The sequence below is a fragment of the Eucyclogobius newberryi genome, unplaced genomic scaffold (genome assembly GCF_026437365.1).
Source record: "Eucyclogobius newberryi isolate DKJ021-1_F unplaced genomic scaffold, fEucNew1.0.hap1 SCAF_7, whole genome shotgun sequence".
Taxonomy (NCBI): Eukaryota; Metazoa; Chordata; class Actinopteri; order Gobiiformes; family Gobiidae; genus Eucyclogobius; species Eucyclogobius newberryi.
The window spans coordinates 24,097,529-24,332,528 of record NW_027316389.1 but is presented as its reverse complement, the minus strand read 5'-3'; the positions used below and the strand labels follow the sequence as shown (position 1 = coordinate 24,332,528).

Sequence of the window (235,000 nt, the reverse complement as noted above, 5' to 3'; positions counted from 1 at the left end):
TCCTTCTTGCTTGGCTTTCTTTGTCAGAAATGTCACAAAAATATCAAATTAGGAATAAACCGAAATCGAACTAAACGAGGCGTGCATTTAGCATGTCTGAATGAAGAACGTACGAGTTGTATAAATTAAAATTGAGGCAGTCCCAGACCACCCCGCTACTGCTACACAACCTGTTAAATAGTGATGGGGTTACACTATGTACACACAAAACAAGAAAAACAAACTGTGTCGCCATCTTTTCCAGCTCCCCAAATGCCTCCCAAAGTCTTCAGTCGATCCACGTGGATTTTTAACAATTGAAGCTCAGAAAGTCTAGAAAAATATGAAGTTCATTCAAATTGATATCTTTATGGATTGTGTGTGTAGTTAGGCACAGTCTTGTTAAAGTTTTCCCAAATGAAAAACAGAAGAAAAAAAACATCAGTATTTGAATTGGAAAACTGAGGAGGAGTTATGGTTTTGAAGAGCTACTGAAGAACTGGAATGTGCTGTATCCAGACTTCACAGTAAAAAGGCAAAAGAGTTGATGTATTGTCTTTCAGGGGGGACTTGGGACAAAAGTGTGGCAGGTCCAGTTGAGAGGGGACATCCATAGAACAGATAGACGATAAAAATGAAGCAGATTGATCTGTGGCGACTCCAGCTGTTTCCAGGACACTTTGGAGGGCCGGTCCACGCTGATATAATTAAATGGGGAAATGTATGTGTGTGTCTGTGGATTTGATAAGGTGAGTCGGTGAGAACAAAGGACATCACCAGGCTTCTGTGTACCGGACATCAACATCTTTCAGGTTGGGCAGTTTGGCCTGCAACACACATGAGCAGTGATTTTAGCAGCAAATCTACACCTCATCTCACCAAAAAACCTAATGTTTTCTTTTCCTCTATATTTATCACCGTAACTCATGTAATGTCAACAGATAGGACTGTGGAATTAATCCCATTTAAATTTACGGCCGCTTGTTCTGCCCCACAAAACATGGAGCAAAGCCTCTTTAACGCAAACGTTAATAATAACAACGTGGCGGTTTCACAGTCAGAATCACTCACCTTGAGGTCTTCATATGTGTCAGCTGTAAGCTTGGTGCTGTTCATGTTCAAACTGCACAGACTTTTCATTGCTGAAACACAAAACCACAGTATTTATATCGACTGAGCGGCCATACGGGATGATAATAATAAGTTGTTTATTTCCTTACAGCTGAGTGACAGTAGGCCAGCATCAGTGACTGGAGTCTCACACAGGTTTAACACTTGGAGACAGGCCAAGTGCTCCGACAACAACCGCAGCCCCGCATCACCAAACTGCAATGGAAGAAACAGAAATGGCTTAAAATAGCATAAAAGAGAATGTAGTTTATAATACATGAGACAAGGGTGGTCCAGCTGAGGGGACATCCACATGTGAACAAAAATGTGTCCATTTCTGCCTAGTTAAAAAAAAAACTACGAGTATAATATCCACATGATATAACACACTGTAATAATCAGTGGTGGAAAGAGAACTGAAAGTGTTCACACTAGTAAACGTGCAGTGGCTAAAATGGCTAAAAGTTTTAGTACAAAGAACTGCTGCCAAAATTAACGTGAGTATTTATAATTAGTTACTTTCCACCTCAGATTAGTAATAACCAATTTAACATCAAATAAAAATAATAGACAAAACTATAATTTCTATAATTATTTCAACTTGTATGACATCAAACATCTTAAGAATCTTCCTTATTGGTAAAGCCTATGTTTAGATGTCTTTATTGATGGGTTTGTAAGAGTGTTGTACCTGAGTGGACCACAGGTTGAGCTGTTTGAGTGAGGGCAGCTTAATGAGCTGCTCGGCACAGGCACTGGTGACATTGGTGAAAGCCAGACTCAAGTTCTCCAAGTTCCCAAAAGACCCTGAGCTCAAAAGACGAGCCAGGTCGGCGTCCTGAAAACAAAACACAAGACCATATAATTGTAGTCTTAATAGTACATCATTACAAATGTGTCTAATATGTGTTTGTACCGTGGACTTGGAGGGCAGAGTCAGGCGAGTGGGGCCTCCTTTTCTTTGCTGACAAAAAGAAGGAAATACACAAGTGAGTGCAGGGTCCTGCTGTAGCTTTTGCAGACAGTAGGTGGTGTAAGTGAGCAACAAACCACATGTTGCTTTTATTATGGCCTGAGAAGGGACTTGAAAGTTTTTCTTGTCCTTTGTAATGTGATGCAACTCCTTTTGTGATTTAGAAGAGCTGTTTTAGTTTAAATATTCTTAGTGAATTTAGGCCAGGCCAGAAAAAGTATGCCCTTCATATATTTTTGGAATAATAGTTGCAAATCTTAAGTAATAGTTCAGCTCATGTCAGCAAAGATTCATCTTATCTGAACCCTGTTTGGTGATTTCTGTTCTTCCAGCTCAGTACATTGGCTACAAGAAAAGTCTGCTGATTTCTTATTCATTGTTGATCTTATATAATCTTCAAGAAACTATGTTCTCTAGATAATCTGATAGAACAGCCCTGATATCAATGCCACAGCTCTTTGTCATTTGTTATCTCGTCTGGACACAAAGTGAACATAATGACCAAACGCTGACAAAAGGACACATCAGTGAACCTCAAAAACCACAAGGCACTAAAACATACAGTTATACGAGTCCATGAGACAAGCCTCTTACAACAAAGACATGTGATACTGTATACTCCAGTGCAAGTAGAAATACATACAGTAATATACTACAAGTTAGAGTAATAAAATGTAATATACTTGTGAAACTATATAAAGTCCCAAAATATGAGTGTTTTTGATGTGGACAATATTGTATTTCGCATTGTATTGTATTAGAATTTTCAATTTACATATTATTTTGCTGTCATCATGGAACTGGTTACCTACGGTGTGTTATAAAACTGTTTAAAGCTGAGAATTTAACTGTTCTCACCCAACTTTCACCTGTACTTAAGACATAATTTAAAAAAAAAAATTGCCAATACACTCATTATTAACAAAAACAACGCAATAGGCTGATGACCTTCATATTCTTTTTCAGTACTGTTTGATAATAGTTTGGTGTTTGCTCTTCTCATCAGGACACAGAATGCAGGAGGATTGGGCTGACAGAACGAGTGAAAGGCGTGGAGGTGCACAGACTACAGATCTGTCCTGTAATCTGTGCTGGGTTTGTGCTGGAATGTGGGGAGTTGGGTTGAGCCTGATCTGAAGTTCGGTGCTTCGAATCCTGCTCTTAACATAAAACATCCTTGGTTGAGCGGTCAGATCCACTGACCGACGGTGGTGCGATTCCTGCTCCCTCAGGTGAGTACTGTGGTTAGTGGTTCCTTGATGTAAAGCACTTGAGTGCTGTATAAATTGCGACGTTGGTAAAGCTGTGTATATTGAAAGTGGCAGTAACTTACCAGTTCTTTGAGCTCCCTCTGCCTGTCACAGAGCTGCTCGTACATGCGCAGGCCGACCTGAGTGCTCTCCAGAGTGGAGATGATCTGCAGTTGTGTATCCTTGTTCTCTATGATGTTGTACTCCAGCATCAGGCACAGAATCTACACACCACAATGTGTTCAAGAATTAACAACTATGGTATATTCAAGTCAAATTACACACAGCACACAACATTTGCAATACATTTTGTTAGAGCAGAGTATTTGCTTGCTAACAGGATAAAGCGTTAAATTATTTGTGCATAAGTACATTTACAAACATGTTATTTAGTCTATATGTTGAATGGTCTTTTTGCTTTACTTGTTGAATATCCCCTGGCACAGTGGTTCCCCCCAGTTTAAAACTGCTCCCCCTGGCAGCCTCATGATTTTGAATCCTGACTTTGACAATTTGCTGCATGTTGTCCCTTCTCTCATCCCCATTTCACACTAAAACTGTCCAGTCTAATAAAGCCTTCGGGCAAAAAAAAATCCTTTTTGAGTTTTTTGCTATTGGAGTTAGTTTTTACTATTTAAGTTTGTTATTCAAGCACTAATAATTACTTTGATGACCTGAGCTTTTGACCAGACAAAGCTCTGGGAAACCCCTTGCAATCTCTTCACCCCATGTTGGGAACAATGGCTGATGCAAAATAAATATATTTTTTGTGAAAAATCCCAGAACTACCTCCACCATAGTCTGGTTCCCTCTGAGGGCCAGCAGCATACAGGGCCCCAGTTTGTTCTCTGCCAGAGACAAAAGAAACTTCTTGGTCTTGTAGCAGGAGCCCATGAGGATATGGACCTAAGTGAGGAGACAAACTTTATGTACATGCACAGTACAAACATAATGTGTCCACATGAAGTGTACGCACCATACTGGCAAAAAGCTCTCCATCGTCATCACAGGCCACGCCCCCAGGACTGTAAAGCTGGAACCAACCGTCTTTACCTGAACGTACGCTCAGCAGGCACGAGTGAACCTGCAAATACAGTCCGGTAAAATGATCTATATACTTAAGATAGTGTTTTGTAAAGTTTTTTAAGGTATAAACTATAACGACAATACAAGATTACAGTGTAGTGTAATATTACACTGTATTATTGTATGTGAAAGGGTATTTTATGTTTTGTTAATTGTATTAGGTATTATTGTATTATGCTTTATTGAATGTTTTATTGGAATTTTATCTAGAATATCCTGTGTTTGTTTGTTTAATCTGTATGTTGTATTTGTATTTTGTGTAAATACATTAGAGACAGTCACCTCTTGTCGAGGGTCTTCCGCAAACCTCTGGATCACATACTTCAGCTCCCTGTTCAGGCACACATTTAGTTTGGGTACAATAGAAGTAAAGACTGAAACGTTTTTAGCATTGATGTGAAAAGGGGAACTTACTTTGTGAACTTGGCATGTGCAAGGGCCCTGGTGAGAGGAAACAAACCACATCAGTACATTTGAGTCTATTGAAAATGTACTATTTATTTCAGTGGCTCAACTTTTTATATATATAGCACATTACACAGACAAGCTCAAAATTGACGTAGTGGAATCATATACTATCTCTTGTGTGCCAAGTTGTTTTTGAATTTGTATATGTTTAATGAAGCATGTCAGGGAGTTCTCTTTGGTGCACAGCTGACTGACGACACATAACAACAGAAGTAAAACAACAGAAGTGGATTCACAGTTTCAGAGGAACAGCTCAGCTCATTATGACAAATGAAAAATACAGCTGCACTATAATATAGCACTTTAAGTTGTGTTATTTGTTACTGGAGAAATGATCCCTGAGCGGATGCTGTCAAGCGGTGTGGTTAAAAACAACACTTGACTCGTGTTCAAAAATCCAAGAAATGTAAAGACGGGTTTATTCTGACAACATGTAATCATTAGATTAGGGATTGGTACCACAAACTTGACATATTTATCGTCCTTTCAACTGTACAATGACATTTTTAAGGTTGCATAATGGCACCACTGACATTACGGATGACTTCGTTTATTTATGGTTACAGTTAAAGCGTTAAACTTTGTACCATTTTAGATTCCAGCCCAGCATTTACAGCATAATAACCATAAACCAGGTTGAAACATCTTCAATCTGACAATTAAACAGAAAATTACACAATTGAATTCTTTAACAGTATTGGCTCTAATTTATACATAGCAGTGTAATGTGAAGATGAAACATAATCTGCTCTCCAGCCCTGAATGTGTGTGTGTGTGTTTGCTCTTGTGTGAAATGACTCATTGAGCTACTGGGGAGTATTGTTGCCGTTCATAATGACGCCCAAAGGCAGCGACCCGGCAACAGTGGCGCAGGTGAGCAGCAGGTGAGCGCAGGGACTGGAGAGGACAACAAGTCAGTCACCAGTCACCGCTAACGAACTCTAGCCCGCACCAGACAGACAATTAGAAGCAGGGCTATGGGCTCCGTGTAGCCAATTACAGTGCTTCCTCTGAGGAGACCGAGCGGCCCCTGGAGCAAATGACCCCCCCTACTGTGGGACATGGTACAGTTCCTCAGTCACGTCAGCATGGGACCACACCAGAACCCCGAGCAATACCCCAGACTCACAAACTGGAATGAGCTAAGGTAGTTTATAATGTTGATTAGGGTTATTTTTAAATGTTGGTGCCTGATATCACAATGATCTCAATAGCTTCAATACATTATTAGGTGTAAACCAGAAAATGCTTTTTATATATTTATTGAGCATAGATTCAGATTAAAAAAGGTCAAAACAAAAATAGGATTTAATACAAGAACAGCACAATAATTTAATGTACACGCACATTTAAATCAGCTTTAAATCACTTTTAACCTCATTATCGTAATGTTGTCAATAACTTGCTTGCATTTCAATTGATTTGTGCAAGTCTGTGAAACCCATTGTCCTGCATTTTATGTTCGAGTGCTCAGAAAAATCCTGCTTTCACCGACCCCCTGTACCCGCCCACCCCTGTATTTAGATGCAATTATTTAAAAAAACAATCACACTGAGGTTCAGTTCTGTAGTAGATTAGTTTCTGCTTCTCCTTAGATGTTTTCTCTGGTTGATGCCAATGCTTTGACCCTTCTCAAACCGACTGACATCAGGATTTGTCTTTCCACATGGCAGTAGGAGGCTCGTACCTACTGTATTTGCTTGGTGGAGTTCAATACTAAGTACATGAAAAGTATAATATTTCCTCTGTAATGTATTTCTAAACTACACCAGGGAAAAATAATGCAAGAATCCTATGTGCATTACTGTTTGAGAAGCACTAAGAGTTGCAGACAGTTTACTCTATCCATCTGTACACATGGCTCTACTAACAAAAGCCTTAAAAGGGTACTGTTACAATGTTTGCAGACAAGTCTTACTCTTTAGGAAAGGGGATGGGCTGCAGCAGGCTTGCCAGAGCTGGTCTCCAGTCATCATAATCGGATCTGAAAGACACATATATCCAGAGTCAAGCACACCGTGTAAAAAAAGGGAGATTCCTTCACAAAAGAAGACAATTGCAGGTGAAACTAGGTATACTGTGACATTAGGCATAGAAGTATCACATTACTGTGAGTTAAATAACAATGGCTTTTACTAACTCCACACATGTCTTGGGGCTTTATAGGCCAAACTGACACCACCACACGACTGATGATCCACTTTCACATTCATTCATTCATGTCTCTTTAACTTATCAGAATCAGAATCAGAAAGGGGTTTATTGCCATTGTCAATGAACAGGATTCAAAAACTAGGTACAACGTACAACAATGAATAATAATGGTAGCAAAATATTTAAGAAAAGGACATGCATAAAATTTTGCATTTACAAGGAAAATAAAATAGACTTGGTCTGAATATACACACAATTTACAGTTGGTCAGAATAGTGCAAAACAATGAGCAGTGCAATGAATGGTTATTGGTTTGAATAACTGTTAAAGTGGCTGGTGTTAAGTGTTCATGAGTCCAACAGCAGAGGGAAAGAAACTGTTCTTGTGGCGGGAGGTTCTGGTCCAGATGGACTGTCGCCTCCTGCCTGAGGGGAGTGGCCTCCTGCCTGAGGGGAGTGGCCTCCTGCCTGAGGGGAGTGGCCTCCTGCCTGAGGGGAGTGGCTCAAATAGTCCGTGTTCAGGGTGATCAGACCTGGTCGTCCCAGAGTCCTGGAGACGTACAGGTCCTGCAGAGATGGAAGTCTGCAGCCGATCACCTTCTCAGCAGAGCACACAATGCGCTGTAGTCTATGTTTGACCCTGGCTGTGGCTCCAGCGTACCACATGGATTATTTACACTTAACCACACACTTAGCTTGATCCGATGATGTCTAACATCAGGGCAAGATCAAACACTAGAACGCTACAAATGCTTATGACAAATAAGGCAGACATAGATTAATTTAAAAAATATCCATTAATTCATTAATTTAACACAAATTAAAGCTGGCTAAGAATGAATAAATTGTTTAATTGATTGCCATTTTCAGTTAATATATTTAGAGTACTGTGCAATATAGTTTCAAACCATTCTGTTGATTATACATTTGCAATAGCATACATGTTTCTGTTAAAGTGGTCGTGAGTAGTTTTGTGGTTGTGTGCTTACAGCATTTTGAGGATGAGGGCGAAGCATCCAAGCACGCGGTCGGCCTGAGCAGGAAGCTGAATGGACAAGGTGTTGACAGCGGGGCTGACCAAGAGACAGTCAATCAGGTTGGGCTCACTGTCACCCCCCGATGGACCCACCTTCCTATTGGCATTGGTGGTGTTGTTGCGCTCCAGCTCCACCAGGATCTCACTGGAGTTGACAACAGAGGGAGGAGGGGAGAGTGGCTGCGAGGTCGGGGGAGGTGTAGGGGAGATGGGGATAGATGGGACAGGGCTGGATGTGCCATTCTGTCCTATCTGTGGAGGGCTGCCCGACAGAGGGGGCGGTGTGGGGGGCTCGGCTCTGAGCAGGCGCAGGGGCATCGGGGGCTTCCTCTCATTCTGCTGCTGACACCCATTACGAATCTCCTTCAGGCTGGGTGAGTTATCTCGACTACAGAGGGAGCACAAAGGTGGACAGAGCAGTTAAACACCATATTACTACTATATGGTTACTTCAAACATGTAAGATTTTCCATAAATGTGATCATACAAAAATATATGTCACACAGAACTCAGTGAAAAAAATGTTTGTATAGAGAAAATCTAAATTATCACTACTTCAACAGAAAATATTTACTTATTTATTTATTTAGTACTATAGTTAATATAGCACAACTGGAACAGTGTGATGCGTTCAGGAGCAGAAGGTGAGGCCACCGCAGCAACCACTGTCAGTGCAAGGAGGTTTTGGAAAATTCACAGTACACATGTTTCTCTAGAGTACAGTACCAGGAAATTAGTCTAATGAGTTTTCAACATAATGCCACATATGTTAAGTCAGATTCTGTGACCTCAAATAAACAAAGCGAATGGCATTACAATCATGTTACATATAGAAAGCCTCATTAACGGGGAAATATGTCAAATAATCTGTTGCATTTTTAACCATGTTACAATGGTTGAGTATGTTATTTGAGTTGTTTGAGTAATCCTAAATTGTGCTGCATTGGAGGCTTGAGTGCTTCGAAATGATCTTTCATTGCGAGCTATAAACATACATTTCTAAACAATAAAACCATGTTGCCTGCTGTATTGTGAGGAGGAAGTACTGTGAAGAGGAAGGGCCTGCAGCAGCAAATCAGTTGTGCCATTTTGAACAGGAAGTGTTCTATTACCAAGCCATTTGAGACGAATATTGCCGTTCATGATAAACAAAATGTACAGTACCAGAAAAAAACATAATGTCTTCTTTAAAGTTACCCTTTTTAAAATTCAATCGAATGTTAATGTATGATTTAAAGCAGTTCAATTATTTGCTGAATTTAGCGTCAATTTACCAGTAGTCTACATGTTTGTCCTGCTCCTGGTCCTTGGGCAGAACTAGTATAGCACCTGATTTAGACCTAGTTAAGATCTAGCGGTAGTTGTACTTAAAAGGCCAAATACTTTCTTCTGTGATACTTGGTGTAAAAAGTTGATAAGTAATTCTGTATTTTCCGGACTCTAAGTCGCACCAAAGTATAAGTCGCACCAGCCAAAGAATGCATAATAGAGAAGAAAAAAAACACATATAAGTTGCACTGGAGTATGAAATGCAGTTGCAAGTGTGAAAATAACAAATAATATCACATATAAGTCGCTCCGGAGTATAAGTATAAGCATATAAGTATAAATATATGTATAAGTCGCACCCCGGCCAAAACTATGACTTATAGTCCGGAAAATACGGTAACTACATTTACTACATAGATAACAGTTGTAGATCACACATGACGCCCATTAAATGAGATCAAGCCTTAACATTAAAGGCTACATGCTATTATTAGACTGACCTGTTGATGAATTCCTCATAACAAGAGTAAATCGCAGCGAGACACACAGCCACCAGGTTTGGCAGGACGCGAGGGTGAGGGCATTGTCCCGTTGGCCCATGCATACTGAAAAAGAAGTGAGATATTGTTGAGCGATCCGGGCTGAATCCCACCACACGTCACCTACATCAGAGCACTGCGGTGTTACCTGCGGACAAACTTTTTGACCACCTCCATCCCGGCATTGAGCTCGTTCAAAGCCAGAATATACTCCTGAGTGAAGAGGCGTAGGCGAGGACACTTCCCAAAATCCTGTTTAAATAAAATTATGAATCAAACATTGGGTAGATTCGATCCAGCTTGCAGAAAGACATATTACAACAATTAGATTCCAATTCTGTCATAATCATTTTCTCAAAAAGGATTAACTCTTTGTTCTCTATCAGTGTACATCATCTTACCATGTTATGCTTAAGAATTCTCTGGACCACAGGAGTGAACACTTCGATCACCACCATAGATCGCGGCCGCTCTCGACAGTGCTGTCAAACAACAAATAACCGACAGTGAGATTTAACCGCGTGCGTTATTACTGAAAGTGAACTCTGCAGTATGGACTCACCTTACAGAAGAACTCGCAGAGGTCGGGAGGCGGGTGGTTGTTCTCCAGCAGAGGAGCAATGGCCTGAGAAAACCAAAAGACTGTATAGTATCTTGAACAATTCATCTTTCCCAATTTGATGACTGTGAAATTTAATTTGCTCTCCTTTTTTGCCTATACTCTGATTCTTTGATTACTTGTTCCTTTTTAATCACTTTGAGATACTAGAATATCAATGAAGATTATACACAGCTTATTATCAAAGTGTTATGTAATATTGTTAATGCTGAACAGATTGAATATTTTACTTACAACAATGATGTTTTCATGATCCTGAGAGCTGAGATTAGAGTTCTGTGGGGAAAAGGAACAAAATAAGATACTTAGTGTTGGCCACCTTTTTCAAATCCACATGAAGAGACAAAGTAGGGTAAACCCAAAAAGCACTCTTTTTTAGTAACTAGGAGGAGTAGCTTCTCTACCTCCCACGGTGAACCAGTATTCATTTCATTGACTAGAATATTTTATCCCATTTTTTGTCCATGTCATACTTTTGCTGACTAAAACAACATTTGAATTAATCACAATGACCAAAACTGCGACTAAAATTACACACATTTTAATGGTCTAAAAGAATAAAGTTTTGTTCACTAACTGATATTTTAGTTGAATAATAATCTTCTTCATGAGAAGAATGAGTAGAGAGAAACTTTTAAATCCCAGAGCCCCAAATCAGAGCATAAACAAACTCAATGACAAACGTTTGATCACAGTGAAAATTGAAATCTATTTTCTGGTTGACAAAACATATTAGTGATTTAGTTGACTAAAACTAGGTTGTATTAAAGAGAATGATTTGCCTAAATCTTGACTCAAGTCAAAAGACTAAGATGAAAACTTTTTTTTTTCATTGACAAAAAATGAGCACTCAAATGTGAACCTCTTAGTGATATTCCTTCATGCTATAATTTTAGGCCATGGCTAAAGAGCGCGGTCAAATAGCCCAGCATTTTCAGGAGCCGCGGCACGAAATAGCCTCGCAGTTTGGGCCGCGCCGCGGCTCTGTAGACACTCCCATAATTTTAAGCTTCCTTGTGTAAATACGAGCTGCAGTGTCATACCTCAGCCAACAGAGTGGAGATGATGTGCAAAGGGGCCTGATGTATGGACTCGTCCTGGAGCGGAGAGGTCAGAGCCATGTCTACCAGCGCCCGGATCTCTTTCAGAACCACGTCCCAGCGGCTCGGGTTGGTCAAAACTTTCCGATATTTGTAAATCTTTTTCTACATGAACACAAGAAGAAAAACTCACTAAAACACAAAAGGTGTGGAAATGGCTGATCTTCAAATAACCAAGATATAAATGAGTACATTTTATTTCCAAACATTAGCCAAGTAAAAAATTAAGAAACTGGTCTACTTCCTTTCAGAGAAAACTAAATAGTTAGGAATTCATGCATTTAATGCAAAATACAAATAATAATCATTTTAAAAAATACCTTCCACTGCAACGAGTGAAACCACTGGTCTCTTAGATAACTGTTAGCAGCCTGTTGAAACAAACACCAGTTAGTGTAAAGCAAGAGCTATAACAGTGATCTGGAGACATCTTTGTCCGTCTGTGAGAGTCAGATCTCTCCTTCACTCTGGAACTCCTCCAGGTTTCTACTTTTTCCCAAGGAGGTTTTTTGTAGTTTTTCCTGGCTGAGAAGGAGAGTGTAAGGACAGAGGACCCTGGGACATCGTCCCTCGCCACCACAGACATTGTCTGACTCCATCGCTACCACAGACATTGTTGATTCATTTCTCACTGTGGCCCTCAGAGGCAACTGTTGTTGTGATTTTGGGCCTTACAAAAATAAATTGAATTGAATTGAATCTTTTAATCATGTTTCTGTGCTAATATGTTGCAGCCATAGTCCAGATCACTGTTAAATAATTACAGTTGAACTCTCACAAGAGCAAAGAGCTTTACCTAAAAAGGTATTAGGCTTGGACTTATGTCAGACTTGAGTCACTATTTTGACGACTTGAGACTAGACAAAATGGACTAAGAATGGACTTGACTTGGACTTGACTTAAGTTACTTGATGATTCTCCTCAAAAAATAAATGTGTTTAGCACTCTATACAGTTGATATTATAAGTACTTTCAGTGCTTGATTTTACTGTAACAAACTGGAACATGTCCCTCCTCACTTCTTTATTTGTGACCTGGACTTGTTTTAAGAAGCACCATTTCCCAAAAAATGATCTGGTAAAAAAAAAAGACTTGAAAGGACTTGAATCATCAGAAAATATAAATTGTGACTAATAAAATATTCTGTATCAAAAATGTTTAAGCCATATTGATACAGCACACTGGGGACAACGGCCTGTATCTATGGAGGATAGATTCACTGTTACCATGGTGACACAATGCGTACATTAGCAAACACAGCCTGACAGGTTTTAGATGATCTGACAAGTCATGAAATACACACAATGTATTTAAACATCACATTTTCAGGAGCCTGTGACCAGCATGTGCGTTCTTGGTCCTGTTTAGGCGTTTCAATGACAAATGTGAGTGTCTTTATTGAAAGCCATCAATACATTTACAAAAGGGCCGTATGTCAGATGGAGCTCACTTTGGCTCTGCTTGAGACTCCTCTGCTGTTGCTTTTGTGACTATTACGCAACATGTTACAGAAAAGTGGCTCATTACAATATATCATAATCGGTCTAGTTATATTTTGTGTTACTAAATCTACTATATTGTGATCAAAAATACTTGTAATTGTAACAAACAGTGTACGTCTCTTTAAAACATGCACACCATATAAAGCAGTAGAAAACGCTGACAGGAAGTGGTCAGGACTAAACCTCAGCTGCGTCTGTAGGCAGATGATCTCACAATGTTACGGTAAAAAGTTCTTTACTTTTTAACTTTAGTCCAGCCATTTATATTTGTCAGGACAATAACCCTGTTTCGATATCAAGAATGGAAGTAATATAGAAGAGAGAGAGAGAGAAAGAGAGCATGATATACAACAACAACAACAACAACAACAACAACAACAACAACAACTATCAACTGTACTGAATAGTATTAATGTTCTTAATTTGTGTGTATAACTGCTTAGTAGAGATTTATTCAATGCATGTCGTTTCTCAGTTAGTTTGCATGTCTGAATTGTCAGTTTTATGTTCAATGGATGCATAACACATCTGATCTTGCTTCATAGATGCATTGCACCTGTAGGTTGAAGTGTGCCAACTGTGTATCCCATGTGGTGTCGGCCCATGTGTAAAGAGAAACAGAGAAAGCAGAGCACAGAGGAACACAGTGTTCTGCTCCTGCTCTCCCCGTCCTGATCAAGTGGACACGCTTTACTAACGCATTATCCTCTGTCAGAGTTTAACTTCTACGTTGTCTGTAGCTGTCTCTTGAGGAAAATTATAATTTGTTCATAGTTTGGGCTGTTTATTATTGAAATGTCTAGTGCAAACTGTGCTCACCTGAAGAAGGACAGTGCCTCCGGGGAAGCTGAGCTGGACACAGTATTTGGGAGCATTGTCCCAGGCCAGTAGCTGCAGATCCTCTATGGAGCTGTACGACAGAGACGTTTCCATGTAACCAGTGGGCTGTGGACACAAGACATAGTACATTACAGCAGGGTTTCACAAATATTTCAAAAATCACTTCTGTTTATTTATGGGTTTAATGTTGTTTAATACATTTTAGGAGCAGCATTTAGTTTTGCATTTTGGGTCAGAGAACATAATTTTGGGTCTTGGTGTGTCAACTATTAAAGACATACAATCAAGATACTATACATGATTAGTGAAATAAGGACGCAAAACAATTTTTTTTAAAAATTTAAAAAAAAAACATTGAGCCATTTTTGCAATAGGTTTAACACAAGTCACAGTCTGCATCTGGATGTCGAGTCACTGTCATGAGCTTAGTACAAGGCAAGTTTGTGCTTTAAATTCTTATAAAGCTCTAAATAGATAAATAAATAATAAAACACGATAGGAATGAAGCAATGCATACAAATCAGCTCAATGTAGTATTTTGTGATACAACATGCATGTATTGCTTACAGTGCAAACTATCCTTATTTCTATGTACATACATACATACATACATACATACATACATACATACATACATACATACATACATACAACACCATTGTGAGGATGCTCATGTAGTCTCCACCACAAGAGACCATGAGACTTCTGACTCAAATGTGACTCAAATGTGACTCAGTAAACACATGTGTCTGAACAACAACAGTCATATTATGATTGTTCTTTTCACAGAACAATCATAATATGTGAAAAGCAAACTGCTCTAATTGCAGGTGGAGGTCCAGGCCATCACATCCTGGGTTCACGAGGTTATCAAAGACAAATATAGAGACACTCTCTCTCACACTATTGTTAGCTAAATGCAACAGTGGTAGTATTAAGACAACAGCTGGGACACTGAGACATTGACATAACACTGTAGCCTCATTTCTGGTTCAAGCAAAATGTAAACAAGTAAGATGATGACAAAGAAATGAAAAGTTGGCTGCCATATTGCACAGGAGGGATATTCAGATACAATGAGTCACACTGAGAGAAGAGGAAGCATTGCAAACTGAGCTTCCTAAGTTAAAACCACATCCACATATATACTAAAATATGTATTCTCTTGTCATTCGAGCTATAGTCCAACATTTTGCATATAAAAAAAGTAAATGGCTTAATGCTCAGTATACATTTTTATATATAAATAAAATAAAATTACAATAACAATTATAACAAAATGTTTTATAAAAATATAAAGAAAAATGGTCTTTTATATATACTTGACTGAATGTTATATACTAAAGCTTAGGGGCCATATATTAAGCAAACTAAGTGGTCATTAGTATGGCAGTTGTTGGCGGTCATTTCCTGCACACAGTTAAAACACTTATTATGATTATGGTAAACAAAAGTATATGTTGCTAATAATCAAATTAACACTATTTAAGATGATTACCGGAAATGGGAATTGGGAAGAAAAGGGGGGAAAAAAAGATTAAGGGCTGTATATGTACATGTAAAATATGGCGGTAGACGAAAAACCTACAAGTACCTACGTTCTAATAAACACTAACCAAGATGTAACCAAGCACTTGTAATTATGCCTTTTACTATAAGTTATTACCGGTAGTTACTATTGATATGTGGTTCCTAAATACGTATTACCAAAACAATGTTAGTGTTTATTTTAACATGTGGCTTTATAGTTCTGTTGTAAAACACTTTAAAACTTCGGGGGAAGGTTGAATTTTTTATCTTCTTATTATTTCAGTATTTATACTGTCTTTAATTTTAATTGCGTAATACCAATTATGTCATACTATATCAATCAACATACTCTGGCAACATGCGTAGTGATATAAGGATGAGGTTCATGACACAAAATAGTTTCAGTACTATATTTGGGACAACTCTAGTACTACGACAAAAAATAATACTGCCAAGAGGAGAAAGCTTTAATGCAACAGTTTAGAAAGCCAACCTAACACTCCCATCTGATCACAACACAGTATGGCACAATAGATTAACAGTTTAATAACAGAAAAGAAGTGTTTTTCTTACAAACCTTCACATTTAGGGGACACTGACTACATACCCTAAATGAGCCCCATTTGTAGTCTGTAACGTTGGAGGAGGAGATCTGCCTGATGTACTGCGCTTGTGTTTGGACTGGAGCGAGGCCGAGCATGATGGAGACAAACATACGGCTCGGGCTTGTGTGATGAGCAGCGCCGTTACCATGGAAACCCCTCCTCCTGCCTCCAGCTCGGTGTGTCTATGTGCTCCTGTGTGTTTGCTGCTGCAGGAGGCTGAAGGAGCTCGTCTCGTCTCCTCATCGCTCTGTCGCCATGGAAACAGGGCAGCCAAGATGTATATTATGTTTTGTTGTGAGCTGCTTTTTTGTTTCCATGGAGCGAACAAAAAACAAAGGGCAAAAAGAAAACGATGAAACTCAAGGGCTGCACAATGTGGCTAATAGTGCCATGACTGCCATGATTGCCAATCTACGCCAAAGTTGGCCATTTCAACCCCCACTAATCAGACACTCACGCACCACATCCATACATGAGCAAGGTGGGTGAGGTGTCTTGCCTACAGATACAACAGTTGCACTAGAACCAGGGCCGTCCCACTGTGGCACCTGATTTTACAAGCAATCTCCCATCCCAGTATTAACCAGGCCCAACACTGCTTAGCTTCTGCGTCCTGACGAGATTGGGGTTTGACAGTGTGGTATGGCCAGTCTGATTCAATTATTGGGTGTGAATGTAAGCACATAATAGAAAATTTGTCCATAAAATATACTGAGTCATTATGATTGTTAAGGCTTATTGTTTGGACTACACAGGCCTTGTACAACAAAAGGAAAAGCTCTGTTGACAGTATAACATCTTACTAAACTCTTGTGATGCCAAATGTCATACTTTACAAACATATAATTAAATATGTCCACAGCATGGCGAAACACAAAAGGACTAGGACTTCTTAATCCTGAGATTCATTTTCAAGATTTTGTGGGTCAGCTACACAACATCTTTAAACTGATCTGCAAATGCTGATTATACATGTATTTCAATCTGCTTTGGAAAAGTAACAATTGGATTCATTTTGGCAACATTCATAAGTGCGTACAAGTTTGTCATGCATTGGTATTTGGTGATGTCAGCCTAGTATTTAATCCACTAATAAATAATGGACCTAAAACATCACTTTCCAAAAAACATGGTACAATGTTTCAGAAACTGAAAGTGTAAGAAGACCATATATAATCGAGCGTATATTTCTCTGGAGTCTCGACCAGTTAAAAGCACAATGCCAAAGAAGCATACAAGTTATTGCATGCTATGGTTTACTGGCTTTTGTCCTTTCTCCTCTGTAGAGAAAGGCCAAGAGCCTCTTGTTGAACATTGTACATCATTAAATTGTGTTTATTACAATAAAAATGCAATGCTAGATCACAAAACATGATCATTTTGGTCTTATTTGGTACTCAGCAAAGTATTATGCAGACATACCAAGGCACTATAGGGAAGTAGGGGATGTCACAATCAGAGTGGGGTAGAGGGTAACGCGTTAGAGTACGGTACTCAAATTACTTTTTTAGAGTAACGACGGACGTAACTTGTTAGTTTTGTGCATCCATGTAATCTAGTACTCCCCAAGTTACTTTTTCAAAAACGTAACACATTAGTTTGGGTTAGGTCTCATCTCCTCACCGCAATCCTAGACCTCGACGTGTTGTGAGTATGCGCACTGCGCAACTAGCGACAGTGAGTCTTGTCCTCAGGCCAAAGAGAAATAAACTTCTGCACTTCTCTCTTTGTTATAACCACTATTTTGCAGCTGAGGAGTAAATATGGGTAACAGCGATAAGGTGAGTTTGATTTAAATAAACTACAGTGCTAAAACAAGCTCTTGCTCATCAACTAATTTTGTTTTAGCAGTGATTTTCATTGCTATTTCTATGGCATTTTATTGTGGTAATCTGTCAAAATAAAAGGTAAATGAAGCTCAGTCAGATGCATTTAATTTGCTTGTTTATTTGATATTTTCATGATTATGTTGGCCCCTTGTGTTGCTTTTGCATCAGTAGTGTTATAAAACAGTAATGGCAGCCTCGTGTTCGGAGAAAGTTCCAAACTAATTTAGGACTCACATCACGTTTCACTTGTTTTGCTGTATGTGAATGAACAACGTGAAGGGAAAGGTTATACAATAATGTTAATTACTGGTATGCAAGAGTACTCTAAAGCGTCACTTTTATAACACAGTAGCACAGTAACGTAACACATTAGTTTTCCAAAGTAACGCTACCCAACACTGGTCACAATATCTTTTGTATTGCAGTTATTGTGAGAAGAAACGTGATCACAATGTGAAAATGATTAATAATTATTGACATAGTGACCAAACACAGTAAAAACCTTAATTTTTTTCACATTCATTGTCTACTACTCAAATAGATTAGCACTCCTTCAGTATGTACAACCATATCTATATCTCTCTGAAAGGAGATATCTATGGCAGTGACTCAGTTCTCTGTCAGAGGAACTGAAGAAGCTACTTGGATGAGTGGCAAAACATCTTTATTCTAAAAACGTTTCTCCAGTGGCTATTTTGATATTTGGTTTGTATAATATACTATACAGACTTTAAAACACATACATTTTCATTTCCATCTGTAACTGGGTATTTGATGAATGGGACAAAACAATCTCAACATTTGTATGGCAAAGCAAAATACCATGTACCCCATTCAAAACCCTACAATCAAAAGAAAAAGGAGATTGGGGTTTACCTTGTCTTAAACATTTTTTTTAAATCTCAGCTCAAATCAGAGCATTGCTGTACTGATGTGACCCAAAGTATAAGGGAATATTTAATGCAATGTGGTACCAGAGGTTCCTGTACAGGCCTTATTGGAAGAGGACAAATGGTTGGGTCAAATGGAGGAAGTTGAAAATTACTATAATCTGTTTATGGCCTGGAAAGATCTAATCTAAACAAACAAACTAAACAAAGATGTTAAAATCTTAACAACAAATTAAGGTTTTTACCAAATCGCCAAGAAAATCAAATGAAAAGCTTTGAAATGTTAATGGAATCCTTTGACTTAGAAAAACAGGACTTTACAAATAAAGATTTATTATAACCAAGAAATTAAACAAGGCAAAACTTAAAACTATTACCCTCTGACTGAATTTGTTTATTAAAGCTCATAGAGCAGTTTATTAAGGAATAATATAAAAACGATATAATTGCATTAATAATTTGAACAGCCATTCTACTAAATATATATTTTTAAAATAAGTGGGCAAGAGAGGGTTCTTTTTGGAGCATACTTTTGGCTGCAAGGTATGATTTTAATCAATAACACACTTAATTAGTAGTACCGTATTTTCCGCACTATAGGGCGCACTGGATTATAAGGGGCACTGTCAATGAATTGTCTATTTTCGATCATTTTTCATGAATAAGGCGCACTGGACTATAAGGCGCATTAAGCAAAACAAAACGTGTATCACACAAAATCGCTTTGAGGTCAGTAAGCACAACCAGAATTAATCCGCACTATAATTTTTGGAGAAAATGAAAGGCTTTTAAGTGTGCCTATAGTGCAAATATGGTCTAGAAGTCACCATATTTCAACCTTGGTAACAAATATATTGAAAAGGTATATTTATTTATTTTCCTTTAAGAAAAACAAAACAAAACAGAAGAGTCCCATTAAGACTTATTTTCTAAGGAAATTCTGGCCAAGAGGCATCAACGATAACATAGTTACAAAATACCAATTAACATTATAAAAAAAGCTCTCTTCCCCAAGAGAGCAATGAGAAAACAGCTCTCATTGTACAATGGCAAATAAATTCCTGAGTAGTCAACTACCAAATTGATCTTCAGTGGGAGCCCTAAAGATCACGATAATCAATTTCACCAAACAATTTTGGACATCCCTGCAATTGGAATGTGTTCCAATACTCAAAGTCACCTAAGAACAGCCCTACAGCCCCGTAGCCTTGAACTCACACTCGAACTGATGGTAACGAACAGAGCAGAGTCCTTTATGTGCCTCTTTTGTGAGAGTGCAGCTTAGGAAGTTCTGTTTGTCCTCTGAGTTTTAGCTTACGTAAACATGATGTAGGTTTGAGCACGTCTGACATGACGGGAACCTGAGGGGAACTTGAGCCACAACACTCAAACAGACGACTATACTGTACATTGCATTGGAGAAAGGTTTCCAAAACACGGGCTTGTTCCAGGGTGTTTTCATGCATACATGTTGACAAAGTAGATTTGATTGTTATGTACAGGATATGAATGAAGTTGAAGTTGCCGTTTTTAAAGCATTGATAATGTTAGTAATGTAATGTCAGAAGTGTTTATTTGGTTTACTCAAGTAAATTACTCAAGAAATATTAGTATAATTTCTTGTTGTCACAATACTCAAATTCCAAATTTGATTGTGATATTAAGGAATAGGCTCCAAATTCAATATCACATTTATAATTAAAGAATAACTAAATAATCATGTGGAGTAAATGTGACTATGATTCATTTAGAAGTTTGGTCTCGCCTCAAGCACCAAAAGTAGACGCCTCCTCACTCCCATCATCAGGACAAGGCACCAGACCTTGCAGGACGGAGCTCACTCCCACAACCCCTCAGGAACTCTGACTCACTACAAAACTTCAAATCACGACTAAAACTCCTCCTGTTTAAACTTGCATTTCTTTGCCTTTTAGTTTTCTTGTCCTTCTATTTTGTTTCTTTTACCACAAACTTCACTCCCCTTAGCGTTGCCGGAGCTGTAACTTAGCATTTGAGGCATGTTCAATAATCCTTTTTTGCGAATTGAGTCATATTTTGATGCCATTAACAACCCTACTTTGAACTCTACATACTCATAATAATGACGCTGGATTCTCAGAAGATCAGCATGTTCCAGTTATACATGCCTCAGTTTAGATAAGCAATTCTTCAACAAATGAAGAACTAAATGATGACAACTCAGAACAGCTTACATTCATAATTCTTCAAAATGAGTCAGTGTGATCCCTCATTCGTTCATGAGTAGTCCAGGCGACTCAAGGTATTCCCAAACAAATCTTACTATAACACAATTATTTTCTAGGCAGTGGAAATATAAATCAATTAACTTTCTGATGACATACGAGCTGTATCTCTACTGTTCATTAGATTGTCATTCATGGTCCGTGCCTTTTTCATAGATGCCTATAGGACACACAATGTACATTCCAGCTGTTAAATCCTATACTGCAGTTTTGACTACATTATAAATATTGCATATGTCAGTGTAGGTAATTCCACATATTCCGCAAGCAATTTGGTTTGTATATAATGTCTGTGTCGTTGAGAGCAGAACAGGTGAAAGGACATCAGCAGTGGTAGTATGTCTAGTATGTCAGTGTGTCTGTGTGTTTTTTCTGTTGACTGACCAAAGTTCATCTGTTCGCCACAAACATGATCGATACAGAGCGCTCACACCTCTGACCACCAGGAAACAGCAAGGGCTCAACTTGAAACCAAGACATAACACCTCGTAGTGGTAATGTGTATTATTCATGTCTTACAATCATAAGGGCAGCATTGAATTCTGTCCATGGGCTTTTTGACACTTCATCCACTTTGTCTACCAATGTGTTTCTCTGACTGTATGATTGGAGGAGGTCTGAGGAGAAGATTATGAGCCATGCTTTCATCAGTCTGCCTCAGGGCAGCTGTGGCTATTGGCTACATTGATATCATAAGTGTGACTGAATGAATTATGCAAGACTTTAACAATAATGCAATACTATCATAATTATGATAATGATAATTTGTACTAAATGTAATAGCAATACATTGAGTGGTAGTTGATGGGTAAAATGTCAATTGTTACTTCAGTCACATACTGTGGTGTAAAATGTACTGCATGTTTTTGTTCAAAACGTCACTCCTGATGTGTGCCAACAAACAGGAACTTCAGGCTCATATTCAGCCATCAGGTATTTTTATGATCATTGTGCTCACAACACACTCCTAACACATGACGTACAGTAAGCAAGCACTAGTAATAGCACCAACAATAGTGGTTTGTGTTAGTGCTATTATACTGATGAAGTGTTTTACAATACATTTGCAACATTTCTGCTGAATTAAATACACACTTTCTAGTTCAGTACATAGTAATATGACAGCCCTGTAGCAGCCTGACAAAGTATGCACACTAACAAGTGTATAACAGATAAAACATACTCCATAGTTGAAGTTGTGGTGGTAAATCTCAATACCTGTCACACAAAGCCTGTCCTGGGACAGGTGCTCTAGTGTTTGGAACAGTGCAGTGTTCTTTTACTCCATCCAGTGTGTAACTGGCCTCTGTCACAGAGTTACCCCCCAATTTATTGTTAAGTGCTGTATTGAGGCTCCTGTCACTTTATGTATAGAGTTTGAAAACATGAGTTAAATCGGCAACACAGTCTTCTTATCACACACAAGTCATCACACACGATTACACAAAAGTCAAAACGTAGTATACTTTCTACATTAATATATGAGAGCTGTTGTAACATTGCTTTAAAAGATGAATTCAATATTGAAAAACTGTTTTGATTTACTGACTTTGTCAGGTGACTTTGATGCTGTTGATAAAACAATAGATCTTATTTAGTGTCAAATGTCATGTTTGTGTTGATCCAAAGGTATTAAGGTATGTCAAATATTGAAGATTTACATCACAGGGTATGTAAAAGCAGTGTTCATGCTATTACATTTAATTACTACTGTACAATCTAATTATTATATTTATCTATTTATTAACAAATACAAAAGTGACCTGGGGCAATGGGAGAGTCTTGACAGCATATAAATCATAAAATCATCTAGACTAATAATAATAATAATGATGGTAATAATCTAAATGATAATAATAATAATTGAACTTGACCCTCTTGTTCCAAAAAAGACCTAAGAGAAGGGAACTCTACAATGGTGTTGTTATCAATCTAATACAATTACTAGAGTGCAATAACCAGAAATCTTTTATGTCTTACAGAAAACGATTTACTAATCTTAAGATGAAGATAAATAATGTAGTCCAAAGTTGGTTCCACTGACTGATGGAATACATTATGGAGGTGATGTTGGCTAAATGTCTCCTTTAACAGCCGAAATAAAATGTAGGTGATCGGCGATAGCAAAAAACATTCACCACCATGTTGGCCAAAAACCTTTAGATGCAGGGTCATCAGGTCAGGTCACTTGAATACACACTGAGGCTAATAGATCACATTTCACGTTTTTCCTATACTAACAATAGATTTAAATACATTGTGATGGATCTAGTCCATGCAAGTCAAACCCTGAACCTACTGCTTGATACAGTGAAGTACTAGGCCTACACACTTGATGCATACAGTGTGAACAGGTCTAATGTAACAACATAATAGAGCAGTATGTTCTTAGGCTTATGACTTATTGCCTTTTTGCCCAGTGCTTTGTCCTTCAAACTTGTTTCACGCCTGATGACATTGCATATTGTGTTATAATAATATTGATATTACACACACGGTGCTGAGTGGAGTCAGAAGAGAGCATCGAGGCCTGAACTCACCGTGGCCGAGCTGAGGCTGCTGTCCGTCAGCGTGAGGTGGTGCGGCTCCCAGCGGCGCAGGAACTTGGAGGAGAGGATCTTGCTGAGGAAGGTGCGCGGGTGTTTGAGCACGCACACCTGGATGTCGCCCTCGTGGAGCAGCTTGTAGCGCATCCCGCCTCCTCCGCAGTGGTGCAGGCTCCTCTTGCACGGCCCCGCGGCCACTTTACTGTTGTTGTTACCCTCGGTCGTGTCCCCCAACAGCGGCTTGTTCTCCTCGCATTGGTAAAACTGGTTATTGTGCAGCTCGCCGCCTCCAACGCCGCCGCTTCCGTTGCTCAGATCCATAGCAAATGTACGACCCAACCGTGTATTATTTCCAAATGTCTTCGAGCCGAGGCGGGCCTAGGCTACATGTATGTGACACACACTGGGGAGGGGGGACCTACCGTCGGCCCAGCCCGCTGTCTGTCCTGTGTCGAGCGCACGTTATCCCCCAAAAACGCGTCAATAATCCACCATTTTCCTCCACGACTGTGTCCCCCGCCTCCTCAGAGCAGCTATTCAATATGTTAGGGCCATGGCCTTATCCCGCCCCTCCGCCGAAGAGGCTCCCGTAATCCGCGACAAAAGGACGGGAGACACGACAGGACGTGAAATGTCTCACAGTGTAATGTCCCGGGCCACTTCGTTCGTGTTCAATCCGACCCTCTCGACGGCATTTCCTTTTTCTTGCCCTGATCTTGCGCCGTGTCTCTAAAGCAGCCAAAGCTCTGTGCGGCTGCGGCGCGCCGGTTGGTCCCCGCTCGTTCATGTGATACCGGACTGACGTCAATGGGGAGGCGAGCGGATGAGCCGTGTGTGCGCTCCGCTGTCTGTGCGCCCGCCTCCGGCCCGCCTCCGGCCCGCCTCCGGCCCGCCTCCGGCCCGCCTCCAGACCTCCTCCAGACCTCCTCCTTACCCTCCCTTACCCCAACACAAGCCCCAACCTCACCGGATTAACCCCGGCGCAGGAAAGGTGGAGGAGCCGTGGATGTATTAGGGGGGAGCGCCTTCAGTGGAAGTGCTGCAGCTGTGCACGTGCCTGTGTGCGCTCACTGCTGCTTAAAGGGGAACTATAAGTGATGGAAAAGCCAAACGCCATGGTAACGCCTTCTGTGGGGTATGTCTGCTCTTTGTGCCAGTCCCAAGCCCATAAAGATTTATGTCAAGAATTATATAGGCGAACAATAAAAACAAACAAACAAACAAACAGGCACATGAAGTACTTAATTTGAAGGCTACAGGCCGGTTATAAGACTGCACCAGTAAAGAACAGACAGAGAAGACACTGACAAACATAATATCTCAGGTGTTTCTTTTAGCCAGGCTCGTCAGCATGTTTTCTGCCTTAGTTTCTGTAGGGGATGTTTAGACAAGACAGTCTCTTGTTTTTTGCCTGGGCCTGTTACAAACTAACATTAGGCCTTCAAACACGTTTTTAAAACAAAGATTTTGCTGGAACATTGCAATGCAATTATATAAAACTGTATGCTGAGCTTTTATGTATTCTAAATCGTTCATTTTGAGAACAATTGTTTTGACTGTATATATCCCAATGCAATGACTAATGTGGAATGTTTATCCAAATAATATTTAATGAAATCATATTTTATCCATCCATTTTCTACCGCTTGTTCCCTTTCGGGGTCACAGGTGACAGGAGCCTATCCCAGTAACCTCGGGCCTTAGGCGGGGTTCACCCTGGACAGTGGCCAACTCAGACATAGAGACATAGACATTACAGACGACCATTCACTCTCACTTCACTCTCACATTCATTCACTTGGACCAATTTAGAGTTACCAATTTTTACCTAACACATACATGTCTTTGGACGGTGGGAGGAGCCGGAGAACCCGGAGAGAACCCACGGTAACACGGGGAGAACATGCAGACTCCACCCAGAGAGATCATGTGATGTTGGTCTAGTCCGGGAATCGAACCCATGATCTCCTTCTTGGGAGGCAAGAGCGCTAACTGCCACTGTGCACTCATATTTTAACATGAGTCAATATTAGCAAAATGGCAAACTTCTTGAAGTATAGACAGCTCTGAAGAGACTGCCAGGCTCAGTATTACATAGGACATACAGTATCCTATATACCGGTACGTAGCTGAATCTCAGGAGCGCTCTGCCGCAACAACACCATTTTTTCCATGACATCCCCAGCAGCCATGTGATTCAGAATTCCCTTGTGAGACAAGATTCAGCATGTATATTCACATAGCTAAGACCACAGTCAACACTCACATTATCAATGGGAAATGAACAATGGTTGTAATGCATCATTCACACTGATGAAGTGTTGGAAATGAACATTTCAAAAGTTCCAAATAGTTCAACTATAAAATCTAATCAATCAATCAATCAATCAATTCTATCAATCAATTCAGCATACAATGGGTTAAACTGACAGCTCAGGCGCATTTACTAAGAATAGGAAATACCAGTAAAGTGCACTTTGCGCTGTAATTTCTCTTTCTTAAAAGATGTAACTATTCTGGATGTGAGTCTGTCTCGCTTGTCTCCAGGAAGACCTTATTCCTTTTCCTGGAATGTTCCGCATGGCATTGAACTTATCTCACGCGCATTTTTGTTGCTAAAATTTAATCAATAAATGCATTCCATCAACAAGTGACAAGCACTTTTCAGTTATGGCACATGTTTTTGGCCAGACTAAAAGCCCTCTGCTGAGATGGGCACAGCTGGAGCCTCCATAAACATGCAGGACACAGTGAGTAGGTGCACTCATCTAAACGTGCTCTAACATAGCGTGATGTGTGTTCCTCTAAAGGTCTGCTCACATGTCCAGTCTCCAGACCACAGCTGACCATTTTCACATGACTTCATTGTCGGGAAAGCAATGTTTTGGTTAAAAAGCTACAAACATGCACACTAAAACATACATTTAATACATTTTGAGACAATAGTCCAATTATCAAATACTAAGGACAAGTTAATGACAATGGAGTATGCTTCATCTGTTAAAAATCCTTCCCATCAGGTTCACATGTTTCCTGTCCAGACCCTTATTACCAATCTCAGATCAGAATGGACTTTTTAGATGATAGAGTTTAGAATTTGTTGATTTTTGCCACGTTCACTAATCATCAACAGGGTTTTCAGAGATGATAACATTCATTCAACACACTGCAAGCATGTCCAAATTGTGTTGGGTCTGCGCTCCCTGTGGTCACAGGACACAGATTAGCTCCAGCAATTGTCACGAGAGCAGGTCACTGTGACTGTATCACCGCAGTCTGGGCCCATTTTACTGGCCTGTAGGCGACTGTATGTTTTGATAAGAAGTATGGAAAACATCAGGCGTCATCCTCACTGTGTCACACATACCTGGAAATGATGCACAATACAATGGAAAATGAAAATATGTTATGGGAATTGATTTGTTCATCAATGGTGTATTATGATGTAGTTGTCTTGTTTATTTCAGGTTTATATATATATATTAACTAGAAAGAAACCATAGCTGAAGCCACTAGACTGCGGAAAAGTGAGAAAATAATTTACTGCTACTACTAATACTACTACTAGAAAGAAAAACTATAAAAAAGAGAACAAAAAATACAAACTTACTAAAAACTCTTAGAGAAAATAAAAATGCCTGCAAGATTAAAACTATGTTGAGTTGGATTAAAATGTACACAAAAAGTAAAATCACCATCTTTGTAAAATTATAACACGATTTATTGCCCTAGATTAAAACAGGTGCTGAAAAATAATGTTGCGCTAATGTCACTTTAGAAATAAATGGGACAGTGATAAGAAAATACATCTTTTGGGTTTCTTCTATACCAGACAACAGGTGAGAGATGATCAGGTTAGAGATGATGCAGAGAAGATATTTTAATAGTTCTATGTTAATTACCTTGAAACGTTTCGACAAACTCCCGTCTATGTCCAAAGCATCCTAATACATCCATGGAGGCATCACACCATAGTTGGTTTGACCACAGAGGGGACGTGGTCAGAAAACATGAAATATCTCAAAGGTAGATTCAAAAATCTATCAGTCACTGATGTAACAACATTTCTTCTGTTTAAAATAAACATAATAATGACATCAATCAAATTAAATTTAAATAAACCATATGTTTTTCATCTTTTTATAATTATAGCTCCTGTTTGTTTTTGTATCTTATTTAACTTAATAAGTTAATTTGAGATGGAAATATTCCATTGTTTCAGCTTCCTTTTTTGAGGGACATTTTGAGGATTTTGACCCATTAAGTCATGATATAGGCTAGAGAGATCATGGGTTCTGTTGCTGTGGCAATTGTGATGGCCATCTTGCAAGTGGAGAAAGAGCAACGTTCTAATAGGAAATATTGTAAAAACAGGGCATTGAAATTCATAGGGTAAAGTGTTTAATTTAACATATAATGGTATATTTGTGGTCCAAATGAAGCAAAGAACGTATGTGTTTGTCAGGACATTTTTTCTCCGACTTATGAAAATAGATATTTTTCATAACACTGCACTGGTCTATATTTCATGCAGACCCTGACTATGTTTGTGTCACAAACATAGTTTTAATGGACACAACCATTCATTATCTTTCTGTTTATTTAATTACCATTTCTACAAATTTTAAATTTTAAAAGTATTAAAAGTATGTTTTTATAAGATTCTTTCAAATTAGTTTGGTAAAACATTAGATAAAGTGAAAAGAAAAAAATAGTACAATTACAAAAACATTTATTACAAAATTATTTGGTGGGAATCTCCATCACAAATGGCTGCCAGAACTGTTTCACTATCGGCAGGTGACTATGGACCAGTAGATTCACTCTGTCACTGCATCCAACAGATCAGTGTGTGGATGCAAAACAACTTTCTCCAGCTGAACTCAGACAAGACTGAAATAATCGTTTTTGGCCCACAGAAACAAAGAGAAAGTGTTAGCGGTCACCTCCAGAGTCTCGCTCTAAAACCTACAAACCAAATTAGAAATCTGGGGGTAATAATGGACTCAGACTTGAACTTTAATAGCCACGTCAAATCAATAACATCAGCAGCTTTTTACCATCTAAAAAACATTGCCAAAATCAAAAATATACTGTCAAAACCAGATTTAGAGAGACTTATCCACGCGTTTGTCTCCAGTAGATTAGACTACTGTAACGGCCTGCTCACTGGTCTCTCCAAACGAGCTGTAAAACAGCTGCAGTACATCCAGAACGCTGCTGCTCGGGTCCTGACCAGAACCAGGAAGTATGAGCACATTAGTCCTGTTCTCAGGTCTCTGCACTGGCTCCCTGTGGCTCAGAGAATAGACTTTAAAGCAGCTCTGCTTGTGTACAAGTCTCTCCATGGCCTAGCACCAAAGTACATCTTGGATATGTTAGTGCCATATGAACCATCTCGGACTCTGAGGACCTCAGGGACCGGCCTCCTGCTGGTGCCCAGAGTCAGGACAAAACATGGGGAATCTGCGTTTCAGTTTTATGCAGCTAAAATCTGGAACAGTCTTCCTGAAGATGTGAGACAGGCTTCTACTCTAACAATGTTCAAATCTAAGCTAAAAACAGTTTTGTTTAGCTGCGCATATGACTGAAAGGATTTTTTCTTTGCACTCTTCTCTTTTGTTTGTGATTTTATTAGTTTAGAAAATCAGTTGGATTGATAATTTTTAATTTAGTTAATTTTATTGTATTTCTGTAATTTCTTTGTGATTTGAATGCATTTTTCCTGCTGTGTGAAGCACTTTGAATTGCCTTGTGTATGAAATGTGCTCTACAAATAAACTTGCCTTGCCTTAATGCCTCTGTTGTCATGGCAACAGCATGTTGACTGCGGCACCAGTTGGAGCAGTCGGACTTAATTTTGGTCTGGATTGGGTTCTTTGTCTGGACCTGGTTTGGACTTGGTCAGGAATTAGTGTCTGATCTAGATTTAGTTTCAACATGATTGAAACTTGGTCCATGTCCAAGTCTTAGTTTTAAAAAATTACTTAAAAAAAATAAAATCTAGACAACCAAAAACCTATAAAGAAAAACATGAAAGACTGTAAAAGGTATAATAACCTAAAAAGTCATATTAAAATGAACAAATGAACAAATATTGCCGCAAGCGGCAATGATCGGCCCTCGCCACGCCGCCGCCACACCGCCGCCACGCCGCAAGAGGAGGGGGCGCTAACGCGCCCCAATTGTCCTTTTATCACGCCTACTGCTGAATCTGTGACGCTGTCACATCTTCTCCCCTTTGTTTTACCATCAAAAAGCTATTTTATTTTGAATTCTTGGCAAAATGTGCTGCTTTGCCACACAGACACCATGACTCTTTGAATAAAATGTGAATAACTTTTGACGGTTCACCCCTGAAGATGAGTCTCACCAAATTTCAGGTTAATAGGGCTAACGCCCTGGGAGGGGTTTGTGAAAGTCTAAAGTGTAAACATGTTCTGGCGATTTCCCCATTGGACTAACATGGGAGGTTTTGGTCATCGCTACAGCAAAACCATAACAATTATGACATGGGTCTCATTGACTTTTTTGATGGGGGTGCCAAAATTAAGTTGTGTGTCAAATTTCATAAAATTTTGCAAAACTAAACATTTAACCTCCATATAAAATCTGTAGGGGGCGCTGTGGTGCCAAATTAATTTATTTCACTTCAAGTACGTTTAGCGCAAAGAGTTTAACAACTGATTCTAATTTGACGCAATTCGGACTTTATCTGCGCAAACGGCAGAAATGTTAAATTTGGGAGATTTCTGAAATTCTAGCTAAAGTTTGCGGCTTCGCCGCACAGAGACCGTGACAGGTATCAATGTAATTTGGATAACTTTTGATGTCCCACTCCTCAGTAGCATTTTCACCAAATTTCAGCTTTTTAGGGCCAACGCCCTGGGAGGAGTTCGTAAAAGTACGACGATTGGAAAAACTCCCGAGTCCTGCTTAGCCATTTTTGAACCAATATGGCCGACATTTGGTTGGGTGGACGGCGTTGCCGTAATAATATTTTTTACTTCTCTTGTCACCATCTACCTCTGCGCCAAATTTCATGATTCTACGATCAGATTTTTTTTGGGTCATTTCCTATCTCTCAATGCATTTTTGGTACATTTGGGGGCGCTGACGCGCCAATTTTTTTATTTTAGAAAAGGGAAATAGCCAGAATGTAGAGAGGCACGATTTTTAGAGGTGTGCAAATTTTTGTGACTTTTCATCAATGTTCACTGGGTGAAAAATAGGGGGGTTGGTCCCGAGAAGAAAGAAGAAAGAAAGAATATTAAAGCCGCAAGCCGCAAGGGCCGCCGGCCCTTGCCTTGAATTAGAAAAGAACTTGACAGACGGGGACACATTGGATATGGCCAATCCAGTGCAAATGAACACAAGTGTCAGTCAAATTTGCTGCGCCGCCGCACAGAGACCGTAGCACTCTGAATATAAATATGGATAACTTTTGATGCCGCGCTTGTGTAGATGATATTTCCCAAAGTAAAGCTTGATCGGGCTATTGCCCACGGAGGAGTTTGTTAAAGTGTGAAGCGTAAATGTGAACATTTCAAAGATTTGGCGTTTTTCCCATTTGTGACAGTATATTTGCAGCTCCACGGCACAGAGACCGTACCACTTAAAATCAAAATATGACTAATTTTTGATGCCCCGCTTGTGTAGATGATATTCCCCAAATATGAGTTTATCGGACAATCGCCCTAGGAGGAGTTTGTTAAAGTGTGAAGCGTAAAAATGTGGTGATTTGAGCGATTTAGCGATTTTCCCATAAGGATAACATGGGATGTTTCTGTCATCGCTACGGTTACACCGTACAAAATATGACTTTGGCTCTCATACTTGTATGATCAGGATGGCAAATTAGAATTTTGTTCAAAATATCATGTCATTTGGAAAAACTCTATTGTTTATAGGCCACTCTGAAGGCCAAATAGTCAGAATTCTGGGAAACGTTTGCGGCTCCGTCGCACAGAGACCGTAAAAGTTATCCTTAAAATTTGGATAACTTTAGATGCACCACTTGTTTAGAGGACGTACACCGATTTTGAGGTTGATGGGCAAAACGCACTAGGAGGAGTTTGTTAAAGTGTAAAACATAAAAATGTGGTAATTTGAGAGATTTAGCGGTTTTCCCATAGGGATAAGATGGGAGGTTTCTGTCATCGCTACGACTACGCCGTAAAAATTTAGGCATTTTTGTGATTGGCTTTTGTGATCGGGACGGCAAAATATAATTTTGGGTAAAGTTTAGACAATTTTGGTAAAACTAATTTTTGACCTTCAATGTTAATTTAAAGGTCACTCTGTAGGGGGCGCTATCGCGCCCATTTCAATTTTGTCAGCCTAAACTGGTCCAAACAAGAAAGTTTAACAACTGATTCAAATTTGGTCCTAATCGGACTCGTTTTGATCAAATGGGAGCAATTTTTAGATCTGCAATATTCCAAAATAAGTTGTCCAACTTTGTGGCTGCGCCGCACACAGACCGTAAAAGGTATCTCAAAAAATTGAATAACTTTAGATGCCCCACTTGTCCAGAGGACGTACGCCGATTTTGAAGTTGGTGGGCAAAACGCCCTAGGAGGAGTTCGTCAAAGTTTGACGTGAACAAAATGGCTAACTCAGCGTGTTCATTTTCGAAGGAAGATGGCGGGCATAGGGTAAGTCTGGGGGCGTGGCCACAATAATATTTTTTTTTTGTCCTCACGAGAGGAATGCGTGTTCCGAATTTCGTAGCTCCACGACAAAGTTGACCTCGGGGCGTCTCCCATAGGCACAATGTATTTTGACTTTTGTCGGTGGCGCTGTCGCGCCATTTTTTAATGAAAAAAAAATGGCCCAGAAAAAAACAAATTTTTCGCCGATTCTGAATTTTGGGCAAAGTTTGGTGAGTTTTTGAGCATGTTCAGGGGGTCAAATTAGAATTTTGTGCAAAATATCATGTAATTTGGAAAAACTCTATTGTTTATAGGCCACTCTGATGGCCAAATAGTCAGAATTCAGGGAAACGTTTGCGGCTCCGTCGCACAGAGACCGTAAAAGTTATCCTTAAAATTTGGATAACTTTAGATGCCCCACTTGTCTAGGGGACGTACACCGATTTTGAGGTCGGTGGGCAAAACGCCCTAGGAGGAGTTCGTTAAAGTGTGAAACAGAAAAATGTGGATATTCGAGAGATTTAGCGATTTTCCCATAGGGATAACATGGGAGGTTTCCGTCATGGCTACGGCTACGCCGTAAAAATTAAGGCATAAGTTTGATTGGCCTTTTGCTCGGGACCCCAAAATAGAATTTTGGGCAACGTTTGGAACATTTGTGTAAAACCAGTTTTTGTCCATCAATGTTCACTCAAAGGCAACTCTGTAGGGGGCGCTATCGCGCCCATTTCAATTTTGTCATCCTAAACTGGTCCAATGCGTGGAATGCGTGTTCCAAATTTCGTAGCTCTACGACAAAGTTGACCTCGGGGCGTCTCCCATAGGGGCAATGTATTTTGACTTTTGTCGGTGGCGCTGTCGCGCCATTTTTTGACGAAAAAAAAAATGGTCCAGAAAAAACAAAATTTTTCGCCGATTCTGAATTTTGGGCAAAGTTTGGTGAGTTTTTGAGCATGTTCAGGGGGTCAAATTAGAGATCAAAGTGCAGATGAAGAACAAAAAAAAAAAAAAAAAATATTTTTAGCAAAAACAATATAGCCGTTTCCACTATAACAACAAATTATACATCGTTTGAAAGCTCTAAGCCTTCCCGATGCCGCCATGGGGTGGAATCATCATTACGAGCGCTTACGCGCTCGTCACTCCCTATTCCGTCGGGATGCCCCGCCCACTCCCCATAGACTTCCATTGATTTGAGCAGATACAAGCATGGCCCATGCCTGCGGCATGGATTCTCGCGTACGGGACGATGCCAGGAGGGTTTCTGGAGGAATGCAGCGCTTCGCGCTGCTGTTGTCAACAATTAGTGAATGAGCTACGCCCATTCACTAATTGTTGACTATTTCTGTCATAGCAGGAGTAAGTATGCATGATCCATGCCTTCGGCATGGGCTAGTTCACTGTACTTGCCAGGGGCGACGGCATGTTTGGTCAGACAGTTGCAACTGTCTGCAGGAGCAATAGGTCCTCCGCCCTGCTGGGGCTCGGGCCTAAATATTCCGATGCGAAAACAATGTTTCCCATTTTTCAAATATCATAAACTATACATTTTCGGAAACCGCGAGCGCTTTCCTACCTCATGGTGTGGGTCCCTGGTCACTGACGGGTACTTTCGTTAATTTTGAGTGGGCTCCGCCCACTTTGTGTTTTTGGCCCTCTATACAGTAATAATGTTAAATTTTTGCATTACATGTTTATATGCACGGAACATGCAAGAGATGGGGAACGTATTCGTGAGCTATTTAGGGCAAATGAGTGCTTTATATGGGGATGACGACATCTCAATGTAAAGTGCTCGTTTAGTGCGCACTTTTGCACGGGCTTCGCCCGTTTACAAAGGTAATGTTCCATTTTCCTACTACTAATTAGTATGCACGGGGCGTGCATGAGTGAAGGAGTGCGTTAGTGAGTGTTTGGAAGTGGGCGAGCGCTTTGCGCTAGGCCTCTCGCCAGCTTGTGGTGCTCGGGCCTAATAATAATACAAAAAATACGACAAGACGTAGGCCGAGGTGCAAAAAAATCTGAAACCTGAAAAAACCTAAAAAGTAAAGTAGTCACACAACTAATGTAATCTCTCAATCTATCAAAGACACATCTTTAGCAGCAAATGAATCGCATTCTCTGGTGTGAAAGGTCACTGCTAAAAAGAAGAGCTGAGCTGTTACCCAGGCATTCAGTGTAGTCTACGGTATAGTCTGAATAAATAACCACTTTCATAAAACAAAAACAAACAAAAAACGTGGAATTGCAGTAAAAAAAGAACGGTCTGCTTATCCCTATAGTTGCTTTATTGTCTCTGACGTGAATGGATGACACATGGTTGACGTTTACAAAAAGTTGCTCAAGCACGAGTTACAAAAATGAGTCTTTCACAACTCTGCAGTGCTCAAAACATTTACAACTAAAAACAGAAGACAATTCCTTTCGGTTTTGGTCTGAACAACACTCACTGGGAGACAATCGAATGAAGACTGTACATGTAAGTAAGGCAGTGTGCTAATAAGAAGCTCCATCTCCGAATATTCATTCACATGTTTCTTTGGTAGGACAAAGTTGTGATCAAACGGTGCCAAAATAATCACTTTTTAAAGAAATTACAGCAGAATAACATTGTACTCAAACATTGATACATTAACTCCCCGTCAAGGTAATAAATCATCTCTTATCCCAAATATGGCAGATATAAATGAAGCAACTCCAAGCTTTACATAATTACATTCATTTATGAGCTACATGATGCTGTAGGTTAAACTTTTGCAAACATATCAAATAATAGACATAACCCTTATGAGTCCTCAGAAAAAACATGGTTTACATTTATATTAACATTCTGAACACGTAACCATTGTTACAACTCTCTTAACCTAAACCTTAATCTTAACCTGCTGTATTTTAACACACATCTTAACTTGTTGATCTAATATTGAAGATTTACATCACAGGGACCTGATTTTAGTCCCCATAATGTGATGAATACTCGCCCACAATTTGGGGTTTACACTTTCTCACTCAGTTTTTATATCAACATTCCAGTGTAATTTGAGCCTCAAACTGAGCTTGCAATGTGGAATGTCCTCCGCAGATAATAAAGACATTCTTACATGGAAAATGAAACAGTGCTAGTGTGCCATTATTGGGGACCGATGGGGTGTGCACCTGACGACAGACAGCAGCAGCTGCATGGTGGAGGGACAAAGGGGGGTCAATGACTGCCAAAAGTGTCTGGACTGGAAAGCAGGGTCAGAGGTCACAGGCAGCCAAACACATACAGCCACTCAGAAGTGACAGACATGGAGGTCTATTTCTGCACTCCAGACAGCTCAGTCCATGATAAAAGTGATTATCAGGTAAAGTGCTTGTGCTCTAGCGTCCACCAGTTCCACAGCGCATGGGAAAGGGCAGACCAAAGACAGTAAATGATGCCATCTACAGCGTGTGACATTAGGAAATTGAGTCAAGTAAATGTATAGTTTTAGTGATTCCAGTTGAGTTAAAGATCTCGAAAGGTTTCATTGTTAGATAAATTTGCAAGAGGCATATTGATGGGACTGTTTACATTTTGCATGGCTGTGATGTTTGCATATCTCACACCGGTTGTTTTCAAGAGAATGCATTTTAAAGCACAGACTTTGAGGGATAACCGATATAGTAGTGTTATTACTTAGATATATGAAGCTATACAGAAGCTGTAATAACTTTATTCTCGTAAATGAGCAAAAATTTAGTCTTACCCTAAGAGTGTAGTGTAAAAGCATCACTTTGTCTGCATCTACGCTAATAATAATCTCACATAAACCTGGACGTAAGACCCGAAAGCAGCGCCATGATTGACTGAGCGTTGGTGGTTCGCCCAGTGTCACTGAAAAAAACGGTTCCTTAGTCATGTATGTGAATTTTAACAATGTGCCAAAGTTTTTGTGGGAACTAGTTGAATTTGTATACATACCGATACTTCCTTTTGCAGTTTGAAAATCAGGCCCTTCAGCTTAAATCTGTCCTGCCCTTTTGGTTGTGTCCCTCATAAAATGGTTATGGAAGAAATTATATTAAACATTTAAAAACATGCTAGGTTACTGTGATGCAACTCGAGCAGGTCTTAAAAGTCCCTTAAATAGAACTAAAACAGTGCCTGCACTGCGCGCAACACCCTGTGATCTTAAAAGGCATTGCTGTGAAAATAAACTAAACTTTTTAAAACTGATCTACATGTCAGTAGTGTAGTGAGATACAATGGAGATTACAGTGAAGTACTACATCAGTAGCTCATTCTGGTCTAAAGAAAAAAGTACCTTAAAACCAAACAATCAGCAGTCACATAATGGAGAAGAAACAGTTACATTCTCAAAGTAAAAACCCTCCACAGCACAATTACCCCCTGTACTTTGCCGTTTATGATTCTTCCCACCACCGATCAAACAACAATACTGTAATCCTCATGATTCTTGCACATATTAAAATAAACTGTAAAAAAAAACAGATGCATCAGTGTGGCCTCAGAGCCCCATTCTGATGCGGAACATGCCCTGGATCAGCTGTAACCTGAACAGTTTACAGTTGGCAAAGCGCAGAGGGGTGCAGGTGGTTTTGGACAAGTCAGTGGGCAACATGGTCTTGGTCTGGTGCCAGGTCCCGGTGCTGCGCCGAAACTCGCGGATGTAGTCAAAACTAGTACCTGTAAAAAGATACACACTTTTAGCATTGTCAATAATATACAATGGTTCCACTGGTATAAAATGTCTGGAACTCACCCGTGTCCAGATCGCCAACCACATAGATGTTTGGACCGATAGGCACAGCCCCATACACAAATGAAGAGCTGGTCATAATACACAAGCTCTGGTCATCCAGCAGCATCCATCTGAAAACACAAGGTTACACTCCTCAGAAGAAAATGGCTTTACACTATAGGCCAGATTAAAAGGATTGTAATTGTTGATGATGCTTATGATTGCGCTACACACAATGGAATTTAGCCGTCTTTTTAGCTGAACTGTAAAATAGTGGTTCCCATCCTTTTCCCCGAAATGTGTACGACCTCGGGTGCTGCCATATTTGTTTTGGTTTGCTGCCCTATGATTGGTTCAACTGCTTCAATCCACCGTTGGATGTGAGCTCAGTGAGATTAGCACAAGATGACTGTGACTTGATTATTCTAGCTATACAAAGTAAAGGTTTGGGCACCACTGTTTTAAATAGAGATGATACTTTGCAAAGTGAAGAAGTATGTAGCACCTCCTAAACTCGTCATGATAAAACTCAGATTTGCAGGTCATCATCTGTCTCTGCTCTGGGTTGTCGTTCTCTTGGCTCCGGACTCCTCCAAATACATACAGCTCCTGTCCAATGCCGCACGCCACAGACCCAAATCTGAAAACACACAAAAGGCCTAAATCAATTAAAAAAAAACAGCCCATGTCTAGTGGAAATGGCAGAATTCTGGGGAATAAGTTCCAGTAAACTGCCATTTCCACTTAAAACCATTTTAAGTATGTAGTGCAAAACATAAAGTAAATGTTGTAACTCCTACGTTTCAAGTGTCAAAAGATCTGATTTATGGGAATATGGCAGTCCTGGGAAATCCTCCTGATATAATGACAACAAGGCATTGTTTTCTACTGTTTTTACACTTTGTCACATGCTCAGATAATCCTTGAATAAAACATATACATATAATATTTTATTGTCAACATATCATCTTACAAACCAATAACTTTATAAAGAACATAGAATTTAAAATATCGAAGTACAATTTGACTATAGTAAATGTCTGTAGCTGTAATGAGGCATTTCGAAACACTGGTATTGTTCCCTTGTGTAAAACACTTGTACTGACTAAAGTGTGACTAACATGCTGTGTGTGAAGAGAAAGAAACTAAACTAGTTCCTATGGAGAAATAAATCCCAGCAGCTTGAAGCAACAGTGTAAAGCCCAGGGCAAACTGAAAGTACCTTCTCTCCTTCAGAGGACACAGGCCAGTCCACTGCTGAGTCTTGGGGTCAAAGCACTCCACAGAGTCGAAGAGTTTCCCAAAGGAGCCCCCTCCCATGGCATAGATCTTCTTGTTCATCGCTGCGTAACAGCCGATCTGACAGTCCACACACAAGCGTTCATGTCACAACATGCACATACAGTTTCAATTTGTAAATGGCTCGCGTCAGTACGTAAGAAATGCAGACAAGGGCTGACAAAGGCCAAAACCAATCGAATGTGTTAAAAACGCACCTTCTTGTCTCCATGGGGAGGTTAGTGCTTTGCCTGGAATACTCCATAGTATCTAAATAAACCACCAAGCCAAGTAATAGATCAGATCTGTGAAGAGGCGACAGTAATGATGCATGTTTTTCCAATTTGTTTAACAGTAAAACTTAATCTGTAATACAACAAATACAAAATAGATTAGATACCATGGAGCCTTCCAGGCAAAGCAATAACATGGACACAAGCACTTTAAGTTAGGTAGTGCACCTTTAAAGTAACCCCAACTCTTAAAGAGTAGCAGTCTTTTTCTAGTTTTGTTTATTTACATTAATCATTACGAGCCTTCAAAAAGCTGCAGCTTTTAACTATTAGCCAACTATTAAAACACAGCTGTAAAACATTGTACAAAAGGGAGGACAGTACCTTGCGGACCATGGTCAAATTTGTCTGTGTTTTCCATGTGTTGAAGTGCGGGTCAAACGCTTCCACAGAAACTAGCTCCATCACCTCATTCTCTCCTCCCAGGACGTAGATCAGCCCGTCCAATTCCACAATACCAAAGTTCTGCCGGGTCTGAAACACATGCAAAAGTGACCATTTACTTTTTTATTAAATGTGTTGGGGTATTTTTACTTTTATTTTGAATGTTTTTGAATTCCAAATCCATTAGCATAAGGAAGCGTTTCGTTGTTTCAGGTGCTTTAAACAAAACTTGCTGCTTGCCACATTGAATTAAGTAAGAGTATTTCTATTTAGTTATTTATGCGGCATATGGCCGGCCTAACTAACAAATGAATAAGGCAATGTGGCACTGGTGCGTCAGTGATTTGGTTACTGACATACTCAAATGTTATCTATAAAAGCATTCAACTAAAATCAGACTAGTTGATGTATGTGTCCTGATAAAACAAAGATTATCTTCTTGTTATGTGGTCATTTGCTTGTTTTGTTTAGACCTTATCAGTTTTTAGATAATGCAAAAGACAACACTGGAGCACATTCACTCATTGCAGCTGCTCAGTGTGAGTATCATGGCATTTCAGCAGCTTTAGTGACACCCAGTGTTCAGACCAAACAATGGCAAGAACTGGGTCAGCCTAATATCACAAAAATCTGTGTTCAAAAGAACTGAAAGGCTTCATCTACGTCTCACAGCACCAGTCATTCATTTGTGATTAAAACATGTCGGTGTAATCCCTCATCCGTCCAGGAGTGTTCCATTGTAGAAAGAGAGTCCAAAAAGAGTCCAAATGACTACAACTGAATCTTTTTCTACAATTGTGATTAAAAGCAAAAAAGAGATTCCTTTTTTGAGTTTTGGTGGCATTGGTGGTTCATGTACTGACCACTGCCCTGAGGAGGAGTGAAACGCATTCCTCCATCAACCTTAACCGTACATTTGGAAAAGAGGGTGAAGACACACTGTGTGGGATCATCTAAAGAACCCCAGTTTTAAGTCTCATTTTAAGCACTGGTGGGAAGTGCTGAGAAGTAGTAAATTTACTCAAGTACTTTCCTTAGGTAGATTTTTAAAAATACTTTTTGTTGAATAAATATGACTTTGATTGTAAAGAATGTAAAGAAGTTGATCATCAAGAAACAGAAATAAGGAGCTTTACCAACTACAGGATGGTCAAGTCTATCGACAGTGATGCCGAGCACCCTCCGTGTGTGTGTGTGTGTGTCAATAACAAAACTTGTAGCACACAATTATAGAGAAGTTACCGGTGCACATTTAAACAAAAGCACAGACCATTTTCTCACACTGATGTTCAAAGTAACACAAAAAACCCTCAATTAAACAAGCTCAGACAACCTGTTCAGACTGGACAGAGCATGAAAGAAAAAGGCTAGCTTACCCCAATCAGTCCGTACTCAAGGGACAGACCAGTTCTGAGATGGCTTATTCTGTTTTTTTTTGTTTTTGGAGGCATTTAATAGATAAAATATAGCCTAATTAAATTTCTGTTTCCAATTTACTCATTCTAACTTCCTTGTCTAATTTAATATTTTAAATAATTCAAAAGGGTTTTACAGGATGGACTGGATTATTGCCTCAGGGGGAATTTGTTTTGCACATGAGAGCAACTACAATCAAGAAAGACATATAGCGGCCATTGAAGCTTCAAAGTTATCATTCACAACACTTACCTAAAATGATTTGGAGAGAAAAAAAGAAAATCTAAAGAATTGAAGTAATATTTGGCCATATTTGGTTCATTTGTACACTTCAAGCTCCCCTGTGTAAAATTTCAGCCAAAAAATAGACTGAAATGAAGGCATTTATTTATAATAGTTTTATTATTAGAGTTTTTTTTTTAGCAAAAATCCTTTACCTCCCCAGACCCGACACTAACTTGGCCTGATGATGGGCACAAGAGGAAATATGTACCAAAGTTTGATCTTAAAGTTTATACCTCCATTAAGTCATGACGGTCGTCAGGGGTGCTGCTTTAACCTAAAGACAAGTAAACCATATAAAGTATTACCTGCAGCATTGGTGGTACAGGGCTCCAGCTGTTGGTATCAGGATCATATTTCTCTGCAGTGTCCAGTATCTTGCAGTGTTCATCTGTCCCACCCATCACAAACAGAAAACCCTCTGAAAACAAACATCAGATGTTATTCCACATTTGAGAATTATGCAATCTCATCAATGCCATAACCATGGGTTAGTGACCTGCAGACACCATCCCATGTCCCAGTCGGGGAGAGCTCATGGGCTGCAGCTCGATCCAGCCCTGTCGGTTCGAGTCGTAGAGAGGGCACATGCAGCGGGTCTCAGCAGTCGGCTTTCGTGTCCTGAGCAAACGAAATACAGCAATTACTTGACTGCAAGTTGTAAAGTGCTCTTGGGTGGAATTTGTAATCAAATTATAAAAACAAAAGCATTACAAAAATATCTGATATAACATGAATTAATACTGCATCTTCTGCGATGTATGTACAGATAATCATTACTTACTTACGATCTTCTCCTCCAGCAATAACAATGCACTCAGAATAGCCCCGAGGTTTAAATGATGCCAGCAATGCCTCTCCCTGAAGCTGCCCTGCCCCCAATACAGACTGACAGTGGTCTCGGACCACCTCTCTCATCAGGGGCTCACCCATTGCCTGGAGAGAGCACCAATAAAACATGTGGGTATTTTATACAATACTGTATTGTACAGTGACATAATAATACCTGCTCTCTGAGGTAACATATGTCTAGGCCCTGCATCCACACAGTGGACATCACCTCCCTCATGTGCACCTGCATTTAACATGGAAACATATGAAACTTTAAATAGTCTTCATCAAACATAGAAAATACATGTAGAGTATTAGATGACTGACCCTGCGATCCTCCGGGTCATGAGCAAACCACCGCACAGCTGCCTCTAGCACATACTTCTCATTCCCTACGTTCAGTTTTTCCATAGAGAAGATCTCACAGAGCCGGTCATGAGGAAGCTCCCTGAACTCCTCTGTGAGAGCCACATCCCTGAAGTGCGTCTGCAGGAACTCGGTAGCAGCGTAATGGACATGGTACAGACAGTAATGAAGGGAGAAGAGGCGAATACCAATGCAGTTCTCAGCAGTGATGCAGCTCTCCAAAAACTGGCAACACAATAACTTCAGGTCAGTCATGAGCAGAAGGTCTGAGGCCTGCACCATGTCTTGGACCATGTCTTCACTCAGAGTGATCTGGCGAACAAGGAAATATAAAATATACTGTAAGCTGTGTTTTTACAACTCGTTGTACCACATGTAACGCTAAACTATATAATAATTTGCTTCTTGTCAGAAAAAATAAAATGTCTGGTCTAATCGGCTCTTTGGCCATAGAGCTAATTACAGCTTTCAGAACTATTGTTGTGGAAATTTTCCCAATCACAGCAGAGAAAAAAAAGACATATTTAGGAGCAAAAGGCATGCTTGTTCTTACTTCACCACTGAAAATGTAGTCCAGGATATGTTTCATGGTTTCCATAGAGACGCCCTGGAGTTCAATTCTGTACATAGAGCCATCTTCCTTTGGAGGATTGTAGTTTAACTTGGTCCTAGATAGTCGAGCAAAAGACAAGCGTGACAACCAATGACAGCAGGAGACACACCCATGTTGCACCCACACGATAAATATCGTTCAGACATGCAGAGATTCTGTAGGTTTTGGAAGCACAATGGATGGTCCTACCTGACGTAAGGGCTCGCAGCAGCCAGGATATTCTTCTGGACGGGAAGTTCCTCTCCGTCCACCACCAGCAGTGCATCATGGAAGCTCTGCTCTTGCCAGAAGGACCGCAGCACCTGGAGGAGTTTCAGGGAGTGCTGTGGATCTGACACTGTTGAACCCGAGTCGGGCATGTCTGGGACTGTGCCTGGGTTTAATGATCTGCGCATGTAATAAGTCAAATCATTACAACAAATATAAATGCATGTTTTATTCTATTATAGGCATATAGAGTTAAATAATATATATGATGCACCTATAATAAAGCCTCACTTAACTCAACAGTGCGCACAATGAGTAGTGTAAAACCATACGAATTTTGTACAATTCAAAGTCTATGTTGACCTTTCAAAGAGTGATCAACCGCACAGAAGACTCGGGACAAGAACACATTTGCACCCCAGCCATTTTTGTTGTTTCCAACTTTAGCCAGCATAATGTGTGTGAGCTAACAAGTAAATAGAGCAGGCTACAAGTCACACTTCAGTCGGTCAAAATCACAGCTGAACAATGCCTGTAACGTAACACAGTCCCATTTCTTTGACAATGTTAAATAGAGCCTTACCCTGTCAAATGTCTGTTCTGGTGCAATACGGAGCTAGCGAGACCTGAATCACTCCAGGCGAGAATGCTGCTGCTGAACAGGGCGTGAGGAGGGAAGAAGGCTGGCAACGCAATGGAATGTTTTCACTGTTTACGGATTGTAAAATATATCATATAGAATAACGCCATGATAGAAAACGGAAACAAAAATCCTATGAATTTATGCTTGGTGTGGTGGACTTATCGAGACAAACAGGGGAAATAAACAAAAACAGAACATTTTGTGAAATATTCGTAAATATTGTTCTTAATTTTCTTCCTCGTTTTCTTCTTCTTTTTGTGTTTTTATCTGTAATTTTCCAATATTTGAGAAACATACAGAACAGGAACGTATCTTTTTACAGTAGAACCAAAATAGTGATTTTCAAAATAAAATACTTGGTGTGTGGAAACGATTGCATTCCGATTCCAAATTGGAATCGGAATGCAATCAAAAATCAATTAAAAATCTACAAACTTTTTCTGCATGTCTAAGTGTTTTGTTTATTTATTTGTTTATTTATTTTTCAATATGAAAACGACACTACGACTAATGCAGCCACTCGCTTTTGTCACTGCATGTCTTTAGTGGAACGACGGGGAAGCGGAACTTTTTCTGGCGGAACAAAACAAGAACGGACCATTTGAGAACCAAAACAAAAATCAGAAATGCTTGCGCGGGGCAGACTAAACCCGTGGATAGAGAAGTTAATCGGTAGCTTTGGTGGGAATGAAGGCGCAAGTTTTGGACCACTCAAGGCACATGTCATTGGGGTCGGTCACATGTCGCAGTCACAGACACTGGGTTCCGAGGGTCCCACCGGGCTCCTCTTTCTGTCCGATGAGCAGGTGCAGATCCCAGCTGTGCTCACTGCCTCAGCCTGGGAAAACCTCCAGGACCACGAGGATCGGGAGTGCTTCAGCAGTTTGCTCAACACCACTGTGGGCATCCAAGATTATAAACTCCAATTTCAAATGTCCTCAGAGCAGACCAGGAGCCGTTTTTATCTGTTAGTGGGGAAGCTGGTTACAACGGCAGTGGGGGTCCGGGACAACACCCCCTGCTGCACCAGTCTGCCTTCCGTCCGGACTAAAATTTGCCACACATGGCGTGCTATGTTGGGACAGGAGGAGGATTCCCAAAAGAGCGAGAGCGCGTTCAACCTTTCAGAGCTGCTCGGGGAATGGCAACAAGACTGTCTGCAGACTGAGCTGGAGCACGTCAGGGAAAAACTCAGCTCTGTGAAGCCACAAAGATCTACTGCATCAATAAACTCCACTGTCCTGCCTGATACATGCACTGCCACAAGCTGGGACATTGACAGTGTCCGCTACAAGGGGATTAAGAACTTTTCTGTCCCAGTACAGCTGCTCTTTATCCCAGACACTAGGGGGCAGCAAAATCTACAATTGAAAACTGTCTCAGGGAATGTGAGAAACTCACAATCAAAGGCATCTCCAGGGTCCACAAATCTGCAAGCAGCTTTACCTGAAACTGGACAGCAGATTAGCAGCGACGATTGGCATAATCCCATTGAGTTTGCAACTGTTGTGCTGAGTGCTGCTGACATGAGTCCTATGTCCAACCCTTGGGACATGTGTCCTCCTCCCAGCAACACATCTTCGACCAAGTCCAGCCCTGAAACCTCACCAGTTCCACATTGCCCCATCTTCCCGGAGTCCACCACTAACCTACGTCCTTTGGACACAAGCACACAGACTTCTGCCCTCTCAAAAGAGTCCCCGAGAGAAGTGAGTAAATCAGTCCAACTTGTCACTTCTCACAGAAATATGATAAATACACAACATGTAGTTGGATTGTTGTTACTGTAGAAGTTAACACAAAAACAGTGTCAAATCGCTGCCTTTTTATTCAAGAGTCTAGCAGAATAATTGTGACTATTCAAGTTATTATTTGAATAGTCAATATCTTGACTCATTTATTTAATTTATTGGTTTATTTTAATAGGGACAGATACAAACACATTGACTAACTGTAGCCCAGTAGTCTAATGCATGTATCATAGTGCTTATAGTCGGCGCTAACTCACAGCACTTGTCCCTTGTCCCACAATTTATGTTTGAGCTGATGGTTTTACAAACCATTTTAACTTATTACTACTATTTATTTGAACATGAAATAACAAGGACTCCTTTAGCCACATAGAAATCTACGAAAAGATTAGTCGCAATAAATTAATGACAAGTGACAACACATTGTTCTTGGTTCTGCTAAAAAAATTATGATTGAAACCAGGTCACTCTTTATTATTATTCGTATTATTATTATTATTATTATTATTATTATTATTATATTTGTATTTACATTGGTCAGTTTGTTTCTGTATGTTAAAAAAAAGAAAGAAACCACAACACTGATCTAATGACTAATGACTACTGACTTTAAAACACATGCCAAAAGATGTTGTATAGAAGAGTTAGTGGCATTACTGAATCAAAATGGCAATTTTCATCGACAATAAACTTTATCTGTCACTATTTTCTACCTATAGGCCTGACTAGTAATCTAATCAAACTAAATTAATAATAAAATAATAATAACTTTTATTTATATAGCGCTTTTCAGGGACCCAAAGACGCTGAACATATATAAAAAGGGGTGGTATTTACAGACAGGGGGGGACAACACGTACAATACACATTAATATACAGATAAAATGAACAAGACAGAAAAAGTAGAGAGAAAAAGATGGGGATGTAACAGGTTAGTTGTTGTTGACTAGCCGGCTAATAAAATAACTTAACATCTCAAAGACTTTATCTCTACTGTCCAACACATTACCCCAGGAAAAATATATATAACTGCAAGCTTGTTTTGTAAAGTTACTCATTGAAACTGCATCGCACAGTCAATGTATGTTTATTCTTTCACTGCCCAATGACAGGACATTGTGTTTCATTGTTTAAAGGTATAGTTTTGCCAATCAACTTTTCCTCTATACTTTGATTCTAGCTTACAGCAGAGCCCAGTTTGTTTCCACCTTACCAAAGACCCCTGGGCTCAACAACCCCCCCCTCCACCGCCTCCTCAAGACAACCTGCAGATGCACTGTCCAACATGGCTCAAGCTGCTCACCCCGTATGCTCCACAACACAGGAAACATTTGATGGACAGCCTATCAGAAAATGTAAAAAGTATTTGGGAAAGAGACATGTAGATGTAGATGTGAGTCTTATTTTGGAGGAGGAGGAGCAGATCGACAGTAGTCCTCCATCATGGCTGTTTGACTCTCAGATGGGGGCCACATCTGAGCTGAACACTTCTCAGACCCAGGGTCCCACCGTTAGCCAGTTCACTAAAGTGTACCCTAGTGTCCACGCAGATGGCAAACCATTCTCCTACACCTACCAGGTCAAAGGTCAGGAACTGCAGCGCTTTAGCTGTTTCACGGTGGAGCAGGACCTCCAGCAGTGGGCAGTAAGGTATCTGCTGAGGCCCACACACACAGAGCACAACAGCACAGAGTGACTGCACCAGGGACATTATCCTAGAACAAGGTTGTCTAAAGTTGTATATGTAATGTAATTGTTTTTTTTTTACAAGAGTACAAGATGATTTGTCTTATGTTTATTGTCACTGTAACTCGAAACATTCACAATATCAGAAGTGTGTTATTGATATGGACATTAACACCAATTATATACATGTATGTAAAACATATTTCCTTTTCACCTGGAGTAACTAAGATATTGTAAAATGGTAAAGATGAAAGACATAGTTTTAAATTGTATTTTATTTACAATAAACACCTTTCCATGGACCCAAAACAAAATAATGTCCTGTTGATGTTATAAATCAGATCTGATGTGCTATAGTTTACTTTACATTCAAAAACCATTGCTGACATTATGCTGAGTTTTAAGGTCTGAGTGGAGTTTGCATTGTTCAAATGTACAGTGAAGCTTAATAAAAGTTTCTTGTTGTCGATGGTTTAGGCATTTGATGTAAATCACTACAGTTATTGGTAGCAAAATGCATGGTAACTTTATCATTTGACAAGAAGGGGTCTGTAAAGGCTTTCACACATATCTTTACTAAGTGGAAGTTAGCTCTGAATTATCCTCTGTTCATTTTTCCAGACTTGCAATCATAAACAACTGTATTTTATATCAAACAAAGCTTTATTTATCTTTAAAGAATATATTTGAGTTATTTACTTTCTTTCTCTTTTGCCTCTAGCCAGTCATTTGTACATAAACGTGTGCATTTATCCACTTGACAAACTGGCCTGAATCTATTTACAGACTGAACAAAGTCCATTGATTTATTTTAAACAATATCTTTCTGCACCAACGAGCACAATCGTTAATCAATGATTACCCTGTTTCCCATCGTGCCACGCGCATCCAGAGTCAGTGTCGCGGTGCGGATGCCTGAAAGGTCAGCGGCAGGTAAGAGCAGAGAGGGAACCCCACCTGGCACAGGGACTGTCTGGACCCTTGGCACAGGGACTGTCTGGACCCCAGGACGGGCCCCAGGAACAGCGCCGAGCGGAGTGCGCACGCGTCTGCTTCCCTCAAGTCGCGGTTTTGCACAGGCGCGTCTTTCTTCAGGATGCTTTCAATGCTGAAGCACTTGGACTTATCCGTACTTGGGACGTCCCGCGGCGTTGTCTGTGTCCTGTCTGTGCGCGACTCCTCCTGGGCCCTTGGCCCCTGAGCCGTGGGACATTTGAGTCTCTGCGCGGGTTTGTGCGCACCGCTCCTGGTTTTCCTTTTGCGACGTCGGTAGTTGCCATGTTCAAACATGTCTGTGCAGGACGCGTCCAGGGTCCAGTAGCTGCCCTTACCAGGCCGACCCTTCTCCCGCGGGACTTTGATGAAACAGTCGTTGAGGCTGAGGTTGTGGCGGATGGAGTTCTGCCAGCCCTGCTTGTTGTCGTGGTAGAAGGGGAAGCGCTCCATGATGAACTGGTAGATGGTGCTGAGCGTGGCGCGCTGCTGCGGCGCGTTCTTGATGGCCATGGCGATCAGAGCGATGTAGCTGTACGGGGGTTTCTGAGGGGGCTCCCGGTGCGTGGCCACGAGGCTCAGAGTGTCTCCTGTGCCATACAAGCACAGCAGAGGGGACCCTGGAATTGCCAGCGCTGAGGGCCCGCGGAACAGCGCCATGGATCTCCTCGCTCTGAGTGCGCGAACGATCTTAATAATTGTTGTAAGCTTGTGTTGTTGACTTAACGCAGGGAAATAAATGGTCCATCATAAACATGTGTGTTCTCAGCCCACCCACATCCATTACACTTTCATTCCCCTCCGTGGCCAATGAGCGCTGCTGTTTACAGAATTAGCTCTTGATAAGTCGCCCACCCAGCGAGAATCAAGCTGTGTTTATTTGGAAACATTTCCGGGCACCCAATACATAAACGCACTGATGTGCTGTTTGAAATCTCACGTCCAGCGCTGACGCTCTCACAGCGCACACACCCAGGCCCGTTCAAAACAAGCAAACACGCCGTGGTCCTCTCCCCTCTCCCGTGGTCCTCTCCCCTCTCCCGTGGTCCTCTCCCCTCTCCCGTGGTCCTCTCCCCTCTCCCGTGGTCCTGGTCCTCTCCCGTGGTCCTCTCCCGTGGTCCTGGTCCTCTCCCGTGGTCCTCTCCCGTGGTCCTGGTCCTCTCCCATGGTCCTCTCCCGTGGTCCTGGTCCTCTCCCGTGGTCCTGGTCCTCTCCCATGGTCCTCTCCCGTGGTCCTGGTCCTCTCCCGTGGTCCTGGTCCTCTCCCGTGGTCCTCTCCCGTGGTCCTGGTCCTCTCCCGTGGTCCTCTCCCGTGGTCCTGGTCCTCTCCCGTGGTCCTTTGGGCTGGCGGGGCCTCCCTCAAATGAAAACAAAGTGTAGAAAAGGCCAGGGAAATGAAGGGCTGCTAACGGGTTCTTTTGACTGGCAGAATAGCCCCAGTAAGTAGAGAAAAGCACACGAGTCTTTCCATTACCTGGAACATTAGGCTGCAACATTTTGATCAATTAGGCAGTTTATTTTGAATATACAGCAAGCCTATAATTCTTTGCAGATTCCGCAGCCACACTGATGCCTGTGTGGCAAGACAATGTCCTGATAATCTAATCAGGATCTGCTTGAATCGGCGAGAAATACACTTTTTTCTTACTTTTTGGAGTTATTGCTATGTTTAATGCCTCAATTCATATCCTAAATGCTGGATTGTGCAAACTTTGACCACTTCAGTGCAGTCTCTGTGCTGCTCAGACAGTATTGCCTTACAAGGACAACAGAGACAGTATTATTTGTAGATGTGGGTTTGATGCTTTATGTTATGTATTTTCCTGTTTATAGGTCAGCGGAGGATTATAACAACTTTAAAAGTGCACACAGCTGGACCATGCTTACATCAGGACTTGGACCTTTCTGTGGATAAACTGTCCTCTGTTTCTCTTTCTCAGACAGTGATTCAGAGACGATCCCTAATATGCGCTTGTTGAGCAAAGCAGAATCTTGTGGATGAAGATTCCTGAATGATCAAAGTTGTGAGAAGCTCTCGGCTGAAGTTTTCTGAAAGGACTGCATCTGTAATCACGCTTCTCATCCTCAGTAAAGAGAATGAGAAGAGAAGAATGACAGAGACATCAGAGAGGCACTTGCTTGCTTTGATTTTTCCACACTGTTCATTTTGATTTAAAAAAAAAAAAAAAAAAAAAAAAAGGAGAGCAATCAAATGGCCAATAATGTGACCTTGAGCGAGGATTTCACAAGCTTTTCTTTCAGAACCATTTCTGTTTGGTTTTGTTTCTTATAAATTACAACAAAATGTAATGTTATGCTCTGGAGCAGCCCCACCTCTGATTGGCTGAATGGTGTTTGACAGACACCATTTTATTTGGTAGTTTTATTATAATACTTGAGAATAATAATTTAGCCAGATATATTTGTTTTATTATTTAAAGATCTATTGGGTTTTCTCTTATGTTTATTTAAACAAAACCAAATAAATCAATACAATAAATAATACAAACAGTAAGGGTAACACAATAACTACAAACACAGCCTTTTCAGCCATCATATTCTCTGTGTGTTTCAGTGTAGAAGCATTGGATCCTTCAACAGTTTTAAAATAAGTCTGATGCATGTCACCAGTCTACTGTTGTCCCTCTGAACGCTTGACAAGGCACTTCAATTCAATTCAATTTATTTTTGTGATGCCCAAAATCACAACAACAGTTTCCTCGGTGTGAGTTCGATTATTGTTGATTTAACTAACAGAAGGTTAGAGAATCAAACAATCAGCAAAGTGATAACTGTCCCAGAGCATTCCCTGTCCTTAGACCCTCCTTCTCGACAAGGAAAAACTTCAGAAAAGTAGAAAGTAGAAACCTTGGGGAGAACCACAGTGAAGGAGAGAGCACACAGACACTGATGTACTTCTATTTACAGAAGGACTGTGGAGCCAGAGCCACTGAGGAGGAGAGAAGATGGCTCATCTTGTACAGGGAGAGTTCATCCAGGCAGATGAGAGGCCGTTCGTCTAGAATAGAGAGCATTCCTCCAGGCAGTTGAGGAACATCTGCATCTTCAGGTCAGGGTCGTGAGATGGAGCATCAAAGGTGCAGTCGTCACTGGAGCCGCATCAGCAGTGTCTAAAACAGTATCACTCCCCATGAGGAGAGGAAAAGAAGAAAACCATGTGAACAGCAATGAACAGACTACAGGTGAACTCAAGGATCAAGCTACTTTCCCCAGCATAGTTGCTCCCAGTGTAGCTAAGAAACATTTTAAGCCTGGACTTAAATGAAGACACTGTGTCGGCCTCTTTAACATAGACAGGAGCTGATTCCATAACACAGGAGCTTGGTTCCTGCTGTGCTTTTAGAGACTCTTGGGACCACCAGAAGGCCAGCATTTAGAGAAGAGCTCTGTTTGGATGAAATGGTACTATAGCATCTTTGAGGTTGGAACCATGTAATTTATGGCTTTGTAGTTCAGGAGGAGAAGTTTAAATTTGATTCTAAACTCAACAGGAGCCAGTGAAGAGACTCCAGCACTGGCGTAATGTGCTCTCTTCTTTTTGTTCCTGTTAGTAATCTTACTACTGCGTTTTGAACCAGCTGAAAGCTTTTTATGGAGCTTTTAGGACACGCTGCAAGCAGGAGTTACAGTAGTCTAATCTAGTTGTTACAAATGCATGGATACATTTTTCAGCATCGCTTTTAAGCAAGATTTGACAGATTTGAGCTATATTATGCAGATGAAAATAAGTGCTTTGAATGAGAGCTCCTGGTCAAATAAGACTCCAAGGTTTCTTACAGGAGGCAACACTGACATTGTCCAGTGTCAATCTGCTCAGATAAAGCATCTCATAGATGTTTTGGGCCTAGTACTACCTAGGGTAGTTTTGTTCACGGTTAAGAAGCAGATAGATAATCAATGCTTCTTTATCTTCAAATGTAAAATGAATATCTCTTTCCCAGAGTTTTGAAACAATATTTAAACATTGTTTTCATGAATCTTATATGTCGAGTGACTCTGGTGTTAAATCAATAGTGACAGCTGTGTTACATTCAGAGCTAAATCTGGTCGTCCACAGCAGAAACGCTCCGGCTCTGAGCTGGCACTCTGCAAATGAGGAATGTTTGTTGAAATAAATAAACTGACCAGATTCACGTTGAGAAGCGTTTCCTGTGTTTAAGTCTCTGTAAACAAGATGAAAAAGACATGTTTATGAATTTTGTATGAAATTAGAGTTAAATAGTTCATTTTAATAAAAATTCAGATGTATTATTATTATTAAAATTAATCCTTATTTACATGTATATTGTATTTCAGACGTATATTCAAGCCTGAGTCGGAAGTGCCTCCCTCTGCTCTGTTACACACAAATGGACCAGGATTTACTCCAAGATGCTCTTTCAACTGCAGTTAGGGCCCAGACTTATTTGGAAACTAAATATTATACACAACGGCACATTCCTAGAGGAACAGTCATAGTTTTATAATAACACACAATTTGGAAGTTTGTTGTTTTATGTGTTGCCATTACATCGTATCCTTGTATGTGTAAGCCCTCCACAGCACAAAAGGATGAATACTGTCAATTGGACAAAACAAACTTCCTGAGGCTGTATCACTCCAAGTATAAATGACTCATGTAAAGTTCACATTTGTTTCATAATATTAATATCAAATGCTGTAGTTTTAAATGATGTTTTTGAAGAATATGTAAAGCATGAAGCATAAAGGCTAAGGTTGAGGAAAATAAAGTACAAATTGTATGTTAAATTGTGGTTTGAAAGTTGTTGCGCTGCAGTAATCCCTTTTACTATTGCAAGTACCGTAGTGCATCTATTTTGATAATAGAGAGAAAATAAAAAATCCAAAATGTTGAGTAATGTTTGAAGCTACAATGCTTTACATTCTGGTTACTACCCGCATTATTTGAAGATTTTTCTAATCATCAGAACATGTCCAAAAGGCATAATCCCAATCATCTGCAGAGGATTTCGCAGGAGTGTGAAGTCAAAGCCTGACTAAGCACATTTGAACCCGGCCTAGTCTCCTCCTCATGATTTGGCTCAGAGTTGCTTGGTTGGTCCTGCAGAGTCTCTCGCTGCCAGTGCTGTGCTGCCTGCCTGCTTCAAACACACTCCTAATCCAAGTGTTTGTTATATTTTTTCACTCCCTACATAAACGGGCTGCACTTGTCAAAATACACACTCAGCACTGGGCCAGGCCAGAGCAGTGATGAAGACGGATGGGCCGCTCTCGGGACACACGAGCTACTAATCAGCCCAACATCACTGGTACTAACACACACTGCACACATGAGCTGCACCCTCACAGCAGGCTCCAGAGGTCACACACGCAAGAGGCAAAGAGCGAGTGCTTTGAGTGTTTGCTGCGACGTTTGTCATTACAGAGAGGGCAGAGGAAGATGGCTGCCTGATTGATTTGTTAAGCTCTTGCTGATGTTAATGAGTATTGAGGTAGAGGTTGGTGTAAGGAGACGTTGAATAACTAGAGACTGTCACTCTTTTAGTCGCTTGAAGAGCACTTTATAGCAGTCGCACAGTGAAACACACAAATAGGTACGATTGAGGAAAAAAACATACAGCTTTCTGATCGTTGTTGTGTGGACCTGGGACTAATTGTTGCTGTTTTCCACTTTAGAGCTGAACACAAAAAAGCTTCAGTAGAGTCGTGCTGATCAGAAACATAAAGCCATGAGCAACATCAGCGTGGACTTGGGTTAAGCATCAGCATAATCCTAACAAACTGTAACTCTTTCATTGGAAGTAGGTACTGTGGAAAAACCCTTTTACTTCACAAAAAATTCCATGTGATACTTGACTAAACGTCTACAAATAAAGCGATGTCGTAAACGTCTTACTGCACAGCTATTTAAAATGTTTATGAAGTAAAAGTAATGTATTTTAAGTAAAACTCTCAATATACATTACTTTAAAGGCTTTAAATGGTTGTATAACAGTTTTAAGGAAATATCAATGCGTTTTACCACTTGATTTGAGAGGTTACAGCTGTTTCGGTTACATTTTTAGCATTTACAACATCAGTAAAATCCATTTTTAAACATCGCTGTGCTTAAGAAGACAAAACATGGCTCAGAGATGTAGCATCATATGAGACAAATAGAGACTTTAAATATTTGAACAGAGATTTACATTGTATATATCAAACACACATAAAATACACAAAAACCATCCTCACAAAATTCCATGTGAAATAGCGGTGTGAGTTTGCTAACACTGTGATGTATATTGTTAGATGTTATACCCAAACATTGAGATCTTTTCTTTATTGTCAATACACAAGCTGGTGATTGCTGTATAAAAGAGGGAAACAAATATTTATTTAACCCATGGTGACTTGTGTTTCCCTGCATGCAGACAGATCTCCCTAAAAGTCCGGTCTGGGGATGGTGTCACGGCGGGCTCAGACCTCAGCCCCTCTCGGCGCGTCCGCAGCTTTGCTTTGTCCAAGTCTAAATAAACAGCTCCATCTCACAGCACAGGACCACCCAGCCTTCAACACCATTCACAGAGAAAGAGTCAAGTGACGGCCCTCAGTACTAAAGACGTGCGCTGCGTTTACGACAGAATGATCTCAAGTCAAGTACAGGGAGACTGGGTCATAGGGGCACTTTTTCATTGTCTCTGGAAGCGAACACAGAGAAGCATCCCAGCTATTTTTGGGCTTTCCGTTCTTTCTATTTTGTGCACACAGAGGGAAAAAAAGAGTTCAAATGGCTGATTATTCATGATGATGCTTCAGGACGTGCAATAGTAGTTTTTGTCATAAACATAATAGCTGCACAATGTGGTTGATTGTGGACTTTTCCATTTCTGGCTCTCTTTGGGTCAAAGCCAACAAGATCCATTCTGACCAAATCTGTTCACATAGTTGTTAAATTCACTCATTGCCACTAAGACCATTCTCAATTTTGTAATTAATCAAATTGTTGTCACACAGACAAGTTATCACATAATACTTTGTAAAACAGAGTAATATTATTACTCTGTTTTACAAAGTATTATGTGATAACTTGTCTGAACCTCCTTACACGACAAGAAATGTACAATATTTTATAAAATGTTTAAAATATATAGGCCATTCACTGCATGATTTCAATTTATTGGAGAATTATAACAAATTTTTGCATGTTAAAAAAAAGAAAAATGGCCAGTCTCATATTTTATATCCTGCCTAGTCTTTCACGCTTCTAAAAAGATGAATAAAACACATTTCTGATTAGATTATTATTTCAATCCATTGTATTTGCTTTGAGTCACACAAGAAAAACAGCCAAAGATCACGAACGTTAAATATCAAACTTCAAAAATCATGTCCAAATAATAATAAAAAATAAATAAACTATTGGTGGCGAAAAAGGCCGTGTTCTTTCAATTGCACGATTCAAAAGATGATAACATTTCGGAGGTATGTGGGATTGGATTGAATTTCTGTTATGTTTACAGTCCTTCGGTGTCTACGTGAATATCAATACTTTATGAGAAGAAAACATTACAATGGTGTGTTTACGCATGTGAAAAGTATACATCAAACATGGTCATCCATCAGTGTCTGATTGCATGACATCCGCATTTTCTAATTGCTCAAACACTCAAAACAGTACAGTTTGTGCATTTTAAGGCACATACAATGATGTTGCAGACTTTGCCAAAGAGCTCGGGGACATCTGGACACACTTGAGGCCGACAGTGTGAGCCCTGTTTGGTTCTGGTCCTCATTAGGGCCGGTGCGGTGGTGATGGTGGTGCGACGCTGCTGACGGGCCTTTCACAGCTCATTAGGCGCCGTCCAATCAGGGACCAGCAGCGCGCGCATGTTTATTTACATTCAGAAGTGGAAATAGCAAAAGCCCAAACACTGGAACACTTTACCACATGGTACAGTCTGCAACGGGGCCAGCACATAGGCCGGGCCAGCACATGGGGGCCAGCACCAGCACATGGGGGCCAGCACATGGGGGGCCAGCACCAGCACCAGCACATGGGGGCCAGCACATGGGGGCCAGCACATGGGGGCCAGCACATGGGGGCCAGCACATGGGGGCCAGCACATGGGGGGCCAGCACCAGCACATGGGGGCCAGCACATGGGGGCCAGCACCAGCACCAGCACATGGGGGCCAGCACATGGGGGCCAGCACATGGGGGGCCAGCACATGGGCCAGCACATGGGCCGGGCCAGCACATGGGGGCCAGATTATGGGGCACATGGGGGGCCAGCACATGGGCCATGGGGCAAGCACAGGGGGCCAGCACATGGGCCGGGCCAGCACATGGGGGCCAGCACCAGCACATGGGGGCCAGCACATGGGGGCCAGCACATGGGCCAGCAGCACATGGGGGGCCGGTACATGGGCCAGCATATGGGGGGGGCAGCACATGGGCCAGCACCGCCATGATGTGTATGTTGTCTCGATTTGTTTTCAAGTTAAAAGTATAAAAAGCTAATGTGGTGTAAAAGCCAGGGTTGTAGCATAAACAGAGTATGCGTGGTGGAAAGAGTACTGTAAATATGTACTCAAATAAAAGATAAAAGTAGTCTACAAGTCATGGCTGATAATGTACTCTATTACAAATATACTGTTGCCAAAAGGAGTCTTTTTAATGCAATTTTTAGTAGCATTTTTTATTCATATTTATACACACTTTTGAATTACTGAATTAAGTTGTTTTGCAACCATCATTCACATATCCACAGCTGAGACTTGTGCTGTACTCAGTTCTCAACTAATTACAATGACATTAAATCCAGAGAGCAGTAATTTATCAGTTATGAACCTTACGCTCTAAATGTTCGTGTAAAATGTGGAACCTTGGCCCAATATTTCCTTTTTTCATCAAGTCTAGAGTTAATTATATAGGTCTATCTGCAGTCTTCTCATGCAAAAAAAAACAAGTAGTCAACATCAAAAATAAATTTATTACAGATTATCATCAACAAGATTACACGGATTCCATGCAAACTGGAAGTATATAACAATAACAATAGAGATGTCCGTTGATAATAAATACAGGCACTGTCCAGCAGGGGGCCACAGTCACTTACTGAAGTTGATCTTTCAGTTGACATTGGTTTGTTAAGGAGCTTTGAAAAAATAATATTAACCTCAGTGCTGTTGGTGGCAGTTTCTACTATCTACTTAGCGAGATATTTATTTAGATGATTTTCAAAAATATTTAAAATTACCACTGTACACACAAGTGTGCTACTGAGCATGCACCAGCCATGCATTGGACACAAAATGGCAATTGGTGGTTAAAATTAAATAGTGCAAATGATGTAGATAGTATATGAGTTGAGAGATCAAAATGGAATCTAATCAAAAGTAACATAGGGACATTTTTTATTTAATTATTAGTGAAGTTAATCTTTGCACTTCTGATGGACACAGGGATGGTTTGCATTACAGAAATTATTGCACAGCACTATATATGTATTTAACACTGATCATGTCAAACACACAGGCAGGTACTACTGAATAGAGATTGAACACAAGGACAAACATTGATCACAGCACTAAGACACACTACAGCGCCACAAAGTCAGGGTCCAACACACCAATGACACAAAATACACCGATGGAAAGAATATATGACTTGATTGTGATTTTACTCACATCTGGTCTCAATGCCTGCTTTTATTCACTTTTCAGTCTTTGGGTATCATTAAGCTTTTTAGTTACACTTTTGAAATATAGTTTGGCTTTTAGTGCTTTTTGGACCATTAAGTTGTATTTTGTTGCACTAAACATATGAGCTATTTGAGTCTGACTGTGAGCAGAATAAAGCAAGAAGTATTCTGTTGTGGTGTTATAAGAGTAAGCTTTTTGTTACAGGTTAAATGATGAAGGCAATCCAGAAATAAAAGGTGCTTTGAAACAGGAGGTATTCTCCAAATCACACATTTCCAGGGAATCTCAGTTATTAAATAATTCTTTCAAAGCAATATATTATTATTTTTTACAATTTTTCTGTGAATAAATATATATAATAAAGAAAACTGGATCAACTATACATGGTTAGCTGCAATGATTTCAACACCACAATTATATGGACATGTGATTATGTGATAAAGCCACAAATACAACTTCACTAATAAACACTAAAACGCACTGCTGCCCTCTAGAGGCAGCGCAGTTGCCATACAACTACACACTAACGAAATGAAACGATGAAACTACGCTGAATATTTGGGAAGTAGAAAAAACACTCAAAAGTACAACAAAATGCAAAATAAAGTGTACACATACAACATAAAAGGAATACTTATCTTCAGGGAAGCACAGTAAGTTTGTTTGCTCAAAGTAACATTGAGCAAGTGACATCCACTGAAGGCACTTTTATGGCACGAACGATAATATCAAAATAAACTGGAAGATTGTTTATGTCCAATTTTGAAAGTAAAAAAAGGATAAAAAAGATCCAGGCGTGTCAACAATAGCCATATTGACAATACAGCAGTAAACGTGATTCAGAAAAAAGTAATGGGTAAAACAGGTGCCTTTTCTAAACAGAGAAAATGTTGCCTCATGTAGCCAAACACTGTGTCATTCATAATATCTGTTAAAACATTTTTGCAATATGGTTATAATAATATATGCCAATCCTTGTCACATTTATTCTGGGCACCTTATATAATTAACTTTTTGTAATAAGTAGAATATGTTTCTACAATGGTAATAAAAGACACAGTGAGTAAGCAAGAGACTGAACTTAGATGATATTATTGCTTTTGCACAATATAATGCACTATTAAAACTGATGCACACCGACATCTAACAGAGAGCAGAAACACAGAGTGGCCTACACAGGAGTAGTACTGTATGGAATGGTAGAATACACTGCATGGCTTTATGGGCATTCCACTCACATCACAGAGATAGATTATTATTACCCATCTGATGGTGTTGTCTTATTGCTGATATGTAGAGTGATCGCTACACGGTGGAACAGCAGTTCAGAACAGCTCACAAGTCACAAACCAAGTGCTTCAGTCCTTCACTCCACCGCCATTTTCTCTATGTGCTCCGTCAGCAACTTGTACTGCTCTGCACAGAGGATAAATCACAGTGGTGGGTAGTACTCAGTTAGATTTGCTTTTTGAAGACATATTTAGTTTGAAGTACTTTCTTTTCCCATGCCGCGTAAGTCTAAGTGAGAAAGTTGAACATGTTTCTTGCACTGCTCCTACAGATGTAATTTAATCTGTCTCTTTTTGTGTTTATCCTTTAAACATACAAGATTTTGTGCATTATTTCGTGTTTTGTATGTTACATTAATCTCTTAAACACTCTAAAATCTCTTATAAAATATTATAAATCTCTTACTTACTTAGTTAATCTTACTTGAGCAAGTAGTTTCCCCAAATACTCTTAAGTACTCTTAAGTACTCCTGCAGGAGTAGGGAAAAAATCCCGCACACTGTCTTACTTGCAAGTGAAATTTATTTACAGGTGGAGAGGCAACGTTTCGCAACTGGGCCTTGGTCAGCCCCATTTTTTCCCCCTAGTACATTTAGCGTCACTTACTGCTTTTTCCTACGCATCTGCTACAGAAATTGATGTGCGGAGCACCGTCCTGATATCTCAACCCACCTCTGACGAAATCAAGTAATGCACTTTCGTAATAAAGTCAAATATTATGCTTTCTACTGATTGGAAGAACTGCTACAAGTATAATGAAAGAAATAGAATCCGGCTTAAAATCCGGCTGGTACATCTACATGCAGTGGTAATAGTAGGTAGTCATAAACCGATTAGTACTAGAATAAAAGTAGTATTTATGACATTAATACTTAGGTACTAGAAGCGTTTGTAGAAATAACAGAGCAGTCTTCGGTGTGAAGTTTAATTATACAGTGTTGTGCTTTGGGCCCGAGTCATGCTTTTGTTTTACCTTCATTGAGATTTCCTATCACTGCCTGCTTCTTAAGGAAATCATTGCAGAACTTCTTGCTGAGCCCGAACGCCAGCATATTGTGAGTGAATGTCCTGCGGGAAGAAATACATTTCAAAAAAAAAAAAAGCATGGGATTTGAAGATAAAGGCACTAATTATTGGTCTGTAGTTTATTTCGCAGGCACTTACCCCAGCTGACCAAAGGCAATGTTCTCGTCGATCTTGGAGTTGTCGTCCCTTTCCTGCTGGCTCATGTGACTCCACTTGTCCCTAAAACACAAACGGGGCAGGCATTATAACTGTGCCTGACCTTCACTGGCCCATTGACGCACAGGCAAGTGTCAAGACCAAGCAGAGCACTAAATATATATACAAGGCTGCTGTATTGCATCAGTGACACCCGTCCCTCAAGTGAAGGAAGTCTGTGATGGATGCAACTCGACTCACATGGAAACAGATAAGAGGCACAAAATACACTGCCAAAATAACAACAAAACCCACCACCGGAAATGTTTCAAACCAGATGCAAAATAGAAAAAAAAAGCGTTCCCAAAAATCAATAATTACTCCATGTATAAACACTGCCATGACTGACATAAAACACTGAAATAAAAGCAGCAGGACTGTTTGAGTTGGACCCAGAATTCGTGCAGAGCCGACAGTAAGTGAAGTGCGAGGGCCCTGAGGTTATGTTCATGCTGCTGGAGCAGAAGGAGAGGTGACCATGCTGTGAGCCCAAAGTCCTGGTTCCAAAACAACAGATATGTAAAATATAAGTGGAAACCGAAGCTTTACAAGGTGCAGGAGACAAATAAAAAAGAAGTAGTCTTGCAGTGAATCACATGACCATGGATACGACAATGACAACAAGAAGAACATGCAAATTCAGTTGACGCTTTTCAAGCAACATCCCGACATAAACGCTGTGCTGGTTTTCTGGCTCTTCGTAAGTTGTGTGTGGACCTATAAAAGGCTGGGAATTGAAGTCTAGTCGGTCTCTTTACAGACAAGTGTTGTTCAGCCTTGGAGCTTCGCCTGGGGAGTAACCCGAGCCCGACTCACAGCAAACACAATCTTCTGACTAAACCAAGGGCTAGGCCGGGATTTAGAGGCACCGCTCTTTCCTCAAAGATGCAGTGCCGTGTTCGTAACATAAATTCTTGGGAGGATTTTTTCAACTCTCTGAGGGCAGCGGACATTTAGGACAGACCTCTCACTTTGATCCTGTGGTCCACTGCCCCGCAGCAAGGCACAAAAAAAACAAAGAGTTAAATCAGAATGCTCATTCAAACAGAAGAAACCAAAGAGAGAATATCAGAAGAAGACATTTTTATTGCAATAAATGAATCCAAGTGCTCCCCACAACAATAGGAGGATGTTGTGAATCCTATTATTGACCATAAGTTATTGTCATTAGCGTAAAGGGCATACGACAGATTCACCTGTTTTATCTAATTACTACTTGATTTGGTGGGATAGTACCTGTAGTAAATATTGATGATAATTTTCAGTTTGTGAAGAAAATTTTGAGAAAAAACTAGAAAAAAAAAGAAAATGTACTAGGAGTTCTGAAAAATAATCTTTCAGTACATGTCATCAATACACAGAACTCTGACTCTTTAAACCTCTATTAAATATATATATATATATATATATATATATATATATATATATATATATATATATATATATATATATATATATATATATATATATATATATATATATATATAAATAAACAATGATGGTAATACATAATGTTGTCATGTTTTTATTTGTCAAATCTTTAAGTTTAGTCTAAAAGTTTCTAAAAGTTTAGTTTCTAGGCAATAGTCATGGTATTTTCTCTAGTTATGTGTTGCCCATGTCCAACCAGGAAGTAAAAATATAAACCAAATAGTCAGGCAAGATATTTTGTTAAATGTTCCAACTACAGTTTTGCCAAATGTATAGTCTCTGTCATATGCACTTTAATTCAGTAAATGTAGCAAAGGGACATCTAACTAACATCTGTAGTGTCTGATGTGTCCAGTCTCACCTGGTGGTTGGAGACCTCTTCTTCCTCTCACAGTGAACCGCATCAAAGAAGGCTGCGTTCCAGAACCTCAGTGTGTGCCTGGGACAAAAACACACACACAATGCACTGCATTTACTACGGTAATATGATTGGATTTGTGGTTTTAGTAGACGGATTCTGTTCAAATTTTAAACAAATTCAGGAGTGTTGACATTTGAGAGACGACTGCAATTTGAACTTCTAAACTAATACAAGAATCCCATTTCGAACACGTTTATAGCTGTAGCTGCAGGCTTTTAACAGTAATTGCAGTTCTTGTGATTTGCTATTTGCAAATATTCAAACTCCAATTGTATTTTGATTATCCCACTGACATTTAAGAATCTCTTTTTCCAGAGGTTCCAGAGGGGAGGAGCCTATCGTACACGTTTTGGTGTTAGGGAACAGCAGAACATGAAAACAACAACAAAAAGCACAACACCAACTGCAAATATTGACAATAAAGTTGTTTTCTTTGGACTTTAGTGCAACACGTGACTCACCAAATGGGCTGCTGCTTCAGGTGGGTGTAAAGGTACAATTTATCACCTTTCTTTTCTTCAGGAGCATCTGACACTGTGGGAAGCAATAACAGTAATTATCAAGGTAATAACAGACATTGGAGAAAAAGGGATCTCAAATGAGTCTGATGCTCTTTACCTGGGGTTGAGGGCTTCTCCCCTGGGCTTTCTCCATCCCTGGAACAGGAAAAACATATTTAGAAGTCTTAATTTTGTAATTACAAAGAAAAAAACTGATAATCACTAATCATTATTCCTGATTCCCCCCCCCCCTGTAAGCCTGGATTTAAGAAGTAAAATGTTTACTGTTAAGTGTTAGCCTTAAAAGGGCACTATGTAATATTGTCCTAACCTTCAACATCATGTATTTTGAGTAAATTAATTTTGGCAGCATTTATTCAATGCATAAAAATCCCACATAATAATTGTTCTCATAGTTATTATTTTCATTTACTTATTTTAATTTTTCCAGCAACCAATTAACCTGGCCAGCAAGTTCACAATCTCTTGGGAATCCATTTGCCCCGGCTCCTGATGTTGTGGCCGGTCACATGGCAACACTGGGGTTTAGGCTGACGAACAGAAATGACCTTTCTCAATAAATTAAAGATTCTATTGAATAGTTCCCTGAAACTGATTCCAAGAGATTCCAAGAGAGCGACAAAATGTTAAACAGCAAGGGGCAAGATAATAACATCATTTGCAAAATAAGATGTCTTTTGTTTTAGTCACAAACCTGCCCCTCCGCCACCTGCTGCGTCTGATGCATCTTGTGAAAAGCCACCATAATTAAAGCACATTTGGACAGACTAGTTGTAGTTCTATTCTGTAGTTCTAGCACCCAGTGTATTCAACTGTCTCCTCCGAGGTCTGAACCTGCAATCAACGGATCCACAGGAAAATTCTCTACCACATCAGGCAGAACAGGCTCCAGGCTCAGTTCACAGGGAGGAGGGTTCAGCAGCACCACACGTGGCTTTAGTGGATCCGGTGTAAGAAATACACTGTCTGTCCAATAAAATAGTTACCACAGATTAAAAGGGGCACATGTTGTTGTAATAACTGGTAGGAGCGCCTTCAGCTTTGATCACAGCACACATTAGCTGTGATGTAGTTTCAATGAGCTTCTGCAATTTTAAAGGATTTATTTCAATTTATTTCCAGTTCAGATCTGTAGCAGATTAGTTAGTATGCTTCTCTTTAGATGTTTTTCTGCTTGACGCCTTGATTTGACCCTTCTCAAACACACTGACATCTTTTCCATGACCACGGGATTTGTCTTTCCACATGGTTGTTTCAGAAATGAGAAGCATCAGTAGGGTCCATGAAGCAGTTATCCAGGGTTAGTATTTGCTTAGTTAAATCCAAGTGGTGACTTTTTTTTTGGACAGGCAGTGAATCATTTAGCACCTTTAAACTAAAACATTGTAGTCTTACTCAGTTTTGTTTGCTACGGAGCTCCTCAGTTTGCTCTCTAGCCCTCCGAAAAAGCCTTTCACATCGGTCTTGGAGGTGGTCTTGAGCAGTCGTTCCGCTGCATCCTTCTTTCCCGTGAGCCATGAGTTGGCTTTGTTCAGGTACGAGTCCAGTCCCACAGGAGGAGCGCCCCGGTCCAGCAGCTCTGACGGGGGCAGCTGGGCTTTTCCTGCTCGCACAAAAGGACCAGTTTTACAGTGCAATCAAAATGCACAAAATGACACTTAAGGCCACTTTTAAACCCATGTCCCACGTATATAAATAAGCTCCTAAGTGTCTAGTAGTGTATTGTCAACAATAACTAATACTTTCTTGTTTTAATGATAGTCTGATAGACCAAAATGATCCACAAGAAACATTGATTGAATTTTTTGTCAAATAGATACCTAAAAATAACATTCTATATTCAAATACTAGGATTAGAGGTTGTATTCAAATACTATGAAATACCCTAAGCAAGCGCACACATTCCCCCAGGGGTTGGTGTAAGGGACCATCTAAAGAACACGTTACACAGACAAGTCCAATCTTCAAAGTCATGATGCAATAAGCCATTACAGAGACGACAGGAAGTTTCAGCGCCGACTCAATCTTAAACTAAAATAAGCCTCTGACCACCACAGGCGTTGCATCTGACTGTGAAATAAGGTTGCAAAAGTCTCCACACCAGCTAGAAGCAACAGCGCTGTAAGCTGATCAGTACAAATGGTCCATTTGTAGAAAACATTTTAATATTGAAGGCAACATAATGCTGCTATTCTTCAAAGTGATCTCACCAATGTAGTAGAAAGTGAAACACATGGTCATGAGGTTTTTAGCTGGGGTGTAGTCATCCATCTGGTAACATCTAGAAAACAAGACACAATAGCTAAGAAAGGACCTAAAAAACAGTCAATGTTGCTTGAAATGGGTTCATGTGCAGATACTTACTCAAACAGCACAACAGCAAAGGACTGCACCAGGCGGTAGAAGGTGGGCTCGCTCACACATTTGGAGTGGCAGCGCTGCAAACACACGATGACACTTTGAGTTATTTATGGAAGTGACACATTCACATTTGCTACACATTGTTTCTTTTGTGATAGACTTTGGCTTACCTGAGCACTGACATACTTAGCAAACCACTCTCTGCCTTTGCCGTTCTCCCCACTGCACAGCTCTCCGAAACGGGCCTTCTCCTCTTGGTCAAACTCCTCTCTGCAGAAATGCAACGTTCATTTATGTTAGACTAAACAAAGAAACAATGTGTAATGAATAACAGGTAGACAATAATGTGCTTAATTGACTATTTGTGTTGCAATCACAACTCCATCCTTTTTAAATTGGGAAAGTGCAGGACTCTAATGTTTCCAAAAATCTGATTAGGTCATTAGTATCATTATTTTACTTTTTCAACCTATATTAGATGGTAAACTTGTACTCACTTTCCATGGAAGATCTTGTCCACATAGGCTTTCATAAAGGTTCTCCTCTCCAGTGCATCAGGGTCAGCGTCTTCTGCGCTGTGATTGGACGATGATGAGGAGCGTCTTGCGTCCCACATGTGAGAGGGGGGATCCATATCGTTCTCACTGTCAGCGGATTCCGTAGCATCACTGTCCTCCTTGTCATGGTGATGGTGATGATGGTGGTGGTGGTGGTGGTTGTGGGAAGAGGCTTCTGTGGGCGCTAGGGGCTCCGGTAGCGGGTCCAGGTGGAGCCCTTTGGAGGAGGCTGGCTCTGGGGAGAAGATGTCCCTGTGACCCTGGTTTGGACCTCCATCCAGAACGAGAGAGCTGCACTCAGACGGTAAATCAAAGTCTATGAGGTTGTCCGCTGTCCCTCCCTCCATTATGGACCAGAAGGAACTCTAGATCCTGGGACAGCTTTGGAGAATCTAACAGTGCAAGTACATCAGATGAGCCGCCTCTGCATTGGGTGCAATACCTACTCTCTCCCGCCAGGGGGACTGAGATTGAAAAAATTTAAAGCATCTGCAAACACAGACAAAATAAATGTTATTAGCATTTTATAGCATATTAAAAAATGTGTTTTTCATTCTTTCATATGATGAAGGATTATATGCGAGGCTGCCCACAGTTCATGTTCAGACATACACAGCAGTTGGGCCGTTCTGCGCCTCATCACTCCCTGATGAAAATTCTGCCTTCTGTCATCTGTGACGCCTTTTCCATCCACTTCCTCCTCAGTCAGTTCTTTGTACTGTGTTGGATTAAATTAAATTATATTCAAGCTTCCTCCACACAAAAATATATATATTTGCTGTGCTGAAGGAAAAAAAAGGTACTTGGCTAAAATGCTGGGAGGAAAAAATGCATCCCTATCCAAAGAAAATGTAATAAAGTGTGTTTCTGCTGCTGACCCGGAGAGAAAGAATGTGAACGGACCAGGGGCTGGCACTGGCAATATTGATAAGCGTTTCCTGAAAGAATGTTCTGTTGTTTCTGTAACTTCACAGAGCTACATTACATTTGTTCTACAACTGCAAATGGCTGTCAATGTTCAATGAACAAAAACAACAGCATGAAAATAATCAATAGCCATTCATTCAGTCATTACCTCCTTCTCTCCTTACACGGTTCAATCATTGCTGCCATTTATCACTCCCTGCGTTTCATGTGATTGATCCGTTGATTGCAGGTTGTGATTGTGATGTTCAAGACACACAATAATACAACCTATATTTTAGTTTGAAGCAATATCTTACAATTAGCATATTATTTGAAACACGTCACCATTTCTTAAAGTGGTTTCAAATGTCAAATATCATCATGACTAAAACAAACATGATTTTCTCTTGTTTCAATCAGCACATTAACATTACATCATGTTGCCCCGTGCTCATTATTGTGTCTGGCTTTCATCTCAGCATAAACAGGAAGTCCAGTCATTGATTAAACACCACAAAAAGGGGAAATTCCAGTCAAAAACCTCTGATGTTGCTCCCAGAGGCAGATGAGATGTGCCATAGACGTGTTGCTAAATAAAACCTGGGTCTATCACACCGTGGTGCTGCTGCCTCCCACACACTCTCAACTCTCTATATCCAAGCTCTAAATACGACCCTAACTGATAACATTGGGTGAAAAACTGTTCAGCATTTTGCACCCAAATACAGCAACAGGAAGATCTCAAAGATGTGTTGGTCAGATCAAAATTTAACTCACAATATTCTTGGCAGGAAAGGTAACCGCTCTTTAATGAGTAACCAAGAGGATTGGCTTTAATGCTTGAACCCAAAAGGAAAGAAGATTCAATGAGAGTACTTGCCTTTGGTGGTAAATGAATAGGTGTGGCACCTAGAGCTGAAATCGACTAAAGAATTCCTCGGTTGGCTAAAAACAGCCCTGTGCATTGATGAATTGACTAAAAGGAGGTGCTGGCAAAGGCTCTAACGTTTTACACACGTACACAGAGAAGTAGTATGCAATAAATTCTACAAACCTGTTGAAAAAGAGAAGGATCATCTCTTAAATAAATAAATGAAAAATCTCTTTAAGTGAAAAGGAAGATTCAAAACGAGTCAAAACTCGAGTAAACTCACTAAAATACTTTGATAAAACAATTAGTTGATTGACAAAATGTTGGTAGACTAAGATGCCATCAACCAATGAATCAACCGAATAAAGCACAAGCCTTAGTCGGGTCTGACACAATTTCCAAAAGTCGAGAGGAGATTTGGATATAATGTTCAATAAATGAATGTCGATCAGCGCCCGTATTTCACTGGTAGAAAATGTTTCAAAGCTTCACATCTGTAGTTTTGGGGCTTATTTTCACCGTTCCACTGATTTTTAGAAAAAAAGGCTTCAAGAGATGCTCCAGTAACCACATGAGGAACAAAATATCACACGATTATTCTACTCACGTGCAGAATATTATGGCAAATCAATGTAATCCCTCAATCAAATGGTCCATGGCAGAATACAGTTTCAAAAGTCTCCTGGACACAGTTTCTTGATTCCAAAAACAATCTACAGATGTTTAACATTTTCTACCCATCTTGTGGCAAAGGAATCGTGCGAGATCTTGTGGTCAAGATAATTCAACATCATTTGTTCTTTGCTAAAGCTTTCACAAATTAGGCATGCAATATTTTCTCAGGGTGTAGAGGGAAATGACAGTATTAGACTAAGCCTTTCTCATACTGACATGTGCTAATAAGATAAACCCCTGCCATGACACACCAGACCACCGGCTCCTGGGGCACAGCACTGCAGATTATGTAACACACTTCTGGGTACGACTGCAGCTGACACTTTCATAAACACATTACATCATTACAAGAGTCACCAAACCATAGAGATGTATGATTGAAAGACTGTGGCAATGAGGAAAAGATGTTTTAGGCCAGATCTCAATGCTACCTATCAACCCTTTGCTTTAGCCCTTCATTTTGCACGTTCACGAGAGACAAAGGGAGATCCCAATTCTCTTAAGCAGTGAGGAGTTGGGCTACGGCTGTACATCCTTTCAAACAGCGTGAATTCAGGTGCACAAACCGAAGTTAAGGAGGAGGCTATTCAAAAGTGCATTAGTGGTAACTCTGGAGATTGATGCCATTAGCTCTGATTAATGTCCAATGTCCATCTAGTCTGACTGCAACATCACAGAAACACAGACTTCAACCAGAGTCAGGACGCCTTCAGGCTTAATCCATGCAAATAACATTCTTATACTATAATGTACAAATGCAGCATTACTTTTCTTAACCCCACATTTAATTATCAGTACCTAATTCATCTCAGTCCAATATTTATGGACAGTTGGGACAATCCAAAACACATGGTAATGATGAAGTATATCCCTATGAATAGTGTGCCTTTTGACATGTATCAAACAAAACCTTGAGATTGTCTGGTCTTTCACTGAGATGTATATTGTGTTCCCATTCATCCTTTGTTATAACAAAATCTTCATCTTTTCCCACTTGTTTTAATATCTGAGTGACCATTAAGATCAGTAACAAACATTTCTTGCAAATATATGTCACAAAAAGCAGAATAAAAGTGAGGCCAAAAGGAGGTGTATATGGCTATAAGTACCCCCTTTAAAAATGACCCTTCAATATGTAATTCACAGAGCAGCGGTGGCCCAATAAATCACTGTCAGTCAGGAAGATGTGGCGGCATTCCCTGAACAGCAGGAACACACACCTCTATTGGGCACGACCTTAAAACCTCTGCCCTGAGGGAACATGATTTATGTCTTCTTAAATGAGAAAAATTGAGTGCAGTTTTTAATTCCAAAGGCCAAATATATATATATAAATAATATATATATATATATATATATAAATAAATAATATATATATATATATAAATAAATAATATATATATATATATATATATATATATATATAAATAAATAATATATATATATAAATTATTTATTTATATATATATATATATATATATATATATATATATTATTTATTTATATATATTATATATATATATATATATATAATTTATTTATATATATATTATTTATTTATATATATTATTTATTTATATATATATATATATATATATATATATATAAATAAATAAATAAATATATATAAATAAATAAATGAATAAATAAATAATATATATATATATATATAGATATATATATATAAATAAATAAATATATAAATATATATATAAATATATAAATATATAAATATATATATATAAATATAGATATAGATAGATACGTACAAACTTACTGTTCTCTTGAGTACAAGCTGTATTGCATGATGCAGCAGATATAGCGTGGGTCCAGCACAAGTGGCTGATGGGAGATAAGAGTCCCTGCTAGAAAAGGCCACTGGCAGAGTGTGGTGGTGGTCACAGGCTGTGCACCTGCTTTTCGCAGAAAAACTGACCACACCACACCTCCTTATCACAGAACATGGTAATAATGGAGCCTTGGGCAGCTTCCAATCACCTTCACATACAATCAGGCAGCAGAGGTCACACAAAGGTCATAGGAGACATAAGCCAGGTCTGTCGGATCAATACTAGAATCTTGTCATCATAATGTTAGCATAATAGACAAAACTATCCACTGTTGTTGTTTTCTTGGACTGATATGAACGTAGCCACGAGCTGGAAGCCAAGTGATGGAAAAAAATATGTGGCATATTTTTATTCCTATGCTGCTCTTGTACTTTGCAAAACTGAAATGTCCCATTGTGGGATGAAAAATGGTTCTCTTATCTTAATAAGGACTTGGAAATGGTTTGCTCAGGATCAATTCAATGTAGTTTTATAAAACTTCTCTATAATAAAATGGTCGTAGTTATACTAGTCCTGAGGACAGGTCAAACCTTATCTGTGCTCTAAAACTATCCCATGGAGAACAATGCAATAAACATAGTCATTGTGGCAACAGACATGCCAATAGTCAAATGAGGAATGGCACTATAAAGAGTCCCTGGAACTTTTTCTCACCCATGTGCACTTAGATAACGCTTATAAAAGGGGTGTCCAAACTATGGTCTGGGGCCCAAACCCCCTTAGATCTTTTTTTTTTGCTGCCCCACAGGCTTCAGGCTAAATTGGCCCAAATAACCAAAAGTAGCTATTTTATTGGGAAAAAAATATTATAATTTGAACTACCTAGATAACAAATATTTTATTTCATGCAGATCAAAAAAAAATAACGTTCCAAGCTTCATTATTGGTGTGGCCCATTGAAACCACGTCAAAGACAAACTTTTGAATGATTCACTATGATTACATTAGACGTTATAAATGTGGTGAAAATGTTATGGATGTAAAAAACACATTTTAAAGTCAACCAACACAGCAACGTGATCCCAATGTATATTAGGATCATCTCATCTGTGTCCATCAAAAGGAACACGTTTGCATTGTGTCTCAAAAGTAGGGCCTTTCTAATCATCCATCAATATTAGTTGCAGATTCATATCCTCGGATCGCGTGGGTCAGAGCCTCAAACTGCCCGGTGGCTCGGGTCAGAGCAGTCAGTCGTGTGCACTTGACAGCTGAGAGGAAACAGCGCTGACTCCGCAGAGTAAACACGGCGCGCGGTCGGACGTTTCCTGTAATGCCGAGTGTCTCTGGGGACGTGACCGTGAAATCATGTCCAGGACGAGGAACAGCCCCGGACAGACATATCCGTGTTCACTAGCAGCAGTCCCCAGTTTCTACGTGTACGGTAGAACATTATCTGAGATGGCGCTCGCACTGTTCATTCAATTGGGCTGTCAGGTAGTATTCAAAAGTACCTGCTGGTTGGAGTCCAAATACGCAGCGCGCGGTGGAGGAGAGTGCGCGCCCGAGCGTCCTGTGGTGCGGGACAGACGCGGACAGCAGCGGACAGCAGCGGACAGCAGCGGACAGCAGCGCCTCCGGACTGAAAACTGTGCGTCGTTGTTGTTTCGTGGGCTTCACACACTGGACTGAATAAAAGCTGCGCATGCGCTGACGCAGGAACACGACGTGGGGGGAACCCAATGACGCGGCGGTACAGCGCAGCCAATCAGCGCGATGGAGAGAACAGAGCGCGCACTGCTCTCGCTGCTCGACGCTCCATAATGAACGTCTGCAAAGAGAATATCCCCCAGATGTTGTCTTCACTAGTAGGCCATAGGCTGTAACTCAGAATGTGGCTAGAAAATGAATTTCGCTCCACCACATCAAGACTACTTTTCAAAAGTGGTTTTCCAATCTCAAAGATGTACTTGAGCTGGGGGAAAAAGTTCTCCGCATGATTTCTGCCAGTATTTGAGAAAATAGGTGTCAAAGTTGCCAGTTTACCCAAATATGTGACAAATTGGGGTGTACACCCATCTTCATACCTTCTTATTTTTTTCATTCTTTGATTGATTACTTCAGAAATTCAGATTCTCAGAGACATAACTACTTTCTTGGAGGATGTAAAGTGGTGAGACTCTGGGTGCTTTAGTTTAAGAGCAAACGTAAGTTAAAAAAACAGTTTTAACAATTTTGCATGTTATCGTTACGCACTTGAAAACTCTTACTCCACATTTAGTATTCAACTGAATGCTTCAACAATTACAAATTCTCTAGTCTTGATTCATACTACACTATAAAAACATAATCTAAAAGTAGTATTTTAACCCTTTCAACACCAGTTGCCCATTTGAAGAAAGAAAACATAGGCTATTGGTAAAAGTTTTATTCTATAGAACGGATATAATTTTATGTAATGTATTTTCAATATGAACAAATAATTACAATCATAAAAGCAGTATTTACATCGTGATAAACAGGCTAATTGACATGTGTATCTTTCGATCTAGTGTAAGGCAAACTTTCTGCAGAATAGGATATACATACAAACAGAGGAATGATATAAGTATGATTGATGTCAAAATGTGTAAGTACAACACTGGTTTGATTTTTACCTTTTGAGGACAAATATATATCTTGGCAAATTGACAGTAAACAAAGATCAACCTCCTCGGATACATTTACCATGTTAGACAATGTCAATTTATCACTAGCACCTACACACCAAGCTAGTAAGTTATAAAGTTCAATTGGCACAATCTTTCTGGCAGAGGAAACATTTAGATCCTCTTGTGTAGGAGGCAGATTTACATCCATACTAGGGGCACTCTTGACCGCTTGTTTCATCCATACTAGGGGCACTCTTGACCGCTTGTTTCATCCATACTAGGGGCACTCTTGACCGCTTATTTCATCCATACTAGGGGCACTCTTGACCGCTTGTTTCATCCATACTAGGGGCACTCTTGACCGCTTGTTTCATCCATACTAGGGGCACTCTTGACCGCTTATTTCATCCATACTAGGGGCACTCTTGACCGCTTGTTTCATCCATACTAGGGGCACTCTTGACCGCTTGTTTCATCCATATTAGAGGCACTCTTGACCGCTTGTTTCAGTAATACACCTGCACTGTAAACTGTCCTTGAGAGCTCTCGCAGTGCAGCATCTTTACCACTTTCTGGCACCATTTCTCCATCACTACATGACATCTCAGAAACTGACATATCAGTTTCAGTTGAAAAATCCTGGTGGAGAAGTCCTGTAGTCTCCGTGGAAACCATTTCACTCAGGTTTCTTCTTGGTGGTTTGTGGAAATTCAGCTGTGGGAAGTCTCGCTGTAATCTCTTCTTCAGAAGATCGGATCTGTAAAAATTAGAGAAGGAATAGAAATTCAGTATTGATAGATTACTATTTTATTTGTGTTTTAGAATTATTTTATTTGTGTTTTAGTATCCTATGTTTGCTGTTTATTTTGTGTTGTGTTTTAACAGGGTAACCACTTTTCTCATTGGGTTTTCCCTGTATAAATAAATAAAATGAATGGAAATATGTAGACTCCTGTAGCTAACAGGATTGGTTTGATCTTGAATGAAATTTCATGAATAAACATAGCTGTGATGTTTATCTGATCTTCTATTGTTTTCTTTCATAAACAATAAGAATAATTTAATTACCGGTAACTTCCATGACCTGGGTGTTTTTTGATGAATTTCTGGAACAGGGACAAGAGCATCTTCATTCTGAGGATTTCCTGGTTTTCAATCAGTTGTGTCCGGATGACAGTGTCACAGAATGCTGTATATGCATCGCCGTACTCCCAGACTTTAGGTCACCTGTATAAAGCAAGGAAATGCAGTGATTGGTCAGAAATATACTAGCTCACTACAAACAGAAATTTGCTTTGATTCAAACGTCTTTAAAATTATCGTGTAGTCATTACAATAATTTTCAATGAAATGATGAATTTATCTAAATATATGGAAATATATATATATATTTTATTTGATTACCAAAATGTTACCTTTCATCACTTGTCTTCTTTGTCAGAAAGCTATTCTTTGTAACACCTCTTGTGATAGAGGTGCCTTCAATGGCAACACAATCTTTACCTCTGGTACACATCAGGATGGATTCATCTGCTCTTGATTCAGCTGCTTTGACCAAACTTCCTAGTAAAGGAGAAGTAAAAGAATTTCAATCAAGGGTGAGCACAATCAGTAAACAATCGCAAAAGTTCTCATCATACAGTCTTACATACATTACACCTACATGTAATAAACTAGGCACATATTCCTATAGTGATCTGTTCTTTTCTTCTGTATCTACATCTGGATCTACCCGCGTTGCATCAATGAAATTTCCCAATGTGGGACAATAAAGGAATATCTTATCTTATCTTATCTATGTATATTTTGGCCAACTTATTTCACTGTGATTAGTCCTATTTACCACGAGCAAGAGAAAACACACATGCAAGAATCAATATATAATCTACTCACCAGCAGTTAAAGTTTCAGCTTCGACCAATTTATCTTTCTTTGTCTTGTGAGCCTCTTTGATACAGCGATCAACCTTCTGCAAATGATGCAAACTGCAGGAAGTACGCTTGACTTTTTAGATGATTTTGTCTTTACATCTGTGGTAGATCTCAGTCGTTTGGGAGAAGGTGGCAGAGTTGATGTGGTAGATTCAGCGTCATCCTCACCCTCTCCATGCTGCCCACAGATCGACTGTATTGCCGCAAGCTTTTCAGCACTAGTAATTCGTTTCTTGTCAATGAAACGTCTATAGCATGTAGGGTGAAACGTCTATAGCATGTAGGGTGAAACGTCTATAGCATGTAGGGTGAAACGTCTATAGCATGTAGGGTGAAACGTCTATAGCATGTAGGGTGAAACGTCTATAGCATGTAGGGTGAAACGTCTATAGTATGTAGGGTGAAACGTCTATAGCATGTAGGGTGAAAGCCTGGCTTGTTACTTTCCAGAAAATAAGAAAGATTTCCGTCCGAAGAAGCCACAGAAGACGTAGGATAGTTTTGTTTGGCGAAGTCGTCATCGTGTACACAAACAGCTGCCGCTAACGCGCGGTCTATTCCATCGATTTCTATTCACTTCCGAGCACAAGTCACCAGCTTCCTCCAGCGGACAACAGTCTGTGGCTGTGTTTGTTCTTTTTCTACCGATGAAATGTGTGTGATGCACGTGTAATCCATATTTTCATAGCACTTTCTATCGGCTTGAGTGACAACATGCCGCTCCGCGGGAGCAGCCATGTTTGATGTTGTTGTAGTAATCTCTCCCCTGATTGGCTGATTCAGAGGCGGAATGATTCAGGCGTAGGGATATTGCGCTATCAGGCTGAGAATATAGTTCCGCATTTGAGTTATCGCCGTAAAAAAACTGGCGCGATCCGAGTGGAGAACTTTTGGTCATGAGCTAATGGTACAATGATAATTTTATATTTGAAGTCATTTTTAGTCTTGTGACAGGTGTAGCGAACTTGAACGATACAGGCTACAGCCTATGGCCTATAGGGGGAAGTCAGGCGAATTGAGCCACTTTTTGGTAAATCACCAAAAAGTTCGTATTTAATTGTGTTATTATAGCTTAAATTGACGGTTACCCATGTTTCGGGATGTCCTTGAGGAAAATTGTTTTCGTCTCAGAGCTTTTAAAACACCAGCTGGCACACATTTTGAGAAGAGTCGTGACCTAACGTTTGAAATAGTAAATGTATAGTTTTATGGTTTAATCTTTAACAAATATGAAAATATTCAATGAGAAGAAAGTGCATTATTTTATAGACAGCTCCCCTTTGAATCTCAGCCTCTTCTGGTGCTCTGTCCTCCTGGTTTTACGATGTCTCTGCCACAAGCAGATGTGCTGAAAGTTGGAATACACTTTTCTTTAAATGAAAAGCTCTCAATTTGAAACTGGATTACACTGAACTCTCAAGAGCCATTTTTTCTCCCAAGATGAAAGCTAAAACTAAACAATCATCTTATTGTCCACATGATGAACATTACTGTGTAAAATGTCAATATTGTCAATCGTCAATATTGCTTGCATTTTCATTTCATGTCATATCACTTCTTGGGACATATGACAGTCCTCCTGTCTTGCATTAGGATGTGTGCTGATTGGCTGAACATTGGCGCCAAAATACAGCAGGCCAGCAGTTAAAACACAAGCCCATTCAACCCTAATCCAGTTCCATCCGGGGTCTTCGCAGATGAAAGATCCATGACCAGGGAGAAGAGAAAAACATACTTGACTTTTTTTTTTAATTCATTAATTTAGATTTGATTATAAATGTGTTAATTGCCTTAATAAGGCTATTGACCCAAATAAGTATTAAAACATACACATTAAACATATCCACACTCACATGCTGTGTGGGATGTTTCAAATCTTGAGCATTCTTAAAACAACATTCACTTTGAATGTCGCCCTCCTGCATAAGTTGGAGGCCATGAATAACATTGCAGTACTTGGACTAGTAGAAATACTACAACATGTAAATATCAATCAATGGTTTTCTTTGGAGCAGCTGCAAGCTCCTGTAGTTTCTGAGGGAGTATTGTGGTGATGAAATGCACTCGATGGTTCCTCAGTTTGTGTTTGACTGTCAGTGTGGGGCCCAGCTCCATGTAGGCCTGCTGCTGGCGCTCGTACAGAGGCCAGCTGGGCAGACCCGGTCCGTTTGGAGACCTATAAGGACAAATCCATAAGATGACGGCTTTTACTCATCCCATTATTAGTGATTGTGATCCAAAAATCCTCAACTTAAGTGCAGATAATTATCAAGTTATTAATTCCACTACTTAATGCATTTGTGTCATATTTTTGTACATTTAATATGGACTAAAACATGTAGACCTATATTTACTCAAATACTTGATCTCAAAGGTAATAGTGGTAAAAGTAGTTCAAAGCTTCATTCATAGCTTCATTAGGCTGAGGTATATTTTGAGGTTGAAGGACCTCAACTTTTCATGATTGCTTAATTATTATTAGGAGAGTCTAAGGACAGAGGACCCTGGGACATCGTCCCTCGCCACCACAGACATTGTCTGACTTCATCGCCACCACAGACACTGTTGATTAATTTCTCCCTGTGGCCCTCAGAGGCAACTGTTGTTGTGATTTTGGGCCTTACAAAAATAAATTGATTTGATTTGATTATTTGTGAACCTGCATTTTTGGAATTTTGTTCAACCAACCAACTTTTTTAAAAAAAAACATGTTTTTGTTCAAAATAGTGACGGGCAGATGATCAAACAAAAGAGGCATGAATTACAAGAAAAATGTGAATAACTTGGAATTACTCAATGGTGGTGATAAATTGTACCATGTCTTCAGTACTTCTGAGACAACAAGTCATGCTGCTTAAAGGGATCTATAGACAGACAGCAACCTATTTTCATCTGAACCAAGTGCCAGGAATTAGATAGGATAGTTAACAACACAACACTGTCAAAAATAGAGGTTAGCTTTGCAATAGATATCTTGAGCTTTGTTTAACTTACCCAGTTCGTGCAAAATTGGCCCAATAGGACATCATATTTCTGCAAAGATTCTCCTCATCTTTAGTAAAATTACCTGTAATTTAAAAAAAAAAAAAAAAAAAAAAAAAAATTAGCATTACTTTCAGTAGTCAAACACAACTGTCAATAACAGTATTTTAGGGATGAAACATTTACCAATAACTTTTATGTCCCCATTCCAGAAACATGCCCCAAAGACAAAGCCCACATCATCTGCATGATCCGCCTTCACAAAGCTTGGTCTGGTGTCCTTGAAGAGCTGGGCACGATATGCAAACTCATACAGATATGCTGGAACTGCAGCATCTGAAGGAGCCGACACATGGCAGGTCACATGACAGACAAAAAATAACAAGATTGGTCTACACCAGGGCTATTCGATTATATTCTCCAGGGGCCAGATTTTTTAGAGGACTGTTGTCTTTGGGCTACACCAATATTTTAGTATTTACATCCAATATCCACAAACAACTCACAGTGGTACTGTTCCAACAGAAATGTACTATTTCACTGAAATGAATAAATAAACATTGCTCTGTCACATAAAAACAGGACTAAGCAAAGACAATCACAGTGATGATCAATAACCAGATTTAATTAGAGCAGTTCATAAAAGCAGATCTAAACCAAACCAGGTCCTGAACCAAGACTTAACCTAGAGTTGGTTTATTTGGTCTGTTATCACTTCATGTATAAACCACATATTGAACAGGACTAGACCAAGTCTATAAGGTTTTAAATATAATGTGATAATGTGACAACATCTCAATTTGCTGGAGACACACGCAGCTTACCGAGCAATATGACCCATTTTACCATGATGGGCCGAACCATATTGCTTAGTAGATATGTATAAATATATTTTGTATTTCCAAATCCAAATCCATACAAAATATATGTATATATATAAAATAAAATGACTAAATTATAGTTGCATACACATAATTAAGTTGAATGACATATGGAATGACATGTAATCCATGTGAACATTGAATTGAGTGATGGTAACAAATGTACTGCTCTGTTCTAGCCCAAAGAAGGGAAATACTAACAAGAACACATTGAGAAGGAGAGTGAAAACACATGATAGGTAGATGGAACCCTGACAAAATCTTGGAACTGTTCTTTGTTTGTTTTAAAACAAAAAAAACAAAAGTGAATGAAAAACAAGTTGGAAAAAAGGTGTAAAGGTGTAAATACATCAGCACATGGCAGGGGAAATGTTTCTCCTTCCCTGGTCAGGCAGAGAATGAAAGAGAAGAGTTTGTCTAAATGTAGAATGGCCAAAACTTTTGCGTGTGTGCATGCCCCCTTCACATTCATAGTGTGTGTACTTTGTCCTACACATGATGGACAGCCAATTGACAGGCACACCACCGCACACTGTATACTTTTTGCTACAGCCAAGTGTGGTGGGCATGTAGACCACAGGTTTATTTTTTTTTGATAGCTCTAGCCAGGTCTGCGTGAACGACCCTGGATGTTGCTGTAGACACAAACTTCGACAAAGTCTCGGCCTCCTATCCCTTTGAGGCTCTGCTCCAAGAAAAAAAATAAAACTACTAACAGTGCTGTGAAAATATTATTTCGATCTTAAACAACAACAAAATCTGCTGTGAAGCTAATTCCGGGCTGGGAGCACACTGCAGTCCAACAAAAGTGCCTCTGTCTATGTCATTCATTTGGGCAAGATTGAGATCACAGTTAGTCTGCGCACTCAGCAGCCGGCACAAAGACATGAGAATGCCCTCATTTGTGTGTAGTCACAGCGCACTCCTCAATTTCATTCAGCGCCGCTGCCAGTCCTGTCACGATGAGGCCAGAGGACCAATACTGCTCATTGACTTTGTGACCACAGTCAGAGCAGCAGCAGCCGGCAGAAAGACACGGGGATCCTCTGGTTGGGGTTTAATGGTAATGCACTGACATTAGGGAAATTCTTTTAGTTTGCAACTATTTCTGCCAATATTTGTAATTTAAAAAAAATAACTAAGGGAAATACATATATTTTTCCTGAATTTAGATAAATAAATGAAGAAACAACAAGTTCATGGTGTTAGGGTCTTTTTTAAATAACCTTTTTGAAAATATATTTTAAAAACATAGAACACAGACCATTGTGTGACGCCAAAACATATCAAGATAATCTCTTACCACTAGTCTGATACAAAAGAAAGAACCAAACTATTTAAGCTAAGACAAAATGAATATTCTTAATACACAAGCACTGCAAGGCAGCTGTTGGTAAAATAAATGTATTGAGTTGGGAATTTGCATGGGCCTTTGGACTTTTTTCTCACTTACTTATTTTCAACTCACACCAAAGCGCTCGCAAAGCCAAATAAAAATGTACAGAAACATTATGGGAAAGAAAATATCCCAAGGAGCCCATCACTCTTTACAATGGCAGCACAATAAAGGTGTACTGTATGTATATCCATATATGTTTAAGATTGTATATGATAAATGTTAAAACAATTGTTGTTAAAACAACAAATAAAACAAGAACTACTGGTCTACACACATGATGGGTGCACTACAGGTCCTTACCTGAGAGGTATCCAGCCACTCCCACCACAGGCAGAGTCATGAGCAGGTCACCAATGACCTCAGTGAATCTGTCCCTCACAGCCTCAGGACTCTGGGCGCCTCGAAGGTACTCGTCTGCAATCAGGCTGTTGGCAGAAGATGCCTACAACACGTGTTAGAGAGCTTCTTGGTCATACTATTTGGGTCAGTGTTTATTGCCAGCACATACAAGTTAAATAAATTCAGCATCATATTCTCAAGAAAAACATAAAGATACACTTCTCATAGAGGACGCTCACCCCATTAGGATTGAACATATTCATAACAGCCATCATGGCCTCCCTGTTCATGCCCTGCTCCCAGCCAGGAGGAACAAATGCCTTCAAGAAATTACATATATCGTTATCAATAATCAGATTTTTATTCATGGTGCATTTTTACCTGAGGCAGTATCCATCCAAACTCATGATTAGTGATGCCCAACATCACAGGGATTTTCATCACCTCCTGGTTCTTCAGGAGCTCCTCTGCAGAGTTGGTGAGAAACACACCATCTACTACAGCCCCCAGGTATAACTGGATCTGTACACATACGTCATAGTGAGGCAGTGTGGCAATATAGTGTCATCGTGTGGCTGAAGCAGAGTACTGCAGCGCACCTACTGCACAGCACTGTCCAAAACCTTATTTTAATGGTTGGTACAGTGCTATGTAAAAATATGTGCAATGCCACACAACACACCTGTTTTGTTGCATTCACTAACTGCTCTTTGGACATTGCTCTGATACAATGCACCATCTCCTCAGTGGTACTGCGGGCACATCCCGTTAGGTTAGCAATCATCTGGAACAGATCATTTTAATGTCTTGTAAGTTATTGGAAAAAAATATGCACATATTCAGTACCTTAGTTTGAGCCAAAGGATTGTGTGTGGTGTAGGTGCCCAGTGTTGCCACACCACTTTGGAAAATGGCTTTCTGAAACAGGCCTTTGGCTAGTGGCGATAGAGTCTGTGTGACACAAACACATAATCAGTGTGATAACTGCGTACTGCATACTGGTGTGTGTGGTTTACCAGTATAGACGCACTAATGCCTCCTGCGGACTCCCCAGCAATTGTCACACTCTGAGGGTCTCCACCAAACACCTCAATGTTGTCCTGCACCCAGTGCAGCCCGAGAAGCTGGTCCAAGAAGCCCCAGTTCCCCTGGGCATGCTCATCTCCAGTGCTTTATGATGTCGACAATTTTTGAAGCTTACATTATAAGTCTTGACATTCATTTGCAACTGTATAACACACAATAAATCTCCTACCTGAGGAATCCCAGAATCCCAAGGCGATATTGGATAATGACTATCACCATGTTTTCATAAGCAGCCAATGAGGAGCCATCATACTGGGATGCCGCCCCCACAGAGAGACCCCCTCCATGGATCCATAACAGTACCTCAAAGACACAAAGAATTAGATTGGAGTCATGGATAGCCCCACACTGCCAGGTTATCCAGCATTTATCAGAACTTAATTTTGTCAAGAAACAAAGAGAATGCATGAGCATCATATAGACGCACTGGCAGCTTGTCCCCTTGGGCTGTGCTTTCTGGGGAGTATACATTGAGATACAGGCAGTCCTCAGAGATGTCTGGGGGGTTGAAGTGCATGCACATGGTCTTTGAAAAATTGACCACTATCTCTGGGTCCTGTATGCACCTGACAACAGAGACAGAAGGATAAATGCCATAACAGGAACTATTGCAGGTTTTGAAAACAAAGTTGTACATTGGAGGCTGTGTGGTGCAGTCCCTCTCTCCGTCCCAGGGCTGTGCCTCCTGCGGGGCGGCCAGGCGCAGAGGTCCTACTGGTGGCTGAGCAAAAGGGATCCCCAGGTACTGCTTCACTCTCCTGTCTGAGCCTCTCACGGTCACTAATTCTCCTCGAATACGTCCATTCTTCAGAGACAGCACAGGGCCAGTGCTCCCAGCTGCATATAACATGGTTGTTATCAATTAAACGCATAAAAGTTTGATGAAGATGATGATGATGATTATTATTATTATGGTCATTTACACACACATCAAAGAGCACTTTCTCAGTCCAAGCTTATACAAACCAGCACATGGGTACATGAAAATAACTACCACAATTATCAGTAAATAATTATTTAAGTTCTGTGCTGAAGCCACTTTGAAAAGGCATTCCTTCATATCTCAACATGCTCCTTCGGTTCATAGTAATTCAGCGTTTTTGTCTTACCTGGACCTCCTTGAGCTTGTCTCCACACAGAGAGCAGACAGACCAAGAGCAGTGTGGCTCTCATCATCTTCTATCTGAATACTGAACAGTATAAACTATAGTACTATGCTTTCAGGGAATGATCCCTCCAACACCACTGCCATGTACTTTCAACTCTTCATACTCCTCACACTGCTATGTGATGTCCCTATGTAAATATGGCCTATTGATTTTACTTCTCACTGTCAGGTGAACTCTGACCCTTCTCTTACAAAACTGAACACCACTGGTATCAACCCTAGAAGTATTTATCTTCTTTGGATTGATATTAGTTTACAAATGGTCATATATAACCCTAACCCCATGTATGTATGTATGTATGTATGTATGTATGTATGTATGTATGTATGTATGTATGTATGTATGTATGTATGTATGTATGTATGTATGTATATATTTATGTATGTATGTATGTATGTCTGTATTTATTTATTTATTTATTGTGTCAATCAATTACGTAGCAGAATAATGATAATAAATACTTTATTGACAGCAAATACGATTGATAAGAATAAATGTTTAGCATGATGGCATATTCTAACACTCCCCTGGGTTCTTCTGAAGAACATGTATGTATATTTTAATTAAAAATGTAATTGTAAAGAAAAAAATATTTACATTCAACAATAGGATGAATAATTATGTAATTTATCATTTGCATTTTTACAGCAAATTAGAAGATAATGTCAAAAATAACAAGACAGAGCACAGAGGTGACACACTCCTCCCACACAGGTCAGCTTCACCAACCATATTTACTTTTCACTAATCAGTAAAAACTTCCATCTCAGTGAGCTTTTAGGTCTCTCTCTGTGTTCAATATTTGCCTCAAGTAAGTGGCAAACAATTATAACTACAAAAATACCCTTTCTGTGTGTGTAAAATAGACAGCTATTCTTATTGTCAAAGGACAGATGAACTGAAGTGAGCAGTGATTTGGCGAGTCATAAAAGATAAGTTGTGGTATCTGCTTGTCTTTTAGAATATATGAAATTAATGTTAATATTGTGACATACTCTATATGTAGGGATTCCAGTAATATCTCCTAATTTTTATTTTCATTTTTTCTTCACAAAATGCCATGTGATTAATGTAAATGTATGATAAACACTCACCAAATATACTATACCATGAAACCAATTACCTTACAAAACATGCATCCTTATTGTAAGCCTCTAATCCCCATGGAGATAACAGTTTTAAAGTGATTATGACCTGCATGTTTTTGTAAGTTTTAGTTGGTTTCCTAGGATTGTATATGCAGTAAATATATATCATAGCTTTACATAAATCAAGCATCACCAGCCCTAGTAAAGAGGCATAGTGAACTAAGACGGTACCAAGATCATTATTTTTGTCTGGCGCTCAAATAATTGATAACTCATTGTGTAATATATTATCATCGCTAGATGGCGCAATTTAGCTGATTTTCCCCGCTTGGAGAGAGTTTGCGCGTGAGAGCCTGATATATCCATGGTGTGAGTAACTGCTGCGTTTGTCTTAGTTTTGAGAGTATGTTCAGTTTAAAAACCAACCACAGCATCTATAACCATCTGTAGGCTACACCCAGAAAAAGAAACATGAATGAAAAATCTCCAAACTAGGAATTTTCTAGGCATTTTTTGGTGCAAGCACGTAGCTTATAGCCTAATATTCAGTATGGTTGGTAAATTTAAGTCAAGACCAATAGCCTGAATTAAATAAATCTGAATAAATAAGACCAATTAACAATTCATGACCGGGCTATAAAAATGATTGAAGGATTTAGGCCCACATGGCTGACATGGTGAGTAGGTAATAGGCCATCTTGGGTGTTTATTTTTTCCTTTATAACCACGGGGCGCCTCGTTTGAAGGTTCACTGCGCGCGGACCAATGGGAGGCGCGTGCGCTGCCTTGAGTCATACGTAAGGGGCGTGGCGGAGGCGCGCGTGCTGCCGTGTAGTAAACGGGGACCAGTGTAGCGCCCGAACTCCACCGAGACTGTGCCCCCGGTTCAAACGCGGAGCAGGCGGACAAGGGGGCGGAACGGCCACGGCAGGAACTTGACAGAAAACGCCGCAAGGACCCGGAGGAGCCCGCGGACACTCGGTACTGCTTATGGCGACACTGTCAGTCCAAGACGACGACTAATCGTGCTCGCGTTTGTCAGAGGCGAAAACGAACGAGTCAAGCGAAAGAGTGTCGTTCGCAGCAGTGTCCGGAGGAACGCCTTTTCCAAGAGAAGCCACCATAACAAAGTGAGTGGGACTCGGAAGTGTGAAGCGGGACCCCGGGCGAAGGCTTCACGCACGGAGCCCGGCTGGAGGCAGACATTCCCGGCGTGCAGCTGCGGGTCATGCGGCTTGCGCTGCTCGGTGGACGGAGCGCCGCGACGCGTCACTGAACGGCGAAAGAAGAAGAAGAAGAAGAAGGAGAAGAAGGAGACGAAAGACTGTCCGCTGTCCCGCTGTCCCCTCCGTCCACAGCGGGCTTTGGGAGAGAAGAACCACACGCTGCCATGTCCCGCAGGAAGCAGAGCAAACCCCGGCAGATAAAGCGTAAGAATCCAACAAGTTTGATCAGTTTGGTTGGTGCGTTTTCCCCCCGCGTGCGCGCTCCGGGAGAACCGCGCGCCTCGAGAGTCCACGCTGTCACCGTCTTATTATTTAAACTAGTTCACGAGTTCAAACTAGTGTCAGCTCGACGTGATGTATGAATGTGTCTCTGAGCGCGAGCGGCGCGGTGGTTGATAATCTATAGGCTGAAACAAGGATGAAAGTTCATTTTTATTATGCTGTTATTGTCACCTACTTCTTGGCGCTCATTCCCAGCCCCACTTTACATCCAATACACCTATTTCCTCCAGATAGATTGATAATTAGATTGTGTAAAAAATATATATATATATATCATTAAGCTTATCACAAGTTCCCATATTGGCATTGTGTCCAAAAGCTGCTGCTGTGGCTTCCTGTTTAATTCTGTTGTGGAAACGTCAGTGTTCTCAGAAAAAAAGACGATGTGAACACAGATAAGCAGCGATCCGATGTAGGCACTGATAAAGATTAAAATTGGATGTGTTTTATTTGTTTTGTGTGAAGCAGCAGCAGCAGCAGTGTCGTGGTGGCGTTTCTTCTTTCCCCCGCGTGGCTTTTCACTTCTCTTTCCACTGATGGGGCGTCAGATAAGACCTGGCCGATCACTCCCGCTGATAGCCGCTCACAATTGGATCTTTTTTCATCTCTCCCTTTAACTCAATAATGCGTCTTATAGGCCGCTATGAAAGGCCTTTTCTTGCTCGGGCGTTTGGCTGACTCTGTGCCGGCTGTTTCCTGTTTAGAAAGGTTTATCGCGGGTGACTGATGTTCAAGTTGAGCTGAAGCATATTAATGATGGGATGCACCGGGTTCAGGACTGTGGCTCTTCTGAATGTTGCCTCAGTTAACACATAATGTAATGTAATAATAATAATGTTATCATTGATTGCCACAAAGGCCTGGATCATGTGATTGTTATAGTGTCTCTAGTCAAGCTTGGATCCATTTTAAGTGATGTACAGTAGGTGCTTGTGAAATGGATTGTAGATTCTGCTGTAGTGAAACATTTAAGAGTGTCGAATGGAATAGTAAATAGTTTGTTAGAATTGCTTTTGTGTCATTGTTGATGTGTTCTGGTATGATCACTGCAACCATCAGTTCAGATGTAATGATATGACTCAATATATAACTACTGCATAAAGACAAATGTCACACATATTGTGCCCTATCAATACTGAGATTGTATTATCAGTGTGGCAAGATTATTATTGTTATTTTTATTTAGATTTTCTTGTTCTAGATTGTTTTAGATAAGACAAAACTGGTGCTCTTTAGAGAGATCATTACTTGCTTTGATTGCCCAATGCGTTTACAACTTCCAGTACAGTTCAGTGCTCTTACTGGACAAAATGAGCCAAGGGAAAAAAAGGATAATCCGATAATAGTCAGACAATATTATGTTAATCCAACAGAATCTGTCAAATCATGCTTTTACTTGAGGTTTAATCATCAGACAAATGTGAGTTGTCTGTACAAATAATTACAAAAGTGCAGAAATATCCCCAAGTTTACAACATAATATTTTTAATCAGCTCTTTGTTGTATTATTTTTTACTCTAAGCCAAATACTTAACATTCACATTTGACACATCTTCAAAACGGCATTTACAATATTATCAAAATGTTGATATATTAGTGACAATAAACAGCAATGGTTCTTAAAAACAGTCAGGTTTTATAACAGGACCCTGTAAGTTGCTGGTCACAAGTTAGTTTGTACTGATAGTTGTCTTAGTGCAGTGCGTTCCTATCTCTTTCCACAGAGAGGCCTATCAGTTGTGATGTCCCCTCAGACAGCTCCTGTGCAGGCAGCAGCAGATCTAGACCTGGCTCTGGGGGTCTCGGGGGGCCGTCATGGAGCTTTATCTGCTATCCTGGTCCAGCTCCACATCCACTCCGACACCAGGACCCGCTGTAGACCGGACCAGACTTCCAGCCCTGTGACTCTCTCGTGATTTGGCAGACATTTTGATAGAGAGGAGAGCAAAGAGTGATAAGGGTTTTTTACGGCTATGTAGGTCTGGTACCACCACGTCAGGACTATAATCCCACAGCACAATGCTAATATTTAAGATACAATGGGTATTTTTACTCGCGTGCTGTTACTTTTCATATTAACTACAAAAAAAAAGGTACTACAAGAGCTGAAACAAGTTGAAGCTGAATCAATCATTGAGATAACTGTGAACTTCGAGTAATTGGAATAATTGTTATGTGGACACAGAGGTTTTACGGCTCAGACAAAGCAAGAATTACATAAAAAAGCAACAGAAAACATGAACATTTAGTGTTTCTGATGAAAAAACGATTAGGTATACCTAATCACCTTAATTTTATCTGGCTAAAATGTTGTTAAAAATCTGATTCAGGGGCTTTTTGCAATCCAAACAACTAATTGATTAATTGAAAGAATGATCAAATAACTTATCGATGAGCAAAATAATTGTTGGTTGCAGCCCTATGTACTACACAGTGGATTTTTGTACATCACAAAGTAGAAATATCTGGACAGCTATAAATCTTTACCTTTTATTATACACTAAAGCATAAAAACACTACCAAATAATACATTAACTGTAATCTAATGAATACTGAGATGTTGTTCTCACATAGCCACTGATAACCTATTTTAATATACGGCATTCCAAATATAAAAAAAAAAAAAACTTGACCTTAAAGAACTTGTTGAACTACATCAGTGGACAAAGTACCAGGACCGTTCTTACAACAATGGCTGACGTCCAGAGCTTTTTGGTGGCCTGGTTTGGAAGAGCAGAGGGTTTATTTGTGCAGCACATAGATATTTGTCTGTGTGTCTTTGTGCGTCATCCTTCCAACAGTTGGAGATCTCCCAGCCTGATAAGAGCACTCTCCTTGATGGTGCGATAGCGGCAGGCGGCCCACGAGGCTGCTTCCCGGGCTTATATTTTGGCGGTTGAGATAGGAGACTTGATAAAACGTGGCGGCGATCGCTGAAGCTGATAAGGAGGGAGGGAGGAGGGCGAGATGGAGCGAGAGATGGCGCGCGGAGGGCACTTTAATTACACCGTGTTGTTGTTAGTGGTTGATGACTGACAGATGATTACAATTATGGCGGAGGGAGGGCAAAAACAAGCATCTCGATTACCTTTTCAATGGATAACATTAAAATTGTTTTGTTTCGCCTTAAGTTGACTTACCTCCAGCCAGGAGATCCTTGTCACAGCGAGGATTTCGTTGTCTTTGTTGAACAAGGGCGAGGCGTTTCAGATCTAGAGTAGATTTGTTCTAAGATGTTCTAAGGTGATTATCTGATTGAGACCTTTTCCAAACACGTTACGAGTCACTAAGCAAAAATAAGTACTTTAAACGTTATGACATTTGAGTTGTTGTTGATTTTATAGTTTTTTCTGCTATGCAATGAGTGCACGATTGCCTGTTTTTGTTTTGTGTAAATACAATAAGCTTTTAGATAAACAGCAGGCATAGCAGAGTGCAGTGAGTGTATGTGATGTGTTTTAATGGCAGCCGAGGAGCCCCACCCCTCACAGAGATGTGGGCTGATAGTGAGGCCTGCTGATGGGAGAGCGATAAGCAGCTGCAGATGCACAGGGTTGATACGGCCCCTGTGTGTGTGAGTGTGAGTGAGTGTGTGTGTGTGTGCGTGCATGTGTTGGTCCTATGACTTCAGAAATGCAGCGCAGAGGTCAGCATGAATAATGAGTTACCTCCCATGACTTGAAGCAAACCAGGACGCCTGCAGAGGCCAGACAAGGAAGTTCCATTGACCTCTTCAGACACTCCTCCTCCTGCTGCTTCCAGACACACTTTATTGCATTTACAATTGTCCAAACTGAACAACACATGGGGATTTTGAGGCACTTATAGAAAGCAATAGTTCATTGTTGCTGTTTCAAATACTTAAGGATTTGTTTGTTTTAGATGGTCAAAAATAGCGTACGTTCTGAAATCATAGAAACCTTAACCACGGTCCGAAGCAGTTTTGGTAGTACAAACATTTGTAGCAGAATTGAGCAACAGGAGAAAGTCATAAGGCGTACATTGCTCTCCTTACACTAATAGGTTATGGTTGTGGTCTGGCCTGAGTTCACAGTGCAGTCTGTTCCAGTGGCGCTCTTTATCAGTGTCAGACAAGGCCCGGGTCACGTGATGGTTTTATGGTCACACTATTGTGGGATGAATTCATTGTTTGTGTGAGGTGCGTGCTCTTTCTCTCTGCCTCTCTCCTGTGTGCTGCTCTGTGTGTGCTGCTGTGCTCTCTTTGTTCTGCTTTTAGCTCGATGTGAACTTGGGATAAGCCCCGGGGCCCGATCTCCGGTGCAGATCCAGATCACAGGTCTGATTGGAGTTGTTATCAGGCCGGAGCAGGCAGGGGCCCAGGCTGCACAGCAATAACAACAGCAGCGTGGGGCCGCATCCTGGCAATCAGTTCCAGGCCTAATGGGATTAATGTTGTTGTATAATTAGATGATAGGTGTGAATGCATTTCTTTTCTTCCTCTCACACTCTCTCTGTGGCCCCTCCCTCCACTCTGGGCTCTCTCCTCCCTAACAAGCATTGTCATTGATAAATTTTAATTAAAATTAATACCACGTATTACTCATTGCAGATGCCGCAACAGATACTGCAGACATGTAGGGGAAATTTGAGTGTTCATCGATGATTATCTGTTGGATTTTTTTCTTTTTCTTTTTCAAATCTTAGTTTTCTATTAGAGTAGAGCAGTAGGAAAGAGCCACATCAGCAGAATGACTTGTACTGGGCAGATTCAACTGACAGATATTAGGAAAAACTGATGGTGAAAGATTGGATATCAAACGCACATCAGAGAACATCATATGTGAGAAGAGCTGCAGAAAACTGCAGTCTTTTTATACATTTACTGTCATAAGTTGGATGGTGTGAAGTCACGAGTCATTATGACACCTGCTTTATAGGTGTTGAAGGAAAACTGACCCTCCCACACTGCCACAATGCAGCTGGTTCCCAGGAGTTTCTGCATATCATACAATATTAGTAACGCAGTATCATTTTTACTAGAGCAATGGGCCTACTATATTATCAGCTCATATAGGCACTAAGAGGGAACTATTGGCTATAAATAGTTATACCATACTTGAAATCCAGAATGTTTTTCCTTCTTTCTAATTGCTTTTTGGCCATGTCTAAATGCTGCTTATTTGGAATCACATTATATATTGTATTTGTGTACAATATAAAAATCAAAACCCTAAATATATTGATCAAATGATCAGCATTTTCACCGTCCTTGTATGTCTTATCAATATTGACCCTGTGATTACCATAGTCTGGCTTTATTACTGAGCACTAGCATTAGCTTTACTCCAGAAACCCTTCACAGGGAACACTTGTTGTGACCTTTAAGCCTAGGTTACAGTATATATACATATAATACTTATTATTGTTTTTTTTGGTGAACCATAAGCAGTACCTTTTGTGTGTTGCTGGAGCCTTTCTTCAGTATCGGTTTGACTGTGTTTATAAATCTAGATTGTTTTGTGCATGTGGTGGTGCGAGCGCCGCATGTGTTAAGTTGGAGAACAGGGGGAAGTTGTCAGGTTTACAAAGGAAGCTGCGTTTGTGCTCCGTGTGTAAATGACTTATTACCCCTTCCTGCTATTTACCCAGGGGACCGCAGTGTGTGTGAGTTATGGTTCTGCGACACGGTGCCGTTGTAAGCGGTTTGACCTTTGCCCCATGCGATGAGGGAGCAGAGAAAACATTCAGCAGGTCTGGAGAATTGCTTTGTGTTTGCTCTGGCGGTAATTATGATGATGGAGGCTGTTTAACCTGAGTAACACAACCATCTCCCCTGTGTCCTCATGTGCCATCTGTGACCTGCTCTCAGGCCCACCAGCAGTTAGGCCACTTTGTTAATACAATATGCAAGGGCTGCAACTAACCATCATTTTGCTAATCGATTAGTCTTTCGATTAAACGATTAGTTGCTTAGAACATAAAAGTCACACAGTGAATTTTTACAAAATTTGACTCAAATAAATCAGAAGTGAAGCTGTTTGGCGATCCTGGTGGAGCACATTTATGGTTTAATTAAATACAGTTCAATGAATTACACATTTTCCACGTCATTATGGAACTGTGGCTCAATTTCAGTCATAAACCTACTTTTCTCAACTAATGGCATGTTTTGGAACCTATGTAGAGACGAGCTAATTCATTTTCTAAATTAGTTGAGGATTATTTCCATTATCGATTAGTTGCGATTAACTTGTTGCAGCCCTACCATAAACTGTTAAAGCAATGACCTCTGCCGGTACTCCATTTATAACTGATCGCTCTATATTTGGCAGAACTTTTTTTTTCATACGTTTGGGGAAACAACATGTTCACTAAAGAATGAATAGTTCATAAAATTGTCTTTTGCACTTTGTCCTGTCTTTTTTCTAGCTGTTTTAACAAGATAATTTCTTATCAGGCATCTATAAAGTTAATCCTATCTTATCTTGAACCACTGTGTTGCTGAAGTTTTTACACATGTCTTAAAAATGTCTTATCTTTGTGCTGTCACTGAGAAATTAGGACAGCATATGTTTGGCTTGACCTTGGTGTATAGGACATAATATTCATAGTCACCCTATTCATATCAGATACTTGTAGGCGTCAGTATCAGTATCATCAGTAAAATGTTACAGCGCAAACTGAAGCTGTATATCTATCTATCTATTTATCTATGTATCTATCGATCAAAGAGCTTCATGTCATTCTGTTTTTGCAAATGTATTGTTCTTTTCTTGTCCTATAAAAAAAAAACACAAATGTATAATCTTGGGATATATGGAAATATATACAAAGCATGTGTTCCCTTCCCTGGTATTGTGCTCTTTGGTCAGTGCTGCACTTAAACTAGACATGTCCCTCTTGTGTGTGCTATAGAAGTTATATTGTTATAACCCCCCCTGCTCTATCGTGAGCAGCGATAAGACTTCCATTTGATCCTACTGTGCGAGTGCCTTGTTCCGGGGTGCTAAGCTAACCTGAGCAAACAACCAAGCCTGACCTGCTTTTACAACAGCCACACAAACACACTACTGGCATACAATACACGCAACAGTTGCTCAAAGCCAATTGTCAAATTCCCACATGAACCATAATAATTAAGTTTTGCTGTAGAGGTCAAAGTTCACTGGAATCTGAACAGCGGTTTTGTCTTTACAGAATGTCCCCTCTGATCCTGCTGGTCCTTGTCAAGTCAATGGACAAATCAAGTCAATCTAAAAGTCTACACTCTGGTTTATAGGACATCAGGCAGGCGTCCATAGTTTTTGTTTGTTCCTGGATACGGGTACTACACTACTAGAAAGCTTGATGTGATATTCCTGTTGGCTTGTCACAGTAACATACTTTGGAGGTCAATATCATGCTTCAGAAAATATTATAATAGAGGATAATAAATGAAAAAATTGAAGATCACTCAATTCCACAGGCTTAACCCTAAATCAGAATAATATCATAAATAACACATTACCTACAATAAATAAATATAATTTATTTTGGCTGCAACTAACAATTATTTTATCAGTCAAATATTCACTTATTATTATTCCAATCAGACTAGCCAAATAATTATTTCAATGTAACTTTGAGTTAAAACTTTTTTTTACCAGATTATGGTAAACTATCCTGTGCTTCTGGATAAGGTGTAATTTTGATAAAATCACAAACTGTCTATTCTTTCTTGCCATGATGTTGCTTTGTGATAAAACTGGTAGGTGCAAAGAAAAACTGCACCTGATAAGTAAATATATAAATAGAAATATTTTGTCTTCACACTTATTATCTTGACAGGCTTATGTCATTGCGATTCAACTTTTTATTTATTTAATTGAATTATTTAATATAGATGGATCTTAAAATTGTACCATTGAGCCTTTCGGGTATATTTTTCATTTGTGATTCTCTGGTTTGACTGTGGACTGTCCAGAAGAACAGTGATAGAACAGAGAAGAAGAAAGTTGAGATTCACCTTCATGCAGCAGGTCTAGACCGTTTGCTCCTGCCCCAGTCTCATTCACACAGAGCAGGGACAACACTACTGAATACGCTGGGTCTGTTGTTGTCATGCAGTTCTCATAGTGACCAACAGAGGCCGGTAGTGAGCATTATTTAGTTCTGCTGTGATTCTGTGGAAGGTGAGTTTGTTAGGGGTTTGTGTGTTGCTCGGATGCACTGCTGTGGCTGGCTTTGTGCTTGTGTAAACTCTGGCTCTGACGCTGATAAGTGAGCTGCCAATCATCGCTCCATATACAGTGTGTGCTTATATGTGCCCACATCTACTTGGATGTCCTGCTTTTACAAAAATAGACACCCATGGATTAGCACTGTTGATTGCTACTTTTCGTTTCTTTGCATAAAAGTATAAATCAATCAATTAATTAATGGAGAATGGCATGCTTCTCACTTCACTTCTGTAACAACTGTCATTAAGGGTGTGTTCACACTTACACAAACGCTGCATCAAAATTGAAACTAAACTGAGACTAATCCTGGAACTAAACACGACCAAACCAGCCGAGTCTACACCATAAATTACCATCACATACACAAATGGCTCATGAATTGAACAAAGACAATGTACAACTGTCTTTGTTCAATTCATGAGCCATTGGCAGAATCCTGAATTTGTGTTGATTTGGTGTCGTTCAGGTGCTTCCTAAGTCTTTATCAGGATGGAGACAAAGCTGCATTAATGATTTATTGATGGCTTGCTGAGCTAATACATGTTCACATGATCTACGGTAAAACAGGAAGTGTGAGAAGTGAGAAGGTAAACAGGGCTGTGGAGTGTAGACGCAACAAGAAGCAACCCAATGTCACTGCGATCCAGCCTTCAACAACAGTCTGGGAAGTGGATTCAGATTCCTCCATGGGCCGCTCTCACCTCCTCAAATGAATCCGAGCATCCATTTTAAACCTCTATCACCCCTCTTTCAGTCCACCCCTCCACCCTCCACCCCTCTGTGTGTCTGAGCCAGACCCCTAGCCTTGGCGAAGCAGGTCTTGGCGCTATGATAATGTGGAAAGTTGAACTGGCCCCATTACAGCGAGCCTGATGCTGAGTGTGATAAGAGCCTTGATAATGGCTGCAGATAGAGCTGACACAGCGGTCCAATAGCCGAAGCCCTGCCCCCCCACCTCCCTCTCTCACCCCCACCCCCCCATTATCATTCCTGCCCACCGATGGGCTCCCACAACGCTATCTCCTCTCCATTTCCACTCCTGCCGCTGATAAGAATGGAAATACTGACTTCATAGCTGAGTGATTAAAGTGTCTGCCTTTCTTGATAATACACAGATAAATTATGTATTTTTTTCTTCCTCTCCTTCTCTCTATCGAGAAAAGGGTGGGGTGCGGCAGAAAAGCTGAAAAAACGTTCCTCTTTTCATTTCTCTAAAGCAGGCCTGAAGTGGGGAGGCCATTGTGCTGGACTAGACGTGTGTCTGAGGAGTTTACGATAGAGCGATGTGGAGCGGAAAACTGGTCCTGTTTAGGAAGAATTTGAAAAGTAAATTCAGATGAAGGATAGAAAGGCCTGGAGTCAGGAGGCAGCCCACTGCTTTTATCACCACAGGTACCAATTTGAAAAGATTCAAATCTCTTCTTTTCATCAAAAGCATCTTCTAATGCCTTGACCTCCTGTGTCTCCTTAACCTTCACCCAGATACAGACCAAGCATATAAACAATGAATGAGTAACACTTCACCCAAGGCAAACTTTTGCTGACTTCCCTGCCATCAGCGCGTCATAAATGGGATCACCAAACTGAAAGGACATTTTCAGAGATTTCTTCTTAGCCTTAGATATTGCAATATACATGGCCAATTGATTAAATACGTAATACGTCATATTTGCAAACAAGTTCTTGTTTAAGTACCCAGATATATTCCACTCTCATGTAAATGTTTTGTAGTATGTGACTGCTGTGGATGCTGCTGCTACAGAAAAATAACATGTTGTTGTCCAGGCCACACTCGCTGACCTTGGTAGATTAGACCACACAGGCGTTCTGTCTGACACACTCTCGATAAGTCTGTGTGAAATAGTTTTCCACTTCTCACAAATATCTACCACTCCGTGAATATAAATCAGATTACCGCTGATGGCCACTGTCTGCCACAACACAGACCTGGGAGCGCAGATGCACTCAGCTGTACAAGAGCTGTGGTGCGGAGCCAGGCCAATAGGCGGCGCCGTGAAAACCAACGCTCACTACAACTAGGTACCTTTCATTCTAATTTGAACCTTTTCACATATAAGAGCCCACTCAGTATGCACTTTTTATTACATGCAACCCCTGCTTCAAATGGCTCTGCACACTGATGACTAGTGAATGTAAATAGTGCATACATATTGATGGACTATACAAAAAGTACATCAAATATTCACCTCAAATCAAATTATATTGTATAAACTGTTACATATAAGCTATATTTATTTTGGCATTTGGGTGACGAAGGGTTCAATTAGGGTTAGGGGTCCCCGGGGTCAGCCTGTATCTAATCATCACAGCCTCAGATCTGCTGCAGCTCGGTCCCCTGAGGATAACTGGTGACTAATAGTGAAAATACCGCATTGTAAACAAATGCATGTTTTTAGTTGTTGCGATATGCATGAGCTTTTGACAGGTGCACAGTATATCAGAGCAGCACATCCACTGGGTAACCTGAGCCCACAGTGGTGTGGAGGGGCAGCAGGTGACCTACGGTTAAACTGAGGGTCAAGTGTGAAACGTAAGGACCACTCTCCAGCTCAGGTCACACTTTCACTCTCCCCTTTGAGAAGTCACCTGCCTGAGAACATGAAACAGCTTTTTAACTCAGACCAATCACCCCATCAAATCCAATCTAATCCATAAGAAAAGCAAATAATATAATAATACATTACAGATACTTATTTTGAGCCTGTTTTGAAGGTGGTATGGACGATTTTTTGGCGATTTGAGAACGCAGGCTGAAGTGCGCATGCACATTCCCCCGTGCGGACTGATACAACACACACGTGCGTTTGTTTATTAGCGCAACGGAGCGCATCGCATCTCTCGTCTCCCGTAGATTTCTGTCCACTTCTGCTTTAGCTCGAACTGTCTTTCTCCGTCTTCATTTTGTCCCGTAGACTGAGGGAACTATATTATGATAGATCCATGCGCTTAGGCACGCGGAAACGTGGGGACGAACCTGACGCGGCTGCAGGTGAGTAGTAGGTGCGTTTTATGATTGATACGTGGCAGTACTAATGATTTATCCACGCCACGAGGAAATATGATAAAAAATTTGCTGAAAAATCGTCCATACCACCTTTAACATTTCAATTGCCAAAATTGCCTTGTCACTGATTGGGATAAACTACCTGACTATACTTAACCTACCTGCTTATCTATACCAAACTTACTCATTCAGTTATAGTTACATCATTTATTGCTATGCCATGAGACATGTTTTCTTGGAACAGTGGGACGTGCTCAAAACGTCACCCACATTCAAGAATCTCACAATCTCAAATCACCAGATAATAACGGTGAAACGTTCAAAAAGCCCCCAAAACACACAAATCCTCTCCCCCTCTGTTTGATTTCCAGTTAATCTTTTATGTTTCCCTAATATAGGTACAAACTAATCCCTGAACCTCTTCTTATATCTTTAGACAAAGCAGAGAAGTCGCTAATTGTAAATAAATGAATGGATTGTAAGTGTCTGCCCTATAAGGTTGCATTGGGTCATGTCTCCAGTCTTATCTGCCTTTACCAGAGCCTGTATGAAGTCATTGGTTTCAGAAAGGGCACAGTGAGCTATACAACACCTTTTACTCTGCTATTATCATTTAACTGTAAAAAATTATCCACACAATGCATTCTGGGAAAGACTGAGAGAGGCCTCATTCGTGGTCTTGATTTCAGCATCACCATTTTATCGGCTGGCCCCATGAATAATCCACACAGGGCCATTTCTTCTCTGTCTTTTTGTTCCTGGCATTTTGGTTCTGTTAGATAAGGGCTAAAACAACACAGGCTCCCAGTGAAAAAAGACTGATAGATAAGACTGATACCAACTCCTCCACACACACACTCCTGGCTTATCGGGCCTTTTTATCAGAGCCAGCTTTTTTCTGCTGTTTTCTCTCCTTTTTTTGAGCTGTCCACTCCCTGCTCTCTGTGGACGCACAACAAAGAGCAACACCTCCGGCTGCGCTCGGATCAGCCCTTATGTTCTCTCTGCGGGCATCGCACCGCTGACGTGCACACTACAGTTCAGAGCACTGTTGCACCGTGACAAACTGATACTGCTGCATCACCACCGACGAAACCAACTGCTCTCCTTTAAGTTGATGAGGGGGAAAAACGGCAAAGTTTTGAAACAAGTTTGTTGAAAATTCTGACAGATTTAAAGCATTCTTATCTAATTTTATAATAAGCAGTCATGTGTTTGTTTTGTGCCTACAAAAGCTTTTTAAACGGCCAACTTTTTAATTTTGTTTAGGCTACTTTTACTGTACATGAGAAAACTACGCAACTGTACAATGTGTAAATATTGAAGGTTTGTTTTCTTTTTGTTTTTAGGTTAGTAGTGGAAACAGTAGTTGAAATTAATTTGGAAAGTTTAAGTAGTACCATTACCTAATCTTTCTCTGGTTCTTGAAATATAGAAGAGAATATGTATAATGTTTGCTGTATACGTTGCACAAAGTTTTTCCTGCAATCAAGCAATGGATCTTGATTTCAAAAGACTGATTGATTGCAGATTTCCCTCTGACTGTTAGCTGTAGTTGGCCTGCGTGTGCGTGTCCACACCCCTCTAACCTCTCTCCTCCTCTGTGTCTCTCTGTGTATTAGTATGAGCAGCAGCAGTGTCCCCCGGAGTAAAACAATCGGCTGTAATCTATCAGAGTCTTATCGCTCCTATCTGAGAGCTGAGAAAGCCGGGGCCGGGGCTGTGGCGCCGCTCTCCGCAGCTGATAAAGTTTCAGAGTTCAGCCATGATGAATGTTAAGAAACTACACCCTCGTTAGCCGTTAGCCACCATGCGCCGTGCTCCGAATCTGGACCGACGTGAGGCAGAGGGGGGCTGAGATGTTGTGCAGGCCAGGGGTCGAGCTGTGATGATTTGGAGTTCTGAGGTTTTACCATTATCTACCACAGCCTTTAGCAGCAGGATGTGTCAGATTTATCCTTTTACTGACCCCTTATGGCTGGTTTAAGAATGGCGAGCTTGCCCAATTTGAAACTGCTGTCATTGTTGGCGTTTTTAACTACTTTTTACCGGAGAGTCCACATTTAAAAAGGGGATATACTTTACCTAACCCTATAGTTTGCCGTGTGCTGTTTGCGGGTCATCTCCAGGCCATACTTAGGACTGGCTGTGTCGTGTTGGTGTCAAAGTTCTCACTGGCAAATTTGCAGTGGCTCTGGCCCCATGAACACATCGACAGCTCGTATCTCACTGCCATCGCTCCATCAGGCCTCAAAGTCCCCCGATTACGATAAAGCTGATAAGGCAGGCCTTTTACAAACAGCACGCCCGATAACACATTAGTTCTTGGTCAACTAATGATTGGGTTGTCCTCAGCATGTTCCTCATAACTGTACACCCGCAAAAGCATGATGCACAAATGACTTTACGCTCTTGCAATTCTCATACTCTCGTCATGATAAGATGGTGATTCAAACACAAAGTCGAAACTTGATGATTTATATGATTTTTGATATACTACAGTGGGGAGAAAACCCTAATGTAGTCCTATAGTACCACCATCATATGTTAATCGTGGTTGTATAGAGGTGGGCAATACCGGTTTATTGAAATTGAGATAATGCTGTGAATGTTGTTCTGAAGATATGCAAAATTGGAAGATCAGGTTTATTGTTTATAGTAATAAAAATCATTAAAAAAGCTGATTAGAAATACTTTTGATGAAGACATGTTTTAGCACACAACACAATGGCATAATATAGTTATTAAAATACTCCCCCAAAATATCTAGATATTCCATGTTGTCACTTTCACCCACTTCTAGATTGTATAGGCCTAATGCAAAGATGATTGTAGCTATTTTACCATTTTTAACATAAATGGCGAAGGTCCGAATTAGTTGTATTGTAATATGTTTTTCTGTACCATTACCAAATTAGTATTTTGTTTGTGTTAATAGCGTTGATTAGTATCTGGGCATCGATTATTCGGAAACCTGAGTAAGTCAATACTTCCACATTGGCAAATAAGTCGGATCTCATTTTTAAGTGCACAAAAGAAGACTCGGTACATGCAGAAAGAGAGAATGAGCACCACCATTGTGATAGTGACAAAGTTCATGAGCGTATAATGACAGTTAATGCGTATCGGGGTGCGAGGGGCTTTGTTCGCCCAAGTACCAAGCTCTTAATAGAATCAGATAGACGCTCGACCATCTCCTCAGGCCTGCTGGGTGTGTGTGCCCATTTAGGGGGTGCTCCACACACTCACATCTATGTCATTCTATGAAGGAATACATTTGTCAATAATCAGCCGTGTCGTGGTGGCTTTGATAAAGTTGCAGCTCTTTGGGGAGCTGGGCCGGAGAATATCTTGACGAAAAAGAAGAAAAAAATGAAAAAGCGCCAGAGAAGGCAGCATGTGGCAGCAGATCTGAGCTGGCGATAGGGTCATTAAGCACTTTAGAAGTATTTTAGCTGAATTCACACAAAGCAGAAATAGATAAATAAATAATGAAAGAGGCAAAAGTGGAGCTGTCAGAGATACAGACTCAGAATCATTTGGGAGGAGGAAAGATAAAAGATTATCCTCTTTTCTGCAGACTTCTTGCCTCCTCAGCCGTCAGCCAGGCTTAATTCGCTTACTGTAGCATCACTAGTGTGAACATATATAGCATATGCGCCTTTAAAACGTGGCTCCAGTCTTATGTACAGGCACCTAAATCTGATCTGGATCCCATAACTCGCACATAGATCACCCTATCTCTTCTAAGAACCTGAGATTCAGGCAAATATCATATTATTTTCTGACCAGCCAGTGTGGACCTGTTTATCACCATTTAAACTATTTCAATTATTTAATAAGTCTATGTAATCCCTCATTCATCCAGGAGTGTTCCATTGTATAAAAAGAGTCGGTTGTAGTCATCTGGACTCTGTTTTTTAATCAAAAACAGAGTCCAGATGACTACAACTGAATCTTTTTATACACTTATTTAATAAGAACAATGCAATATGACATTAATTTGTGCTTCTTGGGTGGACAAATTAGCAATTTTAGTCTAGTTGATCTCTATATTTAACCTTTACAAGAAACAGAAAGTCTTTGTCTTCCTGAGGCATCCTCTGACTCCATGTTTCCTGTCCCACTTTGGGAAGGTGTGCCCCCTGCTGTCTAGATGTGTTTATCGCTCCCCACATCTGACGGACAGGAGCCCAGGCTGACCTTAGAGTCACCTGCTCCCCATGCAAATGTCCAAATACAGGCGCAGTCGGGTCAGTCCCATCACAGGGACGTCCAGAGCAGGAAGTGGAATTGCCATTCATTTTACAGCTAATTCAACAGTTGTCCAGGCTTCTGTTGTCCAGACATCTGAGGAAGAGGCCCTCATGGCATGGCCCACAAATTGAATAATAAAAAATAAAAAACACTCAAGGAAATAGGTTATTTATTCTGAATGAAAGAAAATACTTCCTCTTTAAAACCTAAACACTGACTCATTGCTATTTATAAATGTGTTTCTATGCAGTATACACATTATTGTGTATGGAGAGGCCATAATTGTTTAGGTCAGTGGTTCTTATACTTTTATTAAGTGCCACTTTAAAAAAATGTCCATCTGTCTGACTACTACCACCACAACTAAACCGTCTAGGAAAGGAGTGTAGAAAGTCTACACTAAGTCTAAGTTAAGTTTTAAATGGGATTTCAGCATGTCTTGAGTAATTCTTAACTAGGACTAATCTCAAAGTGGACAAAAATACAAGACCTTTGGCTTTAAATGAATCACAAGAACTGCAGAAGACCGTTTGAGCGACACTGGTTTAGGTAATGAAACATGAGGTATGTTATACCATGAAACGGTCACACAACCTGTGCAGTGGCCCATTGGAGTATGCTATAAACTCCTTCTGAGCGTGTGAATTTCAGGGAGCTGTAGTTCATCGACAGAATCCGCAGTTCACTTCATATGGAGGTGAGTCCACTTCTAAACCACAGCTTAAACCTAACCTTGAGCCCTGCCATTCATTATTCATCCAGCGAAACAGCCGCAGCACTTAGCACCTATATGTGGCTCCTCATAGTGTGGCCATGGCCCCCTCATACTCTCATCATGCCTCCGCTTTTATTTCGCTCAGTCTTAAATTTCCATTATTCACCACAAAGGCCCATTTGACGCTGACCCCTCCCCCCAGGACTGAGCACTATTATTAATCAGCCCTTATCACCGCCTCACATCTCATCCACTATTTGCTGTTTAATCACTAAAATAATACAGAAGGGGGGTCTGGGTGTGGGGAGGGTGGGGTGGGGGGTTTCCATGACGACCAAATGGAAAAGGTCAGGCGTGGTTTATCTTATCAGTGATAGGGAACGGTTACTAATTACAGATAGGTACTAGCAGCTAAGAGTCCAGCGGGCCCTGCCTTTAAACATTATCAGCAATCCACACTGGCCTGATATTAAAATAATCTCGGGAGTCATCCGTGCACACTCAGACGTGCACAAACATCAGACTAAGAGGCCCGGGCCTATAGCTACAGACTACAGCAGCAGCTAACAGAGGCTAGGTCAGGACATGGCCCAGAGCACTTCACTGCAGGCTCCTTTAGGCGTTAGAACTGCGACGGTAGAGTGTAGTATAGTGTACTTTAAGTGCTGATAAGCTAGAGGAAGTATAAAAATAGCAGTACTTGTAAAAAATGAAGTAAACACATCTTCCCTTTCTGTTTAGTGTTTGAAAGATCGGCTTATTTCGTAGATTGGCTTGAAGAAGAACATTGGATTTTAAACTGAAGATTTTTGGGTTTATTTACCAAGTGACTTAAATACTTGGTAAATAAACATACGTACTAAAAATATGTCAATAACATTCTTGTTCCACCTGGATCCAGCATTTTCGGTTTCTGTATTGATATATTGGCTTTAAGTGTTCGCCGTTTCCCTGATTTCAACCAATACCTGTGCACATACTGAAAATGGCACGTTAGCCAAAGTCAAATTACGTATTCTATTTCATATTGTTAAAAATTGGCAGTGACTGAGCCATTACGTATATTTTGGTTTTGAAGTCTAGTATTCACTTCACAACAATTGTGTCCTTAGAGTTGAATAATGGCGCCGCTTTGTGACGTTATATTGTGGAAAAATAATTTCCCTTTTGTTTATTTATACTGAGGGAGGTGTTGAACTTTGTCAAATTTTGTATGATTACGTAGATATTAACCAAAAACAAGTCTCTAAACATGTGCAGTCGGACAGCGAAACGGCAAAAAGCTACAGCATCACCCTTCAACTGACTACAGAACAGTTTTGTATAGATAAAAGTTCACACACCCAAGCCCAAAAGGATATCGAAACTGAACCGAAACCCTAGAAACTGTCTCATCCATCAGTTGTTTCACTCTGGATCTGAGCCTACCCTGATGGTGTTTGGTCTCGGCCTTCAGACTCTCCTTCTAGCACCTACACCTGTTTGCCATCCACCCGCGCTGGGCGTCTGCGGCGCTTATTTGAATGCCAAAGCTAAAGTTGGATAGATTCTTCAAACGCAGTGTTGACAGCTGTTGCCCCTCTCCTGTTCTATGCCTTTACAGTGTCAGTATTTTCACTCTGTGTGACTGTGATCTTGTCTCAGCACCCCTCCATTTATCATCGCTGACATTTGGGCTGTACTCGCGCTCTATCTGACCATCATCTGAGGAAGGCACATTTTTCCCATCACAAATCCCGTTGTGACTTTTGGAGTGGGGGGAGGGGCCTCGGCGCTTTCTTTTTGGCGAGGCGGAGAGATGAGATGTGGTCTTGGCTTCGCTGGCCCGTGTGTGCGTGTGTGCGTGTGTGTGTGTGTGTGTGTGTGTGCGCGTGTGTGTGTGTGTGTGTGTGTGTGTGTGTGTGTGTGCGTGTGTGTGCGTGTGTGTGTGTGTGTGTGTGTGTGTGTGCGTGTGCGTGTGCGTGTGCGTGTGCGTGTGCGTGTGCGTGTGCGTGTGCGTGTGCGTGTGCGTGTGCGTGTGCGCGTGCGCGCGCGCGTGTGTGTGTGTGTAGTAATTATGATCTGCCTCTGTCTCACACGGCACACACACATTTTGGTACATGATGTTATCGGTCCGGCGGGGGGCTCCACTGATGCCCCGCTCTTGAACGCAGCCCCTTTCAGTGGCGCTGGCAGCCATGGAGCGCATTTATATCTCCTTTACATCCGCTCTGTTCGCTCTGAGGCCTATCGCCGCGACACACTGCTGCCACCACTATTTTTATTTGGACTTGAAGCTTTGTGACAGAGGCGCAGATAACACATGCAAAGCCCCAAGTTGTGAGCGCGCCCCCCCACTTTCTGTGCGAGCGGAGCAGCCCGCCCCCCGTTGTTTCTTGTTTTTTTTTCTTTAGCGAGACTTGTCTGTGTCTTTATCTCTATCAGTGTGTGCCCTTTATCTCCCCCAGCACCCTCTCTCTCTCTCTCTTTCTTTCTCTCTTTCTTTCTTTCTTTCTTTCTTTCTTTCTTTCTTTCTTTCTCTCTTTCTCTCTTTCTCTCTTTCTTTCTTTCTTTCTTTCTTTCTCTCTCTGCTCTCTCTGCTCTCTCTCTCTGCTCTCGTGGTATTTGTACTTGTACAGCCTGCACACCTCCTGCTGGTCACAAACTCGTTTAGTGACTGTATGTGCAATGTAAAGGTGCTACTGTGGCCTAGTAAGAGTAACTGCTTTATAGTGTCTTATTCATGATTGCTGTTTAATACGTGTATAAATAATACAGGCTAAATGTATACTGTGTATATATATATATATATATATACGTGTTATATATGTGTTTTTTCACATGGCTTTATCAAGTAGGGATTGTTGGGCGATAATGGTTAATTTATGAATTTGTTTTCTATATTTCGCGATAACAATAGACAGACAATATTACGTCAATCCAATAAAAAGGTGTTGCGTTGAGGTTTAAAACTAATGAAGTAAAAAGACAAATGCTTTTTATATATTCAAATGTTACATATTTTCAACATTTACAGTACTTTTAAAAAAAATATATTCAATCCAATGGTCCAATATGGATTTTTTGAGCCGATACAATACCCGATATTTGTCTTGCTCCTGTGGTTGATATCTGATATTGTCCAATAATAAACATTGTTTATTCATCCATAGTATGTCTCACACAAATTTATGAAAGTTATAATAAAGTTCATAAATTTACTTTTTTAACTAATAATTACTCAATTTATTTATCTGGAATATGAAATTATTTGTTGCATGATTGTGTAAATATAATTGCCTGGAAAGCTATTCTAAGTCATATAAGTAATTTATTCAATCGTTTACAGCTCAAATTTGATTGTTATACTGAAAAATTACAAAAAGGCCCAATCAGATTTAACACACTAGTGCAAAGAAAAAAGGCACACGATTTGTATTGAGTTCAAAAATCATTGTTTTGAATGATTTATTGAATGATAAGTAATTATAGTAATTCTCATGACCAGTGACCATGACTAGTATCAACAATTCATGCAATAATTCATGCACAATGGTACAAAACATATTTAAACAGACAACTTAAGTAGTATTAAAGTAACGAAACAAAGGCAAATGGAGGCAAATGATATGACTGTGACTTTAGGGAAAACCAAAATTAAACATTTTCTTTTCAAACAACTTCAGTAAAAGGTCAATAGATCAGACCTAGATCTGGACAAACATGTGGACCATCTCAAGTGTTAAGTCCCCCCTCTGCCGCTCCCTGAACCTCGTGAATGACTGCGATCCGCTCGTTTCACACACGCACTATCGTACTTCCCCGAACTGTGAGAATCTTCCCACATTCCACTCAAGGCCGCCTCACTATCAGCGGCGCAGACGAGGAGCGCGATAGGGCTGGAAACAGTGGTGATAGGACCAGAGGATCGAGCGATGCTGGCACTCCACACAGTTTGACCTTGTGTGTGCGTTTTTTTAAAAGGAAAGACGAGCTCACCGCGACCTCTCCTCGACCCTTCCTGCCTTTTTATTCAACTCTTCATTCTACACTTGGCGATAATCTATGTGATGACTCCCACTTTTGTTTTTGTATCAAGCGTGTATCCCGCGGCGGCCTTGCCTTTTTTTGGATTTCAAGAGGGGTGTACGTCGGGGTGGATGGTTTGTAGATAGGATAGGATTCAATAAGCTCTTGGACGGCCCCTCCTCTTCCCTCTTTGCGGATCTTAGGACGGTGGGAAAGTTCAAATCTGCTGCTATTTTCTATCTTTTATCAGCGGGCCTTATCGGGCTGCCTTTCTCGTCTGCATGCCTGACTTCAATAGTCCGAGGTCTGGGCTCAGCTGTATGCTAACGTCCCTCCCCCAGTTCTCTCTCTCTCTCTGTGTGAGTGTCTCTATGTGAAACTCTACCTGTGCTCGCCCCTGCCCTCAGCGTTTACCACCAGCTCAGACTCACAAAGACGAGGGACGAGGCAGGAGCAGACATTGTTCATGTAGTTCCACTGATAACTTCAAAAAGGGTGAAACATTTTAGAGGAGATGGTCTTTGTTGAGGTTCAAGTATCGCACAAATCGTTGAATAAAATGTACCAGAAAAAGGCAGAAATATCACTTTATGCCCTTGTTTGGAAGATGGTGTTAAGTGTTTCTGTTATTTTTAAGTTGAATTATTTATGTTTTATCATTTTATGAATATATTTCCCACCCCATATGTATGTTAATATCTGTGAATCAGTAAATAGTGCCTCACCAGATTTTTATTTAATGCAAACTTGTGTGTCTGTTTCAATATGCTTTCCTTGATGATACAAGTTTGGAGAGTGCACGAGCTCTTTGTTTAGTTTAATACAACTCATAAACTGAGTGAGTGAAGTATGAGATTGTGTTGCAGACGGAGAACACCTGCTCTCTGCGGCGCTGCTCTGCTTTTTGATAGTTGTGTGTTGGAAAGAGGCGGCCTTGAGTTTGAGGAAACGGAGTCTGATCCTTTCAAAGCTTTACATCAAAAGAAATACAGACTTAATTTCCTAGTGATAAATGAATTGGGCATAATAAATCATGTACAGTAGAATTGTGTCCATGCTTTATTGCTTTTCAGAGAGTTTGTGTGATAGAGCTATGATGACCTCACGGGAGCGGCACAATATGTTTTATGATCCCATTTGTGTTGTGACAGATGTAACGTTATTGTTACCAAACCATACTTAACATTTTTTGCAATGTTTTTTTGCAATGTTTCTGTAGCCTTTAAACATTGTAAAAAGGAGGAACATTTCAATGGAGAAACTGGAATTAGCCTGTTAATATCACAAAATATAAAAAATTACGGTTTTAGCAAAATGAAAACAACTGGGCGATATTAGAGCCTGGCTTAAATATATATTGTATTCAGCATTTATTTGGTTTGTTTAATAGGAGATTATTATGGACGTTTAGCATTTTTATGAAGACAAATTTTAGTTTTTCAAAACTGTTGCTTTAAATTTTTTTTTGATTCTTTATTTATTTTTATTTTTTTCTGTTAGTTAAATATTGAAAGTGTATTATTGTCTAATTAATTTTGCCTGCAGTTGGTTTCATTCTGTCATTTTGAACAACTTGTTAAGGGTTTATTGACCTGACTTTAAAATCCAAGCAGGTGCTTTTATTTACTTCTAAGAACAGTTTAGCGCTGGTCACCTCTGCCCTCAGGGGTCAGCTCTCACTGTCTACTGCCCTCTAGTGGGGCCCTAAATGCTCCTCCTGGACTGACCACTAATATCTCCATCTGCTGTGTCTGTGCCCCTCTCTGCCTCGCCGCTGTCTCCTCAGGACCCTTATCACCCCCACCGCTCTGCTCATTAAGGAGTTAATTTTCTCCTTCCTATCTCTGATTAGTATAGCCAACCTAAAGCACAGGCAATTCTTTAAATTTGTTCCTTGTTATCAAAAAAGCCGAGAATAGGGGGATATTTAATCGTTTAAGTAGTCTTCCTGGGGAACTAGATTTCACCCTCTCTCTCTCTCGTCTTCCCAGCAATGTAAGGAAATGCGAGTGAGAGGCGGCCCAGCTCGGCTCAGTAATTCAGTTTTTAAAAAGGGACGGCACGGGGGGAGGGGGGGAGGCGGCAGGAGAAGAAGAGGAAAAAAAAAACGACTTGATGAAATTCCGCTATCAGCTCCGAACCAATATGCAAAATATCTCTGTGGAAATCAAATAGCTATTATGTTTTCATTTCCACGTCGGCGTATTTGCTTAATGAAGAGGAGACAGATCAGACCGGCACAGAGAGTCTGCAGGAGGCGATAACCGCCAACGGCTCGCAGCTATCCGCACACTGACGCTCCCAGTCACTCCACAGCCCCGCACTCGCTCCACACAAAAAAAAGGCTCTGACAGGGAGAGAGAGAGGGAGGGAGAGGGGGGAGTGGACGGAGGAGAGGATGAATGATAGTGTGAATGTGCTACAAGTCAGGTGGTATGCAGTGGTTTCAGATTTAGACTCAAAGTGGTACAAATGGGAGCAAAACCCGTTCTGACAAATATCCCAGTGTCCCACCATTTGCAAAACGTGTAAATAAAGGATGCTACTTGTTAACTTTATACCTGCTTACCAAGCCACCATCGATTACACGGTAGACGAGTAATTGAGGCAAAAGTATCGTCAATTTAGGGATGTCACAATATCAATAGATTGCATTAAAAAAAAAACATTATTATGTTTTAGTTGTGTTACTTTTAATGGCGCTCGGCCGCAAACTGAAAAAGTGCATTTACTGCCACCTACTGTAGTGGTATGTCTTCTGTAGTTGTACGCCTTTCTGTAGTTGTACGCCTTTCTGTAGTTGTATATCTTCTGTAGTTGTACGCCTTCTGTAGTTGTACGCCTTCTGTAGTTGTACGCCTTCTGTAGTTGTACGCCTTCTGTAGTTGTACGCCTTCTGTAGTTGTACGCCTTCTGTAGTGGTATGTCTTCTGTAGTTGTACGCCTTTCTGTAGTTGTACGCCTTTCTGTAGTTGTACGCCTTTCTGTAGTTGTACGCCTTTCTGTAGTTGTATATCTTCTGTAATTGTACGTCTTCTGTAGTTGTACGCCTTCTGTAGTTGTACGCCTTCTGTAGTTGTACGCCTTCTGTAGTGGTATGTCTTCTGTAGTTGTACGTCTTCTGTAGTTGTACGCCTTCTGTAGTTGTACGCCTTCTGTAGTTGTACGCCTTCTGTAGTTGTACGCCTTCTGTAGTTGTACGCCTTCTGTAGCTGAAGTATGTGTTTTACGCTATACTGTTAAAAGGGAACGTGAGAGAGGAAAACAGAGGAAGAGAATATTGTGACCTGACAATCGATAAACCAAATAATCTTGACATTCCTATTCAAGTACGAAAGATGTTCTAGTTCCTGGAGTAGTTGTTGTTTAATTTGAGCCACAAATCCCTTACTAATCCGACAAGGGTAAAGAATGTACTGTAACAATTTCTTTTTTAGTAAGATTTTCATTTGCAGATTAAGTCTGGATCTTTCAAACATGACTAAATCAGACTCACATGTTGTTGCGTCTGCTCGCTCTGACTCTGTTTACGCCAGGTTCTTTGATGTGACATCCTGCTGTGTACACACATTTTTGCCAAAAATCATTCCATATTTTTAAACTTTGGTTTATTTTATTTGGTGGCAGATTCCTTATTACTTTTTATCATTCAAAAACGTAAACACTGTAGACCTAAACTAACCAGGAAATATTGTTTAAACCAAGTAATTTACCTTCACCTAATCTAACATGTGCAACTTTATCTGTTTGCTATTAATTATATAGACAGTTAAGATATATATTCTTGCTTATTTATCAGTCAGATATATTGGAGTATGAATTTAATTAAGTTTAATGATAAGCTTTGTCTGTGCAACTTGATGTTTTTCAAGAGTTTTGACCCACAGCACACACAGTTGATTTTTCAGTACTTTTCTAATCAGATGTGAAGTGTAGATCCACAGGAAGAAGTCAATACATTTGTAAGATTTCAGATCAGTGGGATGAATCTGTGGTGAGTTTGTCAGCGCACAGTGATCAATGGGCAGTGCTCACAAGGCAGGTTCAGGCTGATTTCAAGATGAATCCAGTGACTGACCTGAGGCATTTCAGTGCAGGAAAGTGACCAATCAGCAAACTTAAAATGTATTATGTATTATTTTCAAGAGCTGGTGTCCTTAATGCTTACTAGGTTTATAGTTGTTTGTATTATTATTTGCGTTGTTAACATGCCTTATAAACATATGTTTATCTGGGAATAATGTAATGTAAGTACGTATAGTTCTTTCATTTAATTTTATTTTCACCAAAGCAAGTTCCTTGCCTGTGAATTTTGTTCACGGACAACCGCAATAAACTGATTCTGATTCTGACATTCAAACCTTATCTGCATGAATGAAACTCAAGTACAACACATTCATTTAATAATTATTTTCTGCACAACTTATCTTCTTAAACACTGATATATGAAATGCACTTCACTTTACATTTAATGCTACCAGGTTTATCTTATGCTAAGAGGTTTCTTGCCTTTTCTCAACCACAAATTGCGAGTAAGCATTAATATTGATTTTAATACCATCCACTGACTCTAGTTTAACTTACTCTTGAGCTGGGACAGTTTCTGCATCTGTCCCATGGATCTCCCTGTCGTGTTTGAGAGAAGCAGTGCTGCTGCCGCTGCTTGTGAAAGCGACGCAAAACACGGAACGTATCAGTGGGAGTCACGGACTGGAGAAAATGCCGGCTGGATTTCTATGGAAACCGTTGCGTCTAATAGAATAGCAGAACAGTTTTAGTAAAGACACTCGTTTTGGTGCTGCGGTGATTAGCGCTGCTCCTGATGGCGTTTCCTGGTTCTTCTGTACTCATCATGTAGGTTGGAGAGTGTGATTCTGATTCTGTGCGTGCATGTGACTGTCTGTCTGTGAGGGGCTCGTTTGGTTTTGTGGGTCAGGCGGTCGTGGTTGTGGGTGGGATGTGGGAATGTTTTTAATGCACTTTGTGTTACATTTTATGGATGAAAAAGTTTGATTGATTGAAATGGGCCAGTAAGAATTGTCACAATACTAAAATTTCAACCTTAATTTTAACCCTACTAAAAAGGCTCAATATTCAATACCAATTTTGGTGCCACTATAAAACCACACTCTTTCAGACAAATAGTATGCAATAGTACTGTATGTAGTAATGAATGTAGTTGTAATTTGAATACAGATCAGGACTATTCTACAACTATTTCAAACCGTTTCAAATGTTCTTATTGGCATTGATGTTTTTGACAACCCTTTAAGAACCATCATAAGCCCCACCACTTGTCCTGTGGTAAACGTGGTCTTGAGAGTTCTACGTTGCTGCTGGCTGAAGTGTCTGTGTGATGCTGAGGGCCTCTCTCAGGTGCTAGAGAGGACGTCAGCGTGTCTTATAGTGGCTTTAATCGCTCTTGTGCGTCTGGGTTTGATGTGTGTTGTTTCATTTGAGAGGAGCGTGGAGCAGTTTGATGTGGACCCTCAGTTAATGAAGCTGTATCTGTGCTGCCTTCATCACTGCAGCTCACTTTGTTCTTAGGGCTCTCACGCGCAGTCCAGTCCTACACATCTGTGCTGTTTATATCACCATGATGACGAGGACAGGCAATAAAAACTATAACTTTAATTACTTTAGTGTTTGACAATCTTTGGAATTACCATACAACTTTCCATAAAACGGCACATTTTAGTTCTGTAAAATGAGTTTGATCATTCTTTAGCCTTTCATGTTCATGCTATAGTCTTAATGGTCCAGCATTTTCAGTTCCGATGCCGTTATCCATACTTTGGTTTCAAGTATATGCTAATTCATGGGTTTCTGGCATAATGATTCCTTCCTGATTTGAGGGATTTGCTGTGGCAACAGTCCTACGTTGTTACCCAATAGCGCTTTTCAAATCAGAATATTACATCTTTTGAATGGGGAAAAGGCCTCACAAAATCCTTCAAAATCAGTACAATGGGAGAACATGGCATTTCTTTCTTTAAAACATATTTAACTTATTGCCCGATGGATCCAATTGTGTCATGTCATTTTTTTAATCTTTTTTGTTAACATTGTTTTTTGAGTCATGGCATACTTTTTCTGGTTGAAAAGATTTACCACTTAGAAATGTGGCTTTTAATGTGGCGAGTCTGATTCTATTAAATTTGACAATGGTGATGGTTTTGCTTTCTTTTTTGTTGCAGAAGTTTGCTCAGGACGCTCCAAAATGGATAGTTATTGAATCAGCCAGTAAAATGAGTCTTATTAGATTTAATTAAAGGCCCAACCAGAATATCGGCTGAACCAATATCATGAAACCAAAAAGCAATTATTTACATTTCAGCACCAATATTATTAATGATGTATAATGAACATGTATTATTTCTGTACTGTACAAAAAAACATCAAAAATCTATGAGGCATTTTGCTCTACTGTAATTGTTTGCGCGGACAGAACCTAAATCATGAATCGTTTAACCATAAGGAGATGTCTGTGTAACATCATTTTTTTTTTTTTTTAAATATAACTAGAAAAGTATACAGTAAAGTTGCATCACTTTTACTCTGGATATATCTCACAAAACATTGGCCTTTAGTTTCCGATTAGGGCCGAGCACAGCTTTGGGCCTTGTTCTTAGACCGTTCCCCTTTTAACAAATGTCCCTGGTTTGGCACAGATACACATGTCTTTCCAGGATTGCGCCACAGTTCAGTTCATTTTACGGCGGATATCACTCTGTCACAATTAAAACAGGCCAAATGAAGTCTAACGCCTCTCACTTATCACGACGGGCCTGCTATCCACATAACCAGCCTGTACTACTTCTCCTTGGATAAAACTTTTCCAGTCCATTTGATGTCTGAAAGCAGTGATGCAGTGATTGATTCATTAAAACCATGGCCAGTAATGAAGAAGAAAAAAAACTCGTAACTCAAACTTCCATTTTAACTAACCGGCGAATTTAATTGGAATTTCCGACTCTGAACTGGCTTTGTACAATTTTGATTAAAGCAAAATTAATTGTCTGGGAAATGCCCTTATAGATACTGAAAATTAGATGGACCTCATTCTAAAAATATTGTGTACCGGATCGATCTTTTTTCTTTTTTTTCTTTTTTTTTGCGGGTCCAAATCTTGCAGTGCTCATTTTTATCTGAAATGAGAGCGCGGAGCATGCAGGCGTGGAAGTTGAAATTAGCCTAAAGATGTTTCATTTACAAAGACAGAAACACTTTGTCAGCGGCGATTGTTTCCAAGCATTATCTCTGCGCCTGCTTTTTAATTGCTTTGGAAGTGAAATTAACAGAATTAGAAAAATTGCCTCTTCCTTTCTCTGCGCCCGTCTTTATTCACGCCTATTGTTGTGTGCTTTGTATAGATTATAGAGGCCTTTTGTTCCAGCGGTGTAAATATATACGCCCCCAGTCACGGCTTTAGACCAGGAACAATCCCCGCACTAGTTACAACACAAGATCAGAAATTAATTTACAACCTGTCTGAGCCCGGGCAAGTACATGGGTCGATAATGCTGGTAGTGTTCCCAAAATATCCTATTGTTAGTGTTTTTTTCCCCTCCTTTGCCGCTTGTTCACACCCCAAACTGTGATGCTATTAAAGAAACATTGTCCTGAAATAAATGACTCGACACACGACGGCAAAGTTTGGAAGCACTTTCTTTTATCATAAGAAGTTTAACTCAAAGCTTTGTTAAGATTTTAAAGACACATTAATATATTGTTTTTGAAATCAAATACAAAATCAAATACTTAAGTTCAGGGACTGAGTACATTTTCTACCAAAAATATACAAAAGCATTTTTATCTACAACCTTAAGGGTGATGTCAACAAACACATTTCTGTATCTCTCCATCTGGTGTCAAGTTATGGAATGACCTGAGCCAAGATCTCACACAATGTTCCAGAATCATCAAATTGAAGAACTATAAAGAAATGAAATGTATTAACCATGGATTTGATTCCTGTTAATTTATTGAATACATTATTACTCCTTTTTGAGCTATTATTTTGACTTGTGCTCTTATGATGTAATTAATTGTGGCATGACTCGTGACATATGTTTGCATGTTTCAAATTAAATAAAATAAATCATCATTTCAGTTAATAATTGAAAAAAAATATTATAAATATTATATATATATTTATTCAACCAGGAGAACAAACAATATGAATCGCCACATTTTGTAGCTTTTTCTTGACCTTATCAAGTGACATGATGGCTTCCAAATTATTCGAACTCAAGAATAGTTTGTGCTTGCAGGTGGTTCAGTTGTTAAAGGTGTTGCACATATGCAGTTGTTACCATCTCAGCACTGTGGGTTTGCGTTCCAGCCTCAACCATTTGCTGAATATCTCTACTCTCTCTCTCTGCCATTTCACGCTAGCTGTCCCGTCAAATAAAGTATTTGGGCCAGAAAAACTCAAACTAAATACATACAGTTAAATCATGTCTTCTAAGTTGAGGTTTAATCATGAGACAAATGTGAATGGTCTGTAAAATGAATCACAAAAGTGCAGAAATATGCTTTTATACCTTTTTACTTGAAAGAATATCTTCAAAACAACATTCACAATATAATCTGAATTCCAATATATCGCCCTCCTTATCATAATAACATTGTTTACCTACATTATTGACAACCGTTCTGTGCAAAATTGCTGCTATTAGATGGTCACAGTAACGATGATACATATTTATTATACATATACCTGTGAGACAATCATTCACACCACTAAATCACTTTCTATATCGCAAGTTAATTCAGCGTTTAGCTCTGTCTGGCATAATCACCCAATCGAAAACCTATTATTAATAAAGCAATTTAAGAAAGTCGCATTAATTCCATATTAGCCGTCTCCATATTTTGGATGTAATCTTCAAAGGGGCTAAAATAGATGAGAAGTAGTGTCTTAATTAGTGTGGTCAGCGGGGACTATAGCAGTGTAAGTGATAGGGATCAGGCTAGGAGGTGTCCTGGCACTCTGCTATTAATCTGCGGGATTAGAGCGTTCACTGTGTCCAATCCATCTCATATGTGTTTTTATTCTCAAGAGGACACTTATAAAACAGGCGCGCGGCGTTCAGGCGATTTCAAAGTATTATCATAAGTAGCTTTCCAATATTTTTTTGTGTTTGGACTTAAGGCTCCAGGAACATAATTAAACTGCTATTTGTAAGTGTAATTTGCTCACAGTTATTATGTCCTCAGATCCTCAGCTCAGACTATCTCACACACGCACGGACAGAAACGTAAAAAACACAACGCTATAAAAGTTGTTGTGTGTTTCCAGGGTCCATGGGCGACCTGGACAGCGGCGAGGAGAACACCGCAGACAACGTGAGCCTCTCGGGAGAAGAGGGCGGGGCTTCGGATCTAGACGGCTCCGCAGAGGACAGAGACAGCGCCAGCCCACAGCCGGTCACCCCCGGCGACAGTGAAGGTAAATCTATGGTCACACCGAACAGGTATCGGTTCTAAAAAGTTGTGCAATATTTAGCTTTTACTGATTTTGATCAACTTTAATTTCGATTTTTTTCATAGCGATCGTCTAGCAGTGATTTGGCATTGTTTTAATTAAGGTTTTGTAATCTATTTTACATCGCCCAATACCACAACAAGGCCTGTCACAATAATTACTATATCCACTTCAATAAATGAGAGAAGGAACAATACTTTTTGGGACTCAATATTTAATGTGTGTACTTTATTACTGGGAAGTCGTCTTCTTTTTTGTAATACAATAATATCTGAGTTTTAGTGGGTCAAATAAGTAACATTTATGACTCAGTATGGTGTTGTTTTGTGTTTTTTGAAAATGTTTTTCTGGTATCATGCTGTAAGGTGTTTGTGTCTGTGGCATGAATTAGTTTTAATATTATTGTTTATCCCTGACATTTTAGTTGCAATATATAATAAGTCGAAATGTGTGATCATGGCGGCCTTGCAGGGCTCTCTAAATTCATTTAAAAGGACTCGGGTTAGGAAAAGATGAATATTGGAATTTAAGAACGCCACTAAAGCCGACGCTGTCAATGATGGATGCTATAAAAGGCAGCGGTTTCCTCAGAACTGTTGAAAGGACAAGAACACGTCTATCATGTTTTAAAGTAAAAAAAAAAGAAAAACGTCTAGAAATAGCATGATGGTTCATAAAATTACCAGCTCAAATGTCCCTGAACAGAAAAATGGTTTTGTCAGTTGCTTATGCAGCTCATATTCACACGTTTTAAAAGCACTGCCACTGAGTCCTAGTGTTTTAGTGGAAACCTGATCCAAACAATCTGACCCAGGCGTACTCTGCAAGGTTAAGCCACTCTGCACCTGCTTCCTCACTCTCACCCCAGCTCCACGACAAAAAACACTCAACCACAATGTCAAGTCAAGATCATTTTGTCTCCGTCTTGCAAAAAATAAATGAAGGACAAAGGTGCACAATGTAAGTTTTTCTGGTGGATTTATCTTGCATTTATTTATTGTTACTATTCCTCAAATTTGGGACCAGCTTTACAAAACTTTCTGAATGACAAAATAATGTTAATGTTACAAAAACTGCCAGATAAAAAGTACACTGCATTTAGATACATTTTTGGACTATAGAATGAATTAAAAAGACTTTGCTCGCTTTGTTATTATTTTATTAATAGCACTTACGACCTGAATAATCTTGATTAGCCCTAATAATCAACACACTCCACAGATCTGACCTGTAACGTGGAGGAATATAAGTTTAATGCCTTGCTTGAAACATTCAAGACAAAACAATAACGTGAGGAGAAAAAGGTGGCGAACCTTCCACCAGAAAAGCTATATAGTCCACCATTTAAATATTGTTGTTTTTGTCTGCTTTATGTTTAAAACATGACTACATTCACTACAGAGTTCAAACACATAATCCGTTCTCCCCGCTTTTTTCAGTTACTTTTTAATATTTTTCGTTTCCTTTTCCAAGCACAAAGCGAGATCGCCGCTGATATTGTCTCGAAAGAATAATCTCTTGAAAGAATGGGTACTTTTGAGTGAAGAGCGCTCTCCCTCTATCTCCATTATCTCCATTAGCAACTGTTACAGCGACCGTTAACTGTGGTGGGAAAAAATAGTCTTTGATCAACTGCTGTTAACCTGGTGTTATCCCACTTGCATTAACACACACACACACACACACGCGCAGACACACGCACACACGCAGACACACGCAGACACACACGCAGACACACACGCAGACACACACATGCGCTACTTGCTTATCTCCTTTATGTCAAAACCAATAAAAAGAAACAGTGCAGGTTGAATCTTGGCCTGCCCTTCACGCACTTCTTATCCAAAAGTCTCTCCTTGTAGCGTGTGATGGCGATGGAGTTTTTCTTTCTCATATTCTTTTGACTTATTCAAGATTTCGCCAGCTGTGTTTTTTAATCTCAAAAATTCTTGCTCTTGTGAAATTTTGGGGCCCAGGCGTGATAAGCGTCTGGCTGGTTGGCTCGGTTTGATAAAGCCATGGAAATTCTGTCAGGTGCTAATCGAGACGAGATTAGAGATTACAGTGGGGTCGATGTGTGTGTGAGGTGAGGGGCGGTGTGGGAGTGAGAGAGGATTGTGCCCACAGACAGACAAACATGCATGATTCCACGATAACAAACTCCATGTGAAAGTATTGTGCTGTATACAGTCGGTTAAAATGTTTATATATAGGTCAACAAAATGGAATCGATGTTGTCTCATCTCACTTTTAAATGCAGTTGTAGGGTTTCGAAATTGGGACCAGACAGGACTGAACGTGGAACTGTACGTGGACTGGATTATGACTGAATCAGGACTAGGCCAGGGCCAAACCGAGTTCATACATCAGAGGCAAACTGGGATCAAGCCGGACCAAACCAGAGGAAACCAGAGAGCCGTAAACTCAGTCCAGTGCTTATCATAAAGTAGTCATTGTTTCATGTCAGGCCCATGGCTGCTGGGATCTGGTTGGTGTCATAAAAATCATTTTCTGAGGCTCATGATAAGCTTATTAAATGCTCTGAGGAGATAGTTAATGAGTAATGTCAATGAGTAATGTCAATATGTTACGTCTTAAATATTGACATTACTAATGATTTGTTAACTACTTAATAATAGACATGGGTTACATATCTACAAGATAACATCAAGATAGATACAAATTTAGAAGATGAAATAATATAATCTGTAATAAAAGCATTTGTGTTAACCCCACTCCTGCAGGGCCTTTATGACGGTGATGTATTTAAATGTGTATGTAACTGTACAGTTTAAGAGTTGCAGGTGACTTTGCAGCATTCCTGTTTTCATAGTTTCATGTTGGGCCAAGGGTGAGCTTGGCCAGTGTGCGGAGGTTAATTCAGCCACTCTCCTCTCAGTGGTGTCTCGTTGCCCGGCGCTGCCATTATCAGTTGTCTGTAAATCAGCCATGTTTGACGAAGCTGCTCTTTCAACCTGGGATCAATACCAGGTCTTTATCAGGCCAGCACTGGCTAATAAAGCCAAGGCCCCTTATCCGCCATCTGGACCTGAGACACACACAAACACACGCACACCTACACGCACACACACATGCACATGCGGAGAGATAACCAGCGTGATAAGACTGGAGAGAAAAACACATTCTGTACCACGAACAACAGCAGACAGTTTTGCGTCGCAATCACTTTGTTCTCTTTAGTGGCAATCGAGTAATTTTATAACACATTGTGAACGTTCTGAACAACAAAGATTTAGTGAGGCTTTTAGAAGTTTGAGTCTTGCTCCGGGCCAAACCTTTATCCCAGTGTGATGATGGCAATAGATGCTCTCTTGTTTAGATTTAGTCATTTTAAACCATGTTGAACATTCATTTTAGACCACATATTTTACCTAGTTGTTTTGAGTCCTGGTGTAGAAGCAGCTGAAAGTGAGCTTTGCTAAAGTGCCTCATGTTTGTGTGAATAATATGACTTCTCAGAAATGCAGCTGAAACAAAGTTCCCTTTTGGCAGTATCTTTCTGTTAGATCACAGGAAGCCTGATACAATCCATTTGTGCTGATTACTCAGTGTAACTGGTCTCTCATTGTGCACTTCTCTCGACCAATCGCATTGATTCATGGTAACCTCTTGTCTCTTTCTTTGGGTGATAATGATCCAAACAGTGTGTCAGAGGAAAATCTTACTCCACATAAACTTCAATACATTTAATGCATCTCAAACGGAATATAGAAAGATAAACTATGCAACCAAGTTCCCACAACTTTGCTGAGTTGGATGCTCCATGTCTGTGCTTAAAAGTTGAACATCAAATACCAATGTTATAAAAACAAAATGACACGTGTCAAAGATTTGGCCACAATATTCAAATCTTACTGTAGTGAAGGACTGGTATCGCACCTGCATTTGGTCATAGCATTGCAAAAGCTTCTACATTATGTAAAAGAAGACAGACCAGAGGTGTCTTTAATATTTTACTTTTATTACTCACTTACTTACTTACTTACATATCATCAAGTTAAGGGTTTGATTCACCACAGACTTTAAATTCTATTCATTTAAGAAATAAAGGAACAAAAGTCAATTGAGATTATTATTAAGTGGCTGTTATAACAATACATTAGGCATACATGATAGAGCCTAGTATGCACAACAAGACCACAACCTGAACTGACCACGACACAGAGCAGCACTGAGACTGCTCAGATCTAAAGTGTTGAAGTATTCTGCTGGAGATGGAAGTGAGCCGCTCAGGGCTGCAGAAGTTGTGAGGTTGTTGGGTGACTTTGCCCGGCAGGTGTGACAGGGGAAGTTCATCTTATCAGATTGATGGAGACTGTCTCGCTGTCGGAGAGGGAGGGGCGAGCGAGGGGAGGGGTGAGAGAGCAGAGGGGGGGTGTCCTGGCAGAAAAGTGTCTGTCGACTCCTCCTGATACCTGCCTCCCTGCCTCAGATGATATGGCTGATAATATTGATAATATTAAACGCAATAACTGTGTCTCCAGCTCCCCTCCTGCGCTCCAGCCGCTGCCGGATAAAATCAATGTGCCATTCAATGTGATTTATAGCTGAAAATAATGGCGGTGTTTAGGCAGGGGGAGGGGCCACACGTGTTAGTATGTAGCTGTATGAAAGGTGGACGTGACGTGAAGATGGATGTTGCTTGGGTTGTGCCTGTGTTGATTTATTCCGAGATGCAGAAGCAGATCCCAATCTCAAGTCGGGCCGAGCTGCTACATTAAAAATTGTAGAAAGTGGAGACGTCACATGGTCACGGGGCATTTATGGCTGGTATCGATTGGGCGATATCGGAACGTTATCGGAGCGGGAATGTGAGGGTAAACAGGCCCTTTGTGCACACTGCCGAGGCCTTATCGAGGTGGAGAGAGGAGGTTTAGGGAAGGGGAGAACGCACCAGGAACTGGAGAGTATCTGGAGTATTTGGGGCATTTGGAGATTTCAACTTGTTAAGCCTGGGCCAACATTGTCGCCTTATATGTCAGACTCATGTGTGGAATACCAATGTGTATTTGATTGTATATGTATCTTGTATAGGTGAAACATGTCACGTTTGAATAGTGCATTCAAGATGTTTTTTTAGTCACGGTTTAGTCAATTATCTTTTATTCAAAATGTATGGTGATCTTAACTATTTAAAAAAACACACACAATTCTTTATTCATAGGTTTTGAGCTTCCTGTTTATAGGTTTGTTGGCAGAAAAGTTGACTCAAAAGCTTTGATGTCGGGGCTGTGCATTTAATCTTGTTCTTAATGGAGATTGCCAATTCTGTCAGTAAAAGTATGTGGTTTGAAGCAGATTTTGAAAGAATATATTGCAATCTGTTTGTGTTTAATAGGACTGATTGAAAGTCTGTCTTGTTTATGTTCATGAAATCATTACAATCCATTGCCTGGACTTACTTGGAGTTTTGTTGGCCTCTGATTCAATCTAAACAAGCCCAAAAATACATTGCTTTTAAAGGTTGAATGGACGATTTTTATGGCCCAAATCTAAGTCTTATTTCCTCGTGGCGTGGACTCCCGACTGCCTCGTATCAATCATAAAACGCACCTACCGCTCACCTGCAGCCGCGTGTGGTTCGTCCCCACGTTTCCGCGTGTCTAAGCGCATTGATCTATCATAATATAGTGTCCTCAGTGTACGGGGCAAAATTAAGACGGAGAAAGACAGTTCAAGCTGTCTCAGAAGAAGACGGAAATCTACGGGAGACGAGCGATGCGATGCGATCCGTCGCGCTAATAAACAAACGCACGTGTGTGTTGTATCAGTCCGCACGGGGGAGTGCGCATGCACACTTCAGCCTGCGTTCTCAAATCGCCGAAAAATCGTCCATTGCGCCTTTAAGGATGCCATAAATAAAAATAAACTTTATTAATATGAAATGAGCAGGATGTGCTAAAATGTGCCTGTAAATATATAGGTGGTGCTTGAAGTGTCTCACAAAATGTATGAATGGACCATAAAATTTACCACTAAAGTTCAGAAATATCATCTTTACCCTTGTTTTTAAGATTGCAATCGAATTTTCTGTTCTTTTTTTCTTTCTTTTTTCAAATGTACTTGTAATAGTTTTAATTACAGTTAATGCATTTACCATAATATTCTAATTCACAACAATTCCATATTTCTTCTAGGAAGTATTTAATGCGCTAAAGTTGTGGATGCCTTTTACAAACTGCAGTATGGAGTCACACTGGGACAGGACCTGATCATGATGAAGACAAAAGAAAAACAAGTAAAGAGAGATGGAGCGCTCTGATAGGCCAAGGGGCTGTGATGTAACTATTAATCTACCGGTAATCTGACTAATCAGGATCTGACTAATGAGGAACACTGCGATGAACTGTCCGATTACAACTGTGCAGCCAAAGTTCAGGTCCTTATTTCATACTGCTTATGGATATCTAGATAAGCAAGTGTACTTACTCTGTACAAGTGTATTCAATTTGTTTAGCTTCACACTCATGTATTACTGTCTCTGGTGAATTTTGGTTTAATTGACCCTTTAAAGGTCTGTAAACAAAAGCATTCTAAATTCTGGAGTCAAAGTGACATGGAACACTATGTGATTTCAATTGAGAAACTATATTGACCTCAGAATATTGGAAAATATGAAAAAAATTGATGTTTTTGGCAAATGAAAATCACTCTGATACATGCGAGTAATGTCAGAGTCTGGTTTTAAGACTTTTACTGTTTATTGTATATTACAGGATTTGTTTATATAAAAGGAGTGGAGGAGATTTTCAGGTTTTACTGGACAAATACTTGCAGAAACTTGGAGCCCACAATAGTTTATTAAATTTTATCGGACATATTACATACGTTTTCAAACATTATACTTTTTGTGACACTCACATTTTATTGTTTTTCCATCATTTTTAATAGAACAGCACTGGAAATGGATGCTTTTTTGTTGTTGTAAAGACTTATAAATATACATTTTTCCAAATAAACAACATCAGACCGAAGTTATTTTATGATCTACTGGACATAGTATTAGGGTAAATTTGATCATCTTGTTTTGCGTCAATCCAGCCGATTTTTTTGATACAAGGGACTTTATTATGAGGCTAGGTTTAGACTAAAGATGTTTCTAAAGTCCAGATGTGTTGACAGTGTAGAGCCGCACTGATGCAGTTGGACAGGCACATTGAAGTCTGTGGTGACTCAACCCAATCAAAGGGTTTATGTGAGTGAGAGCAGGAGTAGTGTTGCATGAGGAGCTTTGATCAGCAGACAGGAACAGCAGCATAGGCCAAGTACTGCTCCTGCTCAGACCTTATGTATATTCTAAACTTTTTAAACTCATAAAGTAAATAGAAAAGACACTTGACAACATGAATTTCAGTCACTCCTCTTTATTGTCACTGTTTCACTTGTTGGTGTTGTCTGTCATTTGTTTTGTGTGTGATGACGTCCCAAAGACATGATCATGTGTGCTCGGATGTGATTGCTCTTCATCAGTTTTCAAGATGTTTGAGACCACAGTAAAATATAACGCCACACGATACAAAGTCTGTACCCTTGAATGCTATATGTTGGCCTCGATGCCTAAAACATCTTCCTAATGAAGCCCGTGTGGTCACATCTGGTATTGATGACTTTTTTCTCTTGACTGTGATTGTGAAAGCACAAATATTAACGTGTATTTCCATAAATACAGGTTGTGACGCTTCTGTAAATCACACCTTGTTAAGAGACAACCTTTAGAAGTGTTAATGAGCAATAATTTCCCATAAATTCCCATGAGAATGTTCTAAATTTTACTACCCTAATAGCACTTCTTGAACACATAGTAAATTGATATTGTCTTCAGGAGGACACTGAAGCCAGTCAAATAATGGACCCCACAAAAATAAATAATAAAATAAACAATTAGTTAAACATTATTGATAGCATATTTAACATTGGTAACTGCTTTAACACATTAATTGAGGGTTAACAGATAGAACTTCAGTCATTACTGGGTCTATTGTAATGAAACAGATTCACCTAAAATTCGCCTATTTTATTTTGTTTGAAAGTTTGAATCCTGACTCCAACGATTTAATACATGTCCTCCCTTCTCATTCCCCATTTCACCCTGTCTAATAAAGCCTATGAGCAACAAAATCTTTAAACAGAAAAAGGCCCCTCAGGAGAAAGCCCCCCAAAAAGCACAGACTTGGCCACTCTGCCCATCACGCTCTCAGATTAGGATCGACGCTGTCAAAATAATATGGGGAAAGTAGACTCTATGAACTTCTCGTGCGTAATGAAATCCCATCACAATATTATCAAATCAGACCAGCTGATTTCAAGTATCAGAATTGCTGTTGTTATGATGCAAGCCCTGACTACATGGCTATAAATACCGTAGTTTTGCTGTAAATTGACCCCCGATGTTGTGTCTTGTGAACAGAGCCCCACAGCCAGGACTCGCGGGGCGGTCCTGAAGATGAAGACCAGATGGACGAACGGGCTCCTGTCTCAACCGATGAGGAAGAGGAGGATGAAGCAGAGGAGGAGACAGACGGACAGCAGTGGAACGGACCAGGTCAGTAAACTCTAGTTACATCACAACTGGCCTGTACTTCTCCACAAATGTTTAATCTGACAAATATGGAACGGAAAAAACACGGCGCAGCATCACTTTTAAGAGTTGATGCCGTCTTATAGTTTATCAGTTTGTAATCTATATGTATGTATTTTGGGACAACACATAGATCTGGAGACCTTGTGTTGGTAAAATGTGTACACAAACACATTTGGATTGGATCATTTCGGTTAATGCAACTCTGGTTTGAATAGCACGATCCTGTTCAATTTCACGCAGAAACAATGGTAGAAAAGGATGCATAGTGTTGTAGGGCAGAAGGAGGGGTGTGATGGAGAGAGCAGAAGAGGAGAAGGTGGATGGATGGAGCTAGGGAAGTGGAGGAGGAGAAGAGGAGGAGAGGAGGTGGGGGCTCGCCACGATAAGAGAAAAATTCAGACCGGTCAAAGTTTCCTTTTTGCCAATCGTGCTCCTGATAAAGACAGCGCCTGCTCCGGAGCTGATAGAGGGGCTATCTCTCTCCCTTACTCCCCCTCTGCCCTCCCCCCGCACCGACGCTCAATCGCCTGTTAGTTTGTGAAGACCGGAGGAAGGGAAAAGACGAAGGGGGGAAAAAAACAATAAAAAAGCAAGGTCCGTATCAGCTCGGCATCACGGTGCTACCATCAACCAACCACCACAACAGCAATTAATATAGCTCCAATTACTATTAAAGGGACAGGCCTGGACGGGACGATAATGAACACATCCCCTGGAATTAACACACAAATACACACACACACACACACACACACACAAACGAGGAGAGGGAGAGATGGACATGAAACGTGTGTCGCCTGAAAAACAAACAGCGCATTCCTAATCTCCAGGGATTGTTTAACTCATTGAAGACAGAGGGAAATAAATAACAAAACAGAGCTTGATAAGGCCGGAAATAAATAATAAAATAATTGCAATTCACTTATCTGCTTTTAGCTGTGTGCGCGTTTGTTAGGATTTGAATGCGTTTCCCCTCCCCTGTCATATTCTATTAGGACAATACGCACGCAACACGCTCATGGTTAATTAATGTGAAATTCCAGCAGTGAAATGTATTTGTCTCAATCATCCTTGTTGTCTTGTAAACATGTGACACAAAGTTCTTGGCTTTAGGAATCTCACAATATCAAATGTTAGCGTTATTATGAGAAGAAACGTCACAATTGAACGATTAATCGCAATTATTGACAAAACAACAGCGCAATCCTTCATTTTCTTTCATTCACATTGTCTCCATTCCTCTAGTCTGTGAGCAGCTTCATAAAATCAAACTTCCCGCATGATGAAGTGAAGTTAATGTGACATAAACAGCCAGATAACGTTCACGTTTACTTTTTTACATTATAGACTGATCTTAATTTTGCTTCTATAATGGTCACAATTATTATTTTCTAGTTCTTACGATTATACGGTGTGAATTACCGTGATTATTGATTAACCAAAGCATGTTGACATCTCTCCATGGAACATTATGTGCTAACCACTTCTCTCACTTTCCACTTATTATTTATCTCCAGGGAGGAATTTCAAACTGTAGCCTAAACTTGCATAGTTTTTGTTCATTATACGCTGCCTATACTATTTTTTAGGAGTACATTCACCTGGATAGCATCAAATTGGAGCGATTGCCAGTGCTGTTTGAGGACCTAGCATGATTTTTTTATTAATATTGTCCTATACATATGGCTTGAGAAGTAAAGGGCAGCAAAAAATGGTGGTGAATCGCCATAAGCGATATGTAAGCCCATATTTTACAATAGACTTCAGCTAGTCAAAAGTCTCATCCATGACTCACTGAACTTACTTACCCTTTAAATCCATACGTATGCTGCTTTTTTGTGCTATTTAATCCCCCATAAGTAGTTTGAAATAAAGTCAGTCCAAATGACAAGTTTAATTGCCATTCCCATTAATGTTGTAACCTTATGATACAAATCTCTCCATTTATTCCAACAATGTATTCAACTAAGTCTTTGTGACAAGTCGCTATATTGTTCTGACGGACGGCAACAACGGAGCATTTGAATTCATTTCTGTTAAAGATAATACAATTCATTAACGTGGGACATGTTTGACACCGTCTGTGAGTTTAATGAGTTGTTTGTCAATCGCAGTAAAGTCCTTAGTCACCGATAATAGTCAGGGTGGCTCCCTTTCTCTCTTCCGCCTTTCCAACAGTGGCTCTGAGGCTTCCATTAACACTAGACAACATTCAAATTAAAGAGATAATAAACTGTGTAGGATTAGAGCAGTCTTGCATTGCCGGCCTCGCCTGTGCGGTGGCAGAAGCCTAGGTGGGGCCCGCTCCTATCAGGGATGCGGCGATAGCTCCTGTTTTAATCTACTGTGTGTCCATAAATGGCTGATATGCAAAATAAATTATGAAAAATCTTTTGAATGACCTTGCCGGCTGCAGGGTTCAATATTTTCCCCTTCGCTGCTTAAAATTCTTGATATGCAAATGGCCGTCAAAGTAATCCCCTGTCATTGGCTGGTCCCACATTCTTTCTTCTGAACTGAGGACTAATCCATTATCACCACGGGCCTATGGTTTCTGTAGGAGAAAAGCCAACTGCATTTCTTTAGTGGGCCATAGTTCAGTGTCTTTTGTCAGATGGAGAAGGTTAGAGGAAGGAGGAAGCCAATGGTTTTCCGGGATGTATTTATTTTGGGATTGTTTTACGTTGTACCTACCGTTTTAGTCTGGTGAAACGTACACGGACTGGCACCATTTACTGACACAATCCTTGAGCAAATATTACTATGCATTCATAAGTGATGGCCCGATATGGATTTTTTTTAGCGCGCTACAATGACTGATGACCAGTATTTGCCGATTCCAATATTTAGATTTTAACATCCATAGCGAGGCCACAAATCTAGCTTAAGTTGAGATAAAGATCACAATTTAACTTATCACTTTACAGGGACATATATTTTTTAAATGATTGTTTCATTTTTACTCATTAGTTTGTTCTGGGAATACATGGGCACACACAGATTGGGGCATGGCTAAAAGAATATTGGCGGCAAATATCGGCAGATTTTTCTTTTAATATATCGGCCACAATATCTGGGGAAATCGGACATTATTGGCCGATACCGACACTGGAACTGATACATTACCCATCCCTAACATCCATGTCTTTGGATCCCGTGGGCTCCCAAACTACCACGTTTCCATTCTTTCATAACACTATTGGTCCTTTATGGCACTATTTTAAACTGTCAAAGTCTTAACATAGCATTATTTATTTACTTCCCGGTTGTAGTAATCTACTCGATTAGCCACAGATGCCATGGGGCTGACCAACAGTGATGTGGCTGCCAAACGGCACTACAACCATCTCTGACTGTCATCAATCCCTCACAGACGCACCACATTCAAGCAGGGTGGCAAAAGCGCTGCTCACGAAAGGAAGAAAAGAGATTATACAGCATCTAGTCGTTGCTAAAAGAAGATCATTAACTAAACTAATTAACGAGTGGTGGGACATGGCAAAAACAACAAAGTGGTAGTGGAAAGTGTGTTCATTTCTGAAGCTTTTTATTTCCGTTGAACTTATGTCAGACCATTGTTTGACAGGTAACTTTTGGGTCAAGATGAAAACCACAAAAGACCACATCAAAAGTGTGAGGTGTGTGTGTGCCAGACCACAGCAATGATCCAAACTGTAAGCTTTTTCACAAACATCTTCCCCTCGAGTGCTCCGTTCAGCCAGCCATGACCAGATGCATCAGGCTGAAAAAAACAAAGCCTTATCATGTAGACAAAGTGATGAGGGTGCACCTTCAGCACCCGTTCCTCTGGATCTGTGTGTGTGGCTATGCTAATGTAACACTGCCAACCTCTCGCTTTCCTTTGCCCAAATAAATGAGACTCTCACTGGTGATAATATGCATATAGTGTGCCTTCACGCTCCATTATAATTAACATTGTATGATAACCCAGCAGCCACCACCCCATACACACACACTGAAAGGGTAAATAATAATAAACGTTATTACGGCTGCCATTCTAATGCTTTATATGAGCTCATTTGAATAACTCTGTTGGGCAGGATAAGGAGCTGCTGGCCAAGCAGGAAAACCATGTGCTCCACTGGCTCCCGGGGGTCCAATTGTTCGCCCTGTGTCAGAGGGTGTGGGGAGAAAATTAGGAAGTGATACAGCGTCTAAATCTTATCACAGTTTATCGAGGAAATTATTCATGCCTATATTGAAATAAAATTCAACATTTTCTATCAGTAATGGCATCTTACATTTAGCGGGATTTATTAGTGTGAGTAAATTGAAATGAATATTTTACTGTATTCAGACTCTCTTTAATGTAAATGGGGCACACAGAAGGAATATTAGCCTGCTAAAATCTCATAGTATCTCTTTTGGCTTGGCCCTGCGGTGCCACCACAAACGGTCTGCCTCCTTTATGTCAGATGCCCTTCCTGAACCTTTACTATTTATCCAAGCCTAGCGTTTCAAACAGTATGAATTTACATTACAATTGATATAACATTAGGAGATTTTGCATCACTATTTTTTATGAGTTAGGTGTGGGCAGTGTAGCGACTAAGGTCAGGGGTCATCACGAATAAGGAGGTTAAAAGGACCACTCAGGAGGATGCTAACCATGTAGAAAACCACACTTGATTTGTTCTGTCCGATTTAATCTTGTGATATAAAGTCTGTAAAAGTATAAACAGTTGATAAAGGCGAGAAAACGGAGCAAAGCCGAGTAAAGTCTGACTTAAAACGAATTACTCTCTTTCTAATAACTCACAAGTCACATTTTTATACAACTACAAATAAACTGAGCACTACTTGTGGCCATAAATGACAGTATTTAGTGAATAACTTGTCATTTGTTTTTAGTCTTATATTTCCTGCAAACAAAACAAAGAGGCCAGTTGTGTTGTCGGTGAAGCAAACATTAGCTGCTTATATTTATTCATTCTGGCAATTCTAGCAAACTGTTTAGACGGCGTCTAATAAAAACCGTAATAAGAAGAAGTAGCAGTTGAAAAACAGCGTGACGGTACGAGTGGCATTACTGATGAGCGAAGTTGGAGCAGAGATAATGATGTGGGTGCAGGGGTTTAAGGATCAATAAAAGCTGGAGATGAGGGCTGAGTGATAGTGAAATTACAGGTGAACCGTGGGGGCGCTGGGTCACCGATAGAAGGATGAGCCAGATTATGTACAAGTGACAGCTGTGGGCCGCACCACTTCACACACAAGCTCTCAACATCAGCTCTCAAGTTAATTATAACGCCGTCTATTAGCGCAGCGCTGACCTCCATCTGATCAGAGAGTTGCATTTTAACTGTAGGCTGCGTTACTATTTGTCATGGAATTAGACAATGTCCTTGGGAGGAGACATACACCGATGCTATTCCGTAACACATTGAGAACACAATTCAACTTAGAATATGAAACGACACAGAAATATCAGACATTTGTGTGGCAAGCTTGGGAGAAAACGTGGGGACTGATCATGCAAGCTGTGGTACGCAGCCTGCGTGATCCTCCTGCGTCTCACCCCGTTTTTTCCCATGCTGGTTGGTTTTATTAGATATTCTGGAATAGGCGGGTCACATTTCTCATTGGTCAGCTTCACATCAAGGCACTTGGTATTTTTCCGTAGAGATAAAGCCTGCAAGGGGGGGTGCAACTCCCCACCCCTGGGGCAACATTCTTTGGCCCATCTTTACGACCCCTTCACAAACAAATGCAGTTTGTCACACCCCCGTTCTTCTCTTAGACTAATGATGCAGATAAAATATCACTATTATGCAGATAAAATACATCACAGAAATATAATCATATATTCACATTTTATCACACTATTACTGTCTTTCTTTCCTTACAGCCCTGGGACGGTTGCGGTTGATACATATTTATAGTAATGGTATTTAGGAGATGGTTATTTTCCTCAACATGGATCTGGTGGTTTATGTTGCTCTTAATTGATTAGGCCTGAATTGTTGCAGTCACCCTGAAACCCTGGCAAACATTAGCACAAAGAGAGGATTATTAGACTGCACAAAGATTTGGTTTGAAATTGTAAATGATCAGTAATTATGGACAAATAATTACTGATCAAGATCACTATTGTTTTAAGTTTGCTTTCAGACTTTTTCAGACTTTTTTTCTCAGTTCTAGGGGTGGACAATAACATTATGAATGTTGATGTGCTACATGAATGTATATGGTTTATAGTTTAAAAAAATGCTGCAAAAGGAGTTGATTACATAAAATCAAAAATGTATTAAAATAAACAAAAAAAGGTAATGTTGTAAACTTTCAAATAGGGTATAAGATGATATTTCGGACATTTCTGTTGCCTTGGCGTAACATAATCTGAATATTATTATTGGGATGATATTTTAGTCAATATCACCCCTGCTCCGTTCGATATGAAATCTTCTGAAACTGATCAAATGATAAAAGCCTATTATTGACCAGCACATACTGTCTAAAGTTACAGTTCCGTGTCACAAATGCATCTCCGGACAGGGTCATCCATCACATATTTGGACAGAATTTACATCTCCTGAATGGCTGTAGTTCTCTTCATATCTGCAGCAGCACACTCCATGTCTCTGAGCGGGACCAGGACGTCCCTGTAAGATGCTGTCATGACCAGCTGTCAATCAAATGCCTTTTTGCATCGTAAATGGTCGTTTCCATGAAGCTGTAAGTAGAAAGTGTTCAACAGTGTTTTCTTTACTTTGGGTTTGGATTTTAAACCATTGTCAAATATTCGATGCACGCTCTCACACACAATGACACTTATTAGTTTAAATATGATCTCAACTAGTAATTCTGCAGACCACTGAAAAGCCATACAGTACTACTAAAAAAATACTAATGAAGTATATTGCAATAGCAGTAATATTTTTCTAAAACCTGCTTATGCTGTTTTTTTATCCATCCATTATTGATATATATTTGAGTGACAGTGTCCTTCAGTGTTGACCATCCTCCCTCCTTGTGTCTGATGATTGATGGGCCGTAGGCAGTAATCTGCACTATATTACTGGTGCTGTGACATCTGCTATCAAAATACAAGCGGACAGCAGCCAGCACTTTGCGATTCACTGTCACATCAAACACCTTTAGATCTGGAGTAAGGTTTAAAAATGCATGTTGTGAAGTATCTATGACTGTAAAAGTAATCGTCAAGATAATTATTTATTTTCTATATTTTTTCACAATTGTGCAATACTTGAAGCTCAACCAAGACGGGCACATTTAGCATATTTTTTTTATTACAAAATGTACCGGTTTATCAATATTAGGGTAGTCACAAAATCTCAAATGTTTTTCATCACCCACCTCTAGACCGGACGTGTTTTATGCAGTATAGATGTGATTATTGAGTAGAAGACAAGAGGCAGAGCTCAGAATCTAAGCATTCCTTTTACCCAGAATGGACATAAAGTTGGTAGAGCTCATACGCATTATCCATGTATTCCAGATGTACTCCAAACTGGTCTGGATCTGTTAGTAAAAAGAACTGCGTGGTGAAAACGGTGTAGAAGGAAACCCAACTCGCTTCAGTCAGCCACACACACGTTCATAAGATAATTTCGGTCCAATGTTGGTCTCCCATCCATTGCACACATTTAGCCCGTGCCTCCTAATATCAGTGCGTTATCGTGGCGTGTCCCTGTCTGTGTGTCCTCTGCTCTATCTGCTCCTCACAGTTTCCTTCCTGACAGACAAAGATCCAACGGTGCAGCAGTAGCAGCAGCAGCAGCGGCGGTGGCGGCAGCACACTGTAGACCTCACATCACTTTGTCAAATGGCTCAGTGCACAGAGGCCTATAGGAACCACCCCGCACACTCTGCTCCTCCATCAACTCTGTGATTAACTGTGTAGCCATGGATCAGCGCTTCAGACAGTTAGCTTAATTAATATCAACAACAGCGAATGGGTGGCAGATATGAAGGATCATTTTTAATAACAGGCGGATAGTGTTTAGCTTCATAGATGAGATAGTCACTCCAACATATTATTGTGTCATGTTAGATGCTTTTTTAGGAGTAGATTCCAAAACTTAATCTCATATTTCATTGTCATAATTTTAGATAGAAAACATGCTTTTGAAATACATCTAAATAATGACGCTAACCCATTAGTGCAGCATGTTGGGTGAAGGGCCAAGCTCAAGAAAAAGGAGGATTCGGTCAACATTCCCCATACTGCCCGAGCCACGTATTTTGATTGGATAATTAACAGATTAAGAAAAAACTCTGATTGACCCAAGCATATGAAGACATTTTATCAGTGTGTAACTTTTGCCCACGTGTCTGAGAGCGCACGCTGCCGATACCGGCCTGATTGAAACGTCCTGTTCTGCCGCCGCCAGAAGGAGTTGTTAAAGCAGACATGAATTAATGATTGAATTAATTATCAGAGTCACATAGCGTACAATTAATTTAGTGGCTTTGCCTGAGTCTTTTTGCCGCTCCCAGTCTGTGCGAACAGAATGTCAAGAAACAGTTTCTAATTAATTTATGTGTGATTATCAGGGCGAGTTTCTGGAAGGTCTCCACTTTCAATTTGTGACAGTCGTAAAGAGAAAGAGAGAGAGACAGAGAGGCTCAAGAGATGGAAGTCTGTCAAATCACCTGTCCACATTTACAACGTTAATGCTTGAACTTTAGATATTGCTTGGTAAATTCAAGAGATGTCAAGATCTCAAACTTAAGACTCTCCTAAAGGGATATGTTATGCCCTTTCATTTACAATACATTCTGCAGTGGATTCAATTGATAAATGGCAGGCTAAATTAAAAAATGATTGAACTCATGTCAAGAACTAACAAGTAAAATGTATTTATCTATACTAAGGGTTGGCGATCAATGCCACTCCATTTGGCCTAAAGCAGGTTAACAAATGATTTACATCCAAGGAAAGGAAACTAAAGTATTGGCCAATTTGCCACACCAGGCCAAGTTTAACAAAAAAAAATCATGATAAAATACAGTTTGTGAATTGCTTCCAAATAAAAGTAGCTTCAACAAACTTCTTAAAGTCATTAAACCTTGGCTGCAACTATTTTGGTCTAACATATTTTCCCCTCTGTCCAAAAACAATATTTCCCTTTTATTGAAGCTGATGTTATTCCTCTGAATGAAGACAGTTGTGTATGAGTGTGGGGCGTTTGTAGTTGGCGGCGTGCGGCTTGTGTCGGCTTCGCCCGGTCGTCAGAGGAACCGAGCGAATACCTTTAGTTTCTCCTCTTCAAATTATCTTCCTTCGCATATTTGTGAATTTGCATGTTTGCTTCTTGCTCTTTTCTGCCGCTGTATGTATTTTGCAGATAAAAGTTCAGCAGTGCAGTTAAGAGAAATTAGTTGGGTAAACAGTGGTAAATGTCAATGATAAAGTTCTGTTGAAGCTCATCTGATTAGACGGCTCCGCAGGTGTGTTATCTCGCCTGTGCAACAGAGGGTAAAATGGAAATGATTGTGTGGTCCTGAGCAGAAGATGCGTATCCCACAAATGTGTATCTGTCTGTGAGCTCGGAGCCGGCTGGACTCCCGGGACCCAGGGGTGCAGCGGGGAACACGAGGGAGCGCACAAAGAGAACACAGAGGCACAGGCAGGAATTCACCTTATCTGTGTACGAGTTTAAGAAAGCACGGAACTGGTCATCACTGAGGAATAATGTATATTTGAATACAACATGACATTTCCTGTTGTTTGTATTTGGGAGATAAAAATGTGGTTGGATGTAAAAAAAAATTATAGCAGAGATATATCTAAGAATATTTGACATTTGCAGCCACTGTTTTGCCTGGAATATTCCACACTGTGGCATTAAACTTATTAATTTATTCAATTACAGGTGTTTATTGCTTAATAAAAATCTAAAACATGCATTCTTACTGTGAGCAGGCTCGCCTCTCCACAGATCGCGTTACCTGCTTGTTTCCTTGGAGCAACGGAAGTTTAATGGCAAACTAAAAAAGGGGTAAAAGATCTCAAAACTCAAGTGGCTGACCAGACACAAAACTACAACTACAACTTTTGTTCATTCAAAACAACAACAAACTAAATGAAAACAGCATTGTTGTTGTTGTTGTAGCAAAATACTAAGGTAATTTAAAACAACTTATGATTTTAAGTTGTATTAAGGCAGACTTTTCACATGTACTACATACATTTTGTCTGTAAATCTTTATATTAGAGATATTTTTACATGTCCTGCAGTGTGACATCATGATTCACTACCAGATCTTCAGCTTTTTCACTCCATGTCTTCTCCTTTTTGATGTTGTCCTATATAAAGCCTCATAATGAAAATAAAATAATTCGTCAACTGTTAAACATTTTGGTCAACTAAGCCACCATTGACTGATTAAACTAAAAGGCAAAGGACCTACAGCCCTAATCTCCATGAACACAAGCACCCTCTACCTGGAAAGTAGTGCACCTTTAAACTATAAGAGAGACCGAAAGTGAATTAAGTACAACAATAAAGATGCCAAAAAAATAAAGACATCAGTAACTAAATAAATACAATACCCCGTCTACACTAATAATTTGAAAGAAAAGGTATTGCTGTAATCAAAACCTTCACCAAACCTTCAACAAAACTTTTTAACAGTATCGTCTTAACAATAGATTTGGGTCAGTGTGAAATGCAGTTTTGGTGGTTAGTCTGCACCATTGAGTGAGGTTTGGGACGCCGGTCAGAGGGGACGTGTGTTCCTGGAGGTGTTCCGGTGCTTTTGTCTGCCTGTATTGTTCCCGGAGTTCTCCGTGAGGACCGTGATACAGAAGAGAAATAGGGAGGTGCTGGATTTGTCATTCAGCAGAGGTTAAACCCCACCTATTAGCGCGGGGTCGGAGTTGGCGGCAGATAAAGATTTCCTGTTGTAGGGTGTCAAAAAATCAATAGGCGCGCTGTGATGTGCTCATTTGATTTCAACAATAGTCTTTTTAAAATCAATTAGGCCAGATAGAGCGGAGACAGTGTTGGATTACACCTGTGTGTCTTTTCTACCACTCCTCATTGATATCCAATCAGCCGCTGCTCTTCAGACTCTGCTCCTGTACAGAGTCTTAATTCATGCTCTCAACAACGTGGATTTACATTAACCTTCAGGGTGAGGCCGCTGCTCAGTAAATATAAGTTGTGTGGGGAAAATCCTCTCATACATATAAATATAAGTGGTGTTACCTCACTATGCAGCTACATGTGTTTTGTTTGACGTCAATAATGTCATCAGCGTAATGAAGTATGTTTAAGTGTTGAATGTGGTTTTATATATATGTTATAACTTAATGATCTTATATTTAATCACATAAAATTAAAGGTTAAATATATTTTCCCTCAGAATGTATTATATTGCTTGGGGCTAATCAGCTATAATTATGTAATGTAGACTGTAATCTAAAATCTGTTTCTGAAACTTTACAAACAGCTAAGTTATTAAAATATTGAGCAGATTTTCACATTACAACGTACAACCATGTTATGGACATTAGTTACCAAATAACTGTTCTTGCCTTTTATCGCTTACTGTTTAAGTTTGTCTAAAAGTCTGAGGCTAAAATGAATGACAGATTTACTTCTGAAACCATTGCAAACTTCCAAGTCGGCTTGAGTAATAGAATTAGTGACAAAAGTTTCATTTGAACGTTTGTGTTTCGCTCCTTCAGATAAGATTTAGTTTGACAAATGTTGTCTAACCATGGAAAATACTTGATTTTGTAAATGTTTTAAGGTTTTATCCTTCTTGCTACATTAAAAAGGAAATTGGTTACAAGTAGAGGTGGAAGATATATGAAAACATGTATTATATTGCAATTGTTGCTTTGGAGATGTGCAAAAATTAGAATATCGAGAGTATCGTCTGTAATTACAAATAACTTTTACTGCCGACACAAACTTGAGTAATATCACATGTTTTTGTTACTAGTATCCTCCTCTGTGTGCGCCTTGACCACTATTATGATGTTATGTTATGTGCAAGGCTTCCTCCGACTCAGCAGCAGCGGTTAATTGCGTCAGTCGTTTCATTAATGATGGCTGATTGTTTTATTGTGTTGGCTCGTCAAAGAGGCCTGGACGCCCCAGTGGCTGCTGAAGCGTCTGTATCGATAAGCCTTTGTCTATGTATTTCGATGTGGAAGTGAGTGTCGGAGAGCTAAAGAAGTGAGCTGTGTGCATACAGTCTGCTACAAAATGATAACAAAACCTTTCCAAAAATACTCCAGTTTGATTCGGAGGATGGGATGTCCTGTCAGTTCTGCACGGGGCTCTGGGGGTGTATCTTCAGCAGTGCGGCCATTTTGATAAGGTCTTTGCAGTGGTTCGTGCTGGGCAAAAGGGTAATTAACAGGATTAGGCGTGTTGCGTGTCTGTTATCCCGCCGAACACTGTTAACCTGCTGGGATTACCACAAACACTCATTAACGCAGCCGCGGCGATAGCTCCGATCTAACGGTGCTATGAGCAGAACTTAGCCCTGATAGTAAGTGATGCCGCCTGCCCAGTAATTACAGATCACTGCATCATTAGCTCCAGTGTGCTAAGGTTAAGCTAATGACACAGACAGTACAGATGATAGTAGTAACAGTAGTAACAGTAGTTTGTCAGGCCTACGTTGCCATTATAACTGTGACTAATTTAGCGATTATTAGATATTTACTGAATTTGACCCAGATGATTTATTGACTTTGTTCCTGGCGTGGCTTCTAACAATATTATAATATTATAATATTGTGGCTTATAATATATATTGTTCACGCCAGGAACAAAGTCAATAAATCAATCAGAAATATATATTATTTCTGATAATATATATTACCGTATTTTCTTCCTATAAGTGATCTGTTCTTCTGTATCTACCTCTGTATCTACCTGCGTTGCACCAATGAAATTTCCCCATGTGGGACAATAAAGGAATATCTTATGAAGCTAAGATGACACAGTTTGAGGACATCCTGATGGAAATAAAACATTTACATTGTGGTCTTTTTGAAGTAACCTCTCCTCTCTGCACATTGCATGTTTTTGAGTTGGTGTGTTGACCAGAAAACAATCATTCGATTCATAAATGATCACAATCTCAATAATTGATTAGTTATGATGAATCGATTTACTTGTGGTAGCCCGCCGTAATTCATATTCATTCATAAGTCATGTTTAGTCTTGAATTGTTAATTGCGATGGCAACGTCACTCATTTGTCATCACTTTGAAACACATAGATAGTCAAGAGGAATATGTCCACAGAAATCCTAAACTACAGCACACTGTGTCGAGTTGAATTTGTACAAGTGGCCAACTGATGCTTGTTTATACTTGATATCTTTGTTGGCTTATGGGGTCAAACACTAGCACAGTTTCACAATGAGGGTCCGTGGCTCTGGTCATTCAGATAAGGCGCTCATGTGACCTGGATGAGCCAATGGCAGTGTGGCAGATCGGACAGTGATGAAGTGAGAAGATAAAACGGGTCACGATGGCCGAACTCCGGCCTCACAGGATCATAAGACGAGGTTCTGGCCTGAAGAAGAAGGAGTCATTATAGTGTTTATTAATACTTTGGATCCACTTCAACAAAATAAATGTTTTCATGATTAATTTGTGATATTATCCACTTTGCGATATATCTTCCACTTTTACTTATTGCCTCTTCTCTTAACTCATGTGGGGTAGTTTTTGTTTGACAGAAGCTTACCAGTGGTGCAAACCTGAAGGTGAAATAGAGACCCACCTTAAGCCTGGGTCACTTGATCAAACCCCTGATCTCCACCTGAGCTCGAGGCCCTGCTCAGCTCCTGTTGCGTCTGGCGCAGTGTCGTGATCTCTGTGGACCTGGGGATGGAGACTTTTACAGTAACTCAAACCGGACCAGACCTGAGATCCACGACTCCAATGTCCAATGATACCTGTCATTTTACACGACTCACCTTGACGTTTTTCTAATTCCTCTTGTACATTCCATTCTTCTGTTACGTCTTGTAACGCTGAAGACGTATTTTCAAGTTGTGTTGTCCGTAATGTGCTGAAGTTGGAAGAGAAAGATTTCTAAGGTCCAAGTAGGGATGTCAAGATTATTCACTTAATTGGTCATTGTGATTATTCAGCTAACATTATGATTGTAACAAAACAAATTTAATCACGACCATTTTGATCGTCATTTCAATTCAATTGGGACTCCAAAAAGTACAACTAAATCTTTAGTGCTTTTTTATGTGGCTGTTTATATCACAATAACTTTACTTTTGCATTCAGAATGTTTGATTCCATAAAGCTGTTCAGACTATTGGAACAAAAAAGCTATGTTATGCGTCAATAATAATAATAATCGTCAAACCTTGTTACACCCTGACATTTGTTCCCACAATAATTGAGACATAAACATTTGATATTGTGACATCTCTAGTTCCAAGTGGAGATACATTGTTGGCAGGGCATCCGGCAATAAAAGTGCAGCATGCCCCAAAAGCTTATTAAAGTCTGCCATTTTTATTATTTAAATTCCATTATTTCTATTCTTTGGTGCCCTAAGAGAAATCACTTTTGGATCCACAGTCCTTTTTTCAGTATTTGATGACATTTTGCCTCTTGTCACAGAGAATATCTTGTTTGGCGACTAAACCACAAAGACTTCTTACAGCAAACGGCAAAGAAACTTTCCAGCCCTACTATCAGAGCCATGTTTTATAAATCATTGTGGACTTGTCTGCACGGCACGTCCTTTTCAAACTGCCCCCCACCCCATCCCGTTCATAACCCCAGCAGCAGCAGCAGCAGCGGTTGTGGGAAAGCCATTTTATCTGCGTCTGTCCGTTGTTCTCTGGTGGGGATAGATACAGAGAAGATAGATGAGTGTTTTGACATGGAGAGTGTTAGACAAACACTCTTATCGGGCCCGCCACTTTAGACCGACCCCCTGGAACAGCCGCCTCAGCCACGGACAGAAGACGAGGAGCTGGAGGAGGGAGGAGGTGGGAGGAGGTGGGGTCTGTGCCCTGGTTTGATCAGACGAGTCATATGGAGGCATCAAGGAGAACCAGGACAAACCGCATGTAGTTTGTCAAACTAAACCGGTGTGCCACATGCAACTTCTTATCGTCTATATTTTGGGGGGGGGAGTAGGAAGATTGGGAAGTGGTTTGGTCATAATTTTGGGCTTTGCAAATAATTGAAAAGTTGCGGTTTCTATTTATGAAGTCGACATTTACCGTTTTAAAATGTTGTCACAAGACTAACATTTGGAGGAAAAGACTCAATAACAATTTCAATACCACAGCGATAATAACAAAAACATGTTTTTTTTACACAGTTGGATGTCAATTTAAACACAAAACAATAAGAATTTATTGCAATAGCCTTAATAAAGATAAAACCATTATCAAACTATTCAGGAAAGGTCAAATTCTGTTTGTGTGGTTCAAATTTACATCCAGTTTTGATACTAGCTTTGGTATTGATTAGTATCTGGATTGCAATACTTTTGACGGGCACTAAGGGTTTAGAAGTAAGGTTCTGAAGTCCCATTTCATTATCTCTTTTGGAACTATATTAGATGTAGTTTGAATCACTCCACTACAGCGTTGACTCTTCAAGTATCTTTGGTTTTCATTCAGCAGAAGTCCTTCTGAGCAGACGTGGTTGGACTTGTGTTCAGTTTTGTTTCGATGGATCCCACTCCATCTGTTTCAGACTCACACCACAGTTGTCACGGCCATCCGTTTGCACTTATCAATGTGAGGAAGTGGGAATGTACACAGGCAAAACTTTCCTGGGCAAAACTAAAGGCAGGATGGGGCAGTTCTGTGTGCAGTGCGCCCCCTGCTGTTGGAGATCAGGTCAAATTCAGGCAATATAGAAAACAAAACGCACATTATCCCCCTTAGTCTTATGACCCCAAAACAAAAAACAAAAAGACTTATGCCCTTTGTGGTTGGATTCTAGTTGCTTTTTATGTTAATTATGATGAATGAAAATTTGAATTTCGACTTTTTCCATAGTATTTCATTGACATTCTTTTGCGGCACATGGTCTTTTTTACATGCTGATGCTAATATCCTCTTGCTTCTGGTCTTGCTTCGTAGATGAGCTGCAGATGAGTGAAGAAGGCGGGGTTTGTACCATTCTGTCTCGCACTGACCTCCATCAGGGCACAGAGTGGGGGCCCTATCCCGGAACGGTCCAATCGGAGAGCAGCACAGAGAACCAGGAAGCTCAGGTAAGACACTAGTACCCTCCTCTGCCCCTCGGTGTATGTAGAGACAGTGGCTCTGTTTATATGCACACTAAAAATCTGATCATTGACTTCTGGAGTTATCAGATTATTAAAATGTCATGTAAACAGTTACATCTGATGGTGAGTAATCTGATTTCTTTCTGATTGTTCACAGCTGTGGAGGTTTTGACAAGGAGATTTATGCAAAGGGCAAATAGAAAAATGAAAGAGAATAGTGTTAATGATTAAAAAGAAGTTTTATTTTTTTAATTCTTAAAGTCCACCAATGAACTGACACGCCACCATTATGAGGTTATCAGATTTCTCCTGTGCATGTAAACACACCAAAAATCTCATCTAATTATTGATTATTCTAGTTGTTTTTCTGGCCATGTAAATGTCCCCACTGTTATATGCTCTGATGGACAGATACCATTTCTATCCAATCTGATTGAAAGGGAAACTTTGATATTTTATGTACAATTTTAGTACATTGTGTCAGCCATCTTTTCATACTTTACATCCTTTTTACAGTTGTAGCTGCACAAGTCAAAGGTCAGATGTTGGTAATGGAATAAACTATTGATCTAGTGATGTGGTTGTGGATGGGAATGTCATTTTTAGTGCGCTCCTCGAGAACATTGTGAGGGAGCGGATCGTGCTGGTCATGTGTATAATCATCTGATCACATGTCGTGAGGATGGAAGAGGCTTGAGGCTTCCTGGCACAGACCTAGTCACCGATAGTTTGGTTGGTGAAGCTTTAGATTGTTTGAGAACTATTAAAGCTTCACATTGTGATCTTGATAAAGAATTGCCCTGGTTGTTGGTCATCCGAAGAAATGTGCCTGGTCATTTATATTGTGTTTGCTACAAAATGTTGGCTACATATCTCCATAAACGTGCTAAAAAAATAAAAATAAAACTTACTCATTTCAGCAGGTCTAAAACCATGAGAAAAATACAAAGTGTGTTAGTCCAGTTAAAAAAATGTAGTGCAGTAGAAAGTACAGTGAAGTTGTGAAGTATAAATATAGTTACCTAAACATTTGCAGTACAAGTACAGTACTTACACTTTAACCACTTATAATTGCTTTGAATCTGTTCGCTTTGGAAAAAAATAATAACCCAAACCCTTTTGATTTTTTTTTTACTACATGTGAGTTTGTTGTGATATAATCTATTGGAATCTTTGGTATCTTTTAAACCCCTGAAAGTAACAAATCAGTGTACTATGGATACAGACAGTTTACTTTGACTGAATAAATATTTAGCTTGGTTCTCCCATAGCATTGGCGCGTAGTAGCTCATAATTGGTGGTTTTGCTGAGCTAGCCCTGTTGACCCGGTCCACATCTGAACCTTGTGTATCCAGTTTCTCCCTGTCTCCCTCCTCTTCTCGTCTCGCTCTCCTCTCCCCTGGCCCTCCCCAGACGTCCGCCTGTCTTTTATCTCCACATGGCGCCATCCTCCTGCACAGCAAACCCCAGTGATTGATTCCTGCTTGATAGGCTCTCATTTCGAAGATTTGCTTTATTATCAGTCGGGTTGGGGTGGACTGGATAGATGTGTGTGTGTGTGTGTGTGTGTGTGTGTGTGTGTGTGTGTGTGTGTGTGCGTGTGCGCGCGCGTGCGAGAGAGAGATCACCTTTTGTCTCTTTCAGCTGCCCTTTGTGTCCCACTACTTCCTATCTCCTTATATCCTTATGGAAAGTGCCTCATCATGACTCGTATGAAACCTATTTCTTCTTCCTTCATGCTGGACCCTCCCTGGTCTGTGCTATCAGTTGATGGGGAGTGTGGAGACGGACCTTCACTATCTTGGGCTGATAGGGCCTAATCACATTCCTCCTGTGTTTCTCTCCCTGTCACTCCGGGCGCCCCCACCCCTCTGTCTGCTGGACTCTTCCTCACACCGGTCAGCACGGGTCAGGGTTGTCCACTGTGTGCTGTCCTCATATGTTCCAATGGAGCTAAGGGCTACAATTGAACAGAAATGGAACAGTTTCATGTATACATTTAAATATGTTGTCTTTTTTCAAACTATTTTTGAAAGCGTTATAGTTTAGGGTCCAGTACTTTAAGTCGGTGTGTGTTCTTTACAATCTTATCTTCATTTTTGCTCGCCCAGTCATCCTCAAACATTTCCATAAGAAAATATTTGGCCCTCCACCAGCCCAGAGCTAAACCCGTTGGCCTATAATAGGACTATTGCATGTCTTAAACTATAGAGCTGTCACATTTTTGTTCATCTTTCAGTTAGTTCTTGGTTAGAACTTCAGTAGCAATCAGTAGAAACTCAGAGGAGCCTGAGTACTACCAGTGGTACACGTAATATAGTTTGAGAAACACTGCCTAGGCCTAGATTCACGAAGAACAAAAATACCACTTATTTGTGTGGCAGTTTTATGGCCTTTTCACTAATCATAAAATCTATATATCTTGCATTCATATATTTTTTTATTTTCAAAATTTACTTGATTTCTAAACAAGGTCAGGTTTTTTCAAAAATCCATTGTTGGTACATACATTTTTGCAATGTTCCAACAAGCAGTTTTTTTCTCCTATTTTAATGCCACCTCACTTTTCCATTTTAAATCCAGTTTCTGCTGGTCTTCTATCTGCCTCTCCGTCAGTGGTGATCCGTGCTGTGCTCTGCAGGCCTGAGGCGATGCCCTGCCTCTGTGGGTGAGATTGGCATGGCCCTCTTTGCAGTGCTCTGCCCCCTCCAGCGTCGCCCTTCTTCTCTCAACTTCTCTCGGAAAATTTACTTCTTATTTGGCGCGCCCAGATAAGCTATCAGTTAAATACGAGGCCTACCCAGCAACACGGGCAGGTGGAAATGGTGTCTGCACATAAGCTTGAGCTAATGCAACAGACATGTGAAGTGCACAATGGATTTATGTCATAAAGAAAAAACATTTATGTGTTTACGTGGGCTGGGATGGTTTTGGTCAAAACAAATCCTCAAGGTTGGTTGTGTTTTGCACAAAGGTTTGCACTTTGCACCGATCCTAGCAGATAAACATAAAGAAATGTCTATGTTTGGGTGTGTGTGAACTGTATTTTTACAACAAAAAATAGGATCTCAAAAGTGAGATGACTCTATAGCGTCACGTGTAGAGCCTAAAGCTGTAAGCCTTTTAATGTTGATTTGTCGTCAAAAACATCCTTCCTTCATAATGATAGTATCCGTACAGCATCCTGCATAAAATTACCATGTGCCCTTATAGAGCGTGGTTTGAAAGTGGGGTGTGTCTGCAGCAGATGAGCTCCAGCCTGATCTCCCACTGAGTTCTCCTTGGTGTGATTAGATGTGTGCTACCAGCCTGTGTCATATGGAAATCCTCCCATTTGCATCTTTTGAGAAAGCAGCTCAAAACCATTTATCTATTTAAATATATTCTGTGTGATAAAGGTGTTGGACTTTACAACAGGCTATAATCATGTTTACTGATGCACTGATGAGCAGCAGTGGATTCCTCAGGCTTTGTGCTTGAGTGAACCGCACGTCTACCTCTGCTAACCTCCCATGGCAACGTCAGCTTCAGTCTGATTGGATCACAGTCAACAAATCTGATATTATATCTCCCGGTCTCTGATTGGTACAACTTTAATTAACTGATAGTTAAAGGGCATGTGATGGGGCCTAAGTTTACAGAGTGGCTGTCAAGTTTTAGCTTTGATAAATAAAAATGCAAATGACTGATAACCTTTCCTCAACTATTGCATATGCATAAACAAAAATATTCACACAAATATTAATTTCTAGTAAGAATATGAATCCTACAGTTATAGGCCCATTAACAATGAAATGCTGCACACATGGGTCAGTACAAACAATGCTATTTCAACTGTCAAAATGTATGCACAAAGTCTTCACAAATGAGGAGATGATAAAAGACTAAAAAGACTCAGGTCAAATTAGGTATATCACCAGATTAAGAACATCAAAGTCCTGTTCTTTCATATATTGATGAAAAGCTCTGACATAGTGAATGAGAAACTTGGATGATGCGCTGAGATGGTGGAGCTTTCTTGTGATTGGATCATACAGAATACATTAGATATTGTATCGGCTCTGCTGTGATAGGATCCTCTTTAATTAACTGATAGTCAAAGGCCATGCGATTGGACAAAGCGGTGCGACTCGTGTCCGAGCTTTGAAGAGCACAGTGAGATGTTGAGCCTGTTGCTTGTCCACAGTAGAGCCTCCGTGCACATGGGGCTGTTGTGGTTCCCCTCTGCAGCAGCTCCAGCGCACCGCAGAGTTTCGTGGAACAGCAGCCTGGAGGCACGATCCTAGAAGGAGCTGAGAAGGGGAGTTCAAAGCGTTATCACACACTGAACGTCTTTTCATCATGTTTTAGAAACAAGCGTTCGCACTAATCCCCCAATAATCTCTGCAGGAGAACTGGGCCGATAAGGCGCGCCACCCACGGCTTTTCAAACACTTTTTGGGTAGTGTCTCTTCTCTCTATCTCCCCTGTACCTCCTAACTCACTTCAGTCTCCTGGAAGGACGATTCAAGGTGATCACTGGTTCTTGCTCATCAAATGTTTGTTTACATCCTGATCAACATCTCCAAATGTTATCTGGCCTCATCAACTGTGTTTTTCTGTCTCCTCCGCCCATCAAATTAGAATGTTAATTAAAGCGCTGCTCCTTCAGAAGATGACAAATTGATGATTAGACTGAGAGTGGTGACACCTTCAGTGATGCCCCCAAGAAGAGGAACAAACAAGATGCGAGTTACGAGTACGTGTACGCAAGAGGATGTACCTGAATATTGGGCTCTTTTACCTGCTGTGAAATATTGCTTTAATTCAGATAGACTAGAAGAGGTTGAGAGACTGTGTGAAGTATACATCTATATTTTTGAAAAGTATGTTTTTTAAGTATCAGTATTTCATATTAGAGGTACTGCTGTTTGGTGTAAGTCTGTAGATTTACTAGTCAGCATTATATATTATGTTTCTCCTCACTCAGCTTTCTTTTAGTCACATTCCTTTAATTACATACGTGTGGGAGATGAACACTTACTTGACGAGCAGGTTCTCTCAACCATAACCCTCTCGGACTCAGGACTCCCTAAAGCTTATCCAATCCACATGCCCAGTAGAGGCCAGCTCTCTAGCGCCACCTATATCCAAACTTGTCCAGATTATGACATATGCCATGCATGTATCAGCTGTCGGCTCTGTCCAGCTCAGAGAGAAAGAGAGAGCGCGCGCGAGAGAGAGGAGGGAGACAAACCCGTCACCATAGATTAATACTGATAGACAGAAATCCATCTAAGGGAGACGAGGAACAATGGAAGCGGCGGGGGAGAGGGAAGTCGGGGGTGTTGATCAGTCTGGGTATCTCCATCACGGTGTCGTCAGTGAGGCTTCAGCAGTATGCAGGCAGGCAGGCGCTGTGGAGAGCACTATCTGAGAGCCTGATCAGCAGCAGTTCAGGAGGCGCTTTCCAAGAGTGCCTCATATTCACATCTCTTATCACGGCCCCGGTTTAAGTATCACCCGACTTTATATTTTTACATGTCATTTGCATGCAGCGCCACAACGCTCCTCTGGATTATAGGGACACAAACTGATGAGGGGACACAGATATATTGGTAATTTATGTGGCTGTAATGATTCTGACAGTTTGGTCAGAAAAAAACTGTTTATAATCCTTGCCTTTATTTAAAAAAAAATGCCAAGGCAGCATCTAACTCACCAGGGCATTTAGACGTATTCTATTTTAGTTTTTTTGCTGTGCTTGTGGTTTTTCCCCCAACTCATATTTTAATAATGATTATTGTATGCTCATGCGGCTGAACTTCAGAACAGCAGAAGTAGGGGAGACATTTGCTGTTTATTTGCTCTTTTTAGCTATCGATCTTAAATCTCCAGCCGAGATATTTAGCCAATATTTAGTTCTGGTCGATCTGTGGCCTTAAAATATCAGATGTTTGGCTTGTTTTCATGGCAGTCACCAATTTGCCTGCAACGCTATTAAAACCATGAATTAATGTTAAATTTGCATTATTGTTTAAACCTACAGTGTTATGTTTTTGCACTGTATTTGTTTGTACTCACTCCATTTGTACCACTTCAAAAAGACAAAAAGACTGGGAATGACAAATGGGCACAACGAGTGGAGCAATGAAGGAAAACATCTGTGCCAAGTATGAAAAAAACCTCTGAAACATATTTATTTTTGCAGAATTCTTTTTGCAGATTTAAAAGCCAAAAGTAGATGTTGTTACAATGTTTAATATGTACATTTGTTGACTGAAATGTTGGTACGTGTGAGTTAGTGAGTCTTCCGGACACCGCGCTGCCCTCACTGCCCAGGTGTGGGTCTGACCGGGGTCTTCCGCTGCTGATGATAGCTGCACCTCGTGAGCTCGGTGCCCTCGCTGGGAGCCCGCTGCGTGCCTGTGTCCGAGATGTGTGTGCTGCGTGAGTCCGGCGGATGAGAAGGCTCTGATCTTATCTTCCTTCCTTTTCTTCTTTGTATTTTTGGAGGATTCGCACAGTGACCTCTTTGTTTGGGACAGTGAACCCCCTACGTCGGGACAGAACCCATTTCCTGTAGCCAGAGACGGAGTGGCAGACAGAGAAAAGGGATTTGAAAGGTTGAGAGAGGAGGGGTGGGCACTGGAGACCAAAAGACTTTGTTTAGAAGGAAGAGACTTCGAGGGACACTTTTTAAAAAGAATATCATGACATCGGCGCGGTAGCCTATTAAAGTCAATATTCCACTGCCCTGTCTAAAAAATGAAAAAGAATACATTTTAAAGTAAATTGGAATTTGAGGAATGAAACCAGGCTGTGAAAGAGGAAACGGAGTGAATAGATGGATGAGTGATTGTATGAGAGCAGTGCAGTTTGTAAAGGTCATCAGACGGGCACGAGCTCGGCCAACTAGAAAATGCTTAATAACAGAATGTAAAATATATACTTTATTCTGAACTGTTACTGCCCTGTTACTGTTGTTTTCTCAAGTGTTTTCCTTTTGGCATATAGACCCTTTGTTATTAGAATGTAAGGAAAGGAGGCAAAATGAAGTGCTAAGGATATTAAGTCTTTGTAACAAAAAATAAACACTTTTGAATTCCCAGGGTGTAAATTAATTTGCTTCTTTATTTAAAAAAAAAAAAAAATGTGGGGGGAAAAGCCTAAACAATTTATTTGAGATTCACAAAAATATATTTTGAGTTTAACGTATGTATTATATATGTAGAAGAAATGAAAAACTATTGTGGGCACAACATTTCTGTCACAGTATTTGTTAAAATACTGTTAAAACTGTGTTTTTCCTTAATCCAAAAATGTTAAATAAAAAAAATGATATAAAACACAATGTTAAATGTCTTTAAACCAGGCTCTGACGCCACTCACATGTGTCTGTCACATTCTGTCATATTCAGAAATTCATCCCATTTCCTCCACTCTGGAATTTAGAATGTTGTTTGTTTGTTTGTTTGTTTGTTTGTTTGTTTGTTTGTTTGTTTATCAGATGGCCTCGCTGATGCAAAACTTAGAACTGACACAGCCTAGAAAGCCCAGAGATGGAATCAGCCTCATTTCTAGAATGAACATGCATAATATACAATATTAGTGGACACATGTTTGGAGTGTGTGAATTCGCCCCAAACCTTTATTTTTAAATGGTTTCACTCATAATGATCCTTTTATCAATGAAACTCAACTAGACTTATCTCTGGTTTGAACAAAAATCTACATCCTGTTGATTTTAGGATCGTTTAGGTTTAGCATTAAGCTGTTAGCTGTTCCAAAGTCGAAGGGTGATGGAGCCTTTTCGGAACAACCTGCCTGATTAGATAAGCCTTGCACCATCAGTATCGTCTTAAACTCACTTTTATTTAAGGCTTTCCTGTCGTTCTTTTTATTGTATTTTATTTGTGTTTTCTTTCATATTAATTTCTTTACCGTTTACTATTTCTTCATGATGGTATTGTTTGTATTGTGCGATGCAGAGTATGCAGCACTTTGTAATGATATGGCACAGTGGCGCAGGGGTTCTCTGGACGCTTTGGTTTCCTCTAACACTAAAACACAGACACACGATCCCCTCTGGACTTTCCTGGTAAAATCAAGCTATAATAATAAAGCGTATACCAAATCAAATGTAAGTGTCCTGTCAGAGAGCCGTCATCCTTCATTGCTCCTTCTGGGTGCAGCATTAATCATTTGCATGTACAGTTTTTCTTCAGCGACCACAGTCCGTTAACAGCTGTCGACAACTGTTAATCTTCCATCTGATACGAGGGTGTGGTGCTAAAGAACAGCAGTGCGTTTTATATACTACTTTATGCTTAATAGGACTCCAACTGGGGTTAGAGCAAGGTCACTCCAGGTAAAACGCTCCCGTCCACCACGTCCGTGCTCTTCATCAGTGCGGTTAATGGTGAGCGAGATAGAGTGTGGGAGCTAATACTGATCTCCAGCAAGAAAATGAAGAAATGAAATCAGCATCATTTGCATTTAAGTTTTATCAGCGGAGGAGGAGGAGGGTGTTTTCAGGCCTGATAAGGAGCGGGTGTTGCAGGCTGAGCTGGAGGTGGAGGTGGGGGTTCGGGTGCGGCCAGGACTCATGGGAAGGAACTGTAATAGGAATATACTGCTCTCAAAACAAAATGTAATGCAAAATGACAAAAACTGAACTCACTTTAACATTCATATTCTTCTGAGCATGTGTCTATTTTCATTTATTTTATTGTTTTATTTGTGAAATAGATTTTAGAGGCTTTAGCAATATTGGCTGTACCAATATTGATACTTTTGGTTTTAACTAAGGATATCAACATTATTCTTCATTATTCAGGACACAATATTCAGTTTTTAAGACCTAAATAATAATAATTGTGAGAATTATTCATTCAGTAGTTCATCTAGTATACTCAAGCAAAACTATATATAAAGTAAATTTTATCAAGTGGTTTGTGTGACAATATCATAATATTTTAATTCAGTTGGATTTCATAACGCTAGTGAGGAATCGTGATCTAATAAACATTGGGAAAAGTAAATTAAAAATGTCCCTGTAATTTGGTGATAGTGCCAACAATGAAGAATAATCATAACATTATGATGTTTCTTTATCATAACATTAAAAGTTGAAACGTGAACATTTTTAGTTTTAAGCAATGCAAGTGGTGCTGAAAATGTCTTTTTTGTTTTGTTGTTTTGTTTTGTTTTGTCTTACCACAAAATTGATTAAAGTGTGTAATGTAAATGTTATTTATCCTGCAAGTTACTAAACCGCTTTAGATGGATAAAGATTCAATCATTTTAGGCCAACATAATACAACTTAATACAACCAATTAAATGCCCAACAAGGATATCGACTGAACCGAGATTATGGAACCAATACCAATTCTGCAATACGGTGTCAATAGTCAATACCAAATCAAACCTGGCACTGAGGATGTCACAATAGTACAGTTTAGTCTTGCAAAATTGCTATAATTGTGATGATTTATCGATTATTCCTTCCTCTTGACAACCAAACGACAGTGAAATCCTTGACTTTCATTCACATTGTCAAATAAATCTGGCCAACTTTTCAAAATGAAACTTTCCGAAGTCAATTGTTTCATTGTTTATTGTTTTATCGTTTTATGTTGCACCGAAACACCAAGACAAGTTCCTATGTTTGTGAATTTTGTTCATTGACAATGGGAATAAACCTTTTCTGATTCTGATACTGACATAAACAGCCATGAGGAAAAACACTTTACATGTTTTGGAGCATATGTTGAATTTACATAACTTTATTTTGTGTCTAAAATTGTCAAGACATACGGTTTTTGAGTAGAAAAAAAGTGTATGCATTATGACATGAGGAATGTCATGTGAGGAGTCCACTTCTTGTATTTGTCCAGGGATAATAATCAGAATTTCAGAGGGTGTGTTGGTCATTCAGGGAGTGTAAGAGGAGAGAGGGAGGCGAGTGGGGGGCTAATATCAGTCCAAATAATTAGATATGCTATCGTGGGCGGCAGCAGTGCAGGATCAGGCAGATTAAAGCCAGGCTGCTTAATATTCATGAGGTCTGGACCAGGGTTTAGACTGCCTCACACTCTCCTCGGGCTGATGGGGCTTAAGGCGGCTCTCAGACCAGAGGGACCAGTGACACAGACTGGTACTGACCTAAAACCACAGGCAACAACATCTGCCAAGTGTACAGGAATTTAGACTACAGATGTAAGCATGTATCTTCAGTCAAATGTAGTTTTTATTTATTTGTAAAGGGCCTACACATATTAATAAACATTATGCATGTAAATATATGTAATATGTTAGGATTATTGCCCACAATTTATACTTTAATAGTCTGTTAATGTTCATTAGATCTTCATGGATTCTTATAGTAGTAAAATACAGGTCTGACTATGATAATAACATGCCATTTTAAATATCACATTTATCATTAGCTTGATGTTGTGTTTATTGGAATTCAGGTTTTCCAATCAGGATTCAGTTCTGTGTGCAATTTTATAACATCCAGGACTATTAGCGTTTGAGAGAAGCTTTAAACATGAAGTTAAACTAATACAATCGCAGAGGTTTTAACTGCAGGGTTTGCAAGATTTTCCATTAAATAAATTACATTTTGTATGGAGCTGCAACGACTTTAAAATGACCGTAGTTATATTTTGATAATTGTAAATCGTTATCTGGGCTATGCAGACTCTAAAACACAAACCAAAAGACCTTTTCTAACAAAGACGGTGGCATTATTAAAACAAAATGTCTTAAAGGAATACACAATTTCTCAAGGATACACTTTGTTCATAAATATTCTCTGTCTTGAAGTCTTCAGTCATCACATTTTAACCTTTATTTCGTTCATTATGTCTCAGTGAACTATATAAAAAAGAATAACTAACTAATCGACTGTTAAAATAATCGTTGGTACGTTTGTTAGTTACCATTGTATCACCTACAGATTGCAGCATTTCCCATTTGATAATCGTGGTGATTCAAATTCCATGTTCGATTTGATTGCTATTAACTGTGTGGCCCGTTTCCTGTGACATATCTGTCCCGCCGGTGAGAGGCCTAGTCGCTGGGAGCTGCTCATCTCCTGAAATGCCTTCGTTCGGGTCCATAATGTGCAGTGGCTGTGCTCCTCTGGTTGTGTGTCTGGGCACGTCCCGGACTCACTGCTGCTGGCCTGTTGGAGTGGAGGCGACTGGCAGCAGACCAAGGGCAGCAGTGAAAAAGGGTTTTGATAGCGTTTGGTGTCCTCGTGGGTGTCCTTAACTCCACGGCACATCTCTGGCATCTGCGTCCTCCTCTGGCCCGCTTAATTACACACTGTCACAGGTGAGAGCCGGACCACACCATCTGCTTACCAAACAGCCACTTTGTATGAGGAGCAAGACTTTTAAACGCTTGCTTTTACAGGGTCAGGGTAAAGTAACGCTTTGTGATTGGACATTGGGTGAAAATGAATCGTGTCTTGGTAACAATTTTTGATTTTATGATTTTATCTTTTTTTTTTTACTATTAAAAAATACTGTCAGTATTAATTCCCTGTACATAAACAATACAGAGGTTTAATCATTCCCATTTAAAGTCTGAATTCTGCTCTAAACAACATGCTTTTGCAGACAGAGGACTCTCATTCAAATTGACCTAAACTGATCCCTGACATTAAGAAATGGCTGAAAAAATAGAATTAATTGCAAGGCCCTAATTGGACCTCAGTTATCTCCCAAGTTATATTTTATGAAATAAATTGACAATTTAGGTTTGAACAAACTACATAATGTGAGAGGTTATGGATCAAATAAAGGACAAATCACACCTCATATCAAAGGTATTGTTTAATTTTCTTGATTTTGAATTAAATTAATCAACATCTTAATCGAATTTTATATATTTAAGATCTCATGACAACCACACATATTTCGTTATAATTTTTGTGGTTCCGAGAGATATTATACTCCTCCATTTACATTGCACCAGTGTCTTTGTGTCTTCTTCTTGTGCTTCTTCTCGTGCTGTGTGAGTTTTCCCATTGCCCTATCGTGGTGAATTCCAGAGCTGCTGCGGCCTTGATGAATTAGTCTGAAACAAATTAGCGGTACTTACAGCTCAGACGGCTCCAGCGTCGAGTTACAAATTAAAACAAAAGCAGCAGTATCTCAGCATCAGCGCAAGTTCCCCATGAAATCCAATCCAGTCGGGCTCAATCTCCGCACCAGCACACACTCTCTGTCCTCTCTTCTCGCCGTCTTCAAGCCAAGCAAACTGGATCCTTGGCAGGTGTTTCAAGTCCATATCAGACAAATGAATGACAGCTTACATCTCTCACTCTGCAGTTGTTCAAACACTTCACCACCATTGTCCATCGCAAGTGGAACTGCCGGATCAGTGAATCTCTCAGATTTCACATTTTGAGCAGAAATTGATTATGCATTGATGGTAAATAGGCTACTTTAGTGCTGAAGCCATAAGTATAAACCACAAGTTACCCCACTGTCAAGTTCAAATTCATGTGCTGTGGAGATGCTGCCTCCTAGTGGAAATGCTGCTGCACTGCCCCCTCACGCTACACATTCATTCATGTTTTTGTAATTTTTCGTCATAGCATAATGACTTATTGCCTAGAATTCACTCACTTTCCTATTGGGATATTAAATGACCTTCTGAAATCCTGCAACAAGCTCAGCAAATCACAATGTTTGTTATTTAAACCAAATCTCCTTTTAATCCAGTTGATACAATGCAATAAAGATCAAGTGTAGTGCTGTGCGAGTAAACTTAAACTCCAACAGATTTAAACTATTAGTTCAACTTCACATTTGTATGAGAAATTAAAACTTATTTCAAATTATCCTCAAAGTGCAGGTATATCACTCATTCACTCAACAAAGATTGAGGAGCTTGTCCTCAAGAATGCTGTGAAAATCATAGGAAGGAAAGAGTATCCCTCCTTGTAAGAACGAAGTCTTTGAAACTTCTGTCCTGGCACAGTTAAAAGTATGATCAAAGAACCTTTCCACTTGCTGCACAGCAAATAGGAGCCGTTACCTTCAGGGAGACGTTATCATGCAGTCAAAAACCAGAGCGACAGATTTAAATGTTCCTTCATACCAACAGCTGTTGCTTTGAACAGATCTAGATAGTCTGACATGTTTTAATTGCTTGTATTCATTTTGAAATTGACTTTTTTTTTTTATTATGATGTTATTGCATCAGGCAGGTGCAATGTATTCTTGTCACTTTGTTTTACTGGGTGAAAATAATATAGAGCAATAATCTATGGCATAGTCGTTTGTGATGAAATTGTGCAGTTGTCCTGATGTGTGTCCAGTTGTTGTGTGGATTATGACCTGCAGAACTGTGAGCCCAGGACAAATTTCCTTTCGTGACATTAAAGTTGAACCTATTTGAACATTTTCAGCATAACCTTTTTCATTATTGCAGGCTTTTTCTATGAACGATGTACTCTATATTCAAATTTCTTTGACAATATTATCTACATTTTGATACATTTCACACTAATCTAATTACACGTTAAACAGTGTCTAACTCAATAAAGATGTATAGATTGTTCTTGAAATATAAACATGATAACATTTGATTATCATATGCCATATCGCATCGCAGTGGTCAGCGGGTGTGTTTCCGGATTCCCTTTGAAACTCTGTGGATGTGTCTCATACCTTCACAGACGGAGCCAGGGCTTTGTGCTGTATCCTTGTGGATCTCATTATGGCCGTGGGTGAATAGCCCTCATCAGATCTCCTCTCTCGTTCCCTCTCTTCTTGGACTGCTTTCATCCCTTCTCTCTGCCTTTTTTCACTTCATTGTTTGGCCCATGCTCTCCTCATTTTCTCATTTCCTCTCTGGGCTCTGATCACCCTCCACTCTCCGCCAGTCTCTTTATACCCGGGCTGACCACTGGACACATACTGGCCAACTGACAGCGATTAATACATGCTTCTCTGTGATTATCTCCTTGTCAGCAAGCATAGCAATGTACATTGTTAATATGACAATGGTCTTGATTTCATTCAAGTTCAAAGATGGTAGATGAGGAGTTATGTGTGTGTTGGCACGATGTGTAAGAATTAAGTTGTGTATTTGGAGCAATGTCCAATATTTAAAAATCTATGAAAAGGCATGAGCTATGAGCATGATTATTCACATTATGTTATAAAAGTGTAGTATTTCTGTGAAGGTTCTGTAGTATACAAACTAAATATAATTATTTTAAAAGAAAGCTTGGGCAGTTCTCTCAGATGAACGGCTGAATTACATTGACCATGTGAAACTTGTGATAGTTTAAGTACTGTTTATATCGTACCCAATTTTTCCATGTTTTTGTGTCCAGGGCTCCTCAGTGACTTTGACTTGTGAGGAGGAAAACTGCTGGATCACTAGACTCCCTTTAACTCCAGATGCCCCATCTGCCAACTGCACAGTTTATAGCCAAGGTAAGACTCCAGAGTAGTTTTTCACAAGCATTATACTTTGCACGGTAAAATCTGTTCACATGCTTTTGTGTTTTGGATTTCTTTGTTATGAACTGAATATTAGGTAAGCCATCTGATTAAATGACTCCATTTGTTCTGTGCAGGCAAGGAGTTGTTCTGTAAGCTGACTAGGGATCTTGAGGCAGGTGAGAGTCTCCTGGCGTTGCTGTCAGGACGTCCCACATCTTCCGCAGACCCACAGGAGCAGCTGTCTCCTCCCCTGAGCCTGGTCACTCACAAGCAGCCGCCTGTAGTGAAGGAGGAGCCCGTTTACCCTGCTGCTCTGCACTCAGAAATCCAGCTCCTCCCTCAGCAGGCTGGCATGGCAGCCATTTTAGCCACTGCTGTTATCAATAGTGAGTTTGTTGCTTGTTAAAAATGTTTTCTGATGCTGTAAAGACCTGTTTCAAGCAAATAGTGAAAAGTGTTGCAATAATCACTTTGACCACATGAGGGTGCTACAGGCTTTCTAGTAAAAACAACTCTACCAATCCACACTTTACATGTGATGGCTTTGTCTGCTGTTCTCTTCTCATTTATAAAATTGTCCTCTTTTGATTTGAATTAGGATATGCATTATACATATGTTAAATGTAATATTGGTATGCAGTCTCTAATGCTGGTGTGTTTTCTGCTCTCAGAGGACATCTTTCCCTGTAAAGACTGTGGAATCTGGTATCGCAGTGAGAGAAACCTTCAGGCTCATCTCATGTACTACTGTGCCAGCCGTCAGAAACAGCCTGCTGCTCCGTCCTCTCCTCCACAGGAAAAAGCAAAGGAGCCCTATCCCAACGAACGCATCTGCCCCTTCCCTCAGTGTAACAAGGGCTGCCCCAGTGCCAGCTCTCTAGAAATCCATATGCGCACACACAGCGGTGAGAACTCCATTAAACTACTCAAGATACTGCCCTGTATGTCCAGTATATTGTCATTTTACTTTCACAATAAGAATGAAAGGCTCAATTTTAATTAAATTCCAGTCAAGAGTCATACAATGCAAATGTTCACATTACTTTCTCCTATATATTATTAAATTCCTTGCATCTTCTTCAGGTGAACGTCCATTTATCTGTCTCATCTGTCTGTCGGCTTTCACTACAAAAGCAAACTGTGAGCGCCACCTCAAGGTCCACACTGACACTGTCAGTGGAGTGTGTCTGGGCTGTGGCTTTGTCTCCACTACCAGAGACATCTTGTACAGTCACCTTGTCACCAGCCACATGGTGTGCCAGCCCGGGTCCCGCAGTGAAGTCTACTCCCCCGGACCAGGCCTGCCTAAATTACCTTTATCTGTTGGTAAATAACATATCTGGTGTTCATTAGATTGTATGTTTTCTGTTCTGGTGCTCATTGAAAATGCATTGTTCTTCCAGGTCTAAGTCCTGGAGACTCAGGAGTGGTGTTGAAATGCCAGGTGTGTGGACATAACTCCGACTCCCCTTCCCAGCTGCAGCAGCATGTTCGTACCCATTTGGAAGTGCTGGTCCCTGCTGAGAGAAGCCCCACGCCTCGCCAGAATACTCCATCTTCAGACCATGCACAACCTCAAGTGTCTCCGAATGAGAGGGAGCCCCTGGCCTGTGTCCCAAAACCAGACTCCTCCAGTCCTGGAGCAAATGGGAGTTCTGCGACAACCCCAGTTCCTGAAGCAGCCGCCAGTCTTCGAATCAAATTGGAGCCCCAGTCAGACACAGAGGACCAGCACATGGAGGTTAGAGAAGATGCAGAGGAGGTGCCAGGGGCAGAGCAGATGGAGGTATCCAGGCAGGAAACAAAGCAATTATCAAACTCCTCAAGTTCTCCTAAAAGTCCAGCCACCACAGTGAAGGCAGAACCGACCAGCCCGACTCCCGGTTCAAGCCCTGCACATGTTGGGGGAGCTGCATCAGTTCTTCCTGGGGGAGCCTTATTTCTGCCCCAGTACATGTTCAACCCGGAGGCAGCCATTTTACCGCAGGCCTCAGAGATCCTGGCCAAGATGTCGGAGATGGTCCATAGTCGTATTAAACAAGGGCAAACACTGCCCCCAAACAGTCCCACTGCATTCTTCCCTGCTGGACCTACCGCCCCCACAGCATCTGTAACGCCCCCTCTCAAAGGTGCTACCTGCTTCGAGTGTGATATCAACTTCAATAACATCAACAACTTCTATGCACATAAGAGACTATACTGCTCTGGCCGGCACCAAACAGAACCCAGCACAGCTCCTACTAGTGTGCCTTCTGCTGGAGCATCCACGTCTCCACAAGGGGGCGCCACAAGCAGAGCAGCCTCTGCCTCTCCCACTCACTCTGACCCACCTACAGGAAGTGGAGCAGAGTGCAGACGCACAGTGGAGGTGAAGTCTGAGACTCCAGTGGGACGGGAGGAAGTGACCTCCTCTCCAGAGGCAGGCGGGGGCAGTGTCAGTGCAGGAGGGGGGAGAGCCAGTGAGGGAAGCCAGAGTCCTGCCAGTGGATCTGCAGAAGACCAAGAAGATGATCCCAACCGGACCTTCTGTGTGGCCTGCAACATTCGCTTCAGTCGCCATGAGAACTACACTGTTCATAAGCGCTTCTACTGTGCGTCCCGCCATGACCCCTCGAACCAGCGCTCTGGGCACATGGCCAAAATCAACTCCTTCATGCCCCAGCCCTTCCGCACTCGCAAGAGAAAGAAGATGTATGAGATCCACATGGCCCGCACCCAGGCCCTCGCTGCTGCTGCAGCTGCGGCCACTGCTGCCTCCTCGGCTGCTGCTTCAGCCCCATCGCCCTCCGTCCTTGGACTTCCACTGCAGCAGGAGGTGTCTCCTAATGGGACAGAGGCCTCCAGTCCAGAGGGAGACGGCCCCATAGACCTGAGCAAAAAGCCTCGTCGGACAGAGGGGAGCCGACACAGCAGCAGCCTTCTTCCTGCTCTACCCCTCTCAGACTATCACAAGTGCACTGCCTGCAGCATCAGCTTCAACAGTATCGAGAACTATCTGGCCCATAAGACCTACTACTGTCCTGCCACCTCTCTCCACGCCCAGACACTGGAGCAGCTCCACAGACTCAAAAGATCAGCCTCTACCTCTCCTAAGAGCAGGTCAGTGGAGAGGTCCGACCTCTCTCATCCTGTAGAGGCTGTGGTGTCCCCTTCAGAGAGAGTGAATCAGGCTTGTGTTGCCTCACCCAGTGCTTACCCTTCTGCCATTTCTCCTGCCGATGCCACCTCTCTCAGCTCCACCAAAGGGACAGGGGGCTCTTCCCCACTGGCCTGTCCATATTGCCCCAACAGGCCCCTCACTGGTGATCTAATGGAGCACTTCCGAAGTGTCCATGGACTTGTGGTGAAAGTCAAGTCCCCCAGAGACTTGAGCCCCTGTAACAGCCCCATGGATGAGGCTAGTACCACCCCTTCTGAGCTGTCAGGGGGGCCACGGCTCACACGAGTCCACAAAGAAAGTGTCAATGGACAGACAGCTGGTGGGACAGCTTCCCCTCAGTTAAATGGATGCCCCTCTGCTGATGGCTCGCGTTCGTCTGGATCGCCTCAGCCTTTGTCTCCTCCCAGAGCATCTTCTCTGACTGTGTCCCCACTCCTAGAGGTGAAGAAGGAGTCCCACACAGTAGACGAGGCCTCCTGTCCTGTCCCTGCTCCCAAAACCCAGGTGATCTCCCCCGTCCAGAATGGAAACACTCGCTTTTGTCGCTTGTGCAACATCAAGTTCAGCAGCCTGTCTACTTTTATAGCTCATAAGAAGTACTACTGCTCTTCTCACAGTGCAGAACATGTCAAATGAGCAGAGCTCTGAGGTTCTTCAGTACAGATCCTTGCCTGCTCTTGTCTCAGAGTTGCAGAGTGCCAGCCCTTCACAAGTGTCTACATGCTTTTTGGCTGACATGTCAAGAGTGACATTTATTGACTGTTACTCACATGGACAAGGCAGATGCCCAACTGCAGCGATGCAGGTGGTGTTACTTTAAACATAAACTGCATCAGCTCCTCCTATTGGTCAAAGTTTGTAGTGAACTAAGAGCTGATTGATGCTACCTGCACACAGTTGTGCTCCCGTCCCTTAGATCACCGTCTTTACCCTGGTGTCCTAAATCATTACAGTTACACCAAGCGGTACAGTGCTGTTCAGTCTTATGCAGTGAATGTCTATAGTAACATGACTTTAAATAACAAAATAATACTATACTATATGAATAAAAACTCACCCAACACAACTGGCTGAACCATGCATTCTGCATACGCCCCGGGCAGGTGTACCGCTTGGAGAAAATAGACCTCACATTCTGTTGCATTATGGGACGTTAAAAAGATCTACTCTTCACTTTCTGCTGTTTGCCAGCTGAACACATTGTGATAATGACTGATTGTGACTGATAATAGCATTTCTAACTGAAAGAAGTTCTAATGATGCTCTGGATGGTCCAGGACAGAAGGGAGGAATCTTTTTGTTGCGTGGATAAGACTTGATTATTGTTAATGATTTTAATATATGTGCATAGTGTATCATGTCCAACAAAAGAATTCTATTAAGCTCTTGGTTTCAACACTGGCTCTTTTTACTCACTAGAAAAGTGTTTTAGCTCAAAATAAACACGTGAATATCACAATGTTACTAATTACTGAAAGACAATGCTTTTCTTTCATTTATACACAATTCTCTTTCAAAACTAGGAAGAAAAATGTGAACTATTTATCTTCTAGTCCTCACTGATTTCATGTCAACAGAAACTACCTACCGAGTGTCTAAGAGTATTTGTATTTGATTTGTATATTTTTCATACTGTTGAAGGAACTGTTGTAGGTGTTGAAGTGTATTTTATAAATGTAGATATGTAATATCTTCTCACAGTAATCACTGGGATCACACTGAACTTGAGCACATTAGTATTTTGTTCTTTTTAACCCCTTTATTTGATCAGATGTGCAGCCTCCCACGCCGCTCACGCAGAGAGCCATGAGTTCCTCCAATACTGTTGTTTTGACCTCCATGTGCTGCAAACTCCTCCTAATGTGGCTTTTTTACAGCCAGTGAAAACTAACAATATTTAACATAATCATTTTATTGGTTGAGAGGAGGATGACGCAATTAAAGTCTAAAGAGATGAAAAGTCACTGTACTGCAACACTTTTGACAAATAGCACAATATTGTCTGTTACACAACCACAAAGTCCATTATTCCATTATTATTTTTACCCCCAGTAAAGAAATTCACATCATTTGGATTGGTTTTAACTCCAGATGGCTTTCCATGCAACCCACAGCTTGGGACCAGCTCAGTCAGCTAACTTGTTATCCCTAGTGATTTTATGAAGAGTTTTGTTATAATATATTTTCATAATAGGCTACACAAATATCACAGATTTCAGGAAATGCTGGGCTATTACGTCACTGGTCTTGAAGGTACCAACTCTTGGCAGATAGTCTGACCATCTGGTTTGGCCGCCATCGCTGGTCTATACAGTATGATGAAACTGCATTCTATTTATTGTTTGTCATGCGATGTGTCACTGGGCAAACATCTTCTGTCGCTGTGTTGTCAGATGGCTTAGTGGTGAAGCTGCATCGCACATACAGAGCATCTCGCCTTTGTAACAATTGGTTTTAATTTCTAAATTCATCATGAAACGTTGCATTGAAAATCTGGCTTTTTAGTGACTCTGGACTTATTTTAACAAGCTTTTCTACTCTGAGCTTTGGTCCAGAGTTCTCTCACACTCCACCGCTACCTTTTACAAAGAATACCATTTTTGTTGCTCATAATTATTCTACAAATCCTTCAAAGCCTCTGAAATGTTTTTGTTATTTCCTGTTCGCTCTGCTCGGTAATGCACTGTGCAGGTACACACGCCTAGAAGTGATTACAAACGTGCATTGCAGCAGCTGATTGATTCTACAAGCAATCTCCTTCTTACCACCTGAGTTGGATTTGTCACACTTTATGGATGTGCATCTTACTGTAAAAGTTTGGGATTTTAAAGCACCTTTTTTTCTTCTTCCACATTTGGTATATTTCAGAATCTAAAACCAGATTCACCCAGAGATACAGTAGAATGTGCTGCCCAAAATGTAAGACAGGTTTTTGCTTCATCATTGCAAGAATTCAGCCTTTTAATAAAACAAGGGACACTAATGTATTCAAATTTGAAAAACGTATCTCATGTACAAGTTTTCACAAAAATAATATAAAGTAGAACTTAGTGCATTTAGCAGGTCATCAACTTCAAATTGAACATACTTTCAAATTACATTCACAATAATAAAGCCAGGATTCCCAGCATTTTTAAGTTGCAGGAGTGTGAATAGATGGCCACTGGTCAACGCTGATGGAGGACACGCAAAATGAAGACGCCAGTGCTGTAAACTATTTTTAATTGCACTCTTATATTGTTAAATTGTTTCTTATTATTTATGTTCTACAGCACTTTGCCCCTGACTCAAATCCCACTATTGATTTATGTTGAGGGACTCTCTAAACAGCTCTGACTCTGGTGTAATGGTTTTTAATTCAGTGTTTTTCTTAATTCCTCTTGACCTAAGAAAAATCAAATGCTAAAACTTTAATTTGTTTTAATCTTTTGTATTAACAATTCAGTTTCACTACACTCTTGTCCAAACTATGCATGGCAAATAAAAGAGAGAGACACTGATTCACTTGTGAGTGTGTTTTGTCAAAGTATAAATCGTGACAGACCTTGACTTTTGGAGCTTCTTGATACAAAACTACTTTCAACTAAAGTGATTCATGCTTTATACTGCTGCAGATGAAAACACAACTGACTTAAGGGTGAATTTATGTACAAATCCAGTGCTTAACAAAAAAGGACAATATATACCGACCCCATTATAAACCAAAATAGACCAGGGCTTGTTTCTCCATGGAGATGATTATTTATTTACTTAAAGTAGCTGCTTATGTAATTTTCTGGAGGTGGCGCATCACTCGCATGATTCCATGGAAACGGAAAGTTAAAACCATACTTCAGAAAATGTTCCGTGGCAATAGATGGGTTTTATCCTGTACTATTCTATAACAAACAGAATACACATGACATTACTGTTAAACGAAGCAAACCTGCCTCTTCTTTAGCCAATGTTTGATGTTAATTTTTCAATGTGTTTAATGTCAGATGCTGTTCTGTGCCTTTGACTGAAGGTTGTAGGTCTCAGAGGAACTTTTAGACTTTAGCCAAAGCAATAACATGAACAGAAGCAGGAAGCATCTTACACCAGAAAAGTTACACAGTGCACCTTTAACTAAAACCCTGCAGGTCTAAACAGGATTAAACATCCTGAGGTATTTCAGAAACACAAGAAGCACCTGACAGGCCACAAGTCGCACCTTTCCGTTCCCACAATATGAGCCTTTTTCTGATTACCCAGGTCTACGATGCCAACCTGAAACACGACCTTGAATGAGTCATCATTCATTTCCGATGAAGTCTTAGTATGTGAGAAGGAAAAAAGCTTTCTGTGTACATTCAGAGTTGCAAGGCTGCTATAATCAAAGGCAAAGTGCTGCTTCCACACAGCAGCAAGCACTCATCCGCACTTCATGCTTGAGCTTTTATTCACAACCATTTAAATTAACCTTGATTTTTGAAATTGCTAAATAATATGAATTTGTGTCTCTGGAGCTCGCTGTCATCGCACCCTCCCTCTCAGCCAGCAGCGTCTTTGAGACAGGCCAACGCACTTAGCCTAAGTCTTCAGGGCACGGTGTCTATTGAATTAGAACTCTGTCCACACTAGTAAATCTTATGCCTTAGCTGTACTTTCTAATTCATCCGTCCTCATACAAGCCAGTTCTCTTCTCTTTTTAAGATGGTCATGTTTTCTTTTGTTCCATTGTCTATAACGGTTATAAAAGTATAAGATATTGTCACAGACCCAGCTGGGGTGCAGCTTGTTTCAGGAAACAGACCTCCTTCAGTACACAAATGTGTGTTATCAGGAAGAAATCTAAATTCAATCTACAGGTGCTGAGGTAAAATGAGATTGCTGTGAGGCAGTTAAGCAAATGCAATAATCCATATGTCTTGGCTAAGTAATGAATCTGCAACCATACTGTCTGCCATACTTGTAATGCAATGATCAATTATAAGTTTATCTTAAAATAAAAAACATACCGGTAAATGAAAATCAGTCTAGACCCCCTGAACTTTGATTTAAAATGTCTGTGTGTTTTGTTCCACAGACATGGAGCAGGAGTTGCTAGATACCTTTTTTCCTGACTAAGTATTGACTTTATGACTGTAAAAGAAGAATCTCATGAAATCTCAAGTGGTGAATACTTGATCTAAAGTTCAGCAAACTTATAAACAACCACAATGCAGTGCTGTTCTCTTCTCACGTCCAATGCTTGCATCCTAGTTTAGAGGATAATTCACAGTGGTGAGTTTGTTGTCCTTTTCCTGTAATGAACCTCAGAGCTGAATGATAAGCTGAGATCAGAGGTTTTAAGACTGTCGCCGTAGATTGCATATATCTAATATCACAATAATCTAGAACTGAAAGAAATGTAGCCTGGATTGGATCTGTTTTATCAAGTATTTGTAATGGGGTACTTGTGCAATCATATTACCATCGAGTGCAAGAATATATACATTGTTCTTGTTTCACTAGAGTGTTTTTTGGAGAACAGCTTACTTTTTTGTTGGATAGAGTTAAAATCCACTTGAATATTTTGGATGAGTTTGCAGAGAATAAGAATCAGAAAAGGTTTATTGCCATTACAAATGAACAGAATTCACAAACTTAGGAACTTGTTTTTGGTGATTTGGTACAACATGAAACAATGATAAAACAACCTATATGAGTCAAAACATTTACAGTTGAATTTACATATGTAGTGCAGAAAGTGAACAGTGCAGTGAGTGATTAAATTATAGTTGAAGTGACAGTGTTTAAGAAGTGTCCGAAGCCTCCTGCCTGAGGGGAGTGGCCTCCTGCCTGAGGGGAGTGGCCTCCTGCCTGAGGGGAGTGGCCTCCTGCCTGAGGGGAGTGGCCTCCTGCCTGAGGGGAGTGGCCTCCTGCCTGAGGGGAGTGGCTCAAATAGTCCGTGTTCAGGGTGAGAAGGGTCAGCTGTGATCCGACCTGCACGTCCCAGAGCTCTGGAAACGTACAGGTCCTGCAGAGATGGAAGTCTGAGCTGTAGTCTCTGTTTAATAATAATAATAATAACTTTTATTTATATAGCGCTTTTCAGTGACCCAAAGACGCTGAACATAATAAAAAAGGGGGGGAGGTATTTACAGACAGGGGGGACAACACGTACAATACACATTAATATACAGATAAAATGAACAAGACAGAAGAAGTAGAGAGAAAAATATGGGGATGTAACAGGGGGTAGAAGAGTAGGCAATGGGGTAGAGGAGGCTAGGGGTAGGGGAGGTCATAGGCTTGGGTGAAGAGGTATGTTTTTAGGCGGGATTTGAATGTTGTGAGTGAGGGAGAGTGGCGGACAGGTTGGGGGAGGGAGTTCCAGAGTCGGGGTGCTGTTCGGGAGAATGCTCTGTCACCAAAAGTTTTGAGTCGGGATGTTGGTGCAGTCAGGGTGAGAGAGGAGGAGGATCGGAGAGCTCGGGTGGGGCGGTGGGGGATGAGGAGGTCAGACAGGTAGGGGGGGGCAAGGTGGTGAAGAGCTTTGAAGGTGAGGAGGAGTATTTTAAAGTTTATGCGCTGCTTGATGGGGAGCCAGTGGAGAGAGCGGAGAACGGGAGTGATGTGATCACGGGACCGGGTGTGGGTGAGGAGGGTGTGGGTGAGGAGGCGGGCAGCGGAGTTTTGGACCATTTGGAGTCTATGGAGGGAATGGGAGGAGATGCCAGTGAGGAGGGAGTTGCAGTAGTCAAGGCGGGAGGAGATGAAGGCATGGATGAGGGATTCAGCAGCGGGGAGGGTGAGGCAGTGTCGGATTTTGGCGATGCGGCGGAGGTGGAAGTATGAGGTCTTGACAATGTGGCTGACATGGGGAGTGAAGGAGAGGGTGGGGTCCATGATGACACCGAGATTGCGTACCAGGGTAGAGGGGGTGATGGTCGAGGTGTCGATGCTGAGTGAGAAGGGACCAGTTTTATTGAGAGTGGATTTGGTGCCAATGAGGAGGAGCTCTGTTTTGTCACTGTTCAGTTTGAGGAAGTTGAGAGTGAGCCATGATTTTATTGTAGAGATGCAGGTTTCGATGTGGCTGAGGGGAGGGTTTTGGGTGGATTTGGTGGTGAGGTATATCTGGGTGTCGTCAGCGTAGCAGTGAAAGTCCAGGTTGAGTTGGCGGAGGATGTGACCAAGGGGGAAGATGTAGCAGATGAAGAGGAGGGGGCCGAGGACTGAGCCCTGGGGGACCCCCTGCGTTACTGGGGAGAGGGTGGATGAGTGACCGGAGAGGGAAATGAACTCTTGCCTGTTGGTGAGGTAGGATGTGAGCCAGTCAAGTGCAGAGCCCTCAACACCCAGTTGGCGCAGCCTTTGTAGGAGGATGGAATGGTTTATAGTGTCAAAGGCAGCGCTGAGGTCTAGTAGTAACAGGATGTTGAGGGCCCCGGAGTCTGCAGAGGTGAGGAGATCGTTGAGTACTTTGACCAAGGCTGTTTCAGTGCTGTGAAGTGGGCGGAAGCCAGATTGGAGGGGTTCATAGAGGTTGTTTGACTGGAGGTGGGTGTGAAGTTGGGCGGCGACGATGCGTTCCAGCGTTTTTGAGAGGAACGGCAGGTTGGAGATGGGGCGGTAGTTGGAGAGGTTAGCGGAGTCTAGGGTGGGTTCTTTGAGGATGGGGGTGATGGAGGCCAGTTTGTAGATGGAAGGAACATGGCCGAGGGATAAAGACTGGTTGAAGAGGGTGGTGAGATGGGGGATGAGAGCAGGGAGGCAGGCCTTGGTTAGAGTCGTTGGGAGGGGGTCGAGAGAGCAGGTGGTGGTTTTGGAAGCGGTGATGAGGTCTATGATATGAGAGGAGTTAACAGAGGAGAAGGTGGTGAAGGGAGGGAAGGGTGGGTGGTCAGGGAGAGGGGAGGGGGGGCAGGGGTGGGGGTGGTGATAGAGTTAATGGAGACGGCAGTCATGGAGCTGTTGATTTTGGAAATTTTGTCATTGAAGGCAAGGAGGAAAGAGTTGCAGAGGTCAGGGGAGGAGGGTGGAGTGATGTCCGGTGGCTGGAGCAGCTTGTTGACGGTGGAGAACAGGGTGCGAGGGCTCCGGTGGGAGCTGTTGATGAGGGTGGAGAGGTGGGCAGATTTGGCGGCTTGGAGAGCGTCACGGTAGGAGGAGATGTGTAATTTGAAAGCTTCGGCGTGGACGGTGAGGCGGGTTCTTTTGAGGAGTCGTTCGAGTTGGCGGCCAGTCTGCTTCATGGTGCGGAGTTCAGGGGTGTACCAGGGGGCGGGATTGATGTATGAGACGGAGGAGGTTTTCCAGGGGGCTAGGGAGTCAAGTGAGTCGGAGAGGGTGGTGTTGAGCATGACAGCATAGTCGTCGGGGGAAGAGGGGGGGGAGTCAGGGGGGAAAGTAGAGGATATGAGCTGGGAGAGCGTGAGGGGGTTGACTGACTTGATATTGCGGTAGGTGATGGTGCGTTTTTTGGGGTTGTGGGGCGAGGGTAGGGGGGCGGAGAAAAGGATGCAGAGATGATCAGAGAGTGGGAAGGGGAGGGGGTGGGGCTTAGATATGGGTAGGAGAGAGGAACAGACTAAGTCCAGAGTGTGGCCTTTGGTATGGGTGGGGAAGTCAATGTGTTGGGTGAGATGGAAGCAGTCCAGGAGAGAGAGGAAGTCGGATGTCAGTGGGGCGTTGGGGCAGTCAATGTGGATGTTGAAGTCACCAGTGAGTAGGAGGCGGGCAGAGAGAGAGGATGCGATGGTGAGGAGTTCAGACAATTCAGTGAGGAAAGAGGGGTGGGGCTTTGGGGGACGATAGATCAGGATAGCGGTGATAGAGTTGGGGAGGGAGAAGGCAAGGTATTCAAATGATGAGATGGATGGAAGGTTGAGGTTCAGTTCAGTGATGGATGTAGATTTTTTATGAATAACAGCAAGACCTCCCCCACGTCCGGAGAGGCGGGGTTAGGCAGTGTAAGTGTAGTTGGAGGGAGTGGCTTGGTTGAGAGCATAGAAGTCCAGGGGCTGTTGCCATGTTTCACAGAGGAGAAGCAGGTCAATGTTATTGTCCAGTAGCAGTTCAGATATAACAGGTGATTTGTTGGCGAGGGAGCGGCAGTTCAGCAGTGCAAGGGAGATGGATGGGGGCGCGGAGATGGATGGGGGCGCAGGGGTGGGGTGGGGGGGGGGGGAGGTTGCTGAGGTTGGCAGTGCGGCAAGTGGGGGTGACGGGGGGCGAAAACTAGTCCAGAGTGAGGGGATAGGTGAGCCGTCGTTGGAGTGTTGGTTATGGGATAGACCAGAGCCCCTGTGGATGTAGCGGGGCCGGCGAAGGATCCCAGCTGAGCTAGCTGCAGAGGCAGCAGCAGCTGGGAGACGGTGGTTATGGTTGAGGAGGTGAAGGTCAGCAGCGGTGTAGGTGAGTAGGCGAGAAGTTGGTGGAGCGGTGGCCTGGAGGCGCGGGAGTGATAGTCCGAGGAGGAGATGGAACGTAGCAGCAGATGAGAGTAATCCAGTTAGAATGTTGGCGGTGGCTAGAGGCTGGTTAACTAGAAGCTGGTGGGCAGAGAGTTGTGAAAAAGCAGCAGTGGACCGGGTGTTGAAGCTGGTGGAGTGAGTGGCGTTGGTTGCCCCAGACCTTGTCTGCACGGCAGGGAGGCCCCGCGATACCATGACGGACCTCAGCAGGTGTTAAGCCAGCTGTTAGCTGGCGGCTAGGGCAGTAGATAGTCCAGGAGTGAGGGAGGAGATGAGCGATGGACGGTGCAGTAATGTCCGATGAAGTTAAGGAACAGGGATGTAGACAGAAGACAACACAGAGACGCGGGAACAAAACAAAACAATGGAAACGACTAACAAAACAAAGACGTTGGGACAGAAGCGGCAGTCCACATACCAGACGCCGGCGTTGCTCTAGCCCAATCAAGACGCATTTGAGTCCAGTTTTGTGACCAGATCGCCCCCGTCTGTGGAGCGGGGAAAGCAGAGAAACGGGGCTGTACCTTGGTTGTATGGGGCTGCTTTTCTCCGGGTGGAGCCGGTGCCCCGCTCTCCGTGTCTGCTCCTGTGGCGGGCTGGGGCCACACCTTCGCCCAGGTACAGACCTCCGGGGCGGCGGGTGCGGGAGCGCGGAGCCGGTGTTCAGGCGTGGAAACGCCGGTGCAGCGGAGGAGAAGCGGAGCCGCGTGCGGCTCGTGGCGGTGCGTGCCGCTCGTGGTGGAGCTGTGTCCCTGGCTGTGGTTCCAGCGTACCACACGGTGATGGAGGTGATGAGGATGGACTCAATGATCATCTGCGCTGCAGCTGCCACAGGAAGTACATCCCCTCTGGGCCTTCTTGATGAGGGAGCTGATGGTGGGCTCCACTTGACGTCCCGGGTGATGGTGGTGCCGAGGAAGCGGAGGGAGTCAACGATCATCTCCACTGTCTTCTGGGCATTGGCCTCTAGGCTGTTACTGCTGCACCAGGACACCAGCAGAAGGTGTTCTTGCACATATAGTTGCATCATCTGCATCAAGTGGATGCTATGTATTAGATAATGGCCAATTGAGTTTATATAAATTGTTAATAAAACTGGTCCAAGATAGGACCATTGAGGAACATCTTATTAAGAAAATTCAGATTGAAAGCCATCAGCAGAAACAGCTTAAGTTATTTTTGTGAAGAAATCTGAAAAACACTTTTTATAATTTGTATTGTACCCAATAGCATCCAGACGATCCAAGAGAATCCAGTGATCCACTGAATCTAAGGCCTTTGACAAATCAGCAAAAACAGCGGCACATTCTTCATGATTGTCCGATGCAATAGCATTATCATTTATAACTTTGGTAGCAGCTGTGATAGTGCTATGCCCTGGTCTAAATCCAGACTGGTAGTTATTTAAAATTGAATATTTGGAGAAAGAAAGCAAGAAATAAGAAAGCAAACACATGCTTTCTTCTCCAAAAGTTTTGCTTGGCAGGATAATTTTGAGATAATTTGTGAGTAGTTTCCATAGCAATGTGATACTTTTCAGTTTGAATTTTGAGATTAAAAACATAAGTTGAACAATTTACTAATTATGGAGCTGATAATAATAACAACCCAGGTTCAAGAGAGTCGGCTCCAGTGGACTTTTTTCTATGAAGATCAACATATTTAATACTTCATACTGTGTAAAGGGCTTAAGGGCGAGTACTTGATCATCAGGTCTATTCTCATGTGATAAGGATTTAACCGTTCGTCTGCTGTTAATCTGCAGCTAATTTGGTTGCCCTGGCTTCTGGCCATGCTTTGTCACGTTCTTGAGATAATTTAGCGATACAGTGATTATTCTTATGTTTGACCTTGACTCTTAAGAGAGGCATGTTTAGCAGTGATATCATTTAACGGTTTAATCAAAACGTCCAAAGTTGTGTTACGTTCTGGTAGCAGTAAAACCTATGTCACTAGAGTACAGATCAGACCAAAACACTTTCTCATTAAAATGCTTACAGGTTATACTTGATTTGGATTTAATTAATTTGCTGTTCTGTTCACAAACAATAGAATCAGAATCTGCCATTGTCAGTGAAAAACATTCACAAAATAGGAACTTGCTTCGGCGTTAAGGTGCAACATACAACAATGGATAATGAAAATAATAGCAAAATAATGTCAAATAAGGCATGCAAAAAATAGTTTGGTCTGAGTATTTACACAACATTTATTGCTGGTCAGAAATCGTGCAAAAAGTGAACAGCGCTCACTAAAATCAAGAGGAAAGACACAGCTATTTCTTACATATTCAGCAGATATGAACATATATTAAGCCAGTAAAACCCTGTGAAAAGGAGCTTCAGTTAGTCACTCCTGTCGTGACCTGACCACATCGGTGCTGCCTTGTGGTCACCTACTGCTTTGTAGAACTTAGTGGCAGAGTAGTAAGCAGCCCTATCACTGACTTCACAGTTCCCTCCTCAGTTGTTCTGCTTTAGTTTATCAGCTCAGCCAACAGGATTCACAGGTCAGTTGTCTGTGGTGAGGTATATAAGGAACTTGCATTTGTTATTATGAGTTTTTTTTTTTTACATTTGCCAAGTCGCCACAGAAGGAGTCAGACAGGACGATCCGTTTATTGGCTTTTTCTTAATTATTTGAAAAAGATGATGAAATCCTCTGCCATGTTTAAGACTTTTAACTTCAGAGCAACAAGATTATTGACATTTCTTTCCTCTGCTTGCTCTCCACTTCCATTATTTCATGACATTTAATTGTTCTTTTGAAAAGGTTCCCTGTTGTCAGAGACTTTTATGTATGCCTTTGTTCACACAGCCACATTACTTCGCTGAGCCACTATGAACTGCAGCCTGTTGAAGACTGTTAAGGTAAAATTATAATTACAAGAAAGGAATGGTGGCCAATAGTCTATATCATGGCCCATGTTAGACTATTTGCAACGATTCATGGGGCAATTTACAAGAGTAACATGTTCACTGGTGTGCAAAGAGTTCTGTCTTTGAACTACAGCAATGATTAGACTCAAAAACAAAACATATTTGGGCTGTAAAATGTGCATAAAACACTGTTACTTATTGATCAAATATTAAGTGGTGAAAAGTTTTGAATAATGAGCGGACGGCGAGTATTTGCAAGGCAAAAAAGTTTATTGTTTAAGATAAATCAAAAGGGCAAGTGACTTTTTGCCAGTTCATTTTTGCAAGGCGCTGGAGTTTGTCAGTTTGTCATGTTTTTCAGATTTTGCCAGATTGTGAAAGGGTGAACAGTGTTGATTGTATTACTATGACCAGCAGCTGAATGGAAATCTTATAAATCCCATTTCTTTATGGACCATGGGCCATATGCTGAAACTTTCCACCCATTTTATTCAGCACACTTCCTCCGGTGATGAAATTAATCAGGAAGCAATCACAGCAACGGTCTGCTCTCTCAACTCTTTCTGCACACGCACGAGGCCTTGATGCATCTATAATCGACTCAGATGAAGGAGGATCAGAGCGGAACAGACAAATAATAACTGACAGATTATTTGTCTTTATTAAGAAGAAGTTTGTTCTTACCTCAAAGATGTAATGAAAATCAAATTGTTCAATTTTTTTACAAACTTCCTCTATAACAGACAGACTATAGAGGGTTCTACAGAACAGAACATGACTTGGAAATGCTTTAGTAGCCAATGGGAGTAAGTGAAAACATCTTGTCGTGTGAGGTGGTGGAGAGATGGAGGAAGAGCCCTGGAGAGGTGACACTACGCTGTTAAATGACTTGATGCCAGCGCAGAAGAGGCTACAAAAGCAGTTGGTCTGACAGGCAGCCCTCTGTGGAAAATTGTTCTGATCTTTGTTCCTTTTGTAGACATGGGCATGTAACCAAGTGTTTTGAATCTCACTACTAAAGTTTACAGATTCAATTGTTATTTTTGTCAGTTTTGTGTGTCTTGTGCACAATAGATTTGTGGACATGAGCTGTCAGTGAGACACAGTCCGTCTGGCATGGGTCACATGGCTCGTGTCCAATCACAGCCCGGAGCCAATGTTTCACTTGCTTTCCCACTCATCCACAACTACCATCTCAACACTGTATACTGTTGTAGAACATATTGATAATGATCTATTTCAGAGCCTTGGTGAGATATGAAATAGAAGCAGAAGCCGCATAGGACGAGGCCTGGCGGCCCCTGGCGGCCCCTGGCTTCCAAAGTCTTTGATACATGAAGTACAAAGCTCCACTAAGCTTCTTCACATACTGTATGTTAATGTATGGTTATGTATTCACTGGCCAAATCACACACATCAACACACAGATTACTTTCTAAATCAGAACATAAATACCAATATTTCATTCATAACTGTTATACATTTTCGGCTATGTTCACACTGCAAGTCAAATCTGATTTTTTTTGCCCATATGTGACCTGTATACCATTTTTTTCAGGACAGTGTGAACGGCACATCAGATGTTTTCAAATCTGACCCAACTGAGCAAAAGTTGGGTCAGTTGAGTCCGGGATAAGGTTACCCCAAATAAATTGTCTGTTTGCTGTAACCCGACCCAACATTGTCGGACGGTAGGCAAATCCTCATTTTTTTTTTACTTTGTAGACAAAAAAAAGATCAAAATTTTGCCATTTTTTGATTTGGAGTGACCGGGTCCAGGGGTCAACAGTCCAGGGGTCAGGCTTCAACAGTCCAGGGGTCGGGCTTCAACAGTCCAGGGGTCGGGCTTCAACAGTCCAGGGGTCGGGCTTCAACAGTCCAGGGGTCGGGCTTCAACAGTCCAGGGGTCGGGCTTCAACAGTCCATGGGTCAGGCTTCAACAGTCCAGGGGGCTTTTGTACGCCGCTATCCTTTATTTTGGTAGCAAAGGCGAGCGGGGGGAACATGCGGGGGACACAGGCGCCGCCATGTTCCCGCCATGTTCGTTGTGATGACGCCACTGGGCGTGTTTCAATCCCAGAATGCATTGCATAAGTCAAATTTAAATCAAGTCACACCGTGATAGAGAGTGACATGTACTATGGCCAATTCAGTGGCGCCGACAGACAGAGTCTGAGGACTACGACAAAGTCTGAGGAATAAAGTCTGGCGGTAATGCAACACTTGGATGCCAACCGCCATAAAACAACAACAACAACAACAACAACATGTTTACCAACTTGTAAAAGGCAATATATTTTCTGTTATGAGTGTTCCATCTAGTTACAGATGCATGTGGAGGAACCGAAAACGCAAATGCGTTGCGTGATTATTCGATTCAGCGATTTACGAAAATCGGTAAAATAGTTTAATTTTTTCAACAAAATGCTGATACATTTTGTTCAGTTGGCTGGTTTCATTCCGGGTCGGTTGGGTAACGGCAAACAGATGTATTATTTTGCTCAGCCTTAACGTAACAAGTTTGTCAACTAATCAATACATGTGTGACAAATCAATTTAGGCATATTGCGAAGGAGTTGGTTGAGCGAGGGATTACCGTACTTTTTGGGCTTTATAAAAGAACTTGTCCATACCTGACAATAAACTGCAGGTGCCCACGTTGTAACATGAGATATTTACACACAAACTACAATGTAGTGATTGTGGAGCGTCTTTTGAACCGGGGGTCTCGCTGCACACCCAAGGTAAGACAGTGAAAAAACATGAGTTGGATTGTAATAAAACACTCAGCATGTTGAAGTTTAACAAACACATCACACTGTCCCCACTGGGCCCTCTGTCCTTGATGACGCTATGTGAGCTGATTTACCTGTGTCTGTGTCTTCTGCTCCTGAGCTCGTGCTTATCTAGTGAGTGTTGCTGAGATATTCACACAGAACTATGGTCCATGGTAGTGATGCACATGTTGGCTTTTGACCCGTAAGTCAGGCCTGGCCTCATTTCACTGCGGCAGGTTCTAAACTGCAGATCTGTATATTGCATGTCTGCGCTCCGAGTGTGTCTTTGTATTCTGTATTCTTTGTAATTTCTCTGTGAATATGAGTCTGATTGTAATAAACAGGACGTGTCCCTGGCACAGTGCTTCCACTGACGTCTTCTTCTACAGTGTATCAAACACTTGCGCTTCCTGTTAGAGTTCCCCCTGGTGGCCGTTTGCCAGTAAAAATCTATAAATTAGAGGCACCGTTGTAATGACCGCAGGGTTCAAAGCGTGGGGAAAAAAGTAGCGGCTCAAAGTCCGAAAAATACGGTAAGCACTCCTGGCTGCAATGCCAGCAGAAATAAAAAGCCTTCATGTGAAATTTTAAGAAAATAAGGACATCAATAAAAGGAGCGCCATGACGCGGACAGGTAACATGCCTTTTTTAACTTCTGTAAACGCAGTGCGCTACGTGTGACGTCAAGTTCTTTTGAGCGCATGCGTATGAGGGGTCAAAGTAACAAAAGTTCAATTGAACGTTGTGTAGTGTAAAACCTCAATCATTGAAAGTAAATGTGTTAATAATGTTGTTGTGAATCATTTGACTAGGTTAATTTTGATGTCCTAATCATGTAATTGCAATCAAATTTAATCGTTTTCATCATTCAACGTTCGCGTTTACACCATTCATCTGTCCGGAGCATTCGTGTCTACACCTGGGGAATTTTTGTTACTTCCGGTTGGTCGGAATACGGCAGGGGCAGATTAACGACAATTACCGCTGTAGCCCAAAACAAGATCTTTAAAGTTTAAACCAATGGTTGTCATGGCAGCGTTTCTGCGCAATGTGCTTCAGTCAACGTAACTTTAAGGAACACTTTGAAGCAGCTCTGGTCAGTGTCCGAACTATTCTCAGTATTTTATTATTTGTCGTTCACATTCCAGTAATTCTAAGTAAATGTTGTGTGTAGGCTTTGAGCTAGTGGCTAATGCTAACCTCCGTTTTTTTCTAGTAAATAAAAAGTAAACAATAATCTTTTGTATGAAATACAGCTCCTCATGGATGTATGGATTAACAGGCCTGTGGGGTCATATTGTCATGTCATCATGGACCCCACCCTCTCCTTCACTCCCCATGTCAGCCACATTGTCAAGACCTCATACTTCCACCTCCGCCGCATCGCCAAAATCCGACACTGCCTCACCCTCCCCGCTGCTGAATCCCTCATCCATGCCTTCATCTCCTCCCGCCTTGACTACTGCAACTCCCTCCTCACTGGCATCTCCTCCCATTCCCTCCATAGACTCCAAATGGTCCAAAACTCCGCTGTCCGCCTCCTCACCCACACCCTCCTCACCCACACCCGGTCCCGTGAACACATCACTCCCGTTCTCCGCTCTCTCCACTGGCTCCCCATCAAGCAGCGCATAAACTTTAAAATACTCCTCCTCACCTTCAAAGCTCTTCACCACCTTGCCCCCCCCTACCTGTCTGACCTCCTCATCCCCCACCGCCCCACCCGAGCTCTCCGATCCTCCTCCTCTCTCACCCTGACTGCACCAACATCCCGACTCAAAACTTTTGGCGACAGAGCATTCTCCCGAACAGCACCCCAACTCTGGAACTCCCTCCCCCAACCTGTCCGCCACTCTCCCTCACTCACAACATTCAAATCCCGCCTAAAAACATACCTCTTCACCCAAGCCTATGACCTGCCCTACCCCTAGCCTCCTCTACCCCATTGCCTACTCTTCTACCCCCTGTTACATCCCCATCTTTTTCTCTCTACTTCTTCTGTCTTGTTCATTTTATCTGTATATTAATGTGTATTGTACGTGTTGTCCCCCCCTGTCTGTAAATACCCCCCCCCTTTTTTACTATGTTCAGCGTCTTTGGGTCACTGAAAAGCGCTACATAAATAAAAGTTATTATTATTATTAGGCCCGAGCGCCACAAGCTGGCGAGAGGCCTATTAATCTCGTAAGGCCGTGCGAAGCACGGCTGCGAAAGTGCACACGTAGTGCGCACGAAATCGAGCGCGAAGCGCTCGCCCACTTCCAAACACTCACTAACGCACTCCTCCACTCATGCACGCCCCGTGCATACTAATTAGTAGTAGGAAAATGGAACATTACCGTTGTAAACGGGCGAAGCCCGTGCAAAAGTGCGCACTAAACGAGCACTTTACATTGAGATGACGACCGCGAAGCGGTCGTCATCCCCATATAAAGCACTCATTTGCGCTAAGTAGCTCACGAATACGTTCCCCATCTCTTGCATGTTCCGTGCATATAAACATGTAATGCAAAAATTGAACATTATTACTGTATAGAGGGCCAAAAACACAAAGTGGGCGGAGCCCACTCAAAATTAACGAAAGTACCCGTCAGTGACCAGGGACCCACACCATGAGGTAGGAAAGCGCGAGCGCTTTCCGAAAATGTATAGTTTATGATATTTGAAAAATGGGAAACATTGTTTTCGCATCGGAATATTATTCTTTCTTCTTCTCGGGACCAACCCCCCTATTTTTCACCCAGTGAACATTGACGAAAAGTCACAAAAATGTTCACACCTCTAAAAATCGTGCCTCTCTACATTCTGGCTATTTCCCTTTTCTAAAACAAAAAAAACTGGCGCGTCAGCGCCCCCAAATGTACCAAAAATGCATTGAGAGATGGGAAATGACCCAAAAAAAATCTGATCGTAGAATCATGAAATTTGGCGCCGAGGTAGATGGTGACAAGAGAAGTAAAAAATATTATTACGGCAACGCCGTCCACCCAACCAAATGTCGGCCATATTGGTTCAAAAATGGCTAAACATGACTTCGGAGTTTTTCCAAACGTCGTACTTTTACGAACTCCTCCCAGGGCGTTGGCTCTAAAAAGCTGAAATTTGGTGAAAATTTTACTGAGGAGTGGGACATCAAAAGTTATCCAAATTACATTGATACCTGTCACGGTCTCTGTGCGGCGAAGCCGCAAACTGTAGCTAGAATTTCAGAAATCTCCCTTATTTAAAATTTCTGCCGTTTGCGCGGATAAAGTCCGAATTGCGTCAAATTAGAATCAGTTGTTAAACTCTTTGCCCTAAACCTACTTGAAGTGAAATAAATTCATTTGGCGCCACAGCGCCCCCTACAGATTTTATATGGAGGTTAAATGTTTAGTTTTGCGAAATTATATGAAATTTGACACACAACTCAATTTTGGCAACCGCATCAAAAAAGTCAATGAGACCCATGTCATAATTGTTATGGCGTTGCCGTAACGATGACCGAAACCTTTCATGTTATTCCAATGGGGAAATCGCCAGAACATGTTTACACTTTAGACTTTCACAAACTCCTCCCAGGGCGTTAGACATATTAACCTGAAATTTGGTGAGACTCATCTTCAGGACCATCAAAAGTTATCCACATTTTCATTCAAAGAGTTACGGTGTCTGTGCGGCAAAGCCGCACATTTTGCCAAGAATTCAAAATAAAATAGCTTTTTGATGGTAAAACAAAGGGGAGAAGATGTGACAGCGTCACAGATTCAGCAGTAGGCGTAATGAAAGGACAATTGGGGCGCGTTAGCGCCCCCTCCTCTTGCGGCGTGGCGGCGGTGTGGCGAGGGCCGATCATTGCCGCTTGCGGCTATATTTATTATTATTATTATATTGTGGTGTTTCTATCACGTGATTGTTAAAGTTAATGATAATGAATATGTTACAAAGACTGTGAACATAACAGAAATTACTGTGTAATGTCTCTAAAACAGTGGGCTCTTGTGCTGCTCTGTCGTGAGATAAGATAGGATAAGATATTCCTTTATTGTCCCACATGGGGAAATTTCATTGATGCAACGCAGGAAGATACAGAGGCAGATACAGAAGAAAAGAACAGATCACTTATAGGAAGTTTGAAAAACTCTCTCAGTGGAAGATCTCTTATAAAAATCTTAGGATGTCCACCGGGATAACGTGATGATCTCCGGGTAAGACGACGGTTCTCTGCAGTTTCATGAGTTCCTCCTTTGTGTAAACGCGGTACGGCGCCGGCCGGGGGGTGCGGGGGGGCCAGGGGGGCTCGGAGCCAGGAAACATTGCAACGACACAACGAAAACACTCAATAATCCAGCCGAACAAAGTCAAAACAAGTTGAATTAAAGCGATTCCAGTGCGTGTCCCGATCGTTCATGAGTTTCTCTTTTGTATAAACGTGTACCGGCGGCATACTGTACGTCAGCGGCGGGAGCCGGAGGGTGCGGGCAGGGCCGGCCCAGCCTATAAGCGAACTAAGCAGCCGCGTAGGGCCCCGAGGCGTTAGTAGGGCCCCCAATCTGGCAACCCGTCTTATGAGAAGTGCAAGCGCAGCGTGCGCCACTAGTGTAGTAGCGCTGCTGGCGCGGCAGCGCACACAGCGGTAACATAACGCACAAACCGCATTTATTTGTAATGACAATCTGGCAACCAAGACACCAAACCTGCGCTGATTGGGCAACTTCATTGTGCGCGAGCAGAACGAGAGCAAAACATAAACACAACACAACCTGGTCCCTGCGTGGTCCTCATGTCCAGAGGAATATATCCCCCCGATGCCGAAAAACGAAAGAAGAAACTTCTTGACGATGTAAAGAAACTGCAAACTCAACAACACTCTCCAGGTATTGAACTTCTCTTACAAAGAGACGGTTAATGCTGCTGTTTGAAACAACACGAGTCTGTCACGTTAGTTCGCTCAGGCTGGAGGCGACGAGAGCTCTGCACCGCGCACAATAATATGTCTGAATGAAAGATAATAAGCTTAACATTTACACCAGCCCCGTAGTGTCAGCTGCAGGTGAGGCCGGTGAGGGGCCTCTATGCCCCGGGTCACTAAGAGGCGGAGATCCGGTCCAGACGAGCGCCGTCTCGTCCAGACCCTCTGATGTGAGACTTTGGAGTGAACAGTGTGCGGCCCTGTCCCGGGCCCCCTGTCCCGGGCCCCTGAGCAGGGCCCCTGTGCAGCCTCAGTCAGAGATGAGCGGGTTTGAGTTTGCGTCCCTCTCTCACATCTCCATGTGTGAGATCAATCGTGACTCGTGTCTGTTTTACTTTGACTTCTTAACGTGCAATAAGAGGAACGTAAAGGTTTATGCACGTAAGGTCCATCAGCCAATCACATCGCAGCATTGTTTCATGCAGGAGTCCAGTGTGTGATGTTCTGATCAGAACAAACATTTATATTGTAATTCACTTTTAATAGAGCAATAAAACATTTCAATTTATTTAAAAAGCATCATTAGACTATTTGTTATAAATTATAATAAATTGATAGTGAAAAATAACCAGACATATTATGATTACGTCTGTTATAGAATAATACTATATATTTTTATACAAAAGTGGCAAAGCTGCAGAAACGCAGTCTCTTCACTATAGCTAGGTTTGGACCTTCACTTCTCGTTCTGGTCATTCTCTGGGAATAACTTGTTTGCACTGTTGTGGAAAAAATATAATCTGGCCCTTTACTTTTTAACTTTCAATTCTATTTCTAATCAGATTTAGTTCTAACAGCCTGACAACCCCTTTTGGCCTGGAAATTTACATGTCCGGACCTCCTGGAGTGGCTAGGAAGTCCCACGTTATGTTTCACACTAGGCAAGACATGTGAATTGAATTAATGCAAATGTTATGTACTGTCTCCTTCCTGAAACCACTGTTTCTTTGATGTCCCATTTGCTCCTTGGTTCCTTTGTACCTGAGAGACCAGTGACCGGGAACTTCTGTGTGTGTGTGTGGTCATGTGACCATCTGTGATTTAAGGAAGGGGACAGAGGTGGGACGGGAGAACTTGGGAGAGAGACATTTTGGGAAGCAGGCAAGAGACAGACGCGTGGACTCGGCCTTCTATGAGAATGGCCGAGTCCACTCGAGTTTCTTTCTGATTCAGCCACAAGATTAAACAGTTTACTTTTGAAACGAGACAACCTGCTTCTTTGTCTTATCTAGAGATTTTTGCCACCACAGCACTGTTTTATCAGTGTTAATTGTTAATCAAGCAATGCTTATGCTATTTTTTTTAATTTAATATAACTTGTTTTGTCACTTTAGCAAGAAGTAACAGTTGGAAGCTGTAAAAGATAAATTAGTAAGGATAACTATTACTTATACATTTTCAGTTAAAATGAATCAATTTGACCATAATTATTTTTCATAGCCAATATTGTATTGAGTAATTAAGTACACAAATGTATTAATAACTGGCTTTAGTCATTTTCTCCTGGCACAGTTTCATCACATCATCATTTTATAGCATTACAACCTCAACATTTTACTCTTACTTTAGCCGGCTGGACCACATTAAAATGCAGCAGAAGACCCAAAAAAGGTCTGAAAATTTCTGGGGGAGAGCCCCCAGACCCCCCCCCTGTTTTTTTAATTTAATTAAACCTATTGCAACTTGTGGTACCTTTGGGGATTAACCTCTCCGATTATCTTTACTCTGGCACCCCGCAGTAAAGCTTAACTGAGAAGCTAATCCAGTTTGCAAAAGGTTTTCCTAAAATAATTTGTATGCATGACGTAATTTTAAATTTAACTCTGCTCACATGGTCCTCCATAGGTGGTGAGGGATTTGTGCAAAATCACTTTGAAAATAGCATGTCAGAAAGTTAGTGTCTCTTATGTTACACTAGAATATATTGTCACAAAAGGATTAGGGTCTGATAGGCAACAAGTAAAAGTTGCCTTAAATTGGATTACACTCATCCAAATGCTGCTTAACCATTAAAAGGATGTCCAATTAGCTTATGATTTAGCAAAACATGATCAAAACATAGATGGAAATAAAGTAAAAGAAAGTATTTAAATTAGAGATCAACTATTTATATATATTTATATTTTTGGGCAAATAGGGCTTATTTGTATGATATAAATTGGCAACAAGCCCTATTAAGAGAGCAGAGCAGTATCACTACTACTACTTCTCCCGACACTTCATGAAAAAGTGTCCAAATAAAAATAAATGTCTTGTGATATGTGTGACCAGGTGAATCAACACATCAGCCTATGTTGGGGATTTAAGGCTAATGATGTTGGAGATTTAAGGCCAAATGACCCCCTTCTAAACAGGACGACTGTGTTTTGTAAACAATCATCATACTGTTAAATGTGAGAAATAATGTATATCTATTCCACCATTGCACCATAATTCATGCAATGTTAAAAATATGGAGAGAGCGAGAGGGGGAGAGAGGGGGAGAGCGAGGGAGAGCGAGAGAGGGGGAGAGCGAGGGAGAGCGAGAGAGGGGGAGAGCGAGGGAGAGCGAGAACGGGGGAGAGAGAGAGAACGGGGGGGAGAGAGAGAGAGAGCGAGAACGGGGGAGAGAGAGAGCGAGAACGGGGGGGAGCGAGGGAGAGCGAGAACGGGGGAGAGAGAGAGAGAGCGAGAACGGGGGAGAGAGAGAGAGAGCGAGAACGGGGGAGAGAGAGAGAGAGCGAGAACGGGGGAGAGAGAGAGAACGGGGGGGAGCGAGAGAGAGAGCGAGAACGGGGGAGAGAGAGAGCGAGAACGGGGGGGAGAGAGAGCGAGAACGGGGGGGAGCGAGGGAGAGCGAGAACGGGGGAGAGAGAGAGAGCGAGAACGGGGAGAGAGAGAGAGCGAGAACGGGGGAGAGAGAGAGAGAACGGGGGAGAGAGAGAGAGAGCGAGAACGGGGGGAGCGAGAGAGAGCGAGAACGGGGGAGAGAGAGAGAGAGCGAGAACGGGGGAGAGAGAGAGAGCGAGAACGGGGGGGAGCGAGGGAGAGCGAGAACGGGGGAGAGAGAGAGAGCGAGAACGGGGGAGAGAGAGAGAGAGCGAGAACGGGGGAGAGAGAGAGAGCGAGAACGGGGGAGAGAGAGAGAGAGCGAGAACGGGGGAGAGAGAGAGAGAGCGAGAACGGGGGGAGCGAGGGAGAGCGAGAACGGGGGAGAGAGAGAACGGGGGAGAGAGAGAGAGAGCGAGAACGGGGGAGAGAGAGAGAGCGAGAACGGGGGAGAGAGAGAGAGCGAGAACGGGGGAGAGAGAGAGAGAGAACGGGGGGAGAGCGAGAACGGGGGAGAGAGAGAGAACGGGGGGAGAGAGAGAACGGGGGGAGAGAGAGAGAGAGCGAGAACGGGGGAGAGAGAGAGCGAGAACGGGGGGAGAGCGAGAACGGGGGAGAGCGAGAGAGGGGGAGAGCGAGGGAGGGGGAGAGCGAGGGAGAGCGAGAACGGGGGAGAGCGAGAACGGGGGAGAGAGAGAACGGGGGAGAGAGAGAGAGAACGAGAACGGGGGGGAGAGAGAGAGAGAGCGAGAACGGGGGAGAGAGAGAACGGGGGGAGAGAGAGAACGGGGGGGAGAGAGAGAACGGGGGGAGAGAGAGAGAGCGAGAACGGGGGAGAGAGAGAGAACGGGGGGAGAGAGAGAACGGGGGGGAGAGAGAGAGCGAGAACGGGGGAGAGAGAGAGAGCGAGAACGGGGGGAGAACGAGAACGGGGGAGAGCGAGAGAGGGGGAGAGCGAGGGAGAGCGAGAGAGGGGGAGAGCGAGGGAGAGCGAGAACGGGGGAGAGAGAGAGAGAGCGAGAACGGGGGAGAGAGAGAGAGAGAGCGAGAACGGGGGAGAGAGAGAGAGCGAGAACGGGGGAGAGAGAGAGAGAGCGAGAACGGGGGAGAGAGAGAGAGAGCGAGAACGGGGGAGAGCGAGGGAGAGCGAGAACGGGGGAGAGAGAGAACGGGAGAGAGAGAGCGAGAACGGGGGAGAGAGAGAGAGAGCGAGAACGGGGGAGAGCGAGAACGGGGGAGAGAGAGAACGGGGGAGAAAGAGAGAGAGCGAGAACGGGGGGGAGCGAGGGAGAGCGAGAACGGGGGAGAGAGAGAACGAGAGAGAGAGCGAGAACGGGGGAGAGAGAGAGAGCGAGAACGGGGGAGAGCGAGAACGGGGGAGAGAGAGAACGGGGGAGAAAGAGAGAGAGCGAGAACGGGGGGAGAGAGAGAGAGAGCGAGAACGGGGGAGAGAGAGAACGGGGGGAGAGAGAGAACGGGGGGGAGAGAGAGAGAGCGAAAACGGGGGAGAGAGAGAGAACGGGGGGAGAGAGAGAACGGGGGGGAGAGAGAGAGAGCGAGAACGGGGGAGAGAGAGAGAACGGGGGAGAGAGAGAGAACGGGGGGGAGAGAGAGAGCGAGAACGGGGGAGAGAGAGAGAGAGCGAGAACGGGGGGAGAACGAGAACGGGGGAGAGCGAGAGAGGGGGAGAGCGAGGGAGAGCGAGAGAGGGGGAGAGCGAGAGAGGGGGAGAGCGAGGGAGAGCGAGAACGGGGGAGAGAGAGAGAGAGAGCGAGAACGGGGGAGAGAGAGAGAGAGCGAGAACGGGGGAGAGAGAGAGAGCGAGAACGGGAGAGAGAGAGAGAGAGCGAGAACGGGGAGAGAGAGAGAGCGAGAACGGGGCGGAGCGAGGGAGAGCGAGAACGGGGGAAAGAGAGAGAGCGAGAACGGGGGAGAGAGAGAGAGAGAGAGAGCGAGAACGGGGGAGAGAGAGAACGGGGGGAGAGAGAGAGAGAGCGAGAACGGGGGAGAGAGAGAGCGAGAACGGGGGGAGAGCGAGAACGGGGGAGAGCGAGAGAGGGGGAGAGCGAGGGAGAGCGAGAACGGGGGAGAGCGAGAACGGGGGAGAGAGAGAACGGGGGAGAGAGAGAGAGAGCGAGAACGGGGGGGAGAGAGAGAGAGCGAGAACGGGGGAGAGAGAGAACGGGGGGAGAGAGAGAACGGGGGGGAGAGAGAGAGAGCGAGAACGGGGGAGAGAGAGAGAACGGGGGGAGAGAGAGAACGGGGGGGAGAGAGAGAGAGAGCGAGAACGGGGGAGAGAGAGAGAACGGGGGAGAGAGAGAGAACGGGGGGGAGAGAGAGAACGGGGGGGAGAGAGAGAGCGAGAACGGGGGAGAGAGAGAGAGCGAGAACGGGGGGAGAACGAGAACGGGGGAGAGCGAGAGAGGGGGAGAGCGAGGGAGAGCGAGAACGGGGGAGAGAGAGAGAGAGAGCGAGAACGGGGGAGAGAGAGAGAGAGAGCGAGAACGGGGGAGAGAGAGAGAGCGAGAACGGGGGAGAGAGAGAGAGAGCGAGAACGGGGAGAGAGAGAGAGAGCGAGAGCGAGAATGGGGGAGAGAGAGAACGGGGAGAGAGAGAGAGAGAACGGGGAGAGAGAGAGAGAGAACGGGGAGAGAGAGAGAGAGGGGGAGAGCGAGGGAGAGCGAGAACGGGGGGGGGGAGAGAGAGCGAGAACGGGGGAGAGAGAGAGAGAGAGAGAGCGAGAACGGGGGAGAGAGAGAACGGGGGGAGAGAGAGAGAGAGCGAGAACGGGGGAGAGAGAGAGCGAGAACGGGGGGAGAGCGAGAACGGGGGAGAGCGAGAGAGGGGGAGAGCGAGGGAGAGCGAGAACGGGGGAGAGCGAGAACGGGGGAGAGAGAGAGAGAGCGAGAACGGGGGGGAGAGAGAGAGAGCGAGAACGGGGGAGAGAGAGAACGGGGGGAGAGAGAGAACGGGGGGGAGAGAGAGAGAGCGAGAACGGGGGAGAGAGAGAGAACGGGGGGAGAGAGAGAACGGGGGGGAGAGAGAGAGAGAGCGAGAACGGGGGAGAGAGAGAGAACGGGGGAGAGAGAGAGAACGGGGGGGAGAGAGAGAACGGGGGGGAGAGAGAGAGCGAGAACGGGGGAGAGAGAGAGAGCGAGAACGGGGGGAGAACGAGAACGGGGGAGAGCGAGAGAGGGGGAGAGCGAGGGAGAGCGAGAACGGGGGAGAGAGAGAGAGAGAGCGAGAACGGGGGAGAGAGAGAGAGCGAGAACGGGGGAGAGAGAGAGAGAGCGAGAACGGGGAGAGAGAGAGAGAGAGCGAGAGCGAGAATGGGGGAGAGAGAGAACGGGGAGAGAGAGAGAGAGAACGGGGAGAGAGAGAGAGAGAACGGGGAGAGAGAGAGAGAGGGGGAGAGCGAGGGAGAGCGAGAACGGGGGGGGGGGAGAGAGAGAGAGAGAGCGAGAACGGGGGAGAGAGAGAACAGGGAGAGAGAGAGAGAACGGGGAGAGAGAGAGAGAGAGAGAGAACGGGGAGAGAGAGAGAGAACGGAGAGAGAGGGAAGAGAGAACGGGGGGGAGAGAACGGGGGAGAGAGAGAGAGAGAACGGGGAGAGAGAGAGAGAACGGGGAGTGAGAGAGAACAGGGAGAGAGAGAGAGAACGGGGAGAGAGAGAGAACAGAGAGAGAGGGAAGAGAGAACGGGGGAGAGAGAACGGGGGAGAGAGAGAGAGAGCGAGAGAACGGGGAGAGAGAGAGGGAGTCATGGCATGGGGGGCGAGTGATTATTAATATTGTCAGCAATGTGTGAATGTGCAAACATGAAACACATGTGAAAATGTGAGGACCACTTCACTGCCTTTCACACAAATGTCACCTCACAGAGGAAAGAAAGTTCATGTAGTTTAACTGAGGCTGAGGTATGGATTACTGTAAAAGCTGTACAAGGTTATGCTAAACAGACTTGATCCATTCATATTGGAGTAATCTGGTTTGCTGAAAATGCCTCTTTGCCCCACTTCAGCAGCTGCCACGGCAGATTCACCACAGACCACCCGGTCTGAATAATCACAGCAAAAGAGGCAAATGAATCTGAAAGGGATTACATGAAGGAAAATTAAATGCAATCAACAAATTATCGTAAATTACTCTGTATTATTTCACCCAAATCTGACTTTAATTAAGGACCCTTTAATTGCAGAGAATTCATTCAACTATCTTTTTACTGACTTAGAAAGCACCTTCTCTGGGTGATGACTTCATTCCCAAAACATCCCCTTCATCTTTCATTTTCCCTGCTCTTTCACCCGCTATGTATACGTTTCTATATATATTTATTAATTAAATTTTTTAATTGTACACTACAGTATTGATCTAAAAGAGCTTAGTAATAGAAACAGGTGCACTGACTTCCCGTTGAAGACTGCAGAACTGATAAGCCCTGCCACTTCTATAGACATTATTATTGATATTATTATTATGTATTATTATTATTTTTTATTATTATTATTATTATTATTTATTGTTTTATGTTGCACCTTTACACCAAAATAAGTTCCTATGTTTGTGAACTGTGTTCAATGACAATATCAATAAACCTTTTCTGATTCTAATTCTTTTTGTGTCATTTCATGGTCGCAAACAAACGGATGTTTCTATTTTTGAAAAGTGTCTTCATGACATTTTAGAACCCTGTATATATCACTCAGCACAACCAGCACATTCTCCCTGCAACTTTAACAATCCCGGTCCTCCATATACAGGCCATAGGCTAGCTCTCAGAAAGGGCCTAGAAAATGACTTCCGTCCCAGGGTCCTGGGAAATACTTTTTGTTATGGTTTCTATGAAGTAAAATAGTTAAACTTCTTCCACCAAAAGTTCCTCAAGCGGGAACTTTGCACTTAGTGTGTAAATCGTCTGTTGAAGATAGGAAATGTGCGAAAATATGCAAATATTAGCCTCTCATAGCATTTTTCACTCAATTGATCTCAGAAAGTTAAAGGGTCACACTCTTAATTTTTGGCACATAGACAGACAATACAATGAATGTTTGACATGTGAAATATCAGGTCGATGGGAGTGGTCGTCTTGAATTAGTCACATGTTAAAAAAGCCATAATTTCAAAATTATCTCATATTGAAACAAGCTCACCATTAGGGTTGTGTTCAAAATATCAATACGGCGATATTTTGTCACGGACTCCATATCAATACTGAGTCACAGTATCGATATTTTTTTTATTTAAAAAAAAAAGAAAAAAAAAAGAAAAATTAAATTATAATTTATTTTCTTTGAAGTTTTGTGGCCTGTAGGCTTTAAACGAGGTGGAATAGTTCTTTTAATATACTGTTTGTGCTGTGCTCCTCTCGGTCGAGGTGAGAAGGAGCTGTGGACCTGGTCAGAAGCTGATCTGTGCAGAAGATGCTGCTGCAGCATGTTCAGACCATGATAATTGTTTGGCAAGAAACATGCAATACTTGACTAGAATGTGTTCCTTATATTTCTATTTGGATCAGTTGGATGTATGAAGTTATTAGAGCAGAATGGATTTATAAAAAAGTGCTTTGTGAATAAACATGAAATTTCATACATTTTTGTATCCAGAGTAAAACCATTACCCATTTGGTACATTTTTAAGACAATTTTTTCAAAAATGTATCAAGATACATATCGTAATGAGGGAATAGTATCAGAATATACAAGTATCGGGATACATATTGTATCTGTATCGGGATACGTATCGTATCGCAAGGGTCTTGGCAATACCCAGCCCTACTCACCATGGGTTTGTTGACTCACTAATTTTTCACATACTACATTTCAGATTCGACTTCATTAGGCCCCTTAACTGATACTAATAACAACATATTAAAATAAGTTCCAAATTCTTTATAATAAGTTCCAAATTCTTTAAAAAAAAAAAAATATCCCAATGTACACAAATTCAATAATCAAACAGTTAATATCACGAGCTCCACAATAGGCTACTAGCAGAAAATAGTTTAATTATGGATAACCATCATACTATCAAATAAAAACTGTATCTGGACAAATTGTGATCAAGGAGATGGTTTCCTCGTCAAAATCGATGGGAACTTCAGGACTGAAGCCCTTAGGAATTACATTTTCCTGTTGTACCTGCAGTTGGGCCAGACACTTTCAAAGTTCATGATACTGTCAAATGATGCAATGTGACTAGAGCTGGGTTGAAATAATCGATTTTCCGATTTTTAATCGATTTGCATATTAATGATCGATTATCGATTCGTACGTCCAAAGATCGATTTTTTTAAATTCATTTTTTTTAATTTTATTTTTCATTTTTTAAAATTAAAATTCTTTTCTACATTTCCCTCAGTGAACTTCAATCTACCTTCAAGAAAGATAATTCAGGACTCCTGGATTATCTTTCTTGAAGATAGATTGACCCTTAACCTTTTCATCAGTCTTCCATCAGTAACTACCAGTTTAATATTGATATAATACTAGTTTTAATATGTTGCTTCTCTACACAGTCATGAAGTGAAGGAAACGGTTCAAATAAATTTTTCATTTTTAATAACATTAACCCCCGGATCTAATCTGAAATCAGATCGAAATCGGAGCGAATCGGATGGGATCTGAGAAATCGGAAAAAATCAATTTTGAAACGTAAAAATCGGAATCGAATCGATTCTTGAAATTTGAATCGAAACCCAGCTCTAAATGTGACCAAGATTATTCAGTATCTTCAGTACATGAGATGAACCTGTGAGATGTCCAACTGTTGGTACAAGGGCCAGTGTTGTTTATAGCCATCAGAAGCAAGATAGACTATATCTTGGCATATGGACAGAAGCTTGAGTTCATTCTAGCCTGACACTTCTTGTAATTCGCCCAAAGTAGGATCTTCTGATGCTCCCACTATCCAGGCATGGAGGTTAAAAAGTTCTTGAGGCATATTGGTGACATTAAACTCCTCAGAAGTAGAGGCCACGCCCACTGAACACCTGGCTTTTGTTTAACAGCAGAGGACAGTGTGTGGAGGAGGTCTCTCCTTGTCTAGTCCTGAAGTCACATGCTCTGTGCTTAAAGTGACATTGTCTGTTCCTGAAGATCCTAAGTCACTTTCTGATGCAGAGTCTAAATCATCTAAAACAGTCCATGTTGAAAGTGTTTCAAAAAACACAAGTTCACTCTTATTCCTCATAGGGATCACTGTGCTGGCCACGGCGTGCCGTGTTCTGCTTCTGTCATTCTGACATGTCTAAGGTCTAAACTCAGGCAACTGACAATTACAGGTTTTGACAAGAAACATGAGTTTCTCACTCTCTCATCCTCTTGAGACTATCTCAATGTGGTCATCTCACAGTTTCGGTTGAATGGGATGTGCCGTAGGGCCCCTAGGGCCTGTGGACCATGTGGATTGAGAAAACAAACATGCGCTACAGGTGACATTATTTGGAGAGTTCATAACTTCTAATTATAAACTTACCAAAGGATGTTCAGGGATGTTCACTAGAGGTGAGCAGGTCTATCAAGCTACTATCGTTTTATCATTGCGTAAAATCTTATGTGAAGCCAGACAAAGTCTCTCCAGAGAGAGACGAAAAAAATTAAGTCTTTTCAGCTTCAACCCATTTTGAGATGATCCCTTACACAGCGCAGTCTTTCTGTGATCTGAGCTTCCCTGATTGGCTGCTTTGACTGTCTGTCATGGACATATCTCTGTCTCTCATAGGATCATGTTTCATACGTCACTCATACGTCACTCATCACTCGTCACTCACACGTCAATGGTTAATTTTTATTATGCTTGCGTTTGATTGGATGGTTATAGAAAATAGGCGGGACTAAACAACGTCAGTGCGGGATTCAGTTCATGCGGCTTGAATTGCCTCGTGGATGAAATTAAAAACTAAATAAACGGTGTCTACTTTATATAAAGATGGACATGATAATGAGAAGGACTGACACTGAGGACATGCAGAGGACATGCAGAGGACATGAGGACATGCAGAGGACATGAGGACATGCAGAGGACATGAGGAGATGCAGAGGACATGAGGACATGCAGAGGACATGAGGAGATGCAGAGGACATGAGATGAGGACATGCAGAGGACATGAGGACATGCAGAGGACATGAGGAGATGCAGAGGACATGAGATGAGGACATGCAGAGGACATGAGGACATGCAGAGGACATGAGGAGATGCAGAGGACATGAGATGAGGACATGCAGAGGACATGAGGAGATGAGGACATGCAGAGGACATGCAGAGGACATGAGGACATGTGCACCAGAATATTAGTAAGTCTTTGCCAACTGAGGCTAATGACAACACTTCGTAAACACGTCAAATGAGAATTTTTGCAATAAAACTTATGTTTTAAAAGTTTTACTGTTTATAAGTTTTACTGGTTACTGTTAACCTGAGGTTCAGAAGAGATGCATTCATCTGTTTAAGCTAAAGCAAAACAGTCTAAATAATATGTCTTCTAAACGTAAGACTGAATTTTATTATTGTTGTTGAGGATTTATAATTAAGGAAAAGCGCTTTTATTATTATTATTTTTTTTATAAAAGAGCTTTTATTTAAAACCATATAATGACACAGGCTCAGCAGTGGCCTTTGATATTCTGGTATATAAGTAGATGATGTAACCTCAGGTGCTCTGCTGCTGTAAACCCTCCCTCACTGTGGCCCACCACAGAAGTGTAGTTTGGACAGTAAATGTGTTTGTCTTTAGGTGCTGTTGATCTGAAGAGAGAAGGTCATATCTGCAGTGCTGATCAGTGAGTGTTGTGGCATTAAAAACATATTCATTATGAAGACCTTGTGCAGAGGAGGCAGGGCTCTCTCCAAACTGGGGGTTAAGCCCCAGAAACACAGTAAAACGCAGATTATTCAGCCGATGTAAACCTTAAATGGCAAAACATTTTTTTTTTTTTTACAAATGTTATCTTAGTTGACAACGGAACATTAGAGTACATTTAACACTTAAAGCACTGAATACAGGATTACTCAAACATGCAGGAATAAAAATACACCTTTGAGAAAACTAATGAGGAAATGCCTCTATAACACTGTTAAAAGATGATTTTGCATAATATCTAATACGCTTTGTGTTTATTGGGGGGAGTGGGTGAGCAGTGAAGTGACAGCCCCCTGCCAGCCCTGTTTCTTTTATACACTTTTTTCCTTTTAGCTTTTCCTTGTGCTCTGTATTGCAAAACATGTACAACACAAACAGCGCTTTTTAGATGCCCATCATTATGCAACTTATTTCATGTATTTTTCTACAGGAATGGCACATTGCAGATGCAAAGGCCTTGAACACTATTTTGTCATTTTCACTTTGTTGATTGCAGTTGTGAGTGTTGCAAATGTTCTCCTCTTGCTCATGAAAACAGCTGTCAGCAGTTGCTTTTCTAACATTAGGGGAGTAATGCTCTGCTGTTGACATTATGTGGCCTCTCTTATATATATTATATTTAAAATAATTCTGTTCATTTTAGAAGATTTGGAGATCATTTTGTTATAGTCCATTTATGAGTAATGACTAAACATTTTCTTGAATACAACAAAGTGCAGGCTTTTAGCTTGAGGGCCGTTTTCCCGTATTTTAAAATGTGGACGGACATTTTCGAGTGCAGGGATTTTATTAATAAATCTTAGTAAAAAAGGAATATTACAGTGTTCTCGCTGAGGGGTTTTGGTCATGCTGAAAAGATACCGCCAGGTATTAAGATAACCGTGCGCACGCCGCCATCACATGTGCACAACCCATCCCACATGTGCACAACCTGCCCCACATTTGCACACATTGCCCCCACATGTGCAGAACCTGTCCCACATGTGCACTAGCTGCCCCGCATGTGCACAACCTGCCCCACATGTGCACAACCTGCCCCACACAGGTTGTGCACAGTTGTGTTCAGTGTGAGCTGCAGCTGAGGCGTTGGATGACAGGTGTTCAGGACGGCAGGTGAGTAGGAGGCTGGCTTCAAGTAATCCTGAATAAGAGAGATAATAGTTTGTTTTGTTTTTCATGTCCATTCTCTTTTTTTCATTTTTAAAAACAAAACAGCCCAAACAGCTGTGTTAGTAAATGCGCTCTCAGCTACTTATAATAAATGAACTGTGACAAAAAGAGTGAAGGCTGTGACTAAAACATTTTAGCGAGACATAATTACGTCTTCCTCGTTGAACGCAAATGCCTGATTGAGCTGCTTTAATTGAGCTAAAAATAACCAACCACATCTTTGACACGGCCCTGGCTCGTATCTTTACTCATTCCTCCAACAAGACATTAAGGAAATATTTGATGAGAGTCCAGATTTGTGCAACTTTGACTTCCCACCTCTGACTAAAAATATTTCTCTTCCTCTTGAATTTCTATGGTCGATCCATTGGTGACATGGAGTGTATTATGAGAGAGTTGAGAATTAGTTTGATGCAAAGTGAGGTGAGGGTTTGAATATATATCAGTTAAAATGTTAAGTATGTTAAGTAAAAAATACAATAATAATAACTTCATTTGTGCCATTTTTATATCATGGTAACTGACCTAAGATTTATTAGACCTGTGATTGATCAAAAAAAATCAAACTCTGGTTGAGTTCTTTGTCATCTGTTTTATAGATTTGTTCTCTTTTTTTTCTCCAATGTCTTTAGCTCTCCCCGTGTCCATGTTTGACCTCTCCATAAATAACTCACACTCCTGTACTGCTGTTGTTGCCATGGAGAGCGTTAATGAATTACAGTTGAAAGTCTCTCCTCTGTCTTTCTCTCATCTGCCTACATGTCTGACTGGTGTTTTGCCCTCTTTAAGATGTCATATTCACAACTGACCCCCACACGCACAGCCTCCTCTCGAGCTTAAACCCCTGGAGCGAGATGTTCTTGTTACTGTGTGTGCATTCACAGTCACTGGCCTTTTCTATATGTCAAAGCCATGAGCGCCCACTCTGCAGGTATGGAGTTTAAGTGCAAGGGGCTGTGCATGTTAGGTCATTAACCAGAGCATTCAAGCCACACAGAGAATAAAGTCACAATATGCAACGATGTTTTGTCTTGTATGGTCTGGTATAAAGATCAAATTCTAAAACTCTTTATATTTTTCAACACATTGTCTATGCATAACATATTTGCCTCTTGAGACTGTTTTCAGAACTCTTATTAATATAACGTACATATCATACACAAGTAGCATTAACGTGGGCGCAGCAAAGCTGATTTTGTCACACCTTGCAGTCAGCGCAATTGATGACTGCGCAGGGGGTGTAATTCTAAACAAGAGGCGTGATCGTGCCAAAATAGGAGGTGGAGTATAGCAACTAGAGGGTGTGGTGTGGTTCATTCGTGTTACTATCCTAATAAAACCTTAATGTGCATAAACAACTCAAATTGTAAGTTATAGAATATTGAATTCAATGAAATTGTATCTGGTTATTTTTCCCCACTTACATAAACAGTGCAGCACCATTACATACTCAGAGCTTAAGGTTCTTTGCACCTCAGGCTCCCGCGTTGGACACATGTTACTGCGCGTTCTGGGCCAGACTGGACCGTACAGACTTGCATGTGCCCAGCTCAGAGAGGAACTCCTATTTGCGAAATACATTCACATCAAAATCCTTGTCCCACTCTGAGTAAAACTGGTCCACTTTTTCTAATTGGTCAGAAGTGCCGGAAGCAGCTAAACCAGCTCACACTCACAGATTGTGAAGAGAGAAGACAATGTTCTCTGTATTTTAAACTTCAAAATGCTTCATGTACAATAAGTCACATATTCACAGAGAAATGAGCCAAATGAGGAACTGAATTTAGACGTGCAAAATGCAATGATGTGGGCGGAGCACGGACATGCGAGAGAGAAGGGGAGAACAAAGTTCTGCTCAGCTGATATGTCAAGAACCTGCTGCGAGAACTGCAAAACAAAGACTGTGAGAACAAAATGAAATCATGACATCATTTTGTTCTTACAGACTCCACCCAGAGAGATCAGATTGTGTTTATTTATTTGACTTTTTTAAATTTTGGGAACATATTGAAACACGGGAAATCAAACAATGGCTCACTTCTTTCATTGCCTGTAAAAACACGGCCCAATATGTTCACGCTGCTGAAGCCATTGTGATTGTTATTTGACATTTAATGCCATTGTGTGAAAATGCCGACCATGCTAAAGGACTTATGGGTGGCAGTAAAATCAATAGTGCTCAGCAGCTTTCAATGAGGCAGTGGGGACAGATGAGGCTTGCCTTGGTCTCTGACTCTCTTGGACCATTTGAATGTGTTCTTAAATTTGCATTTTCCCTTTCATAAACCAAATGGTTGTCATTTCAATGGAAAAAGAACTACTTGTGCAATGTGATAACAAAAAAAAAACACACACACTCCTTCACTGGATTATTCAACACTTGGTGGCGCTGTATGAAGGTAAAAGGTATAAGCACGCCTCAAGCAGTTGAGCCTCTGTCCTTGCTCTCTTCCATGTTGCTTTGGTGATTCCCACACCCTGTGTGTCCAGGTAAACCCCAGCACGGAATAATTATCTAATAGAGGTAAATGTAAATCATTATATTTCCAAAATATAAGTCTAAATCACAACTTCTAATGCTGCTGCCTGTGCCAATGTGAGAGTTGTGTGTGACTGAGTACTCAGTATGACCTCACCTCTATGTCTCTGGTCCTGTTTGAGAGTAGCAAGGTACTGTCAGGAAACCCGTTCTACTATTTTAATTGTAAGAATAGATGAGAATTGGATTTAGCGGTGAATGAAAAATCTGTTCTTTTAATAAGATCATCTGTGTGACCATAAAGCCAGGCAAATTCTAAGAAAGTTCCCTGGATGGCCTTGTTCAAGAATGTGGTTAATTTGTGCTATTCCAAGTTCTACAACTATTACTGGCTATATACTGTAGCCAAATGGACTCAATTGCAATATATTAGCTGAAGTGTGTTCTGTGTGAAGTGTGTTCGCCCTTTCTGCTGTATTCACCAGTGCCAACATGGCTAAAATTCAATAGCTAAAATCCTACTGAGCGAGAAAGGAAGGGGTGTTTTGTTCCATACAGTTTAAATAGGGGACAAGTCTGTATGCTCCACAAAAGGAGATGAAATGGATCGTTTGTACAACATGGCTCTCAGTCATAGTGATAGCATACACACTTGCTCTAAGCTGTTCCGTTCATTCATAATGCAGAGATGCCAGAGTGGTGTCTTGGGAAATGATGAAGAGTTGGCAGAGAAAGCCACGGTTTTCACCACTGTACACACGTACTACAGTGGACTAATATGTATCATATGTGTTCTTTTAGTGTAGCTCCACTGACCTATGTCCCAGGTAATATTGTAAAGATGTAAATGCAGTAATATTGCCTTTACATACTCCCAGAGATGCATCGTTCTCATTTTCATTCCCACCTGTACCCATGGGCCATCCCAATCCCAAAAGCTCTTATACCTACCTACACCTAATATAGCTAGATCAAAAGTTCTGACATCAACAATGCTGAACTCTCCCCTGTTAAAAAAACTGTGCTCCCCAAGGAAGCTTCAACACTCCTAAAGGCCCTTTAGTGGTTCAACTCCTATTGTTGAAATCAGTTACTGTGTCTCTGACCATTTGGCCTTAATTGACCTAAGATGAGGTAAATCATTATAACCCATAATGACAACATGAAAGAAGGTAATTTAATTCTTTGCAAATGTATTAAAACAAAAAAACAATTTGCTCAATACTTTGTTACACCTTTGGCACTAATTACAGCCTTGAGTCTTTTTGAGTACAATGCTACAAGCTCGGCACATCTATTTATGGACTGTTTCTCCCTTTCTTCTTGCACAACCTCCCAACCCCAATGAGAAATAGCCCAGCTACAGACAGGCCCAGAGAAACAAAGATAAAGTGTTCCAGTCTCTCCCTCTAAAACCCACAAATCAAGTTAGAAATCTGGGGGTGATAACGGACTCAGACTTGAACTTTATCTGCCACGTCAAATCAATAACATCAGCAGCATTTTACCATCTAACATTGCTCAAATAAAAGGCCTGCATTCAACGGCCTGCTCACTGGCCTCTCCAAACGAGCAGTAAAACAGCTGCAGTACATCCAGAACGCTGCTGCTCGGGTCCTGACTAGAACCAGGAAGTACCATCACATTAGTCCTGTTCTCAGGTCCCTGCACTGGCCCCTGTGGCTCAGAGAATAGACTTTAAAGCAACTCAGCTTTAAAGTCATGTTAGTGCCATAATGAACCATCTTGGACTCTGAGGACCTCAGCACTATATCTAGCTAACTATAGGCCCTTAATGTTCAGATATTTGTAGTCACCTCCTGCTGGTGACCAGAGTCAGGGCTAAACATGGGGAATCTGAGTTTACATTTTATTCAGCTAAAATTTCCTGAAGATGTGACGCAGGCCTCCACTCTGACAATGTTCAAATCTAGGCTCAAAACTGTTCTGGTCAGCTGTCAATATGAATATTTTGTCAGCACTATTCTGTTCTCTGTTCTGTCTTCTGTTTAAGCTAATTTGATAATAATAATAATTATTGTTATAATTTCATATTTTCCTGTTCTGTAAAGCATTTTGAATTACTTTGTGTATGAATTGTGCTCTACAAATACATTTTAGAACCACATATGCAGGCAATTTTGGGCCCTTAATATTCTGATATAGTCACTGCACAATTTAAATGTATAATCCCAAAGACAAACATATTTTATTATTGGACACTTTCTGGCTACAGTCTAACATGTATAAGGCTCATAATAATGTTATGGTTGTCAGTGATAGTGTTGTAGCTGTAGAATTTGTAATTACAATTATCTCTGTTCAGTGTAATTAGGTTTCCCTGATTTTATTACTGTGTGCAAACAATAGGATTTCCTTGATTGAAGCCATTCCATTAAGATATCACACTGCAGCGCACAGATTATCCATTAATTAATTCACAGTATTTTTCTCAGTGTGTAATTTGTTCCCAAACGTTTGTTTTCTTTTGTGGATTTGAGGTGAACAAGAAGCACAGTAATGCCCATATCTGATGACAGGATCCTGGCTTAACATTGTCTCGACTTTAGACAAACAAACACATGCTATGAGCAAGGTTATGCTGCATTGTTATAGGAGTTTTTGTCTTTTCTTTTTTTCCAACTGTAGAAGAAGACACATAATGATAAAGCAAACACATTTCAATATGCAGACACGGTCCCGCTTTCAAAGAATACCTTTTATTTGAATATTTGAATAATGTCTTACATTTCCAAAATAATCAGCATACATTTAAGGACAACTTACTAATGATTTCAATAAAGAAATCAATAAATTACCAAATTACAGTTGAAACAGCTAGATTTGACTCCAATAGATAAACATACATCTTTTTCTAGGATAAAGCAATGTGTGCATACATTTTTAATGAAAATCCTAGTGCACCTTCCATAAACTACCATGCGGTTTTGATCCACAAACATTGGACTGGAGAGTAATGATGTATCCCCTTCATACATACTTCATACTACACAACATATTCTTCTTCACAACCATAAAGACAATGTAGTCGTAGGTTGTTAAACAGCAGATTATGATCATTCTCATATGAAGGGCTGTCACACAGTGTGGACTGTTGTCTAAAAGGAGATGTGAATCCAAAGCACGAATTTATAGGACCATTATATCCCACTATAATAACACATGCGTGTGGTGTCCGCAGCTATTCTGGTCTCAGGCTGATTAGAGACATGTTTGCTGCCTTCAAATTCTTTCAGTGATGGAAGCTATGTCTGCTCTTTGATGGGGGATTTTCGCACATTTGATAGCATGTTATTAATCCTTAAAGAGGCATCCAATGGCTGTGTGACTCCCATCTAAATGAAACCATGGTTTGCCTCAGTGAAGGAGTGTGGATATGTTGATGTAAAACTGTTATTTTGTGATTTTTTTTTTTTTAATGAGGCATCCAAACAAAAAGGCATACAAAATCTAGTCTCATTTGGTCCAGTTTCCATTTAGTCCAGTTTCTGTCAAATGTGTCTTTGTTGATATGTGATTTTTGTCAATTTTCCGTATGTCGATTATGATGTTGGTCCAGTCCTTAATTGTCGGTGCACTTTGTTTTCCCGGCTGCCAGAAGTATGTTCTAAAGGTATCCATTTATTGTGTCCATGAATCATGATTCATTGTTGACTTGTGTAAATCATTTTATTAATTGATTTATTTGAAAAGAGCTGCTTTGTGGCAAAGGGGATAGCACATATACCATGCTCCCTGAGCAGCCAGCCATAGCATTGTGAGTTCTCATCCCCAATTCATGCTACAATTGTCCTGTCCCATAAAGCCTACAGGCCAAAAAACATTGTCAACATCAAACAATGTAAATGGGACACAGCTAATTTGCATGTGTAGTGCCTTTGCTCGATGTGAAGAAGGCGTCCTAAAATACAAAAAAGGGGGATTCATGTATGAACAAATTCATGGTAATTCCAAGTGAATACATCATGCACAACGTAATGATGAGCTCATGATGAACCAACATATTATTATAAAATGCTACCAGTGCGGTATTTGGATACAAGAACCATTGTTTACCATTGTTTACATTGTATTCCGACATGAGGTTAGAAAAAATGTGGTGAATTACTACCCTTGTCAATTACTCTGCCCTTTGCAGTTCTGCAGTCACTTGAAAACATCAAAACAAATCATGGAAAGTGTGACTAAAGTGAGAGTGAGCCGTGGCATTTTGAATGGTAAATTCATGTAATTTTCTTTTAACTCTAACAGGTTAAAAATGAATCCAGCAGAAAGCAGTTATCTTAAAATCTCTTTGGCATGCTAAATATGCTGCTGTGATACTCTGTTGGTCCAATTTAAAACATTTTTGAAGCACATTTTCTAATCATGTGGTATGTTCAAATTGTGTGGCGCAAGCAAACAGCCATGTGACAATAGTAATATATTTGTAACAACTTCCAAGACTGATGGTTTGGCACAGCATGTGTGGACTGCTTTTACTATGCTAGTAGTGTGTGGGTGGCAGGGCGGGTGCTCGGAAAGTCCTGAATATCTCTCTGTACTTGAGGGATATTAGTCTGGACACCACTCTCCACGTCACGCCTCGAGCCAAACTCAGACAGAACCGTGTTTGTTTCATTGTTTGTTCTTTAGTTTATTTCAGTGACTCAAATGGAGGAGCTCATTGATCATCACTCTTTTACACAGCAAGTGGGCCCATGTTTAATAACTGAGCCTGGCGGGGACTGTCTGTGTGGAGCCATTATATACTACATGGAGCTACATGGAGCTACATATGTTTTCCTCTTGTTTTGCCCAACAGTAAGACATGTAATACGTCCCCTTTAGGACCAGTACTCCCCTATGAAGTAAAAGCACATGCTTAGTAACTATTACTTACAATACATCAGGAGGTTTGAAGTGTCTGTTCCTGCCCTTAGTGTGCGGGTGCTAAAAGGCTGAAAGTGGGCTTTCACATTTGTTTCTCACTTCACAAAGTTTGCAGACTAATGGAGATGCCTATTTAAATGTTCTTGCATGTAATGGTGAGTTTATATAAAAAAAATCACCATGGCAACATAATCAAAGGAGAATTTTGAAAAGAGCAGAGTCATATGTCACATGGGATCTGTCCCAATACTCGCACTACGCACTACGCACATCCTGGTGGAGCAGTCAGTTGTGATTGGTCAGTTGTGATCCTGTGTCTGTGTGATTGGGTGACTGGTTCCTTGATGTAAAGCACTTTGTCTTGAGCTAGAAAAGCGCTATATACACGTGATTCTTTACAAGTGCGCAGGGAGGTAAACGGGAGAATCAGGGCAGTTTGTGTAAAACTGTTGCTGTCGGGGTGTTGTTACACTGTAGTTTTATTCATTTATTAATAAGTCTCAGTTTAGTTTGGATCATTTAATTGGCCTCAAACAACTTAACGTTTTGACAGTGTTGTTTGCTGTTGCATATTTATTTAAAATATCATCAGTTAAGGTTAATTGTTAAGATATTACTTTCGATTGTTTCCTGTTAGCTCTCGATGCTAAGCAGAAGTGCTGTGCTGTTTGAAAACATTACAGTGAAATGCATTGTGGGGAATGCACTTGCCTGAAGTCCACACTTTCTGGAAGTGCAGAGCGAAGCCCGTGTTAAAGTGCAGATCAAAACATTCTAAGAATTGGGACAAACTTCAGAGGCACGACGTGAGCGCGCGTTTGAAGTGTGCAAGTGCAAGTATTGAGACAGGGCAGTGGAAGTGGAAAAACAAGAACATATTGTTCATTATAAAGTGTGCAACTCAGTAACTCTGTTGAGTTGTTTTAGCTTAGCTTAACTTATTACTTTGACTCCTCTACATTCGAAAGACAAATATAATACTTTCTTCTTCTCTACATTTCTAAAAAAAAGCTTAGTACAAAAGTACAAAGTATGTTTGTGCCTTAGATGGAGCTCAGACTCACACACACATGTTGTGGCTGTGATGTCACTCATCCGTTTGTTGTAACTTGGCTTTATTCATTTTGAAGGTCGTTGACAATATTGACAGTTCTAACAAGCTTGAGTTGACTTATGTTGGTTTTAGAAATAGGAAATATACAAAACATCAGCTAATTTAATTCCTTTATCCAATGTAGTAACCTTTAAAAGCAAATATACTTTTCTAATCCAATTTTTTACATTCATATTTGCCGCAATTGAAAATTATTCATAAAAAAGTACTTTTGCCTCTTAAGTAGACTCAATAGTGAATAGGTCAGTACTTTAACTTAAGTACTAATTTCATTGAGCTGCTTTTACTCATGTTGGAGAATCATTTGACCAGGTGTATCTTTACTCAAATGATGAAAAGCAGTATTTGATCTCACCGTGGTGCTTCTTCTTTTTCTCTGCAGACTAAAGAATGAATCCACAAGAATGATCAATACTTCCTGTATCGTGAATGTCAGGGTACATCTATATGTGCTCCGTATGTGTCATAGCTCTTATTAGGTCTGAATGTGTCATGGAATGTGTTTAACAAGGGTGACTCAGGGACAAAAAGGCTCCCATGGTTCAAACCTCACACCAGTTCTTTTGGCTCTGAGTGGGAGAAACATGGCATTCAATATATGTTTTATACAGTGGATTGTCAAATTGACCTGCCACTCAAAACATGTGTTGTGCGACTCAGACCCCCTCATGGACTTGGGCCCACTAAAACAGCAAGTGAAACCGTCTGTCACCAACCTTGGCGTCACTATTGACTGTGATTTTAAACTTGACAAACAAGTGAATGTCAAATGTCAAATCAAGACTTTTATCCAAAGTCAAATCTTTTAAATCTTCCGAATAAGTTGTGCTCGCTTCAATCCAAGCTCGTTTAGACTGTAATGCACTTTCTTTAGCCACATGCACTTTTCTGCTTACAGTTGATCCAAACTTTTGCAGGGCGCCGTGCAACTGGAACCAGAAAACAACAGCATGACATTGACACTACATTAGTACTGTTTTAGAATTGATTTTAAAATTATATTGTTGTATGAGCTTTGAATGGACTGGACCTCATCATAATTGACACTTACACACGAGGGGAAGCTCCAGCTCAAGGTGCCTGAGAGCAGACTTAAATCCATATAGTACAGGGCCTTCCTGTTGTCGGCCCTAAACTGTGGAACGCAATATGATGGATTTAATGGCGCCAATTTGCATTCAAACTGACAAAACTTTGAGGCATATTTCTGCTGTGCAAAAATCTTTCCTTTCAATCAAACCCATGCTTGCATCCCTGCAGTGAAAGTGACAGTAGCCTCCTCTCATTTAGACTGCCTTGTTACATCCACTCGACTGTGTGGATGCGGATGAGAACTCACACTTGTAGTATTTATTTAGCGTTGCCTTTTTCTGTCCTGCTGGGAGTAATCGTGCTCTGGGGAAACATTTTAGAGGCGCCCAGAAATGGCCATAATCAATCTGAGCTCAGACAAACCGTCTCACGCTGACTCCGTGCAGCAGAGGGTGCTTAAAGTGCAAATGTGAAACCAGAGTCTACATTAGCTGCTCTGGCACTTTGCTGGTAATAACAATTAATGGTTTAATCTTTTTATTTCATTTGAAGAAAAGTAAACAAATAAAAAATATTCGTCTAGGCTGGAGTATGGTGCTTTTAGATCGGAAGCTAATTCCATTCTGCAGATTCCACAAGCATCATAATAGGACTCAAAAAATACAATCATAATCTTATTTATTTAGCTATTTTATGGAAATCGTCATGCTGTGATTCAGTGATTCAGTTTGAAGAAGACATACTCTATTACTCTACAATATACTTAAGTTAAGAGTCCTATAGAGAATTATTTTATATTTTTGATTTAAAATGGCCATATAATGAAAGAAACAAGTCAGCTAACTTCTGGTTGAAAACTGCAGCGCTCATTATTCACAGGCTGTTTTATGTTCCTATGTTTGCAAACTGTGTTCAATGACAATGGCAATAAAATTCTTCTGATTCTGAACGTTGGAGACACTGTGGTTGCCAGGAGGCACACCATTATCATGTGTTCTGTCCTGTTGCACAAAAATATTTGACAAAATTTAACAGGGCACTGCAGACTATTTTTGACACCACCATCCCACTCAACAATGTATTTGGGCCTTAAAGATAATGGAGGGATATCTTTGGAACATACTGCTCTGACATTAATGACTGGACTAACAGCACTACTAAAATCACCTGACAACATACAAATTATTTAGGCTTTAATATCAACCTACTTAAACCCTTCTTTTCTTTGAATATGACCCCTTTTTTTTTTATTTTTATAAATTTGTTCTTTACTTATCTTGTGTTCTCACTGGTCCTGCCCGGATCTGATTTTAGTTGTTGTGTTTGTTTTTGTAAAAGAATGAATTTACCTTTTGTAAATTCATGTCCGTCCCTTTACGGTACAGCGCCATAAATACCATGACAACTAAATGCCGCTCTGACTGACCATTCTGATGGCCCCACCAATTGAGACTTCATTTGCAAAAATGGAAAAAAATTTCATTTGAAAAAGTAGTTGAAGGCTATTTAGTCTATAGGAGAGGTTTCAGCCGCCTAAATTATTTTTGTGCAGTCAAAATAATATTCCATCCCTTCTTTAGCTTCAACTGTTCTAATATGTGTGTAAGACTATACGTCTTCAGGTTGATATCTATTTTTGCAAAATTAACTCTTCAGTTACAGTTCACAGTAGTGAGTAGAGCTGCTGAATCCTACATATATAATCCATTAGGAACCACAAATGAGCACTCTGTGTATGGAGGGGGTTGGTGAAAATGTGATTATTTAGAGCAAAGTTGTCTTGGATACAGGAGAATAATGATTACTCAAATATACTTGAATTTGAAGAATTTTCGGATTGACCCTCACATGACTCTCTCGTTTGTGTCGCTGATCCTACAACTAAATCCAATCTAAAACCTACCAAAGTCCAGCATCTGCAGACAACATGAATCAGTGCTAGTACATTCTCTGAAACACTTGGATGTGTCGCTATATTTGCAGGTTAAGACTCAGATTCATTTAATGCGGCATTACACTCTACAACAGACAATGTTCAATACGTTTCCCTGCGTGTGTTCTGAAATGACGCAGCCAGCTGTAGTTACCTCCTAAAGATGATGGAGAGATACAAATATATATATAAACCGTCTGTTTTTAAATATAAAAAACAGAACACAACTAGTAAAAGAAAGGGGAAGAAAAAGGGAAGAAGTTCAATTTGATTTAATTTACTTTTACATTTTTTAAGGACAGTGCATATCAATTCACATTTCTGTAAATATCTCCCATGACAGGTGTTATAGTCAGCCTAACAGAGGGAATAAAAATCAAGCAAGGATTTTACATAGAAGTTAGAAATATATACACTATTTACATTATAACACACAGACACATGAATCATCCAGGTAAAAGAACACATAAACGAGCAGACACACACCCTGTAGTAAACACACATACAGACGCCCGTAAGTACATGGCAGGCCTGTAGGGGGCAGCAGAGAGAGAGCAAGTGTAGTTAGTGTTTATCTGGTTTGCAATGAGCCTTTGGTCTGTCTGTCTGTCCGTGTGTTGCCATGTGGTCCGTGTGTTGCCATGTGGTCCGTGTGTTGCCATGTGGTCCGTGTGTTGCCATGGCAGCGCTGGTACAGCTCCATCAGGACTCTTCTTCACTTTGAGCCTTTCTTCTCATGTAAAGATTGTATACATTTGACTGTCCGTCCTCCATCCGTCCGTCCCTCCCGCTGCTCCCCTGGTTCTGGTGGTTCTGATGTTGATGGATTGGTGGAGAGGACAGACCATGAATAGGCAATGATTTGAGTATTCGACCATGTTCTCCAAGCTGAGTAACTGTGTTTGTGAAGTATGGGGCAATTGTGATGATGGTTTGGTTTTTTATCCAGGATTTTTGACAGTTCGTTTGTGAAGTAATTGCAGAGGTTTCGGTGTTGCCAGGGACCAGGGTAGACTGTATGTGATGTGGGTCAGAATCATTGCGTGCGTGAATATTTTAGCGGCTTGTGTGGACATTTGGTGGTGGATGTTTTTGAAATGGCAGAGATTAAATTGTATTTTGTTACAGATTCCTTTATTTGGTTACAGATTCATCCCAAGAAAGTTAAGACACATGTTGTCCAAAGTCTGTCTAATTTGGACCATCATTTAGAAATTAAGTTAAAATGTGATTTTTATTTTATTTATTTTTTTCATTTTACATATGTCAATTATATTGTCAGCCCAGTCCTTCATTGTTGGTTCAGTTTGTGGTATCCATTTCTTTTTGCGGCCTTCTTTTCTACCACCAGAAAGGAATATGCTCCAAAGGTCAAAAGGTATGAATTCATTGTGTCCATTGCTGGAGTTTTGAGGTCCAGATACATAGTTCTGATGTGAGCATTTTGACATGTGTTATGAAATACCATGATACATTTTTACAACAGATTTTTTTCCAAACATGTGATTTTGTGGTCCACCATTGAGAATTATACAGTATATTGTTTTATCTATTTTATTTTACAATCATTTATTATACAGGGAAAACCCAATGAGTTTCATAAGTACTCTGTTGAAAACAAAACAGAATTAAAACAAACACATAAGATTTCTAAATAAAACACCAACAAAAAACATACAATAAAACAAGCAATAAAATTACAAATCCATAAAAACACACTTACACATAGACAATCATATAAAACAAGTGCAGGGTAGTCTTAACCAGCACTTTAAAATCATTACATGACATAAAATCATTTAATTTAAAAAGTCTGAGCGCTTTCTTCCACAGATGGAGAGCAAAGTAGCTGAAGGCCTTTTTCCTGTCTCTGTGTTGACGCGGTGGGATTGTGAAATAAAAATGTCCTGAGATCTAAAGCAGTGAATAACTGATCTGATGTACAGCAAACATGATAAACAGTCCATCTGTCAAAACCTTCTCTGTTCCACTTATTTTAAATATATTTAATAGAATGACTGACAAAATATGAATGCATTATAGTTTAGATATCATTCCCCTTCAAAGTTCTGATTTATAGGCTACTAGCCTGACAGAGTTAGAGGTGTTAGGATGCTAGGACATGGATTAAGAGCCCACTCCTCATGCGTTCAGAGAAGAATGCTTTTATTGGCCCCCGTTTCCATTTTCAATACCCACACAACAACCACAGTTGAAAACTGTATGCCTCCACTCTGTAGCATGGATCTATTATAATATCTGCTCTGTAGCCCTGAGGCCACCATAGCCCACACCAAGACAAGACCTAACAAGCTACAGTGCCACACAGTGGCTGGTGGTGCAAGTAACATGTAAAAGGCCTCAATATGGCTCTTACAATATGCCTTATTAAAACATGCAATTTAATACCACATCAACATGAGGAGAAATGTATTGGTGTTTTTTTTGTCCCAGTTGCAACAACTAGTGTGGAAAGGCAAAGGAAAGACGGTTGAAGACATACAGTACTCTCAAGGTCAATGTGTCCCAACAGCGCTGTCCTAATTAACTGCTTGAGTGAACCAACAGGATGTGTACCTCTGCTGCGCTCCTTGGCATTTTACACATCTGCATTAGAGGCAGAGGCAGTCTCACAGTTGGGTGGACTAACAGTACAGGTAGCAAGATCTTTTATGCTCTATTCAATCATAACACCTAACTTTTGATAATAATGTCGTGAATAAAATGCTCAGGTTTCTTAGAATTTTTTTTTGTTTTATTGTTAATAAAACACTTTAATTTTACAGTTTGCCCTCCACAGCAGGAGCCGCAGACTCAGTGGGTGGACTTATGGTCAGTCTAGATGCACTGGATCAAACAGGCCCCAGTGGCTCAGAAAAGAGCAACCCCATCACTGATATTGATTGGATTAAATCTGACTGAATACAGCGAAGACACAAAAGGACCTGCAATTTTCTCTAGCCGCTGGTCTAACACAGTATATGATGTCTGCTCACTGTTATTTTCAAATGTGCATGGGGTATTTTAAGTATTTTTGAAAGTAAACCTAAAATGTATGTACATTTTGCAGTTTGAATGGAGCTGTTCTGTCTTACTGATTAAAGTACATATGTGTCTAGAAATATGTACGTGTACAAACAATACAAAAGCATTAGAAAAACTGTTAATATTTGCCATGCTACAGTTAAAAACACAGTATGACAGCGGAGTATTTTTTCTGCTGCTTTTCTGAGGATATTTTCATGATCTTCTGGATGTGGGTAAGACATGTTTTAGAGTGATGGAGGAGCAACCTGAGGAAACCAACCATCCAAACCTGGGAGCTTCATGTTGTGACATAAATAGTGCTATTTATCTTTCTGATATTCATTGGTGTCAGCTTTCTTTGTCTTGTATGAGAAATTTTGGGACTTTTGCCCATTCATTTAAATTTTTAATTTCTAGATTTGAATCAGCCTATTCAGTTTGGTGATTTTTAACCTGCAACAGGGTTTTCTTTAAAAAGCTGTTTTGAAATGTAAAACTACACAAAAATGATCAGCAAAGTCTGGTTTTCATCTAGACGTGTGGCCTGTTAATGCCTGATCTCGTCAGATCTCGGAGGTAAGCACAATGTGCCACGATGCAGCGGCAGTGGCTCTATGCAAACTGTCATTGTGTCCTTACTTGGGCAAGACACTTCACTATTACCACACACTCTGGTGTGTGAGGGTGTGACTGGTGGCTGTAAGAAAAGCCGATGGCGCAGATTGGTAGCCTTGCTTCTGTCAGTCTGCCCCAGGGCAGCTACTACAACAGCAGCTTCACTGCCTAGTGTGGAGTAAATAAATAATGCACTGTAAAGCATTTTTGGAGTTTCTAAGGTGTTAGAGAGCGATGTGTTCCACTACATCTAAGCACTATATTGTTCGGCGTAGGGATACGCTCTGTTCAATTAATAAAGGCGGAACCTCCTGTTCACTTCACTAACGGGACCGGAGCAGTGAACAGTGCGGCTACCGATAAAAACGACACACGAGTCTCCTGTCCTGCATTATATACCTGGTGTACCAAGACTGAGTATTCTGCAAAGATGTCACAGTCAGATGGCACAGGAGAGAGTGCACAAGCTGAGCGAAACGCTGCAATGAACCCAACAAAAGGTGCTACTAAATCAAATGAACAGAGATAAGTTATTTTCAATATATTAAAGGCGGTATGGACGATTTTTCGGCGATTTGAGAACGCAGGCGGAAGTGCACATGCCACTCCCCCGTGCGACTGATACAACACACACGTGCGTTTGTTTATTAGCGCAACGGAGCGCATCGCATCTCTCGTAGATTTCAGTCCACTTCTGCTTCAGCTCGAACTGTCTTTCTCAGTCTTCATTTTGCCCCGTACACTGAGGGAACTATATTATGATAGATCCATGCGCTTAGGCACGCGGAAACGTGAGGACGAACCTGACGCGGCTGCAGGTGAGCGGTAGGTGCGTTTTATGATTGATACGTGGCAGGACAAATGATTTATCCTCGCCACGAGGAAATATGATAACAAATTTGCTGAAAAAAAATCATCCATACCACCTTTAAAATCCGAGCCTAAATATGACAACGCCCCGTCATGCCTAATGACATGAGAACTAACTGTTGTAGAGTTATATCCTCTCCTCCGTCCGCCCTGCACAGGGCTTGTCTGTGGGGGCGTTCCACGCTAGCATTAGCTTGTGAGAGATTTGTTTCTCCACCAAGGTTACAGTCCATCAGCTTTGTTTGGCTCCCAAAGCATTACCTCGCTTGTTTTTTCCGTGTTTACTCATCTCTCATAGCGTCTCGCTAAAAACACTTTTTCTTGTTGTGGAGAGAGGGAGGAGGCGTTCTATAGACGCCTGTGGGTCATCCAAACCCGAACAAAGCACGAGGAATGTCAAGTCAGTGCAATAAGTCAACACCCACTGATATTAGTGTGAAGCAGTTTCTGATCCCTGATCCCACTTTGTCTCCTGTGCTCTGCTCCCCTCTCCTTGTGTCTTTTGTGTGTCTCCTCCCTGTCAAGTTGCAGGTGTGCTCCTGCCGGCTGGTGCTCACCCATCATCAGTCCAACGAGACAAGATTTAAATCGTGTGTAGGGTATCATACTAGTACAAGTACTGTAAGGTTATGAACGTCCTCCCACTTGTGAAGGAGGGGGGGCATTCAGGGTTGATAATTAAAGAATTGTTCAAGAATTCAAACATGACACTGCATAAGTATGTCATGTGTCAGAGTAGAATGGGGCACCAGCCGGATTATCGGCATTTAACAATTCTATAATCAAATATCTAAGTTAATTCATTAATTAGAAATTAATTTTCTCGTTGATCTAAAGGTTTGAGAACATAACCGTGACATTGACCCCTTTTCTGGAAATGAATGAACACTTTACCAAATGTGGTATATGAAGATTTAATGACCAAATAATTAAACAGATAAATATGCAGGAATATGCAAATGAGTCGATAACAGATGGAAAACTCTAGACATAATTGTTCTAGGTCTATCTAGGTGTGTGCTGGAGTTAATTCTAAGATGAAATGGAGTCCAAGAGCCTGCATAGTGTCCTTGGCTCTGAGGCACTCCTCAGGAAAAGGACCGTTGTGCTGATTCGCAGATGAAGCTGGTCTGTAAAGGCTGTGGACTTGAAAAGTTGCAAAAAGGTCCTTTGCTTGATTTTGCATGATGCAGTTTTGATCACGTTTTTAAAAACGGGCACAGATTTCTTAGTTCCGGGAGGGAACATTAGCTTATGTCTCTTGGAAAAGTCTTTGTCCCGTAGCTTAACATTGCTCAGGCTTGTTAGGCCTGAGGCCTTCCTCTTCCAAGGCCCGGTGTCATGGACCTTGCTGGTGGGACCCTGAATGGACCCGCCGGCAACTCAGATGGAATTCTGGTTGGAACTCGAATGGAACTTTTTGTCTTTCTGACTTACAACCCTGCGGGGGTTTTGACGCCGTGGCTTCAGCCAATCAGCTCCTGAATCAGCTTGATAAGGGGACGAGGTCTGAAGGAAGACCCCCCTTTGTTCAGCTTTACCTTTGGCCACAAAAGGTGAATTTATCCACAAAACAAGTTATGAAACAGTTAAATTGACATGTAAAACATGATAACACAATATGTACATGTAAAGTCATCTGGTAGATAAATTCTGCAATCTGATGATTGTCTACTAAAACCACATAGTCTGTTTAGCGTTTTAGCTTTTGTCTTGGAGGGGAAATGACTCTGAGTTCATTCATTTGATGGAAACATTATTTCCAACATTCAAAGTGTCTCTGTTGTCTCTCTCACGTCCTCTGCTCTTGAGGGCCGTAAAACTCCACACGGACAGCTGATAACACCTTTAGCCCGCATTCCTGTCACCATGGCAACAGGGGGAGGACATCTCCATATCCTACACGTGGAACTCCACTTTTTGAGCATACTGACTTTAATCCTCCTTTAATCCAATGTGTTTATAATTTTGATTCCTTTTTCCTCAGGTGGAGCTTGTTTTGTTTCTAGAGCTGTTTGCCTGAGAATTTTGGAATCTAGAGACTGTTTGTTTTTTGTTAAATAAAGCTCATTTATTTGTAACTTTGGATCTGCGATGGGATTACGTTTTTCTTCAAAACATAATAAAAAGGAGGCACAAAGCTCACAATATCCCTATTTCTGCTGTTTCTGTCAATAGAACTCTGGGATGTCACACTTAACAATCTCATTAGGTTGTGATCTTACACTTTGCAGCTGCCTTCATCCGGCTTTCACTCACAGACTTCTGGCTCCTATGTGAGCTCCTCCATTGTCCTGTCAGTCTGTTGTGGTGCAGGTTGTGTGGCATAACAGAATGCTCATGGCTGAATGTATACATGATGAAGGGGGCACAGCTGTACTCACATCCAGCACTGGCATTGTCTTACTCTTGCTGTACTTGGTCGTGACAGCTGCCCCCTCCCATCTCTGTGTTTCTGTGCCCATGGGCACATTGCTCCATGGGCTTTGATTAAAAAAAATTGAATTTGTTGTAAAAATGAAACAGAATTTTGTCCAAAACAACATTTGGTCACGCTAACTTTACAACACAAAATCACTACATCAATTCTGAGTTTGTTAAACATAATAGTAACTGTCTCAACACCCACTACAATAAACTTCAACTTCTTGGAGTTACTCCCGTTGTTGTCGTTGCTTTCAATGGCGGCCGCAGCCGTTCATCTACTGGATTGAGCATGGACAGGAGACCAGCAATGCCCCTTTACTCTGACTCCCAATTATCGCCTTTAGCGCGTTTTCTATTTCTGCCCATTCAAGCCCTTTCCTTCCAAGGAATCTTCCTGCAGCTTTAGCATGATCCTGATCCTTTCAGTTCTCTTGAGTTTGAGCAGCACAGTTTATAACATCCATATTTAAGAGTACAAAATCCTTTCTGTCCACAACCAAGGTTTTCTCAGTAATCCTGGAAGCTTCACACTTGGAGGCTCCACACTTGGAACCTTCACACTTGGGAGCAACGCTGGCTTCTCTCACTTCGCTCTGGCTGTGAGCAGCACTGGCATCTCCCTGTATCACTGTTCAGAGCCACTTTGGGTCAAGGCTGAATATAAAGAAGGTGTGAGTGAGTTTATGGCCTCAAAAGTATAACACCAAGATCCACTTCACACGTTTCTTTTCCTAGCCATACGCTGTTTGACAGCAGCTCATGATCATATGACAGTGCTGTTGTAGCATGTGTGTCACAAGTTTACAAGTGGATAAATACAGGTAACAATGTGTTGTTATTGGGCTAGATGCGGCTCTCGGAACAGAGTGAGTAGGAGACAATAATTACGTGTGAAGGTACCATATATTGAGTTGACAGATAAACATAATAATATACAAGAATGGCCATTCATTATTATTTACAAGATAGGGATAGAAGATATGTACATCGTAAAGTTCAATCTCAAAAAATCATCCACGTAGGACAGTTCACAAAGTGTCCTCAGCGTGTGTCACGCTGAATTGTAAAGTGCAGTGTGGTTTCAAATTGTTCATTAAGCAACAGTACAATGTTCTTTGGAAAGTTCTAAAAGGGTGGCTACAGGAGCCTCCTACCGGCCCGACCAGAGCAGGTGGAGTCCTTGTGGAGTCCGGGCTTGTGAAGCTTTAGGCAGTCTGGATCAGTTTGACTCTTTCCTAGCTCGCCATCCAATCTGGCCTGTGCAATAACAGGACCAAATAAATAATCATGTGCACATCATAAATAAATAAACTAGTTTCAATCATCAATATCGGTGTTAAATATTGTAAATTATCAAAGTGAACTATTTACAATATAATAAATATTAGATTAGTAAAATAGCTCATCAAGTTCAGTCATGTACTTAAACAGCGTATTGAATAAATATCAATCAAAAGTAAAGTGCATAAGGTGCTTCAAATGGAACAACAATCATTAAGTTGGACCTTAAAGTGCTTCCAGATACATTTACAAACAATCAATAAATTATCAATAAATATTGTTCCTGTTTAAGTAACAATGAGAGTAATTTCATTTCGTTTGACAATATAATATTTGAGGACATGGGCAATAAAGATGATGCTAACTAGCCCATTCAAACCAATGGGCGCGGCTAAGCTAAGCAGCACACTCACCAGTTTCGACGTTAATATATGATCTAAATAAGATGATCTGGGTCCAGTAGTCGACTCCTAAGATGCGGGACAGTAAATGCATTAAGTAGATTAAACCAACATAATGAAATTCGGAAGATCCGTGGCCATTTACCCTACCTGTAGCGCAAACCAATTTCCCCGACCGGCATTTCCCGAGCCGCAACTCATTTCCTGTTTATATGCCGACGATTGGCGGCGCAGCGCCACGTGACCGGCTGACGCACGGCGTAATGAGCCGAAAGAGAGAGCCAGGAGCGCGCAAACGGGAGATCCGCGTTTCTCACCTGGGTTACACTGTACATGATAGATGATCATGTTACTATGGACACTACAGTACATTATAGTCACCTGTCTAAGTACTGCACTGTGGGTCAATTAATGTGCAAGTATAACATGTTGGCGGACTGACGGCAGTTTTGATCCTGATTGACTGATTAAACATGTCTGAATTTCATGTGGAAAAAACAAGCTCACAGAATATTTTGGAAATCACAGCCACATCAAGTGACATTTAAGTCGAGTGCTCTTGTGCCAATGGGAGCATCTGTTTACAGTGACAGCAGCAGAGACCACCTAGCCTCAGTATCAAGAAAAAAACCTCCATCTGAACATCTGACAGCCTCTGCTTCAGCGTAGCGATGAGGAAGACTGAAGGATTAAGTCAATTAGTATTAGTTTGCTAATGCCAAAGCAATTCACTTTTGACCAGAGACCTTAAAAAACCTTAAAACAAAAAAAGTATTGTTTCGTGAATAAGAAAGCATTAATGTAATAAATATCAATTCATCTTCCTGACTTCCATTTCTATATTTCAGAAGATGTAGCTTGTGCTCTGTACTCTATCAAATATATTGAACCTCTAATCCACGCCTATAAAACAGCCAATTTGCCTGTGAGCGATAGCTATATGTGTTTTGTCTTTAATGTAAAAAGGCATGAACAGCACATCGTTGCAGGCTAAACCACATCCTATGGTTAATAAATGAAATCTATTTCTATCAAAGTCTCCATGTATTTCTTAGAAGTGTGACACATTGTTTTGGGGAATTTAGATTAAATATTGACTATAATAAACACAGATTTGTGCCTGCAGACAGAAAACAAAACTAACCAAACACAGCTAAACTAACGTAACAGTAAAATAATGTGATTTGAAGAGTAAAGGCCAATAGTTAGTCGACAGATAGATCATCATAATTAATTATTATTACATCTAAACTAAGTATCTGGCCCTAAATACTCTTGGAAGCAGGGAAGAAATTGACATTTGCAAAACGGATTCATTTGAAAATGGATGGGTTTAACAGACTTCGGATCAAATGGTAACATTTTTGTCAAATGTTTGTCTTGTTTCTTTTCCGTGTTCTAAAAACTGAAGAAGAAAAAAAATATGTATGGATTTAATTTAGTAGTTGAACTATAACATACATAGGGCCAGGTTAATTGTGTTGTCTACAGACATGTTGGCCCTGTAGGCCCCCTGCAGTTCGCCTAAAGAGCCAACAGGTCTGTAGACAACGCAATCAATTTGGCGTGCCACTTTGTCCTGCAGCATCTGGACTTCGCGGGGACGTACGCCAGGGCCCTTAAGCTCTGGTTCAACACCATCCTCCCTGCTCTGCTCCAGGACAAGCTCTCCCAGCTCAACGTGCCTGACTCCACCTGCAGGTGCATCACTGACTTCCTGACGGATCGGAGGCAGTGCCTGTGGCTGTGGTCTCAGACACTCGGACTATCAGCACAGGAGCTCCACAAACTCTGGTGAGAGAGACCATTCCAAAGTGTGTACAGATGTACCATTTAACATCCAGATAGTTGTTTTCAGGGGTAAGATTATGTTATTATTTTAGAATGTTTTAAAAGGCTATTTAAATGGCTTTATATACTAGTTGCTACAGTTACATGGTGGTGGTAGTAGTAGTAGTTGTTTATGTACTGGTACAGTTGGTTGCATACATTTTCCTTATATACTACTAATACCCAAAACATGTCAAAATGTTTTGGGGGAATTAAATATGCAAATTATATCCAACAGCTCAACACTTTAACATACTTAAGCAATAGATTACTGTGGCTCTAACACGGAGCCAAAACAAACACACGCATGGCGACTATCTTCAGTCAAGCTCCAATCTGGTACAGAAACACGTTAGATTCCAGCTCACAGCCAAACATAATACATTTTCCGCTTCCTCTTTCCATCTTTCTTATTATAGCCACAACAAAAATCTGAATATTTGACACAGGATCCAGGATGTGTCTGCTCTACCATTTGCACTCCAATCAAAACACAAACCACTGAAATTAAGTATTAAATCAAATAGATTCAAACAGAGAATAGATTCTTCTGAATTATGAGGGGCTCATGAATTTTAACTAACTACTTATTTTTATATTTTATTTAAAAGGTGCATTATGTAACTTTTCTGGTGGGGAGTCCATCACTTGCTTATCATGGAGAGGTTATTGCTCTGCCTGAAATGTTCCGCAGCATGGCATTAGACTTTAGACAAACTTTAACCCTGTCACCCTGGAGATTGTCAGGTTTAATGCCGTATTGTTGGACAGTATGGCATTTGCAGTTGACAATTGTTGTGTCTTATACCCATTGGAAAGCATCAATGGATTTCAAAACCCTACTGTTTTTTTATTATTATTTGTGTTATTTATTTACCTGACCAGCCAGTCCCTCCCACATTATGTTCAAATGCGGAAGAGTCTGGATTTGGACCATTGAGAGCGTCAAAATAAAAAACTCTCCAGCATTAACCGGTCCAACCACCTCACGGTTTTGTAAAGTCGTCTGTTAAAACGTGTTGGGAATGGCTGGTCAGGCAAATTATTTATTTTTGTGTGTTATTTACGCTCAAATCAAATTTCACCACAAAAGAAAACGTGTGTAGAATATCACACAAAAATATGTACTTAACACCGTTTGATAGAAGAAAAAGCTTCAGTTGTAGTCATCTGGACTCAGTTTGAAAAATTAGACGTTTCGACTCTCATCCAAGAGTCATTGTCAATAAAAGAATTTAGATCGAGAACTCCGATATTAATACTGTTCTGTGGTAAGACCCGCCCATTGGGAGGAGCCTTCCTGAAGTAGAAGGAGTTGTTTGTTTCAACAGAAACTCCCCCCTTAACACCGTTTGGTGTTTTTGAATGTTGTGGACTTGTTGTTCTAAATATGCAGGCACCATAACAACAGCATACAATGGCCTTCAGACAAAGCCACAGTCCTCATGTTAAGCTGTTCTCTTCCATGAGTGTTATCATTACCATATTCAAACACCATTATGTCTGAACGCATGGAACATCTAGAGCTGATCTTGTCTTTGCATGTCAATTGCTTGGAGAAGCCATAAGGGTATAGGCTTCATGAAACGTATCAATGAAACCTGATCAGACCGATCATGTAGACAGACTTAGCAATTGTGTGAAGGATATAAAAACTTGGATGACACTTAATTAGCTGCTTCTCAACCGTGAACAAACCGAAGTCATTGTGCTTGGCCCTAAAAGTCTTGAGCAGATAGTCACACTGGACAAAGTCGAATAACACTCAAAGGTTTCTTTCAGTAGAACTGGCAACACTGATTAAGAGCTCTCGTTCAAAGTGCATATAACTCAAGCCTGTAAAACAACCTGTTTTCATTTGCATAATATAGCTAAAATAAGATAAATCTTGCCTAAAAGCGATGCGGAAAAATGTATCCATGCATCTGTAACGTCTAGATTAGACTACTAGACGACTGGTTCAAAACGCAGTAGTAAGATTACTAACAGCAACTAAAAGAAGAGAGCACATTACGCCAGTGCTGGAGTCTCTTCACTGGCTCCTGTTGAGTTTAGAATCAAATTTAAACTTCTCCTCAAAGATGCTATAGAACCATTTCATCCAAACAGAGCTCTTCTCTAAATGCTGGCCTTCTGGTGGTCCCAAGAGTCTCTAAAAGCACAGCAGGAACCAAGCTCCTGTGTTATGGAATCAGCTCCTGTCTATGTTAAAGAGGCCGACACAGTGTCTTCATTTAAGTCCAGGCTTAAAATGTTCCTCTTTGAAATAGGTTAGGACAGTTAGGAACAGAAATAAAAACGTACAGTTTCCCAGCTACGCTGCCCCAGGACCAACTATGTTGGGGGAAGCATGGCACCTTGCTAGATGAACTGTCTTGCAAGATGGACCATCCTCTCTCCTCCTGAGTGGTGCTGGCCCCACTGTCATCAGATATGTATAACGGATGGATGGAGAGTGGACATTATCTATGTTCTAATTTCCATTGATTAATCTGTTTTTCACTGTCGCCCTTTGAAGCAGCTGCTGTTGTGATTTTGGGTGTCACAAAAATAACTTGAATATTTTTTTTTTTTTATGTGGCATTGTTTCAATTAGCTTCTGCAATGTCAAACATTTTTTTATTTCATTCCGGTCTTTATTAGCTTAGTTTCTGCTTCTCCTTAGATGTTTTTTTGGACAGGCAGTGTATAAAATGTAAACAGTTACATAAATTAAATTCAACCTTCATGGTTATGTAAAGCTCTTTGCGTGCCTTGAATGTTGAAAAGCACTATACAAATGTGACCATTTGACCATTATTCATACATACTGTATCTGCTTAGACATTTAGATTTTATCCTTGAACTGTGGCATAAGATAAGTGCTTTTTGCTCTTTTATAACCTGCATTGATAGAGAACTCAACTCATAAACAGTATTGAGACAAACTTGACAAAATAATTGAACAAGCAACCTACTGTATATCTTTTTTAAAACAGCTGTTATTACCTCCAGACAGCAGACTTCTTGACATATATCGACTACATCACAAACTGCAGGGGGTCTCAAGATTGACTCCCTGCAGTACTGCATTCATATATACAAGTTTAGCTGAAGTTTAAACCGGCTCAGATTATACTTAAAACAACGTTTACATCATAGTTATTGATATAAAGAAACGCTGGATAGTTTGTTTTGGGGGTTTTATTAGACAGAACAGTTTTAGCAGGACATACAGCATACTGTAAACGCAGAGCTCATGTGCTGCCGTATGGAGGATTTTAAGGACCATGTTAATGATAATAAAGCATTTATTAAAAGGACATTTAAATGATGTTTCAATGTAATATTAAAAAGGGTTTTACAAGTCTATTTATTCAATTGTAATTTTAATTAGAAATGGTTAAAATATTTTTTTTAAACTGTAATTAAATTATGCATTTAAAACACAATTTAACAATATATTAATTAATTCATCTAATAGAATTGTATTTGATACATCCATTTCAAAACATATTTTTTAACTACAATTTAAATGTAAAATAACAGTTTAAAATAGATTAATGAATTAAAATGTTTAGTAAATACATTTTTAAAAGGCATTTTAAAAACAAATTGCCAGTTTAATATATAATCCTGCTATAACATCTTTAAATTGTAATTCAATAGAGTAATTCATTATTCCTTAAGTTTTTCCTTTTAGCCTCTCACTTTACTTGTGGTCTTTTTGTTCCTCCGAGCTGAAAAACGTAAAACAATGCAAATGAGCTCAGGAGGGAACGCCCTGATCGACGTTGCCTGGCAACGGCCGGACCGATCAGAAGAACTATCTTTTGTAGTGGCCCAAAGTCGGAAAGGACTAAGTTTAGCTGCAAACAAGACAGTGAGTCACTTTCTAAATCGCAATGCCAAATGTATTAATCCCTACAACGTTTTACCCTGCGTCCATTTGTTTAGATGAGCCAAAGAGCGTTTATAAGTTATTCAGAAAAATGATGTTAGCATTAGTTAACACCTTTTGTTAACAGACCTTTTCCTGCTAACAAGGCTAATGTCACAACAGGTCACCTGTAGTCAGGCTCTCCAGTTGGACATTGGGGAAGATTATCTTATTTTTTTATTAATCAAATCTGCAATAAAACAAATATCAGTTACACAAAAATGCATCGTGTCTGAAGTAATATTCGTAGCAAACGTATTACATAAAAAAAGCATTAATCCTTGTCTATAGAGCTGGCTGTACATTATTTGTTATCTTATATTATATTAATTGTTGCTTGATGTGTGTAGTAAATCTGCTGTGATTAGAGCGCTTACCTTCTAACTATCTGGTTGGAGACTTGATCCTCGCTCTTACCAGAGCTGCTGCCGCAGTGTCCTTGACAACATTTCATGCTCCTTTTCTATGAATGTGATGTGTGAGATGCAGTGGTTGGAAGATGAATAATACATGAAGTTGAAAAGTGTTAAGTGGAAGACTATTGAACTAGTTGCTTATAGTTATTCTTGGGAAAACCATGTTGTTATTCAAGAACAAGACAAGATCAAATAAATATTTATTGGTAAAATAGTATTGTATTACATTGTATTATTGTATTACACACAAAAATAAGTTCTAAAAAGCCACAAACACAGTGATTCTAAACTCCAGTGATCACAAGTGAGAAGACAGCAGCTCTCCAGGGCTAAACCATGACACATTCACAACAGCAAGAAACTTTCACACACAGAACTTACTCAGAAACTATAAAGCAAGTTTGCACCAACAAAATTATGGTGAGTCACAAATTCAACAAATGAAAAAGCGTGTTCATCTATAGCCACCAGGGACGGCAGAACAAATGGGCTGTTTGCTGCTGCCCATAGCATTTGTTTATTAAAACCAAGACAGCACACATCTACACAATTATGTTTAATGAATTAGAATAACCGCCAGCTATTGTAGTATTTCGTTGACATGAATAATATAGATTGTAAAAGCAGACAGAAAAGCCATCTCTTACGGCCAGAGCAATTAAGAGTCTAACATCTTCACATCACTTTGGGAACTACACCTGTTGAATATTCCATACAAATAATACAATAAACTAATCCATCCATCAAATACTACAAAATATATTTACTTATTAGACATAATATATTTAATTATTTATACTAAATAATATATAACAGTATAACAATAATTTATATAAAGTACTTCAGTCTGTATTTTATAATATGTTTTTCTGATACCTACAGAAGAAAAAATACAAATATACAATCTGAACTGTTTGACACACGCATTCAATGTTAACTGCACATACTTCCAATGTTGTTCTTGGGATCAGAGTTTAAAGGGTCAGCTGACTTACAGGACAGGGTCCTTACACCTGCACTATTATTTAAATAATTACACATTATACATTTGTATGCACATATTAAAGGTGGAATGGAAGATTTTTTTCAGCTAATTTTTTATCATATTTTCTCGTGACGTGGATAAATCATTAGTACTGCCACGTATCAATCATAAAACGCACCTATCGCTCACCTGCAGCCGCGTCAGGCTCGTCCCCACGTTTCCGCGTGCCTAAACGCATGGATGTATCATAATATAGTTCCCTCAGTGTACGGGGCAAAATGAAGACTGAGAAAGACAGTTCGAGCTGACGCAGAAGTGGACAGAAATCTACGGGAGACGAGAGATGTGATGCGATCCGTTGCGCTAATAAACAAACGCTGCGTTCTCAAATCGCCAAAAAATCGTCCATTGCGCCTTTAAGTAAAATATGACATGTAAACATTTTTGATCTTTTTTCAACCCAATACTCTCCTACTAAAGCAAAGTCACAAGTTAAAAGCAGTTTACAAATTGCATGCATCAATAAGTATCTATTAACATGTGTCCCAACCCGGCTCTGGGCCACGACAATAAATAAACTCATAACAAGACGACCAGTTTCACGGACGTCCAGACAGATCCAGGAACCTCTGCTGAAAGTAGATTGTTTGTGGGTGTGTATGGTAGGGCTATATGGTGAGGAGCAGTGTAGTGAAGAACGAAAGAGAAGGAAAAGAAAACAAAAGGTTGGTGACAGACATACCCCACCCAGCACCATGACACAACCCAAAGAATATCACAACATTCAACTTGACATAGTACTCAGACAACAACGTATATGATTTACATTGTGCACAGATCGTAAAATAAAGTTTGCAAGAGTTGTACGTGTCTCTCTTCAGAAGAATCCCTCCAGTCTCTGTCCCAGTGCCTCAGTGTGGTCCACCACTGTCCTCAGCCCTGTCCCATAGCTCACTGAGTGAGAGATCCTCGTCCACACTGTGTTCTGAAGTAAACCTATGCAGGACTTCAATGGAACTGGCCAAATATGTGTGACCCATAATAGTGCATATGCTTTGAGTCTTTCAAAAGTCTCTAACTGATTATAATACCGCCATCTTCCTGAAAGATTTACATTATTCACAAAAGCCACACTTATAAGGGAATAATAAACTAATTCAATGTAAATCAAACCAGTAATTGGTGTGAAAATGTTCTTCTTCTCATTTTTTTCAAGTTTTACAAAGTGTTGGCTGAGATTAGCAGAGGCAATGTCTTAAGGACGGATGTCAGTGATGTGTTTATAAAGAATTATTGTGATCATTGCTGTGGTTTACAAGACAATATTAAAATACACAGTATGGACATTTCACATTTTTGTAATTTTGTGCAGTTCATTTGTTATGAGTGAGCTTGAAAATGAAACTGTGTTGTCCTCTGCACAAGGTGTCTTCTCCACGTTCTCCACTGGGGGCAGAGTTTCAAATGTGAAAGCCATTGGGGCCCCCTCATGTCCTGCTTTTGTGCCATTAACTATAATCTGAGGTTGCCCACTACCATTGTGCTGTGGACTAATTTCCGAGTTCTTTTTTTTGTCCCCATCGTCGTGTGGTTGGGAGCTCTGTCTGTCTCTGACTGTGCCGAACCCGCTCTGTATCATTGACATGGTCCAAATGGCGCCCTCTTGCCTCTGGCAGCGGTATAGCCCCCGAAATGCAGAACGAAACTTCTGCGACATGGCATTGTAGATAACTGGGTTGATGGCACTGTTGGCGTAGATGCAGGTTCGGCAGAAGAGCAGGAACCAGGCGTCCAAATAAGGAGTGGACACGAAGGAGTTGATCAGAACTAAAGTCCGGTAGGGCATCCACAACAGTGCGAACAGGATTACTACCACAGCCAGCATTTTAGTCACCTGGTTAAACAGACAAAGGGCAGTGTGACTTCATGCAGAAACAGACATCTTATCAACCATAAGTCTAAGATAATGCGCACACATATCCCTGTTGTAGACCTGGGGTGTCCAAACTGCAGCTCGGGGGCCAAATGCGGCCCTCGGACCAATTTCTGTTGGCCCTCCGGCTTCCTGCTAAGTTGGCTCAAACAACAAAAAGTTGTACTTTTTACTGTAAAATTGGACAAATTCAAACATATTTATGTTATATCAACCTAATATTTATGTTCCAAGTCTTATTAAAGGTGTGGAGACTCATCGAAACTATGTCAAATGCAACATTTGGAATGGTTAACTTCATTGTCGTGTTGTCTGTGGCCCTCTGCTCTGTATAAGCTTCAAAATGCAGCCCTCGGTGAAAAAAGTTTGGACCCCCCTGTATTAGACCAAAACAATGTTTAGATCAAGAAGAACATTCAACATAAAAAGCTACACCAAATAAAAACAGAAGACGCTCAGGATTTTACCACAACAGATCAGTAGTTTGGTGATTTGGCAGATTTTTTGCCGGATGCACATTCTGTCCTAATGACAATTAGTATTGTCACAATACTAGCATTTCAAACTTGATACTAAGGAAAAGGCTCTATACTGATTTTGATACCACAATTTTACAAAAACACAAATATAATGATAAAATAATAAGAGACAAGACAAAATACTTTAAGATGCAGACAGTGTGCAGTGGTCAGATTTTGTGCTGCATTTGCAGTACAAAATTGACCCATTTACAAAATAACAACGAATAAAATGAAAAAAGCATAACTTTATGTTGATCCAAAGAAAATAATTTTGATTTGAAAATGAGCTACCGTACTTAAAATATGTTAATTTAAAGGCGCAATGGACGATTTTTCGGCGATTTGAGAACTCAGGCGGAAGTGTGCATGCCACTCCCCCGTACGGACTGATACAACACACACGTGCGTTTGTTTATTAGCGCAACGGAGCGCATCGCATCTCTCGTCTCCCGTAGATTTCTGTCCACTTCTGAGTCAGCTCGAACAGTCTTTCTCCGTCTTCATTTTGCCCCGTACACTGAGGGAACTATATTATGATAGATCAATGCGCTTAGACACGCGGAAATGTGGGACGAGCCGCACGCGGCTGCAGGTGAGCGGTAGGTGCATATTATGATTGATACGTGGCAGGACTAATCGGCAGTCCACGCCACGAGGAAATAAGACTCAGATTTTTGCCAAAAAAATCGTCCATTCAATCTTTAACATAAAATAGTAAGATGGAAAAGGGTGACACAATATATTTAGATAGGGTGAACAATGTAAATGTGTTTACATTGTTGGTATCTAATTGTTACATAGTTTACGAAATGTTTTTTTTATTTTCATTCATATATATGTATATAGTGTTCCTTAAAAACAGTTACAAACCATAGATCCCATTCCCAAACCTTTCAGATTTGATCTGACCTATTGAAATCACTTCTTCATGTAGGGAGCAGAATATTGAAATGCCACTTTACCAGCCTCTGTGCGAACACCTCGAAAGCAAATAAAATAATGTAATCAATGATACAGGGAAAACAAGAATGTGCATGGGATTGCGAGATCTATTTGTGTGCTTTTCTTGCTGAGGTGGCAATCCCTGGCTTAGGCTTATGTCTTTATCTTAAATGTCTTTTGGCTGTGCATTATACCTGCTATCTTCCCCTGGCCCAGCACTTATTTTACCTGAGTCTACCTGCAGTGGTGTGGACTGTGGAGCACACAAGATGTCACTAAGCTGGAGGAGCAGGACGCTGTGTGGTATTACTGGGACTGATAAGACTAATCACTCAAGTCTTAGGTCTACCGCTACAGCTATTTCTCAGCCATTACCATGGCGACCAGCAGATGACAAAAAATACATACTTATGTTGCTTTTTCACATCTAATGGTCCATAAATGGTCAGGTTTAGTTTGATTTCTTCCTTATCCTCACTTACAATACACCACAGACTCTGCTCTTAAAGTAGTAAGTAAGTAAGTAAGTAAGTAAGTAAATTTTATTTATATGCACCTTTCACAGACAGAGGTCACAAAGTGCTTCACAAAACACAGAATAAAACAATAAAAACACAAAAAACTTACAGTGAGCAATACATATACAACAATATACAGTAAAATCAGTCCGTAAAACAAGTGCATTTAAAAGGCTTGACTAAATGAAAAGGTTTTAAGCTGACCCTTAAAAGCAGTAACTGAGTCCAGTGACCGTAGGGAGAACGGAAGATCGTTCCAGAGTCTGGGGGCAACAGCCTGGAAGGATCGGTCTCCTCTGGTCCGAAAACGGGTGCGAGGAACCAATAACAGTTTTTGGTCCAAGGACCTTAGTGAGCGAGAGGGAGCGTATGGTTTAATCAGATCGCTGATGTACGATGGGACCTGACCATTTAAAGCTCTAAAAGTCAAAACAAGAATTTTAAGCTGTATCCGGTAGGAGACCGGCTCCAGTGAAGGGCTTTAAGAATGGGTGAAATGTGGGCCCTTCTATTTGTGCGGGTCAAGATCCTTGCTGCAGAGTTCTGGACCAGCTGCAGACGAGAGAGTTCCTTCTTGTTAAGACAGGAAAACAAGCTATTAAAATAGTCTAAACGTGAAGACACAAATGCATGAATTATAACTTCCAGGTCATTTTGAGACACCATTTTCCTGAGCTTAGAGATTTTCCTCAACTGAAAGAAACAGTTCCTCGTCAACAGCTTGGAGTGGTGCTCTAAAGACATGTCTTTGTCAAAGACAACACCCAAGTTTCTAAGACTTGGTTTAGCAGTCTGGCCTAAAACACCCAAGTACTGGTTTATCCCTGGAATGGCATCATCAGGGGCAATAATCAGAGTTTCTGTTTTGTCAGCATTTAGCTGCAAGGAGTTTTTACTCAGCCAGTGTTTTATTTGCACTAAACAACTGACCAATGATTTCAGCTTCTGGATCTCAGAAGGTTTAAAAGAGCAATATAGCTGAATATCGTCAGTGAACAGGTGATAGGACACATCACTAAACTCTTTAATGATCATTCCCAGGGGAATTATATAAAGCAGAAATAAGACGGGACCCAAGACGGAGCCCTGAGGAACTCCACACAACAGATCAGCTGAGTCGGACATTATTTGGTTTGCAGCAACACTAAAGCTCCGACCGGATAAATATGAGGAAAACCAATGAAGAACTGACCCCGATAGTCCAATCAGGTCCCTCAGTCTGTTCAACAGGATATGATGGTCGACAGTGTCAAAGGCTGCAGACAGATCCAACAGAACTAAAACCGTGCATTTCCCAGAATCAGCAGACATCATAATGTCACTGGACACTTTCAACAATGCGGTTTCCGTAGAATGATGTTTGCGGAGACCAGATTGAAAAGAGTCGTGAATGTTTGACTGATCAAGGAAATTTGAAAATTGTTCAGAGACCACCTTCTCAAGGATTTTGGACATGAACGGGAGCTTTGATATGGGTCTGAAACGTTTGGGGTCTGTCGGGTCCAAGTTTAAAGCACGTATTAGTTAGCAAGTTTTGTGTACTTTAGTTTATTTAACTATTATATTAGACTAGAGATGATTTCTATTATTCTAAGGAGTCTCTGAAGTAGAGGTGGGCCAAATATAGATAATATTGTGAATGTTGTTTGGAAGTTATGCAAAATGTTAATGCTGAGTATATTGTTTATAGTAAAAAGTTAGATTTTTGATTAAAAATAATGGTATTAGGTGATATTTTTGCACGTTTGGAATTCATTTTACAGACATTTAATATTTGGCTGACAATTAAAACTCAACTAATATGTTTAAAAACAATTTCAAATACATTTCTGTTGGACTGATCATGATACTCCAGTCCATCAAGATTTTTGTCAATATCGCCCACCCTCCGAAGACATTTCTCTCCACTTCATTTCAGATTCAGCAGTTGCTCCTATCAGGCTGAGCAACCGCCCCGCTCATCCATAACTCTTGACTATATTTTTAGCACATACAAAGCTGTTGTAATCATCTGATGGAGATGTCTTGTCAAGTGAGAAGTGACAGGAGGATGAGCGAGAACATTCGAATAGCACTGGCTCATTATGCAAATCTTCTGCTCTTTGAAGGAACCCAACGCATCAAATTAGGAGACTGACTGTGAGTGAGTATCTGAGGACGAGATATGTGAGTATCTGAGGACGAGAGGGTCACTAGGGTTACATGGTTGTGAGAGCCAGTGGGAAATATAATTTTGAGTAAAAGTGTTTCATTCTATGTAATTATGTATAATGTAAAATGTCTTATGTAAGAAGCTGTATTAGTTACTTCTCCCTTACAAAACGTGATACTTCATCTCATTTTGAGTTGAGCTACGCCAGGCGTGGGAGCACTCAGAATCGGTTACGCCTCCTCATTCTTCAGCGTAAGAATACTTCTTTTAAACGCTAGGAAACCACTGCAATGTTTGTTTGTTTTTTACTACTAATATCATTTTATTGTAGTTATTATATCCATCCATTTTTTTTTTTTTTTTTTTAAAACATACATATGCATACACATCATTTAAATAGTATAAAAGCTGTGCCACTTTATAAGATAAGATAATCCATTATTGTCCCACATAGGGAAATTTCATTGATGCAACGCAGGTAGATACAGAGGTAGATACAGAAGAAAAGAACACCTTAATTTGCCATAATATAGCAAGACATATTGAACATATAGTTTATTAAGCATGATTCAGGCTTAGACACTACTTAATTAAGCTTAAGGCAGGAATAAGTGTATTTATTATAAAGTGCTACCAAAACATTGCTGTTGGTTGGGGTCAACTGGATGAGGAATAGCTCAATGCTGTGCACTGTAGCTCATCTGGAAGGGACTTCACCATCAGCTTTTATCATTGTTATTGCTTTGCCAGGAATGTGGCTGTATGGAATGACTTGTCTTTCTTACATTTATTAAATTCTAGGTATTTCTAATGTTAAAAAACAAACCACTACTTGAAAAACATGCATTTTTACAGTGGGCTGGGTCATCTCTTCACTGATCTGTCCTGTAAATTGACCAGGTGAATCTTTAATGCCATACTGTGGAACATTCCAGGCAAAGCAATAACAGCAGGTGGCAAAATCTCCACCAGAATATTTACATAATCCACCTTCAAATTTATTTTGCCTTTATTCTCAGTTGAAATCAGATTTTTCCTTTTTTGCTCACAGCCTTTTTGTTTATAAACCAGACTACGACACTTCACACTATGCATTTTAATTAATAAATCACATTTATTAGTCAGATTAACACATGATAAACTGGATCCATTTCCATGACCCACCTGCCGCTTATATGGATGAATTATTCATAGTGAAATTAAATTGTGAGCTGTGTTATATTTCAAGGTGTGAATATTCTGAATAATGTCCTGTCCTTTATGAGCACACGTCATTGGAATGGTTTCTAAAATGGCTGATGATGCTGCTGATGGACACCACTGGCAATGTTTTTCTACTTTTTAATATTTATTTCATGTACACAGGTTTAGAAGCAGACATTTTAATTATTGTTCAACATTACTTTGACAGATGTAATCGCTGATGGTGACATAACACATTGAAATGCCTTTGACTCTTCTTATCTTTTTTTCAATCAGAAGCTCTCTGACCCGGTACCATTGCAGTGAATGGCAATGCATTCATCCTAATAAAATCTGCTGTGAGGTTTATCCATCTTGGCTCCAGGGACGTGCATCCTGCCCGTTACACAGAGAGGAGCAGAGCAACAACTCCTGCAACTCAGAACGCTTACCAGTTTTGGTATTATTAGTATATGTAGTATTGGAGCTTGATAATAATGTCAAGGCCTTGTTTCCATTGGTTTAATCGATCATCAGCATCTCTGAACTGAAGACACAGCAGCTCTCTCCCCTAAGTCTCACTCTCCTTGTTTTAGAGTTGGTTTTGAGTTGAAACAGGCCATTTCCCTTGAAGGATTTGCAGTGGAAGGCCTTTGTGCATGTTCAGCCGCATTTGGTATATAAAGTCTCAATTCATCCAATACAACAGCCCTTAACTTATGTCCTTTGCACTGCACAAGCTGCACTTCCTATTTGGTTAAAATCCCCCACAAATATATCAAAATTCACACTTAAAACTATTTTTTGACCATGGGTTAACAGCAAGTTTTTATTTTAAATTTGCAAAGAAAACAAGCATTGAATGATTTGATTTGGAATGTGTCATTGGGCAAGTAAGTATGTTTTTGGTGTGGCTTACTACTGATTTTATTCACATTTGTAATGCCACAGAAACCGGCCGGAGGTGATTATGTCATTATATGATTTGATTTGGGGAAGAGTGAATTGCGTTCTTTGTAAAGTAGTTTTGGGCTATTCCAAGGGAAACGGGAAAACAGGATTTTTTTGTGAGTTAGTGTTACAAATTCAGTGCAAATTAATATTATAAGTTTAAGTATAAGCCTTACAAAATATTTGTGGGGATGGCACCACAGACGGATGCCCTGGTGTTTCGGGGAACTTTGGGTTTGTATGTTTTTGTGCATGAATGTGTGTGGCCAGAGCTGCTGTGGGCTCAACAGATGACGCCATGGCTCACCTGATCCCCACGTACAGACAGAGGCTGAAGCTCTCCAAACCTGTAGTGAGGACCTCTAAGAAGTGGACCAATGAGGCAGTGGAGGAGCGTGTTTGGACATTACAGACTGGGAGGTTTTCAGAGCTGCCACAGATAGTTAGAGTGAGCACACGGACACTGTGACGTCATACATTCGATTCTGTGAGGACAACATTATACCAACACACTCCAAAGTCACTTTCAATAATGACAAACCCTGGTTCACACCAAAACTGAGGCAGTTAAGGCAGAAGAATTTTATGTTTCATCCTAAAGTAGATTGTAATTGTTTTTCTTAATGCATGCCCTTTTTGATTTTATACAGGTTGTTTTATCATTGTCCATTGTTTTATGTTGCACCGAATCACCAAAGCAAGTTTATATGTTTGGGAATTATGTCGTTGTCAATGGCAATAAACCTTTTCTGATTCTGAGAAGGAGGGAGCGCACAGGGCTGGTTACAGAGAGCGCTACAAAGATGCAAAGTATGGATTTAGCAAGAAGGTTTCTAGAGCTAGATCACAGTACAATAACTGTACAGCAGTTCTCTGACAACAACCCAGCCTCTGTGTGGAGAGGGCTCCGGCTTCTCACCAACTTCAAGCCCAGAGCCCCCTGCGCTGCAGACGACCGAAAATTGGCTGAGGAGCTCAACACCTTCTACTCCAAGTTCGAGGCCACCACCCCCTCCCCCACATTGGAAACCTCTGCCCACACAACCCCACCTCCCCCACCAGCAGCAGCATCTGGACTCCCCGGGAACCTACACCAGGATCCTAGGTGTGGACTTCAGCTCTGCATTCAACACCATCCTCCCTGCTCTGCTCCAGGACAAGCTCAACATGCCTGACTCCATCTGCAAGTGGATCACTGACTTCCTGACGGATCGAAGGCAGTGCATGCGGCTGGGGAAGAACGTCTCAGACACTCCACAGGGCTGTGTACTCCTCTGCTCTTCTCCCCGTACACAAACTGCTGCACCTCCAGCTACGACTCCGTAAAAATGATCAAGTTTGTGGACCACACCGCACTCATCAGGCTCATCTCAGATGGAGATGGTGTCCTGGTGCAGTGTTAACAACCTCGAGTTCAACGCCCAGAAGATAGTGAAGATGATTGTGGACTTCAGGAAAGTCACAGCCCCGCTCAATATCACAGACTCCCCCATCACCACCGTAGACTCCCTCCGCTTCCTAGGCACCACCATCACTCAGGACCTCAAGTGGGAGCCCACCATCAGCATGAAGGCCCAGCAGAGGATGTACTTCCTGTGGCAGCTGAGGAAAGCCAAGCTGCAGCGCAGATGATGGTGCAGTTCTACATCATTGAGTCCATCCTCACCTCCTCCATCACTGTGTGGTACACTGGAGCCACAGCCAGGGACAAACAGAGACTACAGCACATTGTGCGCTCTGCTGAGAAGATGATCGGCTGCAGACTTCCATCTCTGCAGGACCTGTACGTCTCCAGGGCTCTGGGATGAGCAGGTCAGATCATCCGAGAACATACAAGAGCAGTTTCTTTCCCTCTGCCGTTGGACTCATGAACACTTAACACGTTTAAAAATGATTCAACCAATACTCTTCACGCACTGTTTACTTTGTGCGCTATTTCCGTCCATCTGTACATTTTTGTGTAAATATCTGTGTACATACCAAGTGTATTTTTTATTCTGTACAATAACTGTTCTTATAACTGTTTTTATATCTTATTAGTAAATTCTTGATTTATAATATAAATCAAGAATTTACTAATAAAATATATAGAATAAAATATGTATATTGACTTTATAGACGTTGCTATTATTATTATTATTTTATTCATTGTTTTATGTTGCACCTAACACCGAGACAAGTTCCTATGTTTGCAAACTGTGTTCAATGACAATGGCAATAAACCTTTTCTGATTCTGATATGACAGAACTGCCTTCCCATTGAAAAAGATAACATTTGTTCTGAAGGGCAAAGTATTTGGGGGTGAACAATTGTGTGGTGTTTTGGTGTTTTGTGTGGTATTACACAAATAATAATTATTATTTTTGCTGAATATAGTTTTTGTAAATTAAGGCACTTTGAGTTGCTAAATTGGGTTATGATCAAAACAAGTCTGCTATTTCAGTTTATACATGCCTGTACCTGTAAATAATGCATATTGTTATAAATGAAGGGGTGCCTTTTGGGTCTATCACATTCTACACTTCATCTAAAACCTGACCCAGTTGTTATGGTGATTTGTAATATATAATCTTGGAACTGCACTATTTATAGGTCACTACAGGAGCTTCAGGTGGAATGGACCCAAGTGTACAGTATATTCATTTCTTCTGCTCCCCTGCATGTCACACCTTATTTCATGTCCACCATGTGTTATTTATACTTTATTTGTTGGCTGCAGCTTGAGTTTGAGCGTCAGACAAAATGAAATGGTCGGCTAACACGTTGAATGGCCTGATTAGAGAAGACCACTGCTGTGCTAACAGTCCGGCCTTTTCCAACAGGTCTATGGCTTTTGTAATTCTCTCAAAGCCCTTTAATATTGTGCCGGACCACAAAGTGGAGCTGTTTTTATGAGAATCTCTGGTATATATAAAGGGAATACAAAACTTTATCAACCTGCATGATATCAAGAGTGAATAGTGCCACTGTGCCATTATGTACCTCCACTATCACCTGTATCAGCCTGGACTCTTATCTCTAAAACAAAGAGCACAGCGATGTAATAAAATCTACAAGGGTATTTTTCTGAAGGCTGCCATGAAGTCTTAACATCGATACGAACCCAGCCTTTTTTTATAATCACTCAATGATATTATATGTGAGCACTTATCATTCAAAGTAATTGGGTCCCAAAGGAAGAGAAGATATTGAGCCTGGTATGCATACAAAGTTATAATCTAAAATTAATGCCCAGTGGCTGCAGGCAAACATCAATAAATATTGAGTAATCCATGTTAGATATTCAGTGTGACACATTTATTTATAGGTGCATTACACTCTGCATTAGTAGCCTTAAAGTAGTCTTACAATTTGTCAAAAACAGTGCGTTACACAGAAGCATTTTCAATAAATATTTGGTTTTGTATTTGAGAAAGGGAGAGCTGCCTAAAAACTCAGAACTTGAGCAAAAAGTATTTTTTTTACATGTGAACGTAGCATTTACTGTGTTTAAAAGTAGCTGAAAACGATTCAATCTTATGCTTAGTCCCATTCATTTTCATGAAATCATAGTCATAGTCAATCATAGTGACTTTGACATCTGGGATATGTTTTTCTTTTTTGTTATGCTTTTTTTTGTCTAGTGAAACGGTATAATTTTGTCCTTAATGAGCACAAAATTGAGTTGATTGATTTTTCTGAAAAATACAGCTTCAAAATAAGAGAGACTGAAATTACTATACATTTTCTGTGGGCAGAAGCAACGTTTTATTTTTCATCTTGGTTTGACCTGTCTTGATGCAAAGGGTGAAAATTGTGGGGCAGTATGCCAGGCTCCAAGTGCAGCCGGCCGCAGTGTCGTGAGTTTGAATCCCAACTCCGATGAGTTACTGCTTCTCCTCTCTCTTTCCCCATAACACCCTGCCCTCCTCTGTCTAATAAAGCCTACAGGCAAAACAATTTTAAAAAAACAAAAGAAAAGAAAAGTTTGGGGCAATATCTGACAACAAAATCATGACATCACATTTCTAAGCAACTGCAACTTAATGCAATAGTTATTGCCATCTTGTGTCAAATTTGAAATATAGTGATAATACAACTGAGAGGTTAAATGCTTATGAAAAGGAACATTTGAAAAGCAAAGTGCCTCAGAGAATAGATTGTAGACACAAGCGCCTGAAGCAATCTCAGCAAAGAAGTGCTTTTCCAGAAAAGGCCTTTTTTCACTGTTCAAAAAAGCCATTACCAACCCAATTACCTCCAGGGCTCTTAACAGGGAGGACGGACAGCCACCATGAGGGCACTTTACTGAGGCTTTGGATAACGGGACATAATCGGGGTGAGATAGAGCCCTCTACACTCACAGATATATAAGACATGGGTCAAGAGCGGTGATGTGGGACTGGTATTGGGGAGATAAGAGCAGGTGTCAGGAGAAGGCTGGGTACACACCGGGTAAATGTAGTTAGAAGCACTGACCTGTTTCCTGGAAGAGTGTCCAGAGCGGATTGGGCGGCTCCCTTTCCCTCCACTACTTTCAGGGCCCTCTCTGCAGCTGCGGCGCAGGGTGGTTGCACTGGTTTCAGACTGGTTGGGCAAGGAGCTGTAACATAATGCAAATGTCACCTCTGAGTGTAGAGTCTGAATATCAATTGCGATCCGCCCAACCCTCAGGTCCCAGTGATGTTAAAAGGTCATCACTGGGACCTGATTAGGGGTTTTAGCCAAATAACCTGAAGGGTAACCAAACATGACAACGCTTCTTTTCTTGGGCGTGTCAGTTTGTGGATACAGTCAATTGAATCTAATTTCAGTTAAATAAGCTTTGAGAGTGTGAGGGAAGTCTTATCAGGACTTCTGCTTGTGTTGTGCACATGGCAGAATTGTGTTGCGCCACAGTATATTCTTCCACCATTCACTCACAATTGTACTCATAATTATTTGTGTCTGTTAAAGCAATAAAAAGTGTTATTTTTGTCTTGAAGCTATAATAAATCACTAATAAATGTGGTAGATACAATTCATAATGAGTGCCAAATACATACAATTAGCAGTCTGTGACCACACCCCTTTCACGCCCCTTCCGGCGGCTACACTTTTTAAGCATCAAGGTTACACACATCAGCATTCGTGACTTTGTGCCCCTCTCTCCAGCCCTCTTATTCTAACTATTCTAATTTATCTCCTAGATGTATTGAGGCCTGGGAGCCAACAGCCCTCATCGCCAGAAACCAAAAAACTGCATCCATTTCTGTACATTCCTGTTGTTCATGTTTCTTGTATGTCAATGAACACTTTGCATCTTAGCTGGGGTTGTAGTGAAGATGACACTGGTCTGTTGCTGTTGCCCTAATACATGAGAATAGACCTGATGATCAAGTATTTTCCCTTAAGCCCTTTACACAGTATGAAGTATTAAATATGTTGATCTCTATCGATCCAAAAAAGTCCACTGGAGCTGACACCCTCGAACCAAGGTTACTTATGTTATCAGCCCCACTAATAGTAAATTGTTTAACTCATGTTTTTAATCTCACAATTCAAACTGAAAGTATCACATTACTATGAAAAACTACTTTTATTCTCCCTTTGCACAAAGGAGGCCAGAAAAATAATTTGAATAATTTCCTTTCAATCTCAAAACTATCCTGCCAAGCAAAACTCTTATCTAAAACTCTTAAGTAACCATGTGTTTGCTTTCTTAACCAAATATTCAATTTTAAATAACTACAAGTCTGGATTTAGACCAGGGCATAGCACTATCACAGCTGCTACCAAAGTTATACATTATATTGCTATTGCATTGGAATGTTCTGCTGTTTTTGTTGATTTGTCAAAGGCCTTTGATTCAGTGGATCACAGGATCTCTTGGATCGTCTGGATGCGATTGGGTTCGATACAAATTCTAAAAAATGGTTTGCAGATTACCTCACAAATAGAGCTCAAGCTGTTTCTGTTGATGGCTTTCAACCTGAAGTTTCTCCTTGTACCACTGTTATTTACAATTTACATCAACTCAATTGGGCATAATCTAAAACACAGTAGCATCCACTTGTACACAGATGATGCAGTTCTGTTTGCTAAGGCACCTTCTGCTGCACAAGTTGATTTTCACTCCATCTAACAAAACTGTGTTCATTTAAAATTATTAATGAATTAAAATAAAACTAAATGTATGCTGTTCTCCAAAAGACACTCTTGTGACCCAAAAAATATATCTATTCTTACGCTTGATGGTAATATGATTGCACAAGTACTCCATTACAAATACTCGGGCATCTGGATCGATGATAAACTCTCCTTTAACAAATACGTACAAGAGCTGACAAATAATCTTAAAGCCAGATTGTCATTCTTCTTTAAAAATAAAGAAGAATCCTCATCAATACAGAGACAGGAAAAAGGCTTTCAACAACTTTGCTCCTGTGGAACATTTTATGTTAATGATTTTAAAGCACTGGTCAATGACTACACACAGTGCCAATGTTCTTGTTTTAGATAATTGTATCTCATATTGTATGTGTAAATTTGTTATATATTGGGTAATTGCTCATTGGGGTTTCCCTGTAGAAATGAATAGAATGAATGAATGAAAGGGGAGAAGGTAGAAATTGTTTTAGATGTCAGCAGTAATTTGCCACCACACATATTGTCATTATTATCATTATTCACCATTGTTGTTGTTTTAAAATTAATAGATGATAAAAAACAGGTATATTTTAAAAGTTTAAGTAACAGACATAATTCTTAATAAATGGCTTGATTTGGCTTGGTTTACGTTAACTGACCTGAAAAGGTCCCACATGTGCTGTGCCCGTGTCCAGATGCAGTTACCTGAGGTAGAGGATGCGTGCTATCAGACCGTAAAGCACAATGGCCAGGAGCAAAGGGATGACGTAGAAAATGGCAAAGTCAATGAGGTAGATGGGCAAATACAGGTCACGCTTCACCCTGTAGCCACACTGCACGTGTCCGTCCTGGCCCACCTGCGTGTTAGAACAGACACACTGTTTAAGAACAGATTAGCATATTTGGCACTCTACTCTTGAACACTGACCTGAATATCCACTAGGAAGAACCACAGCATGCAGTAGATACAGGTGAAAATCCAAACGCCCGCTATGATTCTCTTGGCCCGGGACACTGTGCACACAGTCTGAGCCTTTATGGGGTGGCAGATGGCAATGTATCTGAGGTGAAGAGAAAAACACAGAATAAATGTTGTTCTGTTAACTTAAAAAAAGGTCTTATTTCGTTTTTTGAAGTTTTGAGTAGATTTGTTTATGATCCAAATTGTCTACAATTGTATACAAAGGTAAAATAAAACGCAACTTTAAAAGGTACAAAAGAAAACGCAACTTAAGGTAAGTTTTCTAAAAGAGGTTTCACCACCTGCATGTTTCCATGGGGATGTCATTGTTTTGCCTAGAACTTTCATTGTATGGCATAGATACGGTCGTCATTTAGTCCTCTAACGGAAGGTTAGAGGTGAGGACCATTCCACTTTTTTTTAAACAAGCAGGTGACGCCAAAATGCCGACTTGGAGATAGGATCTGTGGAAAGGCGTGCCTACAAACCTTTTTCTAGGTATTTTTATCAATAAAAACACCTGTTGTAGAATAAATTCTAACTAGATAGATAGATATAATCGATACTAAAAGTTTAATGCTATATTGTGGAACGTAGAGATAAACCCAATTTGTGATGTTTTTTTTCTTGGGATAAGACACAATTCTTAATACATATATAAGTGAAAAAACCTTATATATTAAATAATTTGAGCTTTTAGTATAGTTGAGCTTGAAGTACAAGATTAATAATACTATTTACGTAGTAATGACAACACTGACTCTAAACCTAACGCAGATATCCTTTTATAGTGTTCGTTCTAGTTCATTTTTTGATAGATGACTCATGTTAAAAATGCTTCTTTAAAAAACTTTGTAATCAAGCTTTTCAGGTCCACACTATTATTTGAATAGAATTTGAATAGAATTTTGCTTGTGCACAAAATAGGCACTTAAACTCGCGGCTCAGGGACAGTAATGCAGTAATCAACCTCAACAAGGCAAATACGACAAAATCCACAATACAACACACACAAAATACAAGTGATCTAAAGGTCACCTATTATTCTTTTAGGTGTGGGCAAGGGCGCAAACCCTGCAATGCTGAAGTGTTACTCATGCTAAATGTATTCAGTGTTCAATGAAGACAAACTGCAACAGACAGTGTTTCTAAATGAAAGTGCTATTATACTATATTTAAAGCAGTGTGTGGAGTGTGTGCCTGAAGCTCCTCGTGTTCTAGACAGCTCACAGTAACTAAAGTGGTCATTGTTAACAGCAAAAGGTCAAGGCGTTAATTTAACTTGACTCTGGAGTATTACGAGTAATGGCATAGCAAGGCCAGGCAAATTAGCAGCCACTGAAATTAATAAACTTAACAATTGCAAACAAGGTGTAGACCGTATTAAAATTCTTGACATTAATTGACTATGATGTAACATTAGATAACAGTAAAGAATAATATCCGTTAACAGAAATATGACAGTAGTTTATTTTTTAATAACATAACATTGATAATGATGAATTATAAGAGACGTTCATTGCAAATTAGTCTTGGCTGTAAATGTTGTGAGTTATGAGTGTTACATCGTCTAAACCTGATTTTCACACCGCAAAACCAGAAGTAGCTTTTTAAATCTGTTTCACTTGTTCTTAGCGCTCACAAACCCTTTGTTACATTGTTCATATCCACAAGCATTCATTTTCGTTTTAGAACAGGTTTATTATGACGTCAACGTGAAACTCGGCCAATCAGAATGCCAATCAAATAAATAAATACTTAAAATATTTAAAAAGTAGCCTCATTTATATCAACTTAAACAATATACTCAATTGAGGATGTTAAGATTATTTGGTTAATCAAAAACTGTGATTATTTTTGATTAAAATAGGATTATAAGAACTAAAACATAATCATCTTTACTATTTTAGTAAAATCAAGCCATTCCAAGTCAATTTGGACTCCAAAAAACCCCACCTTCAAGTGTTGTGCTTTATATTGGCTGTTTATATCACAATTTACTTTTGCATTCAGACGTTCTGATTTAATAAAGCTGTACACATACTGTTGGAACAGAAATGTATCTAATGTCACTGTTGTTTATTGTGACATCCCTTTACTCAACTTCCTACATTCGCCTTCAAAAACCACCTCAACCACCAACCCACATATAGTAAAGCACTGTCCAGCAAACGCCCCGACACGGACACCAACCTCTCAACCGTGAAGGCCGTGATGGAGCATGACGACACGTTGATGCCCAGATACTGCAGGTAGGTGATGCCCAGGCAACCGGCGTGTCCAAACACCCACGTCCCGGTCAGACTGTCCGCCACGTTGGGCAGTCCCGCCGCCACCAGCACGGTGAGGTCCGCTATGGCCAGGCTCACCAGGTAACAGTTGGTAGGGGTCCTCATGTGGCGAGTGGTGAAGACTACCATCACCACCATGACGTTCCCCACAATACCCACCCCACATACCAACAGGACCAGGAACACGGACACAGTCTTATACTCCAGAGACTCGCTCACGCTGGCGCTCAAGGAGATGTTGGTCGGCGTGTCCGCGTTGTCACTCATGTCTACAGCTTACATTATAAAGCATCTTAGCGAGAAATTTCAATGGAGGGGAGATTAAAATGATTGTTGCTGTCACAGAAAGTCAAGTGAAAATGTCTTGGCTTTACTGTGGTTCACATTGATGTAAATTATTCTCAAAAGTGGAACCTATAGATGAATAATGTCCACTTTGGGGCAATTTTTCCCACTGAATTAATCAATTTTCTAAAAAGGCTACTGAACATCATTAATTCATTAAAAGGGTAATTTTTGTGTGACTAATGGGTGTTTTTTTGTCGTTTATAAAATGTGTAATTGTCTCCTTTTGTGTCAGCAATACTGTTCTCCCTGTAGTTAATGTGCGGTTGAAACAGTAATAGGTAATTATGCTCCTCACGCACTTAAGTCGCTCCCACTCTGTCACCTGCAATCAGAAAATGAAGCCTGTTGTTAAGACAAGCAAGAGGGATGAACTTCACATAACAACTGATATTTTTAGTGGCTGTTTTACAAAGATGG

General features: G+C 40.8%; 8 protein-coding genes and 1 long non-coding RNA gene across 11 annotated transcripts in view; 2 read left to right on the top strand and 7 right to left on the bottom strand.

Moving 5' to 3' along the window:
- Positions 1 to 24,366, bottom strand: part of cmip (c-Maf inducing protein) — a 24,479-nt gene extending 113 nt beyond the window's left edge. The window contains exons 1-21 of the mRNA XM_072435900.1: positions 23,583 to 24,366; positions 13,904 to 14,029; positions 11,903 to 11,953; positions 11,526 to 11,687; positions 10,717 to 10,758; positions 10,426 to 10,488; positions 10,265 to 10,345; positions 10,012 to 10,115; positions 9,825 to 9,929; positions 8,009 to 8,443; positions 6,785 to 6,850; positions 4,813 to 4,839; positions 4,681 to 4,729; positions 4,289 to 4,396; positions 4,102 to 4,218; positions 3,396 to 3,536; positions 2,006 to 2,053; positions 1,781 to 1,927; positions 1,200 to 1,305; positions 1,051 to 1,121; positions 1 to 806 (exon numbers count right to left, since the gene is read on the bottom strand). The exon at positions 1 to 806 is cut by the window's left edge and continues 113 nt beyond it. Of these exons, the coding sequence (XP_072292001.1) occupies positions 753 to 806; positions 1,051 to 1,121; positions 1,200 to 1,305; positions 1,781 to 1,927; positions 2,006 to 2,053; positions 3,396 to 3,536; positions 4,102 to 4,218; positions 4,289 to 4,396; positions 4,681 to 4,729; positions 4,813 to 4,839; positions 6,785 to 6,850; positions 8,009 to 8,443; positions 9,825 to 9,929; positions 10,012 to 10,115; positions 10,265 to 10,345; positions 10,426 to 10,488; positions 10,717 to 10,758; positions 11,526 to 11,687; positions 11,903 to 11,953; positions 13,904 to 14,029; positions 23,583 to 23,909 (2,430 nt within the window). The 5' untranslated portion in view covers positions 23,910 to 24,366 and the 3' untranslated portion in view covers positions 1 to 752. The remainder of the gene's footprint in view (positions 807 to 1,050; positions 1,122 to 1,199; positions 1,306 to 1,780; positions 1,928 to 2,005; positions 2,054 to 3,395; positions 3,537 to 4,101; positions 4,219 to 4,288; positions 4,397 to 4,680; positions 4,730 to 4,812; positions 4,840 to 6,784; positions 6,851 to 8,008; positions 8,444 to 9,824; positions 9,930 to 10,011; positions 10,116 to 10,264; positions 10,346 to 10,425; positions 10,489 to 10,716; positions 10,759 to 11,525; positions 11,688 to 11,902; positions 11,954 to 13,903; positions 14,030 to 23,582) is intronic.
- Positions 24,367 to 34,513: 10,147 nt separating this feature from the next.
- gan (gigaxonin) lies at positions 34,514 to 42,845 on the bottom strand. Its single transcript, XM_072435904.1, has 12 exons — positions 42,622 to 42,845; positions 42,373 to 42,487; positions 41,781 to 42,131; positions 41,629 to 41,697; positions 41,407 to 41,558; positions 41,122 to 41,243; positions 40,931 to 41,043; positions 38,865 to 39,014; positions 38,192 to 38,328; positions 37,475 to 37,609; positions 36,991 to 37,100; positions 34,514 to 36,914 (listed from the first exon to the last, which is right to left on the bottom strand). Exons 1-12 carry the CDS (start codon positions 42,825 to 42,827, stop codon positions 36,736 to 36,738), a joined length of 1,839 nt encoding a protein of 612 aa, XP_072292005.1. The 5' UTR covers positions 42,828 to 42,845; the 3' UTR covers positions 34,514 to 36,735.
- A 1,007-nt stretch (positions 42,846 to 43,852) lies between these two features.
- Positions 43,853 to 68,353, top strand: acd (ACD shelterin complex subunit and telomerase recruitment factor). The gene is made up of 3 exons (XM_072434425.1): positions 43,853 to 44,991; positions 46,214 to 46,725; positions 68,293 to 68,353. The coding sequence occupies exons 1-3, from the start codon at positions 43,909 to 43,911 to the stop codon at positions 68,351 to 68,353; spliced, it is 1,656 nt and encodes a 551-aa protein (XP_072290526.1). The 5' UTR covers positions 43,853 to 43,908.
- On the bottom strand, positions 47,614 to 48,615 carry foxl1 (forkhead box L1). Its single transcript, XM_072435532.1, has one exon. The coding sequence runs from the start codon at positions 48,370 to 48,372 to the stop codon at positions 47,614 to 47,616; it is 759 nt and encodes a 252-aa protein (XP_072291633.1). The 5' UTR covers positions 48,373 to 48,615.
- Positions 56,649 to 65,687, bottom strand: kiaa0513 (KIAA0513 ortholog). 2 transcript variants are annotated; one of them, XM_072435098.1, is made up of 12 exons: positions 65,123 to 65,687; positions 64,796 to 64,895; positions 64,629 to 64,702; positions 64,475 to 64,545; positions 63,660 to 63,867; positions 62,362 to 62,399; positions 62,205 to 62,277; positions 61,684 to 61,761; positions 60,856 to 60,879; positions 59,835 to 59,915; positions 59,644 to 59,738; positions 56,649 to 58,796 (listed from the first exon to the last, which is right to left on the bottom strand). In XM_072435098.1, exons 1-12 carry the CDS (start codon positions 65,527 to 65,529, stop codon positions 58,747 to 58,749), a joined length of 1,299 nt encoding a protein of 432 aa, XP_072291199.1. In that variant the 5' UTR covers positions 65,530 to 65,687; the 3' UTR covers positions 56,649 to 58,746. The 2 variants fall into 2 exon arrangements, with proteins under 2 accessions (XP_072291199.1, XP_072291200.1); XM_072435099.1 differs by lacking the exon at positions 60,856 to 60,879.
- A 4,156-nt stretch (positions 68,354 to 72,509) lies between the features above and the next one.
- Positions 72,510 to 74,689, bottom strand: LOC140349475 (uncharacterized). The gene is made up of 4 exons (XR_011924536.1): positions 73,969 to 74,689; positions 73,491 to 73,638; positions 73,144 to 73,302; positions 72,510 to 72,832 (listed from the first exon to the last, which is right to left on the bottom strand). It is a non-coding gene; the product is annotated as an uncharacterized lncRNA (long non-coding RNA).
- Positions 74,690 to 75,994: 1,305 nt separating this feature from the next.
- On the bottom strand, positions 75,995 to 81,922 carry ces3 (carboxylesterase 3). Its single transcript, XM_072435351.1, has 13 exons — positions 81,803 to 81,922; positions 81,329 to 81,530; positions 81,121 to 81,259; positions 80,863 to 80,996; positions 80,624 to 80,777; positions 80,454 to 80,558; positions 80,290 to 80,391; positions 79,989 to 80,129; positions 79,847 to 79,927; positions 79,569 to 79,710; positions 77,175 to 77,324; positions 77,001 to 77,073; positions 75,995 to 76,182 (listed from the first exon to the last, which is right to left on the bottom strand). Exons 1-13 carry the CDS (start codon positions 81,867 to 81,869, stop codon positions 75,996 to 75,998), a joined length of 1,677 nt encoding a protein of 558 aa, XP_072291452.1. The 5' UTR covers positions 81,870 to 81,922; the 3' UTR covers position 75,995.
- A 2,044-nt stretch (positions 81,923 to 83,966) lies between these two features.
- Positions 83,967 to 157,449, top strand: zfpm1 (zinc finger protein, FOG family member 1). The gene is made up of 9 exons (XM_072434501.1): positions 83,967 to 84,380; positions 113,948 to 114,097; positions 122,562 to 122,696; positions 138,825 to 138,958; positions 153,319 to 153,421; positions 153,565 to 153,816; positions 154,102 to 154,335; positions 154,514 to 154,756; positions 154,834 to 157,449. The coding sequence occupies exons 1-9, from the start codon at positions 84,341 to 84,343 to the stop codon at positions 157,224 to 157,226; spliced, it is 3,684 nt and encodes a 1,227-aa protein (XP_072290602.1). The 5' UTR covers positions 83,967 to 84,340; the 3' UTR covers positions 157,227 to 157,449.
- Positions 157,450 to 218,004: 60,555 nt separating this feature from the next.
- trhr2 (thyrotropin releasing hormone receptor 2) lies at positions 218,005 to 234,707 on the bottom strand. Of its 2 annotated transcripts, none has more exons than XM_072435590.1 (5): positions 234,138 to 234,696; positions 231,912 to 232,044; positions 231,689 to 231,840; positions 229,334 to 229,457; positions 218,005 to 218,569 (listed from the first exon to the last, which is right to left on the bottom strand). In XM_072435590.1, exons 1-5 carry the CDS (start codon positions 234,500 to 234,502, stop codon positions 218,024 to 218,026), a joined length of 1,320 nt encoding a protein of 439 aa, XP_072291691.1. In that variant the 5' UTR covers positions 234,503 to 234,696; the 3' UTR covers positions 218,005 to 218,023. The 2 variants fall into 2 exon arrangements, with proteins under 2 accessions (XP_072291691.1, XP_072291693.1); XM_072435592.1 differs by lacking the exon at positions 218,005 to 218,569 and adding an exon at positions 229,081 to 229,256 and having other exon boundaries at positions 234,138 to 234,707.
- Positions 234,708 to 235,000: the final 293 nt, after the last annotated feature.

Coding starts and splice junctions, on each gene's coding strand:
- gan (XM_072435904.1), bottom strand. CDS start 42,827: ATGCGCAGATCATTAAACCCAGGCACAGTCCCAGACATGCCCGACTCG. Junction 39,015..40,930: donor CTGTACCACCAATGCTGCAG/GTAATACTTTAT, acceptor CATGTGTTTCAG/ACCCGGCAGAACTTTGGTAT. Junction 37,610..38,191: donor TGTCCTCTGAAGGAGAGAAG/GTACTTTCAGTT, acceptor GTGTGTTTTCAG/ATTTGGGTCTGTGGCGTGCG.
- acd (XM_072434425.1), top strand. CDS start 43,909: ATGCTTGCGCGGGGCAGACTAAACCCGTGGATAGAGAAGTTAATCGGT. Junction 44,992..46,213: donor CAAAAGAGTCCCCGAGAGAA/GTGAGTAAATCA, acceptor CTTTGATTCTAG/CTTACAGCAGAGCCCAGTTT. Junction 46,726..68,292: donor ACAGAGCACAACAGCACAGA/GTGACTGCACCA, acceptor ATGTCCATCTAG/TCTGACTGCAACATCACAGA.
- foxl1 (XM_072435532.1), bottom strand. CDS start 48,372: ATGGCGCTGTTCCGCGGGCCCTCAGCGCTGGCAATTCCAGGGTCCCCT.
- kiaa0513 (XM_072435098.1), bottom strand. CDS start 65,529: ATGGAGGGAGGGACAGCGGACAACCTCATAGACTTTGATTTACCGTCT. Junction 63,868..64,474: donor TTTCACTTTCTACTACATTG/GTGAGATCACTT, acceptor TTGTGCGAGCAG/GAAAAGCCCAGCTGCCCCCG. Junction 61,762..62,204: donor CTGAAGCAGCAGCCCATTTG/GTGAGTCACGTG, acceptor TTTTTGTCCCAG/GCACACACTGAGGTTCTGGA.
- ces3 (XM_072435351.1), bottom strand. CDS start 81,869: ATGATGAGAGCCACACTGCTCTTGGTCTGTCTGCTCTCTGTGTGGAGA. Junction 80,778..80,862: donor GGGATTCTGGGATTCCTCAG/GTAGGAGATTTA, acceptor GACATCATAAAG/CACTGGAGATGAGCATGCCC. Junction 79,928..79,988: donor TTGGATGGATACTGCCTCAG/GTAAAAATGCAC, acceptor AATTTCTTGAAG/GCATTTGTTCCTCCTGGCTG.
- zfpm1 (XM_072434501.1), top strand. CDS start 84,341: ATGTCCCGCAGGAAGCAGAGCAAACCCCGGCAGATAAAGC. Junction 122,697..138,824: donor ACAGCAGTGGAACGGACCAG/GTCAGTAAACTC, acceptor CTTGCTTCGTAG/ATGAGCTGCAGATGAGTGAA. Junction 138,959..153,318: donor CAGAGAACCAGGAAGCTCAG/GTAAGACACTAG, acceptor TTTTGTGTCCAG/GGCTCCTCAGTGACTTTGAC.
- trhr2 (XM_072435590.1), bottom strand. CDS start 234,502: ATGAGTGACAACGCGGACACGCCGACCAACATCTCCTTGAGCGCCAGC. Junction 229,458..231,688: donor GCACGCATCCTCTACCTCAG/GTAACTGCATCT, acceptor ATTATGTTACAG/CTCCTTGCCCAACCAGTCTG. Junction 218,570..229,333: donor GACACTCTTCCAGGAAACAG/GTCAGTGCTTCT, acceptor CTGTTTAACCAG/GTGACTAAAATGCTGGCTGT.